This window comes from Ovis canadensis, chromosome 17, assembly GCF_042477335.2.
Source record: "Ovis canadensis isolate MfBH-ARS-UI-01 breed Bighorn chromosome 17, ARS-UI_OviCan_v2, whole genome shotgun sequence".
NCBI lineage: Eukaryota > Metazoa > Chordata > Mammalia > Artiodactyla > Bovidae > Ovis > Ovis canadensis.
The window spans coordinates 75,002,828-75,291,185 of NC_091261.1; the positions used below are offsets into that span (position 1 = coordinate 75,002,828).

Genomic DNA, 288,358 nt, shown 5'->3' on the forward strand with positions numbered 1-288,358 from the left:
TTTGAATATACTATCTAGGTTGGTCATAACTTTTCTTCCAAGGAGTAAGCGTCTTTTAATTCCATGGCTGCAATCACCATCTGCAGTGATTTTGGAGCCCCCCAAAATAAAGTCTGACACTGTTTCCACTGTTTCCCCATCTATTTCCCATGAAGTGATGGGACCGGATGCCATGATCTTCGTTTTCTGAATGTTGAGCTTTAAGCCAACTGTTTCGCTCTCCTCTTTCACTTTCATCAAGAGGCTTTTTAGTTCCTCTTCACTTTCTGCCATAAGGGTGGTGTCATCTGCATATCTGAGGTTATTGCTATTTCTCCCGGCAATCCTGACTCCAGCTTGTGCTTCTTCCAGCCCAGCGTTTCTCATGATGTACTCTGCATATAAGTTACATAAGCAGGGTGACAATACACAGCCTTGACGTACTCCTTATTCTTTCTGTATTAGCATAATCTTCCTGGGGAAAGTGACAGATTCCCACCCCTCCCACCTATCCTAGCCTCCGTGTTCTCACAGGTAAAATCAGGGTAATGACGGAATCTGTCTTAAAAGGCTTGCTGTGATTCTTGTTATTGTTACAGCCATTCCTTTGTTTGGATGAGTCCGAATTTGTTACCCACTCCTCTGTGGGTGGACTTCTGCGTCACCTCCACTGTTTGCTAGTGCAGTTCCTTGACCCCTTATCCAAATCTTCTGGGGATACCTGTGGTCTGGGACTCAGTTTTTTTTTCTTTTAATTAAAGTATTTTTGATTTACAATGTTGTGTTAGCCTCAGCTGTACAGCAAAGCGATTCAGTTTATATATGTATGTATATAAAATTCTTTTTCGGATTCTTTTCCCTTATGGGTTTATTTCAAAATGCTGAGTAGACTGAGTAGCCCCACACAGTAGGTCCCTGCTGGTTATCCATTTTATATCTGTGTGTATGCATTCATCTCAAACTCTGAATCGATCCCTCCCACCCCTTTTCTCTTTGGTAACCCTCAGTTTGTTTTCTATTATCTTGGGACTCAGGTTTTTAAAATCTTAGGTTTTGGGTGCATGTATCACATACTTTGTGACATGAGTAGGGGAACTCCGGATAGGACCCTATAATCCAATACCTTAATCCATCCTTCAGTGAAACACACAAATATTCCCACTAAGTAGGATAAACATAGACTGTCAACAGCCTCACAGTGGTCCAGAGCTGGTTTTGCTGCTGACTGAGTGTTGGCTCCAGGCTTCAGGAAAGCTGTTTGGTTTTCAAAGCCTCTTGGGTTTTCAGATTACGGGTGAACACATGACAATGAGGGCTTCTCTGGTGGCTCAGAAGGTCAAGAATCTGCCCGCAGTACGGGAGACGTGGGTTCCATCCCTGGGTCAGGAAGATCCCCTGGAGAAGGGAACTGCAAGCCACTCCAGTATTCTTGCCTGGAAAATTCCATTTCCTGGAACAGAGGAGCCTGGCGGGCTACAGTCTATGGGGCCGCAAAAAGTCGGACATGGCTGAGTGACTGACATGCCTGAACGTGAACTTGGCCAAGTATTTCTGGAAGGTATTTTTCTGTAAGGTATATTCTGGAAGCATATTCTGGAAGGTAAATTTCTAGCAAAGATGTGGCTGGGTTGAGGAGTCTGTACCTTTTAAAACTGGCTTATGCATTTCTATCCCCAGTTGTCCTCTGAGCATGTTTGGTTCTGAGCTGGGACGGCCACAGAGGTGGAGGCCTGGCTCCTGTCTCAGGGTGAATGGAGGTTCGTAGGGTTGAGGGGAGGCTTGCTGAGAGAGTGGGGCCTTCTCTGTGCACCTGCCTGGGAGATGGAGCTGTGCCAGCGGAAGGGAGAGCCGGGCTTGGAGCAAAAAGAGCTCAAGGAAATAGAATCTGAGCTCCCAGCAGCCTGCAGAGAGGCAGGGAAAGTCTCCAGGGAGCCGGCCTCAGAGCCTGCAGGCTGCGAGAGGCAGCTGGTGTCGGAACCAGAGCTGGCCCTCTTCCCATCCCAGAGCCCCGCGCTCCGGGACAGGGCGGGGCTGTGTTCCCCGCCAAGCCTCTCCATCTGTCTTCATGTGAGGGAAAACTGATCCTGAGTCGAGGTGGAAGGCCTGCTGCGGCCACAGCTGTCGGAGCGGGTGGCACAGGGCTGGCGTGGGGTGGGGGTCCTGGGTGCGTCTGGCAGGTGTGGGCCCCTTCCTGAATTTACGGCAAAACACAGAGGCATGAAAGAAGCAGAAGATGCCTCCTGATCTAATTCAAGGTGGGGATGGAAACAGCACAGGGCTTAGTGAGAATTCATTATGTGACGAGAGGGAAGGAGGAAAAAGAAGCAGAAAAGACAAAGAAGAAAAGAAAGTAATTTAGCAGGTCAGAGTGCAAACGACCTTTGATGATCATGCTGTCCCCATTTTACAGATAGGGAAGTGGAGGCCCAGAGAGGTCAAGGAGCTTGCCCAAGGTCAGCCAGCTCTGGGCCCCTCCAAGCCTTCCCAGGCTCTTCTGTCCAATGTGTGTTGTGCTCCTGACCTGCTGTTTCTACTGGGTGGGGATAAGAACCAAAGTTCATCACATCGCTCCCCTGCTTAAAACCTTTCTGAGGCTCCCCACTGCCCTCAAAATAAAGACACCTGCTCCTGATGTGGCTGATGCATCCTGTGTAGTCTGCCCTGTGCTCTCCTCCCAGCTTGTACCCCACCTCCCCATTCTGCTTTCAGCTCCCCTGTCTGCTGGCAGTTCCCTCCACTGGCACTCCTTCTCCCCACAGGGCCTTCGCACAGCCTCTGCCTGCTGGACAGGCACCGCCTGCTTCAAATTCCAGTTCTGCAGGTCCCCCTCTGGGTGACTTTGGGAAAGTCACTTGCCCTCTCTGGGCCTCCGTTTCCTCATCTGAGAAATGGAACTGACAAACAACAAGGCCCTACTGTATAGCATAGGGAACTATATCCAATACCTTGCAATAACCTATAAACGAAAATAATCTGAAAAGGAACAGATTCATGTACACGAATCTCAGTCACTTCAGTTGTGTCTGACTCTCTGCCACCCCATGGACTACAGCCCGCCAGACTCCTCTGTCCATGGGATTCTCCAGGCAAGAATACTGGAGTGCGTCACCATCCCTTCTCCAGGGATCTTCCCAGGATTGAACCCACATCGTTTATGTCTCCTGCACTGGCAAGCAGGTTCTTTACTGCTGTGCCACCTGGGAGTGTGAAAGTGTTAGCCGCTCAGCTATGTCTGACTCTTTGCAACCCCATGGACTGTAGCCTTCTAGGCTCCTCTGTTCATGGAATTCTCCAGGCAAGAATACTGGAGTGGGTGTCCATTCCCTTCTCTGGGTGCCACCTGGGAAGCCTGTATGTATGTATGTATGTATGTATGTATGTGTGTGTGTACACTTACTTATAAAAAACTGAGTCACTATGCTGTATACCAGAAAATAACAACACTGTAAATCAACTATACCAAACAAAACTGTAAATCAACTACGCCAAAGAATGTTCAAACCACTGCACAATTGCACTCATCTCACACGCTAGCAAAGTAATGCTTGAAATTCTCCAAGCTAGGCTTCAGTAGTACGTGAACTGAGAACTTCCAGATGTTCAAGCTGGATTTAGAAAAGACAGAGGAGCCAGAGATCAAATTGCCATCATCTACTGGATCATGGAAAAAGCAAGAGAGTTCCAGAAAAACATCTACTTTTGCTTTATTGACTATGCCAAAGCCTTTGACTCTGTGGATCACAACAAACTGTGGAAAATTCTCCAAGAGATGGGAATACCAGACCACCTTTCTTGCCTCCTGAGAAATCTGTATGCAGGTCAAGAAGCAACAGTTAAAACTGGAAATGGGACAACAGACTGATTCCATATTGGGAAAGGAGTATGTCAAGGCTGTATAAGCAGGCTGTCACCCTGCTTATTTAACTTATATGCACACTACATCATGTGAAATGCTGGGCTGGATGAAGCACAAGCTAGAATCAAGATTTCTGGGAGAAATATTAATAACCTCAGATATGCAAATGACACCACCCTTATGGCAGAAAGTGAAGAAGAACTAAAGAGCTTGGTGAAAGTGAAAGAGGAGAGTGAAAAAGTTGGCTTAAAACTCAACATGCCGAAAATTAAGATCATGGCATTGGGTCCCGCCATTTTATGGCAAATAGATGGGGAAACAATGGAAACAGTGACAGACTTTATTTTTTTGGGCTCCAAAATCTCTGCAGATGGTGACTGCAGCCGTGAAATTAAAAGACACTTGCTCCTTGGAAAAAAAGCTATAACCAACCTAGACAGCATTTTAAAAGGCAAAGACATCACTTTGCCAACAAAGGTCATCTAGTCAAAGCTTTGGCTTTTCCTGTAGTCATGTATGGATGTCAGACTAGGACCATAAAGAAAGCTGAGCACTGAAGAATTGATGTTTTTGAGCTGTGGTGTTGGAGAAGACTCTTGAGAGTCCCTTGGACTGCAAGAAGATCCAACCAGTCCATCCTAAAGGACATCAGTCCTGAATATTCATTGGAAGGACTGATGCCGAAGCTCCAATCCTTTGGCCCCCTGATGCAAAGAACTGACTCATTGGGAAAGACCCTGATGCTGGGAAAGATTAAAGGCAGGAGGAGAAGGGGACGACAGAGGATGAGATGGTTTGATGGCATCACCAACTTGATGGACATGAGTTTGAGCAGGCTCCAGGAGTTGGTGATGGACAGGGAAGCCTGGCGTACTGTAGTCCATGGGGTCGCAAAGAGTTGGATAAGACTGAGTGACTGAACTTTAATCAACTACACCTCAATAAAAAGTTAAAAAATGAACTAAAAATAACCAACCTGGAACTGACAATAATAAAACTGCCCTCACTGTGTTGTTATAATGGTTAAATGAGTAGGGGAAACACTCATTTATCACTCCTTCTCATGGTCCTCAGATCTCTCCCTTGCTGCTTGGCTGTGATTATGTGTCTTTTCCCGTGTGATCATTTGGCTTGTAACTGTCACTCTGCTAGACTGTAATCTCCAGGAGGGTAGGGATAGCCAGCCTAACTCACAGCTGTGTCCCCAGCATGCAGCCCAGCATCTGAAAATGCTGGGTAGGTCTTGGTGTCTAGGGACCTGACTTCACGATTGTGTCTGATGTCTCTAGGTTACGTGCGTCCAACTAGCCTCAGCCACACTCCTCCGGCCCCCACCCCAATCTCTTTTATGAGACACAATTATCTCAGCAGAGACCACTCTGGGTCCCCAGGCATCCGGCTGTGGCCTCCGTCTACCAGGTCAGTCCGATTAGCCCACTCACAGCTTGTCTAATTAGATCCGCCAAGAGGAAGAACAGAGTGGAACGAAGCATGCCTCCTGCGTGCTCCCAGTTAACTCAGGAGCGCTCCCAGTGGCCACCTCTGGATAAATTCCTTGTCTGGGTTGACTGCCTGGGGGAACCGAGAAGATGCAGGGTGTGGCTAACAGGAGGTGGCTGACCTGAGCCCACCTCTTCCTTGGGTCACTCCAGGCAGAGTCCCAGGTTGGGTGGGGGGCACAAGAAAATGGCCCTAAGGCCAAAGTCTCTAATACCAATGTCTCTATTGCCTCTGCTTTAGTTTATAGTGGGTTTCATTGATTGTTCCCAGCCGGTTGTTGAAGGCGGGAGCCTCTGGCCACCTTGCCAGGCCCTTCCAGCCCTTCACCGCTCTACGCTTATCACCTCTAACTGGGCGTGCTGTCTGCTCTGTTACTCCCTGCAATTCCTGCTCCATCCTGCAGCCAGGATGGTCTTCCTAAGGTACATGTCTCTCCCCATGTCTATACCCTTCCATGGCTCCCCACTGCCCCGGATAAAGCCCAGATTTTCTGATAAAGGTCTATGAGGCTGTTTAGGGGCTTCCCTGGTGGCTCAGCTGGTAAATAAATCTGCCTGCAGGATTATGCAGGAGACCCGGGTTCGATCCCTGGGTCAGAAGATTCCCTGAAGAAGAGAATGGCTACCCACTCCAGTACTCTTGCCTAGAGAATTCCATGGACCGAGGAGCCTGGCGGGCTACAGTCCACAGGGTTGCAGAGTCGGACATGACGAGTGACTAAGCATGCATGAGGCCATTGGTGATCTGGCCTCTCCTGACCTCTCTGAGCTCAGTTCTCACCCTCTCTCCACCTTTGCTCCAGCACAATGTAAGCATTTCAAGATTCAGTCAAACAGAATGTGTTCCGTTTCTTGACTCGGCTCTGCCCACTGCCACCTCCAGGCTTATTGGACCTGCTGTTCCCTTTGCCAGGAGCAACATCCCCCTGTTCACGTGGCTGAAACCAATTCACCAAAAAGTTTCTCTGATGTCCCCGCCGTCTCTGTCATCATGTCATACACCAGTGAATCACTGGCTCAGTGCTGTACCCTCTAACTCTGCAAGGTCAAGGATCAAGGCCATCTTATTCATTCATTCGTATATCTTCAGTGCCTGGCACACAGTAGGTGCTCAGTAAACATCAGTCAAATGAATGCCTGTGGATGTTTGGGGTTATGTGAACCTGAAAGGTCCTGACAATGACGATGACAACAATGATTATAAAGCTAAGGTGTGGGTTATCAACCCCCCTTTGTAGTCAAGGAAATGGAGGCTCAGAAAAGTGGGGATCCCCAGTGCAGGGGCCTTACAGGATTAGGGAAAGACAGGAAATTCACAGAGCCAGCCCCACCTTTTCTGCACATGTTGATCTGGGAGGCCGCTCACCAGCATGGTGCAGGTGATTGGGGAAACCAACTGCCTAGGGTCTCACGGGGCTTCCCAAGTGGCTCAGTTGGTAAAGAATCTGCCTGCAGTGCAAGAGACTCAGGTTCGATCCCTGGGTGGAGAAGATCTTCTAGAGAAGGAAATGGCAACCCACTCCAGTATTCTTGCCTGGAAAACCCCAGGGACAGAGGAGCCTGGCAGGCTACAGTCCATAGGGTCACAAAGGATTGGACACGACTTAGCAACTAAACCACCATCAGGGCCTCACAGCTACCAAGTGGAGGAGCTTGGATCTGCACCCAGCTTTGTTGGATCCCAGAGCTCTAACGTACAGGCACTACCACCAAGTCCCTTTTCCTGGAATTCCATTGTCCCTGTCAAGATCTGAAGTCGTGCCCATTTTCTCCTTGAAGTTCTCTGGGAGTCAAGCTGTTGGCTTTCCCCCATAGACACATGTATATTTCAGGCAGAGATGGAAAAAGGTGTGCATTTAGGAGAGGGTAGGTGGCTGGCACTGCTTCTTCCTGTGAGGGCTTCGGGAACTCCTCACAAGACCTCACTGTCCCCCAGGGCTAAACCCACCAAACAGGAAAGCTGGAGGTGTTCTAAGCTTCCTCCTGGGAGGGGAGGACCACAGCAGGTTCTAGCAGTGTCAAGCACTGAAGTCACTGACTTCTGAAGGACGCCTGGGAAAAGAGACAATAGTTCAGGCAGGGAAACTAAATTACGTGGTCATAAATCCTCAGGAAACTGCTATTTTCTCCCTCCTCCCCGACACTCTGCCATCTTAGGAAGTCATAAGATGCTCTCTGAAGCTTAATCACAGCATAGGATCTAGGCCAAGACGTGTGCTAAAGGAAGAGGAAGAGCTTGTTCCCTGGATGCTGCAAAATGTGCTGTCATCTCCTCGATCTTGACCTTGGCTCAGAAATATGAGCACCTTTTATTAAGTTGCAGAAAATTGGTCAGTTTTCTGAAAAGAGGAGAGCGAATGAAAGCCTTGAAAACAGCTGGACAGACACTCATTTTCAGCCACACGTGTGGGATAACTCCTGTCTCCGGCTCCTGCCTCACCTCCTGCTATTTCCCCGCCTTCCCACCCCCAGCCCCCACCCCAGCCACACTGGCCTATGAGTGATTCTTCCAACATACTGGGTTCTTTCCAACATCAGAGCTGTTGGACCTTCTGGGGCCTCTGCCTCAAATGCCTTCCCCAACTTTGTCCTACAAGTAGTTTCTTTTCATCCTTTAGCTGCCAGTTCAATTGTCACCTCCTGTGTTCTTGCCTGGAGAATCCCAGGGACGGGGAGCCTGGTGGGCTGCCGTCTATGGGGTCGCACAGTGTCGGACACGACTGAAGCGACTTAGCAGCAGCAGCAGCAGAGAGGCCCTGGTGGCTCAGCTGGCAAGGAATCTGCCTGCAATGTGGGAGACCTGGGTTCGATCCCTGTGTTGGGAAGATCCCCTGGAGAAGGGAATAGCTATCCACTCCAGTATTCTTGCCTGGAGAATCCCATGAACAGAGGAGCCTGGCGGGCTGCAGTCCATGGGCTCACAAAGAGTCGGACACGCCTGAAGCAACTGAGCATGCTTGGGTGCACGTTTTCCCATTATCTTTTTTTCTTGTAATAAGAACTTTAAAGATCTATCCTCCCAACAACTTTCACATAGGCAATACAGGTGTATTAACCATAGTCAGCATGCTGTACATTACACTCCCAGGACTTATTTATTCCATAACTGGAAGTCTTTACTTGTGACCCCCTTCACTTATTTCTTCTACCCCCGTATCCCCTGAGTCTGGCAATCACCAACCTGTTCTCTGTATCTATGAGCTTAGTGGGTTTTTTTTTCCTGTTTTTTTTTTTTAGATTCCAAATATAAGTGAGATCTATGGTATTTGTCTACTGCTGTCTGACTTAGGTCACTCAGCACAATACCCTTGAGATCCACCTGCACTGTGGCAAGATTTCATTCTTTTTATGGCTGAATAATATTCCTCTGTGTGTGTGTGTGTGTGTGTGTGTGTGTATGTATGTCCACTGGGCCTGGTTCACCCCAGTGTTCAATAAAAAGCTAGTGGATGCAGGTGGGACAGGCTTGGGACTCAGGGAGCTGTAGCCATTAGGATGTTTGCCCTCTGTCAGGATGGCTTCTGACTCAGAGACCCTGCAAGCGCACTGGTCCCTCCCAGCACATCACTCACCAGCATGGCAGTGAGCATCCCTCAGACCCGTGGGCTGTTGCAGAAATCAAGGAATCTCCCATTTCTTTCCTTTTCCACAGCCCAGATGGTTCGTGGCGGTAGCTCTCCCTTTCCTGCCGGTCATAAACCTTCCCTGTAGTCTAGTTGCTAGGTCATGCCAACTCTTTGCAACCCCATGGACTGTAATCGCCAGGCTCCCCTGTTCATGGGATTTCCCTGGCAAGAACACTGGAGTGAGTTGCCATTTCCTTCTCCAGGGGATCTTCCCAACCCAGGGATCGAACCCACATTTCCTGTATCGTATTCTTTACTGCTGAGCCACCAGGGAAGCCCCGACCTTTAGCAGGCTGGGGAAAAGGTGACTGGGCAGATCTTTCTGTTTCTCAGGCCAGCTTCTCATTTTCCAAGATCCTTTGCAAAAATGATAATGGCAAACGGGAACTTCTCCGACTTATACTAATAGCATCCACTTCTTCATGGACCTGGCCCTGGGTTGAGGGGCTTTCCAACATAAACTTATGGAATCCTCAGCACCACCCCGCAAAGTTGCTGGTGATTTCCCACTTTATAGATGAGGAACTGAGGCTCGGAGAAACCTGCCTGTGCAAGGCCCTGCAGCTGGGGACCAAACCCAGGGCACTCACACCCGAGTCTGCTCCTGACTCCCGGGTGACTGCCTGCTTCACCCTATTTCACGGCCGGGGAGCAGAGGTGAAGCGCCCCACTCCACTCACAGCTGAGGAGCGGCAGATCTGGATCCAGGTCTTCCATCTGGAAGCAGGGTCTGTGTGATGGGAGTCTGGTCTGCAGAGCTCGGAACTCAGTCTCAAGAGCTCCGCTAGGGAAGCCTGAGTAGATCTGGGGACAGAGCAGCGTCCTTAGTGAAGATGTGTATGGCCACGGGCAAACCGGCTGCCCCACCGTCTGCCCGTTTCCCCATCTGTAGTTACGCGATCAAACTCATATGCTGGTTGTTATACTCAGATGAGACAGTGACCTTAAAAGACATTTCAATAACAACAAAAGCAGTGGCTACGCTTTACTGAGCACCTGCAGTGTGCCAGGCATAAGGTCAGGAGATCTGTAAGCTGTGTCTCCTCTAGTCCTCACCCCATGAGACAGGTGCTTTGATTCCTCAGCGTGAGTTCCAGGCCTCGGTTCTTTTACCTGTACAGTCGGGCTGATGTTAAGTACCATGGAGAGTCATTTGGGTATTAAATGAGTTAATGTATGTAAGTGATTAGAATGGAGTCCAATATAAAAAAAATAAACAACCCAATCGAAAAATGGGCAGAAGACCTAAGCAGACATTTCTCCAAAGAAGACACCCAGATGCAACAGGCAAATGAAAAGATGTTTAACGTCACTAATTATTAGAGAAATGCAAATCCGAGTCATAATGGGTACCACCCCACACCAGCCAGAATGGCCATTATAAAAAGAACAAATAATAAGTGCTGGAGAGGGTGTGGAGAAAAGGGACCCCTCCTTCACTGTTGATGGGAATATAAATTGGAGCATCCACTATGGAAAACGATATGGAGATTCCTTAAAAAGCTAAAAATAGAGTTGCCATCTTACCCAGCAATGCCGCTCCTGGGCATATATCCAGAAAAGACGAAAACGCTAAATCAAAAACATAAATGCAACAATGTTCATAGCAGCACCATTTATAATAACCAAGGCATGGACATGTCTAAGTGTCCATTGACAGATGAGTGGATAAGGAAGATGTTGTATATGTATATAAACCAGGGAATATTACTCGGCCACACAAAGAATGAAGTAATGCCACTTACAGCAACATGGCTGGACCTGGAAATTATCACACTAACTCAGACAGAGAAAGAAAATATTAGATGATAGCTCCTATCTGTGGAATCTAAGGAAAAAATGATACACATGAACAGATTTCCAAAACAGAAACAGACTCACAGCTATAGAAAACAAACTTATAGTTACCAAGTGAAAGGAGAGGAGAGATAAATTAGAACTATGGGGTTAACAAATACACACCACTGTATATAAAATAGATAGTCAGCATGGACCTACTTGTTGTATAGCACTGGGAATTATACTCAATATGTTATAACCTATAATAGAAAAGAATCTGAAAAAGAATATATATATCTGTCTGCATCTCTCTCTGAATTACGTGGTTGTACACCTCAAACTAACACAGTATTATAAATTAACTATACTTCAATTAAAAAAAAAAGAAAGCAGTGATTCGAACAGGATCTGTCAGGCAGTAAGTACTATGCAAATATCCTGTCACCAAGCACATCTTCTTAATATAACTGGGGAAACTGAGGCTCGGAGAAGTAAATGACCTGTTCAAGCTCACACAGCTGAGAAGCGGCTGACCAGATCTTAAGCCATGGCCTCGGGACTCTGGTGTCCGCTCTTTCTCCTCCCTGTTCGGAGGCCCCCATTTGGCAGCGCCGCTTGTCTGGGTCCCGTGTCCTGCCCCATACATCAGGGTGGGATATCTCAGCTCCCATGACTTTGGCCTGTCTTGTCTCTGTCCATGGAAGCCCGATGCCCTCTCCTGGAGCCTCCAGGGGTGTGGAAATAAACTGCAGAGCCTGAGAAATAAATTAAAAAATTAGCTCCACACACCCAGTGTCCGGAGTCTGTGGCGGGCGTTGAATTATTCAGGCTGTTTGGGTGTGAGCTGTTAGTTTTCTGCTGCTCTCGCCTTGACGGCCGCCCTGACAGATTGATGGATGAGCCAGTAAAACACTCAGAGGCCAGGAGGAAAATTCTTAATCATAACTTACTGACGGGAGAGAGCGTTTTTTTCTTGCACTGGCAGCTCCAGAGGCTCAACCTGGCCCGGACCCTCCCCTGCCTTCTTCTAATGAGGCTGGAGATGCCAAGGGCAGAGTCACCCGGGTGACCACTTCCAGGAGGGCCCTTCCTTCATTTACATTATGTTTGCCTTTTCACAAAGGGAAGGGCGATCTACATAAAAGGCACAAAACCTTAAGTCTGGAGCTCTATGAATTTCCACCTTTGTGAACATGGTGTAACTAACCACTCAGATCGAGACATGGAACATTTCCTATTCTGGACATTTCCTTCAGTCTCCTTTCCAGCCAATACATCTCTGCTCTCAGACAACGCCTAACCTGATCTCTATCAGATTCGTTCTGTCTTCTCTAGAGTTTCACACAAATAGAATCACAGAGATGATGTCTAGCTTCTTTCACTAGCCCCCCCTTTTTTTCCAATTCATCCACGTCATTGGGTATCTCAGTTGTTCATTTTTATTACTGAGTAGTGGAGAAGACTCTTGAGAGTCCCTTGGACAGAAAGGAGATCATAGCAGTCAACCCTAAAGGAAATTAACCCTGAATTTTCATTGGAAGGATTCTTGCTGAAGCTCCAATACTTTGGCCACCTGATGCGAAGAGCCGACTCATTGGAAAAGACCCTAATGCTGGGAAAGATTGAAGGCAAAAGGAGAACAGGGTGGCAGAGGATGAGATGGTTAGATAGTAGCACTGGCTCAGTGGACATAAATTTGAGCAAACTCTGGGAGACAGTGGAGGACAGAGGAGCCTGGCATGCTGTAGCCCATGGGGTCGCAAAGAATTGGACACTACTTAGCAACTGAACAGCAATTCCACTGTATGAATATACTGTCATTTCTCCATCCATTCTCCTAATGATGGGCATCTGGGATGCTCCAGACTTTGTCTATTACAAATAAAGCGGGTATTAATACTGTGCACAAGTCTTTGTGTAGACACGTTTTTCTTTCTCTTGGGCATACACCTGAGAAAGAGATGGGTACGCCTTAGGAAAGTAATTTTATCAGGAAGAGCGGAACAATTTTCCAAAGTGCTTGCACCATTTTACAATCCTTGCCAGGAGTACATGAGCGTTTCAGTTGTTTATATCTTCGCCAACATTTGGTATTACCAGCCTTTTCAGTTTCGGTCATTCTGACGGGGATGTAGTATCATTTCCTTGTGATTTTACTTTTTGTGTGACTAGCTTTCATGCACTTAGTGGTCATTTGCATATCTTTTTTTGGCCACACTGCGTGGCTGGATATCAGCTCCCCAACCAGGGGCTGAACCTGGGCCATGGCAGTGCAAGGCCTGGATGCTAACACTAGGCCACAGGGAACTCCCTGCATCTATTCTTTTGTGCAGCATCTTTTCAACTCCATCTGGAGCCCGTGTAACTCTGCTTCTCTGCATGGGGTCTTCCTCCTGGACATGAGAGCCTGCAGTGCAGTCTGGAGGTTTTATATCTATAACACCCCAGGGGCAGTCTTCAAACTAGAAATGGAATTTTGTAGATAAAGGGCAGCTTCTCATCCCTCCAGCAGGTTGGGTCTAAGATGTGTTTCCCAAGGATTCTTAGAAGGGCCCCAGGGAGGTGGAGCCCAGTAGCCCACTAAGGTCACCAGCGCACTCACACACCTTAACTTTATCTTTCCCCATCTCCCTTCCCCATGCCCTTCCTTGTTCCTTCTGGGGTTGTCTCCCAAATAAACGGCACGTACCCAAGTCTGTGAAGAAGGCTGAGTGCCAAAGAATTGATGCTTTTGAACCGTGGTTTTGGAGAAGAGTCTTGAGAGTCCCTTGGACTGCAAGGAGATCCAACCAGTCCATTCTGAAGGAGATCAGTCCTGGGTGTTCTTTGGAAGGAATGATGCTAAAGCTGAAACTCCAGTACTTTGGCCACCTCATGTGAAGAGTTGACTCCTTGGAAAAGACTCTGATGCTGGGAGGGATTGGGGGCAGGAGGAGAAGGGGACGACAGAGGATGAGATGGCTGGATGGCATCATGGACTCAATGGACGTGAGTCTGAGTGAACTCCAGGAGTTGGTGATGGACAGGGAGGCCTGGAGTGCTGCGATTCATGGGGTTGCAAAGAGTCGGACACGACTGAGTGACTGAACTGAACTGAACTGACCCAAGTCTTTGTCTCAGGATCTGCTTTGAGCTGACCGAAACTCAGATGGACAGTACCACAGAGATGAACAGGAGCAGGAGGCTGCTGCCTCCCTGAGGTCTGGAGAAACACAGGGAGAGGCCAGCATAACTAGTGCCCCGGGGGCTGGGGGCGCCTGGCAGAAGCTGGAATAACAGTGGGTTTTTTGAGGAAACTGATGCCTCTGAGGACTTTAGCACTGTCTGACACATGCCCAAGTTAGAGAAGGAAGAAGGGAAAGGCTCTGGTTCCTTTGTCCTCCACCCTCAAATCTCCTGCCAGAGTCTCCCATTAGAAGAGTGTGGACAGAATCCAGATGACCCAAGAGCCTGGAACATGCCACTGACAGGGTCAGACCCCTGGGATTTAGAGCTGAGCCGGGAACAGTGAGGCACAGTTACAGGGCATACAAGCCCAGACCCAGAAGGAGGCCAGTGGGCATGGGGTCCTCCTAGAGATGACCCACTCTCCTTTTCCAGTGGGCACCCAAGCCAGCCCCAAGAATCATCCCCTTCATTGCTTTCTTCCAGCCAAGGCTCTGAGTGGGTGCTCCTTCCCAATCACTTAGATCCTCAGCATACCTCCTGCCCCTTTCTGCCTGGACACAAAGCCTGGCCCAGAGCCCCTTCTTCCTGGGCACTGAGAAGTTTTGCTCCTTCCAGGGTGATGGGCTGTGTAGGTATCTGTTGTCTGCAAGATTAAAACCTACCAAGGTGGAAAACGGCAGACAGGGTGCCAAGCGAAAGGATCCCTTCCCTATGCAGTGGGAAGGCAGTCCTCTGGGCTAGTGCCAGGGATGCCGGATGCTGCTGCTGGCAAGACCCGCCCTGGCAGATGGAGTTTACAGACCTTAGTGCCCTGCAAGGGAAGTCAGACCGAGAAAAAAAAAAAAAAATCCAGACTAGAGCCCCCGCCTGCTCATCCAGCCCATCCACTAACAGGTCAAGTGACTCGGGCAAATCATCTCAACTCCCCCAGCCTCTGCTTTGCCATCCACAATATGGGATCCTGATACTCATTACTTTTCTCATGAAGTGTTGAATGGATTCATGTCCAGAGAAAGTAACTCCTCACAGGATGAAGGGAAAGAACCTTGCTTCTACCCCAGGACATTCTCCTGCTTAGTAAAGGAGACACAGAGGCGTTACACCAGAAAGTCCGGGTTGTCTCAGCACAGGCCCGTGGTGGGAAAACCTCTACCGTGGCCCCCAGGGATGAATGATCAATTAGGGAAGTGCTTAATAGGGGCTTTGCTGGTGGTCTAGCAGTTAAGAATCTGCCTGCCGGGACTTTCCTTGTGGTCTAGCAGTTGCAGGGGACACGGGTTCAATCCCTGGCTGGGGACCTAAGATCTCACATGTCGCAGAGTGACTAAACCTTTGTGCCACAGCTACGGGGCCTGTGTGACCCAACTAAACGTGACAAAGAAAAAGGAAAGGAAAAGAGCCCTCCTGCCAATGCAGCAGACATGGTTTCGATCCCTGGTCTGGGAAGCTTTCACATGCCGCCGAGCTACTAAGCCCATGCACAGCTACTGAGCCCGGACTCCAGAGCCCGGGAACCACAGCTATGGAAGGCCACACTGCGCTGCAAACACTGAGCCGCTGTGCCCTGGAGTCCACGCTTTGCCACAAAAGAAGCCAGTACAATGAGAAGTCCAAGCACTCAACAGGGAGTGGCCCCTGCTTACCCCAAATAGAGAAAGCCCACGCGTAGCAACGAAGATCCAGAGCAGCCAGGAATAAATAAATAAATAAAATGTGTTTTTAAAAAAGGAATTAGGCTATGTCCATTATTTCCCCTTGATTTAGAATCAAATCCGAATAAGCAAACATTTGAAAATAAGAAGGTGCTTGACAAATGTTTGCTAAATGCGTGAATACATCAATGCCAGCCCCTAACCCCTTATTCAGTCAGATCTAAATGAATATTGGGCAGTGCAAGCTCCTAGGTCTTGCCCCAGCCCTTCCCACCTAACCTCCTTTCCCACTGCTCCCTACTCCGCAGCCTGCAGATGCCTGGGATCTCACCCTCCTGCTGCTGGTGACTCCGCTACCTTCCTCTCCAGAAGGCCGTGGCTTCTGTCACACAGTCCCCCGAATTCTGAACCACTACCCTCATGCCTCCCACTTTTTCTGCCCTTGTCCAGGCCACCTCCTCAGGCCTCGGGACTCCTCTGGCCCATCCACGGTGCCTGACAGCTTGGCTAAATGGAAGGGTTGCAGAGGGCTTCCCTGGTGGCTCAACAGTAAAGAACCCGCCTGCCAATGCAGGAGACTCGGGTTCGATCCCTGGGTTGAAAGATTCCCCTGGTGGAGGAAAGGGCAACCCACTCCAGTATTCTTGCCTGAGAAATCCCATGGACAGAGGAGCCTGGTGGGCTACAGTCCGTGGAGCTGCAAAGAGTTGGAAATGACTTAGTGACTAAATAACAACAAGGGGTTGCAGGGGGCACAGCATAAGCAAGAGCCTGGGGTGGGAACTATTTGGACCTAAACAGAGCAGGGAGGCGACAGACCTGATTAAAGAGGTGGGTAAGTTCCTGAGCACCTGTGCTGGGCCAGGCATGGTGCCAAGCTCATTATACACATTCTCATTTAAGCTGCTTATGTGTCTCATGACCTCTGCTTATGTAGCTAAATCCCCGGCTTTGGAGTCAGACAGTCCGGGCTCAGAGCACGGCTCCCCCATGTCCTGGTGGACTGAGCTTGTAAGAACTTAACCTTGCTGCCCCTGTTTCTCCAGAGGAAGCACTGGGGATCTAGTACCTACTCATGGGATTCTTATGAGACTTAGGAGTTAATACGTGGCAAGTGCTTAGAACAGGGTCGGCCATGCAGTCACTGCTCTGGGTGTGTGGGCGCTCAGTCAAGTCTGACTCTGTGACCCCATGGACTGTAGCCCGCCAGGCTCCTCTGTTCATGGGATTTCCCAGGCAAGAATACCAGAGCGGGTTGCCATTTCCTCCTCCAGGGGATCTTCCCGACCCAGGGATTGAACCCGTGTCTCTTGTGTCTCCTGCTTGGTAGGTAGATTCTTTACCACTAGGGTGGCCTGGGAAGCCCTCACTGCTCGGCAGACATTAGTTATCATCAGGGTCTCCAGACTTGCACTGTCCAGGATGGCAGCCCCCAGCCACAGGCAGCTAATTTAAATGAATTAAAATCCAATAAAACTCAGAAGTTACATCCTCATCACATTAACCACAGTTCAAGTGCTCAATAGCCCATGTTTTGAAGAGCACGGGTGTAGGAGTTCTCCATCCCTGCAAAGTTCTCTTAGATGGAGCTGCTTCAGAGGATGCATGAGAAACTCACAAGAGTACTTACAGCTGGGTGGGTGGGTGGGTAGGGGGAGAACCTGGAGATGGTGGGGAGACAGGTGGGAGACTTTCCTCTTTTGTACAGTTGGAGTTTTTGTTTTATCATGAGTATTTATCACTTAGACAAACACAAAAGCAAAACACAACATATTAAGCAAAAATTTTGATAGAAGAGGAGAGACAGAGGCTCAGAGAAGACCCAGGAGAAGCGCTGGAAAGAGGAGGGTCTGAGGCTGGAAGCTCCTGTCTGACTGCAAGTTTGAGCCTTTGACCACCAGGTACCTGGAATGAGGATTCTAAGGGAAGTGGGGAAGTCCCAGAGGCAGGTGATGTTTCCAAGAGTCCAGCCCTGAGCACTCCCAGGACCTGCTTCGTTCATTTAGTCCCGAACAGGGACCACCCTGCAATGCCCCTTAGAAGGATGTTAGACTTGTGGAGCCCACATTAGAGGGACTGTGGAAGATCTCTGGTGTCAGGGTGTGCTGGTTCAAGTCTAGGCTCCTCCACTAAATTGTCGAGATCTTGCGCCTTGGTTTTCTCACCTATGGAATGGGGCACAGTCACTGTTCCACGCTCACAGGGCTGTTGCCAGGATGAAGGACTTGGCTCACAGAGAGTCCACAATATGGGTTGAGTTAATTATTATTGGGCTTCCCTGGTGGCTCAGTGGTGAAGAATCCACCTGCCAATTCAGGAGCCACAGGAGACGCAGGATCGATCCTTGGGTTGGGACGATCCCCCGGAGAAGGAATTGGCAACCCACTCCAGTATCCTGGCATGGACAGAGGTGCCTGGCCGGGCTACAGTCCATGGGGTCGGGGTCACAGAGAGTCAGACACTACTTAGCAACTAAACAATTACTATTATTAAACTTTTTCAAGCTGCCCTCTGAAGAAGGAAGACAGGAAGGGGGAGTCATTGGTGGGCCCCCCGAAGCACCTCCTCTTCCCACATTCCTGGGAAGGGCAACAGAGGAGGGAGGAGGCAGCCTGAAATCCTCTCAGTTACCAATCATGCCCATTCCCTGGCCTGTTCCCTTCAGCCTTGCAAAGCGTGGACAGAGAAACACTAACTTCTGACAACAAAGGGTGTGGCAGAAGACACGAGCGGCCTTGAGGAGTATTTGTGGGCTGTCACACGGGTGTTCTCAGGCTTCCCCGACAGTCCCAAGGTGAAGCAGCCATTTCCCATCTGCCATTAATCTTGCAAATAAATGCCTGAAGTGGCCGCAGCTGGGAGTTTTCCTGTTAATTAATTGTGGCTTCAGAACTGAGTTCAGAGCCCATTAGGCAGGGCCCTTGCAGGTGGCGGGCGCTACACGCAGCCCACCGTGGCCCTGGCTTACCAGTGGGTGATGCTCAGGGCTCCCCGCCAGCTTCAAAGAGGACTTGTATGAAGCCCAAGGGGAGGAAGAAGGGGCTGCAAGGCTGGAGAACAGCACGGCTTCATGGAGTGATCTTGGGGGTGTGAGAGAATGTGAGGTTTGGGAGAGAGGGTTCAAGTCCAGGCCCCCCCTCCTCTCTTGTCGGAATTTGGTCACTGCCCCCTCTGCATCTGTTTCTTCATCTTTAAAATGGAGATGATACCAGTGCTCAGTAGGGCTTCCCTGGTGGCTGAGATGGTAAAGAATCTGCCTGCAATGCAGGAGACCCAGGTTTGATCCCTGGGTTGGGAAGATCCCCTGGAGAAGGAAATGACAACTCACTCCAGTAATCTTGCCTAGAGAATCCCCACGGACATAGGAGCCTGGCAGGCTATAGTCCATAGGGTCGCAAAAGAGTTGAACATGACTTAGCTACTAAACCACCACTAACAGTGGTTAGTATTGAAGGTTACTCTGAGTATCACATGAGTGCTACCATTATTGTGAGCAGCATTTACTTTGACTTGGGTTCTAAAGAATCTTTTCTTCCAATCCGAATCCCATCTGCTATAGGACGGCTGAAATAACTCCCTTCATGCTCTCTCAAAAATACACATATTCCAACACACTGGTGACAGAGGATGAGATGACTGGATGGCATCATCGAGAAGATGGACATGAGTTTGAGAAAATTTGGGGCGAGTGTGGAGGACAGAGGAGCCTGGCATGCTGCAGTCTATGGGGTTGCAAAGAGTCAGACACAACTGAGCCACTGAACAACCAACAACAAACACGCTGAGCTGTGATCCATCACTGACAACCCAGGGCAAACACAGCATTGAAGAGCAGGGTTGTCTGGGGGTAGCGATGGCAGAAACTAGCAGGCACTGGGAGCCCGGGCTAGGGTGTCGGGGGAGAAGGCCCCCTGACACGTGTAACAGGTTTTACGCACACTGGTTGGCTTATCTGCTCACTTCCCAACTCAAGAAGGCCAACGGGCATCTGTTGATGTCTCGTTGCTACTGTTCCAGCCATCACTCTGAGTACATCATCACGTCTCCCTCCATGTCTCAGGATATCTGCTCAGTGCCTCATCTTGCAAATGTCCCAGAGCCTTCTCCAAAGCTCTACCACGTGGCATCCTCATTTGTTCAACCAACCGATGAACCAACCAACCGTCTCATCAATCATCTTATCAACGAACTGACCATCTAACTGGGAAACCAACCACGCCACCCAGATAATGGAACCACCAACCATCAACCAACAGACTAATCAGTCAACTAATCAACCAATTAGCCAACTGATCAGTGAACAAGTCAACCAGCCAACCAACTACTCGACCATTCAATGAGCAACGAGTGAATCATCCAATCCCACAAACCAACCAACCGAATGACTACTAACCAACAAATCAAGCAAAATTTACTAGTTTTGGGCAAATCCTCAAAACAAGACTGGCCCAGGGCAAGGGCTATCTGCCTCCTGTTTGGGCTTTCAGAAACTCTCCTGCTTAAGGAACCTCAACTTTGCACTACCTCCCTGGGTAACCCAGGGCCAGACATTATCTCTTCTGAGGCTGACTACAGTTTGGGCAGTTGGGTCCCTGGGGGCCCAGGCTTCCATGCAAGGGCCCTGGGGTTCCCTTGGAAGGCAAGAGGTAGCCATGTAGGCAGGGACTAGGATTATCATCTCTGCTTTCACCTTTTATCTGTTTTGTGCATTGGGACTTTGTGTAAGACTTTATATGAAAAAGTCTTAGATGTTTTAAAAACCATTTTTTAAATGTTTAAAAACCATTGCATTGGTTTTCAGCTGTAAGGGGGCTGTTCCACTGTGGTTGTAGGGAAGGTTCAAAGGAGACCCTGGGCTCCAGACCTAGGGTTTCCAGGAAGAACTTGTGGGTTAGCAGTGACTTCCTTGGTTGGAAAACACAGAGGCAGCCCTCTGTATCTCTCCAGAACGTGGGATGGCTGAGTGCGGGAACACGGCAGCTGGGACCCTGATGTTCTTTGAAGCATTCAGAGACCACATAGCAGTGAATTGCTGAGTATAAACAACCACTAAATGCATCTCCTCACTCGTTCCCAAGCACAGCTGCTTACCAAGATCCAACGCACCGTTGCAGTTTGCAAACAGCCGCGGCAGGGCGTAGGAGGGCCTCCGACTCGGCACCCATAGAGGCTGACTCCAAAGCACCCGATCCCAGTCAGCAGCTGCCCTTCTGCCTGGTTCTCGGGTTGCCCCTGCGGGAGGGACGCAGATCCAGGGCGTGCAGAAGGCGCGCATCACAGCCGCCCGTGGACCAGCCCCTAGAGGCCCCGAGTGGGCCGTGCATCTCCCAGGTGCTCCAACTCACCCCCTGAGCTCCAGCGTTCCCACTGTGGCAGAGAAAGCCAGGCATCAAGGCCTCAGGCGTTGGGCTGAATCCGAACTTGCTGCGAGACCCTGGACAGGTCGCTTTGTCTTTCTGAGTCTCTATTTTTCCTCTTCTGTGTAAAATGGGGCTGGTCAGAGGTTACCACTGAGAGGCTGCGACTAAGACACAGCGCAGTCAAATAAACAAAGACTTTTAAAAAAGTGGGATCTTCCTTTACTGGGATCCTCACTTTACAGACGAGCCAACTGGCTGAGCAGTGGGACTTTGACGGGAGTGGGGCTTGTAATTCAGGTTTCTAAGTCCATGTCTCTTTCCACAACCCCATGTTGGGCTGCAAGCTGCAGGCCTGAGAGCCTTGTAGTTGTCTAGCCTCGAGACCGAAGAAGGAGCCCGGAGACAGGGACAGGGACATCCATGGTCCGTTGGAGAGAAGACCTTACATGTCCGAAGTCAGGTCTTGGAGAAACAGACCACTGTCTGCGGCAGGCGGTGATTGCTACGGGGCGACCATCTTCACCACTGGGGGCGGGGTGGGGGAATGCTACTGCTTATAGGGGGGAACTGTCGTCAGCTCTGTTACCAGGGCAACCAGTCGCTTGGACATGTGCTGCTCATAGTCCCTCAGGTTAATGACCATCTTGAGGGCAGGTGTTTCCTATTAGTAAACTAGTAGGTGGAGCCTTTCGTGGCTAAGGATTAGAACCAGCACTAGCGGGGGCAGGGGGCAGGCACAGGCTGGGGGTCCAGGGAAGGTGCAGGTGAAGCAGCGGCTGGTTGAGCAGAGGACGTACAGAGAACAGGAGAACCACCACCTTGAATGGCCTGACCATACACCCTGGGTTGTTTTTTTTTTTTACTCCCTCTGGATGTTTATTTTCCAAGTAAAATAGGGTCAGTTGTGACTGGGAAAGCTTGGGTCTGTTGTTCATTTGCTTAGATGTGTCCAACTCTTTGTGACTCCATGGACTGCAGCAAGCCAGGCTTCCCTGTCCTTTACTATCTTCTGGAGCTTGCTCAAATTCACGTCCATTGAGTCGGTGATGCCATCCCACCATCTCATCCTCTGTTGTCCCTTTCTCCTCCTGCCTTCGATCTTTCCCAGCATCAGGGTCTTTTCGAGTGAGTCTGCTCTTTGCATCAGGTGGCCAAAGTACTGGAGCTTCAGCATCAGCATCAGTCCTTCCAATGAATATTCAGGGTTGATTTCCTTGCAGTCCAAGGGACTCACAAGAGTCTTCTCTAGTACCACAGTTTGAAAGCATCAGTCTGGTTCTGTCCAAACACCCATGGATGACTCTGGGGGCCTCTTGATCCACTCAGCACACTCCCTGACTTCTTAGCAATGCCTCCCACCCCAGCAGGGTGCGGGTTGAGATCTTTCCTGGGTTCATCAAACATCCCCAGCTCATCTGCCCACTGATCCGAGGGGCTATCATTTATCCCACAGTGTCACCGGGAGTTTCTGATTTATTGGTGACGGGTCAGCTGTGTTCTTTAGGCAGTTTATGGCCATGCCATTAAATTTTCAGAGATTAAGAGCATGATGGGGAAGATAAATGTAGTGATTCTGGGGATCCTGGGAGACCAGTTCCTGGGAGAGGCCCCCACCCCTTCATGCTCACGTCACGAGTCCCTTTCTGCTGCTTTCATGATGAAAGGCATCCTGTGAGGAGGAGATTTGCTCCCAGAACAGAAGGAGGGCCATTCCTGGAGTTACCGGGTAGTCTCATGCTAGAATCATGAATATCTGAATCACAGATGGTTAGAGCAAGATGAGCTTTTAAACCCATGTAGTCCAGCCCTCTCATTTTACTGATGAAGAAGCTGAGGTCCTGGGTGGGGAAGTGACCTAACCAGGAGCGTTCAACCAGAAGGCTATATTCTATGTTTCCAGTCCCCCTCTTGTGGCACTAGGATGCTCTTCTTCTAGAGATGGGAATTAGCTTCACAGTGGAGGAAAAGGGGAATCTCACATCTTCATCAGCATCCCCACCACCTTACAGAAAAAGAAGCTGAGGTTCAGAAAAGATATCTGACCTCCTGAGTATTAATGTCACTGAGACCCCTCGGTTTTGCATGGCTTCCCTAAGCACCTACTTCGGTGCTTAGAATAAAACAGGTGCCATAAATACTTGTTGAGTGAGTGTATGAGTGAATGAATAAACGAGTGAATGTTTATCAGCAGATCTGAAACTAGAACTAAAAAAAAAAAAAAAAGCCTGCATTTGGTGCTGGGGAGGGTGTGGAGAAAAGGAAGCCCTCCTACACTGTTGGTGGGAATGCATGTTGGTGTAGTTACTGTGGAAAACCGTATGGAGCTTCCTGGGAAAACTAAAACTAGAATTACCATATGATCCAGCCATCCCACTCCTGGGCATATATGCAGACAAAATTCCAGTTCAAAGAGAGACGTGCACCCCCATGTTCATAGCAGCACTATCCACAGTAGCTGAGACATGGAAAGAGCCTAAATGCCCATCGACAGATGAACGGATAAAGAAGATATGTTACACATGTAAAATGGAATACTACTCAGCCGTAAAAAGGAAATAATACCATTTGCAGCAACGTGGACGCAATGAGAGATCACTTAAGTGAAGCAAATCAGAAAGAGAAAGACAATAAATGATACAGCTTATACATGGAATCTAAAACATGACTCAGGGAGTTCCTTGGTGGCCCAGGGCTTAGCACTTTCACTGCTGAGGCCTGGATTCAATCCCTGGTTGGGGAACTAAGATCCTGAAGGCCGAACAGAGTGGTCAAAAATAATAATAAAACGTGACACAAATGAGCCTGTCTATGAAACACAAACTGTTCTCATGGACATAGAGAACAGACTGATGGTTGCTGAGGGGAGGGGGGCTGGGTGAGGGTTGGAGTGGGAGGTGGGGTCAGCAGATACACGCTTTCATATAGAGAATGGATAAACAGCAAGGTCCTACTGTATAGCGAAGGGAACTATAGTCAGTACCCCATGGTAAACCGTAATGGAAGAGAATATGCAAAAAGGAATGTATTTGCTGTACAGCAGTAATTAACACAACGCTGTAAATCAGCTATACTTCAATTAAATCCAAAAAAGAAAAGCCCGTGTTTGGGCTCAGTGGCCAATTTCGGCAACAGCAGCTGCACGGCTTCGGAGCCTGTCCTGTACTGTGTATCTCCCATATGGTAATGAGGAGCAGGTGGGGGACTGGAATTCCCGCAGGTGGAAACTGCCTCCCAGACAGTGGAAATTTCCATCAAAGGGCTTCAAATGTCCCAAGAGAAATTCAAAAGGGGTTCACACCCCTGCAATGCTTAGCTTTGTGCAGATAACCCCCTCGCTCCCCTTTCAGGTAAACGCCCCTACCAGAGAAGTTACTCTGAAGGCTCCAAATGCTAACACAGACTCCTAGAGATAGATCTGAAATAGACCTGGAAGTCAAAGATGTAGCCCAGGAGGGAGGCAGAGCCTGATGCTGGAGTAGGGTGGGAAGGCTGAGATGGATTAGAAGCAAGAGCCTGTGGAGTCAGGGGAGGATAGTTAGAGGGAAGGATGGGGCTCCTTCTCTCTCTCTCTTTTTTTGACTGTGCCCTGCAGTATGCGGGAGCCGAGGTCCCCAACCAGGGATCGAACCCATGCCCCCTGTATTGGGAGTCTTAACCACTGGGCCTCCAGGGAAGTCCCCGGGGGCTCCTTCTCATTGCAGACCATGCCTGGGTGATTTCAACCCATTACCTGGGGGAGAACCCTGCCCAAGCAGAAGCTACAAACCAGTTCCTGAAATAGGAACACAAAATCCATTGAAATGATAGCACTGGATTCCAATAGATCTAATTCCCTGAGACTTTGTTCAATGAAACAGACATTTTCTGAGCACCCACTGTGCGCCATGCTCTGCCCAGTGCTCTCTGGGATTTAGGCTAGGCGGGGTTGCCTGCAGTAAAGAGAACAGATTCTAGAGCCAGACTGCCAGGTCTGAGTCCCGGCTCTGCCTCTTACTAGCTGAGTGGCTTGAGTGAGTCACTTAATGGAACCTCGATTTCCTTATCTATAAAGGAGAGGCTTCTCCGGTGGCTGAGTGATAAAGAGTCCACCTGCAGTGAAGGAGACTTGGTTTTGATCCCTGGGTGGGAAAGATCCCCTGGAGGAGGAAATGGCAACCCACTCCGGTCTTCTTGCTTGTTAAATCCCATGGAGAGAAGAGCCTGGCAGGCTACAGTCCGTGGGGTCTCAGAGAGTCGGCTGTGATTGAGCAACTAAACGACGATGGCAGAAGTGGGGCTAACAGCCACGCCCACCTCACAGGGCAGCGGTGAGGATGAAATGCGATAATACAGGGAAAGCACTTGGCATGGTGTCAGCACAGAGTATGTGCTCCATAAGTATTGGTGCAAAGACATTCATGGAGCGATACAAGCGGGGCTGGGGGGACCAGAACTCTCTAATTACAAGGGCAATCCGTCCCTGCTTGCAGGACCCTAAGTTCAATTCAGTTCAATTCAGTTCAGTCGCTCAGTCGTGTCCAACTCTTTGCGACCCCATGAATCACAGCACGCCAGGCCTCCCTGTCCATCACCAACTCCCGGAGTTCACTCAGACTCATGTCCATCAAGTCAGTGATGCCATCCAGCCATCTCATCCTCTGTCGTCCCCTTCTCCTCCTGCCCCCAATCCCTCCCAGCATCATGGTCTTTTCCAATGAGTCAACCCTTTGCATGAGGTGGCCAAAGTATTGGAGTTTCAGCTTTAGCATCAGTCCTTCCAAAGAACACCCAGGACTGATCTCCTTCAGAATGGACTGGTTGGATCTCTTGCAGTCCAAGGGACTCTCAAGACTCTTCTCCAACACCACAGCTCAAAAGCATCAATTCTTCGGCCCTCAGCCTTCTTCACAGTCCAACTCTCACATCCATACATGACCACTGGAAAAACCATAGCCTTGACTAGACGGACCTTAGTCGGCAAAGTAATGTCTCTGCTTTTGTCTGCTTTTGCAGGACCTTACTTCCCCAAAAAGTCTCTCCCAGAGATTTCTAGGGGGCTTCAGGGGTATTTCCCTTGGCATTCTAGAAATTGTCCACTCACATTCTCCTGCCTGAGCCCCGTGTGGACATCCCCAGCCACCGGCCATTTAATTTCCCAGGTACTTCCTCCAGTCCACTCTCTCAGAGGTTACACATTGGCAGTCTGCACTTCCTTTGTGGTTCCCAAGACATATTTGGATGGATAGCACGATGTTTCAAAACAATTTGAGCCAACTTCTATAAGTCAGGAGATTTCCTCTTGAAACAAAACATGTTTTCAGATATTTGATATTTTCAAAAACAAAAATGAAACCCTAGCACATCATCCAGAAATGGGTCTGCATGCCGGGGTCCAGCCCTGGTAGATCCAGGGTAATTCGAAGCAGGGACGGAGTCAGCGTCCTAAGAAAGAACTATTTAATTAGAAAAGAGAGATTAGGAAAAAATAGTGTAGTATGAAAATTTAGTGGAGAAAAAGAGGCTGAATAACTTGGTTTATGTGGAAAACCAATAAAACACCAAGGCAAGGAATTTGCACCATCTACGTAGGCCACTGGCGCCCGCTTGAATAGCGGAGGGTGCCCCACCTTGGGCTCCCTCTTGCGTGGGTCTTAGAAGCCAGGGCAAGTAAGTAGACATGGCGAACCTCCAGGCTCCAGATGGGAATTCAGCCAGAAAAGAAGAGAACGAGAAAAGACCACACGGGGGAAACCAGTCTTTCCAGGAACTGGTCCAATTTCTTTATTTTCAGGTTTGCTTATATATCTTTTGTTACACATAAAGATAAATGGAAATTTTAAAGTCACGCGGGGGTCAGCAGTCCTGACCTTTGTCAAAATCAGGTGCTTCATATAAATGTATACAAAGGTCTTAGGGATTTACATCATCTTCTGGCCAAGAGGCCTGCTAACATTTTATGACCCTTTCTTTCTGATAATGGTCAGCCAACCAGAAAACCTATTTTCCAGGGGTGATTTTTCTTAAACCAGGTGCCACCCTCCAAAGGTACCAGATAAAGTTGCATTCCTATAGGGTGAGGGTGTGGTAGGTTACAAATAAGAAAGGAATTTACTTAGCCTAAGGTTTAACATGGTTAATCTTAAAGGTTAATACTTACTTCTCCTATATGCTAGTTGTATTCATTAATGTGTATAAGGGCAGGGGATATGGAGACTTAGCAGCAAATATTAGCCCAATAAATGAAAAACCCTTCACCAATATAATTCCTAGTCAACTCACTATACTAATAATTTCTAACTTCCCCAAAGAATCTGTCTTTAGAAAGTTTAAAGCACCTTGTGCCTCTCATGGTTGGGAGGCTGTAAACAATCACATGTGGCCGGATGAACCTGTTCAGGCAGACTAGAGAACCTTCAGAGGAGTTTGTAAGTTGGAACACTCTTGTCACGCCCAGGAATTTTTATTAACTTGGAGCTGTAAGTTAACTCCTTCTCTGAAAGAGGTGGTGGGGGACAGTCCCCTGTAAAGTCAGAGGTGTAGGTGAGAGCATAAAGCATTAAAGTAGGCAGACTCTGGTTTTGGGGGTAGATGCTCGGGAACAGGGGGTCTCCTGAGGCTCGATCCTGCCTTTGCGTTATGTTGAGCCTCCTTCCTTATGACCTTTGCCACGGGCGGAGTTCCTCACGCTGGCTCCCAGCATCTGCATTTCTGGTTGGCAGTGAAAGTGAGTAGCTGCCAACCTATTTGGGTTGGGGGGGGGCGGGGGGAGGCAGAGAAAGAGTGTCCATTTGTCTCCAGTCCCCAAGGCTGCCTCTACTAACACCAGCCCCACCAGTTCCTGTGACCAGCCTGGCCTCGGCAAGCATTCCTCTCCCCTGATCCATTCCTTTCCCCTGATCCATTCCTTTCTGGCCCTGCTGAATGGTTCAGGGCTGAGCCCACCGCCTTCTCCCCATGAATTCACCACCCTGGAGGTCAGCTCCGAAGACCTCTTGCTCAGGCTTTCCTGGCAGTCCAGTGGTTAAGACTCTGACCTTTCAATGCAGGGGGCACCAGTTGGATCTCTGGTCAGGAATCTGAGATCCTGAGTGCAGTGAGGCATGGCCCCCCCCCCCCAAAAAAAAAAGTGACTCCTGCTTTGGAGCCATAGCAATACAGGGAAAAAAAAAAAAAGACCCCTTGTTCCAACTTCCACCCTATACCTTGCCCTTGGAGTACTGACTGCAAAACAGGCACAATTGATTTGCCAAGGATAGGGGACTAATCAGAAAGGAAGGCTCGCAGCAGGAGAGCCTCTGAGGCCGTTTTGATCTCCGAAGCCCCTTGAATTTCTCTTTGTTCTGGCCGCAGATGGGGGACTCCACAGGCAGTGAGGCACTACTGCCGTGCAGATGGTTTGGTCTTTATGACAACCGTCCACTCATCACCCCGTCTCCATCCGCTTCCCTTCTCTTTCTTCCTGGGATCTCCCCCACACTCCAGAGATGTGTGTGGGGTGGCGCTTGGAGGAGTTTTGGGGTCTGGGGGACCCAGATCCACACCTAACGGGTGGTGAGTGGGCATTTCGCTCCTTCCCTGTGGTTTATTCTCACCTCCAGATGATGCTCAGGACTGTCCGTGGTAGAGAAATAGGGGGGAGAAGCTGAGGGCTGAGAGGTTCCCTTCAGAACCTTGCCCCCCACCTCTGTTCTCAGTCCTGCAGTGGCACAAGGAGCGCTTTAGAAAGGCAGGCTCTTGGGCCCCAGCCCAGACGTGCTGCATAGGAATCTGAGTTTTAATCAGATCCCCCAGGCAACTTGTGTGACCAGAGCACCTTTCATCTGTACCTGGGCTCTGTGCTTCCCTGGTGTTTCTTTATATATTTATATACTTGATCTTCCCGACCCAGGGATCAAACCCGCATCTTCTGTGGCTCCTATATTGCAGGCATATTGTTTACTGCTGAGTCACCGGGGAGCACTAGGGGTCAGCTCCAAAGACCTCTTGCTCAGGCTTTCCACTTGCTCAGTCTTGTCCACTCACATTCTCCCGCGCTGAGCCCCATGTGGACATCCCCAGCTGCAGGATATTTAATTTCCCAGGTAATTCCTCCAGCAGTAAAGAATATGCCTGCAATGCAGGAGCTGCAGGAGATGCAGGTTTGATCCCTGGGTCGGGAAGAGCCCTTGGAGAAGGAAATGGCAACCCGCTCCAGTATTCTTGCCTGGAGAATCCCATGGACAGAGGAGCCTGGTGGGCTGCAGTCCATAGCGTTGCAAAGAGTTGAACGTGACTGAAGTGACTCGGCGCACACATGTGCATATATTTATTTATTTGGTTTTGGCTGTGCTGGGTCTTTGTTTCCTCTAGTTGTAGGGAGTGGGGGCTACTCTCCCTTGCAGTGCCTGAGCTTCTCACTGCAGTGACCTCTCTTGTTGCAGAGCATGGGCTCTAGGGCGCCCAGGCTTTGGTAGTCGTGAAATGTGGGCTCAACAGCTGCTGTCCCTGGGCTCCTGAGCATAGGCTCAATAGTTGTGGAGCATGGGTTTAGTTGCTCCACAGCATGTGGGATCTTCCTGGACTGGGGATCGAACCTGTGTCTCCTGCATTGGCAGGTAAAAATTCTTTACCACTGAGCCACAAGGGAAGCCCCGTTAGTGATTCTTAAATGATCTGATTCTCATCACCTTCCACCCTGCTCATTGCCTGGCCTGTAGTAGGTACTTAGTAAATTTTTCTAGGTTTGAATCCTCCATAGGACTGGGTTTCCTCAGTGGTTCTCAGCCTTGGCCACATATTGGACTCCTCTGGGGAGCTTCCCAGGTAGCATAGTGGTGAAGAACCCACCTGCCAATGCAGGAGAAGTGAGAGATGCAGGTTCGATCCCTGGGTCAGGAAAATCCCCTGAAGGAGGAAATGGCAACACGCTCCAGTATTTTTGCCTGGAAAATCCCATGGACAGAGGAGCCTGGTGGGCTACAGTCCAGAGGGTCCCAAAGAGTTGGACAGGATTGAGCATGCACGCATATACACGCAGGGGAGATTTAAACTTTACTGGTCACCAGACCCCCCACCCCCCACCCCCACCCAGGGAGTCTAACTTAATGGACTGGGCATAACTTTATTGTGCCTAGGTGTCTCCTGGGCTTGCACATTTGAAAACTTCCCAGAGTTCCAAGTGCAGCCCTGACTGCGATCCACTATGTTGGTGCCTACAGTAAAAGCTCTCTGTGGTCAAAATCACTCTTTCAAACTCCATAGGGAGGCTGGCGTTGGAGACCCTCTCAGCATCTGTCCGTTTCTCCTCAATGTTGGGGTTGAATGGCTGTTTCCCCACTGAAGAACAGATGCCCTTGCTGGCTTGCATTTAGGCTTGAGACACGAAACACGTATCTCTGAATCCAAGGATCACACTTGGGCGGTGGCACCGGGGTGAGATACTCACTTTGGGAGGGGTATGTGGGCATGAAAGCTCATCCATGTACATGGACACGGCTGCCCTTTCACCCCTCTCTTCTCCCACCTCCTTTAATTTCTGTTCCATCTTTAGATTGCAGTGTGATGGTCACTTCCTCCAGGAAACCTTCCCTGACCACTTACAGGATAGGCAAGTTCCTTCTGTTACTTGCTTTCAAAGGATGGTGCTCTCTTCTGAGCCCATTTGGCAATTACGCACTCCAGCAAGTGAGGCTGGGCTTCACGTCTGTCGCCCCCTCCTGGACTGGAGGCTCGCTGCAGTCCTCGGTATTTCCAGGGCATATCGCGGAGGCTGGGTAAACACTGCAATAGATGGTTGAATAAATGAGGGAGTGAATGAATAAATGCAATTCCACATACCCAGAAAGTTGAGGAGCCATAGTTGGGGGAAGGGTTATTCCTTTCTACACAGCTTCTATGAATACAGGGCTTATCCAATTACCATGAGGTATTCGGTCAAACCTGTGGTGTGCAGTGAGGCATAGCTGTGTTTCTTAGGTCTATAATTTTCCAATAATTAGACTTTCAGGCACATAGGTCTAGTGGTTTGAATATGATTCACTTATATCTCTGTTGCTACAGAAACTGCATACGTAAGCCCTCAAAAAACCTGCTTTAATCGTGTTGGGCTACTGTGAATGTGTGCTATTTAGGTAACTTGCAATATACTTTCAGGACAATATAATTACATGGCTGGGTTATTTTTAATTTCATGGGGCAGTGTTTCTCAAGCCTCAATCGTTTCAATGCCACCTTTTTTATTTTTGTCCTGGTTGTATACCACCTCTATGGTGTCATGAATTTAGTATTTTTCTTTAAATTTACTCGTTTGAAAGTGTGATTAAAGGTACTCATTTAAGAAAATCAGTAAATGTAGCTCAAAAGGAAAATTTATATGAGCACAGTAAACAGAAAACCAGGTATCACTTTCCTCAAATGGCAGGTAAGCATAAAATACCCCCAACCCCCCCCCCCATAAGCAATAAAACAGTTATTACATGTTAACTGGATACTGTTGCCTGTAGGCTCTGAGCCTGAAGCCTGCACTTTCTTTGTTATGGAAGGAAATTAGCAAGTTTGGGAGAAGATGTTAAAGACAGGTGGACAGCATCAGATGGACATTTTCTCCTGGGTGTAATTAGAAGGGTTGAAAGAGACTTGGAAAGAATAGTTTTCTCATGTTGTGATTCCACACATATTTAGCATCTCATTCAAATTATAGGGTATTGTTTTATCATGTAGATTCATTTGTACAAATTCGTAGCTTGCTCTTATAAAGTCAATAGCTTCAGCATCAAATTTGTTATAACTGATTTTCTCCAGGTTTTTCTTACAACCTTACCAAGGTGGAGATTGGGTGGAACCTTAGGTGTTTTGTTCTGCCTGAACAGTAAAGTTAAGAACCACTGACAGATATAGAGAGGAGACTTATGGTTGCCAAGTCTCGGGGGCAGGGTGGAGGAGGGATGAACTGGGATTAGCAGATGCAAGCTATTATGTATAGAATGGATAAATGACACGGTCCTACTATAGAGCAGAGGGAGCTACCTTCAACATCCTATGATAAACCATAATGGAAAGGAATATTAAAAATGTATACATATGCATAACTAAATCACTGTGCTGTACAGCAGAATTGAACATAACATTGTAAATCAAATATACTTCAATTAAAAAAAAAACACTGATAAATCACAAGTACCTTGGAGGTAAAACTGACCGGGGTTGGAACCTTACCACTTGTTTGCTCTTTTACCTTTGGCAAAACACGTCACTTCTCTGGACTTTAGTTTTCTTAGCTGTGAAACGTAAATGATGGTATCAGCCTCTAAGTGTTGGTGTGAAAGCTTATAAAACAGTAGTGTGTGTGAACCCACCTCTGGAGCAGGAGAGGGGTCTGTCGCTGGTAGTTATGGTTGATCCCGTATGCCCCGAGAGAGCGGGACAGTACCTGTTTTACTCAGTGGCACAGCACCAACGCCTGGCACCTGGCTGATGATCAGGAAATAGCCTCATGCTTGACCGGATTCAGAGGTGCAGAGGGTGGAGATGCAATGCTCTGGAAAGCCTTCCATTAGACAAGTGTCACTCAACGTAGAGATTGCCTTGAGGGGGGCAGAATGGCCCTTGAGATTCCTGGGGCAGGGGCTGTGCTGGGCAGTCAACAGGGAGAGCTTCCACCTGTTTGTTACAAGGACAGTGCAAAGAAAAGACTACAGATGTGTGACCACAGAATCACAAATCATCCGGACTAGGGCCCAGGGGCCTCATTTTACAGAGGGGGAAACTGAGGCCTGGAGCGAGATGGTCACTTGTTTGGCTTGAGGTCGTGTAGACTGTTGGAAGCAGGGTGGAAGCCGCAGCTCACATCTGTCTCCTGAGGTCCACCCGGCTCAGAGCTCTGTCCCTGACATCCCCTCTTGTCCTTAAGCTGTCGCCACGTAATGATGAGCTTGCTTGTCTGCATTCCCGGAGCTTTGCAAAGCCTCTGGTCTCTTCGCTCCTCTGGGAGGAAACCCACATTCTCCACTGGCACCTGCAGAAAGCAAGGCATGCTGGGAGCCTCCACGAGTGCACATGTCATTCTCCTCGGCCCAGCTGTGGTCCAGGGGTGTCAGCGAGCTCCCACGAGAGGAATGGCCGGGCCAAGCTGTCTCCAGAAAAACACTGCCTGTTGTCTTCCTGCCCGGGTCTCATTGTTGGACTTAAAAAATGTTTATTCTTTAATATTATGCAACATCTACTGTGAATATGGGAAAGGAAAAAAGATGTCAGGAAGCTAAAGAAGGTTGCAATTCCATGACCCAGAGATGAAGAAGTGAAGTGAAGTTGCTCAGTTGTGTTCGACTCTTTGCGACCCCATGGATTATAGCCTACCAGGGTCCTCTGTCTATGGGATTTTCCAGGCAGGAATACTGGAGTGGGGTGCCATTTCCTTCTCCAGGAGATCTTCCCGACCCAGAGATAACCACTGCTAATATGTTGGCTTTGCTGGCAAAGGTCCATATAGTCAAAACTATGGTTTTTCCAGGAGTCATGTACGGATGTGAGAGTTGGACCAAAAGAAGGCTGAGCACTGAAGACGCTTTCGAATTGTGGTGCTGGAGAAGACTCTAAAGAGTCCCTTGGACTGCAAGGAGATCAAACCAGTCAATTCTAAAAGAAATCAACCCTAAATATTCATTGGAAGGACTGATTCTGAAGCTGAAGCTCCGATATTTGACCATCGGATGCGAAGAACTGACTCATTGGAAAAGACCCTGATACTGGGAAAGACTGAAGGCAGGAGAAGGGGATGACAGAGGATGAGATGGTGGGATGGCATCACCGACTCAATGGACGTGAGTTTGAGCCAGCTCTGGGAGTTGGTGATGGACAGGGAGGCCTGGCGTGCTGCAGTGCATGGGGTCGCAAAGAGTTGGACACGACTTAGTGACTGATCGACAATGCACAGAGCTGTATATCTGCTTTTTCTCACTTATCATTATGTTATCACCACTTTCATGTGTTACTACATATTTTTCTTCCTTCCTAGAGCATCAATTTTATTCATGAATGTGGAGAAAATAATTTTTATATTAAAATTAACATGGGCATATTTTGAAGTGGAAGGCAAAATGTGCTGGAATTTTGTAACTAAGCCATGCGGCTTTGTGGCTTAACCTCTACCTTAGACCCTCAGAGCTATGCATTAACTCTTCTTTGCCATTTGGTGGGTAGGTCTGAGAGGTATCAGTCTACCATTTTTATATAATATTCACCAAGCATCATTTACCTAATAAATATTTACATATTATATAAAATATATCCTTAATCTATACTTACATATATTTATATTATATATTTATATGCAATATACTCAAAATGCCCTGGTGGCTCAGACAGTAAAGAATCTTCCTGCAATGTAGGAGACCCAAGTTTGATCCCTGGGTTGGGAAGATCCCCTGGAAGAGGGATTGACTACCTACTGTAGTATTCTCGCCTGGAGAATTCCAATGGACAGAGGAGCCTGGCAGGCTACAGTCCACGGGGTCACAAAGAGTCAGACATGACTGAACGACTAACCCTTTCACTACTTTTTCAATACATATAAAATAGTTTTGTTGAGATATAATTCATACACCACACAATTCACCCGAAGTGTTTATTTCCGTAATTTTTTCAGTGTGTTCACAAAATTTTGCAACTATTACTAGAGTCAATTCTAGAACACATTCATTGCCTCCAAGAGACGTATCCTATGCATTTGCTTTCATTTCCCATCTCACCCCGGTTCCTGACAGCCAGTGATCTACTTCCTGTCTCTAGATTTGCCTTTTGGTTTCCTATCAATGGAATCATTCACGACGCGGCGCTTTGTATACGGCTTTCACTCAGCATAATGCTCCCAAGGTTCATCCTCATTGTGGCAGGTATTATCAGCACTTCATTTTCTCTTTATGACTGAACAATTGCTCACTGTATGGAGAGACCACATTTTGTTGATTCTCGTTTTTGGATGACAAGTGCTGCTGTGAACATTTGTGTCTAAATTTTTGTGTGGACATAACATTTTCATTTCTCTTGGATGCATTCCTAGGAGTGGAATTGCTGCCTCCTCTGGTAACCCTATTTCTCCTTTTTAGGACCTGAAGAATATTTTTCCAAAGCAGTTGCATCATTTTACGGTCCCATCAGCAGGGTGTGAAGGTTCCTTTTTCTCCACATCCTTTGCAACACCCTAGTGGGTGTGAAGTGGTATTTCACTGTGGTTTTGGTTTATGTTTCCCGAATGACTAATGTTGATCATCTTCTGTGCTTATTGGCCATTTCTATGCCTTCTTTGGAGACATATCTATTTAAACCACTGGCCCATCTTTAAATTAGGTGATTTGTCCTTTTATATTGAGTTATAAAAGTTCTTTTAATATTCTAGATACAAGTCTCTTATCAGATACATGATTTGCAAATATTTTCTTCCATTCTGTAGGCTGTCTTCACTTTCTGGATGCTATCCTTTGAAGAACGAAAGTGTTTAAATTTTTATGAAGCTTTGAGAAGATTTTCTAGACATGATTTTATTTGATTTACTGTTTTATATGAGTATGCTACAATTTGTTTCACCAACACTGACAGCTGAAGTCTCGCACTGCTGCTGTTCATGTCCATCAGGCTGGATGCCATCCAACCATCTCGTCCTCTCTTGTCCCTTCTCTTTGAAGGCAGGAGGAGAAGGGCATGACAGAGGATGACATGGGTGGATGGCATCACCAACTCAATGGACATGAGTTTGAACAAGCTCTGGGAGTTGGTGATGGACTGGCAGGGAAGCCTCTCGTGCTGTAGTTCATGGGGTCATACAGTCAGACACCACTGAGCGACTGAACTGAACTGAACACTGACTGCTGAAGTCTTGAATTGTTTTCCATTTCTTCGCCTTTCTTAATCATGTTTAGCTGTATGTGTCTGGAAAAGGAGGCTCCGAGCACAATGCTGTTGCCCTTCTTAGGACAAAGCCCCGGAAGGGCAACTACTCTGCCTGAGATTAAGAATGCTCTTACGCCTCTTACCAGCTTGCTTTCCAAAAAAGTCACGGAACCCACGTACCTTTCGCTGCTCGCCACTCATCCCTATGGTGCATGTAAGTGCCCAGTCAAGGCATCCTCTGGTAATGTTATTTACAAAGTAAACTTCGTTAGTGAATTCACTGAATTTTAAGATGTGTGTGTTTTTTAGCTGGTCTGAGGAAAAAAATGTTGAGGTTGATCAGAGGCAAGTAAGAAATGGCTAATTAGATTCCCAGACTCTTTCAAGTGATGTAGTTTCATTACTTTTGTTGTCCAGACCACACCTGTCTGGGATGAGAAAGCATCGTCTTTGTGAAGTTCTTTGGAAAGGCCGCTTCCGTGCTGGGAGCAAGAAATGGCAGCTCTGAGAAAACCATGCTGGCCGGCAGTGGGCACCCTTCATTGCCACTGATTGCACATTCTTCTTTGCGTCATTGTTAATGTACTTCTCCCTTCCTGGAGACAGAAAAAGAATCCGTTCAAGTTAGTCCCAAGTTCCAGTTTGGTGGGGTTTGACCATCCAGGAAATCTGATTATCCGGCAGTTTGGCAGCCTGTGGTTTTAAACAGTCTTTCAATGATTGAGTCATCCAGCAAACATTTCTGGAGCTCCTGTCGTGCACAGCTATCGTACTGGACATTAGGGACAGAGCTATGCATCAGACTTGTGATCTCGTGTTTATAACCACTCGAAGTTCTGGAACTCTTTCAAAAATCTGATGAAAATGTAGGACCCCGTCCCCCTCTAAATAAACCTGTGTACCCACACATAGGATATTATGTGCTAACGGCCTCCTCAGAGACCATCAGTGGATTTCCTGGCGGGGGCGGGGGGTGCCGGGCATGGAGCCAAATTCAGATTCATAGTCATATTCCAGTAAATGAGAGAAAAAAAAAATGATGCCGTGTCATATCTGTGTCATTATCATTACGTAACACCTTGAAGCCTGAGTCCTGAGCAAGGCTCTCCTTCCTCATACAGCAGGATTTTGTAGTCTTGGCCATCTGAACACTGGTTCCTAGGTGCTATGCTGGGGCTGTTTGAGGTGCTGCAGTTTAGCAGAAAGTTAGACAGACATGATCCTGGGTTTCATGGAGCCTGCAGTTTGGGGAGGCACTTCTGTCCTCCCCTGACCTGGGCTACCCTGGGGATGTTTGCTGGATCTCAGCAGGGTGTTTGTCCTCCAGCTGTCACTGATAGTGTGTCAGGAAGAAACAAGAGCGACGGAGCTGAGGACAGGACACGCAGGTGGCGGCGGCGGTGTCAGGATGTTTGACTATCGTGACGCTTGATGACCTCCGGTCAAGGCAGGGACTGCCGATTGCTGAGTCCAGCCAGGTTCTTTTAGGTGATATCAGAGCCCATTTAGGATTTTGGGAACCACTGTGCCTCAAATAGTGGAAATCGAAGCCTTTTATCTGTGGGCATGAAACAAAGCCAAGAAGCGTGGGCAGCAAGGTCCTCCAGATCGGGGAGGTCTGGGGGCTACTTGGTGTGCAGTCTTCGTATCACACCACCACACCACCCAAATCCTGTTAGACCAATGAGGAACGGCAGGTCCCACTGCCTGCCTCCCAAAGGAGCGAAGGCAATCGGACGTGGGAAGACATCTTTCTGGGCTGAATCAATCACAGGTTTCCCTTGTTGAATTCCAGATGAGCTCTTGGGCCCCCTTTCTTCCAGCCCTCCATCACACAAAAGGAGCACAGAAGATCTCTGAAGCAGGAGGCAGGCAACTGCTTCAGAACAGGCAATAGAGCAACACAGAGAGAAATCCTAGCTACGAAGCCTTGATGTCCCGCTGTCCTAAGTGGGACTGTCTGAGAGACAGGCGAACCCGGGAAATTGAAGGAGGGTGTTGACTTAGACCTGGGCCAGTTCCTCAAATGCTCGTGATCCTGTGATTGTGTTCTTCTCCTGGGTCGCAGGCTTTGAGCAACCAGTGAAAGCTATGGACCCTCTCCCATTCGTTATTACTGTGAATAACTTGATGAGGTTTTTGGACCATGGAAACCCAACCATGGGTTGCTAGGTGATTCCTGGAAAGCAAATCTTATGTACAGCCCACTGAGGGAGATGAAATGTACATGTATGATAATTATTGCTATTAAAGAAGGGAAGAATGATACAAATCAGGCAAACTTGTTCTGAAAGGGTAAGATAGTAAATACTGTAGCCTTTGTGAGCCATTCAGTATCTTGCTGCAACTGCTCAGCCCTGTGGCTGTTGCATTAAAGCAGCCAGGGATGATTCGTAAATGAATGGGCATGGGTGTGTTCCAATAAAACTTTATTTACAAAAATAGGCAGTGGCCATATTTGGCTATGGGTTATAGTTTTCTGACTTCTGATGATAGTGACAGCCAGTATTTAGGAACACTCACCATAAGCCAAAATCTGAGTATGTTTTATTATATTATTATTGTTGATCAGTTGCTCAGGTGTGTCTGACTCAGCGACCCCACGGACTGCAGCACGCCAAGCTTCCCTGTCCTTCACCATCTCCCGAAGTTTGCTCAAAGTCATGTCCATTGAGTCAGTGATGCCATCCAACCATCTCTTCCTCTGCCACCCCCTTCTCCTCCTGCCCTCAATCTCTCCCATCATCAATAATAGAATAATTATGGGGCTATTATTATCCCTATTTTACAGATGAGAAATCAGTGTTGTAAGATGCCCAAGGTCACTTGGCTGATAATTGATGGAACTAGACTCTGATTTTATTGCTTTGTTCCTAAGATATGGTCACAAAAATTTTTATGAAGGATAAGAAGTAGGAGATGATGTTAATAGTAGTAATAATAATAATAATTTACTGAGAGTCTGCTAGGTGTCAGGTGCTATGCTAACTTTATTTGGGTTAAGGTAAGTCATCCCTACCACAACTCTCTGCCACTATCATTACCTCTGAGAGGAAGCTGAGCCACAGAGAGGTCAAACCACTTGCTTTAGGTCACACAGCTCATAAGTGGTAGGGCAGGAATCACATTCAGGCTATGCTCCCAATCTTCAGTTGCTGTCTCAAAGCCCTCAGCCTGCAGGAATACCCTCTTTCTCATCTGCGAGGATGTGGGCTCTGACCAACTAGGAAGCAGCCCTGAGTCAAGATTCTGGGTCCCACAGTCCGCCTCCGCACCCCCCTCGCCCCGGGCCCGCCCACTAGCCTGTTGCTACCACGTTAGTTCTTGGATCAGAGGTGTTCCTTGGAGAGGGTCCAGGGTAGCTGGGTTTTCCCAACTGGCCAGGACGCATTTTGATATTTACAGATCCAGCTCAGTCATCCAGCTGTGTTCCTACAAGGTGAGCTGCCTGAAGATGCCGGCCTCGGCAGAAGTATGCGGATGCGCACGGAGCAGGAAGCCCGAGTGGTGAGCAACAACGTCAGGGGCGTCTGGGTGCCCGGAGGCTGTGCCCGCTGAAGCGTACCTGCGGCCTGGGGCTCTGGGCGTCCCCAGGACCCTCACCCCTCCGTTAGCGGCAGCGGACTGAGTTCTGGGCTTGTCTCTGAGTCAGAGGCCTCTGCAGGAAAATAAACTTTCTGTCCTAAGAGGAGGAGGGAACAGCTCACTTTTTAAAAATAGGAGAGGCAGCCCCGTTGCTATGACGAATTTCTCATGTTTCTCCGTGTTTTTAAAAAATTTTTATTTTTTTTATGACCCACATAAAAAGGTACATACAGCCTTCCTGTAAGATTATATGAAAAAATCTTCATCTTATGCCCAGTTCGAGTAAGATTCAAGGGGCTATGGGTCAAGAGAGCTTGTGTTAAGGCCTTTGAAGGTTCTTAGATCTTTGACATTTTGGGGACCCACCCCACACCACTGCTAACCTCAACGTGTCCCTACAGATGCCATTATACATATGTGTTTTTAATTAAAAAAAAAACCTGAAAAGGTGTTAAAAAAGTAATTCATATATATGGGGCTTAGGAAAAATAAATTATTTTTTGTGTTCTTGTGATCTATGCTTTTCTATTTCTAAACACAAGTGTGGTTGGATAGCAGTTGACTCACCAATGTATTATAGACATTGAATCAGACACATTAATTTTGAGTTTGCAGTTGTCTTTTGATGTTCTGGGGTCAATCTGCTTGTGAGTTCAGGTTTCAGATATCTCTGTAGGCCCTCCCCAAGTTTGTAGATCTCAGGTTCTGGGCCTCTAGTGTGGGACCACGGAGGTAGGTGCCAGAAGCAACTCTGAGGCCCCAGTTTCCCCATAAGCAAAATGGGCGCGTTTCAGGAAAAGAAGTGCAGAGAGAGAGAGGGAGAGAATGATAAAGCAAATTGGGCAAAATATAAATAATTGGAGACCCTGGGTGAAGGTTTTAGGGAGTTCCCACTTTCCTGCATTTTAAAATGATACCTTGAGCATATATTCAGAACAGACAAAAACTGTAGCCCCAAAACATACATGCACCCCAATGTTCCAAGGTTCACTGCAGTGCTACATACAGTAGCTAAGTCAAGGAAGCAACCTAAACGCCCATCGGCAGATGAGTGGATAAAGAAGACGTGGTGCAGATACACAGTGGAGTATTACCCAGCCATGAAAAGAAGGAAACAGTGCCATTTGCTGCAACGTGGATGGACCCAGAGACTGTCATAGTAAGTGAAGTAAGTCAGGAAGAGCTAGACAAGCCCCCTATGATAGCACTTACATATTGAATCTAAAACTTGACACAAATGAGCTTCTCTATGAAACAGAAACAGACTCACAGACATCGAAAACAGACTTGTGGTCACCAAGGGTGGGAGGTGCGGGGGAGGGATGGACTGGGGGTTTGCAATTAGCAGGTACAAACTATTATACAGAGAATGAATAAGCAGCAAGGTCCTACTGTATAACACAGTTCCCCATGTTTAATATCCTGCGATAAGCCACAGTGAAAAGGAATATATATATATATTACTGAATCACTGTTGTACTGCAGAAATTAATACAACTTACTTCAATAAAATAAAGGGCACTTCCCTAGTGGTCCAGGGGCTAGGACTCTGTTCTCCTAATGTAGGGGCCCTGGGTTTGATTCCTGGTCAGGGAACTAAATCCCACCTGTCTCAACTAAAGAGTTCACATTTGGCAACGAACACTATAGATCCTGAGTGCTGCAATTAAGACCTGGGGCAGCCAAATAAATAAATACATAAATTCTTTAAATGAAATAAAGAAAGAGAGAGATGAAGCTTAATCTGCCACCTTGTAGCAACAGTTTCTATGGGAATAAACAGAGTCTTTTCAGGCCGTGAAGGGTATCAAGTCTCTCAGTACTAGTATTTCTGTATCAGGCCTTGGACTTCAGAATCCTATTTTAAAAAAACACAACAAAAGTTAAAAACCTCAACAAAAGCCTTTTCACTCCAAGGAAGGGGAAAAAACCTTTTCTGCCATGTTCAGAATGGTGGCCCAACACTAGAGCTTCTGACGGGGCAGGGGCAACTCGACTCTGCCTGTTTCTCACCGGAGGGGTGGGGGGCGCCCAGACCTCCACCTCGAATCTGAGGCCTGGCCGGCTGGGAGCCCTGGTCCTCTCTCAGCCTCCCTGATGTGTCTCCCAGCTGATCACAGAGAAGCTCACTGAAGCTTGGCTTTGGAGGCCTGGGGCCTGGGACAGGCTGTGCCTGTAGTGGTAGCACCTGAGGAAGGAGGAAGAGGCAATTTCCCCAAATCTGCCCAGAGGCCAGGTTCTCCCAGCTCCTCTTCCAGGCTCCCTCTGCAGCCCCGCCCCAGTGTGCTTCGTCCTCCTGGAAAGCTGCTTCCTCATCCCCTCCTTCTCCCACCCTCCTCCACTTCCTCCCCTCTGCTCACCCCCTCCTCCCTCCTCCAGCCTCTGCAGATGAGCAAACTGAGGCTCAGAGAGGTGAAAGGACTTGCCCACCCAGCTCCCAGTGGTGGAGACAGGGATTTCATCATATCGGGCTAAGTCGCTTTAGCCGTGTCCAACTCTGTGCGACCCCGTGTACTGTAGCTCGCCAGGCTCCTCTGTCCGTGGGATTCTCCAGGCAAGACTACTGGAGTGGGTGGTCATTCCCTCCTCCAAGGGGATCTTCCCCACCCAGGGATGGAACCCGCGTCTCTTACGTCTCCTGCATTGGCAGGCGGGTTTTTTAACACTAGCGCCACCTGGGAACCCCATCATCAGATTGGGTCTGTCTAATCCCAAGGGCTCTGTTCTTAACCACAATTCTGTAGATGGAGAAGGTGACAAGACCTGGGAGCCAGAATGTATTCTTAATGGAAATGTTTGAGTCAGTGGGGTTTTTATTATTATTATTTATTTATTTAGTTTAAATATAAATTTATTTAATTGGAGGTTAGTTACTTTACAATATTGTATTGGTTTTGCCATACATCAACATGAATCTGCCACCGGTATACACATGTTCCCCGTCCTGAACCCCCCTCCCTCCTCCTTCCCCGTACCATCCCTCTGGGTCGTCTCAGTGCACCAACCCCAAGCATCCTGTATCACGCATCGAACCTGGACTGAGTCAGTGGTTTTTAAATTTGAGCCAGCCTCAGCATCCCCCGGTGGCTTGTTAAGAGCCTGCATTTCAAACAAGTTCCCAGGTGAGGCTGCAGCTGCTGGTCCGGAATCCACGCTTCGAGAACCACTGGTCTCAGTGACAAAGCTTTAGATGGTGATGTACAGGGTCCCCCTCATGTGGTGGAAACATCCTCTCCTTTGGACCAGAGGCTGCTGCTCTACTGCTAACTGGTGGGTGACCTTGGACCAGTGCCTTGCTATCTCTGCATCCGGTGTCCCCCATCTGTACAGTAAAGATTTGGATGAGCAACCCTAGTAGAGGGCAGAAGAGGGAGGTTTGGAGTCAGTCTGGGTCTGACTTCTGACTCTAAAAAGCTGTGTGACCTTGGGCAAGTGACTTAACCTCTCTGTGCTTCCAACTATTATCTGTGACGTGAAATCATTAAACCAGATTGTTTCTAAGTGTAAATATCACTGATTTAAGGGCTGAGGATGGTGGGGAGAGAAGATAAGGTTCTCAGCCTGGTCAGATGGTGAATGACAGTCTTCCCTACCTGCACAAGCTTTTGGAGGCCTGAGAAGAGGCAGGTGTCCCTTCTTCCCGCCCTCTCCCTCCTTTGCTTGCTCCCCCTTCTTTCTTTTTTCTCTCCCATCTGTCTTTCTTTCCAATGCCTCCTCCTTCCCTTTTTCTCTGTTATCTTTTCCCTTCCCCCTCCCCACCCTCCCTTTCTCTTTACCTTTGTTCACAGGTTATTTCCGGCATCAGCTTCTAATTAGACAGAGTCAGTCCTGTCTCTGTGGTATGACCTAGGCGCCCTTGGCATATGGACTTTCCTTCTGTGGGCCTAGAATCCTCATCTGTAAAATGGGCGTGCGTCACCCCCTGCAGTGTTGTTGGAGGTTCCAACAACTTAGCCCCGAGGCAGCACCCAGCACAAGCCCTTCAGTTAGTTCTTTGGCTTGGAGGCTAAGGGTGGGGCTCTGGAGCCAGGAGGCCTGGCTGGAAGCCCAGCTTTGCCACCTACTAGCTGTGTGGCCTTGGGCAAGTGACTTGACCTCTCTGCGTCCCAATATTCTCATCGGAAAATGGGGGCAGAAATAGTGCTCACTTCGGTCCTTCCTGAGGTTTAAGTACTGTGTGCCTAGCACAATGCTTGGCTGTCAGGTATTTTGATTATTCACAGCTGATGGTGATGTTGCAGGGCACTGTGCTAAGTGCTGAGAATAGAACAGGAGATGAAACACAGACCCATCCCCAAGAAAATCCCAGTGCAAGTGAGAGACATGCTCTCACAAACCAGAACAACACTGCATCAGTGCTGTCCTGGGGGGAGCCCAGAGCAGCCCCCCAAGGGGCAGGGAAGTCTTCCAGGAGGTGGCCCCAAGCTGAGACATGACCAGGGAGCGGGCGACTCAATAATAAACATGTTCATAGGAATTTTGTATAATAAAGTAATTGGACAAGTGTGCAATGATGTGGTAAAACAACCTAATCACCCAGTTCCAAATACTAATGGTTGAATAAACTATGGTACATTGAATGAATGGAATCATTAGCAACTGTTAAAATATGGTAAGGTATATAAACATAAACACAAGTATATATAATCATTAAATGCAAAAGCAGGTTGCAATATGATACATAGAGATTGACTGAGTCATTTTACATTTATAGAAAAAAATGTATGTGTGTTCAAATCAACGTTTTAAAGATACTTATCTCTGGGGAGCTGGGTTTAGGATGAAAACAGAATTTATATTTAAACAACATGAGGTCTGAACGTAGTTAAAAGTTTGATGTCATTTGTTAGCTTTCTAGAAATGGTACATTAATCTACATTCAATGATCAGGTTTTTGTTTCCCGAAGGAACAGAGTTCCAGAAAAACATCTATTTCTGCTTTATTGACTATGCCAAAGCCTTTGACTGTGTGGATCACAATAAACTGTGGAAAATTCTGAAAGAGATGGGAATACCAGACCACCTGACCTGCCTCTTGAGAAACCTGTATGCAGGTCAGGAAGCAACAGTTAGACCTGGACATGGAACAACAGACTAGTTCCAAACAGGAAAAGGAATACGTCAAGGCTGTATATTGTCACCCTGCTTATTTAACTTCTATGCAGAGTACATCATGAGAAATGCTGGGCTGGAAGAAGCACAAGCTGGAATCAAGATTGCTGGGAGAAATATCAATAATCTCAGATATGCAAATGATACCACCCTTCTGGCAGAAAGTGAAGAGGAACTAAAAAGCCTCTTGATGAAAGTGAAAGAGGAGAGTGAAAAAGTTGGCTTAAAGCTCAGCATTCAGAAAACTAAGATCATGGCATCTGGTCCCATCACTTCATGGGAAATGGATGGGGAAACAGTGGAAAGAGTGGCTGACTTTATTTTTGGGGGCTCCAAAATCACTGCAGATGGTGATTGCAGCCATGAAATTAAAAGACGTTTACTCCTTGGAAGGAAAGTTATGACCAACCTAGACAGCATATTAAAAAGCAGAGACATCACTTTGCCTACAAAGGTCCATCTAGTCAAGGCTATGGTTTTTCCAATGGTCATGTATGGATGTGAAAGTTGGACTGTGAAGAAAGCTGAGCGCCGAAGAATTGATGCTTTTGAACTGTGGTGTTGGAGAAGACTCTTGAGAGTCCCTTGGACTGCAAGGAGATCCAACCAGTCCATCCTAAAGAAGATCAGTCCTGGGATTTCTTTGGAAGGACTGATGCTAAAGCTGAAACTCCAATACTTTGGCCACCTCATGCGAAGAGTTGACTCACTGGAAAAGACTAATGCTGGGAGGGATTAGGGGCAGGAGGAGAAGGGGACGACCGAGGATGAGATGGCTGGATGGCATCACCAACTCGATGGACATGAGTTTGAACTCCAGGAGTTGGTGTTGGACAAGGAGGCCTGGCATGCTGCGATTCATGGGGTCGCAAAGAGTCAGACACAACTGAGCAACTGAACTGAACTGAACATTTGCTAAAGGACTTCCCCTGGTGACTTAGTGGTAAAGAATCCGCCTGCTGAGGCAGGAGATGCTGGTTTGATCCCTGGGTCAGGAAGATCTGCTGGAGGAGGAAATGGCAACCCACTCCTGTATTCTCGCCTGGAAAATTCCAAGGACAGAGGAGCCTGGCGAGCTACAGTCCATGGGGTTGCAAACAGTTGGACCCAACTTAGCAAGTCAACCACTACAACAACATTTGCTAAAATCCAATATTACAGGACATTTAAATTTTTGTTCATTAGATACTGCAAAAAACCTCATTGCTATTTTAATTTACCCAAAAAAAAAAAAAGAAAAAAAAAGGAAACAGAAGGTCGTGAGGCCACGATTAGGGGCAGGAAGCAGGAAGGGCATCCAGGTGGAAGGAGTCGCATGCACAAAGGCCTGGGGTGGGGGTGACGGGCAGTGGGACGTCAGGCAGCTACGCTCCTGCGTAGTCTGTCTGGAGCTCCGGAGGCTCTTGCTGGGAGCAGACGCGCTTCCCACAGCTGCCCCGGGGCCTGCATGTGCTCCTGGTTTGTGCTCAGACGGTGGGCACCGCTCCCAGCTCCCAGAGGGGCGGGTCGTCCCGGGCAGACCTCGCCACCAGCCGCCGCCCGCCTGCCCGCCACAGGCAGCCTCCCCAGAAGGCCCCCACTCCGTGCAGCTGGCCGCCCCCGCCCTCGGTCAGCCCCGTTTCCTGCCCCTCCCTCTCTCCTCCCTCCAGCTGTTTCTCTGGCAGAGTCCTGTCCCATTCAGCCCCCAGTGAGCAAAGAGGGCAGGACAAACCGGGGGTCTCCCTGGGAGCCTCCGGGGGATGAGGATGTTCCGGGGGTGCTGTGCTCTGGGGTCTCTGGGGGGCCCATGAATGAGGGGGTGAACTGCTTTTTTGGGCAAACGGCCCCAGGCAAAGAACAGTGTGACTTCGAGGAAGAAGTTGGGGATCACGCGTCTCCTGCACAACCTCGAGTGACCTGAAGTCAGAGAAGACCTGGGCAAGACCAGCCACAAAGGTATCAAGCTTGGCTCTGACATTGATTGCCCAGAGGAGTCGGGTTGCAGGGGTGGGGGGTGTGGGAAACAGTAATAGAGAAGCTCTTTGGCTCTTGGTAAAATGTAATTTTTGTCAAAATGGAAATAGCTATATTATGATTTTCAGATTTCCAAAGTGATGCATGCCAATTGGAAAAAGCCAGCGAGGTCACCATAGTTATAAAAGGCAGCGAACTCTATGTTTCTTTTCTGTTAATGCTCCCGGCAAGCCTACAAGGGAGGTACTTTCATCGTGCACGTCTTACAGGTGAAGAAACTGAGATTCAGATTGGGGAAGGCACCAGCTCAACGCTGTGGAGTCGGGTAGCGGGGTGCGGAGCTGAAAGTCTGTATAACCCACCTTTTTAGCTGCTGGAATGTCCTACCTCTCAGCTACAGAGAAGAAAGAGGGGTTCTTAACCCAGAGGTGAACCTTCAGGTGCCTCTCTGTGTCACTCACTGACTCACTGACCAACCTGTGATGTTTGTGGAGTGCCTACAATGTACCACCGCATAGGAGCATCTAAATGTGGACACACACACCCTTTTCTGACAGCTTGTGTGGTACCCTATAGTGAAAGTGTTAGTCTCCCAGTCCTACTCTTTGTGATCCCATGGACCATAGCCCCCCAGTCTCCTCAGTCCAAGGAATTCTCCAGGCGAGAATACTGGAGTGGGTAGCCATTCCATTCTCCAGGGGGTCTTCCCAACCCAGGGACCAAACTTGGGTCTCCTGCATTACAGGCAGATTCTTTACGGTCTGTGCCATCAGGGAAGCCCATGTTTGGTACCCTACCTTGTCCTTAACCAGGGATCATGAACCTTCATCTGTATTATCTACTTTCCTCCAATATGCATTTTAAAGGCTGCATGGAGAAGATGGCTTGGGATTTATTAATCATCCCTCCATGTGGTTGCCTCCTTTTTTTTTTTTCATTATTATAAACAGAGCTGCAGCGGCCACTCCTAATACATCATCTTTGCCTGCGTGTCCTGTGGACAACTTTCCCAAGGTGAAATTGCTGGCTCCAAGGTTTGTGTGTTTTTAAGGCTTTCGAGGCTTTTAGCCACATTGCCCTAGAAGGTTGAGCTGGCTTGCACTCTCCTGGCCCAATATTGGGGTGTGATATTCTCACAGCCTCATCTACACTGGTTGTCACCTGTCTCCTAAAATTTCCCTGATGGGAAAGGTGAGAATAGCATCTGGCTGCTTGAGTTTTCATTTGTTCCTTCATGCTGAATATCCTCTACAATCCTGTTATTCACTTTTGTGACTATCCTGTTCAAGTCAATCCCCATTTTTTTTTTTTTTCTTGCTGGCATGTTTGTCTTTTTTCTCATTGATGTTTAGGAGTTCTTTATATATGAAGGATATGAATCCTTTGCCAGTGCTAGCTATTGAAAATTCCAGTCCCCCCTCTGCTTTCAAATGAGCATGTTTTAAGTAGGTGAGCCATTTGGACCAGCACTTGGCAAAATTACAGGCAAATAGCACATCATTATACTCAAGTACCTGCTCCTTGCTGTCAGTCTGATCACTCAGACCTATGTAGTTCAGAGAGGCTAGAGAACAAGTGGACGAGTCTCAGGTCTGTCTTCTCTCTCTGTTCAAGTGCCCGGCTCCCAGCTTCCTTTTTGCCACCCCCGACCTCCTCTTCAAGATCAATCTTCCCTGTGGTTCTTGCTGTTGATTTAGACTGAGTTGAATTAGACTCAGGACTTCTCAAAGGGCCATCCTGGCACCATGAGCATCAGTTTTTTTGAGTTAGAATCCCTGAGGATGGAGTGTGGGAGTCTGCATTTTGAACCAGCACCCCTGACAATCTTGAGAACCACCGAGCTGGAATCCTTGATCATCCCCTTTGCCCAGGTTCTTTGCTGGGTTCTTTGCTGCACGCACACTGAGCTGCTTTTTTTCATTCCTAAGCAAATATCTATGCACTTCTGCGAGTCTGCATCTCCTGTGTCAGCAGGAAAAGCCAGGAGGCAATGGTGGAGAAGAAACGAAACTCAGTCTCACACCACAGAAAGTCAGATCACATTAGCAGTCATCCAGCCTGCGTGCTTCGACATTATTTTAAGCCACAGAACGCCTTCCTCCGATGAAATTACATGGAGAAGTGCACTTTAAAGACAGATAAAAGTGACGTTATTCTAGTGGAGGACTCCAGACGGCAGCTCATTGAACCTCACTGTCACTGCTGAAGGGCCTTTAGGAACCTTCATGGCTCTGGGGGGCAGGTTGAAAACTAGAAAATCTACTCCCGATTGTTAAAACACCATCGTTTTTAACCACCGTTGAATTTGCTACGTGACCTTAGGCAAGGTACGCCCGTTCTCTGGCCCTAAGCTTCTTATTTGAAAAAAAGGAGGTTGAATGTTGTATTAGTCAGGGTCACAGTTGCAGTAACAAATAGACCCAATGCGTACAATGGCTCAAAGCAAACAGACATTTGTTATAAGTCAGGCATTTGTGAGTGGAGCCTGGTCCTCTTCCACAGTGAGTCAGTGAGCCACCGCACCTGGCTACTATCCCTTAGACATCATCCCCGAGGAAAGAGTGCATGGGTGAGGGATGTTTGCTTCTTAACTGTTTCCTGCCACACGTGGGAACTGGTCGGGGAACCAGTCTAGGTGCAAAGGAGGCTGTGAAATATAGCTCATGGTTAAGGTGGTTCTTTCCCACCTAGGGCTGTGTACTGTGGAAGGGAGAACGAGTTTCTATGGATGGCTCACTGTCTCCCCCACAAATACGGTGACCTCTTGGGTCCCTTCCAGTCTCTGGTTCTAAATTCTGAATTTTTGTTAGTTGATCTTAGAGTTAACGCAGTGATGTTGGGCCCAGAAATACTTTCCTATCCTCAAGATAATCCCCATCAAATAAACCAAGTAAATGTCTACATTCCAGGCCCCTAAATATGGAGTTTCCTGGAACATGGGCAACTGCCATTCTCTTTCACTCCTGGAAAAAGGAAACAAAAATAACAATGTTATTGAGCTAAGCACTTTTACTGAACCAAAGGTTTTGGTATCCACTATCCCATTAAATCTCTCTACAACCCTCATGGAGAAGCTTCATGATTAGCATTCCCATTTATTTTATTCTTACTTATTTTTGTGTGTGTCACTTGTGTTTATGTTTTTATATTTTTATTAAAAAAATTTTTTTGGCTGCGCTGCATGGCTTTGGGGGGCCTTAGTTCCCTGACCAGGGATCGAGCTTATGCCCCCAACAGTAAAGTGCAGAGTTTCAACCACTGGACTGCCAGGGAAGTCACAGCAATGGTTTTTTTTTTTTTTTTCACATGAAGGAAGTGAGGCTCAGGAGGTGAAGGGACTTGCCCAGGGTCACAGCTCAGAAGCAAAAGAACTGAGATTTGAACTCAGAATATCTCACTCCTGTCCTAGGGTCCCACTGCACACGGGAGTGCTTGTGTACAAGGCTGAGTGTGTGTGAGCGCGTGTGTGCGATAAAGGTCAGAGTTTACCGCAGGCTGTATTTCCCCAGGGTGGGGTATAAGAAAGTGGAAGCGCAGGAATCGTGGTCCAAATCCCCAGAATGGCCCAAGCTTGCTTATTAGAGGGCAGCTGGGTGGGTGTCTTGGGCCAAGGAAGCCCAGCACGACTAAGTACTACAGTCACCAGCCGGAAAAAAGAGAAGGGGGCGGCACGTGAGCACACAGCCTGAGGCCGTCTGTGGGTCCTAGATGTCACTGAGGCCTTGACCTGGCCAGGCACGGAGTAGGTGCTTGTGGATGATTTCCTGTGAATAAACTCCAGGAGCTGGTGATGGACAGGGAAGCCTGGTGTGCTGCAGTCCATGGCTTCGCATAGTCAGACATGACTGAACGGAACTGAACTGAAAACCCACGGGGAGTAAAGGCTGCAGCTATGCGAGAACTCAAGATGGGTCAGGCTCAGCCCCTGCTCTGAAGGTCTTGGGGGAAGGAAGGCAAGCTGGTCACAAAGACTGTTCTTCAGTCACTCAGGCAAAATTTATGAGCCCCTGCTCTTTATCTGGCACTCCCCAAAGCACTTCCTGCTTTTGTGGAACTTTGGAGGGGTCGGGGGTCGTAGTTATGTTTGCCCCCATATTAGATCTGAGGAAAGTGAGGTCCCAACTGGTTGAGTGACATCCCCAAGGTCCCTTGGTGATATTAGGAACCTGGTGTTGATCTGGCCCCCAGGCCAGAATTCCCTATGTGGCCCTGGCTGAGGTCTTGGGCCTGGGGTGCAGGTTGGCAGTCACTTTGTGCTGCTTCTAAGTCCCAGGACATGGCGTTTTTCAGGCAAAATTAGGAGACAGGTTAATTTACTCTTTTGGAATCTCTATATTTTTGCCACGTTGGCACAAGCATGATAGAGAGAGAGTAGCATTTCTTGCCCTGCTGGGTGGAAGCCAGAGGCCTTGTTAATCCTGTTGCTGCTGTCTGGCTGGCACAGACTTTGCAGCCTCAGGCTCTAGAATTCACATCTGTCTCTGCCTTTTTACCTCTTGCCTCCTCTGTGCCCTTATCTCTAAGGGAAGGGATACTCTTACGGCTGTTGGGGGTTAAACACATATGAATATACAGGAGCACTTCCTGGTGGCTCAGACGGTAAAGAATCTGCCTGCAATGCAGGAGACCCGGGTTCGATGCCTGGGTGGGGAAGATCCCCTGGAGAAGGAAATGGCTACCCATTCCAGTATTCTTGCCCGGAGAATCCCATACACAGGGGAGCTTGGTGGGCAGCAGTCTATGGGGTCCCAAAGAGTCGAACATGACTGAGCAACCAACACACTTTCAGACAGGAGCACAGAGCACATGGCCAGCTTGATGGAGGCACTTCTATTTTTATTCTTGGGGAAGTGGGTATTGATATTTGCCTTTAAATGTCAGGGTTGATGTGGGCATCTTGTGCCTTGTGACCCCAGGTTGCTAGGGCAGGAAAGGTCATTTTGGCTAGGCTCCAGGCTTCGCACCTTGCCCTATGGGCTCTGGTGGGTGGGAAGGGGAGCGCTTCACCCACCGTAGACACTCTGGCAACCTTGGAAGTGTCAGCAGCTGAGTCAGCGGGAGGTTGGGGGGGGGGTGGTCAGCTGCTCTTCAGGCACACTGTCAGAATCAGTTCTGCTTTTCTTGGGGGACATGTCTCGGATCCTCTGATCTTAGCCCTGGGATCCCGCTGAGGGCAGCTCTTGTGCAAGGAGGTGGGGGCGTAGGGTGATTGGATGCTCAGTTTTCCCTGCTGGGGGTCATGGGTCAGAGAGACTGGAGGGCTGGTGGGGTGCAGCCAGGTAGACCCAGGCTCTGCTCCTGGGAACCAGTTACCTCCGGGAGCTGGGGCAAGTCACATGACCTCTCTGAGTCTCAGTTTCCTTTTGTCTCAGAATTTTTTTAAAAGATATTTTTTGATGTGGACCATTTTTAAAGTCTGTATGGAATTTGTGACAATATTGCTTCTGCTTTATTAGCCACCAGGGAAGTCCTTTTTGGCTCCAAGGCACGTGAGACCTTAGTTTCCCAGTCAGGGAGCGAACCTGCAACTCCCGCATTAGAAGGCGCAGTCTTAACCACTGGACTACCAGAGGACGCCCCATCCGAGTTATTGAGAGAACATCTGCCATGCTCAGTTGGTGATCTGGGGTGGTGTTTAGGGACAGGGGACATTCAAAACATGCCCATCCCTTGTTACTGGGATTTGTTCGAACATTTGTCAGAATCTATGATTTCCTGGGTGTGGAATGAAGAGCTCAGATAGTCAGTGTATGAGGCTGATGCTGCTATAACAACCACTGCTGACTGTGGTTTCAAACAATATACATTTATGATCTAGGCTTTCTGGAGCTCAGAAGTCTCCAAAGAGTTTCACCCACACCTTTGCAACCTAGAGCTTATTGCTAAAGTCACTCCCATCAGTCATTCAGTGTGCAGACTCCCACAGGAGCAAAGAGGGTGTAGCTTTGATTGGGGAAATCGGGAAACAGTGTCTGGTGATGGGAGCATATATTTGATCTGGTTCCAAGGGTGAGTTGGCTTTGAGTGCCTGGAGGAAAAATTGGCCAGAAATGAAAGATATTTCTGGCTGGGAGAGTGCCATGAGCAGAGGTTTGGAGGTTTGACGTGTGTGGGGTATCTGGTGTGGCGGGTGGAAGCGCGGAGCGACCGGAGGCAGTCTGGATGTTCCGGAGGGCCTCAAAGGTCCCATCCAACTTTCTGGGTGGTCCAGTATCCTCCATTTCACCGGAACAGCATCTTTTTGTCCCCTGACCTTGCCCTCCCCAAACTCGGCGCTTAAACTCAAACATTTGGACCATCGAAGATTCCAGGCGATCCCAAGATAATTGAGTTTGAAATTCCAACTTGGCAGAAGGGTATGTTGGTTTGTGGATTTATCTCCTGGATTGTCTGGCCCAGAAACCAGTTCAGAGGGGAGAATATTTCTCTGCATTGGTGGCTTTCTGGACTGGATGTTGGGTCTCCTCCCCTAGGCTGCCCAGGACTTGCTGATATCTGTAGGCATCGAGCTTGGGACAAACAAGGGCCTTCCTTCAGGGTTAAAGAGAGTGATTTAGGATGACAGCTGTGGCTGGCACGGGATGTGTTTCCTGGGGGAGAGGGCCACTGCCCGCTGGTGCCAGATGAACAGGCTGGGCATTGAAGGGTCTGCTGCGTCCCTGTTGCCAGGGGTAGAGCTGACTGACGTCAGAGCGGGTCCTCTGGGAGCATCGGCAATCCTCAGTCTCTGTTATGACAGATGTGGCTCATGGGGGCCTCTTCAGCCATCAGGGATTTGGGCCAGGAAGAAAAAGGACGTCCCTTGATTGAGAAAAGAGTGGCCACCCAGGGTAGAAGCAGGACTCTGCCGGCTCGCTGACCTGTCCTGAAACCTGTTCCTGCCCTCGCTGGCTGTGAGACCTCAGAAAGGACATTGAACTTCTCTGAGCCTCAGTTTCCACCGCTGTAAACTGGGAGTGATAAAAGGACTTTCCTCATGGTGCAGGTGGGCATTGGATGCTTTGTGTGAGATGCTGAGTGGTACAGAGTTGGGGCTGAAAACCAAATATGGCTTGAACATAAGGGGCCTGGCTCAGATGTTGGGGGGAGCTGTTGGGAACCAGAAGTCCTGAGCCAGGAGAGGCTAGAAATGCCAGGGATGGAGGGTGCCAGGATCAGAGCCTCACCCCGGCTTCCCTTCCCCCACTTGCTAGTGTGGCCTGAAAACACGGCAGGGTCTGGGAGGAGACCTCAGATCACCATCCCTCCTTTCCTGGGGGGCGGTGGGGCCTGGCCGGCTTTCATGGGCCTCTCTTTCTCTGTGTTTCCTCATCTCCTGTGAAAAATCCCAGACATGAAGGGAAATCAGAAGCAGGGTTCTGGGGAAGGGCAGGGTGGCTTCCCAGAGCCTGGCTGGGCGACGCCCTTTATCTGCCCATCACGGATTCCCGGTGGGCCTGGTATCTATCAGCCTGGGGCCTGGGGTCTCCTCCCTGTCTCTGGGCCGGCCTCTGCTCCATGCATCCTGTCTGCTCCATATTCTCGGCCTCTCCCCGTTCTGGCAGCTCACATTTTCCGGGGGGCTGGGAAGCCAGCAGCACCCCAAAGTTCCTCTTTCTAGGAGTTTTTAAAAACAAGTTTATTATCTTCGGCTATGCTGGGTCTTCATTGCTGCGGGCTTTCCTCTAGTTGTGGTGGGTGGAGGTTGCTCTCTAATTGTGGTGTGCAGGCTTCTCATTGAGGCGGCTTTAGGTGCTAGGGCTTCTGTAGTTACGGCACGTGGGCTCAGTAGTTGAGGGGCACAGGCCTAGTTGTTCCTCGGCATGTGAGATCTTCCTGGATCAGGGATCGAACCTGTGTCTCCTGCACTGGTAGTCAGATTCTTTACCACTGAGCCGCCAGGGAAGCCCTCCAAGAGCTTTACGTGTCGTTTCCACTGCCTGAAGGGATTGGTAGTTTTCACTCACCAAGGCTTGGCTGGACTTTTCCCCAGTCCTGCTTCCTGCTGCCAAGATCCTCTTTGGGGACCAGTCGTCCCTCTCTTGGTATCATGCACACTCATCACAAAAGTTGGAGATGGGGCAAAGGGCCCTATTTTACAGCCGAGGAAACAGAGGCCCAGAGGGACTATGGGTGCTCGCCCCTCCCTTCCATTCCCCAATTCACAGCTTCCCTTTCTGCTTTGGGAACATCTCCCAACCCTCAGTGAAAGTGAAAGTCGCTCAGTTGTATCCGACTCTCTGCGACCCCATGGACTGTAGCCCAGCAGGCTCCTCTGTCCGTGGGATTTTCCAGGCAAGAAGACTGAAGTGGGAAGGTGTTCCCTTCTCCAGGGGATCTTCCCAACCCAGGGATCGAACCCAGGTCTCCCGAATTGCAGGCGGATTCTTTAGTGCCACAGAGGCATGCACTGGTTGCACAAAAAGCCAGTGAAAGCCTCAGCGGCCCTGGCCTTCTGTCCTTGAGTGGGGCTCACAGAGTATCAATTCAGTTTGGTGTTAGGCAGACCTGGGTTCGCATCCTGAGTCGCTTGAGGACCAGCTGGGTGACCTCGGGTCGGCTCCTGTCTCTCACCTGTAAACAAGACTGATGGCAGGTTCTTCCCTGAGTCATGGGGGTGAGAACGAAAGGAGATGATCCATGTAAAGCGCTTAGCAGTGGGGCCTGCACTTAGTGGGTCCCTGCAAAGACTTCTGGGCCCTAAAGATGAGGTGCCTGGCGGGTCCTCTGTAAATACTTTCTGAAATGAGATTGACTTCTTTAATCACCCTCTTCTGCGCCAATCCCCAGGCTGTTAGCAGCTGTTTTTTTTTTTTTTTTTTCTTTTCTTTTCTTCCTGTAAAGGATGAGGCTCAGTTAGAGACTGAGATCAGAGAGGTTAATTGGCTTCCTAAGGCCACACAGCTCATAATGAAGGGAGTCAGGCTGCCGATGCCTACGTTGGACTGGACACCTCAAGAGCTCAAGAGCTGTTCCTATCTTCCTGTTCCTCCGTCCAGAGCCCACCCGCCCTCCTCCTCTGTGATTTCCAGTTCTTTCCACTGATGTCACACTCTCCCTACACCAATTAGGGTTAGCTCACGTATCTTCCCTGGTGGCTCAGCGGTAGAGAATCTGCCTTCAGTACAGGAGCCGCAGGACACTTGGGTTTGATCCCTGGATCGGGAAGATCATGGCACCCCACTCCAGTATTCTTGCCTGGAGAATCCCCGTGTACAGAGGAGCCTGGTGGGCTACAGTCCATGGGGTTGCAAAGAGTCAGACACCACTGAAGCAACTTAGCAGGCACATGTCTTCCATAGCTCGATCGAAACATGAATGAATCTCACGCGCCATTCCTCAGAAGCCTGTTCTCATCTAGACATTCCACTGAAAACGATAGGGATCTACTCCTTCACCTTGAGGCATCAGCAGCTGATGACAGCTGGCAGGAGAGGGGTTGGTGGGCCGGCTGCCTCCAGCCAGCATGGAGCATCCTCCATGGTGGACCCCTAGGCTCTGCACACAGGTGAAGGGGAGGGGAGGCTCTGGTCAGGGATGCTGCAGGGGGTTAGTAAGGGGCAGTCTCCCCTGCTTCAAGGACGCGAGGACAGGCAGGGACTGAGTTAGCTCTGTGGACGTCTGTGTTACGACTTCCTCACTCCTCCACTGGGACCTCTCTGCTCCTTCCTTTTCTTGTAGAGTCGCAGTGACTTTTATTTTTTTAAATGTGACAAAGCTGCATATCAGCAGAGCTGAGAAACCGAGCGAGCCTGGGAGGCCATGGGGGTAAGTGTTGCAATCTTGGCAACCCCTCGTCTACACTGCCTGCCTGCCTGCTGGCCTGCGGCTTTCTGTCAGAGCCTGCGGGCTGCTGTGGTTAAAGTGTGGTCAAGGCTGCGTCCTGTGACGTGAATGAGGAGCCTGGGGTCCTGTCCCCTTCTGCTGAACTGGTAAAACTGTCCTCTGACTCGGGGAGCCTTCCTTCCCTGTGTGTGTATTGGAACCGGTGCCTGGAGACCAGGGGGAAAAGCCCATCCTGTCCAGGTGTGTTTGGAGAGGCAGGATGGCGTGGTGGTCGGGGCTTCTGGAATCCGACCGCTTGGCTTCAAATTTCTCGTCTTCCTAGCTCTGCAGCCTCGGTTTCCTCACCTGTGAAGTGCGGGTGACGCTGCCTTGAAGGCCTTGTAGGGGGAGAGTTGGGGGAACATGGGCTTCCCAGGTGGTGCTGGGGATAAAGGATCTGCCTGCCAGTGCAGGACATGCAAGCAACCTGGGTTCGATCCCTGGGTCGGGAAGATCCGTTGGAGGAGGGAATGGCAACCCACTCCAGTATTCTTGCCTGGAGAATCCCCATGGACAGGGGAGCCTGGCGGGCCACAGTCCATGAGGTCGCGCAGAGTTGGACACAACTGAGCGCCTAACATTTTACAGGAACACAGACCTAGGGAGGGAATATTTTAATTTTTATTATTTTGGTACTGCCTGCCACCGGTTGTTTAAAGGAAAGAACCTGTGGTTGGGGAAGTTGGACATGTGAGGGACATGCTTAGCTTGGGGCCCAGAGTTCGGTACACGCGTGGCATTTGCGGCTTGGTCACTAGCTGTCTGTGGCCCCGGGGCAAATTTAGTGACAAGTTCAGCGCCTTTCTGCTTTCTTGCTGCGGGGCTTTGGCAGGTTGCTGCGCCTTGCTGAGAGCCGTGTCCTAGAAAACTGGGGCTCTGTCAGCTCCATCCCTGCTGGTTGCATGGACGTGGGGGTGACCTCGGAGGGGGTCCTGGCCCCCAGGGCAGCAAGCAGTTCTGGAAGCACCTGAAAGGCCTCTCTGGGCATCATCCTTGCCCCTGGGGTGAGGGTGGAGGTGGTGGTGACTGGCTGGTTTCTCTCCTAGGATGTCACAGGGAAAGGTCGGGGGCACCCCCAGACACTCAGGTTCCTTAGGCGGTTTGGAAGTGTATGGGGTGCAGAGCAAGGCCACCGTGGGGAGCCGAGCTGAAGGCGGGCTGCCTCGTCCCTGCCTTTTTCCTTCCTCCTTTCTTTAGCGGCCCAGGCTCTGAGCCAGCCGACATCTTCCAGAACTTGAGTGGATGGATCTTTGCGCAAAACCAAGCACCTCCCCGTCCCGGGCAAAAGGGTCCTCAAGGCCAGATGCTGGCTGCATCCTGGGTGGTTCTCTGCTCTGGGAGCTGGCTGTGGTCAGAGGAAGCGTGCCCCAGCTGACCAAGAAACATACCCCGGGCACCCACCCTGCACCCAGCACACCATGGCCCCTTATTAACCGTCTGCAGGGAATGAACACAGGAGCCCATGAGCAGCGGGGCCGCTCCCGGATACTGTGGGGACCTTCACTTGAAGCCCCCTCATTAAGAAAAACCAATCCTCACTAGAGTTATTCTGAGGTTTTGTGCCTTGTCTTTAAAACACACAAAATTATTTCGAGGCCATGCACTGTGTCAGCGATTTCCTTAGTAGCTCTGATGGTGAAGAATCTGCTTGCAGTGTGGGAGACCCAGGTCCGATTCCTGGGTCGGGAAGATCCCCTGGAGAAGGAAATGGCAACCCACTCTTGTATTCTTGCCTGGGAAAATCCCATGGACAGAGGAGCCTGACAGGCTACAGTCCATGGGGTTGCAAAGAATCTGACATGACTAAGCGACTTCACTCACTTCACACTGTTTAAAAAAAAAAGGCATGGGAATTTTGTGTTCAGCACCATGATATTCCTGGCCATTTAAAGACCAGAATTGTGTCCCTTGGAAATCTTTGGTCCAGCCCCACAGAGAGGCCCCATTGCTATGGCTCATCCAGAGAAACCTGGGGTAGGGAATGCCTGGGTCACCAGGTCTGAGGGGTGCTCTCATAGACTATTCCCTTGCCTTTCCCCTGTATAGATGAGGAACTAAAGGCACAGAGAGGTTAAGTGACTTGCCCAAGGTCACACAGCTGGTAAGGGCAGAGCCAGAGTTTGGACCCAGAGGGCTCTAACTGCAGCGCTTGCAATCCCAGAAGAGGAAACTGAGGCCCAAATGTGACGTCAGAGGAAGAGGCCTGGTGTCCAGCCCGTTTCTCCAGCCATGCTGGCTCCTGAGCTTGGCCTGGCAGTGTCTGGGCCCCGCATCCTCAATGCTGGACCAGAGGGCACCTTCCAGCTCAGGGTCCTTTGGAAGATTCGTGGGCTCGTGGCTCAGAGAGGGGAAGAGAATTGTGCAGATTCTCTGAAATTTAGGAGCAGAGTTGAGCCTGGAACCCAGACCTCTGATCTCTTCTTGGTTTCCCTCGGGGGTAAGATCGAAGGTTTGGGCCGAGAACACAGCTGTGACGCAGGTCTCAGCTTCCTTGGGTGTCAAATGATGGTGTTGACAACCCCAGCCTACTGGAACCTGTTATCTGGCCCTGTTTTTCAAACCAGCCTGCAGAGAAATGAAAAAACAGACAACAGAGTGAGTTTTTCTCGTAAAGTGTTTACATCTTATAAAGGTGAGGCCCCATGCCATCGATTTTTATCGGTCTTAGGTACCATTTGTTTCCTGAAATGGTGAGGATGGTCAAGGACAGTTTTGTTTGCCATGTCCTTGCTGGGCCAACATGAAAAGCTGGCAACTCCGGGACAGTCCCAGAAGCGTTTGGGAAATGTAACTGGGTCGGGAGATGCCACAGTTTGGAGTTCGCTTGAGCTGAGATGGTCTCTTGGGCTCCTTCAAAGTGAGGCTGAGGTGGGGACGCCCAGAAGGGACGGAGAAACTGTGCGTGGAGGTGAAGGCTCCGGCTGCCAGCGGGGATTAGAGGGAAGGAGGAGCCTGGCATGCCGTGGTGCCCGATGAGGGCAACAGGATGCGATGGTTGCCATGTGAGGGCTCCATTCGTGACTCAGAGTCTGGGCAGCAGGCGAGGGGAGAGGGAACTAGGGAAGAGAAGGTGACAGGGGGAGATGCTGGTCATGGACCAGAAGACAAGACAGGGAGGAGAAGCAGAACCCAGAGAAGGGGGCCAGGAGCCTGATCCGGCTGGGAGCGAGGGGGGCTGAGTGCGGAGGAGTTGAGGGGCTCTCCAGAGCCTCTTTTGAAGTAGAGGAAACCCAGGAGAGAACAAATAAAAGACAGAGACTTGTCTTGGCTTCTGAGCTAGGTATCTTTTATTAAAAACAAAAAAACAAACTTTTTATTTTGTATTGGGGTATAGCCGATTAACAAACGATGTCATGTTAGTTTCAGGTGGATAGCCAAGGGACTCAGCCACACTTATACATGTATCCCATTCTCACCCAAACTCCCCTCCATCCAGGCTGCTATGGAACATTGAGCAGAGTTCCCTCTGCTCTCCAGTAGGTCCTTGTTGGTTTAGATGTCTGTCTTGGGTGGAGGAGCCCCAGAAGCAGAGCCCGAGGGTTCAGTGAATAGGAGGCATCCAAGGCGTGTCTCAGGCAGGGCTGGGACCTGGAGGAGCAGAGGGAGGCAGGGCCAGCCCTGTTCCGGTTGGCACTCATCGTGACTGCACATTCTGACATTTTGCTCATCAAGCAGGTTACGTATTAGTTTTGATTTTTAAATATTGCCACAAAAGTATTATTTATCCTGATGAGTGAGCTTGGCGAGGCATACCCTTGCATTTGTATTCAAAGATCTGTCAGGGGGAGAAGCTCAGCAAGAATGTGGTCTCGAGTGGAGACCAGCCTCAGCCTGATCCCAACAGGGGACCCTGGACCCTGAATCATACCTCATGGCAGTGAGGGAGGAGCAGCTCACTGCTTAGTTGGGGGCATTTCTCGGGAGAAGGGGACAGCTGTGAGTTGTGATATTTAGCATTCTCTGCAGCTGTGAGCTGGGCACCCCCCTCTAGCCCGCAAAGGTGATCTGGGCTTACACCATCAATACCTATTATAATATTCTTTGTGGTTCTTGAGAGATGGCAGTAAAATTTTGAATTAATTATAAGTGCTTATGTCTATCAGCTTATTTTTTGAATATGAAGAAGATAGAGCTTCTGGGCCCCGCTTCTATTCCTGCTGTAGAAGGGTTGAATGAATGGATGCTTCGCAGCAAGGAGGGTGGCTTGGCTGGAGGGGAGGGAGCAGGATGGTCAGTGGAGATAGTGTGTGTGGCCCCACCTGAGGGGTGGGCTCATTTCAAGTTGTTGATTCATTTCCTTGGAAGGTGGGAGCTGGGGAGAGGACGGCCAAGTGGAGTAAGGAGCTGTGACTCTGGCCACGGAAAGAGGAGCAGAGAGAGGAGGAATCTGGCTTTGGGTTTCTTAGGAGGGGGAGTTACTTCCTTGCTGCTTGCCTGGTACCTGGCAGATAGTATGTGCGCGTTGAGGTTTCCTGAATGTATAAATGAGAAATATGTAATCTGTCATCAGTGTGAAAGAAGCTCCAAGAAGAGGTTTTGTAGAGTCACGTTGTCTGATGACTGGACCACATTCACATCTGGGACAAGCCGTACCACCGTAAGAATTGTAATCACACTTGACAATCACAATAGTAGAAATAGTGGTGGGTAATTTACTGAGAACTTAACGTGGTCCAGGCCTTGTTCTGGGTGCCTTATATTCCTTCTCTTATTTCATTTTAATACCAACTTGGAGGAGTATGTACTATTTCTGTTCCATTTTATAGATCTAGAAACTGAGGCACGGAGAATTTAAGTGACAAAGATGCCTCATAGGTCATAAGTGGCAGAACTGGGATTTGAACTGGAATGGTCTGGCTCTCGAACCCGCCCACTTCACTATCTCCTGTTGACCGTGGCTTTGGGATCAAGTTCTGGCTCCACTCTTTTCTAGCTGTGTGACCTTGGGCACGTTTCTTGACCCCTCTGAGCTTCAGTTTCTGCAGTTGTGAGGTGAAGGTAGTATCAGGGCTCTTGGGAGGCTGGAGCAAAGTGAGGGATGGGAAGGATCCTGAGGGCTGATGGTGGTGGTTCCCATGACTCAGCATCACGGCAGTTTCAAGGGTCCCCACTTGTGGCTACAAACTGCGGAGGCCCTTGGAAACCTACGCCAGTAAGTCATCGCCAGGGTTCTTGGCAGGAGGGTGGGGAAAAGGGAGGAGGGAGACAAAGCCTCCTCTGTCAGCCCCTTGGGGCCCGCCCCAAGTTGGGAAGACGTGAATGCTACAAAGAGAGAGATGAGGAGTGCCTGGGCGTGGGGTGGGCACCCTGTTGCCCGCCAAGATTCGTTCTTCATGAGAAATAGGTGGAAAATTACTTTGGATCCTTTCCTGAGAGGCTGGGAAGGCAAGGGCCAATTCATGGAGGGGAGAGGTTTCTTCATACCCCAGGCGTGTGATCCTGGCTTCATTTTGAAACAGAATGAAACCTGAAAACACCTTCAAGTTGGCAGCTGCTGGGGGCTGTCAAGGTTGCCAAACCAGCTCCAGAAAATGGCTTCCCGTGGGTTTAGGAACCAGGCTCTGAGCTCCGGGTCAACACCAGGAATCTGGCTGGTCCGTCACGACCCTGTTGTCTGTATAGCCTGGTTCCTCCGGCTTAAGTGCCTTCTTCTCTGAGAAACTGCAAGGTCTGGCTCTACCCTTCGGTGTTGTTGAGGGGCCCTTGGGGCTAAATCCATCTCCCTCACTCTGCAGACAGTTTCATACACCACAGAATTCTTTTCTGATCCCAGTCTACATGGCTCTGAATCTTTTTTTTTTTTTTTGGATAGATTAAAGCACAGAACAGCTAGTGAAAAGCAAGGGCTTAAAACTTGCTTGCTCATCATAAAAGGATTTCAGAGCCCCAGACACTCTGAAGAACAAGCGAGGGATGACATGGGCACACACGCAATGATTTCTTATAATTATTGTAACACATACGTGATGGTGAACTCTAACACTAAAAGACTGGAAACAAGCCAAGTGCTCATCCTTGGGAGACTGGTTAAGTAAATGATGGCAAATCCAATGATGAAATACGATGCGGCTATGAAGAAGGATGGGTACTTCTTACATACCGATAGAAAATCATCTCCAAGGTGCATTGCTGGGTGAAAAAGACAAGATGACAAATAGCGTGTGTAACAGACCAACCTGTGCAACACAGGGAAGCACTTAGGATATATGTTTGTTTTTGTTTAAAGATACTCTGAATGGGCTCAGATGGTAAAGAATCTGCCTGCAATGCAGCAGAACGAGGTTCAATCACTGGGTCGGGGAGATCCCCTGGAGAAGGGAATGGCAACCCATCTCAATATTCTTGCCTGGAGAATCCCATGGACAGAGAAGCCTGGCAGCCTATAGTCTATGGGGTCTCAAAGAGTTGGACATGGCTGTGCAACTAATGTGCACACAAACACACACACTCTGAAAGGAGACATAAGACACCAATAAAAGGATTTGGGTGCTGTGGGGACTGGGTGGATGGTGGTAGGTAAGGAATGAGGATTTGCATTCTTATCTTTTTATAATTTTAGATAATTCTGAATGTCATCAATTAGATGGAGTCATGTTGCCTAGTCAAAAATTTCTATTAGAAAGGCCAAATTAGAATTGTGCATGGATGCCCATTAGGCTAATAGCAAGTGCTGTTATGAAGTAGGATTATAAACACTAATGTCTGTGGATTTCTTGTAATATTGTACATTAGGTCCTCTACCTGACTCCAGCTTCCTTGATGTGGCAAGGAGAAGGTTCCTTCTGGCCCACTTGAATGTAGCCTGAGAGGGTCCTGTTCAAGGCTGATGTAAGATCCACTCCTCCTTCTAGCATCACTGCATTCTAGGGGCTAAGATGTGCTCCTGGTGGTCCCTTGTGGCCTTGGGTGGTCCCGCCAGTGTCTCACAGCGCACTGGCTGTCTCATTCCAAGAGACTCCTTGAATGCCTGACCCCTCGATGAAGTGTTTGCAGAAGGGATAGCCGATACTCAATGGACCCAGAGTTCCTCTGCAGAAAGTAATGACTGAAAAGCTGTGCTATTAGGGGTTGCGAGTGTCCTTGCCAGAATCCTTTTTCTACAGATCAGGGTAACAGACAGGCAAGCCCGGGGCAGTGCACGTTGTGACGTCCCAGGCCTGTCCCCAGCTGGTGAAGAGCATGGTTGGGTTTAGTCTTTGTCATAGAAAATAATGTCCCGCTGGGCTCCCCTAGTGGTTCAGATGGTAAAGAATCTGCCTGCAGTGAGGGAGACTGGGGTTCGATCCCTGGGTCGGGAAGATCCCCTGGAGAAGGGAATGGCAACCCACTCCAGTATTCTTGCCTGGAGAATCCCATGGACAGAGGAGCCTAGTGGGCTACAGTCCGCGGGGTTGCAAAGAGTCGGACACGACTGAGCAACTAACACACTGCCGTGCTAAGAGTATCAAAACATCAGAGAAATGGCATTGGGGAGAATGCCTTCAGGGCCCCATAGTTCAGGCCCTTTCCCAGACATTCTAGAGATTGCTTCCCATAAGGCCGGCAGTGCATAACCCTGGGTGTCTAGACGAAAGCAAATAGTCACTGCTTTCCTGGCACGTCTGGGGAAAGCAGCTCCTGCTAACGGCCTTTGGGGACAGAGCTGCCAGCCTACAGGAAGGGCCGCAGCGTTCAGGCAGCTGGTTTGGAAGCTTCGGGCAGCCTGAACCTCAAGGCTGCATCCACCATCATCTCGTCACCAAGGATGGTGACCTGTGTGCATCCTGCCGTGTCCTCTGGACAAAGTTCCTTCTGCTCCTGGTCCCCGAAGGTTTCGCTTTCCCCCAGCATGCGTTTGTTTTAAACCAAGGGGCACGTGACTCCTGTAACTGATTTTGCTTTTCCAGGCTAGAAATCTGGTGCATCTGCTGTGTGGCCCACCCAGACTAAGTATTTAGGACATTACTTATCGTCTGCATTTTTCCCCTCAGCCCTGGCTCCGTTCTCTGTCTCCACCCACATTTCCCTTCCTCCTTTCACTCTCACTCTTAATTCACGTTCCCTTGGATACGGGAGCCTCTGTGGAGCTTCACCCCTGACCCCCAACCCTTCTGGACCAAGTACATAAGCCAGGATACAAGCAAACACATAATTTGAAAAAAAAAAAAAAAAAAGCCTGCAAGTCAAAGCAGCCTGTGGAACACCCCCTCTCTCTGGCCCTGGGGGAAACAGCCATTCCAGTTGGTAGGAGTCAGCAGGAAAGGGGTTAAGAATGGTCCAGAGGAAGGTTACAGTGAGGAAGTGGCCACTGCCAGGGGAAGGAGGTGGCTGGCTTATCCTGTGTGACTCTAGGGGGCTGAACCAGGCTTGAGGGGAACGTGGTAGGTTGCTGGAGTTCAGGTTAGTTAAAAAAAAAAAAAAAAAGGAAGAGCTTTCTAATGACTTGGTGGGTTTTTCTAGAAGTTCTGCTGTGGAGGTCAGGGAGGAGAGAGAGAGGAGACCTTCTCTGGAAAGTAGCAGAACCCATCATAAATGGGTTTATGAGCAGAACCCACGGAGAGATTTTCTTTTTTCTGTTGATTGGGTTCTGAGCGATGAACTCAAGGGCCCAGGTGACTCCTGAGGGGAGGTCCTAAGGGGAGGGTCCCCAGTTTCAAGGTAAAAGTGAGTCTCAGAAACCAAGTGACTCACCAAGAGGGCTCCGCTTCCCGCTGCCTGTGTGATGGTGTCTGGCGTCTTTCTAAGCTCCACCAGGCACCGGTTTTTGCCCACGTTTCTCTCTATAGCATCCCCACACCTAGCATGGTGCCTGGCAAAGATCTGTGAAATTTAATTGAACAAAAACCTAAAACAAAGTTTGTTTTCTCTTTTTTTTTAATGATGGCACAGCCAGAATACAAACGCAACATTATCTGACTCCAGAAGTAGTCACTTTCTTTAAACATCACAGACACAGGGTTTGCTTGTTGGAGCCAGGATTTTTATATAGGTAAGGCCACCTACTCGTCCTGATTTGCCTGGAATGTTCTGGTTTTAGCACTACAAGTCCTGTTTCTCAGGACACCCTCAAATCGGGATGACTGGTCAGTCTATACACCCTGCACGTGTGATGCCAAGGAAGCTTGGCATTGGCCCACTCTGCAGATGAACAAACTGAGGCACGACCCAAGATGTCAGGGGCCCAGCTGGCCCTGGCGCGCTTTGCTGCAGCTCTGTAAGGCTTAAGCTCCCCTTGGCTCTGGGCTGCTCTCCTTCGTCTGTAACGTGGGGGTGGCACCCCTTGATGCTCCAGCCTCTCCAGCGATGGCTTATAGGATTCTGGAATTTCCTCTGGACTTCAGCTGTCTGTTTTTTCCTGTTGAGGGTGGGAAGCAATATTCCCAGGGAGACCCTTTCTGGGTTAAGGTTGAGTTTCTCCTTGGGAAGAGGTGACGGTACAGTGATGGGGTCAGGGTCGGGGGCAGCCTGTCCTTCCTCCTCTCCTTCCCTCCCCACCCCCCTCCTCGAGCCTGGGAACAAGGTGGGATCGTGTATGTTAAATTCTTCACCAAGGCCAGCCCTTCTGTCAGCTGGCTGGGCTGGAGCCAGGCCATTCCAAGGGGCCAGAGCCTGCCTGAGTGCCCCAGGGGCCCTGCGGCGGGTGCTGGCAGCCTGGGCTGCTTGGGGCTCCAGGATCTCTCAGGGGTCCTCCCTGCTGGACAGGCTTCTGCAGCCCCCTACCTGCCCTGGAGCATGGTGGGTGGCAACTGCATGTGGCTAGACGTGGCTGCGAAGGGTCCCTGAGGGCTCTTTCAGGTGGGGTTGTGGATATGTGAGAGACACTGCTGCCCTGCCTGCCCTGTGCATGGGGCGGGGGTTGGGGGTGGGGGGAGTCAGCAGGTGCAAGAACAAAGAGCCTTGCACACAGCAGAGCCCCAAGCCACCAAGGGCGGTCACAGAGTCACAGTGACTGAAGATGTGGGCCTCGGAACAGCCCAGGATCAAATCTCACCTCTGCCTCTTCCTAAGTGTGAGATCTTGGGCGGTGGCATTCCTTTTCTGTGCCTCAGTTTCCACGTCTGCCAAATGGGAACGAAAATGCCCACTTTGAAGGTTTGCTCTGAGTAGAGGTACTGGGTATGCAGTTGGCGCCCGACAAGTAAGGGTTAATGTTATCACCACCCCCTACCCCAGCCTCAGGGTGGTTTTGGCTCCTCCCACCCCAGGACGTCACCCAAGGACGCCAGAAAGACCCAGGAGAGGAATGTATGTACTGAACACTTGTCACAGCCTTGCAGGCCTGGCAGCCCACCCAGGGTGCTTGGAAGCGCTGTGATAAGGACAGGGGAGCATCTTAAACAGCCGTGTGGATTGCAGCTGGAGTGCCCTGGAGCACAGGCTCTGCAGGCCCACAGATCCAAGTTCAAGTCCTGCCTCCACCGGGGCTGCCTGGTGACCCTGATCTGGTTCCTTTCAGAGCCTGAGTTTCAGCACCTGCTGAGTGAGGATAATAAGCATTCCCCGCCTGGGTGGGGATGATGATGGGGAGATAAGGAAGGCCAAGTGTCCAGCCAGGCACTGGGTACTGTCAGCACCATCATTCCCTGTCTTCTGACCTCTTTGCCGGCTGCTCTGCCTGCCTTTGTGTAGAGGGGGTACTGAGGCTGGGAGGAGTGAGGGCCCCCAGCAGACGGACTCGCAAGAGCAAAGGCCTGGAGGCCTTGAACACCACGCTTGGGGCACTGGACTCCTGGGGCACAGGGAGAAGTTGTCTTGGAAGGATGTGGGTGCTGAGTTCCCCCAGAGGCCCCTCTCAGCTTCCCATGAACCCTGCAGCCCCATTCTGGGTGGGTTCATGCAGGTCACTGACCTCCCTCTGGCTGCCCAAGGGGAACAGAGTCCACAGGGACCCTCCCTTCCTCTCTCGGCTGCTTATCTCCATCTGGCCTCCCAATCTGGGCTGCCTTTTCCCCTTGACCTCCCCTCCCTGGAGCCCAGGAACGTCAGGATCACGCACACATGTGCCCCCCAAATACACGCCTGTGGCCTTGTTTTCTTCAGTAGTGAGATAACAAGAGCCAGGATCTATGCTGAGAACTCTCCAGAAGTCTAGTTATTTAATCCCAGAATAGTGCAGTGCAAGAGGAGTCACTATTTTCCCCCACTTTGCCGATGGGGAAACCAAGGCCCAAGGCAACTAAATGATTCTCCTCTGGTCCCCAGGTAAGATTAAACCCAGGCAACCTGACTCCTGAGCTGGGCACTCAGCCCCTCCACCATTCGGCCTCCGTGAGAGCCTGAGTTTGATGGGCGGGTTGTCTGGCCTGACCAGAGAGGGAAAATGCTTGCCTAAAATCACACAGCAAGACAGGGACAGGATGGGAGATTTTGTCAGTTTGAGCTCTAAGCTGCGCACTCAGTGTATTGCTCAGGTTTGCTGGAGTGGAAGATGGGGAGGGGGGTCAAGTTGCATCCTTGGGAGGTCTCCTTAACCTGTCATTTAGCACAAACCATTTTCTCCCTGCCTCTCTCCACACCCACAACCTAGCCCTGAACCAACCTGAGCCAGTGAATGACAGGGGAGGGGGTGGGGAGTGGGGGGGAGGGGAGGGGTGTCAGCCCCCAGGCCATCATTACTTTTATTGCATGTAATTGTAGGGGAGTTAAAAATAGAATTCCAATGATGGACTTTGAGGCCCAGCAACAGGGTTTACCAGACACCGGTTTTGGGTGGAGGATGCCTTTCTGAATCCAAAAATCAGACCCCAGAGTCTGCTCTTTCATCTACACCCATGCTCCTGGACTTACTGCCTCCCACTGGCATCCCAGTGGGATGTACCTTGTATGCTCTGATCGCCCCTTGGCATTGCCCAAGGATGGGGAATCAGTGTTGTCATGGTGACCAGATTTTATCTGTGGCATTAGGGATTGGGTGCAAGGGATCCATGGCACTGGGGGCAAGGGTTGGGTCTCAGCCCCTGGGACTGGCCAGTGTGACCTGGCTTTTCCCATGAAGACTCATCTCAGTGTATCCAGTCCCCACTCTTCTGTTATTCCAAGATTTTTCTTGGAGCATTGGCGGTTGCCATGGAAACGGCTTTTGAGGCAAATGTGCCCATGTGAGCTGAGGAAGAATTCTTTAAGAAAATGGGGAGATTGCCATACTCCCTGACTCTGTGAGGGGGGGCCCTTGATTTCTGGAATCTCCAAAGACTGCCGCTTCTGGGTACACCTGGAGCTGGAGGAGGATTTGCAGTCAGCTCCTCAGGCCCTTTGCTGGCCTCTTGCCTCCAGTCTCTCCTCTTCCAAGGCAGTCCCCATATCAGTCACGTGGGTTAGAGGTGGGGTCGTCTTAGAAAAATGGACACCTTTCTGCTTAAAATCCACCCATGGCCCCTATTACCCACGGGATAAATTTGGTGACTTGCAGGAGGTCTTACAATCTGACCCCTCTTCTTTTCTCAGCCATATCTCCTGCCCTCCCTGCAAAACCCCCGCCCCTCCCCTCCCCCACTCTCTAATCTCACATTACCCAGCCTCTGTACCTTTGCAGTTTCCTCTGCAAATGTGCCTTGTCCCCCCACCACTCCATTAAGAAAAGGCTTCACACCCTCCAAGGCTCAACTGAAATGTTACCTCCTCCAAGAAGCCTCCCCTGCTTTCTCTGGTCATCTTCTCTTTGCTTTGTACAGAGTCAGGGCACCAAATTCAGCCAGCAACAGGGTCAGGCAGGAGGCATGATTGACTAACTTTGGAACATTCTCTGCTTCCACAAAGAATCCACGCTCTCCCATGAAAGCTGAAAGTGAGAATGACTTGGTTCATCTTTCTCTCCCCAGATTGCTCTTGTTTCAACAACAGAGCCCGGGCAGGCTCTGTGGTGAACTGCAGCTGATTCATTGCCCCAGAGTCAAGGAAACTATAGGGAAGTTGCCAAGAGCCCCATCCGGTCTGTGATGCAGGCCCAGGAGGGCTAGTTTGCTGCAAGACTGGATCTTAGGTGACATCTCAGAGCACTCACTGTGTCGTGCTCCTGCACCCACGTCCTACTGTGGAGCATAGACTCCCACAGCCTCCAATAAGCCGTGTGGCTCTTAGAAGGTACTCACTAGCTGCCTTTTGAATGGATGCTTGAATGAATGGAGCCATGCTCTTTTCTGAACCTCTGAAACCTCAGGCCTGCCTCAGGGCCTTTGCACTGGCCCTTCCCACTGTCTGAAGAGCTCTCCCATCAGGCAGCGATACCTCTTCCTCTCCCTGTATTCAAGTCTGCTCAAAGGCAAGCTCTATCAGAGCCCTTCTCTGAACACTCCGCCTAAAGTAGCATCCACCCCCATCTCTATGCCCCACTCCTCTTTATATTTTAGTTCCCAGCAGATGTCAGCCCCTGTTATATTCATTTCATTTTTCCAGCATTTACATAGTGCTTCCAACAAACCAGACAAGCTTCTGAACATGACGAGCGTAAACTCATTTAATCCCTGGAGCAACCCTGTGAGGGAAGAGCTATCACCCCCGTTTTTCAGATGAGGAAACCGAGGCACGGAGAGGTGTGGTGACTTGCCCACAGTCATGCAGCTGGTGAGCGTCAGGGCAGGGATTCAAACCCAGGCAGTCTGACTCCAGACTTTTTGTCTCCTTTATTAAAATCCACACCTTCGAGAATGTCAGCCCCTCCAGGGAAGCAGCGTATCTGTTTTGTTCCTTGCTGTAGCCCCTGGGCCTGGCACACAATAGGCATTTAATAAATAATTCTTGAGAGGATGGAGGAAGGAAGAAAGGAGGATCAGAGAACTGGAGGGAAGAATCCTTGGCCTTCCAAGGTTTCCGTTAGCCCAACATCAAGGCCATCTTGTCGGAAGTTTCTCAGCCTCCCGGAGGGTTTGAGTCAGCCTGTCTGGAAGGGACCCCGCCCCGCCTCCCCTCCCCCTCCCTCCCTCTCCAATCGGGCTTCTGTTTTCTGACCTCTCCCAGACAAAGGTGCCAAACCGCACTCCTGGAGCCCCTGGGCCCATGCTGCGCACACTTCCTTCTGTGACAGGGCCAGTGGAGGAGAACATTCCAGGCCAGAGGCAGGAAGTCTCTGGAACAAGGTGGCCTGGAGCAAACGGGGCCTTTGGGCAGCCAGCGAGGAGCCTGGGAGGGGCCGCTGACGGCCAGATGTGCCGGGGCCTCAGGGCTGCTCAGGGGACAAGCAGATGGGATATGGGAGCAGGCCGGGAGTGGGTCCAGGACCGGATGCTGCAGCCTCTCGGCATCTCCTGTTTGCCCAACATTTCTTGACATCCCTGGTGGCTCAGATGGCAAAGAATCTGCCTGCAAGGCAGGAGACCCAGGTTTGACCCCTGGGTTGGGAAGATCCTCTGGAGGAGGGCACGGGAACCCACTCCAGTATTCTTGTCTGGAGAATCCCCATGGGCAGAGGAGCCTGGCAGGCTACAGTCCATGAGGTCGCAGAGTCAGATATGACTGAACGGCTGATACTTTCCCTGACCTCTGATCCTGCCTCCAGGGTCCCAGAGAAGGCCACACCCTGCCCTTGGACTCTAAAATAATGGACCCCACTGAGAGAGTGGAAATGTGTTTTCCAGTTTCATCACTGCGAGGTAAATCCTCTTTCCTATAAAATTAATAACTATTAACATTAATAGTGTTGGCAGCCATGATCAGGGCAGGCAGGATGCCAAGCACTTCACCAGCCTGGTTTTATCAAATCCTCACAACTCTCAAAGAGGCTGTGGATGAGGGGCCTGAGACTCAGAGAGGTGAAGCTCCCTGTTCAAGTTTACACAGCCTCTAAGTGTTGGAGCTGGAGTTGAAACCTAGTTCTAAGCAACAGAACACGATTCCAGGGACAACCAGGAGAAGAGAATCTCGAAGTCCAGCCTGGAGATCCTGATTATACCACGCTGAAGCTGAAGCTCCAATACCTTGGCCACCTGATGAGAAGAGCCAACTCGTTAGAAAAGACCCTGATGCGGGGAAAGACTGAGGGCAGGAGGAGAAGGGGGCGACAGAGGACGAGATGGTTGTACAGTATCGTTGACTCAATGGACATGACTTTGAGCAAGCTGCAGGAGATGGTGAAGGACAGGGAAGCCTGGGGTGCTGCAGTCCATGGGGTTGCAGAGTCAGACGTGACTGAGGGATGGAACAATTGCTCACTTTCCGGGTAACTTTGGGAAAGACCATGAAACTTGTTTGAATCTCAGTGTTCTCATCTGTTAAATGGGCATTAAGGGAACTCAAGCATCGTTTGAGACCCTACAGGCGGCTGGCTGTTTGGCTATGTCCTTCATATAGGTCATTTCCCTTCATCTTCAGTGTCTCTAGGTCCCAGGTTGGAAATGGGAGGTTGGAGAACGGGCCACATAGCCCGGGCCATCTCCTTGTTATCCTTAACTTCCGGGTCGACCGAGGGACTACACTCAAGCTGAGAAATGCTTTTCAGAGGCTCTGGTGGAGGATGTGGGTATGCCGGGAAGGGAGACAGGGCTAAGAGGGGGAGGGCCTGGCGGGAGCCATGGTCTCCTCATCCGGCCCTAGGCGGCATCTGGTCTGGGTGGAGAAGCCTGGGAGCGACCGCTGGCTGGCTCCCAGCCCTCCTCGGCTTCCAGACCCCATCCAGGCTCACGTTCGAGCTCCGTGGGTTTCCTGGAAAACACAGCTCTTTCCTTTGGTTCCGAATCTGGATATTCAGCCTGGCTTTCTCCCCTCCACGGAACAGCGAGGCTGCTGGCTCTCACAGACGTGTCACCATCTGATTTCTCTATACAAACATTTGCTGAGCACCTGCTGTGTGCCGGGTACCATTCATATTGTCATTTCATTTCACAGTAACCTTAGGCAGGAGGTGGTAATATCAGCCCCGCTTTACTGATGAAGACACTGAGACTCGATGTGGTCTCAGTGTGGTCTGAGACCACATCATCGCAGTCTGCAAGAACCCAGACTCGAGGTCTCGGTGGTGCAGAAGCTTGTAACTTCACCTTGAACTTCTAGCCCAGAGATCTTAGGTCTGCAAGGGGGTCCCCAGAGATTGCTTCATCCCTTGGATTTTCTGAAAAGGAAATTTTTACTGGGAACCTTACTATAGCTCAGAGAGGTAAAGCAACTTGTCTGAGGTCACACAGCATGGAGCCAAGCTATGCTATCTTTTTACTGGCACAAGGCTGGGGACAGACCCTTGGCCCATTCAACCACGGCATATTTGAAAGTTGGAAGAGAGCCTTTGACACCATCAACTCCAACCTCCTTGTTTCATAGTTGGGGAAACCAAGGCCCCAAAGCGTAGGGGATTTATCTAAAGACATTTTCCAAGTAGATCTTGTAAGGTATAGTAGAGAGAGCCCTGGGGTTTTTAATCTGGGTTCAAATCCTACTTCTGCCTCTTGCTGGCCATGTGACCTTGAGTAAGACTCTTAACCTCTCTGGCCTCAGCTTCCGCAGCTCTAAAATGGCCGTGACCACCACCTCCATCGCCCGGGGTTTGTGTGAGATGATGCACGTAAGGTGCTTCTCAGCGTCCTGGCACACACGGTAGCAGCGTCAGTTGCTCAGTCGTGTCCGATTCTTTGTGACCCCACGAAATTTAGCCCGCCAGGCTCTCCTGTCCATGGGATTCTCCAATACTGGGGTGAATTGCCATTCCCTTCTCCAGAGGATCTTCCTGACCCAGAGACTGAACCAGAGCTCCTGCATTGTAGGCAGATCTTTACCATCTGAGCTACAGGGAAGATTCACACATAGTAGGTGCTCAACAAAATATTGATACTTTGGTGACTATTATGAATAATATTTAACCCTGGCATTTGAGGGTCCAAGACTTCACCAGCACATCCAGGTGGGACTCTGGGGTGACTTCCAAGGGCCTGGTGAGGCTTTTGAAGCAGCAGAGGGAGGACTGTGGGGGCAGATGAGGCTGACGCCCAGCTTCCTTGCCCTTCTCCCTCACAGTAGGTGGTGGGGGCACTGTTGATGGGGACCAGGCCTTTGCCTGCCTCCTTCCGCCTGTCTCAAGGTACTCGGAGAAGAAGTCTTGCTCTGGAGCTGTGTTAGATGCAGGACCAAAGGTGGCCTGTGCTGGCCTGGATCTAGCAGGGACAGGGGCAGGAACTATGCCAACTCAGAGCACCCAGGGCTACTCAGTGTCTGGGCTCCCAGCCCACGCTGTGAGCAGGACACCGAGGGTATTGCCATGGCCAGCTCCTGGCTCGGGGAGAAGGCGACCACCGCTGGCAGCCTCCTCCAACCACATCCTGCTCTGTTCACGTCAACACCCCTGCGCCTGCTGCCTTCCAGATACGTTGTGTACACAGCTCAGGGATTATTTGCTTGAATGGACTCAAGGCTTCAGGGGATTAAGCGAATGCAGTGCCGGGTCTCCCAGTCCAGGGGGTTACAAACAAGGGAGAAAGCTTGTGTATAGGCCACCTCCAGGGGCTGGGGCAGTGTTTACGAGAGAGAGACGAAGGCTATTTCCCCAACAGCTTTGGATGGAAGCTGAGTGTCCCGGAGAACACTCTGTGTTTGTGCACGGGACCCATGGTCGGGGCCAGAGTGGCTTTCTGGCCTGGAAGGAGAGACATGCACCCACACACTCTTGCTGGGGGCCTTGTGTGACTGAAATAGCTGTTAGGTCTGCAGAAAAAAATAGCGCTTCCCAGGTAGCGCTAGTGGTTAAGAATCCGCTTGCCAATGCAGGAGACCCAAGAGATGCAGGTTGGATCCCTGGGTGGGGAAGACCCCCTGGAGGAAGGAAATGGAAACCCACTTCAGTATTCTTGCCTGGGAAGTCTCACGGACAGAGGAGAGAGGCGGACTACGTACGGTCCATGGGGTGGCAAAGAGCTTGACGTGACTTAGCGACTAAAGAATGACGACAAAGAGCAAAGCGGGGGCTGCCAAGGGCTTTCAAGTGGGGGAGAGCTGGGATGTGGTTTGCGTCTTGACATGATCTCTCCAGCTACCAGGTAGAAAATGAAATCAGTGGAAACAGCATGCTGGTTAGGGGGTCTCTAGCAGTCGGCCAGGTGGGCAGAAACGATGGGCGGGTTTGTGAGCTGTTTAGGAAACAGACATGGGATGTCTTGAGGGGGTGTGTTGAGAGTCTGGACTCTGGGTCAGAGTCTCAGAGGGAAATGGATGACCCACTCGAATGGGGTCTTTTTTAAAGGGGACTTAAAACAAATGATTTGTTTGACTGCGTCAGGTCTTAATTGTACCATACAACATCTTTGTTGCGGCCCACGGGCCCTCTAGTTGAGTCCCATGGGCTCAGTAGTTGTGACGAGCGAGCTTAGTCTCTCCTGGCCACGTGGATCTTAATTCCCTGACCAGGGATCAGACCCACGTCCCCTGTATTGCAAGGCACATTCTTCACTGCTGGACCCCGAGGGAAGTCCCTCACACGGGGTCTCGATGAGCGTTTTGCTGTCTACCCTTTCTAAGTCCTTCCTAGCCTAAATGATCATCAGAAGCATAAAGGATGGGCAGGACTTCAGGTCTGAGAATACAAGGAGACCCTCCTGCCCTTTAAGCCAGGTGGTCGGAGAGGGACTGGTTACTGGGACCCAGGTTGTGTAGTCAGGACTGACTCATAGAGACCCTGCAGGGAGGCCGCTGGGACCATAGACACCTGACTTGCCCTCTTCCTGTCCTGTAGCCCCAGCTGGGCCTTCAAGGATAAACCCAACTAGAGGTCAGAGGGCAAGGAGTCTAGTGATGGTGTTTCTACAGTTCACTCTGGGGGCACAGAGCAAGGGGCAGTGACCAGGGGCACAGAGCACACTGCGGAGAAGGGATGGGTCATTCTGACAAGGGCGATGCTGTGTGGTGCAGTGGACGTTTGCAGGGTCTCCCGCTTCTGTGCTCTCATCAGCCATCAGAGGTTTCCTGGGGCCTCTGGCCTCTGGGCAAGTGGACAGCTCACGTCCAAGGGCATAAGCTCTTGCCTCGCTCGTTGCTTTTGCTCACTGCTGCAGAGTGTGCCCATCCAAACACAGCCCCATCCAAACCCAAAGAAAATGGGGCCGCCTATTAGCGGGCCAGCTCCTTCCATCTCGCTGCAGTGACTCAGCCAGAGCTCCCGCGTGTGGGTGTGGGACTGGGGAGGAAACTTTCCCCCGACACTAGGGCTAATTCTGTCCGGGCGCTGGCAGCCAGTCCTGCGGCTGGAATGGGCATGGCTTCTATGTGCTTTCGCGGTTCCTGCATCTCTCAGACCTGTGGATCCAGGGATGGGAACCCCGAGGTATCTCTAAGAGCTGTCCGTGGGGGCTGGGAGGCCCACTCACTCTGCCCTGGAGGATGAGGCCAGCCAGGGGGCTGTGGCGGCACGCCAAGATAATGGGACCAAAGTCGGCGGGCCCGGCCTAGGTGGTGGGGGATGGATACTGCCAAGGAGAGACATTTGTGATGGGAGAGTCATGCCTGCAAGGTTCCATTATGGTTCAAACCTGCTTGCTGAGGCTGTGGTCTTGGCAAGTAGAAAGAGCCAAGGTTAGGGGGTCAGAGAGTCCTTGGTTCAAACCCTGGGATGATGCATCAAGGCTGTGTGAGCCTGGGAGGGTCACTTCACCTCTCTGAGCGAGGCTTCATTTGCAAATCTATGCAGTAAGTGGGGATGGACGTGGAGCGGCGAAGATGTGCAGGGTGCCAGGCGGACTTCTAGGCTCTGGGATACATCACACACAAGACAGGCTGAGGCCCTCTTCTTTGAGGCTTAGGGAGGGTCAGTTCCTCTCCCGGACCTCTGTTTTTCCCAGCTACAAAACAGTATGCCTCTGGGGGCCCTCTCAGCTCCTAAAAGCCTTTGGGAGGCTGAGAAGGCTGGGGGAGAGGCCTCCAGGGCCGCCCAGCCCAGACTGTAGGGGTGGGCCATGGGGGAGGTGGGAGAGGGGGCAGGAGTCCGGCCAAACGCGGAGGGAAGGGTTTCCAGTTTCCCTGCCGGGCTCCCACGCCCACGGGCCCTGATCAAGCCCCTGCATTCGGCCTGGGGCCGGGGGCCGCCGAAGGAAGCTTAGACCGGGCTGGAGAGGCAGCAGGCTGGGAGAGGGGCAGCCGTTGGTTTAGGTGCTCCAGGCACCCAGGTGAGTGATGCCAGCAGGTAAGGGGTGGCTGGGCCTCTGCAGGGGACCGGTGGAGGGAAGATGAGGGGAGAGGGAGGGCACAGGGAGACAGAGATTAGGCACGGACCCTGCACTGAGAAGCGGGAGCAGGGAGAAGGAGAGACAGAGACAGGGACAGACAGAGTCGGAAAGGCACAAGGCGAGACAAGGAGCGAGACCAGGACGGGGTGACTGAGGAACCAGCAGGGAGCGACCCAGGCTTGGACAGAAAGGGAGCGAGCCTCTGCAGACTCTAGCAGGGCATGGAGACGAAGCAGAAGGCCACAGCTGCCGCCCAAATGCCTCTCAGCCCTGCTGTCCCCCGAGCCCAGGGCACACAGGCCAGCAGGTGGCAGCTGGAGGAGCTGGGGGGACTCCTAAGGACCAGGGTTCGCCTCCCTGCCCCGCCACTAACCGGGTGTGTGACTGCAGGCAAGTCCCCCTTCGCCCCCTGGTGCCCGGCCTCGGGCGTCCCCTCGGTAAATCTGGACAGGTAACGGTGGCTGTGCAGGCTTCGGGGGTGGCGGGGGTTCCGGGTGAGAAGAGCCGTGCCCACAGCGCCCCGGCCTCCTCTCCAGGGCCAGGGAGCAGCAGATTCCACAGGCCCCTGAAGGATGGGTGGATGCATGAGCCCCGCCTCCAAAGGGCTTTTCCTGCGGCGCGCAGGATGTGACCCTTGGGATGTGACGTGCTCACCTTAGGGCCGTTACCTCGAGGCAGAGGGGCTCGGAGGACACCCCTGGGGGCCTGGAGTCTCGTCTTGCTCCATGTACAGAATGCACACCCCGAATCTGTGGGGGTTCTTGAGAGATCCCACCAGGGCAACCCCCAGAGGATTCTGGAATGTTCCGAGGAGGTGAGGCAGTGGACAAAGAAAGAGAGTGGGGGTTGGAAGGTCAGCAGGCTCGGAGCTTCCTCTCCAGGAATTGGACCTACCTTGCTGAGCTGAGCCAGCTGTGTGATGTTGGGCACCTTACTAACCTCTCTGGGCCAGTTTCCCCATCTGTAACAGTGCTTAGAACTATGCCTGGAAATTGGTGAGGACTCTACACGTGTTTGTTTAAGAAAAACGAAGCCAGAAACATCTGCCTGAGGTTTTTGCTCTCTGTGGTGGGAGGAACTAGATACGGCCTAACACCCTGCCCCCTCACCCCACCACAGCCACTTCCCCAGCAAGGGTCTGGCCCAGCCTGTGGGGAGAGCAGGACCAAACATGCAGAATTTCCTGCCTGGTCCGTCTGGTCCCAGCTCGGACTGGGCTGATGCTATTCCTCTCATGCGCTGGTCTGGGTTCATTCCCAGCCTGCGGGAGGCGGCTGGCATGGAGGGGCTCTCAGGGCCCCAGGCAGGGCCAAAGCCACTTGCTGGGCCGCTCCCTGCCCAGTGTGGCTTCATGAGGGATTCAATGACCTAGGCATGGGCAGCTCACTGCCCCGGGCAGGGATCTGGGGTGTTTTGCTCGTTTCCTTTGTGTTTTCCTGGACCTCGGGAGAGGAGAGAAGTCTGCAGTAATGATACCCTTCCACCCCACCTTCATCTGGCCTCCGGAAAGCCCTGCGCTTGTCTAATGTTCCTTCATTTCCTTTATCCCCAGTTCCTTCTCACTGTGCCTTCCCAGCGAGGCACTCTAATCTGTTCACAGTGTGTCTTGGTATTCAGCCCTGTTCTTTTGTGTTACTGTGTGGCTGCTTTTAGGTGTGTGTTTTCAGTGTACTTGCCCGCTGTCTGGGTAGGTGGTTTTAAGATGCAGGGCGTTCCTTTGCTGTATGTACACTTGCGAATCTGCGGCCTCTAACAGCTGCCTAGCTCTGGGGCTTTCGCACGTTGCCTCTTCGCATGTAGCCTCTCCCACACAGCTGGACGTCAGCCGCCTCCAGCTCCTAGCCATCAGCAGATGCCTGTGTGCGCTGCCCAGACCCCTGGATCCCTGAGTGTCACAGCGCACAAGGCTCTTGCTTCCTGACGGCCTGCACCTGTGGCTCGGCCAGCAGACTGCCCTCAGTGGGCAGGCAGCGCCTGGGACGGTGCACCTCCCAGGACAGGATGGAGGGATATAAACAGCTTCCTGGAATGTGACCTCCATTGTTTCCTGACCCCGCCCTGAACCAAGGCCACCTTCCTTGAGCCTCTGCCTGGCGCTGCCCCCTTGACCGACCTCTTCCCTTTCCCAATCTTACTTCTCCAGTCATTTACTGGGGTTTCCTGGAACACTTCCTTAATAATCACGTTTGCAGGAAGGCTGATGTGAGGTTTGCTCCTGAAGAATCCAAGATAAGGCATGCCTCCCCCACCCGCCTACCAATCCTGCACACGGGCATCTCGAAGCATGATTCTTCCTGGGGCGTGGCCTGAAGCCTTTGCCAGCCCGAGGGCTCCATCCCAGCTTTCTAGTCCTCTCGGTGGTTCTCATTTGCACCTCCTTGTTCATCAGTTTGTCTAATGCCTCCTGTAAGGTTTCCCTCCTGAACATTATCTGTTTAGATCATTAGCCCATTTTTTCTGCCGGGGTTGCAGTCTTTCTGGATTTTCAGGAAGGTGCTCTCTGTACATTCTAGGTGGCAGTCCCAGTGCAGAGGAAGCAAACTGGAAGAACAGCAAAGAGCAAGGTTAAGTTCTAACAGTAAAGGACAACTGTGGAGGTGTTGTGGGCTGGAACCGCATCTCCTCCCCTAAATTCCTAAGTTGCCGTCCTAACCCCCAGTACTTTGGGAGCATGACTGTATTTGGAGACAGGGTTAAAATTTTTTATTTTTTAAAAATATATTTTTATATTGGAGTATAGTTACTTTACAATGCTGTGTTAGTTTCTGCTGCACAGAGAAGGGATGAATACATACATCCCTCCCTCTGAAGCCTCCCTCCCACCCCTCTGCGTCATCGCAGAGCACTGAGCTGAGCTCCCCGTGCTGTGCAGCTGCTTCCCGCGAGCTATTTCACACCCAGCAGTGTATATATGTCTGTTTAGCTCTCCCAGTTCATCCTACTCTCTTCTTCTCCCTCTGTGTTCACATGTCTGGTCTCTACAGGAGACAGGGCTTTTAAAGTGATGATTAGCATAAAGTGAGGTCACTGGGGGGATGCTTAATCCAACCTGCCTGATGCCCTTCTATGAAGAGGTGATTAGGACGCCGACCCACACAGGGGGAGACCGTGAGGACGTAGTAATATCCTGAGGACCCGCTTGGTGCCCACCTTCTTCCCTGACCTGGACACAGAGCTGAATAAGACCAGTCCTCACCCTCAGGTAGCTTGCAGTCCAGTCAGGCGTGTTGTTTTTTGTTCAGTTGCTGAGTCGTGTCCGACTGTTTGCGACCCCATGGACTGCAGCATGCCAGGCTTCCCTGTCCTTATCTCTTGGAGTTAGCTCAAAAACACATCCATTGAGTCAGTGAGGCCCTTCAAGCATCTCATCCTCTGTCACGCCCTTTTCCCCTTGCCCCCAGTCTTTCCCAGCATCAGGGTCTTTTCCAATGAGTTGGCTCATGACATCAAGTGGCCAAAGTATTGGAGCTTCAGCTTCAGCATCAGTCCTTCCCATGAATATTCAGGGTTGATTTCCTTTAGGATGGACTGGTTGGATCTCCTCCCAGTCCAAAGGACTCTCAAGAGTCTTCTCCAACACCACAGTTCGAAAGCATCAATTCTTTGGCGCTCAGCTTTCTTTATGGTCCAGCTCTCACATCCATTCTTGACTACTGGGAAAACCACGGCTTTGTCGGAGCTTTGTCAGCAAACTGATAGCTCTGCTTTTCAACATGCTGTGTGTAAAAGCCAGTAATAATCCTATGAACACCATGGGCCCCGGAGTAGGGAGCCGGGTGCCCTGGGAGCCTTACCGGGGGGGTGTTAGTATGCTGCGCTGCTGTAACAGATTACTGCAGACTGCGTGGCTGTAAACGACTAAAATGCACACTCAGTAGTGCCTCCGGAGGCCAGAAGTCTGCAGTGAGCTGTCGCAAGCTGGGCTTCCTCGGAAGGCTCTGGGGAGGCTCCCTTCTGGGTCCCCCAGTTCTGGGGCTCTGGGCATCCCTCGGCTCCTGGCCACATCCCTCCAGTCTCTGCCTCCCTTTTCACATGGCTTCTCTGTTCCCCTGTCAAATCTCCTTCTGTCATCTCCTCTCACGGGGACACTTGTCTTTGGGGTTAGAGGCCAGCTTCTCCCAAGGTGATCTCATCTTGGGATCCTTACGTCAATTATATCGGCAAAGATCCTTTTTCCAAATAAAGTCACATTCACAGGTTCTGGTGGATGTATCTTTTTTTTTTTTTTTAAGGGAAGATTTAACCTACTCCAGGGGGTGGGGGTTGTCGTGGCAGTCTGGAAAAGAATTTCCAGACATAGAGCATTTCATCAGGGAGTGAGTTTATTAAGAACAAAGAGCAGAGAGACCGTGGGTGCTGCGAGCACAGCGGGCTGACCTCCTGACGGAGCAGGGGGAGCTGACCGTGAGAACAGCGGGCCAGCTCAAGCGAGAGCTGACGCTTTTGGTGGGTTAGTAGCCAATTTTTATAGCCTCAAGACAAAGGAAATTCCTGCTGGAAAGGTGGCATTAGGTGATTGCTCAGGGTGCTCTAGGGTGAGTACAGGGGTGGGCATTTTTGCCTAATATGGGGTTAGGAAATCTGCTGGTGATGGTCAGGGGGGCTTCTGGCAATGGTTACAAAGGGGGCTCGATCAGTTTCAGAGGTGACCTTGGTTCTGGGCTCCACTTCTGTGACCTTGGTGCAAGGCCTCATACTGGTGGTCTTGGGATGGGAACTCCATGAGGGTGGGGGGGTTTCAGGGCTGAGTCTGAAGTTGTAGAGGAAATTAGAGAGAGTGATTTTGATTTTTGGCAGGTGCCACGTAGCAAATATGTTGGTCAACAAGGTTTTAGGGGATTCCCTCATGGTCCAGTGGTTAGGACTCTGTGCTCCTAATACCAAGGGCCCAGGTTTGATCCCTGATTAGGGAACTAAGATCCTGTAAGTTGCGGTGCAGCCAAAAAAAGAGAAGGTTTTAGTTGCTTCACTTCAGGACGCTTTGTCTCTTCACAAAACAGAGCTCTCAGACCTCCCAGGACCTTGACCTCGATTTGCCTGGGTCTTTCCCCGTCATCCTCGCCGAGCCTGGGACAAGCTGGAGGGCCTTAACTCATCCTCCCAGTGGTCCTGAGAAGTCGGTAGGGCAGGGGTTTCTATCAGTCCCATTTTGCAGATGGCACAACTGAGGCTCAGAGATGGGAGGCGACTTGGTCGGGTGACATAGGGAGTCTCCCCGCCATGCCACCACCTCCTCCGTGGTCCCAAAAGGGCACAAGTTGGAGATGACAGGAGGAATCTGGGAGCGGAGCCAGGACAGCTTGTCTGTCCCCTGGGCTCCTGGGGAGCCTAGGGCAGAAAAAGGGATAGTCTGGCCAGACTCACCTGCCCACCTGGACTGTGATAGACAACGTCAGCTTGGCAAACGATTCCCAGCTGTGCCATAGACCTCAGATCATCCTGAAAACTGGGAACATAAGTTCCTCGAGGGGCCAAGAAAGGTCAGCAAAGAGGAGGTGTCCTGGGAGGGTGGAGCTGGGGTCCCTGGGGCATCAGCAAGGGTGCGAACAGACACAGGAAGGAGTGCTCACTTCCTGGAAAGCAAGGCGGTGAAGAGCAGGCTGAGTCAGAGCAGCCTGGGTGTGAGGGTGCGTGTGCCTGCTCAGTCCCTTCAGTCGTGTCCAGCTCTTTGTCACCCCATGGACTACAGCCCTCCAGGCTGCTCTGTCCATGGGATTCTCCAGGCAAGGATATTGGAGTGGGTTCAGTTCAGTCCAGTTGTGTCTGACTCTTTGCGACCCCATGAATCGCAGCACGCCAGGCCTCCCTGTCCATCACCAACTCCCAGAGTTTACCCAAACTCATGTCCATCGAGTCAGTGATGCCATCCAGCCATCTCATCCTCTGTCATCCCCTTCTCCTCCTGCCCCCAATCCCTCCCAGCATCAGAGTCTTTTCCAATGAGTCAACTCTTCGCATGAGGTGGCCAAAGTATTGGAGTTTCAGCTTCAGCATCAATCCTTCCCATGAACACCCAGGACTGATCTCCTTTAGGATGGTCTGGTTGGATCTCCTTGCAGTCCAAGGGACTCTCAAGAGTCTTCTCCAACACCACAGTTCAAAAGCATCAATTCTTCAGCACTCAGCACCCCCTTCCAGTACTCTTGCCTGGAAAATCCCATGGATGGAGGAGTCTGGTGGGCTGCAGTTCATGGGGTAGCTAAGAGTCAGACATGACTGAGTGACTTCACTTTTCACTTTCATGCATTGGAGAAGGGGATGGCAACCCATTCTGGTGTTCTTGCCTGGAGAAGCCCAGTGACGGGGGAGCCTGGTGGGCTGCCGTCTATGGGGTTGCAGAGTCGGACACGACTGAAGCAACTTAGCAGCAGCAGCAGCAGCAGCAGCAGCAGCAGCAGCAGCAGCAGCAACTTTCTTCACAGTCCAACTCTCACATCCATACATGACCATTGGAAAAACCAGAGCCTTGACTAGACGGACCTTTGTTGGCAAAGTAATATCTCTGCTTTTTAATATGCTGTCTAGGTTGGTCATAACTTTCCTTCCAAGGAGTAAACGTCTTTTAATTTCATGGCTGCAATCACCATCTGCAGTGATTTTGGAGCCCCCAAAAATAAAGTCAGCCACTCTTTCCACTGTTTCCTCATCTATTTCCCATGAAGTGATGGGACCAGATGCCATGATCTTCGTTTTCTGAATGTGGAGCTTTAAGCCAACTTTTTCGCTCTCCTCTTTCACTTTCATCAAGAGGCTTTTTGGTTCCTCTTCACTTTCTGCCATAAGGGTGGTGTCATCTGCTTATCTGAGGTTATTGATATTTCTCCCAGCAATCTTGATTCCAGCTTGTGTTTCTTCCAGCCCAGCGTTTCTCATGATGTACTCTGCATGTAAGTTAAATAAGCAGGGTGACAATATACAGCCTTGATGGACTCCTTTTCCTATTTGGAGTCAGTCTGTTGTTCTAACTGTTGCTTCCTGACCTGCATACAGATTTCTCAAGAGGCAGGTAGTTAGGGCTCCTTATATGCCACTGTGCTCTGCAACAGCCTTACAAGGATATCAGTAGCTTCCAGGTAAGAAAATCGAGGTTCAGAGAGGTGAAGCAACTTGCCCAAGGCCACACAGCTGGGAAATCTGACTCCAGAGCCTGACTTCCAAGGATCCTGAGTGAAAACTCTCTTGGGTTCCCGCTGCTTGCCTGAGGAATTCAGAGTCCCAGTACCGCCTCTCTGAGCTCTCCAAGCCTTCACTTTGAATCCCGAGAGCCCAGACTGTCATCACGTTCTTGATCTTCCCACGGAGCTGTCCACCCCATTTCTGTTTCCCTTGCCCTCAAGGCCCCCGCAAGCAGCTACCAGTGGGAAATCTCCCCTGGGATGCTGTATTGGCCCTGGACAGTGATGCTACCCACTGCCTCTGTCACGTGCCTTTCAGCAAAGCCCCTGCCCAGTGAGACATGCCCAGGAGAATCCAGGGTTAGGGAACAACAATACTCCCTAAGCTGCTTCCTCCATCTCCATACAGGAAATTCTACCACGGATCACATTACCCTTTCTGATGCGGCCACAAGAAAGCTCAGAGTTGCAGGTCAGAGGCCTCAAGCCCATTGATTCTGCTGTTTGCAGTTTCTGCCCTGGTTTGGGTTGGCTCTGATGTCTACGTCTAGTTAAAGGTTTTGTTGGTTATAGTTCCTTGTGATAGACAAATCGGTGCACACATTAACCCAAACACTTCACCTAGCGTTTTAGGGGAGCAGTGTTTTTTTTTTTGTTTGTTTGTTGTTCGCGCCTCCCCAACAAATGCCAGTAGTGATAACGCTATTACTTCCAAGGTAAAGGTAAGGGTTAGGGGAAGGTCACACAGCAGGCTGACCAGATGTGCTGCGGTGGTGGGGGTGGGTCGGGGGAGATGGGGGTTGGGATGAAGGGTTTAGCTGTTGATCTGAGTTCATGAGACTCTACCACTTGCCAGCTGGGTAACCCTGGGCCCGCCTCGCAGTGTCTCTGAGCCTCTGCTTCCTCCTCTGTAAAGCGGGAGTAACTGGTACGTTCTGTGTCTGGCACTGAGTCCACCCGGACCCCTGGTTCTTAGATCGAGAGCCGATTGCTGCGCCTTGTTCTGCCCTGCAGGTATTTCCAGCTGTGTTTGGGGGCTGACTGGCCAGGGACCACCACTGGAGAGCTGTGGATGTAACAGTGAAACGGTGAGGGGCCCTTGTGGTCTGAAATCCTCTCTCCAAAGGGCAGCAGTGGGAGGCCAGGACGAGGCAGAGGTTCTGTGGCGCAGCTGTCCCCTGGGTTTTGGGAATCTGGTCAGAGTCAGGTTCAAAGCACCGTGCACCTCTCCTTCATTGCGCCTAGCTTCACTGCGATTTTTCCACGATTGGAGGGTTGTTTGTTTGTTTTTTGGATGAGTGTTTGTCTCCCACTAGACTATAAAGGAAAAAGAGAGAGTCCCAGAGAGGCAGCAAAAACACAGTGGCCCAGAAGGTAAGCGTCCGCAGCTGCCCTGACTCAGGGACTCCCCCTTCCCAGCTTTGTGCTCTTGGGCACATAACTTAAGTTCTCTGTGCCTCAATTTCCTCATCTGTAAAGTGGGGTGTGTAACCACTTCATTGAGTTGTTATGAGGATGAAAGGACTTTGCATACATCCACCCTTTAGAATAGTACCCGGTATATAGTAGGTGCCTGCGAGCTGTTTGTCAAATAAATAAAATAGCAAAGCCACCCAGCTGGTCTTGCTCACAGCCAGGGAGGACACTGTCGGGCTCGCTGGTGGTGGCCAACCTCTTAAATCCAGTTATACATTTTGTTGGTTACAGTTCCTCGTGATAGATAAATCGGTGCACACGTCAGCCCACACACTTCAGCCAGTGTTTTGAAGGTGCAGTGTTTTTGTTTGTGTGTTGCTCACTCCTCCCCAGCCAACGCCAGGAGCTCTTTGTTTCCCTGAGTTTGTTTATTTTGGCTGTGCTGGGTCTTCGCTGCCGTGTGGGCTCTTCTCTGGTTGTGGCGAGCGGGAGCTACTCTCTGGTCTGGTGCACAGGCTTCTCACTGTGGTGGCTTCTCACGGGCTCGAGGGCGCCCGGGCTTCAGTAACTGGGGCTTGCAGGCTCGGCAGCGGCAGCTCTCGGCTTCTAGAGCACCGGCTCAGCGGCTGTGGTGGATGGGCTCAGGTGCTCCTCCGCACGCGTAATCTTCCCCGATCAGGGATCGAGCCCACGTCTCGGGCATCGGCTGGCAGGTTCATGAACACTGGGCCACCAGGGAAGCCCTTTAAAGCCAGTTCTAATCCAAGTTCCCCTCACGCCCCCTGTCTCCCCTGGCAGAGAATGGAGGCCGAGGATTACAACGCCTCCTACGAGGACTACCCTGACGACTTGGACCCCATCGTGGTTCTGGAGGAGTTGTCTCCCCTGGAAGGCAGAGTGGTGAGGATCTTCCTGGTGGTGGTCTACAGCATTATCTGCCTCCTTGGGATCCTGGGCAACGGCTTGGTGATCGTCATCACCACCTGCAAGATGAAGAGGACGGTGAACACCGTCTGGTTCCTCAACCTGGCCGTGGCCGACTTCCTGTTCAACATCTTCCTCCCCATCCACATCGCCTACGCCGCGCTGGACTACCACTGGGTGTTCGGGACGGCCGTGTGCAAGATCAGCAACTTCCTGCTCATCCACAACATGTTCACCAGCGTCTTCCTGCTGACCGTCATCAGCTTCGACCGCTGCGTCTCCGTGCTCCTCCCGGTCTGGTCCCAGAACCACCGCAGTGTCCGGCTCGCTTACACGGCCTGCCTGGTCATCTGGGTCCTGGCTTTTTTCTTGAGTTCCCCGTCCCTCGTCTTCCGGGACACGGCCCGCCTGCACGGGAAGATATCCTGCTTTAACAACTTCAGCCTGTCGGCCGCCGGCTCTTCGCCGTGGCCGGCTCACCCCCAGGTGGACCCGGTGGGCTCCAGCCGGCACATGGTGGTGACCGTCACCCGCTTCCTCTGCGGCTTCCTGGTGCCGGGCCTCATCACCACCGCCTGCTACTTCACCATCGTCTACAAGCTACAGCGCAGCCGCCTGGCCAAGACCAAGAAGCCCTTCAAGATCATCCTGACCATCATCGTCACCTTCTTCCTCTGCTGGTGCCCCTACCACGCCTTCTACCTCCTGGAGCTCCGTCGTGGCTCCGTGCCTCCCTCCGTCTTCAGCCTGGGCGTGCCCCTGGCCACCGCCATCGCCATCGCCAACAGCTGCATGAACCCCATCCTGTACGTCTTCATGGGTCAGGACTTCAAGAAGTTCAGGGTGGCCCTCTTCTCCCGTCTGGTCAATGCCCTGAGTGAGGACACAGGGCATTCCTCCTACCCCAGCCACAGGAGCTTTACCAAGATGTCATCCGTGAACGAGAGGGAGACTGGCATGCTCTGAGCCTCGCCCGGAAATCCCCCCAGTGGATGCTCCCAACCTTGGAGGAGGCTCAAAGCTACACCTTCTGGAGACCATGGCAGGAACCCTCCCCACCCCCCAACAGTGGACACCCTCAACCTTGGAGACTCAAGGCTATGCCTTCTGGACACCACAAGGAGCCTCCTGGGCAACCCACAGATGCCCACTGTATTTTATGTGGGGCTGAGCAGTGTTTTTGAGCTTGGAATCCAGGGTTTGGAACGCCTTTCCTCCAGGGGCATGGTGGGCACAGCATGCTGCGGTGCCTAGGCTTGGACCAGTATTCTGTACATCTTCGGAGACTTGCCTTGACCAACGCAAAGCAAAAAAGGGAGAATTTTCTAAAGCACTGCCATGAACTGGGCTGGGCATAAGACAGAGGGATTCAGTTACCTACCTGAGCACTTTCCAGGCCCGACACAGACAGTTTGCAAGGTCCGTTTCTGGTGTAAGGAGAGGAGGTCAGAGCCAAGGCAGTGTGATGTAGATCACGCCTCGCCACAGAGCCCTATATTAATAGCTGGCCAGAAATCCTGCTCTTAAGCCATTCTTCAGGTCTCGGGCGTGTTGGAATGCACACACCTTGTCCAGGCCACCTGGGAAGAGAAGGTGACATATGAGCACAGAAACTCCTGGGACCATGCATTTGACTTTCAGATCAGCTGGAAAGATAGATAACACGTCCTGAGCAGGGCATGGGGCTTTTCAATGGGGGCAAGAGAAGGGCTACAGGGCTATAGGGCTACAGCGAAGACTTGGGTCTTGTGGGGGAAGGAATGGAGAAAGAAAAGACCTTTCAGAGGGCATGTGACAGGAAACAGCTCACCCTAGAACCCTCCAGGGCAATGGTGCTGTGTTGAGGGTGGGGTCAGGCTGCCACCCCCTCGCCCAAGCCCTGACCTCAATTTGCATTTGTTCCCCTGGGGCTGGTTCGAGGTGGGCAGCCCCCTACTCACTCCATCACGGCAATTCCTCCCTCTTTCCTGATCCACTGCCTCTGGCTGTCGATGCCAGAGGCTGAAGAAAACGCTCTAGGGCAGGGGGGTGGATAGTGGGTGGGGGTGGAGGGTGGGATCTCTTCTTTCTCAGTGTCCTCAGAGCCTTGCTGGAGGCTAGCCCAAAATCAGCTGCAGGAAGCAACCTGGGAGGAGCAAAGATGCCTCTGAGGGCTCAGTCCCTCCAGAAGCAGACTCTGGAGCCTGGCTCATTGGACTGTGCTCCTGAGATGCAGGGCCTGGGGGGCGGTGGGGGTGGGGCGGGCCCAGCGGGCGGTGGGGTGGGGGTGGTGGTGCCCTGGGCCCAGGACTCCTCCTGTGGGCAGCCACACTGTCTTTTCCGGCATCCCACTTACAAACGACAAAGGTGATGCTCAGAGTGGGGAAGTTACCCAGCATCACACAGCCAGCCAGGGGGCAGAGTCTCCAGAAAAGAACAGAGCTGTTCTGTCATGGAGAATGCCTCTGCAGAGAATATTCTACACTGTCCTGGTAACCTACATTTATTTAGCACGTCTATGTTAAGCACTTTACGTGTGTATCTCATTCATCCCTCCCGGCAGCCAGCCCCGAGTTAGGTACAATTATCACTTCCCTTTTATGCAGGAGGCTTCTGGGGTTCAGAGAGTTTAAGTAACTGGCCCAAGGATGCCCAGCTGGTCTCTGTTAGGAGTCTGGACTTGAACCTAGGTCTGTCTGGCTCAAAGAAGGCTGCAGAGGCTTAGCATTTTGAGCATTCATATACGCGTATCTCTCAGCAGATTCATGTTAACATCTTAAAGGCTTTAAAGGCAGCTATGCAAATAGATTTCAAAAATGATCCAAAGTGGCAGAGAAAATGTGCTTGGCTCCCAGCTCCCTTGGCACCCATCTACACCCACCCACCCTGGTTCCCACCTCCTGTGTCCACACACACCCCTCCCCACCGCCCCACCCCACCCCACCCAGCTCTCCAGGGAGGGTGGCGGGGAGGGAAGCCTGGAGGGAGGACCCTTTGGCCTCCGAGTGTCCATATTCCATTCTCTTCCAAGTTTCTTTGTTGTGAAACCATTTCTCCAACAAGATGCAATGAACAGATGTAACGTCTACGCAGCGCCGGGCAAGTTCCCCAGGCCACGGGCTGTTTGGATTCGTACCTCATTTAGAGACAAACTGTTCCTTCCCTCTGTTGGGTCCTTGCGCTTGTGAAAGGCAGCTCTGAATTGACCCTACTGGGGCCTCCAGTTGCTGCAAGCAGTCTGAACTTAGCTTGAGCAAAGGGAGCTTTCAATATTGCCCAGAGGCCCCTGTCACCCACCCCCCACCCACCCAACTTCACAGTGAAGAATCCAGGCCATGAGATGGAGTCAGGGGGGTTCCAGGCCCCAGAGACAGTCACCAGCCACTTGGGGAGGGCCACACTGTTTGCTGGGGCTCAGTTTCTTGTTCCTTCTGGGCTGCGTGCAGGCCAGCCCAGGCCGGGGGAGCCAGGAAATCATTTTGTCTTTGGAAAAGCTGATGAACAGGAGCAAAATGAAAACCAGCTGTGTTCCTCCTAGGAGCCAGGCCTCGCTTTTTCTGGCTGCCCCACCAGTCTTCCTGTTCTGACCATCAAATGCTTAAGTGCAGCCATGACAACCTTTCCAGTCTTGTCCCTACAGCTACTTCTGAGGGTCCCCACTGGTCATACGTTCAAAGACCCTGAGTTTCACACAGCACGTTCACCTGAATTACTCCACAGGCAGCTAAAACGGCGCTGTGTGCCCAAGAGCCCTCCCTCCGGGGCCAGGACCCCCCAGTGGGTCCTGCAGCGCTGCCTCCTGGGTGGGGTGGGGCGGGGTGGAGAGGGCATGGGGTTGTGGGCAGAGGGATAAAAAGAGAAGATGCTGTTTGAGGGCGGGGGGAGAGGGAGGGAGGAGAGAAGTGAGAAGGAGAACAATGATGAAGAAAAGCGATCTGGCATTTATTAAGCACCTACTGTGTATCCGGCCCAGAATCTCATCAAAGCCTCAAAAACGACCCTGTCAGAAGAGGACCATCAGACCCGAGTGGGGGGGCGCAGAAAAGGAGGTTTGGCCCGTGGACCCCGCTTGATGAGAGTCACACGGTAGTAAATGGAACTGGGCCTGCTGCCCGAGAGAGTTCCCAGCTTCTTCAGCCCTTGGGAGGATGGAGAGGGAGGGGCAGGGAGAGAGGAGGAAGAGAAACAAGAGGGAGGGTCTGAGAAGGGGAATCGGACCCAGGCGCCGGCCAAAGGAGGAGTTTGCTTTAAGCTGGACCCCAGGGTCAACCTGGAGAGCAGAGCCCAGGATGGATGGGAGAAGAGAGAATCCAATCATGAGAGCCTCGAGGGCCGTTCAGGCTCATCCCCACCAAGTCCTCCCTGTTTCACAGAGGAGGGAGCTGAGGTTGCAAGAGCTGCCCTGGAGAAATCTGCAGAGGGAGGTGCGTTACTGGTGTGGCCAGTGGTTTCCCAGCTCCTGGTCCTGGCCTTCCTCTCCACTCCTCTCTGACATGCTCTGGCTCTGGAGAGCTGCTACTGGGGCTGCTATCCAGGACGAGGGGGAATCGGGAGGCAGCTCGTTTGACAGCGAAATAATTCAGTAGGGGGTTTGCTCGCTTCCTCTCTGAAGACAATGTTTCTCTTGAATAAACAGACCGAAGCAAGCGTGAGAACTCTCATTGCTAGAGGGTCCTGCCCCTTGCCTCCCTCACCCACCTCATGGAATGCCAGCTGAGGCTCAGAGAGGAGAAGTGTGCTGTCCGGAGTTGCACGGCTATGTTGTGAGATGGCAAGAGAACCCTTGCAGCTCCCAACCTCCCATTCCCCAAATTTTGGACCACAAGAAATCCGTATCTTGAGAAAGTTCCCTCCGCTCATGTAATTTTTCTAGGAACCAAGGATATAAGACAGGTAGCGAGTGACTTACCCAAGACAACACAGCCAGCTGCGGCAGAAAGGGGACTAAAAACTAGGACTCCTTGCAAGTCCGTGCTTTGGCCCACACAAGGACAGACACTCTCATCTGCACGTTCATCCAGCCATCCTTTCAGGTACCCATCCATTTCCATAGCCATCTATGTGTTAAGTCCACCCATTCACCTGCTCCACAAACATCCATCTAATACCCCTCTTTGCTGGGCCTTGTGGTCAACACCGGGGATGTGGGGATGGTCAGGACATTCACAGTCTCTGTCCTCTTAGCTCATTCATTGGACAGTAGTGCCAGCCAATTTAAAAAAAAATACCCCAAACAGAAAGCAATCCTAGTAAGGGTCACCCACATATTATAGAGGGATGTGACCCTGGCCAAGGCCAAGAAACTTCCCCAGGGGCGGCACCTGTGTGCCCAGTCATGTCTGACTTTTTGACCCCATGGACTATAACCTGCCAGCCTCCTCTGTGGAATTCTTCAGGCAAGAATACTGGAGCCTGGGTTGCCATTTCCTCCACCAGGGGAATCTTCCAACCCAGGGATTGAACCCATGTCTCCTGCACTGGCAGGTGGGTTCTTTACTGCTGAGCCCCAGGGGAAGAGACTCCTGAGATTTGAAGGATGGATAGGCGCTGGCCCAGTGGGGAGGTGCTGGAGAGGGTGCTGCAGGTGGAGGAAATGGCACTGATGTGGGAGGGAGCAGGGTGACTTTGGGGGGCTGAAAAGGGGGTGAGGGACGCAGCCAAGTGAGTAGTGAGCATCGGCCAGGTGGGACGGAGAGAGGCAGGGCCAGACTGTGGGATGGGGTGGGGGGGGAGGGGAAGCCATATGTAAAGGGGTGACTCAGATCTGTCTATTAAAAGGAAGTTTGGGACCTCCCTGGGGGACCGGTAGTTAAGACTTGGTGCTTCCAACGCAGGGCATGGGTTCCATCCCTGGTCTGGAACTAAAATCTCATATGCCACGTAGTGCGGCCCCCCAACAAAAATGGATAAAAGGATGCCTGATGCCCAGGGCTGCCCGGGAGGACTAGTTAGAGAGGGGTGGGAGGGGAAGTTGGAGGCTGCTACCGCATCCAGGTAAATGTCCTGCTGCCTGGACTGTGGGAGCTGAGGTGGAGCCTGAGAGAAGCGGACTTCTCCAGAGGTAGTTAAAAGCTACCCAAGCTTTCTCTGGGGAGTGGTTAGTGGGAAACCAACTCAGAGCTCGTTTCAGCTGCACAGAGGCCTTGGTGTGTTGCTTTATTGATGGAAATTAATTGTAAATATTATTCAAATTTGCCTCCCAATGCACAATTATATTTCTCAGGGGAGCCTTCTGAGCACATAATAAAGCCCTATAAATAATACATATATTAACCTAAGAGGAACAGAGGCATATTAATGTAGCAATTGTGGGTGGAGGCTGCGGGGAATTTAGCAGACTAGATGCCAAGCGCTTGAACTTGGGGTTTAACCTCGAGGTCACCTAGAATCCTCCAGGCACCCACCAAGCACTTTCCTCTCATCATTTCACTGAATCCTTCCAGAGATCTTTGTGGTAAGGGCCGTCTCCATCTCCATCTACAGATGAGGAAACTGAGGTTCAGAGAGGTGAAGTGACTTGCCCAGTGTCACTCAGCTAGTAAGTGATAGAGATAGAATTTAAACCCCAGTCTCTTTGACACTAAAGCAACTTGTAAATACAAATTGTCCTCTGAAGAGACTCCTCCCTGGAAAAGGACGATAAGCATATGCTACTTCTCCAGTGTCAGATTTTGAGGAGGTGAGAGAGGAATCTGAGAGGTTGGTTTTTCGTTTGGTGGAAGAAAATGTTGTCTGGGTGGACTTGTCACTTCCTCATGACCATGGACTTGTCACTTCCTCCTGACCCTGAGAATCTTAGGGTTGCTGAGTTTGCAGGAAACTCGGCTTCATCAGGTTCATCCCTTCCCATCCCCCCATTTTGCAGATGGTGAAACTGAGGCTTCTTTGTAATAAGACTGGAGACCTCCTGCCTTACCCACTGCTGAGAGATGAGATATGCATGGAAATGCTTACATGAGTCACTTTTAAATCACCATCATTCTAGAGACCTGGGCCTTCACCAAGCCACCCTCTTCACTTCTTGGTCTGTCGACAAGGGCTTTGGTGCTGCTCTGCCCTGAAGGACCCCAGCCTAGGCTCTGGGAGTCACTTGGAGTTTCCAGTGAGTCTTCCTTCCTTGGGGAGGTAGGAGATCTTAGAAAAACCTGGTGCAGGGCAGAGACGTGCTGTGCTTGGGGCATAAACTATACCCTTCAAAACTGTTCTGGGTGTAGGCAAGAGGGCTTCCCAGGTGGTGAGTGGTAAAAACCCACCTGCCAACGCAGAAGACATGAGACACAAGTTCGATCCCTGGGTTGGGAAGATCCCACAGGAAGGCATGGAAACCCACTCCAGCACTCTCGGCTGGAGAATCCCCTGGACAGAGGAGCCTGGCGGGCTACAGTCCATGGGGTCGCAAAGAGTCGGGCACAACTGAAGTGACTGAGCACGCACACAGGTAGGTGAGAAAGATGCTCTCTTTCTTGATCCAGGTGGTGGTTCCATGGTTGTCTTCATATGAAAACCCCGTTTATCTGCGCATGCACGATTAACGCCCTTCACAAGTGCACTGCACTTCATTATGTCTCAGTTAAAGGTATTTTTAAAAATAAAAAAAAATTCATGGCACCTGGAGGAATAACTTCCTACTTGCACTGGCACCCTGGGCAGACCCAGATCTGGGGGCTTCCCTCTGATTCAAGGGAGCAGCTCAGAGAAGGGTTGTTCTGAAGGGGCCCATCTGGAGAGGCAGCATCTCAGGAAGGACTTAGCTCTTCCCCCTTCCCACTCTGCCCTCGGACTCAAAGGGCCTTTGATGGTTAAGACCCAGGATCACATGGGCTCGGGAGTCAGACTGCCTGGGCTGGAATCCCAGCTTCACCATTTACATCAGCTAAGGTTAGGGCTAGGGTTAAGGCTCTATGACTGTAAGCAAGCTATTCAACATCTCCAAAGCCTCAGTTTTCTCACCTGTACAATGGGCATAGTAAGGACCTGCAGCTCACAGGGTTGCCATGGAGATTAAAGATGTGAAATCTAAGCATTCAGCAGTCTGGGCTCACACGCACTGCCCTCTCTCAGCAGACATGTGTCTACTCCATCACTGGTCCCCCTATTTCCAGCCCAACAACTCACTCTCCACAAAGCAGCTAGAGTGAGCATCCATCCGGTACAAAGTACAGCAATCCAAAACCCTCACTGTGACTTACAAGGCCCTAGAGGACTGACATCACCTCCTCCATCTTTATCTCACGATGCTCCCCGGCCAGGCATTCCTCTTTGTCTCCCCAGAACAACGCAACATCAACAGTGGCAACAACGCTAACACATCTGAGACTGTTCCCACCTCAGGGCTTCGAGTTTGCTATTCTGGGACCTCTGTTTGCACGACTGGCTCCTCCACTTCCTCCAGGTCTCAGCTCCAGTGTCACCTCCTGAGACAGGCCCTTCCTGACCCCTCCTCCCACTTAATGTAGCCTCCCCCTCCCCACTCACTGTCCATCAGATCTCTTGTTTCTTTTTCACCATAGTACTTCCTGTCATCTGGAATAATTTGATTTATTTCTTTGTTTAGTTGCCTTAAGACTGTCTGTCTAGGGACTACCTCTTGCCCACTTCTGTACCTCCAGCACCCAGAAGTGCTTCGTACAGAAAAAGTTCTCACCGTGTTATGTTGAATGAATGAAAAAAAAATAACCATCAGCTGATGTTATTTTTGTCATCACTATCATCTAATTCATGGTGATGTATTAATCTAAATTTAATTCATCATCTAAATTGTGATTACATCATTTCCAAAGTATTTTCACACTTTTTCTCATACTGGTAGGGAAAAGGTAGGACTATCCCCCATTTCACAGACATGGAAACTGAGGCCCCAGGTCACGTAGTTCTGAAGTGGAGTAACCACAATTCTTTCCCTTGTACCTTTAGGAGCGGTCCCAAGCGAAGGAGGGAGGCTACCATTAAATGCGTCTACCACCCCTGGCCTATTCGCTTCCCCTTTGTCTGATTAATTGCAGCCTGAAAATAAAGGATCCAGATGCCTCCCTCCTCCTCCTTCCCCTCCTTCTATTGTTCTGTAGTTCTTTTCCGGTCCAGGACTCGGTTAAGGGTTTGGCTGGTATGACCGTGACCACACACTTCCTGTGTTTATCCTGCCACTCAGAAATCGTGGATGGAGCAGTCAACTGGGCTCCAGGTCTGTGCTGGGCCCTGGGAGATGCTATGGCAGAAAGCACAGCGGCATGATTAGTCCCCGATGCCCAAGGATCCCTGGAGTCCAGATGCCCAGCCTTGGGAGAGATGGCTTCCTGATGACCTTTTCCCAGGCGTCCATCATACAGATGTGTGACACCTACGGAGCAAACATCCAGATAATCGAAGGAATTTCCGGTTGACTCCCAGAGGCTGGCGCCACAGAGCAGGGACTCACACAGGGTGGTGGGAAAGGGGCTCTTGGCCGTGGCTGGTGGCCAGTAACAGCCTAGGAGCTCCTGGTTCATGGCAGGGAGTTTACGATGGTCAGGCTCCAGTGCTTTACTGGGAAGAACTGACTCAAGATGGAATTTTAGGCAATTCCACATCCCTCATCCCATGCCATCCTCATTAGAAGCCTGAAGCGTAAAAGCATCTTAACTTTGGAGATGAAGAAGTTGAAACTCAAAAAGGTCAACTTTCGCAGAACCACAGGGTACTTATCGCCATCTGGAATGATTTTATTTATTTCTGTGTTTAACTGCCTTAAGGCTGTTCCCGGCCGGGGTGGTGAGCTCCATCAGGCCACAAATTGTGCTCATCTTGCTCACCTCCAGCAGCTAGAGCGGTGCCTGGCACAGAAGAAGTGCTCATGATACCTGATGGAATGAATGAAGAAGTAAGCACAGACTGATGTTAAGTTTATCATTGTTGCCATTGAGTTTTATGACAATGACTATGACAATTCACTGTTTCAAATTTATTTTACCTTTTTTCTATATTGATTACATTGTGAAGCTAAATTGATTTTTATTGAGCACCTACACTGCGCTGGGCTTTGGAGATGTGAGAGCAGTCACTCTCTTCACTCTCCTGAATCTTACAACATGTTAGCATGGGGAAGAGCTGGAGCTTGAACCCACATCTGCACAGCTTGCTTTTACATCAGGTAGGCTGTTTCTTGTTTCGACAAAGGAGTGCTTTGTCACTCCGTTGTGTCTGGCTCTTTGCGACCCCATGGACTGCAGCCCACCAGCCTTCTCTTTCCATGGGGATTCTCCAGGCAAGAATACTGGACTGGGTTGCCATGCCCTTCTCCAGGGTATCTTCCCAACCCAGGGATCAAACCCAGGTCTCTCCCATTGCAGGCGGATTCTTTACCGACTGAGCCACCAGGGCAGCCCCAGGAAAGGAGGGATGAAGACGGTGCAGAAGGGAGAGAAAGACTTTCTGTTGTAAAGCAGTGAAACTCTCAGGGGTTAGAGAGAGAAGCCTCATGTCTTGGCTGGGGTTGCTGACCTGGGATTGATTCTGGGGGCCAGGGTGCAGCTGTCAGTGACTGCTCCCCCATCTCTGACTCTTCAAAATAGGGGAGTGATCTGATCCAATACCCCTTCCCACCCTTGAAAGAGCAGCTGGGACGTGGCACTGCTCAGCCCAAACGAAAGGTGTGGTAAAAGTGCAATTGCAGGAACCCCGAAGGTTGGTGGGGAGAAGGCGATGGCACCCCACTCCAGTACTCTTGCCTGGAAGATCCCATGGATGGAGGAGCCTGGTGGGCTGCAGTCCATGGGGTCGCGAAGAGTCGGACACGACTGAGCGACTTCACTTTCACTTTTCACTGTCATGCATTGGAGAAGGAAATGGCAACCCACTCCAGTGTTCTTGCCTGGAGAATCCCAGGGACGGGGGAGCCTGGTGGGCTGCCATCTATGGGATCGCACAGAGTTGGACACGACTGAAGCGACTTAGCAGCAGCAGCAAAGGTTGGTGGAATAAGAAAGTGGATACGGAGGTACCCTGCTCCATGTGGGGAATCCCAAATGTGGGTTCCACACTCCCCTACCAGGCTCACCATTGGGGCGATGGGTTTTCAGCTTGGAATCTTAAATGTCACGCCTTTCTGGTTCCTAGATTTCCCAGTTGTATCACTTGCTTATAGACCTCCTCCTGGTCCCCTGGGCACAGCATCTTCAAGGATGCAGAGAGTTCTCTGGAGATGGCTTGCTCACACTTAACGAGTCAAAGCTGACAAGACCGTTATGGTCAGTCTGGTTGAGTCTGTTCCCTGTATCCCTGATGGGAAACGAGTCCCACAGTTCACTGGAGGTGAGCTAGGGCAAGAACCCAGATGCCCACACGCCCAGCCCCACTGTTCTCTGCTCTTCAGCGTGGGTATACATCCCCTTCAGCGGCTCCATCTTTCTGTAACATTTTCACTCAGACATATCAATCTGTGTCAACCACATATCGCTCCTTAGGGCATTAATTGCTGAGTTGCTTGCGTAGCAGACCTAGGAGAGAAGAACCACAGTTTATTCAGCCAAGTCCTATTGAGAGGCCTGAAGACTGTTTCCTTTATAGAAGTATCATTGGTGCCGTTGTTTCTGTAACTCCCTGATGGGTTCTCCCCAGAGAAGCCAAGTACAGCCTAGCTTCTAAAGCCTGGCCCTCAAGCCCAGGGAAGCCTACAGATCTGGCTAATCTGCGCCTTCTGCACACCAGTACCCCACTTCGGGTCCCTGCCCCACCCCTTCCCTTGAGGGAGAAGGAAGCGCTGTTTAAGGCTTTAGGAAGAGGTCACCCAGCTCATGAAAATGAGGCAGGTACAGCAGGCAGTGTTCACACACACAACCTTTGGAATCAGGCCAGGTTGACTGGGCAAATAACTTTGCCTCTCTGAAACTTGGTTTCCCCATCCCTAAGCCTGGGAGAGTAGGAAACACGCCTTGTAGGGTTGCATGAGGATTCGATAAAATCATCCGTGTCAAGAGCTTATCAGAGCATCTGGAAAATATTACACATCCCCAAAGTTGCTAGCTCTCACTGTTGTAATGTTTTATTCCATTTGTTTCCCCCTCTTTTACTGGAGCTACAAGACTGCAACTTGCTTTGTTATCTCTGGGGGCCGTGCCTAATCCAGGCTATTGTTTCAGGAGGCTGCACAAATCTGCTTAAATTATGTATTGGGGTTGCACGTTGAATGCTTGCTGCAATTTGAGTGTGTGAAGAAAATGTAATTGCTTTGTCTGCAGCTGATCGGATCTTCCCTACGAATTCCATTCCAACTTCTCCCACCCCCCTCCAACTTCTCCCACCCCCCAGCACTGGCGGAAAAGAGGATACCCATGCTGTGGTTTGAAGTGTGTCCCCCACATTCCTGCGTGGAACTCCTGACCCCCAGTACTTTAAAATGTGACCTGCTTTGGGAACAGAGCTTCCTCAGAGGTGAGAAAGTTAGAATCAGGTCATCGGGGTGGGTCCTGATCCAGTTTGACTGGTATCCTCGTAGAAAGGGGAAGTTTGAACACAGACGCATACAGAGAAAAGACTACAGAGAGAGACACAGGGGGAAACGGCCACGTGCAAGCCAAGGAGAGAGGCATGGGGAAGACCCTCCCCTCCAGGCTCTCGGCAGGAACCAGCCCTTCTGACACGTGACCCTGGACTTCCAGCCCCCGGAATTGTGAGACAGTGTTTTTCCATGTTTAAGCTGCCCAATCTGCGGTCCTTTGTTACAGAGGCTCTAGCAAGCTGATCTAACTCCGTTTTGACATTTTAGTCCAAACAATCTTCATATGGGCTCTGGAGGTTAAGTGTCCTCTTGCTTGTCTCCTGAGGTGGTTTCAGACCTGTGGAGGGTAGGGCCTGGTCTGATGGTCCCAGGGGAGCATGGGGGAGTCCAGAGTTCCTGAGGGCTCTGCCCCAGTGCATGTGAAAGAATGTCTCCACTTTCCTTGGTCCTGCATGTGTGGGAGGGTTGGCTGATCAGTTTCCTGCTCTGGCTCCCCCGAACATAAACCCCGGCACCCCTACTCTGCTCTCCTCCCAGCTGGGACTGAGATGAAGCATCCTAGCCTGTGAGAAGGTCACTGCCCCTGCCCCATATCCACAGCACACGAGAGCCGAGGGCGTCGAGAAAGCCAGAGAGACCAGACTGTGATCTGGAGGCCACCCCCTGTCCTCTGCGGACCTGGGGCAAAGCTGCAAGGAGGAAGCAAGCCAGTACTTGGGCACTCCTCTCACCTGCACCCCCCCTCCCCTTCTGCCTCCCGGTTCTTGAAAAGCAGTAGCTTTTCTTTTCCTATCCCTGTGCTCTATTCTCCTATTATCCGGTGGTAAGCCTCGGAGTTGTTGCAGGAAGGGGGTCTGCTCCTTGCCCTGGCAGAACCCAGGAGCTGAGCTTTCTTTTGTGCTAAAAGGAGAGAATAAAGGGAGGTGGGAAATCCTCCCTCAAGATAGCAGTCCGCCGTTAGTCCAGAGCCTGGCTGCAAATCATATTGCACGTATCAGAGCAGATATCACATCATTCTTCCTCTTATGTAACTGGTCCAGCTCTCCTCCCATGCACACAGACTCCTGGGGCCGACTGGACAAAGATCTTGCATTTACAGCACTAATTTAAAAAAAGCTCCTTCATCATTTGCAGAAGAGCCATCTATTACCAACACTTCTAACCCCCCAGGCCCCGCTGCACCACACAGCGTGGCATGCAGAATCTTAATTCCCCAACCAAGGATCGAACCTGTGCCCCTGGAAGTCATGCAGTGGAAGTGCAGAGTCCTAACCACTGGACTGCCAGGAAATTCCCCCTTCTTGACTCTATCTGCCGCTCCCAACAGGGTTTGGTTCTTAAGAATCGGAATGAAAAAGTCATAACGATCACTATTAAGATCATGACTAACAGTCTTCAACAGTTAATGACAATTCTTCTAGATTTCACATTTGCAGGAGGAATGCAGGCTCAGAGGGGTGAAGTCTCTTGCCCAGGGTGACTGGGCTGGGAGGAGGATGTAGCAACTGGGAGCTGAACCCTCTTCCCCCCTAATCTGGTCTAACTTCCAGCTGTTTATCCTTGCACTATGAGGACTGCATCCTTGCAGCCCAGGAGGGTTTGGCATTGCTGTAATCAATGCATAGTTGTACATGATTTTTCTGCCCACTTAGGTGGAACTGCTTCCCAGATTTCTGAGACCTGGGAATCGGCCAGTGACAGGGCTGGGAAAGCTCTGCGGAGAGGACGGTGCTTCGTGAGGTCACCTAGGACTCCTAATGCCTCTGTAATAGGATTAACACTGCCTGGAACCCTGGGCGTCTGTTCTCCCTTCCTGCGCTGTGTCCCCTGGGTCAGAGGGTTGCCAGGGATTAGAAACCCAGCCTGGATTTCTGGAGACCACAAGAACAGATGCTCAAGACACTCCCCCCAGTGTCTTGTGTACAGTGCTGGTTGCAGGCAGTCATTCTTCCTTAAAGGGGGCTTTCCCCTGCCCGGCCTTGCTGCACCCTAAACGTTCACTGGAATGGGGTGACGAGCCCTGCTTTTAATGAGGAGAAACTAGGTGCTCAGAGAGGTTAAGACACGTGCCCAATCAACACAGCTAAGGAATGGCAGTGCCAAGAGGCTGGGACACAGAGGCTGCCAAGATCTTGTGCTCGACAACAAACTATTTTTTTTTAACCATTTAAAAAGTCTTTATGAAATTGGTTACAATACTGTTTCTGTTTTGGTGTTTTGGGCCATGAGGCATGTGGAATCTTTGCTCCCCGACCAGGGATTGAACCCTCATCCCCTGCATTGTTAGGCAAAGTCTGACTCACTTGACCACCAGGGAAGTTCCCTCAGTGTCAAACTTGATGACCCTGGCCACCAAGTGCCCTCTACAGTTCATGCCTCAGTGTTTTGGGCTTTGCTTTCATGTGCAAAGAGGAGCGGCAGGGCAGGTTCTGAAATAAAGTGCTAAATGGAAGGCAAGAGACTTGTGCTGGAGTCTACCGCTCTCACGGACTCTCTGTGTAACTTTGACAGTCATGCTCCCTTTCTGGGTCTCAGCCTTCCTTTCTGAAAAAATAGGGAAGGGGAAGGAGATGGGTTTTGACAAGAGTGCACTTATCAGAAGTTAGCATGTAACAAGCACCTACTATGTACCAGTTACTTAAGACACACATCACTTCATCGACTCCTTCCCAAACTAACATGGCTGTATACATTTTCTGCTCTGCATGTGTGCTTGGAGTCTGACTCTTTGCAACCCCATGGGCTGTAGCCCACCAGGCCCCTCTGTCCCTGGAATTTCCCAGGCAAGACTACTGGAGTGGGTTGTCATTTCCTACTCCAGGAGGTCTCCCTGACTCAGTGAGAGAACTTGAATCTTGGGGGTCTCCTGCATTGGCAGGTGGGTTCTTTATCACTAGCACCACCTGGTTAGGTATGTGTAAACTCAGGGTCTATGTGTTTCCAGAGCCTTGCTCCTGGCCAGACAACCTGGAAGGATCCTTTAAGCTCTGACATTCCAAGATTCCAGGGAGAAGGTTTAGACAGATCAGGACACAAATTTTTCCTTTGTCACTTCCCAGTCGTGGGACATTCTGGACAACTTATTTCACCTTTCTGAGCCTCAGTTCCTTCATCTACAAAATGGATCAACTGTGTCCACCCCTTGGACTTACTGAGATAATTGGATAGGGAAGTTTGGCGTGCTGCAATTGATGAGGTTGCAAACAGATGGACACGACTTAGCAACTGAACACACACACAGATAATTAAATGATACAGTACACAAAACTCCACCCTCCAGCACATGGTAGACGGTGGATCTTTTTGCCCTTTTTCTACCCACACTCATGGAATGTTGGAGAGGCGTCTAAGTGGGGATGTTGGAAGGTCTCTTCTCTCCTCAGCAAAAATCCTTTCCCTCCCTCCTTCCCTTCTGTTCTGCTCTACCACACTCAAATTCCAGCAGCTGTGCTTAATTGGATTTAACTTAATAGTTTTATTGATGCCTTTTGGTTCGGGGGACGAAGAGGCCTCTGGGTAATTTGCACATTTTTAACAAACCCAATAAAGAGCTGATAAGCATAAACAAGTCCGTTTTAATTGGATTAAGGAGAGGCTTGGCTTGGGGACTGCAAACCTCAGAGGAGGTGGAGAAAAAGAAGGCTCTTGGAGATTTCAGATTTTCTGCTTCCTTGGACCTCCAAAGCGCTCTGCACAAGGCGCTGGTTTCTTTCTGATCAACAGCATTCTGGAGTATTCATGTCCATGTCTTACTTGCTACATGGGATGGCAGCATCTTTCCCCCGACCTTCCTTCCCCACCTGCTGTCACTCTCCGTGTGACAAGTGGTTCAGCCCTCTGGACCTTTGTTCTTAGATCCACCGAAATTGAAATCCTGGCCCTGACTCTTGCTTGTGTCTCTTGAACAATTAAGTGATCATCTAAGCCTCCACTTGCTCAGTTGTGAAAGGGGTTCATGGTGGTTTCTAAACCGTAGGGTTAGTATGAGAATCACATGCTGGGAAGTTGCCTGCTTCTGAATAGGTCCAGCAAAATGGCGGCCACTCATAGCAGGGGGAAGGACCACAGTCCTTGTTCTTACGGGGGCTCACGTGTCTGTGAGTCAGATATTCTCATACGTTTTGTCCGAAGCAACCCCAGCTGATGGAGCAGGGGAGTGTTCTGTCACGTGAATCTTCTCACAAAACTTAAATATTCCAACAACTAAACTCTCATACCAGCTTCCCAGGTGGCACAGCAGTAAAGAATCTGCCTGCCAATGCAGGAGATGCAAGAGGCACGGGTTGGATCCCTGGCTTGGGGGAGATTCCCCTGGAGGAGGAAATGACAACACACTCCAGCATTCTTGCCTCGGAGAATTCCATGGACAGAGGAGCCTGGAGGACTTCAGGCCATGGGGTTGAAAAGAGTCAGATACGACCGAGCTCAAGCACTAAAAAGTCTCATATACTCCTAGAGGGAGTACATAATGGTGTTGACTCTTTGGAAAAGGTTGGCAGTTTCTTTTATTAAACATATGTGTACCTTGTGACCTGGTAGCAATTCCATTCCTAGGTATCTGCTCAAGAGATTGAGAATGTTATATTCACACAAAGACCCACATGTGAACATTTGTAGTACTGAACTGGCCAAAAAGTTCATTTGGGTTTTCTGTAACATCATGTGGAAAAACCTGAGTGAACTTTTTGGCCACCCAAATAGCTTTATTGATAATAACCAAAAACTGGGAAGAAGTCAAATTGCTATCAATTGGTGAATAGGTTAAAAAAAAGAGATGTGGTATGTCCATACAATGGAGTACTACTCAGCAGTGAAAAGGAATGGACTATTTATATATGCAACAACCAGGATAAATCTCAAACGTCTTACATTAGCTAAAAGAGCAAGATCGATATGATTCCATTTACATTCTGGAAAATTATGGAAAATTCTGGAAAATTCTGATAGAAAGAAGACTGGTGGTTGCTAGAGGCTATGGAGGCTATGGTGGTGGAGGAAAGGAATCAATGGCAAAAGGCATCAAAGAATTTTGGGGAGAAATGATAACGTTCCAGGGCTTCTCATGTGGCTCAGGAGACGCAGAAGATGCAGGTTCGATCCCTGGGTCAGGAAGATCCCCTGGGGGAGGGCATGGCAACCCACTCTAGTATTCTTGCCTAGAGAATCCCATGGACAGAGGCGCCTGGCAGGCTGCAGTCCATATGGTCACAAAGAGCCAGACATGACTAACGTGACTGAGCACGCACACACTATAAGTTTCCATAGAAACATGGTGATGGTGGTGACATGCCTGTGTATGGTGGCAGTTAAATCCATCATACTGTATAAGTGAAAGTGGCAAATTTTGTTATATGCAAAATATACTTCAATAAAGCTGATCAAAAAACAAAACATCCACAGTGGAGAAAATACTGACATGGATAACAATACTAATTACATCCCCTACAGTGGGTCAGGCACTTCATATATGCAGGTCTCCTTTTCTCGATCAGAAAACCAATGCTCAAGAGCATGAACCTTCATTTCTAAGGCCGCACTCCTGGGAAGTGGCAGAGCTCGGACTTGAACCCGGGAAGGTGAAGGTACTTCATGCAGGTTCCGAGACCCATGAGCTGGCCATCCTGTGGCTTGGGAATCTGGACATTTGCTTGGGAAAGATGCAGTCCTAACCCTTGCGGGGCTCCTGATTTCTCCTTGGGAATTAGTTAACCGTTATTGAATCCATGCATCTAATGAGGTAGAAAGCAACCTCTGATAACAATGATTAGTACTGAAGCACTGTTCTTTAATATTAGCTTGCTTTGAGGGCATGTTTAGTAATTAAACACTTCCCACAGCCCTACAAGGTGAAAGAAGAGTAAATGGCTGGCTTTCAAGGACAGCAACCAAGGGGAGAAAGAGAGTGTGAATTTCCCTAGGCTGAGCTCCTGCCAGCCCACCATCAGGACCCTATGGCCTGAGTCCATTTAGCCCATCAACACACAAAGAAAGGGCGTGTGGAAGATGACTATTCTCAGAATGGTAGGTTTGACATCAGGGAACATAGGTGTGAAACATGATTTGGGGTCAGGCTCCTCCCTCTCAAGGCCTTGTTCCCCAGTGGGCTGGCTTGTATAATTCTAAGTTGTCCTGTCCCAGGGATGACTGGATCCTTAGGGGATCACCCAGTGCAGCGATCCTGGTTTTACGGAGGGGGAGACTGGGAAGTCCAAGGTCAAGGTGTCGGCGGGTTTGGTGGTGCCTGTTGAGAACCCCGTTCCTGGTCTGCAGGTGGCTGCCTTCTTGCTGTGTCCGCACAGAGAAAGAGACCTACTGCCTCTACACGTGCGTGCGTGCGTGCGTGCGTGCGTGCGTTCTGTCCATGGGGTTTTCCTGGCAAGAATACTGGAGTGGGTTGCCATTTCCTTCTCCAGGTCATAGCGATGATAATAAAGAAAATACCTTTGTGCTTTCCAAGCCCCGCCCCCCATCCCCACTGTATATAGAGTACTGGGACCAGTACTTCTATTCCATGATCATCTCCATTTTAGAGATGAGGAAACTAAAGCTCAGAGATGTCTGGCAACTGGTCCCACGTCACACAGCTGAGTTCAAACATAAGTCAGTTTAGTCTGATGCTGAAGGAACTCCCCACTCATTTCACTGAATGGGTGAGTGAATGAATGAATGAGCAGAGCCCCTTTTACTATATTACACCAGGGTCTGCTAGCATTGGCGCTATTGGATATTCTTGGTTGTGGTGGTTGTTCCGTGTTTTGTAGGATTTTGAGCTACGTCCCTGGCCTCCACCCGCTAGATGCAAGCAACACCTCCCAGTCCCCAGGCTGTGGAAACTAAGGACATCTCCAGATATTGCTAGATATCCCTACGGGAAGATCCCTCCTGAGTGAGAACCACTGTATTAGAGACTGGGATTTCACCTCTGACTCTGATTGAAGATAGGGTTTTGCTGCCCTAATTTGGAAGCCACTGAATTAGATGATTTATTTATTTCCTGCTGCCGCTAAGTCGCTTCAGTCCTGTCCGACTCTGTGCGACCCCATGGACTGTGGCCCACCAGGCTCCTCCGTCCATGGGATTTTCCAGGCAAGAGTACCGGAGTGGGTTGCCATTGCCTTCTCCTGTATTTCCTAGTTTAGGGAAAATCCCATGGGCGGAGGAGCCTGGTAGGTTGCAGGCCATGGGGTTGCTAAGAGTCAGATATGACTGAGCGACTTCACTTTCACTTTTCCCTTTCATGCACTGGAGAAAGAAATGGCAACCCACTCCAGTGTTCTTGCCTGGAGAATCCCAGGGATGGGGGAGGTGGTGGGCTGCCGTCTATGGGGTCGCACAGAGTCAGACACGACTGAAGTGACTTAGCAGCAGCAGCAGCAGTTTAGGTCTCAAAGAGGCTAAGTGCTCCTTGAAACTCTTCACAAAATTCTGCATGCGTGGGTGTATGTGCGCCTCACCTTTTCCTGGGGAGACAGTTCATGGCCTCCACGAGACTGATAAGCCCATCTGGAACCCCCTTCCCAGTCTGAGGAATGGACCTGTGAGGTCTTAAGCTCCTTTTTGTTCTTTCTTCTGCCCCCTCCGCCGAACTTTGCTCCTCCATCATGAAAGGGTCTCAAGGCCATTTCTTCTCCTCCAGCACAGTCTGTCCTGAGGAAGAAGCTGTCACCCTGGCTCTACTGGCTGAGAGGAACGGCAGTAAAAGAGAGTGGGATGGACTTTACAGAGAATCACTGAACTGTGGAGTAAGAGAGTATTGCTTGGCAGTTGCCATGGGAACCTATAAACCACCTTGCTGCTGAGAAGCCAGAGCTGCTTGGAGTACCAGCTCCTGGCCTTGTCTCTACCCCCTCTCTACCCCAGGGGTCCTTGGCCCCAGAAAGGCCAGTCCTTTGCAGTTTGTTTTCATCCCTCATCTCCCGATGCAGCAATCTTCTCTGTGTTGACTTGCTAGGATCACCCTTACCTTCTGGGCTCTTGGACTGTTTCTCCCCACTGGGATACAGCATTGTGGCTAAACATATGGATTCAGGAGCTAGACTGCCTGCCTGAATTCAAAGCCCAGATCCAATCATTGCCCAGTTGTGTGACACTGAGCAAATTATTTAACCTCTCAGAACCCCAGTTTCCCTCACTAAAAAGTGAGGAGACTGTGTCCCTGCCTCCCAGAGTTCTGGTGACGACTCAGTGACGTTATACATATGAAGCTCCTAGCACAGTGCTCAGTATATAATTAGTACTCTGGGCTTCCCTGGTGGCTCAGCGGTAAAGAATCCACTTGCCAATGTAAGAGATGCGGGTTTGATCCTTGGGTCAGGAAAATTCCTTGAAGAAGGAAATGGCAACCTATTCCAGTATTCTTGCCTGGGAAATCTCTCGGACAGGGGAGCCTGGCGGGCTACAGTCCATGGGGTTGCAAAAGAGTCAGATACAACGTTGCAACTAAACAGCAACAAATATTAGCTACTATCACCACGGTCCGTCTAGTCAAGGCTATGGTTTTTCCAGTAGTCATGTATGGATGTGAGAGTTGGACTGTGAAGAAGGCTGAGCGCCGAAGAATTGATGCTTTTAAACTGTGGTGTTGGAGAAGACTCTTGAGAGTCCCTTGGACTGCAAGGAGACTCAACTAGTCCATTCTGAAGGAGATCAGTCCTGGGATTTCTTTGGAAGGAATGATGCTAAAGCTGAAGCTCCAGTACTTTGGCCACCTCATGAGAAGAGTTGACTCATTGGAGAAGACTTTGATGCTGGGAGGGATTGGGGGCAGGAGGAGAAGGGGACGACAGAGGATGAGATGGCTGGATGGCATCACTGATTCGATGGACACGAGTCTGAGTGAACTCCGGGAGTTGGTGATGGACAGGGAGGCCTGGCGTGCTGCAATTCATGGGCTCGCAAAGAGTCGGACATGACTGAGCGACTGAACTGAACTGAACTGAACTGATCACCACTGTGAGTGGTTTCTCATTCCCCTATCTTTTGGGCCATTGTTTGGGCAGTAGGGGGGGTGCTTCTTCTAGCTACTCACCCCAAAGTCTGTGATGACTGAGAGGCTGGTGGATGGTGTTAAATGTAACTGACATATCCATTCTTCCACTGGGTCAACATTTGCTTGTCACCTAGTCTAGACCAGGAAGTGCGTCGAAATCCAGAGTCAAGGTTCCTGTCCTAACAGAGCTCATGCCCTGAGCTCTGAGAAAGACACCTGTACCAGATTACCGAAGAGATCACAAGAATGGCCACGCCCAGAGTTGTGATCGCTCAGGTTAGAGGAGGAGCTGAACTTGGCCTTTGGGATCAGGGGAGGCTGACTGGAGGAGGAAGAGCCCGAGCTGAGTCTTAAGGAGGCTTTCCAGATAGAGGGGGACAGCGTGAATCAAGGCATGGAAAAGACCAGAAACAGCATGCGTGTGCCTCTGTGCTTTGGGTACTGGTGTCCTGTTAAACACCTAAAGACTGGCTCTCGAAACAAAGCCAGAAAGACACTCACCTGCTCTGTAGCAGTTGCCGATTTCCATGGTGTAAATATTCCCACCATGGCCAATTCCGAGCTACGGATGTGATGTCACTGAATGTGAGTTTGAGATGCGCATAATGGGCTTTTGAGAGCCGGTGTAAGTGGGCTGCACCACACCATCGGCTTTAGGGGCTAAGGCTGGGGGTGAGAGAACAGAAAATCAATTCAGTGTTACTGGAGAGAAAATTCAGGGCTGCCAAGGGCCTGCTCTGGCTGATGACTTGTGGTTTTTCTCTGAAGATCCTCTAACAGTCCTTGATTCACTCATTCCGAAAATCACCAAGCACTTCCATTGCACTTGTGTGCCCGGCACTGTGCTAGTTCTAGGGATCATGTCTTGAGGTCAGTGATTAAGACTGCCCTTCCACGGTAGGGGGCTTGAGTTCGATCCTTGATTGGGGAACTAAGATCCTGCATGCTGTACTGCACGGTCCAAAAAAAGAGAGAGAAAAAAAAAAACCTACTACAGTGGCATGTAGATCGGGGCCAGGAATTATCGACAAGGGAACTGTAAATACAACTTTTCCTCCCAGTAAGCCCAGCAGATCCTCTTGTCCATACCTGGACTCTTAGGTTTTGGGAAATTTGATCCTTATCCCAAGTCTGGGATAAAGCATGGGCGTTCCACGTTTTGGAAGCCCTGGGAACTCTATGGGTCAGGTTCCTAACCCAGGTCTCAGAAGAAAATCTGACCCCTAAATTGCCTCTCCCTCCCTCTTATCTCCCATTTTTCAGGACACACACACACACACACACACACACTTGTCTCCACTAAGATCAACCCCCTCTCTCATGTCTGGCAGACTGTTCACTCCCCATAATTGTTTAGCAAAAGACTCCAGAACACACAAAAATCATTTTGTTGCGACACATTCCTTCCTATATAAACTGTTCGTTTCAATTAGCTGTCAGAGACCAGAAATAGAGATGCATGGTCCCGCTCAGATAAATCAGCACCGTGGTCTGAAAGTGGGTTTAAGGCAGCCTGGGTGTGGGGGTGTGGATGGAGGGGATGAATATTTCATTTCTTCACTCCCTGATGTTCTGCCGGTTTGTTCTCATTGCCATGGTTCCTGCCACCCCCCACCCCCCTGACCCTTGCCTGCTGGCAGATTTCAGACTGTAAATTTGAGGGGAAATAGTAAACGTGCAAACATGATAAATAAACATGTTGCTTTTGTGGGGACGGATATTATTATCATCCAGATTTATAGGTCTCCACGCCTGCACACTTTATTGCATTTGGGGAAAAAAATGGAGCGAGGTGTTGGTGTTACATTGATCACCTTTCTGCCTTTCGCCCCCGCCACCCGCTAGGAGTCATTTAAATATTAGCCTAGACTGGGGACACAGTCCGTGTCCCTGGGAGTGGACGTGTCTTGACAGGTGTTTTCTTTGGGGACAGTTATTTATAGCTGCAAAGCTATCAGCCCGTAGGGGGGCTTCTGCTTCTTCCCTCCCCCTTGTCTTGTTTCTCTAAAATCAAATGTCTATTTTGTTTTCCCAGTAGGAAACTGCCCAGTCGATGGTTTAAAATCTCTCTTCCTGTTTTCTCTTTTCTCTCTCTCCCTGTCTCTTCCTGTCTCTTTATATTCTACCCCCTTCTGTCTCCCATCTTTGGGACAGGCTCTGGGTCCTTCCCAGGTTCCAATCCAAGGGTCACCACCAACTTCTTGTGCCACACGATCCAATGACATAACACACAATCCAATGACATGCCACCCCTGAGCCTCTCAACCCACCCTCGGGGCCGTGCTTTTTATCCCGGGCTCCTTGTTGCCAGTTTACAGGGCGAATCGCGTGAGATATTTCTGTGTCTGTTCCCACCTCCCCTCCCCCAATGTCACCCCAGCTGGATGGTGCACTCTTGGGGACAAGAGGCTTACCATTCCCCTCCCTCACCTGCTCCTCTGCCCTCTGTTCTGCACCTCAAAAGCCCTCCTTCTGAAGATGCTCAGACAGAATCTTGGTGTCCCTTTGCCTGCCCACTCCATGTGTCCAGTCTGTCCCCAGGTCCTGTGGACTGCTTCCCTAACTGTCTCCACTCTGCTTCTGACCCTGCAGCCCCTCCACCTCTCATATTTTTGAATGTCCCTAAAGTGCTTCTCTCTGACCACTGTCCCCTCTCAAGAGGCCCCATACAGCAGTGTCTTTACTGACTTCCTCATCTCCAGGCTTGTCCCCCGCCCTCTTGGTACTTACTGTCACAGCTAAGGGACGGGGCAGTGGAGCGTGTGCCTGCAGCTTCTGTTGCTAAGGAAACCACTTCCTTGGTTACCGGGCCGGGTAGCATTTGTCTCACTGTGTCTGGATCCCACTGAGTCGCCCCCACTCTCCAGGAAGATGAGGGGGAGGAGGGAGGAGAGGACAACAGAAGTGGAGAGGGAAAGAGAGAGGGAGCGAGAGACAGGCAAAGACAGAGACTGAGAGAGACGCAGAGACACATGGACAACGAGAGGCAGAAATCAAAACAGAGAGAATGCAGTCAGGGAGACTGGTTCAGGGATGGGGGCAGGGAGGAAGCGACGGAGAGGAGAAAGACGAGAAAGAACAGAGGTTTAATGTGCATCTCGAGGAAATAAAAGAGACCACAAAGAGAAACTGAGAGCAGGAGGCAAGCGTGATAAGGAAAGATGGTGAGGGGGGCAGGGATGAGAATAAAATACATCGATGCAAGAGAGACGGGGAAGGAAAGGAGCTGGTTCCTGAAGGACCTTGCCCCTGGCAACCCCTCAGCCTCCCCACCCTTTCCTCCTGCCCACACTGTCTACCAGGGATGTTTGTAGCAGCTTCGGGGTTCCTGGAGAAACCAGGAGGCAACCCCCGCCATCGGCAGATGCAGGCCCTGATGTTCCTCCTTGGGTCCTGGAGTCACAACGCGCTGGGGGAGACAGCAGGGTGGGAACCCGGGGGTCCCAGCTTGCAGGCCGGGCATGTCCTGGGCTCTGGGGACCGCTGAACCACCGAGCTCTCCTTCCTCCTCAAGAGTCGGGGTTTGGAGGAGGGGGCACACAGACACACCAGACATGGGGTGGTCATCATGTCAGCTGGTGGGGTGCAGTCTCCCCACACAGAAGGGCGGCTGAATACAGAGGTAGAGACTGTTCTGCACACCAAGACACACAGTTCTTTAGAGCCGCACAGACACAAAAGCAATGACGCACCCAGAACGTTCCTGTCTCACACACACACACACACACAGCAGAGAGAACATCCCATTTGTGACCTTGCCTTACATGACACTCCATCACGTGGTAGAATTATCAACAAAACTCGCTTTTAATGATGGTGTTGACCTGAGGAGTCTTCAGACAGTGGCTGGCAGCCTGAAGGGGCCACCGGCAAAGAAATGGCCCAGGTCTTGGGCCCAGAGTCTCCCAGAGAGAGAGCTGACCTCTTAGAGGGCAGGGAGGCCAAGCCCTCTGGTGCTTCGAGAAAGAAGACTAGACATTTGCCTGGGGGAAAGAAATTTGGTACAAAATACATTCAGAGCCCCCTGGCCGGGCCTTGGGGTGGCCCAAATCCTAAAGATGAGAGGCTCAGGGATGAAGACAACGGGTCTGATCCCCCAGCCCTTCTCTTTGCATGGCTGGGTTCCCAGGGGGGTGGAATGTATGAGTCATATTCCTCTTAGAAAAATATATCTCTTTAACACGCGCCTTCTCCATAGTCTCTTGGCTATTTGGGAATGAGCATTTACCTGCACCCCAAGGCTTCAGAGGGGGCTGCTTGGGTGGGGGGTGGTTCCCGACAGAACAGCAGAGAGCTGTGACCTATGGCTTTTGCATCTACATGGGGGTGGGCTGCAGGTGCGCAGGTGGGGGCCGGATGCGAAACCACGGGTACCCAAGGTGAGGGGAGAGAGGGAATCCTGGAACTTGATGCTTTCTAAGACAGATGGTCAGCCACCCAGTCCTTTGGTTGGACGTCTCAGCATTGAAAGAGCAGCGTCTGTATGGACATGAAGAACCATCCCATTCACCCCTTTCCTTAAAGGGCACCCCCTGGACTATGACCAAAGCAGGGGCCGCTGGCCTGGGAAGGTTGTGGGGATCTCTTTCGGTCATAGGTCCACGTGATTTGGGGCACACTTGTTCTCCCTCCTGGACAGCAGAGGACCCGCTGGTAGGGGTCGGAAGGGCAGTGTCAGATCAATGTGTGGGACCCCACGGTGGAGAGAGGTGTCACCCCTGGAAGCGGGTCACCCCCTGGATACAGCGAGGGAGGAAAGGGCAGAATCCCAGGTCCCAAGGCGAGCATGCCACGTGGGGGCTTGGAATGACCGTGACCCCACCCGGTGGACCCAGGTAACCTACCCTGAATGCCACGGCCTCTCTGACCCACTCAGAATGTCAGAAACCTAAACCCATGGAGAAGCCTCCCAGCAATCTTCCTGCAGACAGAAGCAGCCCAGATAAACCCTGTCACCGTGCATCCTGGGTGGGAAGTACGGGTGGCTACAAGCGCTCAGCCCAGCACTGGGGCGAGTCTGGGGCCACTCTGCTCTATGCCATTCCCTTTAGCTCTTGTGCCAGGGTCCTCCACACCCGCGGTGGGGAACCCGGATCTCCGGGACACCCAGGAGCCCTCCTTCCCACAGGTGCGGGGGTCAGGGACACGGGAGACAGAGCAGGGTCCAGGCGGCGGGAACTCCCCAAACTGGCAGCCCCTCCATCTCCAAGGGGTGGGGGGGGGGGGCGGTTGCGAGTTGGTGGGAGGTGCCTGCACCATCTCTTCCCTTGAGCCTCCTTCGTCATGCGGAAAACTCATCGCAGGCCGACGCTAGGCCAAGGGGATGGTCCCTACCTACACGGGAGAGCGGACGGGCAGGTGGGGTTCCCCAGGGGCCCGGAGCACCCGGTGCCTGCTCGGTCTGGACGGCTCGCCCCCTGCCCCGGTCTGATCATCCATCATCTGGGGTAGTAGTCGTCGGGCACGCCCGTGAGGTTCCTCCCCCGGAGCGCCGCGTCCACCGTCTTGATGTAGGCGGAGATGGTCCTCTGCATGTCCGCCGTGTAGGGGTCGTACTCCAGCTTGCGGAGCCCGGAGCGCTTGAAGTTGCCGTCTTTCTGGCTCTCCACGCACAGCAGCCGGTCCTCCCTGACGGCCACACCCAGCAGGCCCACCATGCGGCCCAGCTGGACGAAGAGGTCGCGCTTCAGGTCCTCAAAGTGCACCACCAGCACCTTCTTGCCGAACTTGAGCCAGTCCAGCGTGTGAGTGGCCCACCAGGGGGCGTAGTTCCTCACGAACTCCGGCCACTCTGCGTGGACAGAGAGGGGAGGCGTGGGTCCAACGTGCGTGCGGCGCACGCGCACCACCACCACCGCTCAGCCCTGACACGGCCGGACTCGCCTCCCGCCTCCCGCCTCCCACATCCCGCCTCCGGGCTGTTGCTTCTGCCTGGAACAGTCTTAGTCCTTCCTGATCTTTGGGGAGACCCAAGACATATGTCTGGAGAAGGCAATGGCACCCCACTCCAGTACTCTTGCCTGGAAAATCCCATGGATGGAGGAGCCTGGTGGGCTGCAGTCCATGCGGTCGCTAAGAGTTGGGCACCATTGAGCAACTTCCCTTTCACTTTTCACTTCCAGGCATTGGAGAAGGACATGGCAACCCACTCCAGTGTTCTTGCCTGGAGAATCCCAGGGACAAGGGAGCCTGGTGGGCTGCCGTCTATGGGGTCGCACAGAGTCGGACACGACTAAAGTGACTTAGCAGTAGTAAGACATCTGTCTGGGCCTTACGCCACACCAGGCACAGACATACATAGATCTTTGCTACTATGTTTTTATGTTTTAACAGGCAGGCATGCTCAGTTGCTCAGTTGTGTCCGACTCTTTTTGTGACCCCGCGGATGGTAGCCCGCCAGGCTCTTCTGTCCATGGGATTTCCAAGGCAAGAATACTGCAGTGGGTTGCCATTTCCTTCTCCAGTGCATGAAAGTGAAAAGTGAAAGTGAAGTCGCTCAGTCGTGTCCGACTCTTCGCGACCCCATGGACTACAGCCTACCTGGCTCCTCCATCCATGGGATTTTCCAGGCAAGAGAACTGGAGTGGGGCGCCAGTGCCCTGTAGATGCTCAGTAAACTCTGGTTATCATTACCACTGTGATTATTCTGTTCTCAGGTGAGATGCCATCTTCCCTAACTCCCGAGGCTCAGGCAGGTACCTCCACTGGGCTGAGGGCATGGTTTAAGTTGGATTATTTACAGTGTCAACTCTGAATATTCATTGGAGGGACTGGTACTGAAGCTGAAGCTCCAGGACTTTGGCCACCTGATACGAAGAGTTGACTCATTGGAAAAGACCCTGATGCCAGGAGAGACTGAGGGCAAGAGAAGAAGGGGGCGGCAGAGGATGAGATGGTTGGATGATATCACTGACTCAATGGGCACGAGTTTGAGCAAACTCAGGGAGATAGTGAAGGACAGGCAAGCCTGGCGTGCTGCAGTCCATGGGGTCACAAAGAGTCAGACACGACTTAGTGACTGAACAACAACGAATTTACACTGTCATCTTGACACCTTTCTATCCGATTCGTTCTCTCTTTGCTTTTTATTGACGTATCACACACTGCTCCTCTGTGGTATGGTAAAAGCACAGGATGGATTGTCACCAAGACTGGGAATGTTTGTATGGGATCTCCTGGCTCCAAAGACAGGCTACAACAGAATGTGGGAAATTCCCTGGAGAAGACCTCAAAGAGACAGCCAGCCAGCCCCTGGAGCTGCTGAAACTGTGATCAAGGGGAACCCAAGAGGGGGGTCATGAAGGATGCTGGGAACAGAGAAGGGGATGTGCAGCCTCAATTCTGAGCCCCAGCTGGATAGTAGTCAAAGGGTGGGTCCTCAGGAACCCTGAAGGAACCCTCAGGAACCCTGAAGGAACCCTCTGGCATCCATGACTTCTCACAGGAACAATGCCACCCTGCACCTTCCGGAGGAATCTCTTTATTGAATGAGGGTCAGCAAGTTTCCCAAGCTGGGCTGGGGAGCCCAGCTGGTCCTTCACAACTAAATCCTCACCCCTGCTGGGTGATGGACACCCCTTATCTCATTTAATCATAGTGACTACCCAGAAAGGAAAAGACTACTGTTCATTTGTCACCAGCGAGGAAATGGAGGCTCAGAGAGGTGAAGTAATTTGCCCAAGGTCACATAGCCGGGAAGCACCATCCAGACCAGGCCTGCCTGATTCCAGGCCCCCATCTCTCCCAGAAAACAGAAGCCTCACCCCCTACTCCCTCCCACTGCCTTACACCCAGCAGGGGCTTAATAAATGGTTGTTGAACTAAATTGAAATTCCCAGCAGCCAAGTGGCGATGTGATTAAGGGTTCCTCTTTCTTTGCAGACCACATCAGAATCTGTGGCGAGGCTCCTGCTCCCCCAGCGCCTCCCAGGAACACCATGGCTGCTTGGAAAATATTTATGCTGATGACAGAGGTATTTTTTTTTAGCCTTCAAATAGATTATTTACAATGTATCTAGATAATTGGGCCCTTACTGTTATAATGGGTTAAACCCAGATGTATCTGTGTGATTAGGGAAAAATCTAGCATGTGTATAGTCTGTTTTCCTTATTTTGCAGAAGCATTTCCCTGCTGTTGCATCATCTCACAGCATCCCCGGGGACTCAGGACAACTGCCGAGCCCATGGCAGAAGCCCAGGGGGACGGGGATGACGATCGGTCACCCAGCAGCCCACATATCTGGACTTCAGGCTTGCGACCATCTCAAGAGGTCCCTGGAGCGTGGGCCTTAGGGAAAGGAAGGGTCCATCTGCACGATGGTCTGGGTCTCCCAGTGCATGGCTCCCGCCTTGAATGCAGGTGGGAGGGAGATGTGGGTTCCAAACCTCCCTGGGGTGGGAATGTACATTGCTTGAACACCTACTGTGAGCCGGGGGTCTGTGCCAGGCACTTCGCAGGCCCTGTCTCGGGCAGTGCACACAAGAAGCCTGGAGAGGAGGAAGTACCAGCTCCTTTATGTACACGGGAACAAAGGAGGCTCAGAGACATGAAGCCATCTGCCCCAGCCCACACAGTGGGCATCCGTGGCAGGATTCGTGCATCTATCCCAGACTGAGCCTGGCTCCTGCCCTCCTGGCAAACCCTTTAAGAGCACCTGATCTACCCATCTCTAGCATTCTTTTCGCCCCAGATCCTCATCTACGATCGCTTGCCTCACCTTCAGCTGTTGTCTAAGATACGGGGTCTGTTCACAGATGACTTTGAAGTCAGATTGCTAGGGTTCAAAACCCAGCTCCTCTTCATATTGGCTGTGTGACCTGGGGATGCCAAGCACTGTCCTTGAGCCTCAGTTTACCCGTCTTCACAATGGAAGCCTTGCTAAAACCTCCCCCTGTACAAGCGGAACTGGAATAAGACTTGCAGACCCTGCCACTAGACCTGAGACCCAGGAAGTGCTGGATAAATGTTGGCCACAATTATTGTTATTTTTTTGGTGGCACCGCATGGCACGTGGAATCCTAGATTCCCTGACCAGGGATCAAACTCAACCCCCCCTGCAGTGAAAGTGTGAAGCCTTAACCACTGGGCCACGAGGGGAGTCCTGTGGCTACCACAGCCTTGATGTTGGCACCCAGCATCTCTGAGATGCCCCACGTGGCCCATCCTTTATGGGCAGCAGATATTTGCTCCCTTCATACTCCTTCCTATAGCAGAGATACCTCACTTGAAGCTCCTGAACGACTTCACTGGAAAGAAGAACAAAAACGAAAAACAAAAGCCCTCAATTAGCTTGGGATTCCCGGTAATTAATGGCTGCCTTCAAATTGGGTAATAAAGGCACGCTACGCCATGGACCACTGGTAATGAGTGCTGGTTCCGCCGGAACTGCTCTTCACGTGGGCCTGGCAGGACACGGGCTGACCACCCTCTGCTTCATCTTGTCATCGGGAGGAACCGGGGCCTGATTAATAGCTTAACTGTATTTAATTCCCCACGGAATCATTAAACATGGTCTCTGTTTCATTAAACAGATCCAGGACAATTCACCTTGTGTAATCATATCACATAAAACTTTGCTTTGGACTCACTCCAGGGAGATCGTAAAATTAACGTTATGGAACCAAAAGCTGGGGGTGGGCGGGTGGGGGATGACAGGAGCCTCCACCCAGCTGTAACCGGGAGGGGTCACAGGCAGGGTGGGGTGGACACATTCAGCAGGTGGCTGACCTCTGCCCTTAGGTGGGAGTGACCCTCACATTCTAGGCCGATGGAGTCCTGAAGCAACGATTCTCAAACTCTAAAGTGCACATGAAGCTTCTGGAAGGTATCTTGTGAAAATGCGAGTTCTGATCCAGGAAGCCTGAGGTGGAATCTGAGAATCTGCGTTCCTAATTCCCAAGTGATACTGATGCTGCTGGAACAAGGACCCTAAAGCAAGGGTCTCAAACTCAAGTGCCTTCAAGGGTCAGATGTTAATGAAAATGGGAGGACTGGGCAGGGTGGGGGCCGTGAGGAGGGTGCTCTTTGGGGAAGGCACTCAGGCAGAGCACTTGAAGCCCTGGGTGAGGTCTGGAAGGAAGCACCATCCCAGACTGATGAGGGGGCCAGGCCCCCAATGTGAGATGTGTGTCCCACACTTCCTGTCCCCTGCAGCCTCTGGACTCAGCCTCTCCTGCTGTCTCCCTTATCTCTGGTTTTAAAGCTCCCAGTCATCCTGAATAGGGAAGAAGAGGCAAGGTGGCTCCTGGGAATTAGGAAATTGCCTGAACCTGAGAAGAGGGGTTATGCCAGAAGAGGGGAACCTTTGAATGTACCAGGTCAGAGACACCCCAGGGTAAGACAGAGCCTGGCGGCTAATGCCTGGGTTTGAATCTCAGCTCAGTCAACTCCTGGCGCCTGAGACACATGACTCGCTCCCTTCCTGGGACGACTTTCAGCTACCAGTGGTGGTGGCGGCCCTTCTTACCTCCCCAGGGAATTAGAAGACTTAAATGAGATAATGACTGCTAAGTGCCTGGTCCCATGTGAGCTTTCCAAGTGAGTCCCGCACTTCTTATTTGGAACAGTCGGCTTCCCTGGTGGCTCAGATGGTAAAGAAGCTGCAGGCAGTGCAGGAGACCCAGGTTCCATCCCTGGGTCAGGGAGATCCCCTGGAGAAGGGAATGGCAACTCACTCCAGTGTTCTTGCCTGGAGAGTTCCATGGACAGAGGAGCCTGGTGGGCTACAGTCTATGGGATTGCAAAAGAGTCGTTGGACAAGACTGAGCGACTAATTCTTTCAGTTTCAGGATTACTGGGAGGTGGAGAGCTGGGTCTGGTTTGCCATCACATGCCTGAGTGATCCTGCCAGGCCCCTGTCTCTCTTTGGGCCTCATCTTCCCCATTAACAGTGAAAGTGAAAGTGAAGTCACTCAGTCGTATCCGACTGTTTGCGACTCCAAGGACTATCGCCTACCAGGCTCCTCAGGCGACAGTCCATGGAGATTTTCAGGCAACAGCACTGGAGTGGGTTGCCATTTCCTTCTCCAGGGGATCTTCCCGACCCAGGGATCAAACCTGGGTCTCCTGCATTGCAGGCAGACACTTTACCATCTGAGCCACAGGGAGAATGAATCAATTTGCCTGCCTGCAGACTGCTTTAAAAAATACCGATGTCCAGGCTCCACCCCTGTAGTGGTCCAGTGTGCGGTCTGAGCACTGGGATTTTCCCATGCTCCTCCTGGGATTTAGATGTGCTAGCCGGGATGAGGACCCTCAGGTACAGCGACCTCCTGGGTCCTTTCCCGCTTGGCAAGCAGAGCATGTGCTCCTGGAGCAGGATCCTGCCATTGGCTCCTGTGGGCTTCTCAGCCTGGCCACAAATAATGTTCATTTTCGATTGTTCTACAAATAAATAATTCAGAGACCTCTTTATCCCCTGGGAACAAATGTCACCCACTGAGGGAGTGGGTCGGCAGGGGAAAGGATAGACAAGCCCCCTGAGCAAACTGGGAAGCCAGGGCACACACAGTTGGTCAGGCAGGCCCAAGGGTTTTCATCGATGACATCAGTGCTGAGTGTGATTGGCTGGGTTAATGTCATTCTGTCTGCTCTGGTTTTCTCTGGGGAGGGGCTGGAATGTGGAGCAGCTGTCAGGGGCGGGGGGGCATGGGGAAGGTTTGGAGGGAGTGGGAAACACCTTTGGGGCTAGAGGCTGCAGCAGCTTGGTTCCTCGAGGTTGAATGAGGCGGGGAGGGCTCACGTTTACAGACCACCTACTCAGCATCAGGGGCTCTGTGTGGGAGGATTTGTAGCCATGGACGTTCTGATCAATTCTTTATTGTAGCTCAGTGGTCCCTGGGTTCAAACCCCTGCTCCACCACTTCTGAGAACAGCGCCTTTAACCTCCCTGAACTTAGCTCGCCCCATCCACAGCACAGGGTTAACTGTGGGAGTTTGCAAACACTCACGGAGGTGACTGTCACTACAGTAAAGGAGACATGGGTGATAACTGATACGGGGGTTTGAGGGGTTTTGACTTTGGAGCTCTCCCCCACTTCGGTGGGGCCACTGCTCTGCACAGAGACATTCTCCCATTCTGGAATCTACTGAGCACCAGAGATGAACACCAGTCTCAGATCATCTTAATGAAGTTCTGCGCTTGGAGACTGACAGTGTGACTTTCCAGCTGTGACCAAGGGCAAGTCACTTAACCTCTGCTGGGAGGGTTGAGTGGAATGATGCTCACAGGAGCTCACAGATGACCTCATGGCCACTCTGCCACTGACCTAGGTTCAGGTCTCTTGATTCCCAGGAAAGGGTCTGGAACCTGCTTTGAATCAGTGTGGGAAAAAATGAAAGTCGCTCAGTTGTGTCGGATTCTTTGTGACCTCATGAACTGGGGCCTCCCAGGCTCCTCTGTCTGAGGGATTCTCCAGGCAAGAATGTTGGAGTGGGCTACCATTCCCTTCAATTACATGAGGGTCTATTGAGTGCTTCTAAAGGGCTGACTTCTTGAGTTTTATTACTTCCATTTTATAAACTGGACAATCCAAGTTCACGGAGGTGAAGGAGCTTTTCCTGGAAGTGGTGGAGTTGGAATTTGAACTCTGGGAGTCCTGCTCCAGAGCCCAACCTCTAACCTCTATGCCATGATAACAGCCTGGCTCACAGAGGGTGATGCTCGTGGGCTGGGTGGCATGAAGGAGGCATACCTTCTCAGCTCTAAGTGGGACCTGGGACCTCACACACGCCCTCAAGGGTGTCCTCCTGGACCCCTGGCAGGAGACAGCCCAGGCCCCTCCCACTGCCCTCGGCACCCTGGCGCCTTGCCCCCGTTCCCAAGTGGTACCTTTGCCCTTCCAGTGGGCGTGGGCAGCAAAGCCAATGTGTCCGCCGTACTTGCGGTTGAACTCCGCCATGAGGGCCTTGTAGGGGTTGCGGATGAGCAGGATGGCCGCGTCGAAGGCCTCGATCTCCTTCTGGCCACTCTCATGCGTCTTGATGCAGATGGTCCTCCCACTGCGCCAGTGGTCCCGCTCACCCTTGAACCCTTCCCGCAGCCGGGGAGGGGGTCCAGGGAACACGGCAGTGAGCTAGCTGGGGGAGACAGGAGGCCTGCCCCACCCCATCCTGGGCCACCCCCGGGATCCTCAGACATTCACTCATCCACTCATTCAGTCACTCGAATGTTTGTTGAGCACCTACTATGTGCCAGGGAGCTGGGGAGAAAATGACTTGCAAAAACATCCATGGGTCACAGTTCTTGAGAGCCAGACCATTCGAATAGTGGCATGGATGTAAAGTCACTGCGCTGGTTAGGACTGCAGAAGAGGAGTATTCACACCCAGGTGCCATGCTGGGGGGCCTGACGTGATGTGCCTGAGGGCTCCCCTTAGGGCAAAGTCCACATTTCCGCCCCACTGATGCTGGGAATGGCTGTATGGCTTGCTTTGGCCAATGGACTGAGGGTGGAAACGGGTCTTGGCCAACGTCTTAGGACCCAGCACGTTTCTGTTCACTTGTGTGTGTTTTGGGGGCATCCCAGGTGGCTCAGCAGTAAAGAATCCCCCCACCAAGGCAGGAGATGCAAGAGACACAGGTTCCATCCCTGGGTAGGGAAGATTCCCCATGGAGAAAAATGGCAACCCGCTCCAGTATTCTTGCCTGGAGAATTCCACAGACAGAGGAGCCTGCAGGGCTGCAGTCCCTGGGGTCGCAAGAGTCAGACACGACGAAGCAGTGAGCGCAGCACACGCGCGTGTTTCTGCTGCTACTGCGAGAGGGACACGCCCTGGAAAGCTGTTGGTCCCAGAGAGCGAGACACCCACAAACAGACATGGGCCCAACCTGCAGTCCACAGCTGGAGCGGCCCAGCCAGCCTGGCCAAGATCACTGACCCAGTCAGGCACCATCCAGAAAGGCTTCCTGGGGCAAGAAGGTACTTAGGCTGAGAACTGAAGGATGGGGAAGAGTTTACCAGCCCAGGTGAGAAGAGACAGTGAAAAGGTCCTGTGGTGGATGGGAAGAAATGTGTCACACATGAGCAGAGGGCGAGAGGGGAGCATGAGGCCAGAGAGGGTTGTGGGGGTTGTGATGATGAGTTAAGTCTGTGCTGAGTCGCTTCAGCCGTGTCTGACTCTTTGCGACCCCATGGGCTGTAGCCCTAGCCTGCAAGGCTCCTCTGTGCATGGGGTACTCCAGGCAAGAATACTGGGTTGCGTTGCCGTGCCCTCCTGCAGGGGATCTTCTCAACTCAGGGATCGAGCCTGCTTCTCATCTGTCTCCTGCACTGGCAGCTGGGCTCTTTACCACTTGCGCCACCACTGGACCAGAAAGACTACACGGTCCTTGGAAGGTTTAATGCAAAAGGAAGGAGGGACCTGATCAGGTTTTCATTTCAAAAGCTGAGGAACTGAAAGAAGTTCTGGGTCGCCGGTGGTGGCTTCTAGAGCACAGGCTCTGTGCCGGACATGGCTCTAAGCCCTTTACATGTCGTAGACAACTTGATCCTGTCAATTATCCTACGAGGGTTTTATTTGATAGAAAAGGAAATCGAGTCCCAGAGACATGAAATAACTTTCCCAAGTTACAGAGCTGGCAAGAGGCAGAGCTAAGGTTCAAACCCAAGCCACGATGCCGCCCAAGACTGCTCTTCACCTTTTTGGCCTCTCATGCCCGTGAGAGCCAAGGCATTTGGGTGGTCTCTTCGAAGCCAATTAGAAAGCTAATGTACTAGGCTTTCAGGATGCTGGCTGTGTTTCCAACTCAGTGAGTGATTTGGGATATCCTGTTGCCTTTTGGGCCTCACTGTCCCGCATGAGGTGCCCAGCATACAGTAAGAGCTCAAGGAATGACTTAAATGGAGGGAAGGTCCCAGACACATAGTAGGTGCTTGATAAACGGATGCAGGTGAGATACCAACGGCATGATCTCAGGAAATGTCTGTGGGATGTAAAGTGAAGGGAAGATACTAAGCATGTGAAAGTGTTAGTTGCTCAGTCATGTCTGACTCTCTGCGACCGCATGGACTGTAGCCTGCCAGGCTCCTCTGTCCATGGATTCTTCAGGCAGGAATACTGGAGTGGGGAGCCATTCCCTTCTCCAGGGATCTTCCTGACCCAAGGATCGATCCTAGGTCTCCAGCATTGCAGGCAGATTCTTTACAATCTGAGCCATCAGGGAAGCTCACTAAGCACATAGTAGGTCTCTATCAACATGCCCGGGAGAGCTGAGCCGCTTGCAGTAGGTGCTTAGAAAGGGGTACTCCCATGTCCTTCCAGGGGGTCCGATCCCCATCCCCCGTGCCTCCTCACCTTTGTTGTACAGAGAACCATCAAAGTAGTAGCTGCCAGTGTAGAAGCCTGTGGCCAGCTCGATCAGGTGGCGAGCCCACGTGTTGCCAGCTCCCGGGAAGCTGGCCAGAGCAATGAGCTGCTTGGACTTGGCTGGGAGGAACCGTCTGTCCATGCAGCGGTTGTCTGCAGAGGGCAGGGCACAGACAGGGGTCAGGGGCAGGGACCGATCGGAAGGAGACTGTCCAGGAGGGACTAGAGTGTGAGTCTCAACCCTGCCACTTCCCAGCTGTGAGAGCTGGTGCTTTCCGAGCCTGTCATCTCCTTATCTGGAAATGGGAACAGGGTTATGAGATAATATATGAAAGGAGGATGCACACACGGTAGGGATTCAATAAAAGCCAGCCAGGAGGATGAGCCTCCTCTCCAACCTCAGTTTATCACCTGAACAGTGAGGGTCTGTCTTATCCCCATACTTTCCTCCAGGTTAAAACCCACACATGGCAGCCACCTGCACGGGGCCCAGGCCGAGGTTTTCATCTGGACCTCCAAGCTCTGTGCGGCCTGGCCCTTGCCTCCTCCTAGGCTCACGCCACCCACCCACTCTCCCTTCCCGCCTCTGCACCTGCCAGCGCCGGGTCCATCCGTGCTCTGCTCCTGCCTGACTGGGCAGGGTCAAGTGCCCTGGTCCCTCAGCCACAACCATCAGAGCTGATGCAAAATGTCATGTCTCAGCATCCCCCACTGCAACCACTCCTGCAGCTAAGAGGTCACAGTGCTGATTTTTTTTTTTCTCTCTACAGACATAGGTGATGGCCCAGCAAAGGAGATTCGGCAGAAGAAAAGGAAGAGGAAAGAATTCTGGATTTTTGGTCCTACCACTGCTTCTTCAGTCTGGACCGATGACCTCAATCCTTACCATAAAGTCACGGCAGGCAAGCCCCCTCCCTCCTCTGCCCTGGCTCTCCTGCCCCTTGAGCCCCAAGCTTGCTCTCTCAGCCTCTCTCCTCCCCTATGCCCCCACTTTCTGGGGAGAAGGGACTGACCCCTGCTGTAGCGTCTGTTCCATCTCCTTTCTCCTCCCCGAGCTCATAACTCCATCTATTTTCCCTATGTCTTCTCTCTCTCTCAGCTGACTTGATTATTAGCATTCAAACATGAACAAATAACTCCATCGTTAAAAATAAAAGTCCCCCTCCAGTAAGCACACTTTCTCTGCACGCCTGTGGCTTCCTGGGTGACTCAAACAGTAAAGAATCTGCCTGCAATGCGGGAGACCTGGGTTCGATCCCTGGGTCAGGAAGATGCCCTGGAGAAGGGCATGGCAACCCACTCCAGTATTCTTGCCTGGAGAATCCCATGGACAGAGGAGCCTGGTGGGCTACAGACCATGGGGTCTCAAAGAGTTGGACACGACTGAGCAGCTAACACTTTCACTTTCCACTTTCACTCCACACCCGATTCAGTCTCACTTTTGGCAGAGCTGTCCACCCCCCATCTCAGTTCCTCCTTCCACTGTTTCATGGGGCTCTTCCCGGCTCCGCTCTGCTCACTGCACAGAATCAGCTTCTGCTAAAGTCACCAGTGACCATCCGCCATTCAATCCAGCCTTCCGTTGCTTTGTTAACTTGGCAGCATCTGCTACCTGCCATCATCCTGCCCTTAGAATCCTTCCAAGATGGTACCCTGGTCTTTCCTGTTCTGTATTAGCTGCCATTATCGAAGTCTCATCACAAGCCACACTGCTTTCTCCAAAGAGCCCTTCAAGGGGAAAGTCTGAAGTCCTAAACTTAAATCCCAATTCTGCTACCTCCTTGCTGGGTAGGCAGCCTTGGAAAAATGATGGATCTGAATAAACCTCAGTTTTCTCACCTGTAACATGGGACGCTGATAATGGTGACATCCTGGGGTTCTCAGGAAGGTCAGAAGAGAGAACGGGTATTGAGTGTGAACACTGGGCTCACACACTGTGAGCTCTTAGTAATGATGCTACTAGCCAGAGACCAGCTCTCTTCCCCTGCCATGCATGTTTAACCTGTTTGTTCAGAGGAGAGCAGACTTTGGGAAAACAAACAAGCGGAAAAGCATCTTTATCAAGCCAAGCAGGTGTCTGGGAATAGTTTTCATGGGAACACACTGCAAAAAAGGAGCCTAGATACAAAACTTTCTGGAACGTGGTTATGTTTTATAATTTTGACAGGGGTGTGGATTTGATAGGACCCAGTTGGCATTAAACAGTACACTCAAAATTTGTGCATTTTGCTCCATGTAAATGTTACTTTGAAAAACCATAAGCAAATATTGAATTACAATTAGTGATATGAGGACTGAAATGTAATCATGTTGCACCTACTTTGAAATGCATCCAGGAAGAAAAATTGAGGGATGGAGAAATGAAGAGATGCATGAGAAAGTAAACAGACCATAACGTTGAGAAATGTAAAATCTGTAGGATAAGTCTAGCATGTTCACTGTGTAACTCTTCCCATTTTTTTTATTCTCTGGAGCTTTGACATTTTTTTCATAATAAAATGTTGGGAGAGAGAAAGAACCGGGCCCCTCAATTTCCCCTGAAAGCAGAATTCTCCATTTAACTACTGTCTGGGAGGCGAAGTAAAGGTGCTTATTTTCAGCATTAAAAAGGAAGTGTATTTGGTTCTTAAGCTCCACAAATCAAAATAGATGCTGGAGGCAGTGTAGTACATAGTTAGAATCAGACAGGCCTGGCCTCAGTCCAGGCTGATCACGGCCTAGCTGTGCAATGTTGAGCAAGGCTTTCTACCTCCCTGAGCCTCAGTTTCCTCACTTCTAAAGTGGGGCTGACAAACCTTACAGGATCCGATGGACAATGAACGGGAAGTATGTGCAGGGCATGTTGAGAAGCTGAGATCGGGAGTGCAGGCTCAGGACCCAGATTGCCTCGGTCTGAATCCCAGCTCTGCTCTGTCCTAGCTGTGTGGCTCTGGCTGAGCTCTTCAGCCTCTCTGTGCTGAGTTGCCATGTTTGTAAAATGGTGATAATCGCAGTACCTACGTCGTTGGACTGTTGTGAGGATTAGATGAGTTAATTCAGTCTAAAGAGCTCAGGTAGTCCCTGGCACACAGTAGGTGCTCAATAAATGGCAGTCATCCTGGCCCATGCTCTTGGTGGCTTCATGAACCACATGACTTTCAAACCTCCCCAGGGTGGGGGTCCTGCAAGTACGACGTGGGAGCTGAAGAGCAGTAGTGGCCTGGGAATGAGCAAACCCATCAGCCAGGGGCTACTGAATAGGCTCCGGGTCCTGTTCACATCAGAGCTGCTCCTGGTCACGCGATAATTAAGCTGAGTGTGACCCTCCCCCCAGCCTGTAGCTACACAGTTTTGTACAGACTAACCAACTCTTCCTGGAACCTAACAAACACTCATCCTTCCTCACTGGAGTGTAAATAAAGCCAGAGGCCACCCTGGCGAAACACATTCCTGCTCACTGAGCTCTTAGTGGGATTCAGCTGCCAGGGAGGAAGCCGCAGTTGGCCACCACTACCCCACAGCAGGCCACACAGGGGCAGACTGCTGGTGGGGCTGCCGCTAGCTCTTACAGCACCTTTGTGCAAGTCAGATCAAGATACCCACCCCTTCCCCTGAGCAGACGCACTGTCGGCCCGAGTGCACAGCACAGCAGGCGGAGCACGGGCTGGCTCTCAAGCATCACTCTTCCCTCAGGCTGTGCCTGCGCAGTGCTCAACCTGTGCAACCGTACATGGGCTAAGGTCCTGGGAGATGAAGAGGAAGTCTAGCCCAGTGGTGTTTTGTTAGTTCTCCAGGCTCCAGAGGGTGTGCGGAGTGCCCTTTGCCCTGTGGTCAGAGGTTTCTAGCTTGGCCTGTGGAGTCAGAAACCTGAAAGCAAGCCCCTCTTGCAGATGTGTGATTATGGCCAGTTCTCAAGCCCTCTGAGTCTCGGTTCTCCCGTCTGTAAAATGGGGATGATACTGTCCTGATCGTAGGCTTACTGTGGGCTTTCTGTAATTAAGTGAGATGAGGCTTGGCACAGGACTGACACGCATAGGTGGAGAGTGTTCTCAGATGCTGGAGTACGCCTTCGCAGGTTTTCTTTGGGTCGGGCATCCCAACAAGTTACCTTTCCAAGTGCCACTCAGCCTTCATCATGCCTCTAGCAGGAGAAAAGATTTTCTTCTAGAAATTTTATAAACCCCATGATCTCAGGTAAGTCCTGTTCTGAGTCTCAGTTTCTCTACCTGTGAAGGAGGCATAATGACTCTTCCTGCCTCATAGGAAAGCTGAGGGGAATCAGCGAGAAAATGCATGCGAAGGATTCAACACTGAGTCTGGAACAAAGAAAGTCCCTAAGGGCCACCACCACCACCATCACCACCATCATCATCACCACCATTATCACCATCATTATCACCATCATCACCACCATCATCATCACTATCATCACCATCATTATCACCATCACTATCATCACCACCACCATCACCATCACCATCACCACCACCATTATCACCACCATCATCATCACCATCATCACCACCATCATCATCACCATCACCATCACCACCATCATCATCACCACCATCACCACCACCACCATCATCACCATTATCACCACCATCATCATCACTATCATCACCACCATCATCATCACCATCATCACCACCATCATCATCACCATCACCATCACCACCATCATCATCACCACCATCACCACCACCACCATCATCACCATTATCACCACCATCATCATCACTATCATCACCACCATCATCATCACCATCATCACCATCATTATCACCATCACTATCATCACCACCACCATCACCATCACCATCACCACCACCATTATCACCACCATCATCATCACCATCATCACCACCATCATCATCACCACCATCACCACCATCATCATCACCATCATCACCATCATTATCACCATCACTATCACCACCATCATCACCACCACCACCACCACCACCATCACCACCATCATCATCACCATCACCACCATCACCATCACCACCATCATCATCACCACCATCACCACCACCACCATCATCACCATTATCACCACCATCATCATCACTATCACCACCATCATCATCACCATCATCACCACCATCATCATCACCATCACCATCACCACCACCATCATCACCATTATCACCACCATCATCATCACTATCATCACCATCATTATCACCATCACTATCATCACCACCACCATCACCACCATCACCACCACCATTATCACCACCATCATCATCACCATCATCACCACCACCATCATCACCATCACCATCACCACCATCATCATCACCACCATCACCACCACCACCATCATCACCATTATCACCACCATCATCATCACTATCATCACCACCATCATCATCACCATCATCACCACCATCATCATCACCATCACCATCACCACCATCATCATCACCACCATCACCACCACCACCATCATCACCATTATCACCACCATCATCATCACTATCATCACCACCATCATCATCACCATCATCACCATCATTATCACCATCACTATCATCACCACCACCATCACCATCACCATCACCACCACCATTATCACCACCATCATCATCACCATCATCACCACCATCATCATCACCACCATCACCACCATCATCATCACCATCATCACCATCATTATCACCATCACTATCACCACCATCATCACCACCACCACCACCACCACCATCACCACCATCATCATCACCATCACCACCATCACCATCACCACCATCATCATCACCACCATCACCACCACCACCATCATCACCATTATCACCACCATCATCATCACTATCACCACCATCATCATCACCATCATCACCACCATCATCATCACCATCACCATCACCACCACCATCATCACCATTATCACCACCATCATCATCACTATCATCACCATCATTATCACCATCACTATCATCACCACCACCATCACCATCACCATCACCACCACCATTATCACCACCATCATCATCACCATCATCACCACCATCATCATCACCATCACCATCACCACCATCATCATCACCACCATCACCACCACCACCATCATCACCATTATCACCACCATCATCATCACTATCATCACCACCATCATCATCACCATCATCACCATCATTATCACCATCACTATCACCACCATCATCACCACCACCACCACCACCATCACCACCATCATCATCACTATCATCACCATCATTATCACCATCACTATCATCACCACCACCACCACCATCACCATTACCACCACCATTATCACCACCATCATCATCACCATCATCACCACCATCATCACCATCACAATCACCATTATCACCACCACCACCACCACCACCATCATCACCATTATCACCACCATCATCATCACTATCATCACCACCACCATCATCATCACTATCATCACCATCATTATCCCCATCACTATCATCACCACCACCATCACCACCATCACCACCACCATCACCATCACTATCATCACCATCACCTTCATCACAAACACCTTTATCACCACCACCACCATCCTCACCGTCACCATCACCATCACCCCCATGATCAGCGTCACCACCATCATGACCGTCACCACCATCATCTTCACCATCATCCTCACCATCCTCACCAGCACCATCATCACCACCACCATCACTGCCTGGTGCCCCCAAGAGGTGGAAGAGGAGATAAACATCAAGTGTGGGTTCCACCGGCAAAGGGAGAAAGATGAAAGTAGAAAGGATGAGTAAGATGGAGAAAGAGACGAAGAAATTATAAATTTGCAGGATTGTAGAACTGGAAGGCCAACAATCTACAGCTTCATTTTACAGATGGAGAAACTGAGGCCCAGAAAGGAGAAATGACTTGGCCAGGATCGTGTGAGTGATCTGGCTGGAGGTCTGGTTGAAGACCCAAGTCTCCCACTCCCAGTTCAGATGTCTTCTCGCTCAGTCTCTCTGCCGCCTTTACAGGAAGAGACACCAAGGGGTGCTCAGTGTGAGGGCTGGAGAGGAAGGTCTCCAGAGCCATCCCGCTTGCCGAGGGCCCTCCCTATGCTGCCCCTCCAGGATCTCTAAGCCTGGTCATGCCCGCTAGCCCTGCCTCTGCCCCCTGCCCCCTAGCCTGCACGCTTCTCTTGCTGGCGGGCTGGCTGGAGCACCTCTGGGTGGGAGGCGGTCACTGGGAGAGCGTCTGGGGGCCTGCTGCGTGGGGTGGGGGCTGGCTTACCTTGGACCTGCGTCTGGTACACGATGAAGTAACTGGGGGTCCCGCAGCTCTCGAACTCCTCCGCACTGCACTTCTGGGCACAGAGCTGCTCGTCCTCTCTCTCGTGGAGGGGGAACCGTGTGGTGGGGAAGCCACAGTGGCAGGCAGTACCTGCAAGGGCTGCCAGCGGGTACTCCTGGGGATGACGCGAGAGAGGAAGGGAAGAAAGTCGCTGAGTCCCCCGGCAGCCTGGACTCTGGATGCAAACAGGATTTGTGTTCCAACCGCCGCCTTCTCCATCACCCTCCCCACCTCGAGGGTCCCCAGGCTTCACTAGGAAGATTCTGTCCTGTCTGCGTACCTCCTGTACTATTTATATTTTCCAGCTTTCTTGAGCTACAATTGACAGATAAAAATCACATTTATTTAAGGCGTATGACTTGATGTTTTGATATATGCATACACTGTGAAATAATCACCACAATGAAGCTAATTAGCATGCCCATTGCCTCACACAGTTTTACTTTTTGCTTTCCCAGGTGGTGCTAGTGGTAAAGAATCCTCCTGCCAACGCAGGAGAAGCAGACTTGGGGTCGATTCCTTGGGTTGGGAAGGTCCCCTAGAGGAGGAAATGGCAACCTGCTCCAGTATTCTCACCTGAAAAAATCCCATGGACAGAGGAGCCCGGAGGGCTACAGTCCACAGGGTCGCGAAGAGTCGGACATGACTCAGCACGCATGCAGGAGCGTGCACTTGTGCCATTTGTTTCCTTTTGAGACACACATTTCCAGTCACGCTTTGAGACTCAGATTTCAAAGGGAACTTCTTTTTTTTTTTTTTTATCACTCTCAAAAGTAGTACTGATTGAGAAGTAGCGTTTTCATATATTTTCATACTGTAGACCCTAATACTATAGAAACAAAACCATGTGATTAAATTCTAACTAGGCACCCTGCCTGCCAAGAACTCCCTGGGGTCAGCTCCATTTTTCCTGCAAAAGGGAGATTAGTGTAGTGGAGAGAGGTGTTAAAGCCATTGCTGCACTGAGAAGTAGCTTTCTCCTGGAGGACCTGAAAGAAAACTGAAAAAGGAAAATTTTTCTCATGGCCTTGAATTACTCCCCAGTCAATCTTCTGGGGCTGATCATGGTATGAAGCGCATGCTTTGGGAAAAGCTGTCTGAAACTGTTCTTTTAAGCCAAAGAGGATGTCATTACCCATGTGTAACCACTGTCTTTGCTGGGAGTTGTGGTTCAGTCGCTAAGTCGTGTCCGATCCTTGGTGAGAGGCTCCTAATTGCTTTAATTGCTCATTGGAAGAGCTAAGTGGGAGCAGGCTGGACCTGAGATTTGGAGGGCAACAGACTGTCCTTTGTCCAATTTGCTCAGACCCATGGAGCCGAATTCTCCCTGGTAGCTGGTCCAGGAATAATCTGCTAACAAACCAAAGTCACACCTCTGGGGCTGGATCCGGTGAGCTTGGCCACGGTAGGTTTGGTTTCTTTTTCAGATACTGAATCTGAGCTACAGCACCTAGCCTAAGATCAGAGAGATGCTGCTGGGAGGCAGGTGGCTGAGCCTGGGCTGTGATGGAGGCTGTTTTCTAGCCGGTGACACATACTGAAGCCCCCTCTGACCCCCCTAAGTCTCAGACCCTCCACCACTTGGCACAAGCAGCTTTGGACCCCTGTCTACCTAATCCCCTCCAGTTTTCCCCTGTGGCCCCTTCTAAGGAGATTAGGGGAAAGCAGAAGAGGGAGGCGTGCAGCAGGGCCTTCCTGTACCCCACACGCCCCTACAACCTGCCCACACCTTCCCTTCCCTGCAGTTCTGTGTACAGCAGGACACTTTTCCACGCTGGTTTACCCTGTGACCTCACCATCTCCTGTTTGTCCCTCACCACTAGCTGATCTGTAGTTTCCCCTTGGGCCCTCAGGACAGATGGATGTCCACCTGGAGGGGAGGCCATGGGAGGGGCCAAGAGAGAAAGCTGGACCAAAAGATGGTCAAACTTTTAAAAATCTTATGAACAGCACCCCTGACCTTCCAGGAGGCCTCCAGGGAGCAGAGCAAGCACTCAGGAAATGCTTGGTGACCTGAAGTTACCTGGCTGCCCTTAAACGGCTCCTGGACCTTGAAGAGTTCCTGCAAGCCTCTCTGTGGGCATCTCTGACTGCGTGCATGCTAAGTCGCTTCAGTTGTGTCCGACTCTTTGCGACCCTATGGACCATAGCCAGCCAGGCTCCCCTGTCCATGGGATTCTCCAGGCAAGAATCCTGGAGTGGGTTGCCATGCCCTCCTCCAGGGGATCTTCCCAACTCAAGGACTGAACCTGCATCTCTTATGTCTCCTGCATTGGCAGGTGGGTTCTTTACCACTAGCGCACCTAGGAAGCCCATGGAGTCTCCAGGGGAGCTCAGAAGACCATAGATTTGGTGTCAGAACCCATTCTGCCACTTGCTTGTGCTGTGAGCTTGGGAAGTGACTGTCTGAGCCTTGGTTTTATCATCTGTGAAATGGGGAGGAAAATTCCCAGTTCCTAGCCTTGTTGTGAGAGGTAAGCTGTGTGACCCATGGGACAGAGGGGTGCATGGAGGGGCTCAGTAAGTGGCAGCCTCTACGATGTTGCTGCCTCTCGATCTTTCTGAAAGGTGCTTCGTGAATTAGGAGCCTTGATGAAAGAAACAGCCAGGCAGGATGACAGAACAGGTGGGAGCATTCAGGAGCTGGGGTGTGGGCTGAGCACCCAGGAGGAGCCACAAAGCGGCCCCCAGCCAATGCCAGCATCACTGAGGAAAGACCACATCTCGCTGACGTTGCGCTCCCCGCGTTGAGCACAAGGGCCTGGCACAAGGGAGGTTCTCATCAAATAGTAGCTGAGAGGATGAATGAAATGGGTAACCACTTTCTTGTGGTGGGGAAGTGGGGGTTCTCCTGTGGACCATCATATAATTAGCTCACCTTGAATGTTGGAGGGAGCTTCTCAGATATCACTGGATGCCAGTGATGAGCTTAGCTCCATGCTGGGTATCAAGAGTGGTCACAAAATGTTTTAGGCATAGCCTCTACTCTTGTGGAGTTCTCTGTCTGACTGGGGAAGAAGGATAAACAGTCAGCCATCCATCAGGGATCTCAAGCTGAGAAAGGACCATCCAGTTGGATCACCCAGTCCAGCTGCTATCCAGCACCCGAAGTTCTTGATGCCACACCTGCCCTGCCTCTGCTTGCATGCCTCCAGCGATGGGGAACTCACTCTTGTCCAAAGTGGGATTGTCCTGGGCTTTACCTGGCAATCCTTGATGCCTGCTTCTAGGCCCAGTTCACATGTCACCCTCACTCCTGAGCGGTCCTCACTATTAGAACAAACACACTTCCTCGGAGGGAAAGAAACAGACCCTGCACAACTCCCAGCCTTTGGATCCAAGTTCCCCTCCTGCGTCACATGTCGCAGTCAAAACCTTCCTCAGAGCAGCCAGGTGGCTGCTCCCCCAGCCAAGCATCTCGCTTCTCCAGCTGCCCCACACTGCCCTCCCTGGAATTCCGTGTGTGAAAGCAGGCTCACCTTCTCCGTGCAGAAGTCCACACACTTGTCCACGGACATGTTGGGCATGGCGGCCGTCACGGGCAAGGCCAGGGAGAGGTTGTCGGGCCTGCGGAAGCAGCCTCGGAAGACTGCACTTCCATCTGGAGAGCCAAGGGGAAAAGGAACAGTCAGATGCAGGCTGGGAGAACCACCTTCTGAAGGAGGCACTGATGAACTGACGCCCAGCAGACGCAAGGACACATGGTGGAGATTCATGAGCTAGAAAATTCCAAGAATGTCCTCAACCCTAGCATCTCTGTCCACAACCTGGGTTGCTGAGATGTTCTTGCTGGGCCATACAATCCCCTTTTCTTTGCCACCATTCCTACTTCTCACTTTCGCATCCTTGGTGGTGGAAACTTAGATGCTATGGAGGATTTTCGTGATCTCAGGAGAGGGTTGGGCATTTGAGATGGAGGGAAGACAAGGGGTCCAGGGTCCTCCCGCTCCTTCTTCCAGCACTGGGGTGCTCTGCCCCCTCATCCTGGGCTTTGGGGGAGACACTCAGTACCTCAAGAGTGTCTGCCCCATGCAGTGCTACAAGAGGCTGATTTACTGGAGAGATTCCCTTTAATTCCCTAGTGCGGAAGCATTCAAGCTACATAGTAGAAAATTTGGAGACCATTGCTACCTTTTTAATAAAATTTATCCTCAAAGCAATACTCAGCTGTTGTCTTCAGCTGAGTTTACCTGAAGCACACCCTGAGACAGTGTTTTATTGAGGGCGTGCTCTCAGGAGAATGGTGAGAGGGAAGCGGGCAGAGGAGGAGAGGAGCTAAGTAAGCCTGTGACCTTAGCTGGGTACCATCTTCAGCCTGGAGGGTAAGTGACATCACAAGGTTGGTTCCACTTTAAGGAAAAGGGTCTGACCTTGGCCTTGTCTGCCCACCCCTCCTCAGTGCCTGTCATCTGGGAAGCTGTTGGGTCAAGGATCATTTTTCAGGCAAGGGGGCAGATGTGAGCCACTGGTGGTAAAGAGGATTTGCGTGGATACCTTCTGCATTCACTACGGATACACGTAAAGATTTATCAGTAAGAATGCTCATTGCAGAAATGATTTAAATTAACACAGGAAAGACTGAAAACAACCTCATTGTCCAACAATGAAGTGTGGACAAATACTGTGTGGGATGATGACACACTGGGATTCATGCCCCATAAGAATAAGGAGGCTAAAGGCTACTTTAGAGAGAGCTTTGTCTCTCCAAAGATGTATTCAAGATAGGATGCCAAATAAAAACTGAAAAGATGACACTCCACCTATTATAAAATGTCAGTTGTGTACACAAATGATCTCTCAATATAAATCTCTAGAGGGTTATCTCTGAATAGTAGGTGTGATGGTTACGTTTTATGTCCACTTGTGAGGCTATGATGCCCAGCTGTTTGGTCAGACACTGTTCTAGGTGTTGTTGAGGGAGGTTTTTGTAGATGGAATAACATCTATAGTTAGCTGACTTTAAGGACACTTTCCCTCTGAAACGTGGGTGAGCTGCCTCCAGTCAGTTGAAAGAATGAGAGAGGAAAATAAAAGAGGTTTTCCAGGGAAGAAGGAATTCAGCTTCTGGATGTCAGGCCTGCCAACCTCCACAATTTCATGAGCCACTTCCTTAAGCCAATCTCTTAATTTATACATTTCCACACAGCCTGCTGGTTCTGTTTCTCTGGAGAACTCTGACTGACTGGATAGGATTATAGACAATTTTTATTTCTATCTTTTTCTGTAAACCTCTTTCCCAACCTTTTTGACAGTGCACATTTATTTTTTAATATAATAAAGACAAATTTTAACAATTAAAAGTGGCCCCTGTCAAATTTATCTAAAGGCTTATTGATGCCCATTTTAAATTGGGTTCCATGGTTCTCAAATTTGAGCTGAACATGTTTTTCTGGAAGCACAGCTTTCACAGAAAACAAAGGACGCTGTTGACGAGTGAATCCAAGCCAGGAGCACACAGGTAGGAGCCGTTTAGTGAGTGTCTACTATGTGTCGGTGACTACCGTGTGTTATCCACCCTTCGGAGACCTTTGTAAATGCCATCTCATTTTACCTTCTTGAGAACTCTGCAGGGTCCATAGCAAACCCTCATGTGACAAATGAGAGAGACAGGGCTTAGAAAGGGAGGTTGTATGGCAATACTGAAGACCCACTGTCAGCAAAATCGTGCTGAGGATTAACTCAGAAACATGATGCTACCCTTGGGGCAAGTGAAGCAAGCTGCAAAAATTGTATATCTCCATCCATGTATGTATCTGGGTCTATGTACTGGTACGCAGCCCACCGCCACCAACCCCCGCCTTTTTTTTTTTTTTTTTTTTTTAGCATACCTATATTTAAGTGCAGAGAAAAAGATATGAAATTACTCCTCAGGCAGAAGGATGGTGGAGGAGGGGGAGGGAGTCTAGGAATGAAAATTTTAAATCTCAGCTGTCAAAGGCACCCCGGTGATTATCCCTACCACCTGGCACCCTGGAGCCTGAAGTTGTTCGTGGTGGAGGGAAATCTAGCAAGCTGAGAGGACATCTGGAATTGGGTTAAATGACTACTCTCTGGAGCATGCTGCAGACTCCTGCTATCCAGCGCCGTCTCCTCCACTTCCCCACCTCTCACTCCGGGCTGGGGAGAAGCGAAGGTGGTGGGTGCTGTGGTCCTGGCCTCAGTTTCCCCACGTGTAAATGATAAGGAGGAGGTTAGACTATGCAGATTCTCTTCTGTACAGGACGGCCTTCCGCCTTCCAAATGAAGAATCGCCACACCCCCAAATGCCACTGGGGTCCCGTGGTCTCCCATCCCATGGCCCAGGGTGCACAGAGGTGAAGCCCCATTTCATCGGTCACCCCAGTTCAGTTCAGTTCAGTTCAGGCGCTCAGTCGTGTCCGACTCTTTGCGACCCCATGAATTGCGCAGCACGCCAGGCCTCCCTGTCCATCACCATCTCCCGGAGTTCACTCAGACTCATGTCCATCGAGTCCATGATGCCATCCAGCCATCTCATCCTCGGTCGTCCCCTTCTCCTTCTGCCCCCAAGCCCTCCCAGCATCAGAGTCTTTTCCAATGAGTCAACTCTTCGCATGAGGTGGCCAAAGTACTGGAGTTTCAGCTTTAGCATCATTCCTTCCAAAGAAATCCCAGGGTCGATCTCCTTCAGAATGGACTGGTTGGATATCCTTGCAGTCCAAGGGACCCTCAAGAGTCTTCTCCAACACCACAGTTCAAAAGCATCAATTCTTCAGTGCTCAGCCTTCTTCATAGTCCAACTCTCACATCCATACATGACCACAGGAAAAACCATAGCCTTGACTAGATTGACCTTTGTTGGCAAAGTAATATCTCTGTTTTTGAATATACTATCTAGGTTGGTCATAACTTTTCTTCCAAGGAGTAAGCGTCTTTTAATTTCATGGCTGCAATCACCATCTGCAGTGATTCTGGAGCCCCCCAAAATAAAGTCTGACACTGTTTCCACTGTTTCCCCATCTATTTCCCATGAAGCGATGGGACCGGACGCCATGATCTTCGTTTTCTGAATGTTGAGTTTCAAGCCAACTTTTTCGCTCTCCTCTTTCACTTTCATCAAGAGGCTCTTTAGCTCCTCTTCACTTTCTGCCGTAAGAGTGGTGTCATCTGCATATCTGAGGTTATTGATATTTCTCCTGGCAATCTTGATTCCAGCTTGTGTTTCTTCCAGTCCAGCGTTTCTCATGATGTACTCTGCATATAAGTTAAATAAGCAGGGTGACAATATACAGCCTTGACGTACTCCTTTTCCTATTTGGAACCAGTCTGTTGTTCCATGTCCAGTTCTAACTGTTGCTTCCTGACCTGCATACAGATTTCTCAAGAGGCAGGTCAGGTGGTCTGGTAATCTCATCTCTTTCAGAATTTTCCACAGTTTCTTGTGATCCACACAGTCAAAGGCTTTGGCATAGTCAATCAAGCAGAAATAAATGTTTTTCTGGAAGTCTCTTGCTTTTTCAATGATCCAACGGATGTTGGCAATTTGATCTCTGGTTCCTCTGCCTTTTCTAAAACCAGCTTGAATATCAGGGAGTTCACGGTTCATGTATTGCTGAAGCCTGGCTTGGAGAATGTTGAGCATTACTTTACTAGCATGTGAGATGAGTGCAATTGTGTGGTAGTTTGAGCATTCTTTGGCATTGCCTTTCTTTGGAATTGGAATGAAAACGGACCTTTTCCAGTCCTGTGGCCCCTGCTGAGTTTTCCAAATTTGCTGGCATATTGAGTGCAGCACTTTCACGGCATCATCTTCCAGGATTTGAAACAGCTCAACTGGAATTCCATCACCTCCACTAGCTTTGTTCGTAGTGATGCTTTCTAAGGCCCATTTGACTTCACTTTCCAGGATGTCTGCCTCTAGGTGAATGATCACATCATCATGATTATCTGGGTCATGAAGATCTTTTTTGTTTGATTCTTCTGTGTATTCTTGCCACCTCTTAATACTTCTGCTTCTGTTAGGTCCATACCATTTCTGTCCTTTATCGAGCCCATCTTTGCATGAAATGTTCTCTTGGTATCTCTAATTTTCTTGAAGAGATCTCTAGTCTTTCCCATTCTGTTGTTTTCCTCTAATTCTTTGCATTGATCGCTGAAGAAGGCTTTCTTATCTCTTCTTGCTGTTCTTTGGAACTCTGCATTCAGATGCTTATATCTTTCCTTTTCTCCTTTGCTTTTCGCCTCTCTTCTTGTCATAGCTATTTGTAAGGCCTTCCCAGACAAGAAGGTTTTAATGATGCTCAGAGAATGTGCCATACAAGGCAAGGACAGGCAGGAGAGTCAGGTATTTGAGAAAAAGTGAAAGTGGACATCCATGGAATTCTCCAGGCCAGAATACTGGAGTGGGTAGACTTTCCCCTCTCGGATCTTCCCAACCTAGGGATCGAACCCAGGTCTCCCGCACTGCAGGCAGATTCTTTACCAGCTGAGCCACAAGGGAAGCCCATTTGAGCTAAGGTTTACAGCAATGAGATGGGAGGCCGGAAGTGGTGTGCACAAACCTTCATTTAACCAGACAACTCAGTTAGCTGGATGCCAACTCAGGTGCCAGGACAAAGAGATGCTAGCCTTGCTCTCAGAAATAAAGGGCCTCCCCTTCTCTCTCTAGACTCTACTAGTGTTTGTTGAGCCTCCCCAGATGCCAGGCTCCTGGCTGGGTGCTTTGGATCCGTTGAATCTTCACAGTAGCCGCGAGCCGTAGCTGCCACTGCTGGTTCAAGGAGGCACTCTAGCTTCCAGGATCACAAAATTGGCTAAGGACAGAGTGAGAATAAAGCCAGGTTACTCGGTCTCCCAATTCGATGCTTCTTCCAATAATAATAATGCTACTATAATGGTTAGATGCTTATGCTTGCTCTTTCAGTCATGTCTGACTCTTCTGTGACCTCATGGACTGTAGCCCACCAGACTCCTCTGTCCATGGAATCTTCCAGGCAAGAAGACTGCAGTGGGTTGCCATTTCTTCCTCCAGGGGATCTTCCTGGCCCAGGGATTGAACCTGCATTTCCTGTGTCTCCTGCATTGGAAGGTGGATTCTTTACCATTGTGCCACCTGGGAAGCCCCCTTAGATAGTTATAGTCACATCAAACATGCTATTAGCTGGGAACTAAGCTGAATACACATGGCCTCGTTGAACACTTGCATTGCCCTGGTGGTATAAGGAGCCCCATTTTTAAGACAGGGAAACGCAAGTCTCAGAGGACTGAAACCAATTGATAAAGTCACCCAGATTATGAGGCAGAGCTAAGACTGGCATCTAAGTCTAAGATCGTTCCACTTTTGATCAAATACTCTTACCAAATACTCTTCATGTGCCAGGCACTGTGTAAACACGTGATACACTTTATACTCCTAATGACAAAGCAGGTCTCACTCTCCGCATCAAACAGAAGGGGAAACAAGCTCAGAGGGGGAAGTGATTCCCTAAGGCCACAGAGCTGACAGGTATCTGGATTCCAGCCTGGGAACATCTGAGCTCTGAGACCCTACACTCTGGGCTACCCCTCTCTAAGAAACCAGCCCCAGACCCTGTTTGGGCATTTCCAAAACACTGTGATGTGTATTCACTCCCCTTTGGCCACTAACCATTCACAAAGCCAAGGCTGTCACTCTGGGGTTTCTTGACATTGGAGTTTGATTCTCTTTGTGAAAAGTAAAAGTATTAGTTGCTCAGTCGTGTCCGACTCTTTTTGACCCCATGAACTGTAGCCCATCAGGCTCTTCTGTCCATGGGATTCTTCAGGCAAAAACACTGGAGTAGGTAGCCATTCCCCTCTCTGGGGGATCTTCCCAATCTGATCCAGGGATCAAACTCAAGTCTCCTGCATTGCAGGCAGATTCTTTACCATCTGAGACCCCAGGGAAGGGGCAGGCAAAAGTCTATGAATCTAGCTCCTTAGAGGAAGTAGAATTCCTACCCTGGCATCTCCCAGGTGGTCTTTTCCTGCCTTCTTGGATGCAGGGAGGCCAGACTGCAAGCTGGGAAGAAGGAAGACTCTGTAAGCCCAGCACAGCTCAGATAGGTCTCCCTTTGACATTTCAGCATCTGTTAATGAGTCCCTGAACCTCCCAGCTTAGAAAGCAGAGCTGAACTGAATGCCCTGAATACCAAGTAAAGTGAGGTTTTCCGAGGCCTTAAAGGGCCAGAGAGGGATCAGAAGCTGCTGTTGTGAGTCTCCCTTTGGTCAAGGTGTCCACTGGGGTGGGGGTGGGGAGGCGCACAGGTTTGGGATGTTAGTTCTAGGAGCAGTTAACCTGCCGATGTGCGGTGTTTCTACAGTCCTGCCCATTCTGTTTTTAGAGGGAAACCATGTGGATTCACAGAGAACCTTGTAATGCCCTGTGGGAAGGCTGGAGTCCCAGGGGCCTGGGGAACACTTTGGAGGGCACCTCTCTCTGCAGGCTGCTCTCCATTATGGCTTGGTGATCGGAACACTGAGAATATGCAAGGTGGCCAAGACGCTGAATCATCCTTCTAGCCTCATTCCTTCCATCTGTATAATGGGTCAGGGCTTCCCTGGTGATCAAATGGTAAAGAATCGGCTTAGAATGTAGGAGACCCATGTTTGATCCTGGGTTGGGAAGATCCCCTGGGAAAGAGAACGGCTACCCACTCCAGTATTCTTGCCTGGAGAATCCATGGATAGAGGAGCCCGGCAGGCTACAGTCCATTGGGTTGCAACGAGTTGGACACGACTGAGTGACTAACACGTTCAGAACGGGTCACTGGTTCTCCCTACTGCTGGCGCAGGCTCTCTTGTCTCTTACATCTGAAAACACATGAGAAGTGGCCAGCCTGGATCCCTTAAATTTCCTAACACTCTCTGGTGATACAATTTTGGACTTTCACAGCACTAGGTAGATGCCTTCCTGTTTGCAAAAGGTCTCTCATGCCCAGCAGAAAGGGCACTGGTTTTAAATCCAGACGGACCTGGATCAGCACCTTCCACAGCTGTGTGTCCTTGGCCTGAGCCTTGGTTTCCTCGTCTGTACTCAGGGATCATCATCTCTAGCCTGCACAGTTGGGATGGAAGTTGATACAGCGGCGTCGACAGGGCCCGAGACCTACCAGGATTTGGCCAATGTTTCTTCCCACTCCTTCTCCATCACTCGATCATGATTAAAGGGTGGCCAGACCCTACGTAGGAGACACTATCAGTGCCCATTAATACACTTCTGGCACTCACCATCCCAGTACAGGCTGCCAGTGACGTCCTGTAAACAGCTAGGGTGTGTGAAGGATGGACTACGCTTCCAGGGAATTAATCTCCTTGGGAGCCACCCTCAGCTGATGTCGGGTGAACTTTGGAGGATAAATATTGCAGCTTCCTGCCCCTCTGATGGGACATCTTTGAAGAACCCTCTTTACTGCCTTCCCAACGGGATTAAGCTTCCTCAGTAGTGACTTGCTTTGTAAAGGGTCTGTGTTGACTCCTTCCCTTCCCTGGTCTCATGTCTTCACTCCCCTGGAGGTCCATCGTGGGGTCATCATTCAAGTAAACCAAAGCTCACAGCCTTGTCTCTGGGGGAATCCAACTCAAAATATTTTGGATCTTTGTGCATTCTGAATTCCCAAGGGGAATCCTGCATGAAGTTCAGAGCTGCTGCTCTTCACAGCCTGCAGCCCGGGAGAATGGTGCCCCCTGGAGTTGTGCAGTACACAGTTCCTGGACAGTAGCAGTAACCCTGAGTAATGTCTTCCTAATGAGCAACCCTTGCTGAGGGAGAGCAACAAAGGAAAATAATAACAGCTGTTAACTCTATGTCGTTGATGCCAAGTACGTTACACATGTGTATGTGTGTTTATCGCTCAGTCATGTCCGACTGTTTGCCACCCCACGGACTATAGCCCACCAGGCTCCTCTGTCCATGAGATTCTCCAGGCAAGAATACTGGAGTGGGTAGTTATTCTCTTCTCCAGGAAATCTTCCTGATGCAGGGATCGAACTGAGGTCTCCTGCATTGCAGGCAGATTCCTTACCCTCTCAGCCACCAGGGAAGCCCCGATGTTACACATGTTCCCTCAGTTAATCCTCAGAACAACCTAAGCAGTAGATGATGTTATTATCCTGTTTTGCAGCTGGAGATCCTGAGACATAACAAGATTTGATTGGTATTACAGCTCACACAGCTAGTGGGGCACAGAGTTGGGATCTGGCTCCAGTCTTACTTGACGTCACATCCTAGGTTCCCACCTCTCTGCCATTCTGCAGGAGGCCTATCAAATTCCAACCTGGTTGGGCTCCGGAGACCCTGTGCCAGCCACCTGAATTTCCCAGAAACCCTCTCAGGCTCCACAGGAGGGGTCCAAGGATCACAAAAGCCCGTGCCCCACATTCTGATAATGTCAGCTCTTCATTGCCAGGCCAGCTGGGATGGTGCATGACCTCGGCAGCTTGGGGTTTTTTTACTAGCAAGAGGCGAGCAGAGCAACTGTTCATCAGCTCTCTTGATGGGGGGCAGCGCAAGTCTCTCTGAAGCCCATCACCTCTTTGTTCTGGGGCTTCACAAAAGTGAGGGAAATGCCACCAGGCATCAGCTTAAAGGCAGGCAAGGAAGAGTTCTCCTTGGTTTGAAAGAGGCCACCACCCCCTAGGGTAATTAGGCCAAGCTCTACTGCATTAAAGATGCCGGTGAGGAGGAAAGGCAGTGAGCTGGGAGCTGTTAATGGCTACCTATAATCAGAGGGAGATTGAATTACACAAAGAGCCTAACTGTCCGAGGAGAATTCAAAACCAGCTATTTTTAGGCATCACCAAAGGCTCCTGTGAGCTGTTGGAAATTCAAATAACTTGAGCTGGGTGCTGCTTGGAGTGAATTGAGGAGTTTTCATTTTAGGAAGGAAGATTCATGACCATTACTCCAAACAGGCACTGTGCTTTCTCGATTTTATCTCACATGGCCATCATAGCAATCTTTCGGGGTTGGAACTGTCCCCATATTACAGATGAGGCTCTTGGGGTTCAGAGGGAAAGAGTGGCATGGTCAAAGTCAAAACAGCAAATCAGTGAAAGAGCTGGGATAGAAACAATGTGTGCCTGATCTTGAAACCTACATCCAGAGTCTTCCCTGGTGGTCCAGGGGCTAAGACTCCATGCTCCCAATGCAGGGGGCCCGGGTTCAATCCCTGGATGGGGAACTAGATCCCTTATGCTGCAGCTAAGACCTGGCACAGCCAAATAGAGAAATGCAAAAAACCCTATATCCATTGCTCCCATAGCCTCCCTGGAGTTTGGTTTAGGGAGAAGTGCAAATTGCTTCCCCCCCACCACGATACAGAAGGAGAACAATTTTCTGGCTATCATACCTCGACCGTACACAGCAGAACTCATGAAGACCTATCTGAATTATAAAATTCAGGGATTGCAGGCATATATCAAGGGAAAGGAAAGACCTCCAGGCCTGGCAAAGAAGGAGCTAGACATGGCCCCTCCCTCCATCCAGTGTGACTTTCCATGGTCATCTGAGGCTAGATGGTGAGGTGGTTAAAAAGAGTATAGTGAGCATAAAGGACAAGCATTGTCTCCTTCAAGAGACAAAAAATCGCTAGAACTAAGAACAGTACACAACAAGAACAGTATACAAATTACACTATGCGAACTGTAAACCGTAGTCAAGGTCTATCTTTTCAGTGATAACATAAGCTTCATAGAGCTTTCCTCGTGGCTCAGCGGTAAAGAATCTGCCTGCAATGCAGGAGCCGCAGGAGATGGGGGTTCGATCCCTGGGTCGGGAAGATTCCCTGGAGGAGAGCATGGCAACCCATTCCAGTATTCTTGCCTGGAGAATTCCATGGACAGAGGGGCCTGGCAGGCTACAGTCCATGGAGTTGCAAAGAGTCGGACCTGATTGAAGCAACTTAGCATGCACACACAATGTAAGCTTCATAATACTTTCATCAAAGAGAAAAAAAAAAAAAAAACAGAGGGAAAAAGGCCGAGTCCTGGGAGAGGCTGGTCTGCAGTCATGGGGGTTTTGTTGTTGTTTAGTCAGTAAATCGTGTCTGAATCTTTTGTGACCCCATGGACTGTAGCCCATCTCTGTTCATGAGATTCCTCAGGCAAGTATGCTCGAGGGGGTTGCCATTTCCTTCTCCAGGGGATCTTCCTTCTCCAGGGATCAAACCTGCATTGGCAGGTGGATTCTTTACCCACTGAGCCCCCATAAAGCCCGTGAGGGTTTTAGGCAGCACTGAAGGGTGGTCAGCACCACGGACAGCCACCCATGGGCACCACATATATATATATATATATATATATATATATATACCATGTAATTCTAGTGAACCTTGCAAAGCAAATCTTGCAAGAATCTTTCAGGCAAATGGAATTTCTTGCAATGCCCTATAAAGCCATAATATTCTCAAATCACCAGCAGGTCTCTGCCCCTGGGAGGAGAAGCCGCACTTGCTGACACATTTAGCAAACCGCTGTGAAAAATGTAATCCAACCAAGAAGGAAGTCCATTTCTCGGTCCTTTTGTAACAAGGGCAAAGAGCCCCTGTGCCTGAGAGTCTGTGTCAAGGAAGAATAGCAGGGTTCCTGCAGACATTTGCTCTGCCAACCTTTTAATGCTTTCACTACTGTAGGAGCATTCCATCACCTCAGAGACACGGAGGCCAGCTCCCCCCACGAGGCTGGCTCCCCATACAAGGCCGACACCCCATGCAAGGCCAACACCCCACCAGAGGGGTGCTCAAGAGACAGTAAGCCTCCTTTGGATCTTCACAATCATTAAGAGTTCTGTGCCACTGCCCTGGGAAACACAATTAGGACACAGTGTTAATACAAACTAATGACTCTACAAATGGAATCTGGTTTCCACCACCCCTGTCTCCTGGAGCATTTGCTCATTACCCTGCCTAAAGTAATACATGCCAGTGTCCATGGTGGTGGAAGGCCTCCCTTTCTAACTTATTTGTGTATAAATCAGATCTCAGGAGTGGGAAATCAAGCATGCCACTGAGCCATAGCAAAGACACTGGATATTCTGTGTCGTGTAGAGACAGGAGACAGGGCAGAAGGAGAGACCAGGGACCAGGGAAGGAAGGAGGTAGGTCAGACCAAGGAGCACTTCCAAAGAGAGGCATGGGGTCCGGAATCCAGCATGAAGCCAGGGTGTTTGCAGCACTATATGGCATTAGCGCCCAAACCAGGAGTCGGAGAACTGGGTCCCAGCCTAAGTTCAGTCCCTGACAAGCACTGTGGCCTTGAGAACATCAGGCCTGCCCACTGTCCACTAAAAGTAACTCTTGGCATTTGCATAGTCTGCTCCTTCTGCCCTGATTCCTCCCCCACCCTCTGGCAATGTGTCTCGAGTCTGAATATCCTCCTCTTTCACACCAGGCAAAATCCTGCGTGTCTTTCAAGGCCCTAACCAGTCAGCCTTCTTCTGTGGAGCTGCCCCCAGGGCTGTTCAATCTGGCCACTTGTGCTTTTTAGGCCTCAGTTTCTAAAGCTGCAAAATGGAACATCAGCAAGGAAGGTGCTTCTAATAGGTCATTCAAAACATAACCTTTGCTGATCCTGGAGTTTTGCTCTCAGCTGGATATGTGACTCTTCCTTTTACCTGGAAATCTTAGAATGAGATTCGGTGCAAATGTTGCTTTCTTGGCTCCCATATATACGTCACCACCCCCTTGCCCACTTGAGCAGACCCGACTGGTCTTGGGTCTGCCTGTCCACTAGACGGTGACCTCCTTGAGAGCAGGGACTATGCTTTATTTTTTATTACCCATTCTCCTCTCCAAGCCTAAGCCACAGGGGAGCTCATCAAATGTTTTGGTTCAATGAACAGTCCTCAGGCTCTCTCCCAATACCATGTTGCCAACTGGGAGCCCATGAGGAGTTCCAACTTGACCAACCATCTGTCTCCTTATCCAAGCCACTTGCATTCTCATCTCAGCCACAGTAGCCTTGAGGTTAGCAAGGCTTAGATTCCATTCTGTAGTCTCCTGCTGGAGGTGCCCAAGCTGCCAGCCTTATTCAGTGACAATTCAGAACAACTGGGGTGGGCTTAGACTCAGGGACTCCTCTCTCGGTAGAAATGAATGGGTTCCCCATCTTGAATGTATGGATGGAACGTTCCTTTCTCAGATGGAACACAGTATCACTGCAGAGGTGGGTGAGCTGAGGGGCACAGCAGCATTCCCAGCAGCCTCAGGGGTCTCTTACCAGCAACCACCCAATCAGCCCACCCCCTCACTGCTACCGGGGCAAAACACACCCAGAACTGTAAGAGAATCTCATAGTTTATGTGTGTTGAGGCTTTTACATTTCAGGTAATTGGAAAAAAAAAAAACACCTTTGATGGTCCATGAGACTGCTATTGCTTGGGCTTCTTAAGTGGCTCAGTGGTTAGAGAATCTGCCTGCCAATGCAGGAGACCCGGGTTCGATCCCTGGGTTGGGAAGATCCCCTGGAGGAGGAAATGGCAACCCACTCCAGTATTCTTGCCTGGAGAATTTCATGGACAGAGGAGCCTGGCAGGTTACAGTCTATGGGGTTGCAAAGAGCCGGACACGACGGAGAGACGAGGAACACAAGCATGAGATTGTTATTATACCTGGTGATCTTAATAGTGTGTGTATCTGAGTGTGTGTGTGTGTGTGTGTGTGTGTGTGTGTGTGTGTGGCAGGGGAGGAGAGCGAGAGGCAGAAACAGAGGCAGAGAGACAGAGGCAAGAGAGACAGGAGGATGTTCATATCACCCAGCCACTCTGAACAGTAAGCAAAAGGAGGTCTGGCTGAGAGCGGCTGATGAAATATTCTTGTTATCTAGCTTAGCATCATTCACCAGAATGTTCTAGTGGCTGCAGCTTTCCCTCTAAATACACATAACTTTAAGGTCATCTCTTCTTATGGTCAAAGTTGCCATCTGAATAATGTAAATACTGGCATAAAGAGAATCAGTAGAGGACTTCCCTGGCAGTCCAGCGGTAAGGAATCCGCCTGCCAATGTAGGGGACAAGGGTTTGAGCCTTGGCCTATGGGAAGATTCCACATGCCGCAGAGCAACTAAGCCCATGTGTTACAACTCCTGAGCCCTCGTTCTGGAGCCTACGAGCCTCAGCTACTGAGCCCGGGTGGCCTAGAGTCCGTGCTCCCAAACAAGAGCGGCCACGGCAAGGAGAGATCCATGCATTGCAACAAAGATCAGCCGCCACTCCTTGCAACTGAAGGAAGCCTGCGTGTGGCAAGGAAGACCCAGCACAGCCAAAAATAAGCAAATAAAATTAAAGAAATCAGTATCGGGGATGATGACTCTGCCATCAAACCAAGACCTCACTACCCTAATGGCCAAACCAGAAATTCGCGGCACGGACATTATCCAGCCTGGATTTCACACACCCACTGTGTCCTCTGCCAGCTGGGCCCTCAGACCTGGGTGAACTGAGGCAACAATGGACAAGGAAATGATGGTACCTCCGTTTCTAGTAATCAGCCGCTTTGCAAATTGGCAGCACTCTTGACCCTGCTGCAGAGCGAAGCATGAACAGAGCTTCAAAAACAGGGCTTGGAAAACGACACGTTATCAAGGAAACCAGCGATGAATTTCTATCAGCGGTGACATTCACATGGAAGAGGCCTTCTGCTGCACGCACACAGGTGTTAAGGTTCTGCCACGTTCACCTGAGCGGGCAGGCCTACATTCTGGGCGGACCTTGTCAGCTCCACCGAGGTCTAAGGCCTTATTATTCAAGGTGTGGTCTATGGACCCGCAGCCTAGCATCACCTAGGACCTCCTTGGAAAGCTGAATCAGAGTCTGCATTTTAGCAAGATCTCCCTGGGATTCCCCAGCACGTTCAAATTCGCGATTTGTAGTTCTGGATTCCTGTTTGCACCTCAGGACCACATCCGAAGAGGACCCAGGACAAACCTCAGCCATCTGTCTTTTGTCAAGGCCATTAGCTCTGCTTGTAGGTCTGAACGTCAGCTCTGAGGTCACGAGGCTGTGTGACCTTGGGCAGGCTTACTTAAATTCATTAAGCCTCAGTTTCCTCACTGTAAAATGGAGATGATTAACCATGGCAACTGCCTGAAAAGTCTGTAGGGAAGGGAAACAAAATCAGGCTTGCAATGGGCTTAGCACAGTGCCTGGTGTACAGCAGATGCTTGAGAAACAAACATTAAATGCTGCTAAACAGCCAGAGAAGGAACAGTGAGACACTATCCACAGAGGAGGGGGTGGCTCCTGTCCTTGCCTAATTACACCCTTCCCGCCCTCAGTCTGAAAACTGGAGAGTTTTTCTCATAAGATCGAAACATTGGCAAGTGAGGGATAAACTGTCTCTGCATGCATGCGTGCTAAGTGACTTTGGTTGTGTCCAACTCCTCTCGACCCCATGGACTGTAGCCTGCCAGGCTCCTCGGTCCACGCGATTCTCCAGGCAAGAGCACTGGAGTGGGTTGCCATGCCCTCCTCCAGGGCATCTTCCCAACCCAGGGATCGAACCCTTGCCTCTTACATTTCCTGCATTGGCAGGCCAGTTCTTTACCACTAGCGCCATCTGGAAATTGTCTCTATGGATCATTAAAGGCATAAACTATGGGATGTCCCTGGTGGTCCAGTGGTTAACTCCATGCTTCAGTACAGGCAGCCTGGGTTCAATCCCCAGTCAGGGAACGAAAATCCCACGTGCTGCATGGCACGGCCAAAAGAGAAGAATTAAGAGAGAAGCTCTGGAGTTGGTTTAAATCCTCTGCTGCTTGCGTGGCACCGAGCCTCAGTCTCCTTATCTGTAAAGTGGGTGAATAACTGCTGTTTCGAGGGCCATCACGAGGGTCAGGCATGCTCTTGCAAAGAAGGCACTTGGAAAATGACAGAGTGCTTGCTGCCATCATTATCATCGTCACCATCATTAGGGACAACCTGCTCTCAGCCAATCAGGAAGGGTAGGCCAGGTCAGGCTCTCGGTCTGGGGAGGCGGAAGAGGGGTTCGGCTGGAGGCGAGGCTGGGGCAGGGTGGTGGCGGCTGGGGGGGCGGCGCCCGAGGGCTCAGGAGGGGTGGGGGTGCGGGTGGGGGAGGGGCTGACTCACGTACACCTGCGGGCTGACTCTTGGGCCAGCTGCAGCCGGTAGACAGACAGGCGGTTGGCTCCCCCGCACACGCTGCCCCGCTCGCCCTTGCAGTCCATGTCACACTCCGCCTCGCTCATGTTCGCCGCCTGGATCTTGTGGCCACAGTAGCACTCGGCGCCGAACTCCAGCCCAGCGTACAGGTAACCCCTGGGGGAGGCTGCTGTCAGGCCGGGGTGCCTGCCCTCATGGAGACCCCGGGGGAGGGCAGGGAGTCGTGGCCAGGGAGGAGGTCCCGGGGGGTGAGTCGGCTCTGGGGACTCGGAGGTCCCGGGGGAGACGGGGATACAGATGCTGAAGGTGGCATGACAGAGACCCCCCGGGGGAGGAAAGAGGGGGCCTCAGGGGACAGGAGGCCCATCCACATGGACAGTGGGTAGACAAGAGGCTTCAGGAGATGGGGAGACCCCAGGGAAAGGAGGAGACTGGGGTGGGTGGCTCTCCCTATTTTCCTGGAAGCGGGAGAGGGGAAAACAAGGAAGGCTGTGGGGGTTAGGGAGACCTAAGGAGACCTGGGGGACAGGGATGCTCCAAGGGACATCAAGATCGAGAATTAGGAGACCCTGAGAAGGTCGTGGAGGCTGAGGAGTCTGAAAGTCTTGCAGGTGCAATGGGCAAGAAGCCAAGAAGGATTACAGGGAGGTCCTGGGTGGGGGCAGGCAGGGAGACTCAGGAGGGGACGAGACCCCAGGGAGACCACTGGCTTCCCTCCCTGTCTGAGGCCTCACACCCCCTCTACACTTCGCCACACAGACACAGCACGTCACATTCACACCCACCCACATACACCTTCAGCACCCTTGACACACACCACACCCTTCCGATCCTGTGGTCCCTCTGTCCTCCCTGCTCTCTGATCTTTCCTTCCTCAGTCAGGAGCCAATCACAGGTGCAGAGTCTAGCCCCTTTGTTCTGGGAAACACCACCCAGGGATGATACCTCTATGTCCCCTGAGAGAATCTGGGCCCAGGAGAGGGGGAAGGGGACTCTCGCATCTCTCTGGAAAACTAAGGTCACATATCCAGTCAAGTAAAAAAACTTTCCTTAAAATAAAAAAGAAATCCAGGCACTGCAACATTTTCCATTTTTCTTTTTTCACAGCTATGGAATCATTTCCTAAAAAGGACTCTTGGTGAGGATCTGTCTGTAAACAGATGGAAAGGGAATTGCTTGTTCTGGCTCCAGGGGTGGCTATGAAGTGGGGGAGGGGAGGGGAGTAGGACGAGCCCTGCTCAGCCCTCTTGCCCACTGCATTCTCTGAGGCATGCTCCAGAACTGAGAAAGGTTCCTGGGGGCAGGGGGCAGCCTGCAAATTACTGGTCCTGAAAGACTGGACTTGCGGGAGGTGTCAGCTCATGCCTTCTGGGGTCTAGCTGGAGACACAGACCCACCCAGACTCATGTCTCCGAACATCCCAACAACTCAGGGTGGTATGCAACCACAGGGTCACCTGGGCAGATGCAATTGTCGTTCAGTTGCTCAGCTGCGTCTGACTCTTTGCAACCCCATGGACGGCAGCACTCCAGGCTTCCCTGTCCTTTACTGTCTCTTGGAGTTTGCTCAAACTCATGTCCATTGAGTCAGCTCTTCACATCAGGTGGCCAAACTATTGGAGCTTCAGCTTCAGCATCAGTCCTCCCAGTGAATACTCAGGGTTGATTTCCTTTAGGACTGACTGGTTTCATCTCCTTGCAGATGCAGTTCAGTTCAGTTCAGTCGCTCAGTCGTGTCTGACTCTTTGCGATCCCATGGACTGCAACACACCAGGCTTCCCCGTCCTTCACCAACTCCTGGAGCTTGCTCAAATTCATGTCCATCAAATCAGTGATGCCATCCAACCATCTCAACCTCTGTCATCCCCTTCTCCTCCTGCCCTCAATCTTTCCCAGCATCAGGGTCTTTTCCAGTGAGTCAGTTCTTCCCATCAGGTGGCCAAAGTATTGGAGTTTCAGCTTCAACATCAGTTCTTCCAATGAATATTCAGGACTGATTTCCTTTAGGATGGACTGGTTGGATCTCCTTGCTGTCCCAGGGACTCTCAAGAGCCTTCTCCAATACCACAGTTCAAAAGCATCAATTCTTCAGCACTCAGCTTTCCATAGTCCAACTCTCACATCCATACATGACTACTGGTAAAACCATAGCTTTGACTAGATGGACCTTTGTTGGCAAAGTAATGTCTCTGCTTTTTAATATGCTGTCTAGGTTGGTCATAGCTGTTCTTCCAAGAAGCAAGCGTCTTAATTTCATGGCTGCAGCCACCATCTGCAGTGATTTTGGAGCCCCTAAAACAAATTGCAGATGCAGCAGGAGCATCTTAAACTATCTGGGCATCTTGGGGCTGGGTCAGCCTCCTCCTTCTTCCACCTCTCCGTCTCTCCGAAGCCTTGGTTCTCAGGTGTCCCTGGGGCCGTCACATATAACTGGACCCACTGGTGGAAGGACCACTCCTGGGCAGCAGGAGCTTTTAAACTTCCCCAGCTGGATGTGAAAGTCAGAGCAGCAGGCTCCAACCATGGTCCCAGGACCTGCAGCATCCAGTATCATCTGGGAACTTGTTAAAAATGCGAATTCTTGGACTCCACCTCAAACCCAACAAATTGAAAATTGGGAGTGGGGTGGGGCCCAGCAGTTTGTTTTGAAAGATTCCAGGTGAGCTTCCCTGATAGCTCAGTTGGTAAAGAATCTGTCTGCAATGCAGGAGACCCCGGTTTAATTCAAGGGTCGGGAAGATCTTCTGGAGAAGGGATAGGCTACCCACTCCAGTATTCTTGGGCTTCCCTTGTGGCTCAGCTGGTGAAGAACCTGCCTGGAATGCCAGAGACCGGGGTTCGATCCCTGGGTTTGGAAGATCCCCTGGACAAGGGAAAGGCTACCCCCTCCAGTATTCTGGCCTGGAGAATCCCATGGATTATATAGTCCATGCAGTTGCAAAAGTCGGACACGACAGCGACTTTCACATCCCAGTTGATGCTGACATGCACGTCCTGGAGCTCACATCTTAGAAGCAGAGACAAGCACGTAACTAGAAAAGGGCTGCACAGTGAGATGAGGGTGAGATGGAATAAATCGCAGATGGTGGGAATGCAGGAGGCGCCCAACATGCCTGGGGTGTCAGGAGAGACTTCTCAGGAGGTGACAGTCAAGACTGAGCTTCAGAACATGAGTCAGTTCAACTTGCGTAGTTCAGTTTGGTTCTGCACAAGCTTGTTGGCAGCCCACACGTGCTTCCAGATAGAGCCAGAGGTGAGTCAGCCAAGGCCCTGCCCCCAAGGGGCTCCCCAGCTAGTTGCAGGGACGGAAGCATGAGCAGGCTTGGGCCACAGAACAGCAAGAGCTTACACTTGCTGTCTGCCAGGCGCTGTTCTCAAACATGTGCTTGGCAAATACTAACTCTTCAGCCCCCACAAGACCCCTCTGAGGGCATGGCCCCTGCCATTTACCTCTGTCTCCCCACAGTCCAATAAACAGATTAATCAATCAATATCCTAGAGAGCTGGGAGTCTCTCCTAAGCTGGAGGTGGTCCTGAGTTCAGGACTTTGATGGTGGACTGTTCTGGAAGCTGATTATAAAGCGGACAGTGTTTCCTAATCAGGGAGAAAGGGAAGGGTCCCTTGGCCATCACTTGCCCACTTCCACTCCAGCCGTGCAGCCGAGCTCTTCCGGAGCTTGTGACCTCCAGAGGCATCAGGCTCGAGTCAGCATGTGAGAGGCCTCCCGCAAACCGCCACGGGTCCGGGACCCAGGGCATGGGGGAGGGGCAGGTCTGCTCACTGCTCGGCGCCTCCCAGACAGCAGGGCTGGTTCCCAGGCCTGGCCCCAGGGTCCTCACTAGCCGTCCCCTGGGGTCTGTCTACTCTCGAAATGTCAGCTCCCTCCCCTTAGGGCCTGTTCTCATTGAGAACATCGTTTTCTCCTTAGATTGGAAAACATTGCCTGGACAGGTGAGTGTTTCGCCCTGGGACAGGAACCAATAGTCTCTTGGCTGGGGAACCACGAAATATCCCTGATTGCAGGCTCCCACCTCAGCTTTCCCACAGGCAGCTCACAAGCCTCATGCCCACAGACTCACACTTGCCTGCACATAAACACTCACTTGTGCTTTTCCCACAATTCTGGACCCTTGCCAACATGACCATAGAGACTCTGGCACTCACAGCCACTATTATTTAAAGGCAATTTGATGTTGGCCTTAACCTCACAAACATATCGCCCTGAAGAGTGTACACTGTAAACTCACACCTAGGCATAGCCTCACACAACTGCACAATCACAGATTCCTACAGACCAACTCCCTACTCTTGATCTCCAGCGTCCATGAGACAGGCTCCTCTGTCTATGGGATTTTTCAGGCAAGAAAATGTACACAAACATGGCCCCCCCACCCCCACACCCTTGCATCACCCTTCTCTTAAAGTCACATGTCCATCCTTCATCACGCCCTCCCACAGAAAAAAGAAAGACCACCACAGGTAGGAAGCTGCGAAGGAAGGGGTCTGAATGCAGGGAGCTTGGGACACTGGGGCCCTACCGTTCTGCACAGTTGTCCTGGCAACGGAAGACGGTCATCTTTTTGTAGTCGAAAAAGGACACGCCTCGAAGGGCCCGGCTCTGGGTGTCATCCAGGTAGCAGCCGATGTACTTAGCTTTGGGAAGATGAGAAAAGTCAGATCTGGGGTGGTGGGGGAAGGGGACAAAGCTGAAAGGGTTTCAGAAGTGACGAGTATGCCTCTGGCTATGTGGCTTTGTGGACCTCTTGGTACCAGTTCCTTTCTCTGAGCAGTAAAGTGGAAACAAGAGAGCCTGAAACTCATGTGCATTGGCAGAGCTTGGGCTACGGGGGCAGTGGAGTCCCGTGGGGAAGGCTGCGGGCCCCTGGAGGCCAACAGAGGGGAGGAAGGGACCTTCCACAGCCAGGGTTAAGGTCACACCCCTGGGCTCTACTGATGGCAACTGGGTGCCCAGCAACCCGAGCCAGCCTCATTCCCTAAGCACCAAGCACACGAGACTCTTTTTTTTTTTTTTTGAGACTCTTATTAAGACAGCTCTGAAGAGCTTGATCCGTTGACAGCCTGCTGTCACTTCAACAAGACGACTTAAGGTTTTTTTTTTTCTTGGAAGGAACACTGGACTTGGACATCTCAAGATCCAAGTCACCACCTCACTTTGGTAACATTCCAGTGCATTTGGGCCACTTAATCTCTCTGAGGCCCAGTTTCCTTCACTGCGGGGATGAAAATATTAGCCCAGTGAGGTTAAAATGGACTTATCTGTATAAACATTTCCTCCACAGGGTCTTGCATATAATACGCACAAAGTTAAGGTGAGTGGGATAAGAAACCAGCCATTCACGGCGCTGTTTAAAGTTCCTCACAGTTTTCCCACCTTGTGAGCCAAGGTAAATGCTTTCATTCAGAAGGAATTTTGTTTTTTTAAAGATTCTGTTTGATGTGGATCATTTTTAAAGTCTTTCTTGAATTCGTTACAATATCGCTTCTGTTTTCTGTTTTGGGTTTCTGTCCGTGAGGCATGTGGGATCCTAGCTCCTCAACCAGGGATTGAATTCACGCCCGCTGCACTGGAAGGTGAAGTCTTAACCGCGGGACCACCGTGGGAGCCCCCCAAATGACAATTTTAAATTATGGTAAACAACCATCCAGTGATACACCATTCACTTGGTTTTCTTAGATTAGTACGTGTGTTCCTATACTCCATGATAAATAGTACATGAAGATGGTACTTTACAGTTTATCAAGTCTTTTCCCGAGTGTTCTTACAATCATTATTAATTTGGACATGCCCTTTGCTAAGTGCTTTACACATACTGTCTCAGTGGATCCTTAGAATGAGCCTGTGAGGGAATTATTAATATTCCCCATCAATGTAGAAGAGGAACCTGAGGCCCCGAGAGGCTAAGTGAGCAGCCCAAGGAAACACAGCTTATACCCGTGGGCCTGGGTTTGGACCCAAGCAAGCTGGCCGCAGAGCCCATGTCCTGAACTACTGCACTCCTTGTTTCTCTTTGCTCTTTCTTTTTTCACAGATTTTTTTCCCTGCTGTGGACCATTTTAAAGTCTTTATTGAATATGTGACAGTATTGTTTCTGACTTATGTTTTGGTTTCTCGCTGGGAGGCATGTGAGATCTGAGAGCTCCTGTCCCCGACTGGGGATCAAACCTGCGTCCCCTGCACTGGAAGGTGAAGTCTTAACCACTGGACCACCAGGAAAGTCCCTCTTGTTTCTCTTTGAATCCGGGGACCTTTGCAATGACCCAGGTGCAGTGGTTCTTGGCATGCTTAAACTCTGTTCTTAGATGATTGAACAGAGGCCCAGTGGAAGTGAGCTGTCCCAGACCTGAAACTAACTGATGGTAGAATAAAGATTTAAATTTAGGTCTATTAGGCCCCAAACCAGCGCTCTTGCATTTGGGAGTCACTGGAGGTGAGCCTGAGGACCCTGCCAGCCCTTGGAATTAAACGGCCCTCCTGGAGAATGACGGAGGAAAATGCTACGTGCCGCCTGATCTTGTTCAGGCCTAGGCTGCTGCTCAAACTGCGGGCTCCTCGCCTCTCCCCCGTCCCCACTTGTGGTGGAGAACAGGGTGTAGCAGAGGATACAGGCTTGTTAAGGAGCAATTGTGTCCCCTCAGCGCCGCCCTGGGAAGTGCAGAATTTGTCAGCCTCGCTGGAGATTCTCGACCCTGATCACCTTGAATTTCTTCCATAAGACAGAGGTGATTTGGTCGACTAAGAACGGTCCATCTTTAAAAGAAACATTGCCTCCCGGGAGCAGGGACGTCAGATGGTGACAGCTCTGGAAAAGCCGACATCTCGTCACTGTGCTTGTTCAACAATGGATGAGTCTCCTGTGTCACAGGGAGACATGGCCGGGGGAGGGGTGTGTGTGTGTGTGTGTGTGTGTGTGTGTGTGTGTGATGTTTACATCTGGGCTGGGAGAGAGAACTTCCATGGGCCGTGGTTGGCAGGTAACCTTAGTTCAGTAGTTCACTAGAGGACAGGGTGTCCAAGGATGGGCGTTTGTGTGTGTGTGTGATGTTTACTTCTGGGCTGGGAGAGAGAACTTCCATGGGCCGTGGTTGGCAGGTAACCTTAGTTCAGTAGTTCACTAGAGGACAGGATGTCCAAGGATGGGCGTTTGTGTGTGTGTGTGACATTTACTTCTGGGCTGGGAGAGAGAACTTCCATGGGCCGTGGTTGGCAGGTAACCTTAGTTCAGTAGTTCATTAGAGGACAGGGTGTCCAAGGATGGGCAGGAGGAGGAAATAAAAGATGAGGAAGGAGAGGAAGGGAAAGGGAAAGTGAGGGAGCCGTTGTTTATTTTGGCAGAATGAGGTCATTGTCATCAGATCAAAAGCTGTGTGTGTGTGAGAGGGAGAATATGCATTGAGTACCTACTGTGTGCTGGCTACTATGTGCCATGCCTCATTTAAAAAGATGCAGTCCTCACACCCTTCTCATTGACCCATCTTCTAGATGAAGAGCCTGATCCTAATGACTGCTCTCTCTCTCTGTCTCAGGGATAAATCTTTGTATTTGGCATGCGGTGTATGCTTTCCGACTGGTCCCCACTCATGTTCCTCCGTCTTACCTGTTTCTAAGTAGAATTCGAAACTATGCAATCTGCCTGTGTGCCTACCGCTTGAAAGCATCTCGCTTAAAATTTAAGCCCAGATCTGTCCTCCAGCCATTGCCCATTTGAGGAGGCTTTGCTTCCATTTGACCCACAGGCCTTAGGATGATAAGGGACCACACTGAGTCCAGAGGGAGATGAGTGCTCACAACCCAGAAATGCTGGGCTTGGATGTACTACGACCATGGGTGGTCTCGCCAGAGGGTGAGGGTAGGTGCATGTGACTATAGGTGGGATTGTGGATTGTGTTAGATGAGAGTCTTATAATCAAATTAATAGGAGTGTGAGCGTAGGTACGCACATGCCCACTGTAGGGTGAATGGGTGGACTGTCACGGTACTCTTTGCGCTTTCAAAGCACCCTATCCTCGTGTTTTTCTGTAGCACGCACGTGTGCATGCTCAGTCACGTCCCACTCTTTGCAACCCCCATGGACTGTAGCCCACCTGCCAGGCTCCTCTGTCCATGGGATTTTTCCAGGCAAGACTACTGGAGTGGGTTGCCATTGCCTTGTCCAGGGGACCTTCCTGAGCCAGAGGTGGAGCCTGTGCCTCCTTCATTGGAGTTGTACCACCAGTGCCACCTGGGAAGCCCTTATCTGCTCTGATCTTGGGGAGACACTGACCTTGGAAGAGCCAATCATATTGTACCTGCCACCAGCCAGTGATTGATGGCTCCAGGGAAGGACGCATGACCTACTCTTTGGATTCTTATAGATTAAAGCTGGGAGAAAGAAGTCTGTCTCGCTTGAGTTGTGACACTGGTATTTTCTAAGCCCGGAACTACCAACAGCCAAGATCCCTGGCACAAAGTCAGTCTGTGCAGGAGAACCAAGCTAAGTCAGAAGGAAGCAGAGATGAGAGTTAGGAAGAGAATGGCACAATTCATGTATCTGACAGCCTAGCCCCTTTGGTAGTTTGGTGACAAGACACACTACCTTTTCTTCTTTGGCTGAAGCTGATTCGAGATGGGTTTTTTGTCACCTGCCATCAAAGGAGCACTGACTAATATGCTGACTGCCCAGCTAAGTTGCTTGAGTCCACCCAGCTGGGAGAGTCCAGACCATGTCCCTATTTAGGCCGCCCTTTCTTGTGTACCACACTTAGTCTCGGCTTGGGAGAAAAGCTTCTCCATCCCGCCAGAGAGACCTTCCTGGAGGGATGATGGGAGACGGAGGGTCTTTTGGAAGAGGAGTTAATACTTGACCATAGGTCCATCTGCCCCAAAGCCTGGGCTTTTAATGCTGTGCCACCCCTCCCCTGACCCTCGCACCAGGCCAGGCATCAGGCTGAGATGACCCACACAACAGCCGCTCAAAGACTTGTTGTGGGAACAGATGAAGCTCCTCTTCTTCCTCTGTCCACAAGAGGGAAAAAGAGACTCACGATCCCCTTCACTGATGCTCTGGAGAAGCATGGCATGCTAGACACTGTGACCTGATGGACGGGCTGAGCTCTGTGGGTCAGGAAACGGATACTGAATCTGTTTCCTCCTTGCCTTGTGCAAGGAAGGGCTGGTGACTCTTTCCCTCCTGACCCTTCAGTGCAGGCTGCGCCCCTGCCACTGGAGCTCTATCACCCAGTTAGAGATGAGCTCGTGGTGGGCTGGGGGGGTGGGTGGGAGGGGGTGGGCTACCATCCAACCCACTTCCGATTTTCCTCAGGTTCTGCTGTAGTGGCAGAATCTCCTGGAGACGAGGGGGAGGTTGGGTATGTAAAACAGGGACAAAATTCACAGGCCACTCGAGGGTGAATTAATGGCTGAGTTCATATAATCTATCAGCTCGTCGGAGCAGCCATCCGAATATCGCTGAAACGGCAAAGTCCCGTCCCAGCCTGGCTATTTATCTCAAGCCCAGAAACCAGCGAGGGGTGAGCCCAGGAGAGCACAAGCATCTGGGAAAGAGCTTTCCTGACTATTTTCTCCCCTTTCCTGTCCTTTTTTTCCCTCTTTTGCTTCAATTAATCTTCCTTTTCAAGCAACGTTGCTCTCTTCAATAAAGGTAATTTGTTAAGAGGATAGATAAACATGTGCTAATTTGTATTCCTCTTATTTATTGTTTGTGAGTAGATGTGCAGACAGAAGGTATTACAGTACCCTCAGGGACCAGTTTCGGAGTCTGCCAGATCTGGGTTCTAATCCTGACACTGCAAGGAGGCTGGCAGTCGTACTCAAGGTCCTGCCTAAAAAGTGGAAATAAAACATAAGGTGTAGGAGTTCCCTGGTGGTCCAGGGGTCAAGAATTCTCCTTGCAGTGCAGGGGATGAAAGTTCAATCTCTGGTTGGGAAAATAAGATCCCACGTGCCTCGGAGTGACCAAGTTCCTGCTTGCTGCGACCACTGAGCCCACGCCACAGCTAGAGAGTCAGTGCACCATGACCAAAGATGCCGCATGATGTAATGAAGATCCCATGGACACAGCCAAATAAATGAAATAAAAATTGAAAAAAAAAAAAACCAACATAAGGGTATTTTGGGTTGAATTGTGCCCTTCATAAAAATAGATCAGTTGAAGTCCTAAGCCCAGTACCTCAGAATGTGACCTTCTTTGGAAATAGGGTCCCTTCTTATGTAATTAATTGCGAGGTGAAACTGGAGTAGGTGGGTCCCCAACCAGCATGACTGGGGTCCCCTCTGAAGTCCCAGAGCCACAAGGAGGAGACTACGTGAAGACAGAGGCAATGACTGGTGCTTTACAGCTGTGAGGAAGGCCATGGGTTCCTGCTGATGCCAGGAGCTGGGGGAAAGGCGTGCAAGAGACTCCCTCTTAGGGGCTTTGAGAGCCCATCTTGATGTTGGACTTTTAGCCTCCTGAACTGCAAGGTAATATATCTCTGTTGTTTCAAGCCACCTGTTCAAGTACCAGTTCTTGGTACTTTGCTATAGCAGCCCTTGAACACAAACATGGGGGTATTTTTTAAAAAATACTTATTTATTTGGCTGCTCTTAAGACTAGAGATCTCTTCAAGAGAATTAGAGATATCAAGGGAGCATTTCATGCAAAGATGGGCTCGATAAAGGACAGAAATGGTATGGACCTAACAGAAGCAGAAGTATTAAGAAGAGGTGGCAAGAATACACAGAAGAACTGTACAAAAAAGATCTTCATGACCCAGATAATCATGATGATGTGATCACTAATCTAGAGCCAGACATCTTGGAATGTGAAGTCAAGGGGGCCTTAAAAAGCATCACTACGAACAAAGCTAGTGGAGGTGATGGAATTCCAGTTGAGCTGTTTCAAATCCTGAAAGATGATGCTGTGAAAGTGCTGCACTCAATATGCCAGCAAATTTGGAAAACTCAGCAGTGGCCGTAAGACTGGAAAAGGTCAGTTTTAATTCCAATCACAAAGAAAGGCAATGCCAAAGAATGCTCAAACAACTGCACAATTGCACTCATCTCACACATTAGTAAAGTAATGCTCAAAATTCTCCAAGCCAGGCTTCAGCAATATGTGAACCATGAACTTCCTGACATTCAAGCTGGTTTTAGAAAAGGCAGAGGAACCAGAGATCAAATTGCCAACATCCGCTGGATCATCGAAAAAGCAAGAGACTTCCAGAAAAACATCTATTTCTGCTTTCTTGACTATGCCAAAGCCTTTGACTGTGAGGATCACAATAAACTGTGGAAAATTCTGAAAGAGATGGGAATACCAGACCACCTGACCTGCCTCTTGAGAAATCTGTATGCAGGTCAGGAAGCAACAGTTAGACCTGGACATGGAACAACAGACTGGTTCCAAATAGGAAAAGGAGTACGTCAAGGCTGTATATTGTCACCCTGCTTATTTAACTTATATGCAGAGTACATCATGAGAAATGCTGGACTGGAAGAAACACAAGCTGGAATCAAGATTGCCGGGAGAAATATCAATAACCTCAGATATGCAGATGACACCACCCTTAGGGCAGAAAGTGAAGAGGAGCTAAAAAGCCTCTTGATGAAAGTGAAAGAGGAGAGCGAAAAAGTTGGCTTAAAGCTCAACATTCAGAAAACGAAGATCATGGCATCTGGTCCCATCACTTCATGGGAAATAGATGGAGAAACAGTGGAAACAGTGTCCAACTTTATTTTTTTGGGCTCCAAAATCACTGCAGATGGTGACTGCAGCCATGAAATTAAAAGACACTCATTGGAAGAAAATTTATGACCAACCTAGATAGTATATTCAAAAGCAGAGACATTACTTTGCCAACTAAGGTCAGTCTAGTCAAGGCTATGGTTTTTCCTGTGGTCATGTATGGATGTGAGAGTTGGACTGTGAAGAAGGCTGAGGGCCAAAGAATTGATGCTTTTGAACTGTGGTGTTGGAGAAGATTCCTGAGAGTCCCTTGGACTGCAAGGAGATCCAACCAGTCCATTCTGAAGGAGATCAACCCTGGGATTTCTTTGGAAAGAATGATGCTAAAGCTGAAGCTCCAGGACTTTGGCCACCTCATGCAAAGAGTTGACTCACTGGAAAAGACTCTGATGCTGGGAGGGACTGGGTGCAGGAGGAGAAGGGGACGACCGAGGATGAGATGGCTGGATGGCATCACGGACTCGATGGACGTGAGTCTGAGTGAACTCCGGGAGTTGGTGATGGACATGGTGACCTGGCGTGCTGCGATTCATGGGGTCGCAAAGAGTCGGACACGACTGAGTGACTGAACTGAACTCTGGGTCTTTAGTTGCAGCACACAAGGCCTTTTTTTTTTTTTTGGAAAGAAATCTATTTATTTATTTTTGGCTGTGCTTGGTCTTCGCTGTTGGGCGGGCTTTCTTTCCCGTGCGGTGCTTGGGCTTTGCCGCACGCTGGCTTCCCTTGCTGTGATGCACGGTCTCCAGGGTGCTTGGGCTTCAGAGGTTGTGGCACGTGGGCTCAGTAGCTGTGGCTCCCGGGCTCTAGGGCACAGGCTCAGTAGCTGTGGCACATGGGCTTGGTTAATCCGTGGCGTGTGGGGTCTTCCTGGACCAGGGATTGACCCTGTGTCTCCTGCATTGGCAGGCAGATTCTTTACCACTGAGCCACCAGCCTCAACCATCCTTAAGTTGAGGCAGGTTAGCTCTTAGTTGCAGTGGGATCTAGTTCTCCCCCCAGGGATTGGACCTGGCCCCCCTGCATTGGGAGCATGGAGTTTTTAGCCACTGGACCACCAGCAAAGTCCAGGGGTATTTTAAAAATTGACTGTAAGAAAAAATAATTGACTAGAAGACTAATCTCTTTGTGGGAAAGAGAAACAGTTACTTTCCTGCTGGGGATTCTTCACTATCTTGGAAAGTTGTCCTTCGGGAGGATCACTCCAGTACTATCTGGGCTTCCTTGTGCAGGAAATTCCATTCCTGGAATTCCTGCTCATATCTAGGTTCCCTTGGGGTAGAAGGGATGCATCTTTCACTTTGGTCAGGGCCCAAGGATCCTACAGGCTCAGCTCAGCTATCTCCTCCCCGCAGGAAGGCACGATACAGCCCCATGACCCAACCGGATCCCTCCCTTGGGGTCCCAGAGTTCCCTGGTTTACCCCACCTTAACACTTTTCGAAACAGTTTTCCAAGTACTGGGCATTATTTTTTCAGATTATGAAGAATTTAGGCTCACTGTGGAAGAATTTTTAACAAAATGAAAAAGTGCTATAGTGGGCGAAGCGTGACATGATGCTACATATATACAGTGTTCCAGTGTTTAGAAATCACCGACTCAACTCTGTGAGATGGCGAAGGACAGGGAAGCCTCGAGTACTGCAGTCCATAAGATTGCAAAGAGTCAGACACGACTTAGTGACTGAGCAACAATTCGTTAGAAATAAACCCATAAGAGAGGAAACAGGACCATAAAGGTGATACCTCAACAGTGTTGATCATGACTGTTGGATGGTGGGCCTCTGGGCTATTTCAACTTTTATCTCTTTTTGCTATGTATTCTAATTTTTCTATGATAAGCATGTGTGACTTTGATAATCAAGAAAAAAGTTATGTTTTAAAATATAATTCATCTGTTTACTTGTCTTTCTTTCCTCTGGAGGGTATGATTATTCCTCAGACCAAAAAAAAAAAAAAAACAAAACAAAACTGCGCTTGAATCATTCTTGTGTCTCCACTTCCCAGCACAGGGCAGGGCAAACAGACATGCAAGAAATACAGAGTGAGTGAGTGAATGGAGCTGGGATTCTATTAAGAATCGGACATGACTGAGTGACTGAATAATGAACAACATAGCTCAGTGGTTAAGAATAAGAGCTTTGGGGGCTTCCCTGGTGGCTCTGGATTTTTTTAAAGCAACAGTTAGAACTGGACATGGAACAACAGATTGGTTGCAAATCGGGAAAGAGGTATGTCAAGGCTGTACATTGTCACTGTGTTTATTTAACTTAAATGCAGGGTACATCATGCAAAATGCCAGGCTGCATAAAGCACAAGCTGGAATCAAGATTGCCGGGAGAAATATCAATAACCTCAAATATGCAGATGATATCACGGTTATAGCAGAAAGCAAAGAATAACTAAAGAGCCTCTTGATGAAAGTGAAAGAGAGTGAAAACTTGGCTTAAAGCTCAACATTCAGAAAACGAAGATCATGGCATCTGGTCCCATCACTTCATGGGAAATAGATGGGGAAACAATGGAAACAGTGAGAGACTTTATTTTGGGGGGCTCCAAAATCACTGCAGATGGTGACTGCAGCCATGAAATTAAAAGACACTTACTCCTTGGAAGAAAAGTTATGACCAACCTAGATAGCATATTCAAAAGCAGAGACGTTACTTTGCCAACTAAGGTCTGTCTAGTCAAGGCTATGGTTTTCCCAGCGGTCATGTATGGATGTGAGAGTTGGACTATGGAAAGCTGAGAACCAAAGAATTGATGCTTTTGAACTGTGGTGTTGGAGAAGACACTTGAGAGTCCCTTGGACTACAAGGAGATCCAACCTGTCCATCCTAAAGGAAATCAATGAATATTCATTGGAAGAACTGATGCTGAAGCTGAAACTCCAATACTTTGGCCATCTGATGTGAAGAGCTGACTCATTTGAAAAGCTCTGATGCTGGGAAAGATTGAAGGCAGGAGGAGAAGGGGATGACAGAGGATGAGATGATTGGATGGCATCACCGACTCTATGGACGAGTTTGAGTAAACTCCGGGAGTTGGTGATAGACAGGGAGGCCTGGTGTGCTGCAGTCCATGGGGTCACAAACAGTCGAACACGACTGAGTGACTGAACTGAACTGAACTGAACTGAACTGAACTTGTGGCTCAGTGGTAAAGAATCCACCTGCCAATGCAGGAGACATGGTTTGATTCCTGATCTGGGAAGACCGCACATGCCTCAGAGCAGCTAAGCGTGCTCACCACAAAGTCTGCACCGTTGAAGCCTGCTCGTCCCAGAGCCCGTGCTTTGCAACGAGAAGCCCGGGCACCCTTGCTAGAGAGTCGCTCCTGCTAGCCGCAACTAGAGCAAAGGGCATGCAGCAGCAAAAACAAATAAACAGAATTATTATTTCTTTTTAAAAGAAGAAGAGCTTTAGATGTACAAAGAGTCGGGTAGGAGTCTCCTCTGCTGCTTGGCAACTGTGCATCATGGGACAAGTCCTTTAACCTCTCTGAGCCTCCATTTCTTCACCTATGAAAAAGAGTTTAATACTTCCTACAGACATAAGGCTGAGCATGAGCACACAGTCTGACCCAGAGCTGACCCTCCATAACCTGCAGAGATTGCATCTTTTGCTGGAGGAGGTGGGAAGTGGGAGCCCTGCGGTCACTTCCAAAAATGCTGACTAAATCTCTCGTGTCCTTCTTTAAGCCCAGCCCAACACCCTCTGTAATCTGGGGTGGGGGAAACAGAAACAGCACAGACTTTGAAATCAAGCTGGAGTCGGTTCCTGGCTGTGCTCCCGACAACGGGGTCACCTAAGGCAAGTCACATTGCCTCTGTTCTCTTCTACAGGATTACAATATTAATAATAATAGCCAGCATGCACTAAGTGCTTACTGGGTTCCAGGGTCTGTGCTGAACACTCTCTGTGCACTGAGAACTGAGACGACATAGTGCTTAAGGTTCAAGTGTAAGATCCAAACCTCCCGGCTCAAATATTGATTTATCCTCTCCTCCTGCTGGTTAACCTCGGGCAGGTTACCTAACCTCTCTGTGCTTCTGTTTCCTCCCTGGAAGGGGGAGTTAATGACAGTGTCTACTTAACTGGGCTGCCAAGAAGACTATGGGATGTACCAGCTGCAAAGTGTTTAGAATAGTGCCTGGCCTTTAGAGAGCATGCCATCGATTTATCTTATATAATCATCACAACAGACATCTGATGTTAAGTATCTTTTTCCTCCCAAAGGAAACTGAGGTGACCTGCCCAGAGCTTCACAAGCCACTGCAGAACTGGGATTTGAACCCTCATGTGGCTGCTCAGAGCGCAGGATCTTGAAAGCCTAGCAAGGTGACTGGCATGTTGCAGGTGCCAGCTCCACCCAGGAAGTCAGACTTCCTGACCAACCCCAGCCCAGCCTGGGAGGAGCTCCACCCTCCCTTCCTGTCCCATGATGGGCTCCGAGTCCTTTACAGCTTGAGTCTTGCATCGTTGCATCAAGCAGAGCCCTTGCCAACTTTAGATAAAAACCAAATGTGTTTAGCATCAGGTCAAGGAAGCGTCTTATTTTTATTAGCGTTAATCTAATATGTTGTTGTTCCTTGCCGAACTCTGAATAAGTTGATCAAGGACAGTCTGAATTTGTGTTTTCTTAATAAGACTGCCTGATTTCAAAGCTGCCTGCCGAGAGCTCTGCGCTCCAGGCTTCTTTATTTTCTCTTCTGTCTCTCTTTATACTTTATAAAATATCTAAGATTTCCAGAAGCAAGGGGTGGGGTAGCATGGTAGAGAAGAAGGCTCACAAGCTTTGGAATTAAATGAATCTTGCTTCAAACTTCAGTTCCTCTACTCACCACCTGGGTAACCTGGGGTAACTGACTTCTTCTGAGTTTTTACTTTTTGCATTTGTAAAATAGGATAATAATAGTCTTTAACTTGTTGAGTTGTTGTGATGATTACATAAGGCAATGACGGTCTAGCCTATAATAACCATTCAATATATATTTAGCTACTATTTCTGCTACTATTAATATTAGTGGCAGCAACTATTAAGTGACCTATTATTATAAATCAGGAGATCTGATAAGCACTTTAAATATATCATTTCATTCAAATAACATATGAAAAGCAAATAGAACAGTGGCTGGCATAAAGTAGATGCTCAAGGAATGGTAATAATTACTTGTAACGGTGGTGGTGACATTTCATTCTCATAATAAATGGGGGTGGTGTTTCTGTTGTTGCTGGATGTATCAATCACACCATTAGGGAATCATATTCTATTAGAGGACCTCAACAAACCCAGGAAATTACTGTTCACGTAAGGGCCATGACAAGGAGCACAGAGAAGGAACATTTGATCAAGCCTGGAGGGGGGTCAGGACAATTTTCTGGAGGTGAACTAAGCTGAGACCGGGAGGAAGAGCAGAGCTGTGGCCAGGCAGCAGGCTGGTCATTCTTTCATCTGTCCATCCAACGACTCGTTTATACAGCCAGGAGGCACTGAGCACCAGCTTTGTTTCTGGTGCTGTCCAAGGTGCTGGTAGAATGAAGCAATCAGGACAGGTACTGTCTCTGCCTTCATGGAGCTGACAGTCTAGTAGTAGAGATAGACTATAAGGAAGCAAGGTGCTTCCCTGGGGATCCAGAGGTTAAGAATCCACCTTGCAATGCCAGGGACACTGGTTCAATCCCTGGTCCAGGAAGATCTCACGTGCTGTGGGGCAACTAAGCCTGTGTAGCACAACTATTGAGTCTGCCTGCTGCAACTACTGAAGCCCGCATGCCCAGAGCCTGTGTTCCACAACAAGAGAAGCCACTGGAATGATTAGCCTGTGCAACTAGAGACGAGCCCCTGCTTTTCTCAACTAGAGAAAGCCCGTGCAGCAACCAAGACTGAGAGCAGCCAATAATAGAACAAGCAAAGAAAATTTCAGGAATTAAAAATCTAAGGAAGCAAATAAAAGCAAGATACTTTCAGATGGTGGTACATACTGTGACAAAAATAGAATTGGGGAATGTGGTCCTGACCAGGCACAAAATGGGGCTACTCTAGGGCATTCCAGGAAGACCTCTACGGGATGGCACGGTTTGACTGGAGACCTGATGGAAGGGAGGAAGGGGGCCATGCAAAGATACAGGGAAGAGCATCCCAGATGGAAGGGACTAACTATAAAAAGATCCTGAGGTAGGATTGGGATTGATGTGTTTAATGAGTAGCAAGGAGCAAAGCGGAGAGAGATGTGTGGTGAAGTGGGTGGGAAGTGTTACATGTTAATGTTACAACATGTAATGCCAAGTGTTATAACATGGTGGGTCATGCTGGGGGCTCTGGAATTTATCATAAGTTTGATGGGGCTTGCAAAGTAGCAGAAAGAGTTTGGAGTGGCTGGGATGAGATGAAGCTTGGTGATTGGAGAAGGTGGTGAGGGAATTTCTCCATCAGGGTAGCACCTCACACCTCAGCTATGCCTACAAGATGGGGTCCCTTACCCAGGTGGATCCGCAAGACCTTCCTGATCACCCCTAAGACTCTACTCTGTGCAGGCATCATGCTAGGTATTTCCATAATCATGTCTCATCAAACTCTCAGGAGAAGGCTGGCAGGAAGGAGGCCATTGTTCCCATTTTACAGATGACAAAACTGAGGTATGAAAAGGTCAAGCCACTTGCTTGGACTACGTGACTGGTTGGAGTGGAGTTGGACTATGAATCCAAGTCCCCTAAGCCATTCTGCTGCCTCTCACCTTCTCCTTCACTGCCCTGTGAAGTTTTTAAGGAAGTGGAATTCTAGGAAATTCCTGAGGGTGAGATGATGGGGTCTTCTTGATGGCTCCTGAGCCAGACGCAGGTTGGGACTGAAGCAGGGAAACATGCTCCCCAGGACAAGTCCCCTCCAATAGCCCTGCTTCCTTCCAAGGGGGCAGAAGGGGTTTTTCCACAAGTTGAATCACAGCGGAAGTGTGACGTGTGGCAGGGAACACAAGGGTTGGGGAGGGTTTCCTTCTGTCCTGACCAGTGGTAGATCCTCCCAAACCATCTGGCTGCATTTCTGGAAATGTCCATTCGTGTTAACCTCATGAATTGCAGGAGTTGTGGGGTCCTCCCCAGAACGCTGCTCTGATGAGGGGACATCGGTTGACCCTGGGAAGTAGTCATAGAGCCAGCATCCAGGCCAGATGTGTCTGCTTTGTCACTTGTCACTGACCAGCTATGCAGCCTTGGGGAAAGTTTGCACTTCTCCAAGCCTGTTTCCATGGGCATAGGATCACATTCCTTAAGACCATGGAGTGTAGTGAAAATCAAGTGAGGTGAAGTACTTAGGAAGAAAAGCCCAATTTGAATGTGACAGGCTAAGAAAATGCAACGAAACGAAGTCCCCTAAGCGCCCTCACCAAGTGATCCAGCTAAGCGGACGGAGAGGCAAACTGCAGGGAACAGAAGCTCTGCCACTAGCTAGCTGTGTGACCTTAGGCTCCCGGGGCCTCAGTTTCCTCATCTTTAAAATGGGAATAATAGCTCCTATCACATGGAGTTGTGGCTGTAATTCGATGCCTGTCAAGTGCTTGGAAAAGTGCCTGGCCCTTAGTAAGTGCTCAACAGATGCTCAGGGTTTTGATGTTCAGCTGCATGTAACAAGGGCTATAAAGGCACGGGAGGGTCAGATGTTGACCTCTGACAGATTCAGCGTTCAGCTCTAAGCGTGGATGTTTATAAGCTGTGTGACCCTGGGCAAGCTACCTAATGTCTCTGAGCTTCAGTTTTCTCCTCTGCGAAACCTCCTGCATATATGATGGCTGGTTCCTAGGCAACACTGAGCGCTCGCAGCTGTTACCATAATATCATATCATCATCCCCCTCCCTTGTCCGAGGCCACCTTCCAGCCCAGAGGCTCACCCCTCTTACCTCGCTCCTCCTCCTTCTCCCGGACGACCCTCCCCTTGAGGGCCCGGCTCCAGGCTCCCCCGTAGTCCCCTAGCTTGGCTCTCTCATTCCCGTCCTTGCCCTTGAACCAGGGTCCGTACCTGCGGGCGATGCTTGAGACTTCACCTGTGTCCCGGAAACCTCTGCCCAGATTTAAGTCACCCAGGAAGGTCAGCTCAGCGCCCTCCACTGGGACCCCCACAGCGGGGTTGGCCTGGTTCTGGGAGACGGCAGGCTGACCCACAAAACCAGAGTGAAGGAAGACAAGGCTCCCAGCCGTCAGGTAGAGCACCAGGAAGGTAAAGAAACGCACAGGCTTCCTGCGGAAGTACCGCTGGAATTTGAACCAGAGCTTGGCCATAGTGGGATCATTCCGGACTGGATCGCTGGGGCTCAGCTGGGGGTTGGGGGGTGTGGTCCAGGGAGAGAATGGAGGAGGGCTTTGTTCCTCAGTCTTCCCTTAGGGATGGAGCCCCTGGGGGTCTTCAGTCTTAATCCCGCTGTGAAGGTGACTGCCAAGTCCAGGGCAGGAGGGCAAGTCCAATGCTTGGCTGACGCCAAGAGAAGAGAGGACAGGGTTCAGCAGCCCTCCCGAGGTCAAGGTGAGCTTCTTTGGGTCATGAAAGCGGTGCTGAGGTTCAGGGCACTCAGGAGTTGGTCCCATTTTCCTACATCTTGTTCTCTGCCTCAGAATTCCCAAAGAACTTGGAAAATAGCAAAGGGAGGAGGATGCTGTGAGGGTTCACAGGCAGCTGGAGTTTGCTTCTTGCCCCTTCTCCGTTGCTCAGGCCTATAGGAGCTGGGTTAATGCACAGAGGGCCTCTTTCCCAGCTGGGGACCAAGCTCGGTCTGTCCGCCTGGTGGAAACACAAGCGGGCAGCCTTTCATCTGGTGAAGCGTTAGGGCTCAGGGCTGCCACCTGCAAAAGAGCACAGGTCCAGACATAAGAAACCTCCTGGCAGAGGCCAGAACGTGAAGCTTTCTTGAACATTCTCAGGGGAGGGGGCAATGCAGAGTCCAGAGAGGGAGGAAACCAGTGGCCCAAGGAACCCAGCAGTGCTGGGTAAAAGCAACCCCTACTGGTCCTCGTCTTGGGACAAGCTTTATCTCGGACAAGCTCAGGTCCTTAGGCCCCACTGCTCAGTGCTCAGTCATGTCTGACTCTTTGTGACCCCGTGGACTGTAGCCCACCAGGCTCCTCTGTCCAGGGGATCTTTCACGCACGAATACTGGAGTGGGTTGCCATTCCCTTCTCCAAGGGATCTTCCCAACCCAGGGATCGAACCTGCACCTCTTGCATCTCCTGCATTGCAGGTGGATTCTTTACTGCTGAGCCATGGGGGAAGGCCTTCTTAAGCCCAATACGTCTGCGTGTTTGTCAACTATATGCTGACTCATGGGGGTTACTTTAAATCCAAATGTACTTCCTAGGTCTTTGCCAGACTGTCTGCTGGACGTGGCTGATATTGAACTAGATCAAATTTGTTCATCTTTTCCTCCCAAACACATATTTATAGAAGACCTACTGTGTAGCAGGCACGTCCTGCATGTGTGCTAATTCGCTTCAGTCTGTCCGACTCTTTGGGACCCCATGTAGACTGTAGCCCACCAGGCTTCTCTGTCCATGAGATTTTTTCAGGCAGGAATACTGGAGTGGGTTGCCATGCCCTCCTCCAGACTCTGTTCTAGGTGCTGGAAATAAAGCTGTGAACTCAAGAGACACAGTTCCTTCTCTCACCAGGATCACGTTGTAATGGAAGAGTTCAAATCCAGAGTCCCTCTCTTCTGTCCAAGGAGGAAAAGGAGAAGGAAGGAAAGCAGAATTATTTAGCAACATACGCATTCACTCAGTATTTGTTGCACTTGGCACGCTCTGCTTTGTACTGAGCCTTCTATGTGTATTATTCTCCCCCATGTTCCCATGGGAAGTGACTATTTCCCATTTTACAAACGAGGAAACTGAGAATACACAGCTGGTGAGTGGTGGAGGTGGGATTGGAAGCTAGGATGGTCCTAACACCAAAGCACAGCTCCGAACCCCCACTTTCTGACTCTTTCTCCCACACGGTCAGGGCATCCCTTGGGAGTTCCGAGACAGCCCCCGAAGCAGCAGCCCGTCTCCACCTGCTCCCAGTGGCCAGTGGCGGCTCATTCTATGAGGGCCCCTCAGAGTGTGGTCCGAGGAGCATCTGATTCAGCATCCCCTGGGAGCCTGGCTATCCATGAAGATTCCTACTCTCTCCAATCGGAATTTCTGGTTGAGGAGGAAACCTACAGGTGTAACCAGGTGCTCTTAGGTGATGATCACGAGCACAAAGGTTTGACAACCACGGTTTTTCCAGTAAACACTCAGGATCAGCAGTCTGGAAGAAAATAGATTGTAAATTAGAAAGTGGAAAAAAAGAAAAAAGAACTCCATTTGCCTTATGTGGTTTCATATCACCACCAGCAGGGGGCCTCATGACAATCTTGGCCACTGCAAAGGATTCAAGTGTCAGCCAGCCAATGGGTGATTTGAATGGTGACAGCCCCTACCAAATCCAGACAGCAGCATGAGAGTGTAACTGGGGTTCAAGGTAGAGTCCAGTGTTCCTCCATATGCCATCCTATTCATTCAAGAATTAAGCACTGAGCACCTACGTGTGCTAGCTATCGTTGTAAGCGCTTGGAACTATTCAATGAACAAGACAGCCCCAAATGCATGCTCTTGTGGGGTCAAACTCTCTCTTCATCCATCCATCATTCTTTAATCTATTCAGCAGTCCACCTACCCATCCATCCATCCATTAAGTCACAGTCTTTTCGCCCATCCATCATTCATTCTTAATCTATCCATCAATTCCCCTACCCCTCCATCCATTCATCATTCATCTGTTCGTTAATCCATCCGCCCATCCATCCATCACCCATTCACTCATCTATCTATCCATCTGAATTGGAGCAGCCCACTCACCCACCCAGCTCTCCACCTACCCAGTCATCCGCCCATTCCTCCATTCATCTAGCAACATGTCTTACTCGCCTACCGTGCATGTGCTTGGAATGCGGAAATAAATAATTTTGAAAAAAATAAATCAGAGTTGCTGCTTTCAAAGAATTCAGAGTTTACTGAGAGAGAGCAATTTAAATGATCACCACATCAAATCACCATACTAGAGCTGCTGCTGCTGCTGCTAAGTCACTTCAGTCGTGTCTGACTCTGTGCGACCCCATAGACAGCAGCCCACCAGGCTCCCTCGTCCCTGGGATTCTCCGGGCAAGAACACTGGAGTGGGTTGCCATTTCCTTCTCCAATGCATGAAAGTGAAAAGCGGAAGTGAAGTCGAAATCAGTTGTGCCCGACTCTTCTCAACACCATGGACTGCAGCCCAGCCTCTGTCCATGGAATTTTCCAGGCAGAGAGACAAAGATAAATCCCATAGTAGATGTATATATAAGATATAAAACAGAAATTAATATTAACAGCTAATGTTCATCGAGCACTTATTATATGCCAGATACCGCTCTACAAACATAATGCTCTGATTTAATTGTCATATCAATCCAACGAGGCAGATTTAGATCCATTTCAAAGGGGAAAGGAATGAGGCACAGGATGATAAAGTAACTTTTCCAGGGCCACACAGCTGGTAAGTGGCAGCTGGCTTGTGAACCTGGGCTCATCTGATTTCACAGCTTGTGTCCCTAACCACACATCTATTCTAGTCTTGTATTCCTTTGAGAATATGGTGAAAAAAAAAAAAAAAAACCTACAGGCATATGCCCAGAGAAGAGCGCTTGCACAAAAGTTCCTAGATATTGGCTTACAATGTCAAGGGGTTTCTGCACCCTGGGGTAAGAGGCCCCGGAATGTGGGAGCCCCGAGAAGTGAGGGTCTGAAGCTGCCCTGAGGGGAATCAGAGAGGGCTTCCCTCTGGAAGGCGTCTTTAAGCTGGCAGGTCTTGCAGGAAGAGTCAGCTTTCTGGGTGAATAAACAGCAGAAAGACACTTTAGGGAGGAGGAACAGCACATACCCAGGGCAGGGCACTGGGGTGGAGGCAGCTGAGGAGCTTAGTGAGTGAAGTCAAGTTGCTCAGTCGTGTCTGACTCTTTGCGACCCCAAGGACTGTATATAGCCCACCAGGCTCCTCCGTGCATGGGATTCTCCAGGCAGGAATACTGGAATGGGTTGCCATGTCCATCTGCAGGGGATCTTCCCGACCTAGGGATCGAACCTGGGTCTCCTGCATCGCAGGCAGATGCTTTACCTTCTGAGCCAATAGAGGAGCTTAGGGCATGGTAAGAAGGCAGTGAAGTGGTGGGTTGGAGTCAGACCCTGCGGAGCCTTGAATGCCAAGCTCAGAAGTCTGTCTGGACTATGCTCTAACTGAAGTTTCATGGTCACATCGACACTTTGGAAAGACCAGCCTCTTATCAGCTTAAAAACCTCTGGGCAGTGAGGGGTGTCCCCTGGTATTCCATGTAAATCACGCACATGGCAGAGATTTCCGCAGCTGGGCCAGGATGAAGAAAGACCAGCAGCCCTCATGGGAACAGGCGGTGGGGGGGACACCAGCCCTTCCAGAGGCATGCAGAAAGAGCATGGGCTCTGCAGGCAGAAGGACCTGGGCTCAAATCCCGCCTCTTTCATCCACCACCTGTGTGGCTGGGGTAAGACACCTCTTCTCAGCGACCGAGGCTCCTGACCTGTGAAGTGGACATAAGAAGCTTGACACTCCCCCCCCTAAATAGATTGCTTGGAGGATTGCATTAAAAACTAGGAAGAGCACAGGGGGCTCAGCTTGGTGCTCCGTGGTGACCTCGATGGGTGGGATGGGGGTGCAGGGTGGGAGGGAAGTCCAAGAGGGAGGGGATATATGTACACATATAGCCGATTCACTTCATTGTATACCAGAAAACCAACACAGCATTGTAAAGCAACTATACCCCAATTAAAAAAAAATTGTACTCTGTGCATCTGGCACACAGTGGGTACTCAAGAAAAGCCCTCAGCCCCTCCCCTCCCGTGAGCACACGTGAGCTGCCTTCAGAGCCCCTTGCCACCAGCAAGCCCCACATCTGCCGCGGGTAAGGAGACAGCAAAGATTTCCGCTGTGGTGTCCCCTGTGGCTCTCTGTCTCTCTGAGGACGTTTCTGGGTCTAGTTCCTTTTTCTTGTTCCCTTCCTGTTCTTTTACATTTCAACACATCTTTTCTCTAAGTGGGTGCCAAATGGGTTTTAAGAAGATAATGAGCTCATTAGAAGCTGGCAGGGAACAGAGAGACTGAGGCAACGGTGGTGCCGGACTTGGGATTGGGGAAAGCGGGGGCGTGGGTTCTGAGGAAGGGGGCTCCTCCTGGGGAAGGCGGATGCTGACTCGAGTTGCCCACACCAAACTGCCAGTGCTGGGAGGTGGAGGAGGGCACCTGGAAGGAGATCGCCCTGGAATCCGAGCCCCATGGGCATGGGGGAGGGGCAGGTCTGCTCACTGGGACCCTGTGTGTGCTCTCGCTACGTCAGCCCCGTCCTCTGGAGGCCGGTAAGTCCCCAGGGAACACTGGCGCAGAAAATAGTGAGAAAAATCAGAGAGCTTGAACCTCCACCACGGGTCCCTGCCATGAGCCAAATCCCCGAGTGACAGCCAGAGGTAGTTGCAAATGCAGGGCCCCCTGCAGCAGCATCCTGCGCTTCTCAGCTGCGGGTGGTCCTAGGGTACAGGGGCCCCCGCTGAGCCTATCCCACCTCCCCCAGGGAAACGTCTGTCACTCTTGTCCACCCATCATCCTTCCTCTCCCTTCTCTCTCTTTCTTTCCAAGTCTCTCTCCATCTCTCTTTGTCTGTGTCTCTCCAGACAGAACTGGGGAATGGAAGCAACTGCCGCTGGCTGAACACTGTGTTTGAAGGTTTTACAAACCTCTAACCAACTCCTCCCTCCTGGCAACCTGCAAAGTAGGTGTGATTGGTGTCCCGGACTCCGTAGCTTATGTATGTCCCACCCTGGGCTGGGGGCACGCCTTGGCCTCCAGCTGCCCCTTCCCGTCTGTTTCCGGTTGTTCATTACAAGCTGGAAGCCAGAATCGTGTTAACAAGACTCGACAGGTGTCTTCACCTCTCTCAGCTGCTGTTTTCTCTCAGCAAAGTGGGTAGCCCCTAGAAGTCTCCCTCGCAGGGTCTTGGGGAGGACTTGATGAGATCACCCACAGGAGCAGAGATGGTGTTCCTTAAAAGCTGGCTATCACAGCTTCATCCCTTTGCATTTCACGTGAGACCTGCTCTGAGCATCAGTTTTCCCATCTGCTGAAAGTGGCACAAACCCCCTACCCTGCCTCCCTCCCTGGGCTGGCATGAGTTGCCGTGACAGGGAGGACGAGAGGCCCTCTTTGCAGGAATGACAGTGTTTGGTTACTGCAGTTCGTGTTTCTAGCCGGAGCTCCAGAGTGTCTAAACACAGCCTATTTTTAGCACCAGAATGAACCTCGGGTGCTGAGCTGCCAAGAATATGATGGGCAGGGCAGAGCTGCCCTGAGGGAAGGGAAAATAGGAGGTACAGCTTGTCCCATGGCTCCCTCCCTGGTGGGGCTGTTGCACTTCCCACTCCAGATTCTGGGGAGCAGGTATGTCTGGCTGGAAGCCCATAAGGCTCGGCAGGGGCCTGGTTCTCTTTCCACAACTCCCTGAACTTGACCTCAGGGCACAAGCCCAGACACCAGCTGATTCCCTGACCATCCAAACTTGCCAAGAAAAAGATGCTGAGGAATCAGGTTTGCAAAAGTTCAACTTCTTCATGGTTCTGGGTAGGAGATCCACCTGGGGACCTCCAAGAAACTGGGAGCCCAGGTCAGTGGTTACCTTTTGGTCTTGGCTAAATAGTAACAATATCAGAAACCACTGGCATTTGCTAATACCAAATACACAGGAATTCCAGTTGAATGAGCTATTTCAAATCCTAGAAGATGATGCTGTGAAAGTGTTGCACTCAATATGCCAGCAAAAAAACTCAATATGCCAGCCAGGAAAACTCAGCAGTGGCCACAGGACTGGAAAAGGTCCGTTTTCATTCCAATCCCTAAGAAAGGCAATGCCAAAGAATGCTCAAACTACTGCACAATTGCACTCATCTTACATGTTAGTAAAATGATGCTAAAAATTCTCCAAGCCAGGCTTCAGCAATATGTGAATCGTGACCTTCCAAATGTTCAAGCTGGTTTTAGAAAAGGCAAAGGAACCAGAGATCAAATTGCCAACATCCACTGGATCATTGAAAAAGCAAGAAAGTTCCAAAAAAACATATACCTCTGCTTTATTGACTATGCCAAAGCCTTTGACTGTGTGGACCACAACAAACTGCAGAAAATTCTGAGAGAGATGGGAATACCAGACCACCTGACCTGCCTCTTGAGAAATCTGTATGCAGGTCAGGAAGCAATAGTTAGACCTGGACATGGAACAACAGACTGGTTCCAAATAGGAAAAGGAGTACATCAAGGCTGTATACTGTCACCCTGCTTATTTAACTTATATGCAGAGTACATCATGAGAAACGCTGGGCTGAAAGAAACACAAGCTGGAATCAAGATTGCCGGGAGAAATATCAATAATCTCAGGTATGCAGATGGCACCACCGTTATGGCAGAAATCGAAGAAGAACTATAGAGCCTCTTGATGAAAGTGAAAGAGGAGAGTGGAAAAGTTGACTTACAGCTCAACATTCAGAAAACTAAGATCACGGCATCTGGTCCCATCACTTCATGGGAAATAGATGGGGAAACAGTGGAAACAGTGAGAGACTTTATAATTTTGGGCTCCAAAATCACTGCAGATGGTGACTGCAGCCATAAAATTAAAAGACGCTCACTCCTTTGAAGGAAAGTTATGACCAATCTAGACAGCATATGAAAGAGCAGAGGCATTACTTTGGCAACAAAGGTCTGTCTAGTCAAGGCTATGGTGTTTCCAGTGGTCATGTATGGATGTGAGAGTTGGACTATGAAGAAAGCTGAGTGCAGAAGAATTGATGCTTTTGCTTCTGCACAACAAAGGAAAATATAAGCAAGGTGAAAAGACAGCCATCTGAATGGGAGAAAATAATAGCAAATGAAGCAACTGACAAACAACTAATCTCAAAAATATACAAGCAACTTCTGCAGCTCAACTCCAGAAAAATAAACGACCCAATCAAAAAATGGGCCAAAGAACTAAATAGACATTTCTCCAAAGAAGACATACGGATGGCTAACAAACACATGAAAAGATGCTCAACATCACTCATTATTAGAGAAATGCAAATCAAAACCACAATGAGGTACCACTTCACACCAGTCAGAATGGCTGCGATCCAAAAATCTGCAAGCAATAAATGCTGGAGAGGGTGTGGAGAAAAGGGAACCCTCCTACACTGTTGGTGGGAATGCAAACTAGTACAGCCACTGTGGAGAACAGTGTGGAGATTCCTTAAAAAATTGCAAATAGAACTACCTTATGACCCAGCAATCCCACTTCTGGGCATACACACCGAGGAAACCAGAATTGAAAGAGACACATGTACCCCAATGTTCATCGCAGCACTGTTTATAATAGCCAGGACATGGAAACAACCTAGATGTCCATCAGCAGATGAATGGATAAGAAAGCTGTGGTACATATACACAATGGAGTATTACTCAGCCGTTAAAAAGAATTCATTTGAATCAGTTCTGATGAGATGGATGAAACTGGAGCCGATTATACAGAGTGAAGTAAGCCAGAAAGAAAAACACCAATACAGTATACTAACACATATATATGGAATTTAGGAAGATGGCAATGATGACCCTGTATGCAAGACAGGGAAAGAGACACAGATGTGTATAATGGACTTTTGGACTCAGAGGGAGAGGGAGAGGGTGGGATGATTTGGGAGAATGACATTCTAACATGTATACTATCATGTGAATTGAATCGCCAGTCTATGTCTGACGCAGGATGCAGCATGCTTGGGGCTGGTGCATGGGGATGACCCAGAAAGATGTTCTGGGGAGGGAGGTGGGAGGGGGGGTTCATGTTTGGGAATGCATGTAAGAATTAAAGATTTTAAAATTTAAAAAATAAAAAACTAAAAATTAAAAAAAAAAAAAAAAAAAAAGAATTGATGCTTTTGAACTGTGGTGTTGAAGAAGACTCTTGAGAGTCCCTGGGACAGCAAGGAGATACAGCCAGTCCATCCTAAAGGAGACCAGTCCTGAATATTCATTGGAAGGACTAATGTTGAAGCTGAAACTCCAATACTTTGGCCACCTGATGCGAAGAGCTGCCTCATTGAAAAAGACGCTGATGCTGGAAAAGATTGAAGGCAGGAGGAGAAGGGGATGACAGAGGATGAGATGGTTGGATGGCATCACTGACTCAATGGACATGAGTTTGAGTAAACTCCAGGAGTTGGTGATGGACAGAGAGGCCTGGTGTGCTGCAGTCCATGGGGTCGCAAAGCGTCGAACACGACTGAGCGACTGAACTGAACTGAACTGAAATACATAGGCACTGTGTCGAGCATCTTATTTCCATTGCATTACTTGATCCTCCCCAGAACGGTTTGAGGTGGTTATTAACCCCTGTATGCCTCAGTTTCCCTGTCTATAAAAAGGGGGGAATAGCAGGACTTATCTCATAGCACTGGTGTAAGGACTAAATATTGAGCTGAACTAATATATGCGGGTGTCAGTGTTACCTCTTATTATGACTTACAGAGAATATGTGTGGTTTTGCCTTTCACTGCCCTGTTACAAGGATCTCACTTTCCTTCCCAGGGCTTCCTCATCATCAAGTCTCAGCTCATATGGCTTGGGCAGAATGGTATGCCCTCCCTAGTCGCTGCAAACACTATTATCTTTGTTTCTTTGTTATCTTTGATAACGCAGGATGTGTATATATTTAGGAGTACAACTCCTGGGTCCTCCTGTGAGAGCATCTTATGACTATCCCAGGAAATGATGATCTGTTCTCTAAAATGGCTGTAGTGACAATCCCCCCACACCACCTTCCCCAGTAACGTACGATGAGCATGCCTACGGCTACAAATCCCATCAACACTTAATGCTGTCACCCTTTTTGTTTCTGCCAGTCTGGTAAATCTGTAATAGAGGAGGTCTGTGCCCTACCTATGGAATTGACTGCCAAGTGCCATTTGGAAGCAGACTCAGTCGATGACGGATGGGAGTCGGTGTGTAAATGCCCAGCTCCTCGCCCCACTGATGGAATAAGTCTGGCTGTCTTTGCACAGGCTCCCTGAGCTTCCCCAGCCTCAGGTGCCCTCAGTGGTAGCTGACTGATGCACCACCTTGCCTTGGTGTTTTCCCTTCCCTGTTTTTCTCCCCCACTCAGGGTGTGGCTCAGCTGGTAAAGAATCCGCCTGCAACGCCGGAGACCTGGGTTCGATCCCTGGGTTGGGACGATCCCCTGGATGAAGGGAAAGGCTACCCACTCCAGTGTTCTGGCCTGGAGAATTTCACAGACTGTATAGTCCATGGGGTGGAAAAGAGTCAGACATGACTGAGCAACTTTCACCAGGGAAGGAAAAGGACCTAGCGTGCTCTTCACCTAAATAAACTACTTACCCATGGTATCCTTTACTTGGAATATACCCTGACTTGTCCAATCTTTTCCTTATCGTTAGATGTGTAAAATATTTCATTTTTCTTCCCTGTACATAAGTAGTGCTATGCTAAACCTCCTGAATGTAGATCTTCACCCAGATTCTTAGAAGGCAATACATGACCTCTCGTGAATGTGAAGTGTGGGCATGACTACACCCATCTTACAGATGGGCAAGCTAAGGCTCACAGAGATTAAGTAGCTTGTCCATGCATTCAGCTAGCAAGAAGTGGGGCATGAATTCAAGGGCAGAACTTAGTCTTAATGTCATGAGGTAATGGCACGCACACAGCAAACCACCAGGAGAGCCAGCCCTCTTTCTCACACTTTCTATCTCTCAGTTGAATTCCAGCCTCAAAGGAAGGATCCTTTGTGAGTTTGGAGACATCCCTCAGACACCTCTTCTCCAGCTAGATGGACCCCCAGACTCCTTTAATCTAAGTTCCTCTCATCCTTCCTGCTCCTGGACCACTCACTTGGCTGGTGAGAGAGGTAATGAAATAGTCTGAGAAATAACCATTATAAATCCAAGTCCTGTGGCTTTCACTCAGTCTTCAGGAATGGAGAATTTCATTCACCCAACTAACCCTGGGGAAGAATTTTGCACCCTCATCTGGTGTGTGGACCCCGCCTCTGGGACACACTCCCCTCTCTCACGGGTGTGCTAGAGTGTAAGGAACCCACAGTGCCCACGATGGGCGTGCATACCCTTTTCTCCGGTTTCTGGCCACTGTGTGAAGCTGCAATGGGCACTCTGTATACACAGATTTACTTCCTGGGTCCAAAAACACGAGATTGCTTTCATCCAAGATTCCGCATATTTGAGCATGTGTACACAGCTTGTGCTGTCTCTTGCATCCTCACCCCTCCAAGGAAGAGTCTCCAGAACCCCGACTCTTCACTCCCTCGGTTTCCAGGACAGAGACTCACCCACCACTGCCCAGAGCTCACAGCTCACCATCAACGCCTCCTTTCATTCATCTTTCCCAAAACTCGAGAAGATAAATGAGAAGGCAAAGTGCCATTAGCTTAATGGCCTTTAACACCCAGCCATCCGCCATGATGTAATTAAATAAAAAAATCAGAGGGAACATATGGTGCCCATTATGAGTAAATATTAAAATTTTGTTTCCCCAGCTAATGACTCCGGCATCTCTTGCTCCACAGGCAAACTTTACGGCCATCGTCGCTTGTGACAGGGAATCGGGCTGAGCCACAGTGAGAAATGTGAGGAATGGTGTCAGATCTGGGGTAAGATCTAGTTGTCAGACGTTTCTGGCTTGAACCTGCCTCAGCCACGGGGTGGCTGTGTGATCTCAGCAAGTGGTGTGAGACTCAGTTTCCTCATCTGTAAAATAGGAATGATCCCCCCTGCCTTGTTAGGAAAGTATAAGGGTGAAAGAAGCTAATGTGTTTCAAAGACATAACAGGGCTTCCCCAGTGGGTCAGTAGTTGAGAATCCGCCTTGAAATGCAGGGGATGCCGGTTCGATCCTGGTCCAGGAAGATCCCACATGCCACGATGCAGCTAAGCCTGTGAGCCACAACTACCGAGCCGGCCCTCTAGACCCTGAGAGCCGAAACTTCTGAACCCTGTGTGCCCTAGAGCCTGTGCTCTGCAACAAAAGAAGCCACTGCAACGAGAAGCCTGCACTCTGCAACTAGAGAGTAGCCCCTCCTCTCCCCGCTCGCCACAACTAGAGAAAGCCTGCATGCAGCATCGAAGACCCAGCACAGCCGACAATAAATAAATAAATAAAATACATAGCGCTCTAGTAAGGGCATTTGCTAATACTCATTGAGCGCCTCCTACATCACAGTCGGACATGACTGGAGCGACTTAACCCACAGGCACGCACGCATGCGCAAGGCACTGTTCTATATATCAGCTTGTTTGATCCTTCCAACAATCCTATATGAAAGATCTCATGTGTTAGCCTCATTTTGTGGATGAGACAGCTGAGGTTCAGAGAGGTTAAGTCACCTATGCAAGGTCACACAGCTAAGGAATGGTGGAGCAGGGCTCAAACAAAGGCTATCTGGCCTCAGAACATGCACTCTTAACCAAGGGGACTCGGTAAGAGTTAGTTACAGTTAGTCTTCAAAGATACACTACACAAAAACTAGACACAGTCTAGCCAGATGGTCCAGCAATCATGCTCCTTGGTACTTACCCAAAGGAGTCCAGAACTGATGCCCACACAGAAGCCTGCACAGGGAGGCTTATAGCAGCGTTGCTCGTAACTGACAAACCCTGCAAGCAACCAAGAGGTGCTTCAGTAGGTGAATGATAAATAAACTGTGGTACATCCAGACAATGGAATAATATTCAGTGTTAAAAGGAAATGAGCTATCAAGCCATGAAAAGACATGAAGGAAACTTTAATATATATTTCTAAGTGGAAGAAGCCAGTCTGAACGGCTACACACTGTGCGATTCCAACTATCAATATACGACATTCCGGAAAAGCAGAACTGTGGAGACAGCAAAAAGATCAGCGGTCGCCAGGGGTTAGGAGGGGATGGATGCATAGGGGACCTGACGATTTTTAGGGTAAGAACTCTCTTCTGTATGATGCTACAATGGTACGTATAAGTAAGTAAATGTTAGTCGCTCAGCCATGTCCGACTCTTTTGCGATCCCATGGACTATAGTCCACCAGGCTCCTCTGTCCCTGGGATTCTCCAAGCAGGAATACTGGAGTGGTTGCCATGCCCTTCTCCAGGGAATCTTCCCAACCCAGAGATCAAGCTCAGGTGTCCTGCATTGCTGGCAGATTCTTTACCATCTGAGGCACCAGGGAAGCCCACTACATTGGTAGATACACATTACAATTTGCCAAAATCTACAGAGTGTACAACACCAGTAATGAACCCTAAGGCAAACTATCGACTTTGGGAAAACACAATGTGTCAATGCAGGTTAATCAATTATAACCAAGGTCCCCCTCTTCTGGCGGATGTCGATGGTGCGGGAGGCCATCTGAGGCGGGGGGCAGGGGATACCTGGGAAAGCTCCCAACTTTCTGCCCAATTTGGCTGTGAGAGTAAAACTTCTCTAAAAAGCAAAGTCAATTTTTTTTTTTAAGGGGAGGTAATCACATGCTTGAAAAGGCATGGACCCATTGGAGCAGCTGTCAGCGAACCATCTAAACTCTGAGCTGGGGAGAAGGGAAAGAGTTGCAGGAAGGGACAAGGGTGTGGCGGGGAGATAAAGGTCATGATGAAATGACGGTTCTGGGCGCCCCTGGTGGCTCAGTGGCAAAGAACCCTCTGCCGATGCAAGACTTAGGTTTGTCCCCTGATCTGGAGGATGCCACATGCCACAGGACGACTAAGCCCAGGCGCCACAACTACTGAGCCCAGCACGGTCAGTAAACAAACAAACAAGTAATACATATATATATATAAGAAATGACAGTTCCCCTTTTCCAGTGGTTTGATGAAGGGTCACCCAGTCCACTGGGCTTCCCTGTCAGGCGGCTGGCAGCTCTCCTCTGAGCCCAGATCACTTTCTTCACCAAGAGGGACTTTGAAAGAAAGGCCCCAAATCCCTATCATCAAGCCATCTGGAGTCATCCTTCTCTCTCCAGGAGCTGCTGTGTGGTGGGTCAATTAGTGCGTATTTGCATAGAGGTCCTTAATAGGCTGCTAATTGTCTGGGGGAGAAAATAGATGGCTCTGCCTGTTCTGGGCAGAATGATTACCCAGAGGGGCCGACCTCCAGGGGGTGGCAGAGAACTGCGGGGAAGGAGGGAGGGGAGGGGTGGGATGGGATGGAAGGGAGTGAACTGAGTGAATTACCACCACTCAGATGCAGTAAGGAGCAGGATTGTGTGAATTTTTGCTTTAGTTTCTGTGTGTGTGTGCGTACTGGCTCCTAAGGCAAACTGCATTTCTCCCTGTAGGTCCATAAAAATCATTTGAAGGAGAATTAGTTCGGGAGAGCTTCTCTGGGTAGAGTGGTTGCAGAAGACCCTACAGAGTAGAAAGCGTTTGAGCTGAGACCTGAAAAATGAGAAGGAGGCAGCCATAGACGATCTGGGGCAAGGCTCTTCCAGACAGAGGTGGGAAGGGACCCTGAACACCCCAGGGACCTGCACTGGGGCGGGGTCAGTGTGGAGAGAGCAGGGGCTGGGCAGTGGGCTTCCATCCCGCAGCGGCCGTGGATTCTGCTCAGGACTGGTTCCGAACTGCAGAGCAACCCATCCCTGTTTCCTCTGGTTTTCAACATGGGGATGGAGCTGAAGGAGTGCCCAAAGGACCCTCCCTGCCCCAGTGGGGGTATGGCCACGTCTCTGTGGCTCAGGGAGGCTGAAAGGTTGGCCCAGGGTCACACGGCCAGGCCAGGGCTGTGCTGGCTCCAGGTTTCTTCCCCGTGTGCCCACGCCGCTCCCTGCCAGCCCCCATCACCCCCTGCCCGGCCATGACTAGCGACTCGCTGCTTGCAGGCTCCATGCTGGCAGCGGAGGTTTAAGCTCTAATTTAGAAACAATGACGGCTCCCAGTAGCTGCTCTTCTCAGAGAGGAATTTTCCGCCAGGGGTTTCCCCAGCAAGAAACACTGTCCCCACCCTCCAATCAAGCAAGCCTGGTTTTTCTGTCTAAGCCAGTGCGCAGATGTGCGTGTGTATGTGTGTGTGTGTTGGAGGGAGGGGTCTCTGCCCATTGCCCACCTGTGTGGGTTCAAGTTCTCTTCCACCATGGGGCACTCAGTGCCCTTGGAGGGGCCACCAGCCCCTGCAGCTGGCTCAGAGCAGGTCTACGAGGTGGGCTCAGAGTCCATCAGAGCTAGGGAGGACCCTTCACAAGTCCCAGGCCGGCTTCCTTACTGACAGATGGGGAAACTGAGGCTCAGAGGGGAAAGCGGAGGGACTCCCCACAGTCATCCAGTCCCAGACCCAGACCTGAAGCCTTGGCACCTTCCCTGGGAAGGAAAGAAAGTGGACAGACTACTATTTATTGCACACCTACTATGTGCCAGGCCCCTCCATCTAAACCGCGTCATTGACTCTCCCCAGGGGCTCTGCTCGGCAGGCTGGTTTATTCTCACTTTACAGATGAGGCAGTCGAGGTGGGGAGGCTCAGCCCACTCTCCGGAAGGCAGAGCCGGGGAGCAGCAGCGTGAGACTCTAACCCGGGCCCGCCCCCCTCTGGCATGTCAATCATAACTTCCTGCAGCAGCACCCACCTCTGCCCTCGGCAGGGAGAGTGGCTTGATTCAGAAGCCCTCACGGTCCAAGGGCCTTTCTCCAGGGAGTCTGCTCGGTCACCTGGCAATGCTTCTTGAGGCTCCTCAGCTGGGAATGAGGGAAGGGAGAGCCTTCTAGAAGGCCCAGGGGTCCCCAGGCCCCTGGGGTATCTTCACCACATCCTTCAGTGGCCCAAGGAGTTCTGGCGTCCCACGCAGACAACCACTGCCTGAAACTGACCAATGCTTTAGCCTCTTGAAGTCTTCTCCTCGCCTCTGAGAAGGTGGCACACGACCATACGTGTGCAAGTGCCAACACAGATGCACATGCGTGAACACGGGCATTCCCCACACACACCCCCGCCCCCCGCAGCATGTACACACGCGTGCCCATCCCTGTCGATCCATCCCCGTGCCTGCACAGGGCAGGCATCCTTCAATCCACTTCGCAAGTGAGCTCAGAGGGCGCTCGGTGGCTTACCCAAGAAACGGGTTCAGTGTTGCAAATGGGAAACAGAAGCTTCCCATTTGGCCCAAAGATAGTTTCTTAACCCCTGGGATGGTCAAGAGCATAAACCAGCACATGTCTTCAAAAGTCTAGGCCAGAGTTTCTCAAGCTCAGCACCACCGACATTGTGGATACTGGACAGTTCCTTGCTGGCAGGGGTGTGGAGGCCATCCTGTGTATTGTAGGGGTAGGTGTCTCTGGCCTCCGCCCGTTAGATGCCAGCGTTGTCCCCCCAACAGCTCCACCCTGCCCCCCAAGTTATGACAATGGAGAATGTCTCTAGACAGTGTTCTAGATTTTGGCCGTGGGAGTAAAGAGAGGTGTGGATCAGAATACCACCCTTGGACCCATCTGACTCCAGCTTCACAAAGTTGTCGTCTCTGCTTCTAAAGCTTAATTCTAGATTTTATCCTGGTGCTCTTTCATAAGACTCTGTGAGAAGGCCCCATGCTAGGATCCCTGACCTCCAGCATTCTGTGCTGGGATTCCAGGGTCAGTTTCAACGTTGGCAGGTTCTCTGATTCCGAAATTCTTTTCTAAGCCCCTGAGATCCTGTCTCCTCCCGTGTCAAGGTTGAAACTCTCCCTGGGAGACGGCCATGCCTCGCTGCCTTCCAGCAACCAGGATGAAAGATGTGCCCATGAATTATATATTTCCTGTCATCCCTTAATTGCTAGGCAATTATAGACTACCAAGGGTCATGTGCCCGGAGCAAGAACCTCCCCTTCGGCAGAGGAAAAGCAGCTGGATGGAAACTCACCAATGCACATAAAGACGTTACCTCTCGCAGGGTAGGTGGAGGAGTGGTTTTGGTTTGTTTTCTTCATTTTGTTTATCTGTATTTTCTTTTTCCACAGTCAGTTGGGTTCAGAGAAAGAGATGGAGAATGCGTGTGCTTTGATGTCAGTAAATCCCATGGACAGAGGGGCCTGGCTGGTTGCAGTCCATGGCATCACAAAGAATCAGAGTCTCTCTCACACACACACACACACACACACACGACTTGGGCTGGAATCTTGGCTTCATCACTTACTAGCACTGAGAAGGTGAGGAAGCCACTTATCTTTTCTAAGCTGCGGGTTCCGCACTCATAAAATGGGATGAGGATGACGGTACCCACTGCTGAAGTTGTTTAGGGGGTTAGTTCACATCATGCATGTAAAGTGCTTAGCTGGGAGTCTGGCGCACGTACAGGTGGACCGAACCCAGGTCTCCTGCATTGCAGGCAGATTCTTTACCAGCTGAGCCACAAGGGAAGCCCAACACAGTCACAATGACTGCTAGCTTCATTTTTGACCCCACCCAGGCAGCTATGGCATAGTGGCGGGCATGCGGGTTCTGCACTACGTTAGTAATTCTGCTCTGTCCTGGGGAGGGCACGTCCCCTCTCTGAGCCCTCTTTACACATCTCTTTTCCTGATGTGTAAAATGGGCAGAAACATGCCACTTCTCAAGGTCTCTTACAGGCATCTGGTGCCAACAGGCGTGCCCAACTATTATTACCCCATTCCGGAGGGCTGGCAGGCGCAGAGCCAGGCGGGGTGGGACTGGGGGCAGAAGCTGGAACTGGAGGCGGCATCTTATCTCCCAGCTTATTTCTGGTTCTTCTACAGCACAGTCTCCCCTCCCACCCCACCAGCCCCAACATTAATAGGTCGCTGCTGTCATGATGTCTTTAAATTTAGAACACTCCCCCCCCCCACACAAACACACATCCACCCACACACCCCCAGGAATAAATCTGCCAGGGTGGGAGAGAGGAAGGTCTGTCTCATTACAGACCTTCCTCATTACAAGAGGAAGAGGGAGGCAGTTTGATGCTGGAGGCTGCGGCAGCCAGGGTCTTGGGGTAGGGAAGCTCCCCTCCTCCCTGCCCCGAGCGCTAGACAGGAGGTCGGGGTGCTCGGATGCTCACCTCATGGGGCCCACCAGCAAGGCCAATCCAGGGAAGAAAGGGGTGGACTAGGTAACCACTAGGGTCTGTGGGCTTGAATCTGGACATCCTTGTAGGCAGGCTGGGTGCCCTGGGTGAGATGTACAGCCTCTCCGAGCTGGAGTTTCCTCATCTATAAATGAAGTTTTTGCGGGGTCGTCTTCAAGGGCAGGTGACCCGTGTGGTCCTGCGGGGCACTGCACTAGGTTTTAGCTGTCTGCTGTCACTGTCTTGAATTTCTTAATAATTTTTGAACAAGGGACATTTTCGTTTCGTACTGGGCTCTCTGCAAAGTATGTCGCTGATTTGGGGTGGTTGTAAAAGTTGAAGGAGACTCATGACTGAAATTCCTAGGCCAGTGCGGGGCACCGGTGGAGACACAGGCTTGGTATCTCCCTTCCCTTCGTCTTCCAGCTCCATCTTCCAAGCTCACTCTATGACTGTGTGGGCCAGGGCCAGTGGCTTACCCTCTCTGCACCTCCAGTTTCTCCTTTGACAAACACAAAAACAAAAATTGACTTCAGTTTTCTCTGGCTCCACTTAGTGTTCCCCCAGCCCTCTCCCCTGGCCATTCAGACTACAATGCACACATTCATTCACGCAGTCATTCAACAAACAGTCGCTGAGTGCCAACCCCCTGCCAAACCAAGGTCTGCCATACAGATCTGCCTGAATTAGCAGATCTATCCATGCGGAGGGTTTATCCTGCACAAACTTCACAAATGCATCATCTCTGGGGGTAAAAATGTCTCCTCCCTCATCTCGAAACAACATTGTTCTGATCCACAGGAGCCCAGGATTTCCCCCCAACTCCAGTCTGGCACATTTATACAAAGGAGTATTACTCAGTCATAAAAAAGGACAAACTATTGATAGACATTTGGGACAGTACTGGTGACCCTCCCAGACATTATGCTGAGAGCAAGAAGCCAGACTCAAAAGGATACATGGTTCATACACATGACATTCTAGAAAAGGCCAAGGGAAAACAGACTGGTGGTGGCCAAGGGCTAGAATCAGGGAAGACAATGACGGCAAATGGGCACAGAGGAATTTTTGAGGGTAACAGAAGCTTGTATATCTTGACTCTGCTGGTGGCTGCATGATGGAATGCATTTCTACGTTTTTTTGTTTGTTTGTTTGTTTGGTTTATTTATTTATTTTTTTGTCTCCCCGAGCGGCATATGAGACCTTAGTTCCCAGACCAGGTATCGAACGCTGGCCTTCTGCAGCAGAAGCACTGAGTCTTAACCCCTGGATCTCCAGAGAAGTCCTTGAATGCATTGGTTAAAAAGTCCCAGAGATATAAACTACAGTGGGTGAAGTTAACTGTAGGCAAATGATGCTCAATCAGAGACATTGAAAAAAAACAAAACAAAACAAAAAACCCACTGTGCTTTTTCCTGCAATGCCGGCTGAGCTCCGAAGGGAAGAGATGCTTCCCAGAGAATCAACACCTGCTCACTTCTCATCCTGGGCCTCTGGGATGCTCACCTGGTGGGAAGGGATAGCTCAGCCAGGGCAGGGACAGCTCCCATGAGCACCTGGGCTCCCACATGACCCTCATCCCATTGCCTGCTCCGAGAACAAGAACATTTGGGGTTATTTTTGCTCTGAGAAGTACCAGCCACAGGGTACTTTCTCTGCAGGCAGTCGCCACCCCCTGCTGTGTTTACATAAAAACACATTTGCACAGGGTTTTGTTTTTACATTTGCCTCAGAGGCCTGGAGTCTATTAAATGTGGGAAGGCCTGATGATCTGGCTGGAAGCAGCTGATGGGAGAGGGCAGGCTGAAGGAAGATGCTCTAGGCCTGCATTTCCTCCCAGTCCCAGGGAGCCCTGGGTCTCTGTGCAGAGGTGATAAAAGGGCTCACTGAACTCACTTGTGCACGCGCCCGGCATTTCTCAACCTCAGCCCCACTGACATTTGGGGCTGGGTGATTTGTTGTTGAGGGGGGCTGCTCTGTACATTGCAGAGTGCTCAGAAGCATCCTTGGCTTCTGCCTACCAGCATCCTTCCAGTTGAGATGATCAAAAACATCTCCAGTTCAGTTCAGTCGCTCAGTCATGTCTTTGTGACCCCACGGACTGCAGCACGCCAGGCTTCCCTGTCCATCACCAGCTTCCGGAGTTTGCCAAATGTCTCCTGCAGGGCAAAATCGCCCCCACTTGAGAACCACTGGCACACACACGCAAGCTCAGCTCAGGAACTCTCCGCCTTTCAACACCCACCTAAAACGAGTACCGACGCTGTCTCCCGCACCGCTGCAGCCCTGGCTCTTTCCCCAGTGCCTGGCAGGCAACGTTTGAGAGGCTCAAAGGCGTTTTGTGGGATGAGCAAACCACGGCGGCACAACTGATACCGACGGCCACCGGCTTCCGTGGCTTGGAGGACACTGTCTGGCATTCGGACTCTGGCCACCGTGTGGTTTTGCACCACGTGCCAGGCTGTTCCCACATCACCTCACCCGGGCCACGGATCGAGGTCCACGACTGTCTCCATTTTCCATGTAAGGAGACTGAAGCACTCAGCTAGCGCGTGGTAGAGCTAGGACTTATGGGCTTCCTGGCGGCTCAGTCAGTAAAGAGTCCGCCTGCAGTGCAGGAGACCCGGGTTCGATCCTTGGGTTGGGAAGATCCCCTGGAGAAGGGAATGACTACCCACTCCAGTATTCTTGCCTGGAGAATCCCACGGACAGAGGAGCCTGGCGGGCTACAGTCCATGGGATTGCCAGGAGTAGGACATTACTGAGCAACAGAGCACGCATGCACGCTGAGCTGGGATTTAAGCCTAGAAATGTCTGTTGCCAGGGCCCACTCTCTTAATTATCACATTCCATTTAAGGCACTTGCAGCCTTAAATATTCTTTAAGGATGGGATGGGGAATAGTGACAATGATTTCCTCCTTAACCAAACTCTGCACAGGCTCCCCTGAACACTTTTTCACATAGATGTCTCTTGTTGTTGTTGTTTAATCGCTAATTCATGTCTGACTTTTTGTGACTCCGTGGACTGCAGCACACCAGGCTCCTCTCTTCTCTGCTATCTCCAGGAGTTTGCTCAAATTCATATCCATTGAGACGGTGATGCTATCTAACCATCTCCTCCTCTACCACCCCCTTCTCCTTTTGCCTTCAATCTTTCCCCAGCGTCAGGACCTCTTTCGATGAGTTGGCTCTCGCATCAGGTGGCCAAACTATTGGAGCTTCAGCTTCAGCAACAGTCCTTCTAATGACTGTTCAGGGTTGATTTGATTTCCCTTAGGATTGACTGGCTTGATCTTCTTGCAGCACAAGGGACGCTCAAGAGTCTTCTCCAGCACCACAGTTCAAAAGCATCAGTTCTTCCATGTTCAGTCTTCTTTACGGACCAACTCTCACATCCATCCAATTTACCTTGATTTATGGACCAAACATTCCAGGTTCCTAAGCAATATTGTTCTTTACAGCATCGGACTTTCCTTTTACCACCAGACGCATCCACAGCTGAACGTCATTTCTGCTTTGGCCCAGCTATTTCATTCTCACACAAGCTACTAGCAGTTGCCGTCTGCTCTTCCCCAGTAGCACACTGGACACCTTCCAGTCCAGGGGGTGCTCATCTTCCCTTGTCATATCTTTCTGCCTTTTCATACTGTCAGTGAGGTTCTCCATGCGAGAGTCCTGGAGTGGGTTGCTATTTCCTTCTCCAGTGGACCACATTTGATCCATGGAGGGTGATCACCCTCTGACCCATGAAGGGGAGGTATCTCTGCATTGACCAATGTTAGTGAGGCTCCTGCGAAGTCAGTCTAGCAGAATTCCCATCCTCCGTATCTGCTCTAACTGGGTTTCTCACCCTCCACCATTCCCCAGGTAATGTCAGATCACCTGACCTGCCTTCAGCACTGCCTTCAATCCTGTTAGGTTGGTTCAGTCAGAATCCTCCCCAGTTCTTTTCCTTTCTGTAATTTTGTAATTTTCCATTCACTGACCATCCGCTTATGTCTGGCCAACCTTATTGCTTAGTCGTATACGCCCACTTGCCCATGCTGTATTTGGAGTTGAGCTAGTTCTCTCCAGAGGTCTCTTTTCTCCGATTGCAACAGTCCTGAATAAAATCTGCTTTTTCCACTTCAGCTACTCTCCAGCTCTGATTTTTCTTTAACAATAGATCCAGACACATATATCTACACACATTGGGGAGGGACTGTGGTCGAAAAGCAGAAAGTCAACCAAGATTAACATGGTAAGGAGTGTGGATTTAGGTGCAGGACCTACCAGCATCCAGATCCCTCTTGGCCACTTACCAGCCCTGTGAACTCAGGCAAGTGGCTGGGGTTCATTTCACCATTTGTAAATGGGGACCGTGACAATAACACAGGACAGGATTTGTGTAAAGGTTAAATGCTGATGCTGTAAAGTGCTAGCTGTCCTGCCTGTGCTCAGTCATATCCAGCTCTTAGGGACTCCATGGACGGCAGCCCGCCAGGCTCCTCTGTCCATGGGATTTTCCAGGCAAGAATACTGGAGTGGGTTGCCATTTCAGATCCTTCCAGGGCATGTTCCAGACCCAGGGATCGAACCCAAGTGTCCTGCACCTCCTGCATTGGCAGGCAGATTCTTTACCACTAGCTTCACCTGGGAATTCCATGGAAAATAGCCTGAGCTCAATAAATATTGGTTGGCTAGATACATTCAATAGGCTTTGGGGAGAATAGTCCCAGATAAGGTGGAAATCAGCAGGAGAGGTGACTTTACATCAAATCACCCAGCAAGGCAAGGGTGTTTGAATCCCAAAGAGTCCCCACCATACACACACACATACACACACACACACACACACACAAAGTGAGGCAGAGCTGGTTACTCCTCAATGGCCTCCTGCCCTTCTGATTGGACTGAACAGAGGTCCACTGTGCATGTGCTGGCTATTGACAGGCTGCCTGGGTGGGTAAGAGGCCCCTGCAGGTCCCTGTACCATAGGAGTCAGAAGGCTGCTGACCCCTGGAAACTGTGGAGCCTAATTCAGCATCCCTTGACCCCCTTCTCAGCAGATGTGCTGAATGCAGGCAACTCTGACCTGACCTCAACTGTGACTGCCCTTTTAGGAGCTACCAAGAGGCACCGCAATCCCTCCCAGGTCTGACCAAGGGACAGGGCAAAGGGGGGCCTCTGGGCCATCAGCCATAGAAGGTTCCGCTCCTCCGTGTTAATTCAAGAGCATCCACAGCTCCTGCTGAGCAGCTGAAGAGCTCTCTCGAGCCTCTTTTCGAGTGAAAACAGTCATTTGCAAGAGCTCACGATGCAAGGAGCAGACGGAATGGCACGGTTGCACTCCAGCCGGCCTTTCTCACAGCCCAGAGCCTGTGGAGCCACTTGGAGGAACGGCAGCTGCCGCAGGCTGGTGGGAGGGTCTGGGGACACGGAGGAGGGCCCATCTCCACGGCTCCCCAGAACAAGCCAGGGCTTTCACGGCAAAGGGGCAGCAAACATGTCATGCCTGGTGCATTTGTTTCCTAGGGCGGCTATAACAAATCACCAAAACTAGGGTGGGGCGGGGGGGTGCTTAAAACAATAGGAATTTAGGCTCTCAGAGTTCTGGAGACCAGACGTTCCAAATCAAGGAGTCAGCAGGAGGCAGGATTAGTTTCTTGTGGAGGTTCTGAGGAAGAATCGTTCCATGCCTCTGTCCTAGCTCCTGGTGGTTGCTGGCCCTCTCTGGCACTCTTTATATGGTAGAGGCAATACTCCAATCTCTGTTGCCATCTTCAAATGCATTCATTCTCTCTGTGTGTGTCTGTTTTTTCTTCTTCTTTTTTCAAAAAATTGTTATTATTCTTATTTTTGTTTTTGGCTGTGCTGGGTCTCCGTGGCTGTACGCGTTTTTCTCTAGTTGGGGCAAGCGGGGACTACGCTCCATTTGCGGTGCAGGAGCTTCTCACTGCGGAGGCTTCTTTGTTGCTGAGCATGGTAGGCTCTAGGCACGTGAGCTCCATAGCTCCAGCTCCTGAGATCTAGAGCGCAGACTCAGATCTGTACGTGCACCATTGCGGGGCACGGGCTTAGTTGCTCCATGACGCGTGGGATCTTCCTGGATCAGGGATCAAACCCATGTCTCTTGCACTGGCAGGCATATTCTTTACCACTGAGCCATCAGGGAAGCCCAGTTTTCTCTTCAGTCATCGAATTAGGGCCCCATTTGAATCCCATGTGGCCTCTTCTTAACCAATGACACATTTTCAACTAAGGCTCTGAGGTTCTAGGTGGAGGTGAATTTGGGGGAGGACACTGCTCAGCATAGCAGGGATTGAATTTCACTCCCGCCACTTGCAGCTGTGTGACGGTAGACGTGTGACTTAACCTCTCTGGTCCCCTTTCCTCATCTTTAAAAAGCAATAATGACAGGATTATTGGGACGATTGGATCCGTTGCTGCAGTAAAGTGAGCGGCTCCAGGCACAGACCCTGGAGCCAGACGACCTGCCGCCTGCTTGCTGTGCGACACTGAACAGATTGCCTACACTCTCTGGTCGTCTATTCCCCTGTCCATACGGGTGAGGAGCCTGAAAGATATTATGGCCCTTCTCTCCCTCCCATAGTTCCTAAAGCTCCCCAAGGACACTACAGGGGTCCATGGGCTCTCTTAGGATTTCCAAAGCCCCCAAATTATACTTTAATCCACAAAAAATGGTACAACTCTGTGCTTTTTTTTTTTTTTTGGAATTGGACTGACTCAATGTCAGAGTCCATTCATTCTCAAGACAAGTAGAATTTTTTGTCAACAATTATTGCTCTAATACTTACTTTTAATTTAGTGAAAAAATTATTTAAAATCATGAAGCTTATTCAAGAAACAAAACACAGACACAAATAACAAGACAGTCCTTGGGTCTGGAGAGGTTTGGGCTCCATGGGGTTGGCTGATATCAGCTAAAATGAACAATGTTAACGGCTCTTAGTTATGAAATACTCACTTCATCCCAGGCATTTTATTCACCGTTGTCCACAACACCTCTCATTTACCCACGAAACAACCCTATGAGGCAGGGACTCTTAGTAACTTTACAGGTGAGGAAACTGAGGCCCAGAGAGGGGCCGTGACTTGCTCAAGGTCACACAGGTGCTCAGGGGCTAATTGGGGGTTTGAATTCAGGTCTCTTTGACTTGAGGGCTGAAACTCTTAACCAAGCTGTTAAGTGGCCCCAGTTGACTACAAGCTGTAGAGCAGAGCAACATAACGTGAGCCGTGTGCATAACTTAAAATGTTCTAGAAGCCACAATAAAAAAGGTAAAAAGAAACAGGTGAAATTAGTTCAACAGAATACTTAATTTAACCCAATATGTCTAAAAGGTTGTCCTTTCAACATAAATATAAAATAATTTATCAATGAGATATTTTATATTCTGGGTTTTGTTTTTGTTTTTTAATATGAAGACTTCAAACTCTGGTGCGCATGTCACACGAACAGCACGGCTCAGTTCAGCGGCTGCCATAGCGGATGGTGAGGCTCAGGAGAGCTGAATCTCTGCTACGGATTTGCAGAGCTGGAGAAACTATCTAGATTCATCAGTTTCCAACCACGAAGCATCACCGCTGCAGCTCGGTGGCCTCCTCATGTGGGAGGGAAGAGAGGTGAACAGTTTGTTTCTCTGGCATCCAGACTAGTGTAGGTACCAGATGACTCATTCCATGGACCCAAGAGCTCCAGCCTCTTCGTCCGAACCCCACCCTGTGGGCAGCTCTGGGCCACCCCAACTGTGACCTCGCTGGGAGCTGACTGAGCCCAGCTTGTTCTGGAGCCAATCTGGGCTCCTGTGGGCCCCCGAGCCCAGCCTAAGCCCAGGAATCTGGTGGATCAGAAACAGCCCTGCGGAAACAACTAAGACAGCTGCTGGAGGCCAACGGGACTGAGAGTCTACGCCTGGCTTTGAACCCCAGCTCAGCCACTCCTAACTGGGAGAAGTTGCCCACTGTAACACTGGGGCCATCATAGTAGCGCCTTCTTCACAGAGTTGGCAGGAGGGTCAAATTGATGCAGAGAGAGGAAAGGGACAAAATAGGTGATTAAATAGTTAATCTCACTAGGGGATCGTAAGTAGAAAAACACATGGGAGACCCCTGTAAGTTAATGATCACTCAGGAAAGCAGGCTTGCTTAACTGCAAAGCCAAGCAGCTTCCTGAGCGACAAACCATGAGACGCACAGGACGTGCCCCCAGACGGCAAAACGACGGCGGCGTGAGACGCGCTTCCTGCCCAGCGAGCCCAGTGAGCTAGGACAAGCTCTCTGCACACATTAGCTGTTGCTGAGCGGCTAAGTTATTCTGACTCTTGCGACCCCACAACTACAGACTGCCAGTTTCTCTGTCCATTGGATTTTCCAGGAGAGAATACTGGAGTGGGTTGCCATTTCCTCCTCCAGGGGATCTTCCCAACCCAGGGATCGAACCCATGTCTCTGGCATCTCCTGCATTGGCAGGCCGATTCTTCACCACTGTGCCACCTGGGAAGCCCCTCTGCATACATAAAAAACAATAATTAGATTGCCGTTGTAGGGACAACGATACTCACCTCCTCAACCTGGAGGAGGAACCCATGGTGGAAGCATGACAACCACTCAAGAAAGATAAAAAAGCTCTTCTCCCCCTCCCCGCTTTTCCTTTGACTACAAAACCATAGCCCAGCAAGTTCTTGGGGCATGGCACCCCGTCACCCACCTGCTTGTAAGCCTCACAAGTGTCCTATTCTAATAAATCACTTCTTATCTATCACTTTGCCGAATTCTTTCTGCACTGGGACATAAAGGACTGTGGTACCAGAGTTCTTCAGGGTCCCCCAAGTGACACCTGGTGGTTTCAAAATGAGGAGCTATAAGAGTCACTTTTATCTCCTATCCACTTATGTCAAACTACATTGACTACATTACAGAGAAATGCTATTTTCTCCCCATTTTACAGATGCAGAAACTGAGGCTCTGAAAGATGAACTACCTTGCCCAGCATGACACAACTAGCCAATGATGGATTCAACGGTTATAGACCCTTTCTCACAAGGAGGTTGTGAGGATGGAATGAATTAGTAAAATAAATGGAAGCACTTCAAAGAGGGCTGGGTACACAGCATGAGCTCAGTAGACTTTTTCTCCCATCACCATCACCATCATCACCATCCTCACCGTCATCGCCGTCATCATCAACATCGCGGCTGCCATCATCTCTGTCATTGTCATACCATCTGTGTTATCACTGTCAGCCTCATCTCTGCCTCCCCACGTGTTGTGAGCACAAAGCACCGTGATGGGCTCAGAGCTGCTGAGCCTACCCTGATCCTGAGCAAGTTTCTTAACCAGGTTAAGCGCGCGCGAGCACACACACACACACACACACACACACACACCCTTACTCCTAGGGCATTTTCTTTGGCCGAAGAACGCTGCACCACACAACTTTGAGAATGTCTTTAGGGAGAGAAAAGTGAGTCATCCACCGCAGGTCCTGCGGAATTTATTCTCTCCTCCTAGCACAAGAAGGCTCAAGGAGAGCAGCCGCCATGTTTGGCTTCTTGGCCACCCATGGGGGAAGCTGCCAAGTGAAATGACCTCCCTCGGGTCTTTGATGGGCCACTCAGACAGAAGGGGTCTTGTTTGGGGCATTTTGTTTATTTACTGCTAGCACTGCTGCCAACCAAGTTTATACAGAGCTGCCACAAGTCAAGGTCTGGGCAGAACCTAAGGTCTGGGCTGCCTCTCCTCTCACCCAGGGAGGTCGCCTCTTGACAGCTTTTCCATTCCTTCATCCCGGACTCCACAAAGTCCGTCAGCCCCCTGTCTTGCTCCCCTCCCCAGGCTGCTCTTCTAATTAATTCTTCAAAGCCAGTGACACCAGGGTGATAATGAATTTATGCACAGATATTTGCATATTAGTGGGGGTCTTCCAGAATTTCAAGGCTCTGGGTGGGTGGGAACTGGAGAGAATAGAAAATGGAATTTCAAAGAAGGGAAGTAATTTTTAGTGCTGCTCAAACTGTTGCACAAGGAAGCCTCCCACCCCCACTTCACACTGGCCTTGCAAACTTGACATTTCTCTTGGGACCTGTGGATAACTTAATTGTGCAATTCTGGGCTCTCAACAGAACTAGGGGAATTCCCCAGAACACACTGAACTGGGACATTTATTCAACATAGTCTATTGAGCATCTGACTTAAGCCAGGCACACTTCTAGATGGTGAGGTAGAGGAGAGAATGAAATGAAACTCTGGTTCTGTGTATTTTAAATGATAGGGAGCAGAAGCCTGATTTTGCTAGCTTGATATTCTTTGTGATTTTCAGAACCATCATTCTTTTAAGCTAGCGTTTACTGAGGCTGGCCATGTGTTAAATGCTTACAAAAATTGTTGCTCAGTTGCCAAGTTGTATCCAACTCTGTGACCCCATGGACTGTAGCGCTAGACTCCTCTGTCCATGAGGATTTCCAGGCAAGAATACTGGAGTGATTACCATTTCTTTCTCCAGGGGATCTTCCTGGATCAAGGCTCGAACCTGTGTTTCCTGCATTGACTAGGTGGATTCTTTACCACTGAGTCCCCAGGGAAACCTCTTGCAGAAACTACCCCAGGTAATTACCACAACAACCCCATGAGACAGGCACTATTCACATCATCCCCATTTGACTGATGACAAAACTGAGGTGCAGTGAGGCTGACAGACTTGGCCCAAGTCATTCACCGAGAAACTGGAGGAACTGCGTCTTGAACCCAGAAACCCAGGGCTACCGAAGTACCTGGAGGGACTTGCAATCCAGTTTTGAAGTGAGAAATCAGGCTGTGACCTGAGAGATGTGTAGGGGGTGCCTGGTGAAGAAGGTGGGTGCAGGAGGAAAGGACCCCTCATGGGGGATGGGGAGACAGTAGCCTGGGGCAGGGTGAGTGACCTGCTTGAAGATCTGGCCCCAGGACTTCTGCCTCCAGGCACATATTTCTGTTCCTTTTTATACCCTTGACCTCATGAGCCCTGCTCTCTAACCAGCTAAGCTAAACCAGGGCTCAGCAGGAGCCCAAAATAGCTATGGCTTCCAGGCAAAATTAGTGCCGAGTCAATCCTGCCCCATTCATCACTCTGACTCCAACCTTGTTATTTTCAGGCAACACGGCACTGGAAACAAGTTAGAGAGAGAGAGGGAGAGAAGGAGGCTCCTTCGATTCTGTTATATCACCAGGTTTCTAGTGGGAAATCTGTTGTTTCTTGAAGAAAGTTTTTAAGACATTGGTTTATGCAGCTGCAGCATCCTCTGACCCCTGCCCGCTTCCTCTGGCTTCAACACCCTGCAGAACCCACATCTCCTCCAGCCGGTGTGGTCTGAGTAGGGTTAACCCCACATTCAGCTCCAGAGACGAGTCTTGACTAGACTAAGCCGATCAGCATAGCCGTCTCCCTCTCCTACCTCAGTGACTGGTTCAGGAGCAGGCAGATCATCTAATTAGAGTCAACGAGACTGGCTGGGAGAGGGAGGTTCTGGTTTCTTGTGGATTAGGACAAGTAGGAGAAATGAGACTGGGCTCTTGGGGAAGTCAGGCAGCCAGAGACCAGGGTAAGGTAGAGACGCAGAGAAACTAAGATCTGATGCTTTTTGTTTCAGCCTGGATCAAGCCGCACCTGAAGCAAGTGCTTGCAGCTTTAGATGGCTGTGAGCCAAAAAAAGAGAATCTCTTTAGAAAGTCCATTTGAGTTATGCTCTTACCACTTTCAATTCCCCAGCTGGCTCAGTGGTAAAGAATCCTCCTGCCAAGGAGGAGATGCACGTTTGATCCTGAGGTTGGGAAGATCCGCTGGAGAAGGAAATGGCAACCTGCTCCAGTATTCCTGCCTGGGAAATCCCACAGACAGAGGAGCCTGGCGGGCTATGGTCTGTGGGGTAGCAAGAAATAGGACATGACTTACCAACCAAATAGCAGCAACTTTCAATTTAAAAATGTTTAACCTGTGTTAGAGCTATTGCAGGATTCTCACCCAGGTTTGTGAACACCTGTGGTCTGGGCTGTGGGGAAAGCAGATAATCTGGGATCGAACTGAGGTTGGACAGTGAAGGGCTTTCTGAGTTGAAGATTTAGGATGATCATGAGTCTCTGAGAGGAGCAATCGGCTCTGCAGAAGTTTAAACGCAGCCCATGGCTTCCTTAAGAAAGAAGGACCACAATAATGCTTTTCGTCTATTAAATATCTGCCTGCTGTATTTTGTGCATTATCTATTCTGATCAATCTCACCACCTGAGGAGACTGGAGTGAGGACTCACATTTACAGTTGAGCAAATTGAGACCCAAAGAGGAGAAGTCGGACACTCAAGACACACAGTTAGCAGAGAGCTGAGCTTGGAAGCCAGGTGGGTCTGCCGTGGAAACCGCCGATCCTGACACATCACCACCTCCCTAACAGCAGCTGCCCTGGCGAGAGCCTGTTTACCCTCCGGGAGACAGGGTTTCACGTCAGTGCCTGGAAGCAAATGACACAGCGAGTGAATTTCACCAGGACCATTTTCTCCACTTAACCTTGGCAGGGTCCCAAGTTCAATAAACACTTCCCCAGAAAGTCTGAGGACTTTGCTGAACCTAACAGATGACGCCACTTAGGAGTGGAAGCTCCAGGAGAATCACAATGCAGGCGTGTCCTTGTGGGCACCACCCGTAAGATTCATGAGATGTTCCCATCGCCATCATACCAAGACCAGAGTCGTGGAATGGGTACCTTACAGGTACGGAGAGAGGCTCAGGCTCATAGTCCCTGGACATTAACTGTGTCTGGCTGGAACTGATCAACTTTGGTTTTTTTTTTTTTTAGTGTTTATAGTCATCAGACTCTCTTTAGAGAGAGTCGTCTTGATTTCAGAGACATACGATGGCTCAGAGGGTAAAGAATCCACCTGCCAGTCAGTGTAGGGGACACAAGAGATTCAGGTTCGACCTCTGGGTGGGGAAGATCCCCTGGAGCAGGAAATGGCAACCCACTCCAGTATTCTTGCCTGGAGAATCCCATGGAAAGAGGAGTCTGGTGGGCCATAGTTCATGGGGTTGCAAAGTGGGACACGACTGAGCACATGGCATATATTGACTTACAGTCTCAGGTAAGTTACCTTCTTAAGTAAATGGTTTTCATTTAAAAAAAAAAGTCATTCAATTCAAAGAGAAATTAGCAAATGTGGCAAAAATCACAAAGGTGGTATGCTGATGAGTTAAGTCTGGGAGACGTCTCCCCCCCCCCCTCAAATGAACCCCAAACTTTTATCTCATTAACTTAGCAAATGGGAGAACCCAACAGATAAAGAAAGAGGCCTGAGTGAAAAGGAGAATGGGTCCCCTTTCCTCTTCATCCTCTCCATGTCCTGCCTGCCCCAAACCTCCAAGTCAGAAGGTTAGGTGTCCTGAGCTAGGCTGTCTCCTAATCCCTGTTACCAGTGCAGTGCGGAGCTGGAAGATGGATCTTCTGGAGAGAAAGCTGAAGTGGGCAGGGAAGGTGTTTCTAAGATGAGCTCCAGGTGAGAGGACCAGCAGGGTCTGTTAAAGCTAAGCATCCACCTCGCCCATGACCCTGCACTTCCACTCCCAGGCACACGCCTAAAAGCAGAGTGTTCTGTCTACAGAGAGACTTGTACAAGAATGTTCCTAGCAGCTCTGTTCCCTATGGCCACAAGCTGGAGGAACAACTCATGTGTCCTTCAACAGGACAGTGGGTGAAAACGAAAGGAAATGAACTGCTGTGGACTGAATAAATACAGAGAGGGTGAAAAGAGGAAAGACTCGTGTATGATGACTTGGGCAGATGACAAGATTTTGGTGCTGTGGGAAGGAGATACAGAGGACCCCATTGGGACATGACAGGCCCATTTATTCTCCCGAGAGATAAGCATTATTACTGCCTTCGTCGTGCGTGTGGGTGTGTGTGAGTGTCTGCATGCCAGAGATGGAAATGAACACTCAGAAGACAAAGCAGCTTGCCCAAGATCACTCAGCACGGAAGGCGAGCAACTGGACTCTGCTTCCAGCGCTCTCTTGACCGCTCCCCAGTCTGTCCCAGACGCCCTGATGGCAAGGACCATTCAGGGGTTTGCTGTAGGCAGGAGGGAGGAGGCACTCTCACATCAGTCTGGTTCACATTTCACGGCTTGGAGACTCAGGTTCTTCCCTAAAGTGAAACCCTGAAGCCAAGTTAAAAGGCTGGCTTCATTTCCGCCTGTGTCTTGGCAAGTGATGCTCTGGCCTTGAACCTCCTCCTGTCTCTGCACTTGTCACCATCTACTCCCTCCGCCCCCATCCCCACCCCTCTGCCTCCAGGGGCAATTTAATCTCTGGGTGTCCAGTTCCCTGACATGCTCCAGGAAGGAGGTCAGTAGGGTGAATTGCAGCATTAGCATAAATTATTGACCCAGCGCCGTGGTGGCCACTGAAGGACATTGTGCGTAACCCACGCCGGGGCCCCCAGCCTCAGATCACTGGTAAGTTCAGGTTGTGCAGAGAAGGCAGAAGAAACCTGCCAAGTGTAGGATGTTGGCTGACCCCTTTCCTGCCTCAGACATCCCTCCAGCTGGCTCTGCGGATCTCGGATGAGCCTCCCACAGGTGACAGAACAGTTTTCAGAGGATTTAATTTGGGCGTGATTTCCCTAACATGGTTCTCTCTTCCCCACCTCAAGCAGGTATCCGGTCTTGTTGTGACACCTGGTCTCAGGGATATATTTGCAGGGCAGGAAATAGAAGCAGCCCACGAGTCAAAGGCTGTTCGGTGTTTGTAGGAGGCCAGAGCGGGGCTGCAAACTCAAATGCCCACAGGGGCCAAGGAAGGGAGTAGGGGGGCCACATGTAAGTTTATGTAGAAACGAGAGACGCCACGTGCCTTGGAGAGGGCAGCACTTGGTACTCAGCTCCAGGCCGAGGTCACCTGCTTCTGTTTGTGTGCTTAGTCACTCAGCCGTGTCCGACACTTTGTGACCTTTTAGACTGTAGCCCACCAGGCTCCTCTGTCCATGGGGTTTTCCAGGCAAGAACACTGGAGTGGGTTATCATGTTCTATTCCAGGAGATCTTTCTGACTCAGGGACTGAACCTGCATTTGGGCATTAAAAGGAGTGCGTCAAGGCTATATATTGTCACCCTGCTTATTTAACTTATATGCAGAGTACATCATGAGAAATGCTGGACTGAAGAAGCACAAGCTGGAATCAGGATTGCCAGGAGAAATATCAATAACCTCAGATATGCAGATGACACCACCCTTATGGCAGAAAGTGAAGAGGAACTAAAAAGCCTCTTGATGAAAGTGAAAGAGGAGAGTGAAAAAGTTGGCTTAAAGCTCAACATTCAGAAAACGAAGATCATGGCATCCGGTCCCATCACTTCATAGGAAATAGATGGGGAAACAGTGGAAACAGTATCAGACTTTATTTTTGGGGGCTCCAAAATCACTGCAGATGGTGACTGCAGCCATGAAATTAAAAGACACTTACTCCTTGGAAGAAAAGTTATGAGCAACCTAGACAGCATATTCAAAAGCAGAGACATTACTTTGCCGACTAAGGTCCGTCTAGTCAAGGCTATGGTTTTTCCAGTGGTCATGTATGGATGTGAGAGTTGGACTGTGAAGAAAGCTGAGCGCCAAAGAATTGATGCTTTTGAACTGCGGTATTGGAGAAGACTCTCGAGAGTCCCTTGGACTGCAAGGAGATCCAACCAGTCCATTCTAAAGGAGATCAGTCCTGGGATTTCTTTGGAAGGAATGATGCTAAAGCTGAAGCTCCTGTACTTTGGCCACCTCATGCAAAGAGTTGACTCATTGGAAAAGACTCTGATGCTGGGAGGGGTTGGGGGCAGGAGGAGAAGGGGACAACAGAGGATGAGATGGCTGGATGGCATCACTGACTTGATGGACGTGAGTCTGAGTGAACTCCGGGAGAGGGTGATGGACAGGGAGGCCTGGCGTGCTGCGATTCATGGGCTTGCAAATAGTCGGACAAGACTGAGCGACTGAACTGAACTGAATTTTCTCAGAGATACTAGACATCTAGGGGCTTCCCCAGTCACTCGATGGGTAAAGAATCCACGTGCAATGCAGGGGACACAGGCGATGTGGGTTCCATCCCTGGGTCAGGAAGATCCCCTGGAGGAGGGAATGGCGACCTGTTCCGGTATGGGTGCGTCAGTCACTCGGTCATCTCCGACTCTTTGCGACCCCATGGACTGTAGCCCGCCAGGCTTCTCTGTACATGGGATTGTCCTGGCAAGAATACTGGAGTGGGGTGCCATCTCCTTCTCCAGAGGATCTTCCTGACCCAGGGATCGAACCCTCATCTCCTTCATTGCAGGTGGATTCTTAACCATTTGAGCTACAGGGAAGTCTGACTGTTCCAGTATTCTCACCTGAAAAATCCCGTGGACAGAGAGGCCTGGTGGGCTACAGTCCATGGGGTCTCAAAGAGTCAGACACGACCGAGCGACTAAGCATGCATCGGACATCTAGATTTTTATACAAAATAGTCCACTTTTTAAATCTTGGAAGCTACGTTATTCATTTGAAAAACAGAGAAAAGTCAAAATTATGGAGACAGTAAAAAGGTCAGCGGTTAGCCACGGGTTGGAGGGAGAGAGGGATGGAGCAGAGGGCTTTTCTAGGGCAGTGACGTGATTCGGCGTGATTCAGGAATGGTGACTACATGTCATTACACATTTGTCAAAAGCCACAGGATGTACAACGCAGAGTGAACTCTGGCGTAAGCTACGGATTTTAGGTAATAATAATGCACCAGTGTGGGCTCACCAGTTGTAGAAATAGACCGCACTAACACAAGATGTTAATTTCCAGGGGAACTGGGAGGAGGGAGGTGTGGGGGTGTGTTGGAAGGGTGTAGAGAAACTGTTTGTACTTTCTGCTCAATCTTTCTGTAAGTTTAAAAGTGCTCCCTCCCCCAGAGACTTTCCTGGGGGGGGTTCAGTGGCTGGGACTCCATGCTCCCAGGTGCAGGGGGCCCGGGTTCCACCCCTGGTCAGGGAACTTGACCCCACCTGCCCCAGCTAAGGATCCCACATGCTGCAACTAAGACCCAGCACAGCCAAATAAATAAAAATGTTCCCCAAATAAAGCCTATTAATTAAATAAACAAATATAGTAAGCCAGAGAGAAACATCTGGGAGCCTCGTTCAATCTTAGAACTGTTTATCAGCAAACGGTTGAAAGCTCTCTGATGGGCCTGCAGGGGGGTCTTGGAGAGGAGGTTGGGGGAGCGGAAACAATTTTTCTGTGACAGGGAACCAGACCAGAAGTGGAAAACAGGTCCTGGCAGAGGCCCAAGGGGAGTGGGTGGACTCTTAATGCCAGAAATACTGACCTAGGCACAGATTGCTAGCTTGGCCCAGAAGCAGCACGTTTGCAGACTTGGAGGAGACAGACAAAATCAATGAACGGATTTTGATGGTGACTGGGTGGACCCAGTGATGATGAAAATTAAGTCTCCTGCAACCCAGTAGAGACTCCAAGTCTAATCTGAATTCACTCAAAGAGATATAAGAAAGTGGATGCTTCCGGTACACCTGAATTTGTGGCCTTAAATAGATTCCTTGATACTCACCGCCCACAGCTACCCGCTTCAAAGGAATTCAGCAATCTGTCGAACCAGATTCTTAAATGCACTGGCTCCTCAAATAGACAGACAGGGCTGGATTTCAACCCATTCTTAGAAAGGCTCCGCTCAAATCCACCCAAAATTCATCCACTGATCCCTCTGCTACTGAGTCCAGCTTACGGGATAACTAACATCTGGGAAGGCCATTTCACAAGTATCCTTTTAGACGGTTTTAACAGCTACCATTCATAGGTGCTGAGCTGTCCGGACTGGTTAACCTGCGAATAACGCATCGTTCGGGGAGGAAGCATCTCTGAGAGGCTGAGTGGTGCTTCCGAGGATACCTGGGCCACCAGGGCACAGTCAGGTGCGCACCCTGCACCCCACCTCCTCTCTGGGGTGCGCTGAATCAACTGCCTTCATTTTCTCTCCATCTGACCGTCTATTTCCACAATGCAAAGCTGATGAACGATTTTAGTTTTTGTTCACGTGGGACCGTTAAGAGTTTTGGCAAGCATTTAGGAAGCGTCTTAAAAATAGTTTCGAAAATATTACATTTGAACAATATTTGAACGGCACAGATGGCTTGCTGATGCAGAATGATGGGGAAGGGAGTGCTGCGTCGGGGAGGGTGCTCAATGTCGGTTTCAAAGAACCTAACATGCCTCCTTGTACGCGGGGTCAACAACAGGTCCCTACATCCCCTGAATGGCCCAGAAAAGGCACAGGCTTTTACTGAATCATCTACATCTTCCCCAGACAACCAGCATGGGAGGCAGAGTGGGAGCAGTAAGCACAGTCGTACACGACCATCCCAAAACTCCCTGCCCAGCCCTTCCCTCGGCAATCCTAAGTTCGTTTTATATGTCTGTGAGTCTCTTTCTGTTTTGTAAGTTCATTTGTATCGTTTCTATTTAGACACACTGCTATATTTAAAATGGATAACCAACAAGAATCTATTGTATAGCATGCGGAACTCTTAATGTTATGTGGCAGCCTGGGTGGGAGGCAGGGTTTGGGGGAGACTGTATACATGTATATGTATGGCTGAGTCCCTTCTGTTCCCCTGAAACTCTCATAACATTGTTAATCAGCTAGATTCCAATACAAAATAAAAAGATTAAAAAAAAAACCATCGTTCTTGCTGATATTTATGGAGCACTAACTAAGTGCGGTACTTTGGCCACCTCATGCGAAGAGGTGACTCATTGGAAAAGACTCTGATGCTGGGAGGGATTGGGGGCAGGAGGAGAAGGGGACGACAGAGGATGAGATGGCTGGATGGCATCACCGACTCGATGGACATGAGTTTGGGTAAACTCCAGGAGTTGGTGATGGACAGGGAGGCCTGGTGTGCTGCAATTCATGGGGTGGCAAAGAGTCGGACACGACTGAGAGACTGAACTGAACTGAACTGAACTAAGTGCGAGGTACTGGGCTGTGCCTTTTGCATAGATTGTTGTTGTTGTTCAGCCACTAAGTGATGTCCAGCTCTTGTGACCCAATGAATTGGAGCCCCCTGGGTTCCTCTGACCACGGGATTTCTCAGGCAAGGATACTGGAGTGGGTCGCCATTCCCTTCTCCAGGGGATTTCCTGACCCAGGGATTGAACCTGCATCTCTTGCAACCCCTGCACTGGCAGGTGGATTCTTTACCACTGAGACACCAGCCAAAGGTGTCTCAAAGGTTGAGACACCTTTCAAACTTATGCTTTAGTTCTACTATTATCCCCATTGTATGGATGAGAATGCTGAGACCCAGACAGCTGAAGTACCTTGCTCAAGGTCACGTAGCTCCTCCTAAGCAGTGGCTCTAGGATTTACCCAGGTCTGTATACTCACCACTCATTTATGAGGGTTTCCAGTCCTATGAGGGGCCTTTCAGTGTATGTTGACTTCTCGGCATTATCTCACACATCATGCTGACTTTTCTTCCATCAGTCAATTAGTCTTCAGCAACCAGATAATAAACTGAGTCCTTATTCTAGGCCTGGTGAGATGGTTACAAGACCAAATAAAACAATCTCCCCACTAACAGCCACAACCTATGTGTGCATACGGTGCCAGGTGAGGTCCAGGAAGAATGAGTCAGGCAGGCTCTGGGGTTGGAGAGTCCTCTGATGCCTCCAATTGTACCGCATACTCTAGGTATCCTGGCAAAACTAGCCTGTCTCATCTTCCAGTCATTAACATACAGTGGGCTAAGAGCAAAACCACATCATGTCTGAGCAAGAGGGAAGCTTAGGGATCATCCCCATTGTACAGATTTGGAAACTGAGGCCCCAGGAAAGAATGAGTCTTGGCTAACGTCACACAGCAGATCCAGAACCCAAACCTAGGTCTCTTCATTCCCCTCTCAGCCTTCTTTTCACAACATCACTGTGATGGTTGATTTTATGTGTTCACTTGACAGTGCCTGGGTGCCCACACATTTGGTCAAGCATGACTCTGGGTGTACCTGAAAGGGTGTCTCTGGATGAGATTAACATATGAATCCATAGCTGAGGAAAGCAGATTGTGCTCCCCAGTACTTGTGGCCCTCATTCTTGGGCATGGCAACGGGAAGATATTTTCCTTCTGAGAAGCTTTCTAGAACCTTTTTGTCTTGGGCAGAATGAAGACCCGCCCCCCCCCAAAGATGCCCATGTTCTAATCCCTAGGACCATTGACTCTGTTACCTTACAGGCCAAAGGGACTGTGCAGATATGATTAAGTTAAAGGTCTGGGGGTGAGAAGATTACCTGGGGTTATCCAGTGGGCACAACATTATCACGGGTCCTTAGAAGAGCGAGGTGGGAGGGTCAGCATCAGAGAAAGAGATATGACATGAGAAGGTGGCCTAAGGGAGAAGTCACTCTCTGCCTGAGTGTCTTCCAGCTAGGACACCATGTCTATCTTCTGCCTTCAGCCTCAGACTGGACCTTATACCATCATCTCTCCTGGGTGGTCAGCTCTCTAACTGCAGACCTCGAGATTCAAAGCTTCTGAAATTAAGTCGATCCCTTATAACACATCTGTCTCTCTCTCGGTTCTGTTTCTCTGGAGAACCTTGACTAATGCAAGGACTCTGCGGGCAGCAGGCTGGGAATCGGGGCAAATTTGCCGTCTAGGAAACCTAGTCGCCTTTTCCCGTGGCAATCCAGAACTCTCTGCCGTGTGGTATACACATGCTCATAGTATTCCATGAGGCCCTTTGAGGTGCTTCACACATCAACTTCCCCTAAAATGTCAATAGTTATGCAATTATTTAAATGGGAATACTTAGAAAATTTATAAGTGAACATCGAACCTTGATTTTACATATATTATCACTTAGGATGAAGCTGAATAAAATAGTGAGTTGACAGAAGAGCCACTTTAAGAGGAACATGCAGCTCTGGGGAGTTCTCTGAAGGTGGATCAAGAAATGCTGGAGTTTGGGGACTTCATTCCTCTAAAAAAGATACGTTAATGGAGGGGATTTTGAATTCCTGGGCATGGGGGTGGGAACATACCTCCCCTCTGGGAAGCTTCCTAGAACCCTTTTGTCATGGGCACAGTGAAGACCACCCCCCCCAAAGACGTCCATGTCCTAATCGCCGGAACCTACGACTCTGTCACTCTGCATGCAAAAGAAACTTGGCAGTTAAGCGTCGTAAGGTGGGGATTATCCAGCGGGCACAACACCATCACATGGGTCTTTAGTAGAGGGAGGCAAGAGGTCAGAGGTCAGACAAGGAAATGCAACATCAGAAGTTGAGACCAGAGTGATATGGTTGCTGACTTTGACAACAGAAAGGGGTCATGAGCCAAGGAATGTGGGCAACCTCTAGAAGCTGGAAAAGGCAAGGAAACAATTTCTTCTAGCGCCCCCAGAAGGAACACAGCCCTGCCCATATCTTGATTTTATCCTAAGGAGACCCATTTTGGACCTGAGCTTCAGAACTATAAGAGAATAAATGTGCGCTGTTTTAAGCCATTGAGTTGGTGTTGTTACAGCAGCAATAGGAAGCACACACACCCTTTATCATCTCTAAGGGGCCGATCACATACTCCGAGGACACACAGAGGGGCTCTCCACTCTCCCTTCCAGTGCCCCTGGCTTCCCTCCTGCGAAAACAATGAGAATACCTTCAGCCTGTCGCTACAACTTTGTGTTAGCATCACCTGTTAGCTGGCTAAGGAAAACCTTCCAGAATCCAGGAGGGTGGTGGCATCACCTGTTGTTCATTTGCCCCCACGTCGACTCCTCCCCTTCTCCACCCCACCCTCTGCCTTAGTTAGGGTGGTCTGCACAGACCACACCCACAGGCTCTCTGACTTCCACTTGAGTTTGGCCAATGTGAGGGCAGGCGAGGAGAAAGTGGGTATAAAATGGGCAGGGCATTCCCCCAGTCCCTCTCTCTCTGTGCAGTCACCAGGGTTGGCTGAGACTCTCCACCAAAGACCCGATCCCTCTCCACACACTTTGCTCTGGGCTTCTGCCACCTCTCTTGCACGTTGCCTTTTCAGGACTAGAGGTGGTAACAGCTCCCCTCGGGCACTAACCCTGGGGTGCGGCACCATCCGCTGTGATTTCCCCACTTCGCTCACCGTCCCCCTTCATAGACTCTCGTCTGCTGCCCAATCTGAGTGAGTCATTGCTTTCTCCAGGCTCCTACTGATACTATAGATATTGCAAACATGACACAGACAAGTGAAGCCACTTGTCCAGGGTCAAGAACCAGGCAGCGGGACAGACAGCGCTGGAGCCCAGGTCTGTCCAAAACCCCTGGCTCGAGGGTGCCAGGGCAGCCCGTGGGCTGTGGGCTGCAGAGAGCCAGGGGACAGGCTGTTCTTGTTCATTTTCCAATTTGAGTTCACGGCCAACTGTTAATGATTTGGTGCTTTGGAACGCAAAGCCAGGGGCCCGGCTTCTCTCGGAAGATAAACCAGCATTGCTGGTTCTAAGTGCTTTTGTGTGTTATGCCACCCTGGCAATGAGCTCAATGAGGTAAGTACTAGCACTGACTCCATTTCCTATATGGGTAAACCGAGGCATGAAGATTAAAATCATTGGTCGGAGGTGACTCAGCTAAGCAAGCCGAAGAGCTGGGAGCTGAACCTAGCTCAGTGATCAACCATGGTAAACTGAGTCCTATGGGGCCTGCGTCAGGTCACCTGCGTGGCCCCCAAGGACATCTGAGCTTGCCACTCCTTCCCTGGGCTCTTCGATGTTTCCAGGGCAGGAAGATCCAGCCCTCCCCTCATCCTCCTCGGTGGGCTTGGCTTATTCCTGGGAGTCCCACCTTCATCCCTAGCAGACTTGGCCACCAAGAGGGGGAATTTGTCATCATCCCAAATGCAGCTCACTTTAAAGAGCTCTGCTCATGGCTATCTCGATTACCACCAATGCCACCCACCCCAGTATTTCTCCAGCCTCGTGGATTTCTGAGGGCATCCGGCACCTGGCTGGAGCCTGTGGTTCCCCTCCCTGTGCCTGTGAACACACACAGCCCTTGTTCTCTTGGCCCCTGCCCTTCCCAGCACAGGTTGGACCCTTGCCTCGCTTGTCTGAACAGAGCCTCTAACTTGGTCCTGCCTTGGGCGCCGTCCCCTATCAGCCTGCCAGTGGAGAAAACAAGCTGTGCAGAGGCACTTTCAAAAAAAAACCAAAAAACAAAAAACACAACTCAGAAATCAGAGCCGGCCAGGCGTCCTTCTCCCACTGCGTCACCTTCGGAATGGGCAGCCTTGCTGGGTTTTGTTTCCCTCTTTCTCTTACTCTCCCTGCAATTTCTGCCTCTGTGCATCCCGGAGGAGGAGGGTCTGGCTAAATGCTGTTATTGTGAGGGTAACTGAAGCTCCCTAGTCACCCTGAGACGGGTCCAGGAGGGCGGAAAGGGGATCGATGGCCCGCTTATTGCAGAGCAGCCGTCCTGCCGTCTGGTGTCCCGATGTGGGCAGGGGCGGGTGCGGAGAGACTAGAGTGAGCTGCTGCAAAGAAGGGATCAGACCCTGGTGGTGGTGGTGGTGGGAGTGGGGAGGGGGGAAGGAATTTCTAGAAAAAAAAGATGAGATGTGTTATCTGGCCAAAGAAAGTAATTAATTGGCCATTAGCCTCTGGAGTAGGTTTTCATCTCCCAACCTCTCAGAGATTAGAGAGGGAACCGAATTAGCCCTAGGGAGCACCTCGGTGGAGTCCGCGGCCAGCCTGGTCACTAAATATTTATGTGGCGTCTTTGTGTGCAAGGTATTCTGGGGCAGGGTGGGTGGAGGTGGCCACAAAGAAGGGGACCCTGGGCAGAGTGAGCCCTAGGTTCTAATCTTGACTTTGATTCTAACTGGCGATGTCTCCTGGCAAGTCCCTTCCCTGCCCCGGGTGTCAATTTCCCCAGATACAAACTGAGAGACTGTGTCTAGGTGATCCTGGCTCATCCGCCTCTGGCCCAGCAACTTGAGAATTTCTCCAGAGATGCTGCAGCTGGACGACCGTGGGGGTAGCCCAAAAGTATGAGTGTACCGGATATACCGAACTGTACACTTACAAGCGGTTAAGATGGCAAATCTTATGTGTATTCTACTGCGATTTAAAAATTGGGAGGAAAGGGTAAACATTTTTTAAAGAATGGATTTACTGTCTCTTGCATGGGAAACACTATATAAAGAAGCTGGTGAATACGGCAGTGCCAGCCTTACGATGGGCCATTTTACCTCAAGGAAGAGAGGCTTTGGGTTTTCTTTGGTGGTTGTCATTTTAAAATAAATTCCAAGAGTCTGTAAACTGTATCCAAAGGGTCAAATGCCAGATTCGGCTGCCTGTGTTTATAAATAACGTACAGAAAGTTTTGTTGGAATAAGAAGGAGGAGGGAAGGAAGAAGAAAGAAAGAAGAAAAAGACAGAGGAAGAGAGGGACAGAGGGGCAGAGGGAGGGAGGAAGGAAAAGGAAGAGCTCTCTACAGCAATAAGCAAGGCACACTATGACATACCTCGTGTACATATATCCTTCCCTCTGCTTGGATAACAGAACCCCTATCTTTGGAAGGAGGTAGCGATTTGCCAATTCCCAAGGAACGTGTTATGATTGATCTAAACCAGTGGTCTTAATTAGAGGCAATTTTGTCCCCCAGGGGGCACGCGGCAATGCCCAGAGAAATTTTGGTTGCCACAATTGAAGGGGGTGGTGTTCCTGGCATTGGACGCTGCTCAACATCCTACAAGGCACACAGGACAGCCCCCACAACCAGGAGTTATCCAGCCCCAAACGCTCCTGCTATAGATGGGAGGCCAGTAGCTAGACCAGTAAACCAATCAGCAGGACCTCATCAGAACGAGAATCCTAGGAGATAGCATGTGATGCGGTGAGGAACAGTCTGAGGAGCCTTGAAGCATAACAACACTGGGCCCCCACAGAGCAGAGGCTGAGCCCTGGGGACGGGGTGGGGAGGAGAGGCAGCTACAGAGGGGCCAGGAGCCCCATCTTGGGAGACAGACTCAGGTCAGAGGAGGGTTTATGAGGCAAGGACCCAGGGCCAGACCAGTGGCTGCAGAGGGAGGCTGGTCCACGGCTCCAACAGGCTCTTTTTTTTTTTTTTAAGAGCCTCTCATGGAGGTCTGCCCAGCGTGTCTGCTCAACCTGGCCACGGCGAGCCACAACGGGCTTCGGGCCTGACTTCCGAGAGGGGGCTGTCTGTGTTGCTTCTGGATCCAGGGTCAGGACGGGATGCGCAGAGAGCCTGCCAAAGGGAGGCCAAAGCGAGGACCGGGATCCACTCCCAAGCACGCACGATGGCATCTGGAGTCCGCCCGTCTCTCTCTGTAGCACCTCCTCCCTCTGCTGCTTCTGAGCTGCTGCTGGAGAAATGCACGATGCACCCCTGCAACACACCATCTCCCCGAGCTGAGCTCCCCCTGGCCCGCAAATATTCTCCACCTGCTTCCTTTGCTCAGTCAGTTCCCACCCATCCTTCTCATCCCTGTCTCCACATCTCCTCCTTGAAGAGCCCCTCTTGACCCCCTGAAATAAGCTGAGTCTCCTTCCTGTAGGTTCCCACAATGTGCCAGTCTTTCCCCTTGGATAAGCTCATGACACATCCCTGAAATTATTTATTTAAAATCTGTCTGATCGGAGGGGAAGGAGAGCAGAGTGGTTAAGAGTAACAGCCTTCCCCATCAGACAGAGGCAGGGCCCAGGGAGATGAAGGTTAAGCAGGAAGAGGTTTTCCGTGGCTAGGGGGCTTTGTGAAATTTACAGAATCTCCTTGCAGGACACTTCAAAATGCAGCCTTGAAAATTAACATGTCAGTGGGAATCCTTTGACCATTTCTCCTTTGCAGACTGGAGGGAAAGGTTAAAGCACTTTGGGGTGAAGCCATTACTAACAGGGGAAAGGGGCGTCAACCTCAGATTCCTGAGGCAGACAGCTCTGTTCCATTCCTGGCTGTGTGACTCTGGGCAACTCACTCCACCTCTCTGATCCTCACAGTCTCCACTTGTAAAAATGGGATGACAGTAGTAATCTCATGATGCTGTCAGAGGCTTTAACGAGGCGATCTATCCAAAGCACAGAAGCTGGCATGTAACAACCGCTCAATAAATAGTTGTTATTATATGACAGTATCTAACACCTGAAAAGACCCTGAACTTGGTTTCTAAAGATCTGGGTTCAAGCTTGATTCCACCACCCATTTCCTACGTTTTTTCTTTTCTCACATCACTTAACCACTCTGACCCTCCTCTGTCATAGGATGAAAGGACTATGAAGAGGGCTGCAATCACCACCATAATAAATACAAAGGTAGTTCTATTTACTGATCCAATCACTTTACCGTCTCCCAAGCCCTTCACGGTTTTCCAAGCCCGTCCCTGACCCTATCATCTCACACTCATTCATTCAACGAACATTCAGTGAGCACCACTATGAGCGAGCCAAGCTTCACGTTCTAGGCGCCGGGGAAACAACGGTCAAGGACACCAAGATCTCAGTCCTCACGGAACATATATTCTTGTGCGGTAGGTCTTGACTCGGGGGGGATGTTGCCCCCTTGCCCTGCCAGGGACATTGGTCAAAGTCTGGAGAGGTTTTTTTTAAGGTTGTCACCTCCCAGGAAGGGGGGTACTACTGGCATCTAGTGGGTGGAGAGGCCAGGGATGCTGCTGAAACATCCCAGAATGCCCAGGACAGCTCCCAGCAACAAACAGTTACGTGGTCCAAAATGTCAATAGCTTCGAGGTTGAGGACACCTTGTTCTTGAGGGAAGAAGCAGAGAGTAAACAAAATAGACATGCCAATCACATGGTCGATTAGAAGATGATAAGAGCTTTGGAGGAAAAGGGTGTGGGAAGCCAGGAACCGGGGTGACGGTGGTGAGGAAGGGCTGGATTTACTCAGAGTTGCTTGTGGGGCAGCCGAGGAAGGATGAAGCACGGGAGTCAAAGATGCTTCTGAGGCTCTCGGCCTGAGCATGAGGAAGCTTCAGTGAAGAGCCCTGCCCAACAGCCTCTTTCCAGCCATTCTTAACCCTTTCCCACCCCCCGCCTCCACTGTCAATTCCTCCTCCACGCTTTATACAGCAGCCCAGGCAATCTTTCAATAGAAATTTGGAGCTTTCACTTCCCGTCTCCCTTCCCTCCCCACCCAGGTTTCCCAAATGCCAGGTGAGTGCCCCCCTAACTCTAAAGGTCATCCATGACCTACCCCCCTCCCTTGGTCCTCTCCCCAACCCTACTCTTCTCTACCACCAGCCACAGTTCACCTGATTCACCTCTGAGAACAGGCCTCTAGCTCTCTTTCCCATCAGGAATACTGTCTTTCTCCCTCACCCACTCTCCAGCTCTGCCTGGCCCTACTCCTCCTGAAGGGCTTGGCTCAGATGCCACCTCCTGCAGGAAGCCTTCCTGGAAACACTCCACTGGTATGAGAGACCTCCTTTGGAATCCACATCTCCTGATGCACTGGTTTGTAATTGCCTACCTCCTCCACTGGACTGAGAGCTCTATGAGGTTGGCCATCAGAAGCATCCTGCTCACCACGGGCCAACCGTCCAGGTTTACGGGGCAGTGAGGGGTTCCCAGGACACTTAGACATTAAGTGCTTAAACTGGGAAAATCCCTGGCAAACCAAAACCAGCTAGTCACTCTCATCATATCCTTGATGCTTAGCAGAGTCCAGCAAAAGGTAAGCGCAATTCGTGTTTATTGAATGAATGGTAAGTAGGAGATTTATGAATATTTCCTGAAGAATGGATGAAGCTCATCGTCAAGGGAGTTAATAACCCAAAACCATCAGCCAGGCTTCTGGAAGCATCTGGAAGACCTGATACATCCCGTGTTGAGCTCTAAAAGGGAAAGTCACTCAGTCACGTCCAACTCTTTACAACTGCATGGACTGTAGCCCATCCAGACTCCTCTGTCCGTGGAATTTTCCAGACAGGAGAACTGGAGTGGGTTGCCATTCCCTTCTCTAGGGGATCTTCCCAACCCAGAGATTGAACCGGAGTCTCCTGCATTGCAGGTGGGATCTTGACCATCTCAGCCACCAGGGGAGCCCTCTCAAGCTCCAAGGACAAACACAAATCACGGTATTTCTGCTCTCTAGCTAAGGTTCAGGTTCAAGAGCAAGACCCAGGACCACCCTCCTATCTGCACAGAAACGGAGGTCAGGATGGCCGGAAAAGATCTGGGGCAGTAAGTCTGCTGACCCAGTTCTCCTGGATGGGGGGCCAGCCCCTCCCCAGGGCCGGGCACTCAGCTGCCCCACCTCGGAGCCCCAGTCCTCATTCTGAGCCCTGCCCCAGCCGTGTTATCTGACCCTCCATCCAGGACAGCTGATGCCCTGTCTTTCGGCAGCTTGCAAAACTAGAAACTTGAAAATGCTTCTCAGGTTTTGTTTTTCTCTTTCTTTCCTAGTTTCTTTCTTTTTCTTCTTCTTCTGGGGCCATCAACCCTCACCCCATGCTTATCAAGGTCTGAGAAAAAGGGGATAATTGTGTTCTCCGGCCAGGTGGCCTCCATGCCAAAACAGAAAGCTACTGGGTTGTTTTTACACGTGTAAATTTGGAGTCCTGGGGGCTTATAGGATAGAGAGGCACACCCCATGCCACTGAAAGTAGAGAAACCTTTGCTTAAACAGGATGACAGAGATGTTCTCTGTGCATAAACCAAGGCAGTGTGGTCTAGGTGGCATTTCCCCCAGAGAGGAAATTATCTGCAGTGGGTATAGGGGTCTTTCCATGAGACCTATGACCCACAGACAAAAGAAAACACAAAACAAAGAGGTACAATTTGATGAGTTATTGCAAAGTGAACACACACCCATGTAAGCACCTTCCAGGGCCAGAAACGAAAGCTAGCTCCCCAAAGCCCCCTCTGTGCTCCTTTCTAATCACCCCTCCCTCCTTCCACACCCACAGTTGTGACCGTCCTGACGATTTCTTCCTTGCTTTTCTTTATAATATTTTCACCTAAGCATGCATGCGTTCCTAAACTCTATAGCTTAGTTTCTATTTTGAGCTTTGTGTAATTCATATTGTACAGTATATGCCCTTTTGGGCTTCCCAGGTGGTGCAAGTGGTAAAGAATCTGCCAATGCAGGAGATATAAAAGAAGTGAGTTTGATCCCTGGGTTGGGAAGATTCCCTGGAGGAGGGCATGGCAACCCACTCTAGTGTTCTTGACTGGTAAATCCCATGGACAGAGGAGCCTGGTAGGCTACAGTTCATAGGGATCAGAAACAGCTGGACACAACTGAGTGACTTAGCAGGCATGCACGCACATCTGTCCTTTTGTGTCTGGATTTTTTTTGCTAGGCATTATTTGTGGCATGAAGCTGTAGCCAGTCCATTTTCACTGCTGTGTACTATTCCATGTTATGATGGGACCTCATTTTATTTATCTATTCTACCATAATGGACACTTGGGTAGTTTCTGGCTTCTCATGCTTACAAATACTACGTGTATAAAAAGAACATATATCCTCGTTTCTATTGAGTCTATATCCCAAAGTACAATAGCAAATTAGAGGATGTATGTAATGTTGCACAGCAGTTTTTCAAAGCAGTTGTACTAATTCATACTCCTACCAGCAGTATCTGAGGGTCCTAAGGGCTCTTTTTAAGTTTTGCTGTAAATATATGGCAGGCTTGGAGTGTGGGTGTCGGAAGAGATCTAACTGACTCCCTGATCCCCCTCAAGTGGGCAGTTCTGGCAGAGCTGACACAGGTTAGTTAAATCATCACCCAGCACTGGACTCACAAACCCTGGAGGAAAGAGGTGGATCTGGGGAGGTAAGCAATGGAGGAGATCTGATCTGGCCCAGGGGAATGCCACAGGAGTTCTCAGAAAGCATGCTTCACCCAAGACCTGAAGGTGGAGTTGCAATTAACCAGGTAAAGAAGGTTGGAGGCGGAGAGGGGCCCATGCCGGGCAGATAGCACAGCATCTGCAAAGGCCCTGAGGCTGGAAGGGAGCAACATGAGTCTAAGGAGCTGAGGAAACAAAGGCCCAGAGAGGCCCAGAAATTCTCCTGAGGTGATGCAGCAAGTTAGCAGCAGAGCTGGGTCTAGAGCCCATTGCTAAGGGGCCCTTGGTGCCCATGAGTTTCCGTGAATGCAGCTGGTTCCCAAAGAAGGTAGCGCCCCTCTCAAGAGCCAGGGCTGCCAGATGAAGGCACGCTAGAGTTCAAGTCTGAGCTCTGGCATCCCCTAGCTGTGTGACCTTGGGCAGATCCCTTCTCCTCTCAGAGCCTCAGTTTCCTCATTTGTAAATAAGGAGAATGATATAAGGCCACAAGCTTCAGGGCTGCTGTGAGCCAAAAAGGTCCATATAGTCAAAGCTATCATTTTTCCAGTAGTCATGTACAAATGTAAGAGTTGGACCAGAAAGAAGGCTGAGTGCCAAAGAACTGATGGTTTCAGACTGTGGTGCTGGAAAACACTCTTGAGAGTCCCTTGGACACAGCAAGGAGATCAAACCAGTCAATCCTAAAGGAAATCAACCCTGAATATTCATCGGAAGGACTGATGCTGCAGCTGAAGCTCCAATACTTTGGCCACATGTTGCAAAGAAGCCAACTCATTGGAAAAGACTCTGATGCTGGGAAAGATGACGGGAGGAGAAGGGGGCGACTGAGGATGAGAGGGTTGGATGGCATCGCCGACTTAACGGACATGAGTTTGAGTGAACTCCGGGAGATGGTGATGGACAGGGAGGCCTGCTGTGCTGCAGTCCATGGGGTCGCAAAGAGTGACACGACTGAGTGACTGGACAGCAACCCATGCTTGGAAACAGCCTTCCACGGAGAGGGTGTTAAACACAGACAAGAAGCACGAGCGTGTCTCTCATTTTCCCAGGTCACTGGGCCTGGAGTTGCACAGGAGGAGCTGAGGTTGGTGAGTGCCTGCCGTGTGACCGACCCCTCCTTAGGAGGCGGGAGCTCTGAGGACCCCTCCAGGTTGCAGAAGAGAAAATCAAGGCTCAGAGAGGCGGAGTGATTTGCCCTCTGTCACACAGCAGGAAGTGGGATGGGAGAGCCAGGATCCAACCCTCCCTCGCATGGAGGGATGCAGCTGAATTACCTTCACAGCCTCTGCAGAGAAAGTTTTATCCCAGGAAATCAATAGAGTGAAGCAGGAAATCAGAGAGAACATTAATAATCTCAGGCAGCAAAATGAACTGCTTCTAAGCGGCCGTTCGCACTGAAGACATCCGTGGAGCCTGTTACAAATGGAGTGGCTCAGAATGAAAAGGAACTTCTGTGGGGACATCCAGGGGGACGCTGAAGGCGGGCGGCACACGACTCAATTCTGGAACAATGGGCTGGCGTGTCTTCCAAGGGCATCCCCAACACCAGCTCTCTGTGGTTCAGACAGAACAGGCTCCATGTCCCCCGTGTCGGGGAGACCTGGGTTTACAACAGAGGTCCAGCTGAGCCCACAGACACGCCTGTTTGCTCTGTCCTGTTTTTCAAAATTGCCTGAATTGGGTGACCAACATTTACAAGCAGGTAGAGGCTGTGCATAACACCTTAAAGACCATTGAGAGGCGTGGGGAGACAGCTGGGTGGGAGTGGGTGCTCCCTGTAGCTGGTCCCCCAGGTTTCTGGTTCATCACTGCTCCTCCTAGGGGACCTGCCTGCCCCCGGCAGCATCTGTCACCTCTCCCTGTGTCCTTTGAGCCATCACCAGCTTTTAGCCGGTGAAGTGATCCATGACATGTGGTTTGTTAGGGAGTGATGGCTTTTGGCAATCAAAACTGGAGGGGAATGGTCAGGCCCAAGACTCCCAGGGGCCAGTGGGGTGCCGAGGCTGAGTCATCTGGTCATGGGCATCTCCCATCACCCTCAGTACTCACAGAGCCTCTCACTGGCCTATATTATCACAGGTCAATAACAGCACAGAAGTAGCAGGAATAGCACTGACTGTGTACATGGCATGCTGGGCTCAGCGCTAAGCACCTTGCGTGATCAATATCATTTAATCTTCACCTCACAGCAACCCTCTGAGGTGACAATTATAGAAAGGTCATTTTAGTGTGACCAGCATTTACTTCCTTTGCTCAGGTTAACTGGGTCCTGATTATCCTTTGGGGACCCATCCTGCTTCTGCTATTGGTCTTTGTGATTCAGGAAACCACAAGAGCTGATTCACAGCCTCCCCACCCAAGGAAGGTCCAAGGTGGCCATATGACCTCAATCTGACTGAACAGTATAGTCATTTTCTCTGATTTCAGGAAACCTGCTGCTGCTGCTAAGTCACTTTCACTTTCAGGAAACCTACAAACTCTCAATTCCAGGACTAGTGGGAGGAGGGCTTGCGGCTGACACTATGTAATTATGGAGTTACTGGTAGGCATTTGTGCAAAGATGAAGATAGCCAGAGCCACTGGAGAAGGAAAGCCCACCACTGAGGAAAAGGAGAGTCAAGAGATCGGGAGGGGGAGAAAAGAGACACGCTGGGAGGGAGGGAGAAAGAGCAAGTGAGAGAATGACCGGTGATGCTATCAAACTCCTGGATCAAGCCAACTCTGAAGCTGGTTGCCAGTTACATGAAGCTATACAGTCCTCATTTGCCTGAGAATAAGAGTGTAATGATATTTAAGTTGGACTTTCTGTCAGTTACAACCAGAAGGATCCAACGAATATAACTACTATCATTATTTCCACTTTACATATGAGTAGTGGGAAGCTAGGGCTTCCCAGGTGGTGCTAAAGAACTCATCTTCCAATGCAGTAGGCATAAGAGACCCAGGTTCAATCCCTGGGTCAGGAAGATCCCCTGGAGGAGGACATGGCGACCCACTCCAGTATTCTTGCCTGGAGAATCCTACGGACAGAGGAGCCTGGTGGGCTACAGTCTAAGGGGTCCCAGAATCAGACACGACTGAAGCGACTTAGCATGCATGTACGCAGTTAGAAGCTAATTGAAATGAATTACCTGAGGTCACACAGCTGTGAATTCGCAGCGCTTGGATTCAAGCAACTTTTGCCCTGAACCTGAAGCTGTTAGGTCAGAACTCTCGGTCTTTTATCCGGAGAAGGCAGCGGCACCCACTCCAGTACTCTCGCCTGGAAAATCCCATGGGCGGAGGAGCCTGGTGGGCTGCAGTCCATGGGGTCGTGAAGAGTCAGACACGACTGAACGACTTCACTTTCACTTTTCACTTTCCTGCATTGGAGAAGGAAATGGCAACCCACTCCAGTGTTCTTGCCTGGAGAATCCCAGGGACGGGGGAGCCTGGTCTGCTGCCGTCTATGGGGTTGCACAGGGTTGGACATGACTGAAGCAACTTAGCAGCAGCAGCTCAGTCTTTTATAGGGCTGTCTCTCTCTCTCTCTCTCTAGGGGCCAAGAGTTGGGAATTTTAGAAGCATCCTATGTGTGGAGCAGCTGGTACACTCTGGTGATTTGGGGGAGGCCAGGAAGGGCTGAGGAGAGGCTGCATCAAAATGAAACATATAATTATTATTTAAATCAGTTCAGATACAGAAGGAGAAAAGTCAGAGCTTTCTGTGGCATTCCCCCCCCCCCATGCCGTTTTTAATTCTATCTTATCAGAACACAGCTGGGATTTGTTTTTCAAAAGGAAAAACTCCTTTAATTAAAAAAAAAAAAATTCTCTGATAAAAGTGAAAATAGCCCACAGGCCGTCAGGTGACAATGGAAGGGAGACAGGGCGTTTTAGCAACTTAAAGCAGATTAAAAAACTAATTTGTTGACTCTTTTTTGCCAAGCCTACCTCTCCCCTGGAAAGCTGTGTGTTTTGCATAATGAAGCTGAAATCCTGAAATCGCTGCAGTAGGCCCAGCTCCCTCTTTGTGGGCATTTCAATGGGCTCCCACCTCACGTGGGGGTGCAGTTTCTTCTTATTGCTCTGGCTGGGGCTTAATAGAATCATTTCACTCCCTGTACTTAAAATCTGTCCAGGGCCTCCCACTGCTGGAAGGATAGAGAGCAGAGCGCTCTTGGGGCTGGCCAGGCCCTGAGAATGGTCCACTTGGCTGTGTGCCAGCTCTTTCCTAGCCTGGAAATGCGTCTGTGTCTCTGATTCATGCCGCTGTCCTCACCTCAGGGCCTTTGCATGTGCTGGCTCTCCTATCTTCCCAGCCTTCTCCACCTGGTCAATCCTCTTCATCCTTCAGAGTCAGGCTCTGTTTTTTTTCTCTCTCTCAAGGAAGTCTTCCATTTCAGAGGCCCTAAATTCTGGCAGTTACTTCAAGTTGTAATTATATGCAGGTTGGGGTCTTGCTTTTCTCCTCACTTTCTCCACAAGGTCTGGCATACAGTAGGTGCTCAATAAAAATCTGTCGAATAGACTAGTGGGTGAACCTTGATGAAAGGGAGTGCATGGTGCCAGCATGCCACGGGTTCCTCAACACCTCAGGTCTTCCCTTTGCTGCGTGCAAAGCCCCAGTCCACATTCTCCCAGCTTGTTTTCACACTCTCCTTGCACACCCACTTTTGGGTGTGCATAGTGCTCTGGGGGGTGAGACCATGTTGTATGGGGAAGAGAACATGGGCTCTAGGGTCAGATCTTTGGTTCCAATCTTAGCCTCTCCAGACTTTAGGAAAAAAATTTTTTTTAATTTATTTCTTCATTTTTGGCTGCACTGGGTCTTCATTGCTATGCCCAGGCCTTCTCCAGTCTCAGGGCATAGGTTTCTGATTGCAGCGGCTCCTCCTGTTGTGCAGCATGGGCTTTAGCGTGCATGGACTCAGTAGCTGTGGCCCATGGGCTTAACTGCCCTGCAGCATGAGGAATCTTTCCAGACCAGGGACTGAACCCGGGTCCCCTGCATTGGCAGGTGGATTCCCATCCACTGGACCACCAGGGAAGTCCGCTCTAGACTTTTACTTATTTACTTCGTTTTCATCCTGCCAAAATCTGTTGTTGTTGTTGTTCAGCCGTGTCTGACTCTTTGCCACCCCATAGACTGCAGCACGCCAGGCTTCCCTGTCCTTCACTGTCTCCCGGAGTTGGCTCAGACTTATATCCATTAAGTCGGCGATGTCATGTCATACACAACATAAAATTTCCTACAGTAACCATTTTAAGTGTGCAGTTCAGTGGTGTTAAGGACATTCACAGCGTCATGCAACCGTCACCACCGTCCATCTCTAGAACAGTCATGTTCCCAAACGGAAACTCGATCCCGTTAAACACCAACTCCCCATTTCTCCCCTCCCCCAGCCCCCGGAGACCACCATTCTACTTCCTGTCTCTCTGAATCTGACTACTTTAAGAAAGTCAAAGTGGAACAATGCAGTGTTTGTCCTATTGTGTCTGGCTTATTTCACTTAGCATAAACATCCTTGAGGTTCATCCTTGTTGTGGTGTGTGTTAGAATTTTGCTCCGCTTTAAGGCTAAATAATATTCCACGGCATGGATGGAGCATACTTTATCCCATGTCGATGGACACTTGGGTTGCTTCCACCTGTCTGCCTTTGTGAATAAAGGTGCTGTGAACGTGCCTATACTCCTTACCTGAGAAAGAGGGTGAAAGAGCATTTTCCTTGGAGGGATGTTGTAAGGATCAATGAGTGTGCCCTGCACAGAGCACATTTCCTGGCACATCAGAAGCACCCATATTGGTCAGGGACCAGCGGGTAACAGCTCACCCCAATGGGGTGACCAAGCACACTTACAATGGAGGGCAGAGTGTAGAGAAGCCACCAGGGATGGGGAGTGCAGCACCCAGGGCCTGGCAGCAGAGGAAGACCATGCCCACCCCCCAGACCAGAAGGGGTAGGGGAGGAAGGCTCCTCAACGCAGAGGACCCTGACAGGGGCTGTTAGAAGACACCACCTCCACACCTGCTGTGTTTTCCTCGCTGAACTCATCACTATTTAAATTTAAGCTGTTCAGTTATTTATTTATGCATTTCTGTTCTGACTCCCATTCCTGGAATCAACCCCCCAGGACAGCAGGGCCTCTGTCTGTTTGCTCAACACTTCATCTTCAGGACCTAGACAGACCTAGGTACATGGTCGATGCCCAGGAAATACTCAAGCCTGGTGCACCTAAGCACTCAATAAATATGTATTGAATCAATGAACGGGGAATGATTCATTTGGTTTTTTTCCACCGTGGTATCCAAATAAAGAAAAAGAAGTGAAAATGTTAGTTGCTCAGTTGTGGCTGACTCTTTGACCCCATGGACTGTAGCCTGCCAGGTTCCTCTGTCCATGGGATTCTCCAGGCAAGAATGCTGGCGTGGGTTGCCATGCTCTCTCGGTCGGGATCTTCCTGACCCAGGGATCAAACCAGGGAAGCCTGGGAGCCAAATAACTACTCCCCAAAGATATCCGTGTCCTAATTCCTTGAACCTATGGTGATGTTGCCCTACATAGTAAAAGGGGCTTTGCAGATACGAGTAAGTTAAAGATCTTGAGATGGGAAGATTATCTTGGATTATCTGAGGGGGCCCAATGCCATCTAATAAGGTGGTGGTGGTGGTTTAGCCGCTAAATCATGTCTGACTCTTGCGACCCCATGGACTGTAGCCTGCCAGGCTCTTCTGTCCGTGGGGTTTTCCAGGCAAGAGTACTGGAGTGGATTGCCATTTCCTTCTCCAGGGGAACTTCCTGACCCAGGAATCAAACCCTGGTCTTCTGCACTGCATGCAGATTCTTTACCGACTGAGCTACGAGAGAAGCGCATCTAATAAGGGAGGCAGGGAACTCAGAAGTCAGAGATGGAGACATGACCGTGCAGGCGGAGGTCAGAGTGACGTGGGGCTACCAGCCTCGGAATGTGGGCAGCCTCCAGGCCATAGCAAAGGCATGGAATGTTCCTCCCCTTGAGAGTCCAGTAGGAACAGAGCCCTGCTGACCCATTCTAGGTTTCTAATCCCTAGCAATGAGAATAAGTTCACATTGTTTTAAGTCCCTGTACTTGTGGTCATTTGTTGCAGCAGCAGTAAGAAATGAATACGCTCACATGCGAAAGCAGCGTGGGAGCTAAGGGACTGTGGCCCTGTCACAGGTCAGGATGGAGAAGGCCCAGGTTCCGACCTCAGCTCTGTCACCAACCCTGTGCAACCTCGGCCAAAGGCCCCTTTCACAATGCCCAGGGCTGACAGGCTGAGCTTACTTAGTGGATACTCATCACAACTCTGGGAGAAGGCACTGTCATTATCATTGCCATATTACAGATGAGCAAACTGAGGCACATGCCGTCCTTATGTTATTTCCTAAGTCCATGGGGTTCGCACAGAGTCGGACATGACTGAGCAACTTCGCTTTCACTTTTCACTTTCATGCATTGGAGAAGGAAATGGCAACCCACTCCAGTGTTCTTGCCTGGAGAATCCCAGGGACGAGGGAGCCTGGTGGGCTGCCATCTATGGGGTCGCACAGAGTCGGACACGACTGAAGCGACTTAGCAGCAGCAGCAGCAGCAAGGTGGTACACTGAAGCTTCTGTCCTCAACCCGAGACTCAAGAAATGTGGGTCTCAAATAGTAATAGGGAAGCTGGGCTGGACTCCAGTTTAATCTGCCTCCAGAACCCAGGGCCTCCTGGTTCCTCCCCAAACTGTAGGGTCCTCAAGGACAGAATTGGGGTCTGCCATTTCTGTATCTTCAGGGCCCAGGACAAAGTACGACTCTTAGAAGACTCTGAGCAAATGCTGAGCATCAGCAGATCTTGACATTCAATATAGAACGAACACGTGAATGAGAGAATGAACAAGTCTCCCCTCAACCAAAGAGACGCTTCTCATGTCTGTGATCTAATTCATTCCTGCCCACCCAACCTCCAGGTGAGCCAACGTGAAGGCCAAGTGCGTGCTTGCTTCCCAAGAATGGCAAACATGCCTGCCAGCATTGGGGAGGCAAGACGACGTCGTGGTTAAAGGCATGGTCTCTGACATCTGGTGATCTGCGTGCAAATCCTGGCGATGCCTCTCCTGAGTTGTCAGTTCATCTCTCTGAGCCTCACAGGTTATACCAGAAGTCATAACAGAAATATCTCAGAGAGCAGTTGTGAGTATGATGAGATATACATATATATATATGTATATGTATGTATGTATATATAAAACCTCTGGCATGGTATCTGGTAAGCACTCCATGAGCATTAGCTGTTATTATTAATATTAACACTGCTGATGTTGGGATGAGCAGAGATCCAGGTAGGAATGGGGTATCCATGGAGGGAAGTACACGGTACACCTCTGAATGCGTACCAGGGGTCCCACAGGAGCAGGAAATACAGACCACTGGCAACTGCATCAGTTAGCTACAATCACAATGATGTAACAAACAACCAGAAAGCCCCAGCAATATACGGATTTAATTAGTTGATCTGTTAGTGGCAAGCTGGAGCATGGCTGAGCTAGACTCTTCACTGAGGTTTGGGCTAAGGGTAGTTCAACATGTGTTCGTTCTGGGGCCAGGCTAGGGGGAGGGGGCAGCTACCTTGGTGGAGCGCCTCTCCCAGCCATGGCAGAAACATGTGAGGCCCCTGGACACCTAAGCTTGGAAAGGACACGCTATCACTTCCACCGATGGCCAGAGGAAAACACAAGGCCAAACCCGAAGCGAAGGATGAGGAACACAGACCCTGCCTGCCTCTTGAGCGGGAACAACAGCCACGTCTCATGGCTAAGGGCATGGATACAGGGGGGAGGGAGGAATTGGGGCCAGGGATGTGTTTCCCCCAACAACCAAACACTAGGCAAACCTCAGAAAGGGCTCTCACACTGCCCTGGCCTGCTCGCCTCACCAGCTCCTGCAGCCGCTGTGCCATCAACTTCTGGTCAAAACCTGGAAGACCCCAGCAGCAACACTGGCAGTCTGTGGGGACCCCCAACCTCACCTTCCCAACATCTGGACCTGCTCCGGGGAGCCATTAATCTCGGGCAATTTCTTTCCTCTCTTGATTTGTTTATTTAAGGAAAACAAGTTGCTCTTAATTAGAAACACTGCTGTCGAAATGTTCATTGCATTCTAGGCTGCCTATGTTCAGACCTTCTGCCTAAAATTATACCTGCGCTCTGAACATCTGTGAGTCTGCTCGGTGAGTGGCCTAAGTGCAGGCTTCTGGGGCGGGAGACGTGGGTTGTCCTGGGGGCTGAGGGAGCTGGGGGGGCAGAGGAAGACACAGCTTCAGAGCAAAGGCACTTGGGAAAATGAACATCCAACACCCCAACACTCTGCTCAGAGCTGGCACCACCGATCGCTGAATCAACACTCGGCAGGTACACGCTCGAGCACAGTGCAGACGCGCAGAGCACACAGAAGAGGAGCCTTTAAAGGCTCAGAGCCGTGTTCTGTTAGGACACTCTCAGCAGTGTTTACAGCGCCCTCAACACCTTATCAGCCCTGGGACACCGAGTCTCACCCGCACAGATGCACGTGTTCAGAAACACACACACACACATGCGACACACACAGAAGTTACTTTGCCCCACAGACAGGCAAACACATGAAACACACATCCTACACCCAGGGACAGGTGAAAAGACACAAGGCCCCATCCTAGGCACACACATTCGGAAACTCGCGCACACACAGGAGACACGCACAAACACCACACTGCAACATCCAGAAACACATTCAGAGACACCTCACGTGCACACTGAGACACACTCAAATGGACACAGCAACACAAACCCAATAGCAACACTAAGAAACACACACATATACACAGAGACACAACCAAGCACAATGCTTCAGGCAGGGGCACACACCCAGAAACACACGTGTACACACACAGATGACTTAAGTTCATACTGCAAAACACACAGGTACACATCCATAGAAACGCACACATACACAGAGACACAGTCAAATGTGCCCTCTCTCACTCACAGACACACGTGCTCAGAACCTCACACATGCACACAGACACTCACAGAGGCTGCACCACAGCAGACAGGCACACTCACACAAAGGATGAGGAGTGTGCAGTGCTGTACACACGCACACGCAGAGACACAAAGGTGCGTCGAGAAACATGTAGACACAACTGTAAGTATACACTCATGTCACTGCACACAGGTGCGTACGTGCACACACACAGGTGCCCACAGGTGCCCACACAGACAACATACACGTGTGCCCTGGCCACCCCACATAGCTCCTCAGACACAGAGACTGGCACACAGACCCTCACGACACATGCGTGCATCTGATCACACACACACAACTGCTTAACACTCACAGTTGCTTATGCATACCCACACTCACACTGCCTCACACAGGCACGTGCACACACACACAAATGCCTAAGTCCATGGACAGGCAATCTCACGAGTACACACTCATACGGACACTAGTCTCACACGTGCCCAAACATGCTCCAGGGTTTGATGTAACTCATACTCACATGAGCACACGTATGCATAGTACATGAGAACGTATACAGAGGCACACGTTCAAACACATGTGTCTATACAGACACACACGTCCTATTCCACCAGGAAAGCAAACTGTTCGTTTTCTGAATCCTGGAAGTCGAGCCCGCAGATAAGAGCTAACACACGGTGGAGCTGCTCCCACTCCAGGCCAGGCTGCATGCCTGTTAACTCACTCCGTGTTGGCCAAGATGAGGTCTGTCTTCCCTGTGGAGGTTTTAGCCCGGACCCAGGGCTTCCTTGGTGGCTCAGACAGTAAAGAATCTGCCTGTAATGCGGGAGACCTGGGTTCAGTCCCTAGGTTGGGAAGATCCTCTAGAGGAGGGCACGGCAACCCACTCCAGTATACTTGCCTGGAGAATCCCCATGGACAGAAAAGCCTGGTGGGCTACAGTCCAGGGGGTCGCAAAGAGTCGGACACGACTGAGCGACTGAGCACAGCACAGGGGTTACCTAGTACAGGGAGGGATGTAGATATCCCAAGCCTTGGAACCATTCAGAAAGAAATAAGACTGGCTAATTGACAGCCTTTCTCCACAATCTCAGCCACCTGCCCCCCCCCACACACACACGCCAGACACTTTCCCGGCGTGGCTGTTCCTGCAGGGAACAGCAGCCTCGCCTGATCAGACAGCCTCAGCAGATGGAGGACTGCCCAGATATTCTGAACTTCTCTGCCCTGCATCCCTCCACAGCTGCAAAGTTGGAGCCATGGAGACAGCTTACCTCTACCTCCTGTTGTCATGGCGACGCAGCAGCTGGATGCATCCAGTGCTCCTAGACCGCCTGGGGCTCCCCACCAGGAGCTGCTGGTCCAGAAGTGCTTTTATGAGGAAGGAGCGAGTAGTGGGGGGCGGGGCGGGGGGGGAGACTGCAGGTGTCAGATGATCCGAGAGAACAAGGGCCCTGCTCCCCAGCCAAGGATCAGTCACCTGGTGCTCAGGGCCAGCCTCCCTGGGGACAACAGCACCCAGATGCCCGTGCGCAAGACTCAAAACAGACAGCCTTGCTGCTGCACTCGTGCAGCCCCAGCCTCACCAGGTGCACCAAGCACCTCCCACGCACTGTCTCAGCTATCAGCTCCTCACTGTACTACGGAGGGACCGGGGTTCAGAGGGCGAAGTGATGGGTCAGACTCAGATGTGCCTCAGTCCTAGACCTCTTACACACTGTGTTACACCACCTGCTGGGATTTGGAGGACTTCATCTCTGACAGTCACTCAGGGCTGTAAGAATGTGTGGATCTCTGAGGATATAGGAAATCTCTTCCTTTTTACAGAAGCAGCAACTGGAGCTCAGAGAGGTCGAGTGATTTGCCCAAACTCACATAGCAGATTGATGGCCGACTTGACGTTCAACCTCTTGACCTGAAGACGGGGTTTCCCCAGGACATCAAATACCAGCCTCTGACACCCTCGAAGCACCCCCGGGTCCTGGCAGCCTAGAGAGGCAGATCGTAGCCTGCCTGGCCCCAGGTCAGAATCCCAAGCAACGGCAGCAGGTCCTCAGACTCCCACCTTATGCCTCAAGCACTGTCCTGGAACCACGCAGCAATGTTGTTCCCTAGAGGCAGACACCAGGTCTGCCACGGGGCCAGGGGAATACATCTGTTAGGTCCGTTAGGTCGTGAACAGAAGCACTTTCACTGCCTGCCTCACGGACCAACTAGTTCATGGAGATGACCCCGGCCCCAGGCTGGAACCCTAGGGAGTAAAGCAAGACTCCATCTTGGGGGCTGTGACAACAGGGATGGCTCCAAAAATGACCCCTGGAGACCAGGTGGCCTCTTTGGAGCATGTTTTTCCTTAAGAGGAAAAAAACGATCTGGCCAAGCTCATGAGCTATGTGCTGGGCTCTGCAGAGCCTCGAAGGGCCTGAGGTGTGACAGACCACCCACAGCCTCAGAGTTGAGGATGACAGTGCCAGGAGTCCCCATCCAAATGTCCATTCCAACCTCTTTTCTGCTGAAGTTTGCACCTCGCCAGGCTCCGATCTGAATGGTCTCATTGAGCAGCTCAGGAAACTTCTCCCAAATTTTTAGCTCATCTAAGGAGCTGCAAGGAATGGGAGCTGATCCCCTGTCTCTAGCGTCTCTGCCAGCGAGGTGATTCGGCTCCAGCGATGACGCTTGGGGCTGCTGGAAGGGCTTGGATGGGGGCGATCTGTCTGGACAGGTCCCCCTGCTTTCCTCTACACACACATACACACACACACGCACGCACGCACCAGAATGGACATAAGCAAGACTGCAAAGCACTCTACACAGAATTCATCACCCGGGCAGCCCTGGCTTCTTCTCCAGATGATGGGGAATCTCGTTTACCAGAGTATTACCCCCAACAAGGACCCTGTAAAGTCAACTTGAAAATGCGTCCAGCTCCTTCTCCCTCAGAACTCTAACTGGCCAAGAAGGGGGTGATTCATGAATCAAATGAAGGGGGCCCATTGCCTTCCCCCTGGTCCAGGTCAGCTGAGAAGCCCTAGACGTCCTATCTTGGGAACTGAGGGGGTGCCTGGAGGAAGGACAAAGGATAAGCCAGCACGTCCAACCCTCTGCGGGAGGAGAGAAAGTTTGTCATCCACCCAGGGCTGGGCTGTCACCACTGGGGGTTCTTTACTCACTGGGCTCTGGACACTGAACCCCAGGCTCCAGGCAGCATCTGGAATCGGCAGCCCAGGTTGGGGACAGATACCCTTTGCAGCAGCTCTATGCCCTCTCCCTAAGGCCCCCCTGCTAGCAAGACCAGGCCCCTTTGCCCTTACCTGAGGGTCTCAGTCACTTGCAAACTCTGCCAACGGAGCCCAGCCAGCGCCCGCGGTCTCTCTCTGCGACTCCCGCGTCCCGCTTGGCGCACCCGCTCTGTGGGCGCCTTCCCAGCCGCCAGCTGCTGCAGTGGCATCCAGGAAAGGGAGACTGGATTTTCTTTCTCGCCGCCCAGTCTCCTCCCGGCTGCCCGGGGGGCTATTTCTTCGGGTCTGGTGCAAGGGGCATCCTCCGCGCCTCCAGCGGGAAAGTGGAAGAGTGTGCGTCCTGGATTGCAGCAGCGGCGACAGCGGTGGCCGGGGACGAGGAGGCGGTGGCGACGCCAGCCGGTGAGCCGGGGAGGCGGGCGGAGGCGAGAGGAAGTGCAAACCGGGCTCCTGCGAGCCTGGCGCTCGGGCGGGCTGGCGGGCGGGCGGCACTGCGGGTGCCCCGCGCCAAGGCGAGGCCCCGCGCAGGCACCCGCCCGGGGATGCCCGGGCCCGCCGCGCGCTGGGCGCGGGCTGCGGCTGAGCGCGGGGCTCCGGCCGCCTCGCCTCCCTCTCTCTCGCTGCCTCCCTCCCTGGCTCGCTCGCTCCCCCGGACTTCACGTCTCTGGAGCCCGAGCTCCCAGCGCCGCTGCCGCCGCCGCCGCCAGCAGCACGCCTCAGCCCGGCGCGCTCCTCGCGCGGAGCCACAGCACTGCCTACCGCTTAACTCCTTGCATGCCACCTGGCCCTCCCGCAGCCTCCCGGGGAGCTGGGCAGGCCCGGTGCCAGGCCTGCTGCGGCCCTGGGAAAGGGCCTCAGCCTCTAAGCCTCAGTTTCCCCATCCGTAAAATGGGCTCGAAAGCCGCACGTCCTAGAATTGTCTGGAGAATTAACTGAGACGATTGTGGGACGAGCCAAGATCCCTGACATTGCGTAAGCGCTGATAAACGGCAGCGGATTTGTTGTTGCTGCTGCTGGTTTTGTTCAGGAGGCTTGCCACAGTGCCTCATTAATGGTAACCCCCCCCCCCCAATAAAGGGCACTCTTGGGTTTTGGGGGGGTGGGGGCGGGTGTTTAGTTTCTTGTTTTACAAGCTACACAGGCAGCAAGTTTAAGCTGTGTGACCTCTGTCTGATCACTCACCCTCTCTGAGCCTGTTTCAGAATTTCCCTTCAGAGCTCTGTGACCTTGGACAAGTTTCCACCCTGAATCCCTGTATCCTCCTCTGTAAAGTGAGATAGTAGGTAATGCCCCCCTTCAAAGGATCTCCACTGAAACTCTGTGAAAGGAGCCCACCTAAAGGAAGGGTCACTGCTGGGGGAGGGCCTCCTAAGTGCCACGTACTTCCACACATATCAAGCCCTTGAAAACAAGCCTCGAAGGCTGCTAGTTCCATTTTCATTTTTCAGATGAGAGGACTGGGGCCAACAGAGGTTAAGAGACTCGGCTAGCTTAGCACAGCTAGAAAGGAGCAGAGCTGGGATTGGTACTCTGGAATTTCTGACTCCAAAACCATTGTCTGTTTAAGCTTGGAACTCAAGGAGAGGCTTTAAAGTGGCCCTTTGCAGACTCTTCTTCATTTAAACTAACAAGAAGAATTCATTCCTGCATTTCTTCTTTATCGGAGCAATCATTTCCCCAACTATAAAATTAATTCTCATCTAATGTACATAATTCAGAAAATACTAAATAAAAAGAAGAAAAGCAAATCAACTCCATTCTTATCACCCAGAGATGATGATTTTTAACATCTTGGTGTGGTTCCTTCCAGTCTTTTTTCTATACCTACATGTAAAAGCATGTAGAATCATCCATTCTGTATCAGGAGATGGGTAGGGCTTGGCAAATGCAACTCATAAATCCTTTGTGAAGGCTGAGCCCCCAGTTTCACAAAGAAAAAGACATGTAAATGCTCGATCAATGGCAGCTGCTGCTCTTTATTAGAAAGAAGTGATCTGAATAATACTAACACCAGTTGCTGAGAATTGCTGAGTCCTTACTAAGCAATAAGCACCATTTCTGTTAATTCTTTACAAACACCTTAAGGGATACATCTTGGAGTTGGTTCATTAGAAGATGAAAGACTGGAAAGATGGTTCATTTAACGATGAAGACTCAGAAAACTGAGGCCCAGAAGGGTGAGGTCAGTTGTTCAAAGGCACACAGCAAATTCATGGCAGAGCTGGAATTAGAACTCCAGCTCATCTGCCCACCCCACCCCAGTCTCCAGCATGATTACAAATGGCAGATCCTCTGTGCCTTTCCCATGCCATCCTCTTCCCACCGCAACTCACAGCCCTCTTGCTCTATCTCGGGGACAACTCTCCTCCGGGGAGCAATCCAGGGACTGACACCTGGTCAAGGAGCCCATTGCAGGGTCTGAGAAGTGTGCGACTGACCTCTGGCCACTTCCAGTCCACCTCCACCAAATCCCACTTCTCCCCACCCCTCTGCCATGCCCCTCAGGAAGGAGCAGTGGGCTTCTCACAAAGTGGAAGAAGCTGCAGGTGAAGCTCAAGGGCTAGGCAAGTGTCCTTGGGTTGGTCACTCACCCCTTGGAGTCACCGCTTCATTATCCATGAAAGGACTAATGTCTTCCCTGCTTGCTTCTTAGGGTTTGGGGAAAATAACAGACTGGAAAGCAATTTGAGAGCGGCAAAATTGTCATATATAATGGTGATGTTATAACCATCACTGCCATCATCATCCAAGCATTTAAGGACAGAGTACCCTGGTTGTGCAGTGTTGAAAAGTGGGAGCCCTGAAGACAAGCTTGTTCTTCCCATATGGATGACCCCTCACAATGTATTGAAAGAATGATCTTTCCCCCACTGCCCTGTGGGCCCACTTGTGTCGCAGAACATATGTTCCCCACATGCGTGTAGGCCGGTTCCGGGCTTTCCATTCAGTTCTGTTGGTCGACTTGGTTATGTTTATATCAGTATTGCACGGTCTCAATTACTATAGCTTTATAATAGTCTTGATATCAATAAAACACATTCTTTTAGCATTCTCTCTACAATATTATCTTGGATATTCTTGGCTTTTTGAATTTACCTATCAATTTTAGAATTAGTTTATCAGGTCTCTCATACAACAATGACAAATACTCGCTGGGTTTGAATTGAGATGACATAGAGTCTACAGATCAATTTGAAGAGATTTGCCATCATTACAGTATTGAGTTTTCCAATCCCTCTACCTCACACCACATGCAGAAATAAATGCCGATTGAGCTGTAGATCTAAACGTGAAAGGCAAAATAACAAAGCTTCCGGAAGCCTATAACAGAGGCAACCTTTATAACCTTGGGGGTAGGAGAAGACTTCTTGTTTAAGAAGTCTTGTTTAAGAAGCAGTATCCAAAAGGGAAAATACTGATATATTTCACATATTAAAATCATAAGAACTCCACTAATAGACACCATTTAACTGCATGAGTCAAGGCATGGAATGGGAGCAGATATTTCCAACACCCAGAACTATGGGCTCCTATTCAGAATTTATTAAAAATCTTCCCACAAATCAATAAGTAAAAGACAAGACAGCCAAATAAAATGCTCAAGAAACTGGGACAGAGGCTTCACAAAAGAAAATGTTCAGAGAGCCAATAAACTCATTAAAAGGTGTTCAGCCTAATTAGAAATCAGGGGCACGCCTATTAAAACTGCAAGGAGATACCATTACCCTAAAATTACAAAAACGGACAATCCCAAGTGCTGGTGAGAACACAGAGCAACTGGAAATTGAATGTGCTGCTGTTAGGAGTGTAAATTGGTGCAAATATTTTGAAAAACTGGGTGGTATATCTACACAGTCTGAATATACACCCCTTTCTGGCTGGCATTTCCTCTTGTAGGTATACAGCTAACAGAAATGAATGCTTGTGTCCACCAAGAGACGCACATGAGAATGTTCATGGCGGTCATGCTTTGCTGTAACAGCACATTTTAACCACACAAATGAACATACCTACAAAACACAAACAGACTCACAGACAGAGAGAACAGACTTGTAGTTGCCAAGGCAGGCGGGGGGAGGGAAGGAGTGAGAGTTTGGGATTAGCAGATGCAAACTATTATAAATAGGATGGACAAACAACAAGGTCCTATTGGACAGCACAGAGAACTATGTTCAATAGCCTGTGATAAATTATAATGGAAAAAATATGAAAAGAATATATATATATATAATATATGTATAACTGAATCACTTTGCTGTACATCAGGAAATAACAGCATTGTAAATGGAGTGTACTTCAATAAAACAGAATATCACATTTGAAACTAATCTCAAACAACGTCAATCTTCACCAACCATAGGTATAATCAGCTGGTGGAACACTATACGGCAACGAAAAGGACCAGATTCCAGAAACACACCACCACAGGGTGAGTCCAACACGCAGTGTTGAGGGATAGAAATGAAACACCAGGGGGCACTTCCTGTAAAGACTTCACTCGCTTAACGTTCGGAGGCAGGCAAACTCAGCTGGAGGCTGGAGGCCAGAGTGACGGAATCTCCGAGGAGGAGGATGAGCACGTGGGACTTCTAGAGTGCTGGGCATCTTTTCTTCCTGGACCTGGTTGGTACCTACACAGGTGTTTGCAACATGTCATTGAACCTTCTGTTTAGATATTGAGCGCTTTTCTACATGTGTGTTAACTCAACTTTTGAAAAGGCTGTTTCTTAAGTGACCATGCTTAGGCAAGACAGTAACCATTTCTAATCTGAGCTCTGGTACTTTCTGGCTGTGGACTGTGGTCAAGTTATTGCATCTCACTGAGACTTAGTTTCCTCATCCAGAATATGGAGACAATAAATGTACTCATTGGATGGGGTGGTGTGAGGATGACAGGGTTTCAAGTGAAATAGGAGAGGCAAAGCACTGCCCTCAATCAACATTGGCTGATGATCATCATCAATTATATTCTGCTGTATTATATATAAAAGCATAATATATATGAAGTATTATGTATAAAATAAAGGAGTATCTGAGAAATAATGGACAGAACTGTTTGAATCTCAGCGACGGTTTCCAGGTATTAATAAAAGACAGGATGTCCAGTTAAATTTTTAGGATAAGTCTGTAATTTTACATGAGACAAACTGAAACTAAATCTTTTAAAATCGTTTATCTGGAGTTCAAATTCAACTGGGTGTCCTGTAGTTTCGTTTCTCCAAATCTTGCCATCCTAATTTCATAGTCATCAGCCGTGTGCCCTGCAGTAACAAGCTGCTTGACCACTCTGGCTTCAGTTGCCTCATCTATAAAATGGGAATAAAGGTCTTTTCCAGTACTGACAAGAGGGTGAAACTGATTGAAACTGATTAAGTCAGATTTTCTCCCAGGGTGCATCAAACACTCTGTGTTTGCTCCTTTCCCTTTATCATCTCCATCCCTCTTTTTCTGCTCTTTTCTTTTCTTGCCTAAGTCTTAGGGTTGCCAGAGCGCCCCACAGACATAGTGTGGCCTCCCTGTTGGTGGAATCTTCAAAACCAAGAGATTGCGGTTAGCTATAAAGAGTGAGTAGTAAAGTTGTAGAGTCTTTGCCTGACACACACACAGTCAGTTTGGGCAGGAAGGGCCCGTCTGCGGCTCAACCACTGGGCAAAGTCTACTTTGAAGACTTGCCCCGCTCTCCGCTGATCCCTGCCATCCTTTGTGCTTCAGGTTTCTGAGAAAAGTCTCGTCCTCTCTCCACGCCATCTATTTCAGCTCACAGTGTTATTGTTTCTGGCCAAAGTCTGTTGTAGGACTCACAGAGGCAGAGGAGCGGCAAGAAACAAAGCGATCTTTGAAATAAACTCTATTAAAGATCAAAACGGTGATGTAAGAGAGTTTCCGAACATCAGATCAGGTAACACCTTTGAGCCGCTTTCAAAAAAACGAGCCACTAACCCATACATCACTGTCATTTGAACCCCAGCATCTAAAAATAGGATTTGCTCTAATTTCCTGAGTAGCTGATGCAAATAGTGAGAACGTGAGAGTAGTGAGTGGGCTGTGCCAGGTGATAAGTAACTCCCCCACTTGATGGCATTTTTCTAAAGGAGAAAGGAGGAGAGCTTGCCTCCAGAGATGCTAGGCAAATCCTGGCAGAGGTCAGAGGGTTAGGATGAAGGATACAGGAGTTAGCCTGACCTGGGGTGGAGCCCCAACTCTGCCATCTCCTAGCTGGGTGGCCTTAGGTAAATTAATTAACATCTCTGGGCTTCCTCTTTTAAAAAACAGAGACTGAGGACTTTGTGTGCATTAAATGATGGGCGTATATAGATTGTTTCTCACGGTACATGCATTACACACATGAGCCGTGACCCATTATTACAGTGATTCCGGATGGAGAGGACAAATCGAAGGCGACGTGAGGATGCTGTTCATTTAGGCCTCTGAACAGAATTCCAGTCCCGGAATTTAAGCACGTGCGGGTTTCCCAGAGTCGAATTTTTTTTTTTTTTCTTTTTCAGGCTTTAAGCACTGACTCACACATCACTGTTAATGTGCAGAAAAAAGACTAAGGTTGAGAAGAGAGAATTGCAAAGGTCGCCGTGACTTTGTCCTCGTGCAGACACACAATAGAGGAGGTCTTCTAACTGCAGGGATTTGGGGCACGATGCCCAGGGTGGACTGGCCACTCCCTCCAGCATTTTATTTATTTTTTTAAATTTTTACTTATTTTTAAAGTTTATTTTGAATTGGAGGATAACTGCTTTACAATATTGTGTTGGCTTCTGCCATACAACAACGTGAATCAGCCTCAAGTACACGTATGTCCCCTCCCTCCTGAACCTCTCCCCCACCCCTTACCCCATCCCAACCTGTAGGTTGTCACAGAGCATCAGGTTGAACTCCGTGTGCTACACAGCAGCTTCCCACTGCCTATCTATTCTACACCTGGTAGTGTGCGTGTATGGGGCTTCCCTGGGGGCTCACATGGTAAAGAATCTGCCTGCAATGCAGGAGACCTGGGTTCAGTCCCTGGGTTGGGAAGATCCCTTGGAGAAGGAAATGGCAACCCACTCCAGTATTCTTGCCTGGGGAGTTCCATGGACAGAACCAGGCAGGTTACATACAGTCCATGGGGTGGCAGAGTCGGACATGATTGAGCAACACACACTCACACACTCACACACACACACAGACACACACACTAAATATACATATATATATGCCAATTTGTCCCACCCTCCCCTGGCCCTGCTGTGTCCAAAGTCTGCTCTCTATGTCTGTGTCTCTCTATTCCTGCCCTGCAAATAGGTTCATCAGTATCATTTTTCTAGATTCCGTATATACGTGTTAATATGTGATATTTGTTTTTCTCTTTCTGACTTACTTCACTCTGTATAGCAGGCTCTTGGTTGATCCAACTCAACAGAGGTGACTCAAATGTGTTCCTTTTTATGGCTGAGTAATATTCCACTGCATATAGGTACCGCAGCTTCTTTTTCCGTTCATCTGTCTATGGGCATCTAGGTTGCTTCCATGCCATAGCTGTTCAAGCAGTGCTGCTATGAACACTGAGCACTGTGCATTTCTGCTTCCTCCGTGGAATCTCCCTCTGCTCCCTGGACCCTCCACTCAGAGCCCTACTGTGAGTTCCTGGCCTCTCCTCTCCCATCTGATAGCAGGTGGTGCTTGGTCAACCATGCAAACTCCCAGAGATCAAGAGCAGTGTCATTTAACTACTTCCCTTTGCCTGGCACCCAACACAGTGCTTGGCACATGGTAAGCTGTCTTAGTCCATCTGGGCCTTTATAAAACTAAAAATATAGACTGGGTAGCTTATCAACAACAGAAATTTGTTATAGTTCTGGAGGTTGGGAAGCCCAATATCAAGGCAGATTCAGTGTCTACTGAGAGCTCACATGCTGGTTTATAGATGCCATCTTCCTGCTGTGTCCTCACAGAGTGGGTGGGGCAAGGGTCTTTTCTTTTGGGGGGGCCTATTTGTTAAGGGCACTAATCTCATTCATGAGGGCTGAATTCTCAATTCTCATCCAAGGTAAGGAGCAGCGGCTGTGCTTTGCTGGAGCAGCTGTGGGAGATACCCCACGCCCAAGGTAAGAGAAACCCAACTAAGATGGTAGGTGTTGCAAGAGGGCATCAGAGGGCAGACACACTGAAACCATACTCACAGAAAACTAGTCAATCTAATCACACCAGGACCACAGCCTTGTCTAACTCAATGAAACCAAGCCATGCCTGCGGGGCAACCCAAGATGGGCGGGTCATGGTGGAGAGGTCTGACAGAATGTGGTCCACTGGAGAAGGGAATGGCAAGCTACTTCAGTATTCTTGCCTTGAGAACCCCATGAACAGTATGAAAAGGCAAAATGATAGGATACCGAAAGAGGAACTCCCTAGGTCATTAGGTGCCCAATATGCTACTGGAGATCAGTGGAGAAATAACTCCAGAAAGAATGAGGGATGGAGCCAAAGCAAAAACAGTACCTAGTTGTGGATGTGACTGGTGATAGAAGCAAGATCTGATGCTGTAAAGAGCAGTATTGCATAGGAACCTGGAATGTCAGGTCCATGAATCAAGGTAAATTGGAAGTGGTCAAACAAGAGATGGCAAGAGTGAACGTCAACATTCTAGGAATCAGCGAACTAAAATGGACTGGAATGGATGAATTTAACTCAGATGACCATTGTATCTACTACTGTGGGCAGGAATCCCTCAGAAGAAATGGAGTAGCCATCATGGTCAATAAAAGAGTCCGAAATGCAGTACTTGGATGCAGTCTCAAAAATGACAGAATGATCTCTGTTTGTCTCCAAGGCAAACCATTCAATATCACAGTTATCCAAGTCTATGCCCCAACCAGTAACGCTGAAGAAGCTGAAGTTGAATGGTTTTATGAAGACCTACAAGACCTTTTAGAACTAACACCCAAAAAAGATATCCCTTTCATTATAGGGGACTGGAATGCAAAAGTAGGAAGTCAAGAAACACCTGGAGTAACAGGCAAATTTGGCCTTGGAATGTGGAATGAAGCAGGGCAAAGGCTAATAGAGTTTTGCCAAGAAAATGCACTGGTCATAGCAAACACCCTCTTCCAACAACACGAGAGAAGACTCTACACATGGACATCACCAGATAGTCAACACTGAAATCAGATTGATTATATTCTATGCAGCCAAAGATGGAGAAGCTCTATACAGTCAACAAAAACAAGACCAGGAGCTGACTGTGGCTCAGATCATGAACTCCTTATTACCAAATTCAGACTTAAATTGAAGAAAGTAGGGAAAACCGCTAGACCATTCAGGTATGACCTCAATCAAATCCCTTATGATTATACAGTGGAAGTGAGAAATAGATTTAAGGGCCTAGATCTGATAGATAGAGTGCCTGATGAACTATGGAATGAGGTTCGTGACATTGTACAGGAGACAGGGATCAAGACCATCCCCATGGAAAAGAAATGGAAGAAAGCAAATGGCTGTCTGGGGAGGCCTTACAAATAGCTGTGAAAAGAAGAGAGGCGAAAAGCAAAGGAGAAAAGGAAAGATATAAGCATCTGAATGCACAGTTCCAAAGAATAGCAAGAAGAGATAAGGAAGCCTTCTTCAGCGATCAATGCAAAGAAATAGAGGAAAACAACAGAATGGGAAAGACTAGAGATCTCTTCAAGAGAATTAGAGATACCAAGGGAACATTTCATGTAAAGATGGGCTTGATAAAGGACAGAAATGGTCTGGACCTAACAGAAGCAGAAGATATTAAGAAGAGGTGGCAAGAATACACAGAAGAACTGTACAAAAAAGATCTTCACGACCCAGATAATCATGATGATGTGATCACTAATCTAGAGCCAGACATCTTGGAAAGTGAAGTCAAGTGGGCCTTAGAAAGCATCACTACGAACAAAGCTAGTGGAGGTGATGGAATTCCAGTTGAGCTGTTTCAAGTCCTGAAAGATGATGCTATGAAAGTGCTGCACTCAATATGCCAGCAGATTTGGAAAACTCAGCAGTGGCCACAGGACTGGAAAAGGTCCGTTTTCATTCCAATTCCAAAGAAAGGCAATGCCAAAGAATGCTCAAACTATTGCACAATTGCACTCATCTCACATGCTAGTAAAGTAATGCTCAAAATTCTCCAAGCCAGGCTTCAGCAATACGTGAACCGTGAACTCCCTGACGTTCAAGCTGGTTTTAGAAAAGGCAGAGGAACCAGAGATCAAATTGCCAACATCCGCTGGATCATCGAAAAAGCAAGAGATTTCCAGAAAAACATCTATTTCTGCTTTCTTGACTATGCCAAAGCCTTTGACTGTGAGGACCACAATAAACTGTGGAAAATTCTGAAAGAGACGGGAATACCAGACCACCTGACCTGCCTCTTGAGAAATCTGTATGCAGGTCAGGAAGCAACAGTTAGACCCGGACATGGAACAACAGACTGGTTCCAAATAGGAAAAGGAGTACGTCAAGGCTGTATATTGTCACCCTGCTTATTTAACTTATATGCAGAGTACATCATGAGAAATGCTGGACTGGAAGAAACACAAGCTGGAATCAAGATTGCCGGGAGAAATATCAATAACCTCAGATATGCAGATGACACCACCCTTAGGGCAGAAAGTGAAGAGGAGCTAAAAAGCCTCTTGATGAAAGTGAAAGAGGAGAGCAAAAAAGTTGGCTTAAAGCTCAACATTCAGAAAACGAAGATCATGGCATCTGGTCCCATCACTTCATGGGAAATAGATGGGGAAACAGTGGAAACAGTGACAGACTTTATTTTTGGGGACTCCAAAATCACTGCAGATGGTGATTGCAGCCATGAAATTAAAAGACACTTACTCCTTGGAAGAACGCATGTAAGAATTAAAGATTTTAAAATTTAAAAAATAAAAAACTAAAAAAATTAAAATAAAAATAAACTGCAAATGAAGTAATTAAAAAAAAAAAAAGGAAAGTTATGACCAACCTAGATAGCATATTCAAAAGCAGAGACATTACTTTGGTGACTAAGGTCCGTCTAGTCAAGGCTATGGTTTTTCCTGTGGTCATGTATGGATGTGAGAGTTGGACTGTGAAGAAGGCTAAGCACCAAAGAATTGATGCTTTTGAACTGTGGTGTTGGAGAAGACTCTTGAGAGTCCCTTGGACTGCAAGGAGATCCAACCAGTCCGTTCTGAAGGAGATCAGCCCTGGGATTTCTTTGAAGGGAATGATGCTGAAGCTGAGACTCCAGTACTTTGGCCACCTCACGCGAAGAGTTGACTCATTGGAAAAGACTCTGATGCTGGGAGGAATTGGGGGCAGGAGGAGAAGGGGACGACAGAGGATGAGATGGCTGGATGGCATCACTGACTCGATGGACGTGAGTCTGAGTGAACTCCGGGAGATGGTGATGAACAGGGAGGCCTGGCGTGCTGCTATTCATGGGGTCGCAAAGAGTCGGACAAGACTGAGCGACTGAACTGAACTGAACTGAACTGAACAATTCTCATAACCAAGTCATCTTGCAAAGGGTCCTACCTCCTAATACTATTACACTGGGGATTAGCTTTCCACACGTCAATTCTGGAGTGACAAAAACATTTTCAATCTATAGTATAGGTGCTCAGGAAAAAGTAGATGACTGAAAAGAACTTCTAGTATTCCCACAGATATATACCGATTAAAAGAAAACCTGGTATGATTAAGATAATTCACCCATTAATATTTCATAGCATTAATATTTCAGTAAAAGAGGGAAAGAGGCATAAATGTAGGGGAATGGATACTGGGGCACCTTTCAATGTCAGAGCAGTGGAAAGAATCTGAATGCCTATTAACAGGAGAGTGAATGGATTGATTCTGGTATATTCTTGAAGCGGGGGGACTGTGCAGCAGTGAAAATTAATGAACTAGAACTCTATGTATCATCATGGGTAAACTTCCAAAGTTAGTGCTGAACAGACAGCAAAAGCTAGCTGCAAAAGGACACAGACAGAATAATACTATTTAATAAAGTTCAAAAATCTATGAAACAATTCAGAATATTTTCATGAGTACATACATGTAGAGTAAAAGCACCCTACATTTCTGTTCTTTTACTCATGTATAGTAAAAGCACAGAAACCTATGTGGGGCTGATGAACATCAAATCCAGGAGTTGGGGACTTCCCCGATGGTCCAGGGGTTAGGACTCTGAGCTTCCAATGCAGGGGGCCTGTATTCAACCCCTGGTTGGGGAACTAAGATCCCAATGCCTTGTGGCATGGCCCAAAAATAAAAGCCTCAAATACAATGGATAAGAAATAAGGATTTACTGTATAGCACAGAGAACTGCCTTAAATACCTTTTTTTTTTAATTCAAGAGACAAGCTACTACTGCTGAAGGAGTGGGCCAGGGGAGGTTCCAGAGTGTTTTAATTGTGTTTTTAATGTTCTATTAACATTTCTCAGACTGTTTGGTTCATGTGTAGGAGTCACATCATTCTCCGCATTTTTTTTTTTTTGGTGTGTCTGAAATATTTCCTTAAAGAAAACAAAAACACAAAAACTGAATAGCAGTTGAAAGTGAAGGCCAGACTAGAACTGGCTTACTTCCTACCCTCTGTTCTGATATTTGCTGTATGTCTTGAGTAAGGGATGTAGCCTCTCTGGACTTCAGTTTTCTCAACATTACAATGAGGATAATACCTCTTGGAAGTATTACATGAGATAATGTATATAAACCACTGAAAGCTGGGTAAGCACTCAGCAAATAACTGTTCACATCATCATTGTCAACAGCAGTCAATTTCAAATCATTTGAGAACCGGAAGCAACTAACAAGATCACCCCTGCCTAGCCTGTCTTTGAAGATACGATGGTTGAGACTGGAGAGGTTGAGCCAGTCACCTGAAGTGGTGGGGTGCTTGGGAGGCAGATTGGACGGCCCAAGGGGCCTCTGTATGAGGAAGGTCCCCTCTGGGGTAGGCATGCAGCCTCTGCTCCAAAGCTCTTCCTGCAAAATCTGTGGAAACCCACTTCCTTCCAAGGGACCGATGATGATGACACGGGAGAACCTGCTACAACTAAGACATAGACCCCACAGGGAGCGGGACCCTTCCTAACGTGGCTTCTCCCCTTCCTCTCCCAGCCCCGGAGCCTACTGACGTCATCATGAAAAAGACTGAGAAGAATGTCTACCAGCTCATCCTTTCTAATATGTATTTTTAAAAACAGTAAAAAATAGGATACCTAACACAAACTTGCACCACCCTCCACAGAAACACACTTATTGCCCCTAGATCGCACGGCTTGTAACAGCCCCAAACTGGAAACAAGTCAAACGTCTGTCAGTGAAGAATGGACAAATACAGTTTTCATTCAAAGGAATACAATCCAGCAAAGAGAATGAGCAAACCATAGCTGCTATGGCCACATGGAGGAATGTTGCAGACGTAATGTGAATAAGAGAAGCCAGAACCCAAGGATGTCATCTGCTGCCATTTATATAAAGTTCAAAAACTGCAAAGCTACTCAGCCTGCCGGAAGTCAGAACAGTGGTTACGCTTGGGTGGGAGAGGCTGTTGGTGGAAGTGGGCTGAGAGGTGCTTTTGGGGGTGATCAATCCTTCGGTTGAGCTAGGTGCTGGTGACATGGGTGTTTTCCTCGTGAAAGGTGTGAGCTGTACACTTAATACTTGTACAATTCTGGTCATATATTACACTTCAACTAAAATGCTCCTTCCTGTAAAAACTTGCCGGTTCCAGCCTTTCAACCTGTAGTTACCGAAGACTGTGTTCCGATATGGATCAGGCCGCACAATAAAGCAGATAAACGTAGCCCTCTACATTAGCATCCTCTCTTAAGCCTTGACCTTGAACATACCAGCTGGAACCAGCTTTCATTTCAGGCTCACTGAAATGGGGGATTGTCTACCTCAGACCTGGCCAGGTGGAGACAAGGGCCATTACTCAGGACACCTGATCCAGAGAGACAGGCAAACCGCCCAAATTATCTGATTTGGCAGTTTCCTGGGCTCGAATGACCCAGATAATGGTCAGACTGCCAGGGTGACACCACATGTCCCAGCCCAAATACCCACAAGGTAGATCCTTTCTCCAGGGCCATATCTGTGGGCAGAGTCCTGTGCCACCCTGCCCCCACCGCCTGGGTCTAATTTCTGCAAGAGAAGCTATGGGGGCTCTTGAAGTCTGAGAGGCCGCAGGAGGGTAGGGCGGTCTGGACCCCTGTGGGACTCCAGGCAGGCCCCCTTTGTGGTCCTACACTGAGGCTCTCCCATGGCCTCCCCAGAACACAGCTCTGGGCCACTGAGCATGGATGAGCTCATTTGATCTGATAGCCCTAGGAAGGCGGTAATATCTGTATTATTATTCCTATTTTGCAAGGGATGAAACTGAGAAATAGGGAGGTGAAATGAGTCACCCCGTAGCGAACACCAGAAAGGAATGGAATCACTCTTTTTTCCCCTTTTTTACTGATTCTCTTACCAGCCACACCTTTTCCCACCATTCCGTCCTCCAAGGATGCTCTTCCCTACCTCTTGCCTTCTAGCTACTCATGCAGCAGGCCTCAAGGAAAACCCACTTCAGCAGGACGGTCCATGAGTTCAAGTCATCTGCGGAGCAGGTATGGAGATGGAAATGGACATACAGTGGATTTATTGGAGGAAGCTTCCACAGAGGTCGAAGAGAGGAGAACGGGATTAAGCAGAAAGAGGCTTCAGACTATGATGCAAATTTGACATCAGGAAAGGAGAGGGGGAAGGAGAGGGGATGTCCAGGAAGAGCCTCAGACACAGCATGGCTGTGAGAAAGGCTGGGGCAGCCCAACAGGAGCCCAGAGCAAAGACTGCCCATTGGGGGAGTCCAGGTTGGGTAGGGACGTCTCAGGTCTTCAGACCAGCAGACCCTGGGGTTGGTCAGGACATTTATAGAAGGCAAAATGAGCATCGGTTTATTCAGTGTATTGGTTATAAGCTGGGGTGCAGAGAATGTCTTGAGAGCATCCATTGTAACTATCTATTGGATGGCTGTCTTACCCAATGGGCTGTAAGCTCCACAAAAGCAGGAATTATCCTGTGCAGAGAGCAAGCCTGGCATGTCAGAGCTGCTCTGTTAATATCTGAGGACTGACAGGCCCTTCTGACTAGCTCCTCTGGGCTTGTTGATTGCCACACCTTTCCAGAGGATGTGTAAGGATGAAGGATAAGAGGTTGGATCTGGGTTTAAGTTTTAGAGCCAGATCTGATCTGTATGACCTTAGGCAAGTCATCTTTCTTTTTCATTTTTTTAAGCTCCTATTTATTCAACTATAGAGTGGGTAAAATAATATCTACATGTTAGATTATTTGTCTATTTCAAAGATCAAATGAGAATGAATGGATAAAGAAGTCGTGGCATATATATCCAACGGAATATTCCTCAGTCATAAAAAGGAACACATTTGAGTCAATTCTCATCAGGTGGATGAACCTAGACCTGTTATACAGAGTGAAGTAAGTCAGAAAGAGAAAAACAAATATCATGTATTAATGCATATATATAGAATCTAGAAAGATGGTACCAATGAACCTATTTGCAGGGCAACAAATGAGATGCAGACATAGAGAACGGAGAGGAGAGGGAGAAGGGGAGGAGGGACAAATTGACAGAGTAGCACTGAAACTTACACATTAGCATATGTAAAATAGAGAACCTGTAGGAATTTGCAGGGCGGAGAAGGCAATGGCACCCCACTCCAGTACTCTTGCCTGCAAAATCCCATGGATGGAGGAGCCTGGTAGGCTGCTGTCCATGAGGTCGCTAAGAGTTGGACACGACTGAGCAACTTCAGTTTCACTTTTCACTTTCATGCATTGGAGAAGGAAATGGCAACCCACTCCAGTGTTCTTGCCTGGAGAGTCCCAGGGACGGGGGAGCCTGGTGGGCTGCCATCTATGGGGTCGCACAGAGTTGGACACGACTGAAGCAACTTAGCAGCAGCAGCAGGAATTTGCAGGGAGCTCAACACACGGTGCTTGGCGACAACCTAGAGGGGTGGGATGGGTGGGAGGTGGGAGGGAGGTTCACGAGGGAGGAGACATATGTATACCATGGCTGATTCATGTTGGTGTATGGCAGAAACCAACACAGTATTGTAAAGCAATTATCCTCCAATTAAAAATAAATTTTAAAAAAGATTAAATGAGATACTGCTATCACAGTATTTTTCACCATTATCGTTACTTCAAGGAGACATTTATAGATGGTTACTTTTAGTGTCTATGCTTATTCAAATAAATTAGAGGGCCTCAGCTTCCAAGACATGAATATTATCTCAAAGTATATCATTATTTGACATGAATTTGAGCAAGCTCCGAGAGCTGGTGCTGGACAGGGAAGCCCGGCATGCTGCAGTCCATGGGGTTGCAAAGAGTCGGACACAACTGAGAGACTGAACTGACGGATATCATTATTTCCACGGAAAATCATATTCATCACATGCTGACACATCCTTTATAGAGAGGAACAGTGCCAGACAGAGACTGTCATCACTTGTGGTCTGTTCACTTATCTGTATCTCAAGCCTGCCCTTGAAGGCAGGATCCATGTCTTGCTTGTCTGTGTATTGCCAACACTTGGCAAGGAGCTTATACATCACAGAGAGTTAGTAAATGCACATTCCTGACACCAAAGTAAAGGCACAGCCATGGACCACATGCCACATGTGTCCGCTGATTTAATCCTCATAACCGCTCCCATCACCCACCATGGAGAGTGTTGTTCCCATCTTCCAGACAGAGAAACTTGAGTCCTAGGGAGGCAAAGCTACTTTCCTAAACTTTTAACTTCCAGGTTTCAGGCCTGGGATGGCCTGGCTCCGCACTGGGGTTTTTCCACTGGGACACATGGCTGTCAGCCTGGCAAACAGGTCAATCCAAGATGCAGCCTAAAATGCAGTACGATGCCCTCACCATCCCTGGAGACTCCAGCCTGGCCTCTAGGGAAGTGTTCTTGGAAACCAGCCTCTCCGGCATCTTTCAGTTTAGACACACGAGTCTCCTGAGAGGAGAGCGAGCCATGGGCTTGTGGGTTGGTGGATTTTTCTGCCTCGGGATTCAGGAGAAGCCAGTGTGACCTAGTTACAGAGTTGCCCTAAGAAGCTTCAGTAATTTGAAGGTCAGTTTTCTCCTGATGTCTTCACTGCTTGAACTTTTCCGATGCAAACACACTGAGGAAGAACCATCCATTAATAACAACAGCAACATGAGCAGAGCTCCTGCTACGTGCAGGTCTGAGGTCTAATGGTCGGGGGCCATCATATTCATTTTAAAAAATGCTTTGTTCTTATTTGTTTATTTGGCTGTGCCGGGTCTTAGTTGCAGCAGGTGGGATCTTTTAATTGCAGCACATGGGATCTAGTTCCCTGAACCAGGGATCAAACCCGGGCCCCCTGCACTGGAGTCTTAACCACTGGGCCACCATGGAAGTCCCCCATCACATCCATTTTGACTCTGCAACTTCTCAGCTACCATACAAGGTGGGTATCCCTATTCCCATTTTCCAGATGGGGAAACTGAGGCTCAGGAAAAAGGTAAGCTGCCCAACATCACAGGCTGGGAAGTGGCATGGCTGGATCCAGCCTGGTCAAGGCCTGAGTATGTGATGGGGAGAAGAGATGCCAGCAGGCAGGATGGAGCCTGGAGTTCTGCCACCCACCTCTGAGGCAGCTGTTCCTTAAAGACATATTGGGATGGCCTGGTCCTTGGCACTCTGCCTTGCACCAGCTTGTCCGTCTTCCAAACCCCAGCCACGGCAATATCTTAGTGCGCACATGGCTCTAACTACACCACTCCCCTGCTTAAGATCTCCAAATAGCTCCATTTCCCATGGCTGAGAGCCCAGACTCCCTCACCCAGCACTCAAGGCCTCCGGCAGAATGGCCTCAAGTCCACTTCCTCAGCCCTCCCCTCTGCTCGCATCCACCCTCCACGGCAGACTCTTCATCCCTGCCCCGCACATCCTGCTCATCCCCCACCCCCCTTCACCTCTGTATGTGCTGCTTCTCCTCCCTGAAAATGTATCTCCTTCCTTCCTCTTCTCCATCCAACAAGCTTCTGGGAATCTTTCAATTTAAAATGGTGCCTTTCCTTGCTATGCCTTCGTTTCTCACTTATGTAGCATGGTCAGGGACAGTAGAGGGGCACCAGTTTGGCTAATAGAATCTTATTATTCTCATTATGCCTTTTGCCAGAATCCAAGGAGGCAATTCCATTGCCTCAGTCTAGCTCAAAGAAATACCTTTCAACAACCATCTATGGAAGGTACAAACCCTTCTTCCACTTCTCTCCCCACATTCACTGTTCTGTTTTCCCATCAGTATTCTTGCCCAGAGAATTCCATGGACAGAGGAGCCTCGTGGGCTATAGTCCATGGGGTCACGAACAGTAGGTATTGGGGCTTCCCCCAGTGGCTCAGACAGTGAAGAATCTGCCTGCAACGCGAGAGACCCGGGTTCCATCTCTGGGTCAGGAAGATCCCCAGGAGAAGGAATAGTGTTTTTCTTGCCTGGAGAATTCCATGGACAGAGAAGCCTGGCAGGCTACAGTCCATGGGGTCACAAAGAGCTGGACACAAGTAGGTGACTAATACTAACACTTTGCCCATAAGAGCATTCCCCATCTTTGTAAGGACTGCTTCTCCCCACTCCAACCTTGTGTGTCTAGAAGAAACCATTCCTGGATGCGGAGGGGCATCTTTGAGTCTAGCTGGGCCAGGCTTAGAATCCCATTGCCCTGGCCACAGTGATTGGCCCAGAAATTGACATGTGACCCAAGCTCAGCCAATCAGAAAACTTTCCTGGGAGTTTCTAATTGATATTGGTGGGAAATAACTCTATTTCATGTGGTCAGAGGCTCTAACTTTAGAGGTCCAGAGCTACCGGTGAAATTGGTTTGAGCCCAGTGAAGATGACTAGTTTGGAGGAGTGAACTAGCATGCAGACAAAAGGCTAGAGAAAAATATGATGTTAAATTAGTTCCTGGCTCTAACCCTCCCCCAAATCAGTCATTATGTCATAAGAGCCAATAAAGTCTTCGGTAGGTTCAAGTTCAAGGTGAGTTTTTGTCACTTAACAACTATAACATTGTAACAAACATGGTCTAAAAATGCCTTCTCCACTTATGTAATAATGTAGCCAATAAGTATATATATAAGGTGTGGACCAGGCATTCCCCTAAGTGATGAGGACACAAAAGTGAAATAAAAATATGGTTCCTGCTGATATAGAGCTCACTGTTCTAGTCACCTGTAACTATTTAAATTTAAAATACTTAAAATAAAGAAAAATTTAAAATTGAATTTTTGAGTCCCACTTGCCATATTTCAAATACTCAGTAGCCACAGGATGCTGTTGGCTACCATACTGGGCAGCACAGGCAGAAAACATTGCCATTGGCCCAGAACATTCTATCGCACAGTGCTGGTCCAGAGCCTTACTGGTAAAAGTGTTATTCCTAAGACCAACAGCATAAGCCTCACTGGGGGCTCCTTGGAAATACAGAATCTCAAGTTCTATCCAAGACCTACTAAATCATAATCTGCATTTCAATAAGACTTTGTTAAATTAACATTTGTTGTGCATAGAACCCTGAGGGGTTGGATGTTGAGACACAGTTTAGAAAGAAAAAGAAAGGACCGCTAGGGAAATAGAGGCATTTGTTACTCATAGGTCCTGGAGACCATAGGCAGCCACTCAAGGGCGATGAGGGGAGGTCAAGGCAGAGTGCAAGAAGCACATGACTTTCTCAAGGACCGCAGATAGAGTGCTCTGGGGCTCCCAGACTAAAGTCAGATTTGTCAGCTCAAACCAGAAAGAGTGGGGTTGGGTGAGCTTCAGTGGTCCTGGGAGGCAGGGGAAAATGTTCATCACGAGGGCCTTTGGAGGAGTCATATCAGAAACTTACACTGCCTCGTGACCCTAGAGGTTGTTGTCTAGGACAGGCCCTTGTTGAAGGGGCTGACATGAGTTCAGGGTCCCTGTGGCTTTCTTGGCCTTGCAGAATGGATGCTGAGGCAGTGATACTCCTAGTAGTCTACCTAAGCGTCAAAATCGCCCAAGTGATTCACGTGCGCATGAGTCTGAGACCCTGTCCTGACGGACCCACCTAATTCAGCACCCCCCGACCCAACACTGCCACAGCCACCCCCCACCAATGCTGTCACAGCCCCCCTCCCATGAACAGCAGAAAGGGTCGCAACCTCGAGAAGGACATGTAGGTTCTCCCAGCTATCAGCTCACTGACTTCTTCCCAAGCCACAAAATAATCTCTATCAGTGTCTATCCACAGAGTGAAGGCTTGAAGGACTGGCACCAACTTTCAGCTGAACAGACTCCCCCCCACCACCCTCGCTGCGTCAATAAATAGGGTGCGAGTTAATAACCACCATCGGGCTGGGTTGGACCTTGGCGGCAATACCACCCCAGAGACGATTTTACAATGATTTAATTCTTCAGGGTAAAACCCCTGCAGAGAGCTGGAGTGATCCAGGGTGTAGGCTGTGTTATGTTTTTATTTTTCCAGCATGAGTAAGAAAGCCCTCACTGTGTAAGCATGAGTCCTGAGTGTTCTCATGCAGCAAAGGATTTGCCCACCCCTGTGTGGGCTGATGGCTTAGGGGCTGTCAACTAACCCAGCCTGATTCCCAATGCGCTCTTTGAAAAACCTTTACACATGCACACGCATGCGTGCCCCCCGTACACACACTTCAACTAATTGGTGGCACCCAACCGAAACCAAGAAAAAAGGCAACAAGCTGTCCATTTAAATTGCAGATTGTGACCTTTATGCTTGAAATGGTTTCAAACATCTTGTTTATAGCTTTGGGTTTCAGGCACTCAATAATCTCCAAATTATTTTCTCCATTTTTTTTTTTTTTGGAATGATTGTTACTATGCATTGCATTTTCTCCAATTTCTGGGCCTCACCCCCAGCTGGTGTCTCCTGAGAGCCTAGGTAATCTGAAGATGCCTGCAGCATGACTCCCTCTCTGTAATGTCACCATTGAATTCTGTTGAGCTGAACCAGCTGCAGAAGCTGGATTGCCAAGCTTGGCCCCACCCACTCATAGATGGACGAAGGTTTTAAAAAGACTAAGAATGTGTAGCATGTCAGGGGGAGAAACAAGGGGCCTTTTCTCCAAGCTGTAAATCTGCCCTGAAGATCTTAAATCCACAGGTCTAGGCTAGCATTCCCTAAAGTGTAAGTTACAAGCGAAGATGTTAGAAGGTGTCACAAGGTGACTCTGGGTCCGTTGGAGATGAAAGGATTCTTTAACGCGGGACTTCGCAGGGCCTTCCAATGCTAACATGCATGATGGGGAACTCCTTTTGATATGAGGTGAGAAGTCAGGTCTACTGGGCCAATCTTGTTTTATCAGAGTGCACCTATCTTCCAGGATAGTCTCATAAAAAGTGGCCCACAGCCCTCCTGAGAGCTGCTGTTTGTTCTGGTTACTACTGCAGCAAGGCTCCTTATAACCTAGGCCCCGGGTGGCCCAGGACATCACGTCTGCCACATTCTATTGGTCGAGCGACTCACCATGGCCCAGATTCACAGAACAGGAAATAGCCTCTGCCTCTTACTAAGATGCTTGGGAGGAGGAAATGGCAATCCACCCCAGAATTCTTTTCTGGAAAATTCCATGGACAGAGGAGCCTGGCTGGCTACAGTCCATGAGATCGCAAGAAGTCGGACATGACTGAGCATGCACGCTGACTAACGTGTGTGGTGGCTTCAATCCGCCACCCTGCCAGAAAGAAAACCGTGGGCACCCTGCTTCTGGGGTCCTTCACACACCCATTTTAAGCACCAGATTACCTGCCACCCTGCCCACAGCTGTACCCAAAGACTCAGAACGCAGAGCGGACATTGTTTTATCAGCATCATCCTTTCCCTTTCCCCTTCCTGCTGGAAACAATTTCCCCTTCCCCGAGAGGACACACGGAGACACAGAATTAATCTCCTGAGGATAATAGAGCATTCGATTCCTCTTTGAGAGCTGACGCCTGAAGCAGAATGGTTTGATGACTGATGAATAATTCTAGCAAAAATTAATAACAAATAATACAATAAATAAGCATTGTGTGCTAATGGTGTACTTGGCACTGCATTATTCAATGAGTGATCCACTCACTCATTTAACCCTCTGGGGCTTCCCTGGTGGCTTAGATGATAAAGAATCCACCTGCCAATGCAGGAGACCCAGGTTCCATCCTTGGGTCTGGAAGATCCCCTGGAGAAGGGCATGGCAACCCACTCCAGTATTCTTGCCTGGAGAATCCCATGGACAGAGAAGCCTGGCAGGCTACAGTCCATGGGGTCACAAAGAGTCAGACACGGCTGAGTGACTACCATTTTCAGAGCTCTCTGAAGTGACTACCATGGTTATTCCCATTTTACGGATAAGGAACCTGAGTCATCTGCTAGTGGCTAAGAAGGAGTGAGGGCTCCCAGGTGGCACTAGAGGTAAAGAACCCACCTGCCAATGCAGGAGACATAAGGGCAGGTTCGATCCCTGGGTCAGGAAGATCCTCTGGGGATAGCACAGCAACCCCCTCCAGTATTCCTGCCTGGAGAATCCCATGGACAGAGGAGCCTGGCGGGCTACAGTCCAAGGGGTCGCAGAGAGTCGGACATGACTGAAGCAACTGAGCGTGCATGCAATAAGGAGTGAATCAGAGATTCCAGGCCAGATGTGTCTGCCTTCACATCTGGCATGCTAACACACACTCTAAAACAGACAGGACCGTGAATGGCAGGACAGAATGGCAGTGAAGCCGCTAGGTGATGTTTCTGGGAGTGGGGGAAGGGTTCTGAAGAGCTCTAGTCCTTCATGTCTTAGCACAGAAAAAAATGCAGACGGACGCAAAGTGGCGGATAGGAAGTGATTTATCAGAACGGGATGCTTGCGAGGCCTATAAGCGTGCAGGCAGGTGAGGGAGTGCCATGCCCTGAGAACTGACTGGCCTATGGTTTTAGAATCAAAGGAAAAAGTGGGGAGGGGAGACCTTCTTTTATCTTCTTGACTAGGTGTCCTGCTCCCATCAGCAGCTCTTCCTCCAGGTTGAGCTGGGGAGTGTCCTCGTCTCTGTGGTCAGGTTAGGTCCACAATCACTGTTTTTTTATGTGTGTAGAGAGCATGTCCTAACTCACTGAGTCCCCTGGGCAGGATGTGGGTCTCCTGCCACCATTGTTTTATTGATTTGGGGCATATCTCGTGCTTCTGTTCCGTAGTTTGTTGCTGAGCCAGCCTGCTTGGTTCTGTGGTTAAGAAAACCTGCTTTCCTGAATGAGCCTTAACTTACAGGGGTCTCCCAAGATGCTGAAGCCGACGCTCCAATACTTTGGCTTGAGGGGCTCTGAAGGCCCCTGGCAGGCCCACCTGATGCAAAGAGCCAGCTCATTGGGAAAGACCCTGATGCTGGGAAAATTTGAGGGTAGGAGGAGAAGGGGGTGACAGAGGATGAGATGGCTGGATGGCATCATCAACTCAATGCACATGAGTTTGAGCACTGTCTCAGAGAGATACTGAAGGACAGGGAGGCCTGGCGTGCTGCCGTCCGTGGGGTTGCAAAAAGGTGGACATGACTGAGCGAGTGAATAACAACAAACCTGCTTTCTTGAGTGATCCTTAACTTACGGGGTCTCCCATACTGTCTACTTACTGTCCCCTAGTGGCGGTGGCGGTGTTGGTTTAGTTGCTAAGTTGTGTCCGATTCTTGCGACCCCGTGGACTAGAGCCCTCCAGGCTCCTCTTCTATGGGATTCTCCAAGCAAGAATACTGGAGTGGGTTGCCATTTCCTTCTCCAGGGGATCTTCTCAACCTAGGAATCGAACCTGGGTCTCCTGCGTTGCAGGCAGATTCTTTACCAACTGAGCTACAAGGGAAGCCTAGTGGTGTTAACTATTTAATCACATACCTTGGACTTTTGCTCTGTCCCTATCGGAAGGAAAATCAGCCCATATCCATGATGGTTACCCTTCATGTATGGGGTATGTTCTGTATGTCAGGCCCATGGGTCAGTATTTACTGAGCACTTTCTGTATGCTAAGCTCTGTTCTAAGAACTGTGTTTACTCATTTAACCCTGTACAGAGCAACCCTGTACAGATTAGTGATGAGAAAAACTCAGCTGAGGAAACTGAGGCACAGAAATGTTAAATAATCTGTCCAGTGCCCACAAAGCTTGTTAGTGACCGAGTCAGGATTTGAACCCAGGACTCCAAGTGCAGAGCCTGGGTTCTTACCCTCTCTGTTATCCTAGAAAAGGGCCTTTGTTCAATAGCATATGGTGACAACTTGGATCAAAATGCCAAGTTTCCCAGTTGCGTTTAGCCCTTCCTGAATGGCTTTTGGAAGCCAGAGCTGCAGCAAGGCTGCAGCAGTGTCCTGCCTGTCTCCTGCCTTGCCTTGGAGGACACCACCTTTCAGCTCCTCTCGCCCTCCTTGGGCCAGGCCCTGCATGAATCAAAGCATTCGGGCAGGCAAAGGAAAACTACAGTTGGGGCCAGGCGCTCGGACGCAGGGGTCCTGCTTGCCGGGCCTGGCTGTCTGAACAGCCCCCATTACGCCAGCCCACTGCTCTGACAGCAGAGATGAGAAGCTTCAGCTGAGGGCCTCTGAAGGCCCTGGGTAGGCCCACCCTGCATTCCCCACATTCCCCACCGCCTGGGGTGGAAGGAATTTCCGACCAAACTTGGCAGGCCAGGAAGAACTGTGGTTGAGCGGCTCCCTCTGGAAGGTGCTGTGGAGCCCTGGCAGCTCAAAGAAACTTCCTCCTCCCCAGACTCCCAGCTAAGAATAAGCAGGCTTTCCCCCCAGCCCTTCTATGCAGGCTGCAGCCTCTTCTGAGCTCTTCCTTTGCTCAGATTAAACCCTCTTTGGCGGGAGAGGTAGCAGACAGTGAGCGCAAGAGCTGGCTTTTGAATCCTGGTTTGCCTGGATCCAGAGCACATTCTCTTGCTGCTTTGGGGAGGGGAACCACCCATGTCCAGGGCCTTTCTGGAGATCAGAGCTGTTTTCCACTAGGGCTGCATCCCTGAGGCAGGGAAGAGACACCCTCAGGCCCTCCAGGATGGGTGCTAACAGCACCCTGCTCACATGCACACACAATCATTATCTCCACGCAGGGCACAGCTTCTCAGTGTAAACCTGGAGGTCTCACTTCCTGAGGGTTTTCCCTGAATCAGGCTGATATTTGTCCCCAGGAAACAGTTGGCAATGTCTACAGATGCTTTTTAAAAATTTATATTTTATTGATGTATAGTTGATTTGCAATGCTGTGTTAATCTCTACTTCGAGATGGGTTAATGTCTACCATCTCACAGCGGACTGGCCACATTCCAAATGCTCCTTAGACAGAAGTGTCTTGTGATTCGGGGTTTCTGTGCTGCACAACGCTCATGTGAGACTAAGACTTTTCCACTCCACAGATGCTTGGTGATGAACAGGTCTGGCTGGGAGAGAAAGAAGATGAGAAACAGGAAGGGAATCTTGTAGAACATAAAGCATCTCCACAAAAGGGTCTGGAGCCCTGTCCTCTGCTGGGAGGCAGGAGACAGCATCTGGATGCCGTCTCTTTTCTCCAAGTTAACCTGGCTTCCAAGGAGGCTCAAGGGTGGTGGACGATGACCACCCAAGCTCGGGGAGCTTGTTCTCTACCAGCTGCCAGCAGCGGGAACTCAAGGTCCCTGGGGAGGGCCACAACCACCCCCTTAACCCCCAGCCAAATCAAAGAGACAGTCTGCATAAGCTTTATCCAAGGCTGGCTCTTGCAATATTTCAAAATCACCTTTTGCTTAGGGAGGTTGAGCGCCTGCTCGTTTCATCAAGTGATGACTCCCTGGACGAGACGAAGTCCGTTCCCACGGCTAATGCGGCAGAGCATTTGGAGAGTGCTGAACCCTTTAGGGACCAAAGTGGCGTCCTACTGTCATCAGCTGAAATCCGGATGACAATACAGCTCGGGGCCCAAGATGCAGGCCCTGGGATCGGTGCGCAGGTGTCCAGACGGATGGCTGAGTCAGGGCATCTCTTGAGGGCACATGAGGCCATCTGCAAAGTAGTTCAGGGCACCAGCGCTGAGGTCAGGTTGCCTGAGTCAAAAAAACTGGCCCAAGTTCCAGCTCTGCTGTGCGTGTACTCAGCCGCTCAGTCCTGTCAGACTCTTTGCGACCCCATGAACTGTAGTCCGCCAGGCTCCTCTGTCCAGGCAAGAATACTGGGGTGGGTTTCCATTTCCTCCTTCAGGGGACCTTCCCAACCCAGGGACTGAACCCACGTCTCCTGCACTGGCAGGCAGATTCTTTACCATTGAGTCACCTGGGAAGCCCTAGCTGTCATCTAACAGGCAAGCAATTTAGTCTCTTCAAGTTCCTTTCTTCACCCATAAAATGGGTTAATAATTCTTATTCCTTCTGGATGACCTTCCTCCACACACTCCCTTGACACTCACACTCATCTTTCCAGGTCTTTGTTCAGATGCTGCCTCCTCCAAGAGGCCTTCCTTCCCCGCCTTGTTAGAAATCACAGCGCCTCCCGTGACACTTTTCATCCTCATACCTGGCTTTATCATGGATTTGTACATTCCGTTTGTTATCTATCTCTTACCAGTGGAATTTCCATGCTCACAGTGCCTGAGCAAGACTCCAGCACAGAGAGCAGAAGTGGTCCAGTCCTCTTGACCCTCAAGTTGAAAATTATCACAGTCACTTCCACTATAGGCTGAAACGAGAGACAGGGCCAGCCCAGATTCAAGGGCTTTCAGAGAGCGGCTGCAAAGTCACATCAGGAAGAGAGCGGATCGAGGGAAGGGCAGAGAGATGCAGTCGTTTTGGTATCCGTCTGTGATGCATAGCTCTGAAGTCAGGAGTTAGGAATAATCCCTCAGTTTGTGCCTGGGTAAATCAGAGCCCCCAGCCAGCAAACATCCAGGAAAGGCCTTGGCCCTGTCTCAAGGTGTCCGCCGCCTCTTCCTCAGCTGTATTTGCATAATGTGATTGGCTCCCCTACTTCTCATCTGTCCCAGCAGGGAAAGTCTTTCTTGTCTCTGGCCCCTGGAGAATGATTAAAATCCCACACTCTAGTCCAAACCTTAATATGCGATTCCTGGAGGCGGAAACCTGACTTGCCCTAATTTTCCATAATTAATTCATCAAGACACCTGGTGTGGCTGCTGCTCTCTGCAGGGACTCTTTGGCGTCCTCCCAAACAGCCCAGTGAGTCCCTGATCTCCTCATCTCACCAGGAAGGGAGGCTATGTTTGTGGAAGACCTACCGTGAATCCAAACTAGAGCAGGTGTCTCATACGTGCCAACTCCTTGTTCCTCTTAACCGCCCTGCCACGTGGATGGTACAAGCCCCATGTTACAGATGAGCTGACTGAGGCTCTGAGAGGCGGTCACTCACCCAAAGGCACATTGCTAGGAAGTTCCAGAACCCAGGGAATGGTTACTTGGTCCATACCTGGGCAGAGGCGCAGTGGTAAAGAATCTACCTGGCAATGCAGGAGAGTCGGTTTGATCCCTGGGTCGGGAAGATCCCCTGGAGTAGGAGATGGAACTCACTGCAGTATTCTTGCCTGGGAAACCTCAAGGACAGAGGAGCTTGGCGGGCTACAGTCCATGGGGTCCCAAAGCATCAGACTTGACCGAGAGATTGAGTACAAACACACACACGTATGATAGGGGCAGATAACAGAAATTGTGGCTCAAAGGCAGGATCCTTACTCTGGTCAAGACAGACACCCTTGGGTGGTATGGTCTCTCTCCCCTACTGCTGTCACAGTGCCTGGAACCCCTCCATTAAGAATTGCTTTCACTGACTATTTCCCTGAACAGGCAAAAATCTAAAAGAGTTATAACACCTCCTGCTGGCAGAGATGAGGGGAAAGGGAACTCTCAGGAATGGCTGGTAGATGACTAGAAACTGGTCCAGGAAGTGATCTGCTTCCCTGGTTTAACCAAGATCATTAATGTCAGAGTCATCATTTAAGTCTGAGTATTGGAGCCCCAAAGCTTATGCTACCAACCAATGAATAAATGCAAGGAACTTAGTGATCTAATCTAGAGGCTTTCAAGCCATCTTTTCTAAATTTAATTAAAGGAGCAGAAACATCTCTTCTGAGAACATCTTACAGAAAACCCCGATCCCATGGAAGAAATAAGAGCTGCCATGCTTGGAGCTGGGGGCCAGGGTTCCAGTCCCTGATTCTGTCCCTTTCTCATTTCAGAGTCAGTGAACCTCTAGAGCTCCACGGAGCAGAGTCTGAAAACAGTTGGTCCCAGCCCAAACCCACCATTGTGTAGATGGGGCATGTGAATTGTCCAGAGAGGGCAGGGATTGCTTGAGGTCACATAGCTCATCCTGGCAGAGCTGGGACTAGGACCTGGGTCCTCTTGCCACCAGAACAGGGCTCTCTCAGCTTTGTGACTCTCAAAAGTGCTTAACAATCCTGCCATCATCATCTTCTGCAGAGTTATCACTCTCTGCGCATCTCCTAAGTGTCAGCAATATGCATACATCACGGCCACTCCTCAATAGCCAGCACAAGGTAACTGAGACAGGACATATCCCATGTCATGTAGCGAGGACGAGGCAGGGACAAGATTTAAGCCCAGGCCTCTCTGAATTAAAAACAGGAGTGCTTTCTACCATGCCAGACTGTTCCAACAGCTCATGGCTATGGAGAGTGTGGGGGGCGGGTTTAGCCTGCCATCAGCATGGATGGTTTCCCTCCTCTTCCCATCACATTGTGCTCCTCTGGCAGGATCTTTACCACCTTCTGCTTCTTTGGGTATCAGCTCCCTACCCTCTCAGCACCCACCACTGCGCATGGTGGATATACAACATCTGTTTGCCGACTGTTCGTTCTCAGAGGTCAGCTATGAGTCGCCTTTGGGGAGAGGAGGCTGGAGGCAGAGAGCCTTAGGTTCACAGTCTAATTCAGATATTTCCTGGCTGCATGACCCTAGACAAGTTAGCCCACTTCTCTGTGCCTGCTCCTTGATAGCTAAATCAAAGTGAAAGTGAAGTCGCTCAGTTGTGTTCGACTCTGCGACGCCACGGACTGTAGCCCACCAGGCTCCCTCATTCATGTGATTTTCCAGGCAAGAGTACTGGAGTGGAGTGCCGTTTCCTTCTCCAGAGGATCTTCCCAACCCAGGGATCGTACCCAGGTCTCCTGCATTGTAGGCAGACGCTTTACCGTCTAAGCCACCAGGGACTAATCAAGGCTCTACAGTAGCTAAATCAAGGTGCTATAGTAATAATGCTACACCAACTAGGAAGCTTTGGGATGCAGATAACAGAAACCCCCACCTACAGTGGCGAAAAGACTGAGGAAAGATCTTATTCTTCAGAACAGAAAGTCCGAGGGTGGAGTGGCCTTCGGGATTAGAAACGTAGCGGCTCACGATGTCGGCGAGGATGCAGCTCCTCTCGTCTCCCGCTGTCAGAGTTGCATTCATCTTCCATCCTCTGGCACACAGCAAGACGGCCGTGGAATGGTTATCGTCGTGTCTGCACAGATTACAGGTGACAGAGAAGAGTGTTCCACCCCTTCCGCTAGCTCCTTCTTAGTAAGAGCGGGGGAAGCTTTCCAAGAGTCATAAACAGACTTGCTCATTTTTCAATGGGCAGAACTGGGTCCCATGCTAGCCCCAGAGCCGTTAGCAACAGGGCGATAGTATTGCTGAGATTCGCTTAAACCCATCATCTGTAGTGCAGTGGCCGATGGGAAACCAACTGCTGACCTCGGAAAGATACATTTCATGAGGACCTGCTGTGCAATGAGGATCTTCTGCTTCCTTTGACGCTCATGTCCCCAGCCCTCTGGACATGGCAGACACTCAGCATCTGGTGAGTGAGTGTAAGAGTGAGTGAGAGAAAAAAGAATGAGGCATTTCTTTCCTCTCTCTGCTTTCCCCATTTCCCAACGGGATTATCTCTTGATGATCTTAATGTCCAAGTAAGTGAAGTCACAAAAGATGGTGCAACTGGGACTGGATTAGGAAATAATTTGAACTCTCTCTGAAAGACACTACTGAAGCAATGAGGTGATCTGGGCCAAGTCCAAGTTTTCTTCCTCCAGGAATATTCATCAACTCATCACTAGGCTCCCCTGAGTTAGGGTGGACACCGTCTGACACCACGTTGACTTGATTTTTTTGTTGTTGCTCCTATTGTTTTAAATTAATTCTTCCCGGCATGGAGGTGGCATTTTGGAAGCCTTGTTTATGGACATGATTAATAATAGATATTGGTGTCCAGAAGAAATAGCCAACCTGGTTTTGGCAGTAGAAAAACCAAAAATTTCAGCCAGAGGAAATCAAATGGGCAGTGTTGGCCACTGATCATTGGAATCCCAGTGGCCACTGTGTAACACGGGGGCTGTTTTGCTGTTTTCTCTCATGTTGGATGCCTACGTGTTCCAGTAAGTCAGGCTTCCTCAGGGAATTCATGCTGGAGGCTACCTATCAGAACCCCACTGGAGAAATGCATTCAGTGACCTTCTCAGGACCTTCTTTGACCAGAGCCAACTACAGGAAGAGCTTAAACCTTAGCTTCTTCACCGGTGAGGCTGGGGATTTGGAAGACCTGGCTCAGCCTTGAGAAACACAGGAGGCAATGCTAGGTGGATTGTGGGCTCATATGGCCTGCAGTCCTGCTGTGAGTTTTGGCAATTGCGGGAGTGGTACAGTTTGCTCATAACTCTCTGTCCCTTTTCCACCCTCACTATACTTCCTGGTGGGTGGAGTGTATCTTCCTACCCCTTCCTACTGGGTTGGATCAGGTGATGTGCTTTGGCCAATGGGATGCACTGAAGTAACTATGGCCAGTTCTGAGCTCAAGACTTAAGCGGTGCCTGTGTTCTCACATCCTCCTCGCGAAATTTCTGCCCCCTGCTTTTGGAAGGGCATGTCCTGGCTGGCCACTAGGTCCCAAAGTGAAAGAGAAAGGGTGCAGGCTTAAAGCCAAGAGCCATCCCCATCTGATCTATGGAACTGTAAGAAGAAAAAAATAAACACCTTTATAAGTCACACATTGTGTTGGCATTATTGCATCATTATTACAGCAAAAGATGATTCATATAGAAATATGATTATTATTAATAATAATAATAGTTGCCAGTGATAGACACTGAGCATTTACTATATGACAGTTTACTTGCCATCATAACAACAGGAATCATCCTCCCCATTTTATGGACGAGAATACTAAGGCTCTGAGAATTTAAGGAACTTGCCCAAGGTCACATAACCAGAAAGCTGCAGAGCTGGGATTTGAATGGCCCCAAAGGCTAGGCTCTCCCCATCTTTTCCGCCCTCCTAAGTGAATGAGCAACCAGGCAAGTGTAGTCCTTTCAGGGCACAAGACCGCTGTTCTGCCATCTGAGCACAGATGGGAAAATGGGAACCTTTTTTTGGAAAGGCCCTCTTCAGAGGCCCACTGGAGCTGACCCTAAACTTGAAACTCTTTGGAAGGTCTGGCGCCGTCCCAGGTGGGTGTAACATCGTCACCTGGACAGGCCTTGCTTCCACGTGAGCATCCTGCAGGGGCAGCCAAGAGCAGGCTTGCTCCCTAGGGCTAGGGTCAGCACTTAGCTCTCGGAAACATTTATTGAGCACCTACTGCCTATCAGATGGAAATGGGATGGCGTGAAAAACCTGAGAATCTTTCTAGATCAAGGAAAGAAATACACTTTCAAAACCCCAAGCGTCATATCCCAAACTCTTCTCTGATTTCAAACAAACCCTATTGTATCTGTGGGCACCCTCCTCTCCCGTCAACACTTCACTCATCCTAGACTCAGACCCATGACAACTGTTTCAATCCAAGCCTTTGCTTAAGTTTTTTCTGCTGCATTTATGCATTTATGCAGGGAGCATTTATGCATCACATTTCTGTTCATCATTAAAGACCCAACTCAAAGGTCACCTTCTCTGTGGCCCTTCCCCTGTTCCCTTCTCCACCTCTTTGTCCTCTATGGCAGCCTGTCCTGATGGCTGATCCAGACTGAGGTCTGTCTTTCTTACAAGCCCATGGGTTTCCCATGGACAGAGACTTGCCCCTTGTCTATCACTTCCTAGCCCAACACGCAGCATGGTGCCAGGTGCTGAGATGATTCCCACCTTGGAGATTATGCCTTTAATATTGTTTATTCATTATAAATAATAAAGCACTTTTCAGTTTATAAAGAGCTTGGCAGTCAGCTCCAGGGTTGAGCCTTAGACCCCCTCCTTTGTAGCCCTGTGACTGTGGGAAGTTGCTCATTTCTCTGAGCACCTGCCTAAGAGTACTGTTGGAAGATTCCAGGGGATCGTCCACAGAAAGCAGCTAGTAGAGTGCCTGGGTCTTGCCCAGCACTCAAGAAATGCAGTCTAGTCAGAGGACTGCTGCTCTCACCCTAGATTCTGGGAAAACAGATGATGATTACTCCAGATACCAGGAGTCACAAAACTTTTTCTCTAAGGGCCAGAAAGTAACTACTATAGCCCACGTGGGCCATGTGGTATCTGCTGTTCTACTCAACCGTGCTTTTGTAATGTGAAAGCAGCCATAGGCAATATGCGAATGAATGTGTGTGGTTTTATGCCAATAAAACTTTATTTACACAAACTAGCAGTGGGCCAGATTTGGATTGTATGGTGTAGTTTGCTGACCTCTGCCCTACGAAAATAAGAGAAAATGTCCACCAAATGTGTTCAGGGCTACAGTTCTTCAGCTTGGATCTCAGGCTGTATAATGAATTTTAGATCTCTCACTACAAAGGAAGATCCGGGGGCAATGGTGGGAACAAGTGGAGAAAGAAGTCATAATGCATCGAAGCCTGAGTCTTGGATGCAGATAAACATGAGTCCAGAACCAAGACTCATCATCTGCTGCGTGTGACTGGGCACCAGATTCCCTCTCTGTTCAAGCCTCAGGTTCCTCATTTATAAAGTGGAGAAATCATAACAACCCTCATTCCACAGGCTTTGGGGAGGACTCATCACATCAAGTGCTTACTCAGCTGCTTTGCCAGACTTTGTAAGAATGTCTTCAAAATGCCAAAGGGAGTATTACCTAAACCCTGGGCAGCAGGAAGGGAAAAATCGAAATGGAAAATGCTGACCTTCTATTAGCTTCCAGTACATGGACTTTCTCAGCAAGACCTTGTAAACCGCTTAACTTTCAGCAAGGCTGACATTTGGGGAATGATAAGCTTAGGTGTTGTTTATAGCCAAGAAGCTTTTTTTAAAGAGGACACTCAGGGTCTCAGTGTGGCAACCCCACACCTGTAATCCCCTCCAAACAGATGCAGGAGGAGGATGGGATGTGGCGCCTCTGGGGCCCTAGGGTCCAGCCTTCCCTGGGGTCTGGGCACCCCAACCCCCCCTAGAGTGGTGGGAGAGGCAGGTGGAAGGCTCACGGGTGGGTATTGTTCTTCTGATGATCCGAAGTGGAGAGAAATGGAGCGGGGGAAAGCCCAGATTGACTGGCAAGCAAGAGGATTAAAAAAGGATTTAAGAGGGTAAAGAGAAAAGAAGGCTGATCTATTGGATACTTCTGTCCCCAGAGCACCAGGTTTTCCCCCCAGTTCCGATAAGCTCTTTAAAAAATTCATGAGATTTTTGTTTCACTGCTTATTTATTTGGGTCCCCAGGATAAACTCATGAAAAGCTGCTTCTCATCGTGGGTGAGTCCTGGGGGGAAGATATAATTTGTATAGTTCAGGCTAATAAATTACACAGTGTCAACACGCTCAGTCACTTATGCCCCATGGCAAACCCAGGCACTATTAATAAGGGGTGGCCAGAATAGGACAGAAAACCTTCCTCCCGCTTCCTTCTTTCTTTGTTTCCTTCCTTTCCGTTTCTGAAGGGCTTCCCAGTGCCAGGCACTGGGGACATAGAGATGAAAAGGTCACTAGAAGGTCAAAGTCAGGTGGATGAGAGGGTGCTTTAATGGAGAGTTGTGAGGCAGTGGACAGTGGTGGTGTCCATTGAGTGTCAGGCAGTGGACACTCAAACAGGGGCAGCGAAGGCATCCTCAGGGAGTGTCTGCTGTATCCAGACAGGTACACTGGATTCAGAAGAGCAGGTGGATGCTCCAGGACAAACCCTACCCCATGCCTTCCATGCCCCCATTTCAACTGGATCCATAAGCGCCTAGAAAGAGCTGGCCCTAAAAAGTTGTGTGTGTGTGTGTGCACACGTGCACACACACACACACATGCTCAGTCACTCAGAACTCAGGGTATGAACTCAGGGCAGGAACCCTGACTTTGCCTCTGGATTTCCACACAATTCCTGGCCCAGACTAGGTGACAAGCAAATGTTGACCCAACAGAAGAATGGGTACATCAGTTACATTTAACACCATCCATCGACCTCTCAGCCATCACAGACTTTGGGGTAAGTAGATAGAAGGATACCCCTGCCCAGGCAATGGCCCAGAAAATAAGGGAATGAGAAACTATTAACAGTGATGATAGTAGTTTACTTTTCACTTTCATGCATTGGAGAAGGAAATGGCAACCCACTCCAGTGTTCTTGCCTGGAGAATCCCAGGGATGGGGGAGCCTGGTGGGCTTCCATCTATAGGGTCTCACAGAGTCGGACATGACTGAAGCGACTTAGCAGCAGCAGCAGCAGCAGTCACGAAGTCATGTCCAACTCTTCCACGACCCCATGGGCTGTAGCCTGCCAGGCTCCTCTGCCCATGAGATTTTCCAGGCAAGAATATTGCAGTGGGCTGCTATTTCCTCCTCCAAGGGATCTTCCTGACCTAGGGATTAAACTCGCATCTCCTGCATCTCCAGCATTGGCAGGCAGATTCTTTGCTGCTGAGCCACCAGGGAAGCCCCCAAAGTTCATACCTTTACCTATTAAGGTGAAAAAAACTAGAAACTATCTGATACCCGGTGATAGGGGCCAGTTATGCAAAGTTGGTTACTTAGGGGCAGATTATGCAGCCATTAAAGTAATAAGGATGAAGATTGCATAGCAACATGGCAAAAATGCCTACAAAATAACAGCAGGAATGGAAGGTAAGGGCCACATTTTACCAAATGAGAAGATAAGAGAAATCTCACAAGCACCTGGTTGCCCAGGAGAGCTGAATCTGGAGAGAGAGTTTGCGGGTGATTGGCTTGAATGGCTACTGGATTTGGACACTTGAAGAGCAGGGACCATGATGTCCGTAACTACATGTCAATATCCATCCATCCATCTATCTATCTATCACCGTCTCCTAGCCCCAGACTAGGATGTCCATAACCATATGTTAATATCTATCTATCCATCTACCTATTTATCCATCCATCCATCTATCACCGTCTCCTAGCCCCACAGCAGGGATGTAATAAATGTAAGGGAGAAGAAAGGATGCCTACGCCACTTCACCCCTGCATGCTGGACAAAGCATAGTATCCTGCACATAGAGGCTGAAAGATCAATACTGAAAGATGGAAGGAGGGCTGGACGAACAAGGATGGAAAATGGGAAGTGAAAGAGAGAGAGAGAAAAAAAGGAAGAATAATAGGTGAATGAGCGAAATAAGAGAAAGAATAAAAGAGGGTGAAAAGGAAAGGGAAGAAAGAAAAGGATGATTTTGCCTCGGTTTAACTCAACTGCATATATTCAAGAAGATAACCCTGACTAGGATCCGTCTGGAATCCTACACTTCAGACAACTACTAAAAATGCCCTTGAAAAGCTGTTGTTCTTGGAGGACCCAGAGCCAGAGCTCCTGGAAGCCACAGCCTGTGGACTCCCTGGGACAGCTGTGCCCCCAAGGCAGCCTCCTGCCAACAAGCCTAGGGCAGAAGAATGGAGGTCTGTCCCCTCTCAGTGAGCCCCCAAGCTGTGACCAGTCTCAGGCTGCCAGTTCCCAAAGCAAAGCTGGATCCACGTCTGGTAGGAATAGTAGTGCCTAGCCACTCACCTGTGTCTGATTCTTTGCGACCCCCACGAGCTGTAACCCACCAGGTTTCTCTGTCCATGAGATTTCCCAGGCAAGAATACTGCAGTGGATTACTGTCCCCTTCTCCAGGGGATCTTCCAGACCCAGGGGTCGAACCTGGGTCTCCTGAATTATTGGCAGATTCTTTACCATCTGAGCCACCAGGGAAGCCCATACCTGGAGGCACCGACTGAAAGCAGGGATTTTACTGAAGGTTCGTGGGGGTCAGAGGAAGGGGATTACAAAGCGTATCTGGGAATGGAAGGTCCTAAAAAATCCCCTTCAAGCTAGTCTTGCCCGGATTTCCATTTCTTTCGGCAGCTGCTAATCCTCTTCCCTCTCTGCCAGCATTCTCCAGTCAAGCTCGTTTCTCTCTGCACCTTGCTTCTTCAAACCCCTCAGCTTGCACACCCAGCAATAAACACCAAAGCCAGCTAGTAGCCGTGCCCACCCTTCCCCGGCTTCTCCAACCTGTTCCCTATTTCTTCCCCTGGAGCCTGAAGTTCCTCACGTGTCATTTCCATCAAGCATTACATTGGAACATGGTTAGTGACTCTCTGGTGAACAAGATGGGTTCTAAATTCCAACTTAATCTTTGCAAGCTGGGTGACCCCGGACAAGCCACTTCATCCCTCTAGATCTGTTTTTCTGTTTGTAAAGTGAGCTCAGTATGAGCACGTGCCCACTAAGACTGCTGAATTTTAAATGAGATGATGCAGGCAAAATGCTGGTCTGTAGAGTGTGCAGTAATTGTCAGCCATCAGTATTAATTATCCACTGGGAATTTCTGTGAGGTGAGTAGGGCAAGGATGATGGTCTCTGTTTTGAAACGAACATACCAAGGAGCAGAGTGGTGAATTGACTTGCTCAAGGTTGCACAGGGCAAGCAGCCAAGCCAGAGGTGTCTTCGGTTCCTTGAGTCTAGAGCCTTGGCACTTCAGCCCCAGCTCCTCCAGGTCTAGTGCTGAGAAGGCCGGCACTGGTGAGCTGCTGGGCCCCCGCAGGTTGGATGCTGTTTAAGCATCTGAGGAGAGATTCTCTTTCCTGGCTTCAGTTTTCAGAGCCTCCCCGTTAAATTATGATAATGCATGACCTGGGGCTGTGCTGCCTGCTGGCCCCTGACAACTGAATCGCTTCCTGGCTGGATTCCAGGGAGCCCATTTTGCTGTTCTCAGCAGAGTCTGGAGTGACCTCTTCTGTATCCTCAGCTTGAAACAGGAAATTTGGTGTCCGCAGGAGCCATTTCTCACGGTGGCCACTCAGGGACTTCCCAGGTCATTTCCAGTTGGGTGCATGGTGCCCCTCTTCGAAGTGTGGTCATCAATACCTCAAAGCACAGGATTCAAAGGCTGCCTGCTGCTGGACACCCCCCTAGCTGCCAGGATTCCCTCTCCACCCCCCGTCATCGTCACACTTGGCACTTCACAGTAGAGTGAATCAGACAGATGTTGGTTCAAATTCTAGGTGTGACACTTACTGAGTGAAGCTTCCTAAAATCCCCTTCAAGCATCTCTGTCTTCCCCAGACTTCCATTTCCTTTGGCAGCTGCCACACCTCTCCCTTCTGCCTCTTGGCCAGCTTTCTCGGTCACGCTTGTCTCTCTCTTCACTTTGCTTCTCCAAACACCCTCAGCTTGCACACCCAGGAAAATAAACCCAGTGAATTTGAGAAAGTTAATTAGCCCCTCTCAGTCTCTATTTCTTCCTGTGTAAAATGGGTATGTGGATAATGGAAAGCAGACCAATAATACTTCATAAGACTGTGGTAATTCAGTGATCTTGTATCAGTTAGCTACATCTACAATTATGCTGTGTAACAAGCCAGAAAGCCTTAGTGGCACAGGACAGTCAGCAATCCACAGAAGAAATAAAGTAGCCACCACATAAAAGAGAAGGCATTAGTAAACAAAGAAAGTCAAAGATAAACCAAGATACCATTTTTCACCTGTACCTAATTGGCAATTTTAAAACAAGATATACTTTACTTTGTAGAACAGTTTTTAGATCAAGAGACTGAGAAGAGAATACAAAGAATTACTGCTTTTAAGACCATCTTACCTTACTACAGTATATTTCTTATAACTGATGAACTGATATCAGTACATTATTATTAACTAGAGTCTGTATTTTATTCAAATTTCTTTAGTTTCCCCCTTACGTCCTTTCTTGAGGGGCTTCAGAATTCTATCCAAGACAACACATTACATTTAGCCATTACATCTCCTTTACACTTTCCTCCTTTTTGATGACTTTGACAGTTTTGAGGAATATTGGGTCAGGTGTTTTATAGAATGTTTCTCTAAAATGATATTTTTTCCACAAATTGACTGGGGATAGGCGTTTTGGGGAGGAGGACCAGAGGGATAAAATGCAATTTTAATCACATCATATCAAGAGTACACAGCATTGGGACTTCCCTGGTGGTCCAGTGGCTAAGAATCTACTGCAACGCAGGGGACACAGGTTCAACCCCTGGTTGGGGAACTAACCACATGTCGGGGAACAACTGAGTCCTCACACCACAACTAGAGAGTCTGTGGGCCGCAAGGAAAGACCCCACACACTGCACCTAAGGCCTGACGCAGCCAAATAAATAATTTTCTTTTTTTCAGAAAAAGAATGCATAGCATTAACGTGACATACGAATGCCGATACTGGCCTTGACCCCTGGCTGAGACAGTGTTTGTCAGTGTTTCCACCATCAAGTTATGTTTCTCCCCCTTTCTGTCCTGCATACTTTGGAAGGAATTACATGTGCAGTTCTACTTGTATGAATTATTTGGAATTCTTCTGGCAATTTGTCTCTTCTCCCTCATTCATTAAGCCATTCCATCATTTATTTATGCCAGTATGGACTCATAGCTCTTTATTTTCTACTTTGAGTTCTAACCCATTACTTCTTTATCTCACTCAAACTGTTCCAGCGTTGGCTCTTTCCAGTTGGCTCCTGTGCTCCTTTGATGAACTTCTATCAGTTTTGTTTTGGAGCTGCTGCTGCTGCTGCTGTGTTGCTTCAGTCGTGTCCGACTCTGTGCGACCCAATAGATGGCAGCCCACTAGGCTCCTCTGTCCCTGGGATTCTCCACGCAAGAATACTGGAGTGGGTTGCCATTTCCTTCTCCAATTGTTTTGGAGCACATCCTTACAATTAGGCAGTATAAGATGCTCCAGACTCACTTTGGATATTTACTGCCTCAGACACCGAGTCAGTTATCTCTCCAATCACCCCTGGTTCTTTTTATTGAAGAATGATGTTATAAACCTAGATCCAGGTGGTATTCAGGGGTCATTGACTATCTGCCCTCTCAGCTGGCAGAGCAAGAAAATGTATGTGAGTAAACTAACCTGCTGGGGTCCAGCCCTGGTGGATCCAGGGTAATTCGAAGCAGGGACAGAGTCAGCGAGGAGAGACTTATTTATGAAGAGAGACTAGGAAAGAATAGTGTAGTAGGAAAATTAGTGGAGAAAAGAGGCTGAATAACTTGGTTTACACAGGAGACCAATAAAGCTCCGAGACAAGGAACTTGCACTGTCTACCTAGGCCACCAGCACCCACTTGAATAGCGGAGGGTGCCCTGCCTTGGGCTCCCTCTCACGTGGGTCTTAGAAGCCAGGGCAAATAAGTAGACACGGAGAGCCTCTGTGCTCCAGATGGGAATTCAGCCTGAAAGGGGAGAAAAGAATGACATGGGGGAGCCAAGCATTGGTGCCAGACCCAAGACTTTATTTTCAAAAGCAGCTTATATACCCCAAGTTGTACATAAAGAAATAATGGAATATGTAGAGTTATGCAGGGGCAGCAGTCCTGACCCTTATTGAGACCAGGCTTTCTTTTTGCATACCTTCCCGTATACAAAAGGTCTCAGGTGGTTTTACATCATCTTCTGGCCAGGGGGCCTGTTAACATTTTTATGGCTCTTTTCCTAGATAAATGTGTATCAACCAGAAAACTCATTTTCCCTTGAAGTGTTTTTTCTTTAATCTGCATCACCCTCAAAGTACTAAATAAAGTTACATTCCTGTAGAACAAAGGTGCAGTGGGTTATAACAAAGCAAGTACTTAATTCAAAGATCTAATGTTGTTAATACCAGGGCTACTACCTGTTTTTTCTCCATACCAACTATATCAACAAATAAAAGATATGAAAACTTGGCAGCAAGTATTGGCTCAACAATGAAACCCTTAATCAGTCCTATTCTAATGATTTTGACTCCTCGGAAGCCCCTACATTCCTAGGATGTTTTAAGCTTCCTGTGCCTCTCGCGGTCGGGAGGCCACAAACAATCACATGCGCAGCTGTAAGAGTCCTGACATACCCGTCAGGCAGGCTAGAAAGCCATCAGAAAGGTTTTTGGATTGAAACACTCTTATTATGCCCAGGAGACTTATTATCTAAAAGCTCTAAATTAACCTTTTCTAGAAAAAGGTGGTGTGGGGGACAGCCCCCCTGTAATGTCAGAAGAGTAGGTGGAAAGCATAACACAGTAAAGCAGGCAGACTCTGGTTTTGGGGGTAGATGCTCGAGAAAATCCAGAGGGACCCCTGAGGCCTGATCCCACCTTTGCATTTTGTCAGGCCCCTTTCCTCATGACCTTTGCCACAGGCGGGATTCCCCATGCTGGCTCCCAGCACTAACCTATGTATATACAGGCATGTAAACATATTTCTATCTGGAACCATCTGTCTCTGTATTAAGAATTCACACTGATGTCTCCAGTTCCACTACTACACGCATCCTCTAGCCTCCTACTCCTGCTTATCTATAAACCCCCCTTCTAACAGTTACAAGCATGGATCCCACTGTGCTCCACCCATTCACAGAATGCTTCAGCTCTGGGAGGCATGCACAGAAGTGGTAGAATTGCTCACTCGTACCCCATGGAAAACAATTGTATCAACTAAAGCACAGCACTCATCTGCACGCCTCTTGCGATTAGTCTTACAGACTCTGATCATTTCCAGGGTTTCTCAGGTCAGCGTTCCCCCCTCTTCAGTTGTTTCATACATTCCTAATACGGTTATATTTTTCATCCCAGTCTCTATCCCTTCCTGGGAGCCCTAATCTCCCAAATGATTTTTTTTTTATTGCATTCATTAAGGTTCACTCTTTGCCTTTGAAAGTTTTATGCATTTTGACAAAGGCATGCTATCTTGTATCCATAGTCACAGAGTAATGCAGAATACTTTTACTGCTCTAAAAATCCTCTGTGCTCTACCCCTTCATCCCTCTACTGTCTCCCTAAGCCCCTAGCGTCCACTGCTCATTTTGCCATTACTATAGTTCTGCCCTTCCCAGGATAGGCAGTGGCATTTTTAAGTGTTACTATAGTCACATCTCATTTGATCACTTTTTGCACCTCACAGATAGTGCTTTTTTTTTTTTTTAATTGAAGGTTTGTGGCAATCCTGTGTCCAACAAGTCTACTGGGGCCACTTTTTCCAACAGCATTTATTCATTTTATACTTCTGCATTGCATTTTGGTAATTCTCACAATATTTCAAACGTTTTCATCATTATTGTGTTTGTTGTGATAATCTGTGATCAGCGATCTTTGATGTTGCCGCTGTAGCTGTTCGGTGAGCCAAAAGCCACGCCCATATATATGTTGTGTGTGTTCGCTCTGCTCCACTTTCCACCTGTTCTCCCATCTCGCAGCCTCTCCTTGGGCCTCCCTGTCCCTTAAGACACAACACTGAAATCTGGCCAGCGAACAGTCCTACAATGGCCTCTAAGTGTTCAAGTGGAAGGAAGAGCTGAATGTCCCTCACTTTATATCAAAAGCTGGAAATGACTAAGCTTAGTGAAGGAGGCAAAGCGAAAGCCAGGAAGCTAGGTTCTTGGACCAAACAGCTCAGATGTGAATGTAAAGAGAAAGTTCTTGAAGGAAACTAAGCATGATAAGAATGACAAAAGAGCAAAAAAGCCTTCTTGCTGATATTTGGTGGTCTGGAAAGAAGAGCAAACCAACCACAACACTGCCTGAAGACAAAGCCTAATCTCCAAGCAAGGGACTTCCCAGGGGGTACAGCTGGTAAAGAATCTGCCAGCCAACGCAGGAGATGCAGGAGACAGGAGTCCGATCCCTGGGTCAGGAAGATCCCCTGGAGAAGGAAACGGCAACCCATTTCAGTATTTTTCCTGGAAAGATTCCTTTGGACAGAGGAGCCTGGTGGGCTTCAGTCCACGTGGTTGTAAAGATTCGGACACAACTGAGCACAGCATATGCACGCAATCCAGAGCAAGGCCCTAACTCTCTCCAGTTTTATGAAGGCTAGAGAGGTAAGCAAGCCACAGAAGAAAAGATTGAAGCTAGCAAAGGTTGGTTCATGAGGTTTCAGGAAAGAAAGTCTTCTCTATAATACAAAAGTGCAAGGTCCAACTCAATGCAACCAACATTTGTAAATGCATTCATATAACACCTGTCTCCTCAGGACCTGGAGGCAGGTATCATGAATCATTTAGCTTTCTGTCATCCGTTCCCCAGGTGGTGAAGTTGGTAAAGAACCCACCTGCCAATGCAAGAGATGCAGGTTCAGTCCCTGGGTTAGGAAGATCTCCTGGAGAAGGAAATAGCAATCCACCCCAGTATTCTTGCTTGAAAAAACCCGAAGAACAGAGGAGCCTGGTGGGCTACAGTCCATGGGGTAGCAACGAGTCGGCACAACTGAGCGAGTGAGTGAGCACCAATCCTAGCATAGGGTTAGGCTTATGGAAATCATGAATTGTATTTGCTGAATGAATGAACTGCAAAAGAAGTCAGTCAGACAGAGAAAGAGAAATATCATACGATATTGCTTATATGTGGAATCAAAAAAAAATCATACAAATTAACGTATTTACAAAATAGGAACAGACTCATAGACTTAGAGAATGAACTTATGGCCAGGGGAAAGGGAGGGATAGATTGGGAGTCTGGGATGGACAGGTACACACTGCTATATTTAGAATGGATAACCAACAAGGACCTACTATATAGCACAGGGAACTCTGCTCAATGTTACATAATAACATAATTGGGAAAAGAATTTGAAAAAGAATAGATACATGTATATGGATAACTGAACCACCCTGCTGCATACCCAGAACTAACACAATACTGTTAATCAGCTATACTCCAATATAGAGTAATAAAAAAATTAAAAAATTAAAGTCCAAGGTGAAGCAGTGAATGCTGATGTCAAAATTGTAGCAGGTTACCCAGAAAAGTTACTTAAGATAATCAATGAAGGGAGCTATACTAAGCAACAGATTTTCACACCCTGGGATCAAGGGCAAATCAGACATGGATCTGGCCAAGTTCAGGAAGGGATGTAATAAGGATATCACAGGCATAGCTCTAATAACAGGCAGACAATAAAACACAACACAATAGAGAAGTTCAGAAAGCAGAGCATTTACTTCTAGTGGAGCTTGGAGCCCTAGGGAAGATCTGGGAACTTTATGCCAAAGGGTGTCCAGGAAACAGAACAAAGAGGCTGCCTTGGGGATGGAGAAAAATAAGAAGCAATCCTATGAATGTGAGGTTAGTTTTCTGACATCATTTTATTCTACTTTTCATAATAGAACTAGCCTTATCATTTTTATGACTCAGAAAGGATGTCATGCTAGTAAAGAAAAGAAAAATAGTTGCATATATTCCAGTGTGAGGTTGAAGTCTAATTTACTCAACCAGCCTCGCTGGCTGGATTTACGGGTCATTTGCAAGTTTTCACTACTATAATGGTCTGTACAATGAATATATACATTTGTATTGGTCCAATTTTTGCCTTAGGATAAATTCCTATGAGTGAAATAACTGGGTCAAAGGGTATGTACATTTCAAGGTTTTCCCTGTATACTGCAAGATATTCCTATATGGACCAATTTATACACCAAAGCATGAGTGGTCATGAGTCCACGATGGCCTAATTACATATATAATTATGGTTCATCTGCTTGCTCCAGAGACAATGGCATAGATGATGTAAACTTGTTTGTTATGATTTTCCATCATCTCCCTGCCTCCACTGAGCTCGGGGTAAAAACCTCAAATGTCTGGACTCTTGAGTCTTTCCCCCATGACAGCTTGAAAGCAGATGGCCCATCAGTCCAGCCTAGAGGCAGCATTCTTGTCTCTTTCAGGTCAGGTACTGAAAACCTGGGCTGGGGTTGAGAGGGCCAGCATTGTGATGGAGGGAAGCCCTGGCTGATAAGAAGAGCATTTTATTCTTGCCTCTGGTGTGTACTGGCATTTCTGCAGCCATGTTTGTGTCTTCCCCTCACCCAGATCACTTAGGGCCCCCCAAGATGGAGCTCTGTTCTGGGCGTCCTTGTCACTCTGCACACATATATCATACCCCAGCTGTTTGTGAGCTGACGTTTCCATAATTGGGGCGGCAGGATAGTAGGAAGCCCTGGGAGCTTGTGGGAAGAGGCTTGGGGGTGGCATTTAACAAAGAACACGCATACAGTTTCTAGTTCCAAGCCTCCCTATGCTTTCTGTAAACCAGACCCCTTAAAGAGGAAAAGTGATGCACAGAGAAGGGGGGACATGTGTCTGGGGGTCACACAGCAAATCGCTCTGTCTAAAAGCCTTACAACTGCAAGTCCCATCAGACCTGGTTGCCTCCCCCATGGCAAAACCCTGGTTCTAAATCTCAGCATGCTATGTGTCTCATACAGAAGGTTGTTTATGATGTCACATTACCCAGCTTTCAAAAGTCCAGATGGCTCCAGTCGTGGGGGTCTACGGGCCATAAAACCGTCATCCTCAGAACTCAAGCCTCTCTTGTGGTAATGATGTAATCTGTTTGCAGAAAAAGTCCCCAGTCCCAGGCTGTCACCAGAGCAGTCACTTTGACAGAGGCCTAGCCATGGCAGGGTGGATTCGCGGTGATTCTGTGCGGAGTAACTTTCCTTCCATCTGCTTTCTCCAGCACAGAAAGGGCCTGATGGGCTCGAGGACAGCAGGAGTCAGACCTCTGCACGCCTCCTCCTTCCCAAGCAGAGCTGCAATCCACACCCTCCAGTCCCCTCTGAGCCCTGGCACAGAATGTTTATGTTGCCAGGAATACCTTCTCCTCTCAGCCTCAACACCGGCTTAGGACTATGGGTGCAAATCTTGCCTCTGAAGTTTTCTAACTTTCTGACTCAGGACAAACCGCTTCATTTGTCTGAGAATTTATTTCCTCATCTCTCAAATGGTGTCAGCAATCAATCCAACATCCCAGGGTTGTTAGAATACAACCATGAAGCAAAGTAATCCTCAAGGGCTGCAGGTGAGGATATTTTGGTTTTAACAAAAACCAACTGAGATCAGCCGAAGCTAAACCAAGGAGAGTGAGGATTTACTCAAAACGGGCATAAATCCAATCTCAAACTTTGGGTGCAAAAAAGTCACGTTGTATTTACATTTCCAGTTGATCCCTCAAGAGCCCTCCAAACAGGAAATCCAACATCTTCCTCTTAAAAGTCCTCCCTACACTCTCACCCCACGATTACCCTTCTCTGGTGGGTCATGGATCCCAGGGGACAGGGCACCCACAGGGGGCAGCTTCTGCAGCAGTGAGCAAAGGCTGGAGTCCCTATGGGACACTGCCCCTGGCGGACTTCGCTAACCGGGTGAATGTGCAGATGGTTCCAACACGGCAGCAATGCTATGGGTCCAGACCCTTGCGCTGACCTGAGCCCCCCCTGCCCCAGGTATCGAGCCTGTCCCCAAATCACAGTGTCTCCAGTCACATTCCGCCTCCCAAGAACCCAACACGTTTGTCTTTATCACTGGGTGGCCAGCATCCAGAACATGGGCCTGGCACATAGGAGCCACTGTATGTTGAACAGATGGATGGATGGAAGCAAAGGATGAATACAGGGAATAATGAATGAACGGGTGGATGGATGGTGAGGATGGCAGGCTGGGGAGAAGGAAAGCTGGGGTGATGGAAAGAAAGCAGGAAGGGAGGAGGGGAAGATGAACAGATGGATAGATGTGTAAACTGATGGATATATGGATGAATAAATGCATGGAAGGATGGTGAGCATGGCAAGAAGAAAAGAAAAAAAAGAAGATGAAATGAAGGAAGGGAGAGAGGGAGGTAAGAGGAATGGATGGATGGATGAATAGATGGACAGACAAATCATGGGGTGAAATATCAGTCCCGAGTTCATGGTTAGAAAATATTATAAGTGAGTATCTTTGGTAATGTAGCATTTTTAGAATAGCTAGATATATCGTCTTTTTAAGAGAAAAAGCAAATCATTATATTAAGATCCGAGTCTAAGAGCCTGCTGCTTCTGCATGAATGCGCCGCCTTCCCACTGCATTATGTCGCATTATGTAACGACCACAATTACACACGTAAATATCTTTTATAAGAGACCGGTCTCTAACTACAGTGTTGTGATTTCCACTGATGCCCTCGGGAAAGAACTGGGTCCAAAGTCATTGGAAAGGGAGTGAGAGCCAACGTGTATACTGAGGGTCCACTCAGTGTCAAGGTGTTTTATGAAAACGTTACCCTGTCGGATCCTCTCACCTCTACACAGAGGGTAACTCCATGCCTGTGTTTCAGGGAAGAGAACTGAGAGGCAACAAGATCACAGGTCCCGCCTGAGACCACAAGGCTAGTGAATGGCAGAGCTGGCTTTGCAGTCAGCTCTGATCAGTCCCAAACTCTTGTTGATGCCACTTCCCGCCATGACCTTTCTGGGAAGAGGGCTTTATGCAAAGGAGGGGATGGGGTGCCCACTGCTCAAGGCTTGTGCTTACCTATGTTAGCTCATTAATCTCCCAGCAATCCCTAAAGGAAGGGACTGTTATTATCCCCATCTGGCAGGTGAAAACAACTTGAATTTCACAGCTGAATGCCACTTCTGAGGTTGTTGATAATCCTTAGGAAGGTGTTTTTTCCAAGGTCAACTGGATTTCATGGCAATATGGCCCCAGCAAAGGCCAACAATGGACTTGGAGTTTCACGGACTTGCTTGGTGCCCTAAATTCCTTCATTACACTCTCCGTGGAGTCACAGCATTTTGACTCTGGCTAAAATGCAAATCATACCTGGAAGGGATAACACAGAAAGCCATTATCAGCCTGGAATAAAGCCAGGCCACGTTTGTGTCCAAATTTCATTCTTAATACCTCTGGGTTTCTTTCCAATAACTCAAAAAAATATTTTGCTAGTAATTGGACACAACTGAGTGACTGAACTGAATGTAGAAATTTAGGAAATGCAGAGGCAAAAAAATTTCATATATATATAATATTGCCCCAAATCTCCCTGAGGCAACCATTTCTTCTCACTATATCCAGTAGCAGTTTTCACATTCTGCTCTGGGAACCCATACATGCCTCACTCTCCACACAACTAATTAAAGGACTAACTCTATCCTCTGGCAGAATGGGAAGAGCATGTGACCCAAAAATGGCCAAACAGAGCATGCCAGCCCTGGTCACAGTGATTGGTTGGTGGAAAAGACCACAAACAAGTCCAGCCAATTAGAGCACTGCCCAGAACTTTCCCAAGAATCATTAAAAAGGGGGCTTTTTGCTCCTGGTCCTAAGCTGCAAAGCAGGCTGAGAGCAGAGTGGCTATTTTTGCCCCAGTCTGTGGAGAGCTTGCCTGAGAAGAAAGCCAGGAGAGAGGCTCTCAGAGGTATGTGGAGAGAAAAATTTCTAACATTGTCTGGGCACCCAGATCCAACTATACCTGAGACCAACACTTTCAGAGATATTTTTTTCAGTTATTAAATTAAACCATATACAATTGCCAATATTTTACAATTTTTGACTTAAAAAGGACAATTTCATATCCTTTGACTTAATACATGAGACAACAAATTCCCTTTCCCACTTAAATAAGTTTAAATTGAGTTTCTGACTCCTGCAATTGGAAGAGTCCTGTCCAATACACCCATCGTCCCAGAAATTCAACTTTCACATTTTGGTGTGTCTCCTCCCATATTTATTTCTCTCAGGGTATATGTTTGTATAATATAATATAAACATAATGTCATAAATTTATGATAGTTTAATTTAACTCATTATCTGTGTAATTGTTCAATATCTGCTTTCCCCCTGTGGAATGTTTCAGGAGAACATGTTTTATTACAGCCAAACAGTGTCAGAACCATAATAAGTGCTCAATGAATATTTGTTGGCTATACCAATACATGTATATACTAAAAAGCAGAATCCCATATGAGAGAATGATTTCAGGAAAAGACAGTCTGCAGCCAGGCATACGGCTACCCTATAAAAGTGAGATATACGGTTCCATTAGAGGAGGGCCCAGATGCACAGCAAACAATGAAAATCTAGCACCTGCATTAAAATATAAATGGGAATCTAGCTAAACCTGGCAGGTTAGATAGAAGACTGGCGTTTGCTGAAGGAAATGTGTTGTTCAACTCATCGGCCTTTTAAGAAGCTGGCAGGGGTTCAGGATGAAGAGGAACACAGAAAGGAAATCCAACAGCGAGATTCACGGTTTAAAATCCATAGAAAGAGGTTCAGCACTCTTTAAAAAATGAGTCTTCTGAATGTGCATTGCTCAGACTGCAGGCCTGTGACTCTTCACTGCCTCCTTGAAGTGTTATGGCAAAATGCAGGGGCAGAAATGAAAGGCAATCTATTGAGTGGCAACCGTGCGGCTAAAATCACCACAGGCTCACTGATTCTTGGGCTTCCCTTGTGGCTCAGCCGATAAAGCATCTGCCTGCAATGCAGGAGACCTGGGTTCAATCCCTGAGACGGGAAGATGCCCCGGAGAAGGGAAAGGCTACCCACTCCAGTATTCTGACCTAGTGATTAGGATTATTATTCTAATTATAGAATAAGAATTAGAATAATTATTGAATCTGGACATAAGTCCTGTTGCTGCTGCTGCTATTACTGGCACCATCATCAACATTCACATCAACAGCAGTAAGAATGGCTGGTAGGTACTACCAGGCAAGGTGTGAAGAGATTCTCATGCATTATCTCATTCTTATAACACCCTATGGGATAGGCACCCATTTCACAGATGGGGACCCGAGGCTCAGAGAGGTAAAGCCAGTTGTCCAAGGGCACATAGTTGGTAAGGGCAGAGCTAGGACTCAGACTCAAGGTCTCCTGACTCTTTCTGCTCCATTGGTTTTCCGGATGATCCAATCAACTCTCCCCATTGTACAAGAGAGGACAGAGAGGCACTGTAGTTCTGAAGTGGGAGAAGGTACGAAATAGCTCTCAGGACCTTCACATGTGTGCCTGTGTGCAAGCGTGCCTGCGAGCGTGCTCAGTCACTTCAGTCATGTCCGACTCCCTGCGACCCCATGGACTGTAGCCCATCAGGCTCCTCTGTCCATGGGATTCTCCAGGCAAGAATGCTGGACTGGGTTGCCATGCCCTCCTCCAGGGGATCTTCCCGACCCAGGGATTGAACCCAAGTCTCCCACATCTCCTGCATTGCAGGTGGATTCTTTACCCATTGAGCCACCGGGGAAGCCTGGAACCTTTACATGGATACACCTAAATACTGAACATTTGGCTTTCCAGAAGTGAGCCTAGCAGAGGATGGGGAGGAGCCTGGTGCAGGAGCCAGGTGGGGTCAATCAGAAGATACTTGCTGACGTTTGCATCACAGGGAAGGCACCGGTTGGGAGGGCAGCCAAGGGCAGCCATTCTGGGGTTTGAGTCCATATGGCCCACGACCTGACAATCCACTGCAGAGAAATTCCACTGGGGGCCATACGAGGGCCCCCACGAGCACACTCACCACCATGCTGTCTGGGAGGGCAGCAAGCTGAGGCCCTCTAGCAGATGAGTAAAACACGATGGACACACACCAGGGAGTGCCACACAGCAGTCTTAGCTGCAGGCATGACCACATGGGTGGAGCTTCAAATCACAGTGCCGTGAAGAAAATGACAGACGGGGGAAACCCACAGCACAGTGCCATTTAGGTAGATGAACAATGCATTCACACGAAGCATGTTTTCCAGGAACAACTTCACATACAAAGATATCAGATTAGACTGCCAGCAAGGAGATCAAGCCAGTCCATCCTAAAGGAAATCAACCCTGAATATTTATTGGAAGGACTGATGCTGAAGCTGAAGCTCCAGTACTTTGGCCACCTGATGCGAAGAGCCGACTCATTGGAAAAGACTCTGATGTGGGGAAAGATTGAAGGTGAAAAGAGAAAAGGGCGGCAGAAGATGAGATGGTTGGATGGCATCACCAACTCAATGGACATGAATTTGAGCAAACTCTGGGAGACCTAACCCTAACCCTAACTGAACGATAACTGGGGTGGGGGGAATAAGAGTGGGGCATGAGCGTCACAGGGGATGAATGAATGAATGCATATCACACGGGACACTCGCAGACAATAACAGGAACGCACCAGGAGCCACGGATATGAGTTCCTCCAGGCTCAGCACCCCAACTGAAAAAGCAACACAACCCAAAGCAAAACCCACTCTGCTGCTGCTGCTGCTGCTGTTGCTCAGTCGCTTCAGTCCTGTCCGACTCTGTGCGACCCCATAGACGGCAGCCCATTAGGCTCCTCTGTCCCTGGGATTCTCCAGGCAAGAACACTGGAGTGCGTTGCCATTTCCTTCTCCAATGCATGAAAGTGAAAAGTGAAAGTGAAGTTGCTCAGTCGTGTCCGACTCTTAGCGACCCCATGGACTGGAGCCTACCAGGCTCCAATCCACTCTGCCAGGCTCTATTTTCTGGGAAGGGAGCAGAAAGTCTCATTAGATGATATTAAGAGAAAAAGTGTGACAATTCCATAAAATGGCCCCATTAAAGAAAAAAAAAAGTTTGTCGTGTAACTTTACATAGAAAAGTCTGGAAGCATCTGTGTCCATGTGCTCACAGAGAGAGGCTAGGAGCAAGGACAAGTCTGTGCCAGTCAGCCTTGTCTATGGCACACCCAGTCGGGCTGACCCACAGGAGGACTCCATCACACCCACACATATGGATCTCCAAAATGTGAGACACACATTTTTCTATACTCCTTTCAATCATCTGCATGTTTCAGAAGAGCACAAATGTTTTATAATCAAAGAGGAACACTAAGACATTTTCTATCAGGAAGTGAAAAGATTAGTAGGAATGAACAGAGGGATTCTGAGGCCAGTGATTCCTATCTCCCCTGGCAACAACTGAGCAGCTATTTTCAGGGACTCATGAGTATGTCTTTCGTGTCCATTCAGAGTACAGCTCAAGGCAGAAGGCTCCATGAGGAAAAGGGGAGTGGGAGAGGTCATGATTTGCAGTAGAGCCTGTGGAGCCTGACTCTGGACTAGGGTGTGCTGCTGGGCAAGGTTTTGACCGTGCTGAGCCTCTGTTTCCACACCTGTAAAATGGGTACAACATCAGCCATGGCATCAGGATTGAATGAAAGAATGCATGAATGGGTTTAGCACCAAGCCTAGCACAGAGCAGGTGCTCAGCGTGTGGTCATCCTGGTTGCATGGCTTCCTGGGGAAGCCTCTCGGTGGCAGGGACTGAAGGGGCAGAGGGGCGGCGCCCAGATGCACTGGGCCCTGGGGCTCCTGTCTTCAGGTTTCCACGTTTAAGGAACCACAGCTGGGGAGGCTCACTCCACATCCTTCCCCGGCCTCCCTCAGAGCTGTGCCGCGGAGAGTCTTAGTTCCTGGATAAAAAGGCAGTAAAGGACCATTTAGGCCAATCTCATCAGTGGAGCACTCTGTGCACTGGGGAAAGGGCAAGGCCTGACAGCACAGCCCGTGGTCTCCAGGCTGTGGTCCCAGGTTAGGGGACAAGAAATGAAGAGACGGATTCCAGACGCAGAAGGAGGAGGAGCTGCCTGCGGACACGAGCCAGTGCCGTCACCCCACGCACACCTGTAGGTGGGCCCTGGAGGCATACGCACACACACGCATCAGTTCAGGGAGCGCTATTTAGACTTTCTCCTTTCACCGAAATCAAATCAGAGTGGACGAGCCAGATTGCCCAACCACAATTCATCATGTCTTTTTTGCTCTTGCCTTAGAAACAGCACAAATATCTATAACATAGCAGTTATTATGAGCCAGGCACTGTGCTGACATCTTTACAGGAATTAGCTCATCTAATCCTACCAGCAGCAAGTGTCAGTTAGGATCTGAATGAGCTGCGAGGACGCAAAACCAAAGTTCATTTCTTTAAGAAAGAAAGTTTATTTCTCTCTTATGTTAAACAAGTTCAGAAAGTTGGTTCAGGGCATGTGCTAATGACTAGAATTCCTTCTTTCTCTAGGATGTGGGGCTCTCTCCTCATGGCCCAACACATCTGCTTGAGCTTCTGCATCACAGCCACATCCCAGCCAGCATGAAACAGCAAGGGACAAAGACAAGCATTCATCTCTTTTAGGGTCCTGCCAGAAAGTTGCAGGCGATATTTGTGCTTACATCAATCCAGGCAGAATCAGCCAGATGACCACCCCTGGCAGTAGGGAACAACGGGAAATGAGGTTTTTACTCCAGTTGACCATGAATCCAACCACAAGTCAGGGAAGGAAATGGGAGAACGGCTGGGTTCAAGGAGAACACTTGTGGGCTTGGACACAGAATGAACAATAATTCTGCTTTTCAGGTGGGGAAACAGGCTCAGAGAGAGGCCCTGACTCATCCAAGGTCGCCCTGATCGTACATGAGAGAGCGGGAGACGGAACCAATGACTGTCCGATGCTGAGCCACTGGGCCTTTTGAAATCTACATACAAAGATACAGATGGGAAATTCCATGAACAGGAGAAACCCACAGAGACTGGCCTCCAAAATCACCAGCTTCAGGGTTTAGATTTTACATGCTGAGTTTCAAACCAGAGCCATTTCAACAACTCAATCCAAACCTCCAGGAAAAAAAAAAGTTGTTTCTAGCTGTGGCAGCGACAGAGCCTTAATTACAGCACCCTAAAGACTGCCACATCCTCAGGACTCAGGGAACAGGCTGTGAAATTTGTTGAGAACGTCCCTTCCTGGTCTGTTAAATCAGGGAGGTTCACGCCAGCCAGGGGACCACACCTGGAGGCCCCTCTGCAAGGTGGAGGAGGGGGTGTTTTGTGGGGGCTGTCTGGCTTCTGCGCTCTCTGTTTCTGATGTGCAAATCATCACAATTGTTTAATTGCCTCACAGAGCAGAGCGATCATGAAATCCTGCTGAGGAGCTGGAGAGAAGAGACACTTCCAAGGTGACCCAGCTCCTGCTCGATGCCAACGGCCTGGGCCCAGGACACCCAGTCTGTGGAGCCGAGTCCTTGCCTCTTCCTCCCTCCACGCCAACCACTGGTGCAAATCACCCCACAGGAGAGAAAATGTAAACAAGGATGATCCTGGCTAAGCCACTCTGCTACAGGTGTCTCACTTCCTCGTCACAACACCTCCATGACAGAGGGATGCCTGTTATCCCCAGTTTACAGTGGAGAAAACGGAGCCTTGAGGACTTAAAGCAAAATGGTACAATCACTTTGGAAAATCTGTTTGTCAGTTTCTAACGAAGTAACACACACTCTTGCTGTCGGATCCAGCAATGCTACTCTGATGTATCTACCTAAGAGAGATGAAAACAGAGAGACTTTGGTAGGAAACAATTCAAATGTCCACAAACAAGAAAGTGAAAGTGAAGTCACTCCGTCATGTCTGATTCTTTGCGACCCCATGGACTGTAGCCTGCCAGGCTCCTCCATCCATGGGATTTTCCAGGCAAGAACAATGGAGTGGGTTGCCATTTCCTTCTCCAGGGGATCTTCCCAACCCAGAGATCAAACTCCGGTCTCCCACATTGCAGGTAGACTGCTTACCATCTGAGCCACCAGGAGTCTAGGGAATGGATTAAAAAATAATAGTATGTATCCATACAATGGGCTTCCTCCATGGCAAAAGAACCTGCCTGCAGTGCGGGAGATGCAGACACTTGGGTTCAGTCTCTCGGTCGGGAAGATCCCCTGGAGAAGGAAATGGCAACCCAGTCCAGTATTCTTGGCTGGGAAATCCCATGGACAGAGGAGCCTGGAGGGTCCCAGTGCCTGGGGTCTCAAAAGAGTTGGACACGACTTAGCAAAACTAAACAACTACCTATACAATGGAATACCACTCAGCAATAAAGAGGAAGGAACCACTGACATCGGCAACAGCATGCACGAATCTCAGAAATTATACTGAGTGAAAGTACACACACTAGAGGCTTTCATGCATCTACAGGTCAATGGGGAAAGTTACTCTATGGTGATAGAAACCAGTAGAGTGCTCACCTCTGGGAGAAAGGGTCCTGAGCATTAAATAGAAAGGGGCATGGGGAAGTTTCTGGAGTTAAGTTGACCTGGGTGATTCAAGAGTGTTGTATTTGGCAAAGTTGATCAAGCCATAAACTTAAGATTTCTGCCTTTTACTGTATGCAGATTAGGCCAAGACTGAGTAAAGTGTGGGAGTGAAGCGGGATGGATATACAAAGAGGTGAAGGGACTCATCCTGCTATACAGCTAGAAATGACTGAGAATAGCCAGGCTAAACTAAGCAGTGGAAGAACAGCTCCCATCTTTTTAAAAATAATCAGCTAATTTTTTTCTCTTTTTGCTGTGCTGGGTCTTCACTGCTGCGCAGGTTTTCCTCTAGCTGTGGTGAGCGGGGCCTATCCTCGCCTTCTCCCTGCAGACGCTTCTCGCTGCAGAGGCTTCTCGCGGCAGAGGCTTCTCTGCTGGCGGAGCACGGGCTGTAGGGCGCATGCGCTCAGTGGCTGTGGCTCATGGGCTCCAGAGCGCAGGCTCAATAGCTGTGATGCGTGGGCTTTGTTGCCCCGCGATGCACGGGATTTTCCCTGATCAGGGACTGAACCTGTGTCTCATGCACTGGCAGGCAGATTCTTTCCCACTGCGCCACCAGGGAAGCCCCATCTCCCTCCCTTTTTTTTTAATTTTGCAATGATGATTGGAGGAATCTCTGTGTAGGTCATACATGTTTCCAGGCATTCTCTCAGAGCCAGGCCCTGTGCTGGGGCTGGAGTGAAGATGGGCACAATGGCCGTGGTCCTGTCCTGATGAAGCCTCTGCCCCAGGATAAGAGGATAAGCAGGCATCCCAGGGCCCTGTCGGGAGGCAGGAGCAGGGGGCAGTGGCCACCCCTGGAGGGAACTGAATCTAGATTTCCCAGAGGAAGAGGCAGCAAAGCTAGAAGAGAGTAAGCGAAGGAGGGGATGTGATCCAGGAGAAGGAACAGGTTGGGTAAAGACCCATGGTGTGGTCCGGCTGGGGAAGGAACCGCTGGTGATACAGTCCTCCTGGAGCTTAGAGTGAGACCTGGCAGAGGTGGGAAATGCTATTAATAAAAAGAATAAAAGCGCCCACACTTATGATCAACTTACTCTGTGCCAAACACTCTTCATATGTTAACTCGTTAAAGCGTCACAAGAACCTTAGACAGTCGATTGCCCCCATTTCACAGACGATGAAATCGAAGCTCAGAGAGGGCAAGTAATTTGCCTAAGGTCACACAGCTGGTAAGTGGATAAGATTTGATCCAGGTCAGCTGCTCAGAATCACCCTGCTGCCCAGCTCTGGAGGTGGAGGGGGCAGATTACAAAGGTTCTAACTAGCTATTTTAAGGATTCATGCTCTGAGTAGTGAGTTACCCTCAGCCCTCTCTGAGCTTCAGTTTCTGCGTATGTAAAACAAAGATATTAATAGTTTCTACCTCAAAGTCTGGTGTGTGTGAAGTCTCTTCAGTGGTGTCTGATTCTTTGCTACCCTGTGGACTGTAGCCCGCCAGGCTCCTCTGTCCATGGGGATTCTCCAGGCAAGAATACTGGAGTGGGTTGCCATGATCTCTTACATTACCATTAGCGCTACCTGGGAAGCCCCAGAGTATGGTACTGGGGCTTAAAGTCAGCAAAGAGTATAAAGCAATGAGCAAAAGCCCGGCTTATATTACACCATCTATGTATTAGCTATTACGGTACTATGGCAGCTATCATTGAATAACATAACCATCGAATAACACACCAGGACCTACTATGTGCACACATAGTGTGTGAATTATCTCATTTAATGCTCATGGCAACCTGTGAGTTAGAAGCTATCGTCACAGAGCCCACAGACGAAGGACGCGAAGGCAGAGAGATTCACAATTTGTCCAAGATATTAATTCTAACAAAACACATGGCTCCAACCCCATGTGACAGCCATTCATGGTGAGTGAACACCAATATGGTCCAGGCCCAGTTGAGATGTGCTACGAGTGTAAAACACACCCCAGATTTTGAAATCTGCATCTGAAACAACTCATAATAATGTTTTATATTGAATATATGTTGGCATAATACTCAGATATACAGGGTTAAATAAGAGAGATTCTTAAAATTAATTTCACTGGTTTCCTTTTACTTTTTTAAAACAACGTGGCCACTAGAAAATTAAAAATTACATAGGGAGCCTGCATTAAATTTCTCTGGGGCAGAGCTGCCCTCACCGCTTTGCTTCGGTGTGTAGGGTGAACCACGCTGCTTGAACTTGAACTTGAACTTGAATCCATGTGCTAATGAACTGACTCCCTTCTCCCCCATGGCTCTGTGTGTGTGTGTGTGTGTGTGTGTGCACATGCATGCGTGTGTCCTCTTCAAAGACACATCCTGCTGGGTTCTCTCTGCCGATTTTAGCATCACACCAGCTTGCCGAGGGTGGGAGAAAGAAGGCCGAGGGGCCCCCATTCAGCTCGGCGTTCCAGCCCTCCACCCCGTCTCCTGATGGCCGCTCCATCGGTTGGCCCACGAGCCCTGCAGTTCCAGGTTCTGGCCGCTGGCAAGGTTATTGAAGTTGAGATCGGCTGTCCGCCCTCTCCGAGGGAAAATAAAAATATTCTAATTAAAGCTGGGAAGGCCCTGGGAACAATAGTGCTGGCGCCAGGCTGATGGATGTAATTCAATTTGGAGCGTGAAGAGCAGGACTCTGGACTCTCGCCATTACCAAGCCGACTGACTGGAGGGCAAAACACGATCCAGAAGTGGGTTTAATGAATGCAGGGCAGCCACGTGGGGGGTGGAGGCGGGTCCTGAACGGACGGATGGAAAGACCTTCGTTCTATCTGCAGCCAGGGAATGGGTGGGGTCCTGGGGTGTGGGGACCCACATACCCCTGGCTCCTCCCATCCCCGGTATCCACATCTGGCAACATGAGGTGGTACCCCACCTCCCGGGTCCTGGCAAAGACTGAGCGAGGTAATGCAGAGTCAGGGCTCTCTGGGGACCTGGCCCAAGGGTACGTGGTACCAAAACGGGAGCCGTCCTCTTTTATTTCCCTTCCCTACGTGACACAGAGGCACTCAGTGAGCAGACGCTGCTGGAAAAATGGCACCGACAGAGTTGCTCGACGCCGGGTTGCCACGGCCCTTCAATCTGTGAAAAAGTGCAGTAAAGCGAAGCGCCGTAGACCAGGTCTGCCGGTGCCTGGTGTACGGTGAAGGCTCAGTAAGTTCACTGTGATCACCCTCCCCTTCTGACAGGTGAGGAAACTGAGACTTGGCAAGGAAGAAGTGATTTGTCCAGGTAGCACGGCAATTCATCAAACTTCATGAAGCGAAGATGTACAAGAACAGGGCCTCGCTGGTGGCTCAGTGGTAAAGAATCTGCCTGCCAATGCAGGAGACACGGGCTCGATCCCGGATGGGGGAAGATCCCGCATACCTCGGAACAGCTAAGCCCCCGTGTGCCAGAACTCCTGATGCCCCTGCACCCTAGAGGCCACGCTCCGCATTAGGAGAAGCCGCTGCATTAAGAAGCCTGCACACCACTAGAGAGGAGCCGCTGCTCTCCATTACTAGAGAAAAGCCCGCTTAGCAGTGAAGGTCCAACACAGCCACAAACGAACAAAATTATGGAAAAAAACAACCATACAAGAGGAAGAAGGGATTAGACTAGTATTATCCAATAGAAACGTAGTGATAGTCCCATATGTCACTTCAGATTTTCTTATAGCCACATTTTAAAAAGAAGTAAAAAGAAACAGGTGAAATTAATTTTAATATGCTAGTTCATCTGTCCCAATATATCCCCAATATTATCATCCCAGCAAGTGCTCAAGCATAGTAAAAAAAACTATGGAAACATGTTACATTCATTTTATCTAGTAGCCACATTTTAGAAATAAAAGCAAGCAGGTAAAATTAAGTTTGATGATATATATTATTTAATCCAATATATCCAAAATGTTACTACTTCAACATGTAACAGATACATGATGCAGCATTAATGAGATGCTTCCCAGTCCTTTTATTATTATACTAAGTCTTCCAACCCTGCTGTGGGCTTTCATACTCATGACACATTTCAGTTTGGACCTGCTGCATCTCAAGTGCTCAGCAGTGGCATGGCAGCAGCCACTGTGGACAGGGAGGGGGGTGTCGGTCTGCGTCTCTAGCCCCGTGAGGTATTAACAGCCCCAATTCTTGATGCAGAAATGGTCCCTGTGAGGTTCAGAGACTTGCCCAAGGTCACACAGTTAGAAACAGTGGATCCAGGTTTGGGGCTGTCTGGCCTATTCTATATGACCCCTCTGGTTATAT

At 49.7% G+C, this 288,358-nt stretch overlaps 2 protein-coding genes and 1 long non-coding RNA gene across 6 annotated transcripts; 2 read left to right on the forward strand and 1 right to left on the reverse strand.

The window, feature by feature from the left end:
• The first annotated feature begins 45,797 nt into the window (after positions 1-45,797).
• On the forward strand, positions 45,798-90,402 carry CMKLR1 (chemerin chemokine-like receptor 1). 2 transcript variants are annotated; one of them, XM_069558012.1, is made up of 3 exons: positions 45,798-46,392; positions 84,452-84,525; positions 85,652-90,402. In XM_069558012.1, exon 3 carries the CDS (start codon positions 85,655-85,657, stop codon positions 86,741-86,743), a length of 1,089 nt encoding a protein of 362 aa, XP_069414113.1. In that variant the 5' UTR covers positions 45,798-46,392; positions 84,452-84,525; positions 85,652-85,654; the 3' UTR covers positions 86,744-90,402. The 2 variants fall into 2 exon arrangements, with proteins under 2 accessions (XP_069414113.1, XP_069414112.1); XM_069558011.1 differs by lacking the exon at positions 84,452-84,525 and having other exon boundaries at positions 45,845-46,392.
• Positions 90,403-98,238: 7,836 nt separating this feature from the next.
• LOC138422695 (uncharacterized) lies at positions 98,239-124,365 on the forward strand. The gene is made up of 3 exons (XR_011249979.1): positions 98,239-98,399; positions 115,099-115,190; positions 123,294-124,365. It is a non-coding gene; the product is annotated as an uncharacterized lncRNA (long non-coding RNA).
• WSCD2 (WSC domain containing 2) lies at positions 111,001-230,786 on the reverse strand. 3 transcript variants are annotated; one of them, XM_069558010.1, is made up of 11 exons: positions 229,937-230,569; positions 181,326-181,405; positions 170,074-170,332; positions 168,530-169,466; positions 153,433-153,547; positions 148,866-149,050; positions 133,284-133,405; positions 129,745-129,919; positions 122,512-122,676; positions 120,048-120,248; positions 111,001-113,008 (listed from the first exon to the last, which is right to left on the reverse strand). In XM_069558010.1, the coding sequence occupies exons 4-11, from the start codon at positions 168,906-168,908 to the stop codon at positions 112,656-112,658; spliced, it is 1,695 nt and encodes a 564-aa protein (XP_069414111.1). In that variant the 5' UTR covers positions 168,909-169,466; positions 170,074-170,332; positions 181,326-181,405; positions 229,937-230,569; the 3' UTR covers positions 111,001-112,655. The 3 variants fall into 3 exon arrangements, with proteins under 3 accessions (XP_069414111.1, XP_069414110.1, XP_069414109.1); XM_069558009.1 differs by lacking the exon at positions 170,074-170,332 and having other exon boundaries at positions 229,937-230,786; XM_069558008.1 differs by lacking the exons at positions 170,074-170,332; positions 181,326-181,405 and having other exon boundaries at positions 229,937-230,577.
• Between the last annotated feature and the right edge of the window lie 57,572 nt (positions 230,787-288,358).

What these genes read in the sequence shown, in the direction of transcription:
- CMKLR1 (XM_069558012.1), top strand. Translation starts at nt 85,655, where the DNA reads ATGGAGGCCGAGGATTACAACGCCTCCTACGAGGACTACCCTGACGAC.
- WSCD2 (XM_069558009.1), bottom strand. Translation starts at nt 168,908, where the DNA reads ATGGCCAAGCTCTGGTTCAAATTCCAGCGGTACTTCCGCAGGAAGCCT. An exon ending in CAGGACAACTGTGCAGAACG is followed by an intron (nt 149,051 to 153,432) that starts GTAGGGCCCCAG and finishes AGCCTCCCCCAG; the next exon opens with GGGTTACCTGTACGCTGGGC. An exon ending in CGCCCACTGGAAGGGCAAAG is followed by an intron (nt 113,009 to 120,047) that starts GTACCACTTGGG and finishes CTGTCCACGCAG; the next exon opens with AGTGGCCGGAGTTCGTGAGG.